The 263,711-nt window shown below is 48.7% G+C and overlaps 1 protein-coding gene and 2 long non-coding RNA genes across 4 annotated transcripts; 2 read left to right on the forward strand and 1 right to left on the reverse strand.

The window, feature by feature from the left end:
• Positions 1-25,434: 25,434 nt before the first annotated feature.
• ZHX2 (zinc fingers and homeoboxes 2) lies at positions 25,435-203,378 on the reverse strand. 2 transcript variants are annotated; one of them, XM_047783341.1, is made up of 5 exons: positions 202,839-203,378; positions 126,119-126,189; positions 95,558-95,649; positions 39,329-42,066; positions 25,435-26,685 (listed from the first exon to the last, which is right to left on the reverse strand). In XM_047783341.1, the coding sequence occupies exon 4, from the start codon at positions 41,847-41,849 to the stop codon at positions 39,333-39,335; it is 2,517 nt and encodes an 838-aa protein (XP_047639297.1). In that variant the 5' UTR covers positions 41,850-42,066; positions 95,558-95,649; positions 126,119-126,189; positions 202,839-203,378; the 3' UTR covers positions 25,435-26,685; positions 39,329-39,332. The 2 variants fall into 2 exon arrangements, with proteins under 2 accessions (XP_047639297.1, XP_047639296.1); XM_047783340.1 differs by lacking the exon at positions 95,558-95,649.
• LOC125129062 (uncharacterized) lies at positions 54,782-64,634 on the forward strand. Its single transcript, XR_007135404.1, has 3 exons — positions 54,782-55,074; positions 59,670-60,328; positions 64,422-64,634. It is a non-coding gene; the product is annotated as an uncharacterized LOC125129062 (long non-coding RNA).
• Positions 169,160-172,914, forward strand: LOC125129063 (uncharacterized). The gene is made up of 2 exons (XR_007135405.1): positions 169,160-169,295; positions 170,411-172,914. It is a non-coding gene; the product is annotated as an uncharacterized LOC125129063 (long non-coding RNA).
• Positions 203,379-263,711: the final 60,333 nt, after the last annotated feature.

Below are 263,711 nucleotides of genomic sequence, written 5' to 3' on the forward strand. Positions count from 1 at the left end.
CTCTGCTGGGTAGGCACCTCCTATACCTCATTCCTAGAAGCGAAAATCCCTGGATCACAGGGTATGTGCGAGTTCAGCTTAGCAGAAACTTTGTGTAAGCGATGTTACCAATTTCTGCCTCACCCATCCCGTGGGGCGGGTACAAGGGTGCCAGCGTTTGGTTGTCTTTCCCTAGAGTTTTTAACATCCTCTCTCTGCTTTGCCCCATTTTGACCCTCACACCTGAGGCTGTACTTGAACCCCTGACTCCCCACCTCCAAGAAAACTGCTCCCCAAACCGGTATCTTTGAATCTGAACTTTTCTCCAACCTCCTCTGCCCCCAACTTCACTTCCTGGCTTCTAGTTTGGTGCCTCTCAGCCCATTCTCCACATTCCATATCTCCATGCCTGGCTCCAAGGAAGTGAAGGCAGTGGGGGGTGTTGGGGGAGGAGCTGAATATGCAAAAATGAAATTTCCTTTAGAGACAGCAGTGGGGGGGGGGGGCGGGAGCTGGCCACACTCATTAATAATTTCTGGATCCGTCACACAGAGAAAGAATTAAAGGAACCCTCAAAAATCATTAAGATGAACTATCTGGAGGAGTGCGGGGTCTTATTAATATTCACATCCACATGGTGTGTGATGAGAGGGAGAGTCTGCCGCTGAAGTAAGGAATTGAGCCCCCCAGCACCCCCAGCCCCTAAGGGAAGGGGGGCCGTAGGGTGAGATGCAGGAGGTGCGGGGGGGGGGGGGTAGGGCCTGCTGTAGAGGGTGTTGAGCAGAGGCCACTGGAGCCTGAGAGAGAGCCGGTGCTGGGAAAGGTCACCGGTTACAGTCACGGCTCTAGCTTCTCGGTGGCGCCCTGATTAATGTGCACGTTGGGCGGGCGGGCACTGAGGCAGGAGGTGAGCAGAGCAGCCCCCACTCTCTTGAGAAATGCATAATCATTAATCAGCATCACTAGGCCCCACTTAGACTAAGTGGCCTCTTGTGATCAGGAACGGGCCCTTGAAGAAGAAAAACGCAGTCTTTTTAGCATTTTAAGTGTGTGCATTTGACAATGGCTTTCTTGAGAGCAGTGGGGGATTGGGCAGAGCGTGTGTGTGTGTGTGTGTGTGTGTGTGTGTGTGTGTGTGTGTGTGTGTCTGTGTGTCTGTGTGTGTGTCTGTGTGTCTGTGCGGAGTGCAGGCCTGGCTTCGGGGCCTGAGGAACAAAGGCCTTTGGAGGAGCCGTGGGTCTTGAATTCTGAGGGTTGCCTTTCTCTGGGTAAGAACTGGAACTTCCAGGAATGGTGAGGGCAGCTGGCTGCTGGCTTCCCTGAGACACCTGCGTCCCACGGTCCTGACACGCCCGGAAGGCCTGAGCTAGAAATAGGGAAATAAGCCGGCTCCCTCCTGGGAAGTGAGAATCAAATCAGGTGTTATGTATAAATCACTTAACTCTCGGTTAGAAGTGTTTGCCTTCCCTTCCCAACCAGGACCTCGGGTAATCCTCACCATCGTCCTCGGGGTCTTATGGTCCCCAAGCTACAAAAGGTGATACTGGCCTCAGAGGAAGCCAAAGGCCCCCTCCCCCCTGCCCCCTTAGAGGCAGAACCCCAGCCCCCACCTTCTGTTTATATCCAGTGTGGACCAGGGAGTCCAGCCGACCTGCACACAGCCAACACTGCCCTTTAGCAGCCCTACGGCCTCGGGCCGGTTATTAAACCTCCTTGAACCTCAGGTTTTCCAACTTTATGAAGAGAAGGAAGAGACCCACTTCATCAGAATAGGATGAGACCTCAATGAGCGGATGTTTGGGGAGCCTTGGTACAGAGACTCTCCCCAGCAAGCTGTAGTTTGCTTGCCTTTGGCTCAGTCATCAATCTGACCCACACAAGAGCCTGATGAGGTGGTTACAGATGAGGAAACAGGCTCAGAGAGATGGTGACCCCTCACCGCTGTGTCCTGCAGTGAAACAGCCACAGCAGCAGCGCTTAGTAACCACCAGGGGTGTGTTAATTACAGGGCAGGCTGTGGCCTAGGGAGTCACCCTAAAGTCCACATTTAGAAGTGATGCATCTTATTTTAAAGCCAGTTTGGGAAAACATTTTTCTTAAAAAATTATCTTCTTTAATTTTTTAATTAAAGAAAAAAAATTTTTTCACCACACTCATGGCAAGCAGAAGTTCTAGGGCCAGGGATTGTACCCTTGTCACAGTTGCGACCTGAACCACAGCAATGACAATGTCTGATCTTTAACCTGCTGTGCCACCAGAAAACTCAAAAATTAGTTTTTTTAAAAATTTATTTATTTATTTATTTATTTTGTCTTTTCTAGGACTGCTCCTGCGGCATATGGAGGTTCCCAGGCTAGGGGTCTAATCGGAGCTGTAGCTGCCAACCTACTCCAGAGCCACAGCAACGCGGGATCCAAGCCACGTCTGCAGCCTACACCAGAGCTCACAGCAACGCTGGATCCTTAACCCGCTGAGCAAGGCCAGAGATTGAACCCTCAGCCTCATGGTTCCTAGTTGGATTCGTTAACCACTGAGCCACCACAGGAACTCCAGCTTTTTTTTTTTTTTGTCTTTTTGCTATTTCTTGGGCCGCTCCCGCGGCATATGGAGGTTCCCAGGCTAGGGGTTGAATCGGAGCTGTAGCCACCGGCCTACGCCAGAGCCACAGCAATAAGGGATCCGAGCCGCGTCTGCAACCTACACCACAGCTCACGGCAACGCCAGATCGTTAACCCACTGAGCAAGGGCAGGGACTGAACCCACAACCTCATGGTTCCTAGTCGGATTCGTTAACCACTGTGCCATGACAGGAACTCCAGCTTTTTTTTTTTTTTTAAATAAAAATCTGTGTTGGTCCCAGTTCTGGCTGCCTTCATGACTGCACTGCAGTGCACCATAAGGACATGTGTAAGAACGCTGAGAGCAGCGTTATTTATAATTAAGCCTTAACCAGAAACAACCCAGTGTGCAGTGACAGTAGAATGGGTCAGTTGTGGTTTACTCCTACAATGGACTACTATACAGCTAAGAACATGAACATAGATAGCATTGTCATTGATAGCAACCTTGGCAAATCTCAGAAACATACTACTGCTTAAAAGAAGGCAGGTGCAAAAGAGTATATAAAATGATTCCATTCATATAAAATTCATGAATATGCAAAATGAGTCTATGGTCTTAGAAGTCAGTGCATTTAGAGAGGAAGCAGTTACTGGGAGGGGCCATGGCTGGTGCACTTGGGGGTACTGGTAATATCCTCCTTATTGATATGAGTGATGGCTCAGTGGCTTGAACTGTATACTCATGATTTGTATACTTTTTGTTAGGACATTATACCTTAGCGTCAATATTTGATTAAAAAAAGATTATGGGGTAACTGTAAGAATCCCTGGGAAGCCTGGAGAATCAGACTTGCAGCTGAGCTCCTGGCAGTGAGGTTGGCCACTGCAGAATTGAGGTGATGAGGAAACTGCCCCCTCTGAGCACGAGATGTAACATGACCCCTCCTGCACCAGCAACTCCCTCTGGCTGCAGGTGGGCGGATGCCCCACCACCAGTGCCTCTTCTCCAACAAACGCAACTTTGTAGCCACTGCTGCCTCTGGGGATCATGGATGCTGCTGGGTGTTTCCCTCCTCACCCTTCCTTTACTTCTATTCTGAGAGCTCCCCCTGGCTGTGCTTGATTTGTGGAGCGGGTGTTTATTCCAGCTGCAAGGGAGGATGGCAAAGTGAGATGCTAGCTTCTGTGTTGAGGTAGAAGCCAGGGACTCCGCAAACGTAAGAAGACTGCCAACAGGAGCGGAACGGCCACAAAGCAAGCAAGGGTCCACTGTGCTCATGCTCCAAACCAAGGCCTTTTGGGAACGTCACCTTCTTCTCTAGTGGCCCTAATGGTGTATGGATACTGTCTCTTAGTGTTCGGCTCTATACTTGCCTTTTGATACTTTTTCCTGTGCTACCATGTCTGAAGAACTCTGTTTTCCAGACTCTCTTGCAACTGGGTTCCTGTTCAGTTTTGCAATGAAAGGCACCTGTTGGAAATCAGAAGGTAGACGGCGTTTATCCTCTGCCAGCAACGCTGCGGTGCCCGGGCCCAGAGGCTCTGGGTAAGACCCTCTTTTCTTCATTTTGCCTTCACCCTCCGAACACTTCTTATGAGTTCCCTGTAGGCACCCTAGCCCTGTGTTTCTGATGGACACAGACCTGTAACCACGGGCACCCAAAGAGTCAGGACCCTAAAGGTCCCCCATGGAATATAGATAACGTGTCACTGGAGGGGCCCGAGCAGCAACGTCATCCGGATCTTGGGCTGGGGGGCTCCAGCTGGCAATGCCAGAACCCAGGACACGTGATGGGAGAGTTGAAGGAGCTGACAGGTGGTGCTGAGCTGGAGTCAGGCGGAACTGGAGGCCGGTCCTCTTGCGGCCGCCTCCCAGCCTGCCTCTCCGGCAACTGCTGTAGCGACTCTGGGCGTCAGGTGCCCCATATGTAAAATGGGTAGACTGACTAATACCTGCTCCCAGGGTGGTGGGGAAGGCGTGTGATAAAGTGCACGTGAAAGCCCTTTGCAAACAGAAAGAAGGGAGTGGTTTTTCATGCAGAGGGAGCATGCTCAGGTCCCAAAGGAGCTTTCGGCTGAGGAGCAACCTTGACTTTCTCATCCTCTTGAAGGGAGTCAATCCCGCAGTGGCTTGGCGCCTTTCTCTGCTGGGGATACGAAGGTGGAAGAGACTTGGTCTCTGCCCTGAAGGAACCCTAATGGGAGACCAGCACGCTGTCCAGCGATCCTAATCCAGACTCAGAGGTGCAAAGAAGAGGTGAGTAGAGGCAGTTCCCCTGGATCTGGGGGTGGAGTCACAGGAAACATCTAGAAGCAGGGGTTGCTAAGCTGAGGCCTGAAAGAGGAGCAGGGGTTAACCAGCTAAAGGAACAGGGCTAAGGACAGGGTCTCGGGTAGAGGGGACAGGGTGTGCAAAAGTCAGAAGGCAAGTGAAATGAGGACTGGGGAGCCGGAGGCCGTCGTAGGCTAAGGCTGAGGACCGGGAGGCCAGGGGGCTGGCGGCTAAGTGAGGCTGGTCATGTCCTGCCAAGTGAGGGGTTTGGATTAAATGGGCACACTATGCCCTGGGCGAGACACAGCTGGCCCTGGGCCCTGCTCCAGGCGGATTTATAAGCTCCAAGTGCCAAGAGTGGGCGCGTCACCTGTTCTGAAATCCGAGGCACGTGAGGTTCCAGGGTGAGCGCTCTCTGTGCCTTTGTTCAGAGTTAACCTGAGCCAGAGGTGAGGCTGCCTCTGGGCCCCATGGACTCTGGCCCCAGCTCTCAGCTGCAGAAAATTCCGGGAATGGAAGTGGTTCCTCCCAGGACCTGCTCCACCCTCTCTTTACCTCCTGTCACTGCCCTTTGTTAGAATCGGAGGCCCCCTCTCTTTTTTCATCAAGCCAGGCAGGAATGGCCACGGTGTGTTCCCGCCAGCCCTCCAGACAGGTGGCTCTCGTGAAGGGAACAGACGGCTCACACTGGCCTTTCTGTGGGACCCCTGAAGGTTGTTTTCTGCTGGGAGAGGAAAAACCCTGTCAGTGCGGGTTCCCGCTGCGGCTCAGTGGGTTAAGAACCCAATGAGTATCCAAGAGGACATGGGTTTGATCCCTGGCCTCGCTCTGTGGGCTAAGGATCCAGTGTTGCTGTGGCTGTGGTGTAGGCTGGCAGCCACAGCTCTGATTTGACCCCTAGCCTGGACCTTCCATATGCCGCAGGTGCAGCCCTAAAAAGAAACAAAACAAAACAAAACCCATCAGCTGTGCAAAGGGCGGCAGGTGGAAGTTAGGCAGAGAGAAAAGCTTGTTTCTGCCAAACGCTGTCTCCTCCTACCTCCTCCTTGATGCTTCTTCTCTGTCTCCAAACTTAGGTTTGGACATTTTTAGGTGGCACCTCCTCTGGGGAGCCAACCTTGCCCGTTTTGAGTTGATGCCCTTCCTTTGTTTTTCTAGTTCTCTCTGTAGGTGGCCAGTGAAATTGTTGTGGCCTGGTCTCCCTCCCCCACTAGACGGAACTCCTTTCGTGCAGCAGAAGTGACACGAACATCTCCTGTGTACTGGACTCTGCCAGGTCCTGTGTGGTCAAGGTTGAACTTGAACTCCAGGACCAGACAAGGCCCTTGAGGGATCGACTGAGGGCACAGACCAGTGGGGTTCATGTATGGCAGGGGCCAGCATTTATTCAGCTTTGTTTCCCAGTGCCTGACACACAGGACGCAGTGAATAAGTGATGCTTGAACGAATGGTTTTGGCCTTGTGGATGTAGTCATCACCTTTCTAAGAAATACAGGAGCACTTGGGAAGGTGTGCTTTCACCCAGGGCACTTCTAGGTGGCCTTCCCCAGGCATCTCCCTGCTTTGCCTACAACAGTGGGCTCAGGTCCCGGGGACTTTGCCTGCATATTGCCCATGGGCACAGGTGCTATAGGATGTGGCTGGAGGGAGACGAGCAAGTGGGCCACCCCTAGTCTAGGGAACTGGGGAATCTGAGTGCAGAGGATTAGGGTTCAGGATTGCAAAGCTTAATGGAGAAACGTGTTATATTCCCACCTATGGACAACGGCCAGGTGAGAGCTGCTTATAGTGCCCATCATTTTAACCAGCATCACTTGCTGGGGCAAAGCACTGTTATTTACATAGTATTTTATCTTGTATAACAACCACTAGATTCGTGTGGTGGGAATCACTGTCACTTTAGCCTGAACAGAAGGTGGCCCAGAGGAGTTAGGGATGTGTTCAAGTCAAGACAGCTACTATGTGGTGAAATTAGGAGTAGAGCCCGGACCTGTTGACCCCAAGTTTTTTTTCCCCCCGCTACGTTATGCAACTATTATTATTTCTCAGCATGGCCTTTACTTAGGAGATAATGAGAGTAGGTATTATTGTCCTAAGGCTGCAAGGAAGATAAATTATTTATCCACTTATTCATCACCAACTGCTCATCTGTCTACCCAGCATCCAACCGTCCATCATCTGCCCAGTCAATTATCTATTCATCCATCTCTCCATCCATCCACCCAAACATCTATCTATCCCCTCATCTACCTATCAATACCCTCACTCACCCATCAATTCATGTATTCATTTTTCATTCATCAACTTGTCCAATCACCATTCCATTCATTAATAAACATGTATTGAGCATCTACTATGTACTAGGCACCAGAGTACATAGAGTACTGGCGTACAAAGATGCTTGAGATTTGACTCTTGCCCTTGAGGGATTCTGACGGTGGAAGCAGGGAGGTCCATGTTGTTACAGAGGCCCAGATAAAGGAGAGTGGGAAATCTCATGCAGGGGCAGTCATCTTCCTACTGTGACAGGACAAACAAGCAGGCTTATCTTTGCAGGTGATGATTCTAAAAATATTGGTGTGATGTAAATTCATGCCAGCCTCTGGGACTGAGGAGTGCTTTTGTCATCAATAGAAAGATGTGTGTGTATGTGTTGGGAGTGGGAGAATAAAGAAACTGTCAGGAGTTCCCTTTGTGGTGCAGTGGAAACGATTCTGACTAGTATCCATGAGGTCGTGGGTTCAATCCCTGGCCTCACTCAGTGGGTTAAGGATCCTGCATTGTCATGAGCTATGGTGTAGGTTGAAGATGTGGCTCAGGTCTGGTTTTGCTGTGGCTGTGGCTGGCAGTTGTGGCTCTGATTTGATTCCTAGGCTGGGAACTTTCTTTCTTTTTTTTTTTTTTTGTCTTTTTGCCATTTCTAGGGCCGCTCCCGCAGCATATGGAGGTTCCCAGGCTAGGGGTCTAATCGGAGCTGTAGCCGCCGGCCTACACCAGAGCCACAGCAACGCGGGATCCGAGCCGCGTCTGCAACCTACACCACAGCTCACGGCAACGCCGGATTGTTAACCCACTGAGCAAGGGCAGGGACCGAACCTGCAACCTCATGGTTCCTAGTCGGATTCGTTAACCACTGCGCCACGACAGGAACTCCCTTGGGAACTTTCATTTGCTGCGGGTTTGGCCCTAAAAAAGCAAAAAAAAAAAAAAAAAAGAGAGAGAGAAACAGTCAGACAAGGGAGTTCCTGTTTCGACTCAATAAGTTAAGGACCTGATGTTGTTTCTGTGAGGATTCGGGTTCAATCTCTTGACTTGCTCAGTAGATTAAGGCTCTGGTGTTGCCCTAAGCTGCTGTGTATGTCGCAGATGCAGCTCAGATCCAGCGTTTCCATGGCTGTGGTCTAGGAAGCAGCTGCAGCTCAGATTTGACCCCTGGCCCAGGCAGGCACTTCCATATGCTGCAGGTGCGTCTGTTTAAAAAAAAAAAAAGGAAGAAACAGGCAGACAGGGAGTTCTTGCTATGGCACAGTGGGTTGAGGATCTGACATTGCTAAAGGTGTATTGTAGGTGGCAACTGTGGCTCCGATTGGATCCCTGGCCTGGGAATTTCCACGTGGCACAAAAACAAAAACAGGCAGACAAATGCTTTTAGGGCAAGAATATTGTCTATGTTATCTTGGAATCCCCAGTATATCGTACAATGCTGAGTGTATAGTAGGTGCTCAATGAATATCAAGAAACCTTGCTGTCATCTGCGGGTCCAGAATGAAATGAGTGAATCAGTAATGACATCAATAGCACTCACTCAAAGGATACTCTATTTCTCCCCCACCAAGCGTCAGTCCCAATTGGGACTATTTTGAATTGGAATTTGGAGGAAGATTTGCCCGTCATTATTCCTTGAGCATTAAAGACCGTACTTCCTACTTGCTTGAGCTTACTTTGATTTCTCATCGTGTACAAGGACAATGAACCATTTATGGCTCAGATACTTTAGGAGTAAGTGCGTCGATGGCTCTACCAAAAGCAATTTTGGTGCATGACTAGGATAATAATGTTTATCGTAAAGGAAAAAAAAAAAGGTGGTTCTGGAGGAGGCTGTTTCAGTTCTGGTCCTGGCAGAACTAAGTAGAAGATGACCTTAGGCAGGTGCCTCATGTTGAACTGCTCCTTCCCCATCTCTGACACGAGGGGGCTGGGCTAGATGAATTCTACCATCTTGCGTTTTTAGGTCCCTGAATTGAGAGCTTGTTTCCCTGGAGGCCTGGCCTGAATCCACTTGGGTCCATTTGAGCATTTGCCTTCCTCAGGCTGGACCTCCTCTGGGTCTGCATCACACAGAGTCCCTTGTTCCTGACTTCTGGTTGGCCTTGGCCCTGGGAGGCAGTGACAGGAGATTGGAGGGCTGGAGGAGAGCGGTAACCTGGCATTACTTCTGCATTTTTCTTTTCTTTTCTTTTTTTCTTTTTTTGTCTTTTTGCCATTTTCTTGGGCTGTTCCCGTGGCATATGGAGGTTCCCAGGCTAGGGGTCGAATTGGAGCTGTAGCCACCGGCCTACCCCAGAGCCACAGCAATGCAGGGTCCAAGCCGCGTCTGCAACCTACACCACAGCTCGTGGCAACGCCGGATCGTTAACCCACTGAGCAAGGGCAGGGATGGAACCCGCAACCTCATGGTTCCTAGTCGGATTCGTTAACCACTGCGCCACGATGGGAACTCCCTTCTTCATTTTTCTTTTCCTCTCTCTTTCCTCTCTTTTGTGTCACCAGCACTAGCTACAATGAGGACTCCAGATAAGGGGCCCCTACTCCATGGCGCTGTCAATCACTGGCTCCTGTGATTCCCTCCTGTCAATCACTTCTTCCCTCTGTGGTTCCTTCAGCCCTAGAGGTGATGGCTGCCCTCTGTGGCCAGTCTCTGGGTGCCTCGCTTGTTCCCTTAGCCCAGCCACACTTGTGTAAATGGTCCCCGAAATGCAGTCTCTTTTGTTGAAGTACCTGTGTTGGGCCATGTTTACCTCTTGGGCTTCTGACCGTCCAGCACTGCGCCAGCACCTCGGGGTCGTTATCTACTCCATCCTCACAAACCTCCAGGAAGCACCCTTTGTCTTCCCATCTTACACCCAAGAAAACCAAGGCTCAGAGTAGTTCAGTGACTTGCCCCGGAAGACGGGATTTGGATGGCCTGGTTTTGAGGTCAGTGTTCTTCCTCCCCCCTTGGGCTAATCCTCCTCTCCTCCCCCATTTCCTGGCAGGGTGACTTCTCAACCTTTCCATTCTTCATATTTTTTCTTTCTGGCATCTTGGAACAAGATAGTAGTCTACCTAGGCTCTAACTTTTATGTCTAGAAAATGTCAGTGTGCCCACTTGGAGTCGTAACTCATCTGTGTTGGCAGTAATTGGTGTGAGCTGTTAGCTGAATCCTTGCTTTCACGCTTGGTCCACAGTCAGCTCAGGGGAGGCAGGGAGGCCGTCCTTCTATAGGGGTGTTCTCCCTCTGTGGGATGAGGGATGGATGAGGGAAAACCATAGGCAGTCTCACGATCTTTGGCTGACTCCAGTCTTGAATCCTTCAGTTTTGGCTTTGATCTTGGAAACCAAAAGCCACTCCCCCATGTATCCCAAGGAAACAGAGGCACGGGAGAAGAAAGATGAGCAAAGGTTGCAGTAGCAAAGACATTGGGAACAACCCACTTGCCCATCAGCAAAGTGTTGGTTGAGTAATTCACGGTCTGACCCTGGAAATGACTCATTTCAAAATCCACGGAAACTGATCTGCCTGTGTTGACATGGAAACAATGTCCAGAGCAAGTTGCAAAATGAGATGAGCTGGGTTGTAACATAGCACCATCGTGGGATGCCAATTTTTTTTTTTTTTTGTCTTTTCTGGGGCCGCACCCATGGCATATGGAGGTTCCCAGGCTAGGGGTCCAATTGGAGCTACAGCTGCTGGCCTACATGACTGCCATGCCTGATCAGAGCCAGCTCTGTGACCTACACCACAGCTCACGGCAACACTGGATCCTTAACCCACTGATCGAGGCCAGGGATCGAACCTGCAACCTCACGGTTCCTCGTTGGATTCATTGACCACTGAGCCACAACAGGAGCTTCCGCCATTTTTATAAATAATAATCTTGGTCTGTTTTGTGGCGACATCTCCATATCCAACCAGGCAATCCTACCACCTCCAAACTTCAGGGCCCTTGAATCCTCGCTCATTCCAAACACACCTCCAAAGCCTGTTTCTCCATCCCTACTGGGAAACTCCTATTCCTCCATTGACTCTCCACCCCTTCCTCCAGTGCTCTTCCCTGGAGCCCTGTGCTCACTGCTGTGACAGCACCCATTGGGTTGGCGTGGCGTTGCTCACCCAGCCTCCTATTTTCCTCACTAGTAGGGACATGACTTCCATTCAGGGGCTCCAGAGCTCAGCCCCTAGGACATGGTGTACATGATTGTTGAATAAATGAATGAGTGAATGAACCAAGATGGGATGCTGGGGGAAAGAGTAAAAACGAGGGGATTCCCATCGTGGCTCAGCGGAAACGAATCTGACTAGTATCCATGAGGACGCAGGTTCGATCCCTGGCCTCGATCAGTGGATTAAGGTCCTGGTATGGCTGTCAGCTGCAGTATAGGTTACAGACATGGCTTGGATCTGGCGTAGCTAGGGCGTAGGCCAGTGGCTGCAGCTCTGATTAGACCCCTAGCCTGGGAACCTTCATATGCCAAGGGTGTGGCCCTAAAAAGACGAAAATAAAAAAAAAAGAGTAAAAATGATTTTGTTTCTTTCACATTTGTGCTTTAGCCTGGATCTGCTGATGCTACACGCAATGTTAGAGGCCGAAGAAACTGGCACCAAGACTTATACATGCTAAAATGCGGAACCACCTTTCTAACCTCCCAGGGAAATGTTGATTTTTTTTTTTTTTAAAAAAAACATTTTTGAGTCCCTATTGATACTAGCAAATAAACAAATGCTAGGGGGAGAGGCGAAAGCTCGTCTTCTTGGTGGAATGCCAACTAGTAAACACAGAAGCAAAGAGAAATACAAAAATCACCATTTTGCAGCCATCAAAGTATTCATTGATTCAAGTGAGCATCATGAGCCGATGCCAAAACCATTGGGTGAAACGTTGGAGAACAGGGTATTTACACAGCCTCAGAGTGTCTGCCACAGGTTACCAATTCTTTACACAGGGAAAAATGGTACCTTTACAGTGGAAGAGCCTGGCAGACACCACCTCACCAAATGATCAACATCAGTGTTGCCAGTAAGAGGACAAGCTGACATCTGGTACCTCTGATGTGTTGCACTGAGAAGGCCACAGCATCTTGAAGTTCCTGTTGTGGCTCAGTGAGTTAAGAACTCGACTAGTATCCATGAGGATGCAGGTTCGATCCCTGGCCTCACTCAGCAGGTTAAACTATCTGGCATTGCCTTGAGCTGCGGTTTAGGTTACAGATGTCGCTTGGATCTGGTGGTGGTATGGCTGTGGCTGTGGCTGGCAGCTGCAGCTCCGATTCCACCTCTAGCCTAGGAACCTCCATATACTATCGGTGTGGCTCTAAAAAGACAAAAAACCAAAACAAAAAACAAGAAGAAGGCCTTAGCATCTTAATGCCTTTATGTCACAGCATCATATTCCTGCCAGAACCCATAGTATTCTAGAATCAAATCATAAGGACACAATCAGACACAGGAAACAGAACAGTGAGCCTTACTATTTAAGGATGTCAATTTTTTTTTTGCCTTGTCTGTGACACGTGGAAATTCCAGGGTCAGGGATCAAAACTGTGCCACAGCAGTGACCTGAGCCATGGCAGTGACAGGGCTGGATCCTTGACCCCTAGGCTACCAGGAAGTCCATAAGAATGTCGTTGTCTTTAGATGCAGAAAACAAAGAAAAGCTGAGAAACGGTTCCAAATTAAAGGAGATTGAAAAGATAAAGGGCACATAACTGCAAAATGTGATTCAGGATCGGATCCTGGAAACAAAATTAGTATAAAATGCAATATTGGACAATTGGCAAAATTAGAATGTGGATTGTTTGTAAGATACTGGGACTGTAGTAATGATACTGGATTTGGTAATGGCACTGTGGTTGTTAGAAAGCTGCTTTATTAGAACCTTGTATGATGAAAAAGTTTGAATGTGCCGGAAAGTAGAGAGAATAGTATAATGAACATCTGTATACTCATTACTTAGTTTTAACCATGAATTTGCCATCTTTTTTTTTTTTTTTTTTTTTTGCTGCTTTTTGAGAGCCATACCTGGGGCATATGGAAGTTCCCGTGCTAGGGTTGAATTAGAGCTATGGCTGCCAGCCTAGGCCACAGCCACAGCAATGCGGGATCCAAGCCGAGCCGCCTCCGCAACCGACACCAGAGTTTATGGCAACACCGGATCCTTAATCCACTGAATGAGGCCAGGGATCAAACCTACATCCTCATGGATACTAGTTGGATTCGCTTCTGCTGCACCACAACAGAAGCTCCAGTCATCCTTTGTTTTCTGAACCATTTTAAATAGTTAAAAGTAAATTACATATACCTCATGATATTTCACCTCTTTGTGATGCCTCTTGAAAAAAATAAGGACATTTTCTTACATAATCCTGATACCATGAACATACTTAAAAATTAATGACAATTTCCTAATATTATTTAATATCCACCCATATTTGTATTTCCCCATTTGCCTCTAAATGTCTCTTAGGGTTCATCTACCAATTAAAACCGTGTGTCACACTTGTTTGTTATATAAGAAGGGCCTGAACTTTATGTCCTAGATCCTGGCTTTATCTATTTCTACCCAGTCTCTCCCTTCCTCCCTTCCTTCCTCCCATCCTTCCTCCCTCCTTTTCTCCCAGTTGCGGATGGAGAGCCTTATATTGTGCAGGGTACTGGGATATGCAGATGAGTAAAATAAGATCCTTGCCTCAGGGATCTCAGAGCCTAATGATGGAGCAACAGTCACAGGAGTAGGTAATTATAAAACAGAGTGGGAGAGGTCTGCCAGAGATAGATGCTGGCCACGCCGCAAGTCTGCAGCTTCCATCAAATGGCGGAAGAAGAAAAAGAAAGAAAAAAAATTGGTTCAGGGAGGCAGCTGGGAAAAAAACACAACAAAATAAAGTTTTGCAGGTCATGACAAGGATGACTTTTGTCTCCTGGTCCTTCATTCTTATGAGTACATAGGAGTTGATGGTTAAAATCATGGCATACTCCAGTTGTTCAAAGTCTGTTTTTATTTCTTTTCAAAGCTCCTTGAAAGACTCCACCCAACCCAGGCCTCCAGGTCACCAGCCAGCCTTCCATGACCACAACCATGAAAGCCAGGCTCCCAGCAGGGAGTATGTCCACTTCCATGGTCTGGGCTACAGGGGAAGCATCCTCAGGGGTGGTGATCCTCTAGGTGTGTATCCCACGTGCCAGCCCACTTGAATGTGCATGTGCCCTTGTCCTCATCACGGGTCCCCGGCCATGATGGTGACAAGGGGCTGGAGTCTTTTGGTTAAAAGCATGGGCTTCTGAGAGTTCCCGTCATGGCTCAGTGGAAATGAATTTGACTGGTATCCATGAGGTTGCAGGTTCAATCCTGGCCTTGCTCAGTGGGTTAAGGATCTGGCATTGCCGTGAGCTGTGGTGTAGGTTGCAGATGTGGCTTGGATCTGGTGGTGCTGTGGCTGCGCTGTAGGCCAGTGGCTACAGCTCCAGTTTGGCCCCTAGCCTGGGAACCTCCATAGGCCACGGGTGTGGCCCGAAAAAGACAGAAAAATAGGGAGTTCCCATTGGGGCACAGTGGAAATGAATCCAACTAGGAACCATGAGGTTTTGGGTTTGATTCCTGGCTTCGTTCAATGGGTTAAGGATCCCACATTGCCAGGAGCTGTGGTGTAGCTTGCAGATGCGGCTTGGATCTGGTGTCGCTGTGGCTGTGGCGTAGGCCGGCAGCTGCAGCTCCAATTGGACCCCTAGCCTGGGAACCTCCATATGCACAGGTGTGGCTCAGAAAACAAATAAACAAATGAAAAAGATAATAAAATAAAAAGCATGGGCTTCTGTCTCAGAGAAACCTGAGTTCAATTTCTAGCTTGGACACTTATGAGTTTCTGAGGTTTTAGGCAGATTCCTGAATCTGACCTTGAAGAAATCTTTCTTGACTTCATTCCTCTCTAGTGGAAAATGATGCAATTTCTCCATGCCGAGGACCAGCATTTTCTTGTGCCTTGGAAGCCCTTCCTCCTCGGAACCATGGCCCTTCTTGCACAATAGGCTGATGATCGGCCACACGAGGGAGGGGGAAGCACTGGGAAAAACTTCTGGGACACCCACGGGTTTCAAACTCCCTTAGAAGAGAAATTCATCCCGCCCGGACCAACCCAGTTCCCAGCCTGCTTCTCGTGTCGACACCTGGAGGGTTTATTCACCTCTGTAGGGGTGGGGACCATGGCTGGGAGACAGGGTCCAGGCACAGAGCGAGGGCAGCTGTCTTTCCAGGGCAGCTGGTTAAATGACGCCAAACAAAAGTTCTCTGTTTCTCTAACAAATGCCATTGTGAGTGTGGTTTGGCTGAGGAGAGAGGCAGAGTGAGAGGTTCTGGGTTTGGAGAAATATTCCTGAACAGCCTGCTTTTTAGTTTTCCGTCCTCTGTTTGCAGCTCTTTTTTTTTTTTTTTTTTTTTTTTTTTGCTATTTCTTTGGGCTGCTTTACTGTTCACAGGATATTTATTTATTTTGTCTTTTTGCTATTTCTTTGGGCCGCTTCCGCGGCATATGGAGATTCCCAGGCTAGGGGTCTAATCGGAGCTGTAGCCACTGGCCTACGCCAGAGCCACAGCAACGCGGGATCCGAGCCGCGTCTGCAAACTACACCACAGCTCACGGCAACACCGGATCGTTAACCCACTGAGCAAGGCCAGGGATCGAACCCGCAACCCCATGGTTCCTAGTCGGATTCGTTAACCACTGCGCCACGACGGGAACTCTTTTTTTTTTTTTTTTTTTAAATTAGTTTTTCTTTTTAAGGCTGCACCCATGGCATATGGAAGTTCCCAGGCTAGGGGTCGAATCAGAGCTGCAGCTGTCAGCCTATACCACAGCCATGGGAAAACTGGATCCGAGCCACATGTGTGACCTACACTGTAGCTTGTGGCAACGCTGGATCCCTAACCCATTGAGCAAGGCCGGGATTCAAACCTGCATCCTCATGGATTTTATTCACATTCCTAACCTGCTGAGCCAAATGGGAACTCCTGTTTACAGCTCTTTTTTTTTTTTTTTTTTTTTTTTTGTCTTTCTAGGGCTGCATCTGTGGCATATGGCAGTTCCCAGGCTAGGGGTCGAATTGGAGCTGCACCTGCTGGCTGACACCACAGCCAGAGCAACGTGGGATCTGAGCCTCGTCTGAGACCTACATCATAGCTCACGGCAATGCCAGATCCTTAATTCACTGAGCGAGGCCAGGGATCAAACCTGCGTCCTCATAGATGCTAGTCAGATTCATTTCTGCTGAGCCATGACAGGAACGTCTGCAGCTCTTTAATTGAACACTGTTCATGGGCATACATGCTTCTTCAAACTTCCCTCAGGGAGGTGCTGAGGATACTTGCTCAAAAGATTTAGAGCTATTGCCTTAAAGCTTTCTTTAGCTCACTGCTGAGCTGGAGCCTGGAGTCTCATAGCATGACTCTCCTATGATCATAGCATCTCAGAGTTGGAATGAATGGCTGATGATCATCTGGTTTAAACCCTCTCATTTTTCAAATGAGGAACCTGAGGCTTAAAGTGGGGAAGTGACATGACCAGGGTTATAGAACCCATTAATGTAAAGCAGGGGCTGAAATTCAGGCCCCAGAATTCTGGGGTGTCCTTGCCATGGGTAGTCCCTGTGATTGTGGACAGTCACTTGTCCCCTGCTGCTTAACTGCACTTCTGTGTAATCCCAGCCTCACAGGAATTCCTACCAGACAGCAGTATGAATTGATCTGAAGACAAGTATGGTCCATGGAAATGGGTGATGAGACTCCTCCTATTAATAGCAGAATATGTTTTCAGTTAATTTCCCAGTGTCTTTTCATTTTTACCAAAACAAGAAGTAACCCTACTGAAACTATGACCCACATGGTCCAGTCCTAGAATTGGTTATAAAAGCACAACCCAAATAAACCAAAACTTGATTAAAAAGGGAATTTAATATTTTTCTCATCCTTCTGAAAGGACATTCAGTGGGCTGCTTCCACGTATACATGTCTTAATGTTCTTGGGACTCTTGCCCATTTTTTTTTATATCCCACACTCTCTGTGAAGCTGTTCCCTCACCAGAACTTTAAAGAATTTTTTTCCTTCTCCACTAGCCCCAGTGGCTTCTACTTACTGAGCTTCCTTTTTCCCCCTCTCTTCATTCTTTATTACATGGATTGATTTGGCCTCTTTCTTTAAGTCCTTCTGCTTCTGCTTCAATCCCTCTGCAGGCATCCTTCTTTGCTGACTCCAGACTCTGTACCAAAAATGTCTAGGAATTGGTTTCTCCCGAGATGGGGATGAAAGGAGAATTAGGCTGACTATTCTGAGGTTCTCTTGGGTAGGTTGGGTGAAAGGAAGACATTTGTGAACATTAATCTATTTCATCCCATTATGACTATTTTCCCACAAATGATTTTTCAACTGTCTTACTACCATCCCTAATCTAATTAAACTTCTGAAGTTGCCAGTGAAGTTTTATTCATACAACGCATGATTGAATGCATGCTTGCCTCATCCCAAGCCTATGCTAGAATATAAAGATAAGACTCAAGTCAAATCACTATGCTGGGACTTCCTGTTGTGGCTCAGTGGCAACAAGCCCGACTGGTATCCATGAGGATGCAGGTTTGATCCCTGGCCTCGCTCAGTGGGTTAAGGAACTGGCATTGTCATGAGCTGTGGTGTAGGTCACAGATGAAGCTCAGATCCCGTGTTGCTGTGGCTGTGGTATAGACCGGCAGCTGCAGCTCCAATTCGACCCCTAGCCTGGGAACCTCCATATGCTACAGGTGCAGCCCTTAAAACAAAACAAAAATCATTATACTGTATACCTTACATATATACAGTGCTGTATGTCAATTATATCTCAATAAAACTGGCAGAAAAAAAGGAACTTCAAAGAAAAAGAAGACAACGTGGATTTCGTCTGCAAGGAGATCACAGGCTTTTATGGCAGGGAAACACAGAGCTAATTATAATTCTGCGTCTAGAATTATAATAGAGACACACAGAGGGGGTTTAGGAACCCAGCAGAAGAAGCACCTGACTTGGCTGGAAGGGGTCAGGAGGGGGTTCTTGGAGGATATATTATTCACCTGGGCCAGGCCAGAGAGGTCCTGGAGGGTGTGAGGGATGTGGAGTGGTTGAGGATGGACTTGAATAGTGTGCACGTATACAAGCAAGTGAAAGATATGGCAATGGGATGAGGAATGCAGTGGATTGGAGGTTGGGAGGTGCAGGCAGGGTACCAAGAGGAGCCTGGACTCAATCTTAGGCAGTGGGAGCCACTTGCAGGTGGATGAGAAGCACAATGGGACCCAGGCTGTAAAGAAGATTAATCTAGCTGGAACACAGATGCAGGCAGGTGGGGAAAGTCTAGAGAAGAGAGACAAGTTAGGAGACTATGCAGGGAAACAGGTGGGGGGTTCTGAATGATGACAGTAGCTCTGGAGGTGGTGGAAGAGTCATTTGGAGAGAGATTTGGAAGCTAGAAGTGAGAGAACTTGGTGTTTGGTTAAAACCCAGGGACATGAAAAATGCCCCCCGCCCCAGATTTGCGGCTCGGGCAATTGCATGTTGCTTCTGCTGTTCACCAAGACAGGAAATGTAGGGGCAGGATCTGGTGGGAAAGATAACATTTATTTGGGGATATGCGTATATTCCTTAAATTAGCTTTCCCTGTAACTCAAATATTTATCTATTCGGTTTCTAGTTTCTACTATCACACACACATTCTCTCTCACTACGTATAAAATTATACATATTAAAAAATAAAATGATATAATCCTATAAAATATATAAATATATATATGTAAAATTGAGATATAATTTATATGCCATATAATTTGTTCATTTCAAGCATGCAATTCAATGACTTTTAGTTTCTTCACAGGGTTGTGTAACCATCACCACAATACCAATCCTGTAACATTTTTATTACTCCACAAAGAAATCTCACACGTCTTAGCCCTCACCCCCAAGCTTCTCTTTACGCCAGCTCCCCCTCCCCCAACCGTCGTCTGTCTCTAGATTGGCCTCTTTTGAACATTTCATATAAGTGGACTCATAGCCAATATGTTTCAAACTATAATCTGCCCTTGCGGGATTGGGGATTGTTGTTGGTGTTTGTTGTTTTTTGCTTTTTAGGGCTGCACCCACAGCATATGGAGGTTTCCAGGCTAGGGGTCCAATTGGAGCTACAGCTGCCAGCCTACGCCAGTCACAGCAACATCAGATCTGAGCCGAGTCTGCGATCCACACCTCAGCTCATGGCAATGCCAGATCCTTAACCCACTGAGTGAGGCCAGGGATCGAACCCGAAACCTCATGGTTCCCAGTCAGATTTCTTTCCACTGTGCCATGGTGGGAGCTCCTGCCCTTGCCTTTTTAATTGTTATCAGTCCTGCAGACATGTGCTGAGCAGTGGGGTAACAGTATGGGTTTTAGTCGTAACCCTTTCATTTCCAAATGACAGTGATGTAACTTGATTTAATTTTTATTTTTAAATTGTATATATTTATTTACGTATTTTGCCACTTACTCGGCATGTAGAAGTTCTTGGACTAGGGATCGAACCCATACCAGAGCAGCAGCCCAACCACTTGCTGTGACAATGCCCACATTCTTAACTCATTGTGTCATAAGAGAACTCCTTGAATTAATTTTTAAACAAAAGGGAGATTTATTTATTTAAAAAAATTTTTTTTGTCTTTTTAGGTCCGCACCCACAGCATATGGAAGTTCCCAGGCTAGGGGTCAAATAGGAGCCTCAGCTGCCAGCCTACACCACAGCCACAGCAATGCAGTATCCAAGCCGTGTCTGCAACCTGCACCACAGCTCACGGCAACACAGGATCCTTAAGCCACTGAACGGGGCCAGGGATCAAACCCATGTCCTCATGGATATCAGTCAGGTTCATTACCACTGAGCCACAGTGGGAACTCCAACAGGGAGATTTATTGGCTCACAAAACTGGCAAAGATGGGATGGACCTAACTTGAAGATTTACTGGATCTACGTACTCAAATGTCATTTCTCTCTCCCTCTCTCATTGCTTCTATTTTTGTATGTTTTTCTCTCTCTTCTCCTCCTGCTACCAGCCCACTTCCCACTTCAATTCCTTTAAATCTCAGAAAAGACTCTGATTGGCCCAGCTTAGGTCATGTGTGTACCCCTTGGACCACTCACTGAGGTCAGAGATACTGCTGCGTTTGGCTGGGCCTGAGTCACATGACTACCCATGTATAGAAGGATCCTGTCCTGTGCTGGTGCCACCCCAACATCCTCTAGTTGGCACAGAGAAAGAGCTTGTCTGTAGAAGACTTTCCTATTGGGAAGAGTTGTCATGGTTGCTGGATAGGTGGTCAGCACACTTCCTGACCAGGAGAAGCATCACACAAGAGAAGACTGAATAACTGACCCATATGTGGTTAGAACTAGATATAGCCTGTCCTGCGGATGCTGGAGTTCAGAGCAGCAGGGCTTCCTGAGAGCCGGGGTGTGTGTGTGTGTGTGTGTGTCTGTCTGTCTTTTAGGGCCGCACCGGCGGCATATGGAGGTTCCCAGGCTAGGAGTTGAATTGGAGCTGTAGCCACTGGCCTTCGCCACAGCAACACAGGGTCTGAGCCATGTCTGCAACCTATACCACAGTTCTCAGCAACGCCAGATCCTGAGCGAGGCCAGGAGTCGAACCCGCATCCTCATGGATGCTAGTCGTGTTTGTTAACCACTGAGCCATGATGGGAACTCTGTGTATGTCTTTCTTAAATCCAGCCTCTCTGTCACCCAAGGTTTACCTTTATTTGGTCTGGGGGAGCTTCAACTGGGTCTTGAAGAAATGGTGAAGGGGGGCAATGGCATGGACCCAGGGCATGAGTGTCAATCAGCAAGCAGACCAGAGTGGCCAGAGGACGAGACTCGGTAAGCAGCTGGGACATCATTTAGAGAGATGGCCCCGGTCTCAAGGTTTGTGACCCAAATTCAGCCAAGGCGAAACAGGTCCGAGGTAGAAGACCTTGAATATATTTCATTTCACTTTACATCTATTTACTTGTTTTGGTAAGTCCTAAACGCCTTTTTGATTTCTCATCCTACAAGCAAATAGCATAATTGTTTGGCAGTTTTTCCAGTTCTTTCCAAGTGGATAATCACGTCTACAATCTTCAGGACTGGGTTTGAATTAGGGTGACTTGGTTGTTTTTCAAAGTTGTTCAAAACTCATGGTTTCTTCTTTTGTAACACATCATAGACTGCTTGTTGGCTTTGTATTTAATGCCCTGACATGTCTGCTTCTTGCACCTTCCTCTGATTTATCCATGTGGCAGACTCCTACTCATCCTGTAAAATATAAATCGAGTGTCCTTGAGGAGGGAGCAGGCTAGACCTACCTTATCTCGCACCTGACAATTGGCACAGGATAAGTGAACTCCTGCACCCGTGAGAGGATTCATATCTGTCCAGCCCAAGGATGGCACAGAAGTTTTACGTCACTTATGAGGGCATTTGAATGCAAATATCAGACAAATCCATTGAGCGGTGGGTTAAACAAATAATTTACTTTTCTCACATATCAAGGAGTCTGAAAATTTGGGGTTGTGGCACTGGGTCAGGAGCTCAAAGGAGCTGTCAAAGACTTAGTCTCAAGATGAGCAGTGCACACAAGGTAAGAAGAAGGGAAGAAGGAGATTGGCATCAGCTAGGCAAGAGCCTTCTGCGAGCCTCGAACTAGCCACTCCTCACTGCCAGGGAAATTGTTTCTCCCCTGGGACAGGGTTATGTCAGTACGTGAATAATATCTTGGTTCTGTTAGCAAGGAAGAATGAGGGGATGGGTACTAGCTAGGCAGCCAGCGGCACCCACCACACACCACACATGCCATGTTCCAAGGTTAATAGATTCAGCGTGAGGCCCTGTGTTCAGTATCCTGAAGGCTGTCCAAGCCCAGCAGGCAAAACCGCTTTGATTGATTATTAATGTCTGCCATGAGTGTGGAGTGAGGCATAGAGCCTCCTTGGTGTGTATGTGTCATCTTGGGTTCAGCCCATAGATTGGTCTGTGCTGGACCATCTGTTTTCCCCTCCACCCTTACCCCACCTGCTCTGATGAACTGGACCAACAGACCCCCCTGCCCTCTGACTTATGATTGGGTTTGGCCACTGGGAGGGCAGTGGCAGGAGGGCAGAAGAGGGGAGGAGAATGATATCAGGGTATCGATTCCCCTGATCCTCTCCCCACTGGGTCATCATGGTTTACTGTAGGCTGCATCTCATTTCAGGCAGCCCACTCTGTACATCTATCCTTTACATGTGCCAGTAGCTGCCCCAAATTTACCCCTTCGGGCCAAGCTCCCTACATCCTTACTGTTGGCTTCCCCAAGCCAAGCCCTGCCCACACCTTGGCAAACATCCTTTTAACTCACTGCCCTTAAATTCCCCAGTTTAAGTGCTCTGTCTGTTTTTTCCGAAGATCCAGACTGAGGCGGTCTGTGACACTTTGGGGGCTTGTTCTGGGGGAGGGCGGCAAGTTACTGAGGGAGACCTTTGTCATCTCCCTTCCTCACAGTGCAGGGCAGTGCGCCTCCTGCTACAGGATACCTGATTTGCCACGTCATGGGATGTGCTTGGATATCCTTTTTTTCATTCGTATTGATCAAGCCCCCAGGGGTAATGATGGTGCCTCTACTGTGGTTTGTAAGTACCTCCAGCTGTGAGGCGCTCCAGATGGGAGCTTTCAGGAACCTGTAGGAGGGAACTGACATGGCTCCCGATTCTCTCCAGGTTGTATCACGGCAGGCCAGCGAGAGCTTTCATTTCCATTCACTCTTGGTTGTGTGCCAAGTGGCCTGGAAGAACAAGGACACACACACCTGGGGCACCACGTGATCTCCATCCTGTGGCTACTTCTGCCTTCCTGCTCGGAGTCTACACTCTGGAAACAGGCTCCATGGTGTATTAGATCCCGTCCCCCACCCTTGCTGGAGGAGGCTGGGGAGCAGCCTTCAAAGCTTTCAGAACAGCATTTCTTAAAGAAGAATGAAGAGGTGAGTCACCTGAGGATGGTGTCAAATTGCAGATTATGATTTAACAGGTTTGGGGTAGAGGCTGGAGATCCTGCATTTCTAACAAGCACCCTGGTGATGCTGCCACTGCAGATGCAGGGAACACACTTGAGAAGCAAGTACTGTAGCCACTAGCCACAAGGCACTATTTACATTTATTGTCTCTCTTTTTTTTTTTTTTTTTTTTTAAATCTTATAATCTCATCATATCATCAGAATGCTGAGCTTCTAGTGACAGAAACCCAACTCAGAAGGTTTTTAGCTTAAGCCAGAAAGAGAAATGTGTTGGTTTCTATGAAGCTGGAAGGATAAGGAGCTGGCCTTGGGTATAGGGGGTCCAGGGGCTTAAATGATGTCACCACTGTCATCACCACTGCCACCATCACCGTTTCTGTCTCATTGTTTCTCTGCCTCTTTTCTTGACTTTTGGGCCTCCTGCAGACTGGCTTCCTCTCTCTGGTAGGGGATTTGGCTCCTGGTAGCTCCAGGCGAATATCAGACTTGCCATCTCAATGGAAAAAGGGAGCTTTCTCCCAGCATCTGAGTGCTCCTGCATCACAGAGAACACGGCTCCATGAACAGGGGCTGGAGTGCCATGGCTAACCCTGTGTGTGTGTGGTGGGGGGATGGGTCACCTGGATGGGCAGCTCCCCAGAATCAGATGAGCAGAAGGGGGGGCAGGTGAACTGGAAAGGAAGAGATGTTAGTGCAAAGGGCTATGAGAAAGACAAACCCGGCAGAGGTTCACGCCACTCCGTGGCAATTTTCCACCCACACCGAGAATCCAATCCATCCATTCTCTTTAAGAACCTCCTCCCTGGAGTTCCCATTGTGGTTCAGCAGTAACGAACCCCTGACCAGTATCCATGAGGATGCAGATTCCACCCCTGACCCAGCTCAGTGGGTGAAGGGTCCAGTGTTAGCATGAGCTGTGGTGTAGTTCGAAGAGGTGGCTAGGATCTGGCGTTGCTGAGCTTGTGGGCAGGATTTGACCCCTGGCCTGGGAACTACCATATGCTGCAGGTGCGGCCCTAAAAAGGCCCCCCAAAACCAAAAAACAAAACAAACCCCCACCAAAAAAACCCACCACCAAAACCCAACCCTCCCGGCTAGTTTCTGCCACCCTTTAATCCTTCCCAGCGGAGAAGAAAGCGTTTGACATATTTTGCTGGGTGCTTAAAAGAACACAACTGCTTTCCCTGTGTATGTTCATTGGAACCAATTAGCAAGGCTTTCTCTTTGGTACAAAAATTAAAAAGACAAAAATTCTGGTTTTCCCTTTGGTATCTTCAGGCATTTGATAGCGTCTCACGCTGCCCTGCTGGAAGAATTAAATTGCTTGAGACTGGCAAGTGGAACGGGCGAGGGTGGTAAACAGCAGCAGGGGAAGGCGGCTGCCTGCCAAGGAGGAGGCTGGCGGCCCAGGTCGGGCTGACGTTCATTACCGGGCTGGGAGGGCCGGGCAGCGTGGGGAGCAGAGGTCTGTGGATGTCAGAGCACAGACAGGTAAGGCAGTACAGGCAGGAACCAGGAAATGCGCCAGCTTTTTCCGTTTTCTTGGAACAGGAAAAGTGCAAGTTGATTTTTTTTTTCTTTTTTGGAGGGGAATTGTAGAGGAGAGTTTGGAGGTTGAGGGGTGGATAAAGTGGCCCAAAGTGGGCAAGTCCTTGTGAAAATGAAATATCTAGACTAGAGATACCCAGCATGGCGCCCCTGAGTCAACAGCACAGCCCCACCTGCGAGCAATGTTCCTGCTCCGGCCCAGCAAGACCCACTCAATGAGAACCTGTAACCAGCCTTCCAGGTGGCTCTGGTGCGTCGTCAAGTCTGAAAGGCACTGGTCTAAGTGAGCGTCACCTTGGACAGGAGGGGCTCTTTAAACCTCCCCTGAGCAGAGACACAAATGGTGACACAAAAGAGCAAGGGCAGAGTCCAGTCACCTTCAGAAGCCCAGGACGGAAGTGAGTGGCCCGGGGTCTCGCGAGAGCAGGCGGTAGTGCTGGGCGTGGCCTGCAGGTCTCACGCCCCTGCCCACGCCCACGCCCACGCTCCTCTCCGCAGTATATCATGAATCCATCAGGGAAGACCCGGGAGAAGGATGAGCCCATCACTTCTTCTCTGGCTCAGAGAGAATGTGACGAAGAGTCCCGCATCGCCGGTCACCTGTTTTGACAGTCCCACCTGCACTGCCGGACCTCACCAGGATAGAAGACGAAGCGTGTGGTTGTATCGGATCTGCGGCAGGAGGTGGGTGAGTCGGCATCGTGCCCTGTCCTGGGAGCCAGGCAGCAATGAAGAGCCAGGAGCAGAGGAAAAGGTTATAAAAATGTTTAGTCTTTGCTTTATTGAGTTACAACAAATGAACAACAAGTTAGAAAAATTGTTTTTTTCTTTTCCAAACTCCCTAACATTTTATTTCTGCAGTGTACTCAAATTGGGGGGGTGGGGGTGGGGGAAGGGACTGCAAACACAATTCATATTGCAACATGTATACCAGATATGTCTCTTGGTTTTGCTTCTTTAAAAGTTAGGACTAACCCAGGGAAAAAAGTGCACTCAGGAATCTAAAATTGGCCCAAAACAAAACACGCAAACAAATCAATTCATGGTGAAGCGTCAAGCTGAAATCTTATCAAAAACCACGCTGAGAAAAGGCAGGAACGGAAGCGAAAACCCAAGCTGTTCCTCTCTGTACCATCCAGTTAGGAAGATCTTTTGTTTTTATTTTATAAAAGTAAAGATGACGCTAATGCATGTGGAGCCCTTTCTGCTGGTTACTAAAAAGACGCTCAGAGGGTAGCCACACCCCCTCTGGTTCTCTTGGTGCTGGCTGGGCACAAGGTCTGACCTCAGAGACCAGGCTGGCCTGGTGTCGGTTCAGAAATCCTTGTGCGTGGCTAAGCAGGGACCCCAAAGACAGCTGGGAAAAAACTGGACATGGATTTGATCTGGAAGTTCTGTTAAACTGCACATGGCCCTCTGGGTTAAGCCAGATGCCTGAGCCTCAGCCTGTCCCCTGAAGAAATCTCCCCACTTTCAAACTACCTTGAAAAGCGAACCCTCCCTACCTAAAATCCAGTAGATATAATGGCACTAATGCTAATATCCCGCCTCCCCCAAATTAAAAAAAAAAAAAAAAAAAAAAAAACGGAAAAAAAAAGAAAAGCACATGTGATCCGCCCTCCCTGCTGGAAAAAAACCTTACAATGGTAGTGCTGGAAAAGGAAGTTGCCCTTGATTAAAAAGGTAACAAAATTCCCACATTGTACAAATCGGTTCCAGTATAGCAAGAGGCAGGGGCCCGGGCAGAGGAGCAAACTATGTACAAGGAGCCATGGAAAACGCAGTAGTAGGACTTTGGCACTCTGAACAGTTCCCACCGGGCCTCTGGGACGTGCGTGCGCGTGAAGGCAGCTGGGATTCCTGTGGCCGCAGGCACCCGCATGCTAAGTCCTTCCACTTGGAGTCTCTGGCCAGGGTGGCCCACAGCCGGGGAGGGAAGTTCTCTTCTTTCTTCAAAGACAGAGCATCCCCTTTATCAGCACAGCAGTTCTGCCAGGCTCCCTGGAAGGACAACACAAAACGGGAGAGAGGATGTCAGGGAGATGACTGTCATGCCCTGGGGAAGGCATGGGGGGTGGCCTCCCCCCACCCCCGCTCTCCTGGGCAGAGACTCCCAAAGCCATCCTGGGACCTGGAGGAGAGACAAACACCCTTCAAGCGTGGGGCCTGTTTTAAAGAACCAAATGTGTTTCCTGAGCACAGTCTGATAGTATGGGAAGCGTCTCCAGAATAAGGCCTTTGAGAACAGGATGACTTTCTGGGCAAGCAAAGGAAGTGCTTCATTTCATCATTACAAGACTCTTCTTTTTTTTTTTTTTTTTTTTGCCATTTCTAGGGCCGCACCCTCGGCATATGGAGGTTCCCAGGCTAGGGGGTCTAATCAGAGCTGTAACGGCCGGCCTACACCAGAGCCACGGCAACTTGGGATCCGAGCCCCATCTGCAACCTACACCACAGCTCACGGCAACGCCAGATCCTTAACCCACTGAGCAAGGCCAGGGATCAAACCTCATGGTTCCTAGTTGGCTTTGTTAACCACTGAGCCATGACGGGAACTCCTTAAGACCGTTTTCTTATTCCTAGAGAGGCAGCCAGTCACAGTGGTTCCTAAAAGGCCCTGGAATCAGACAAACCTGGATGTGGGTCCTGACTTCCCTGTACACTGGCCAGGGGGCCACACACACATCATCCCCTGAGGGCTTCGTTTTCACTGCTGTGAAACAGGCATGCTGATAGCACCCACCTGGTAACGTGGGTGTGACAATTAGTTGATACAGACACCAGCATTTAAAATAGCCCCTGGGGAGTTCCTGTTGAGGCTCAGTGGTTAACGAATCTGACTAGGAACCATGAGGTTGCAGGTTTGATCCCTGGCCTTGCTCAGTGGGTTAAGGATCCGGCGTTGCCGTGAGCTGTGGTGTAGGTTGCAGATGCGGCTCGGATCCCCTGTGGCTGTGGCTGTGGTATAGGCTCCAATTAGACCCCTGGCCTGGGAACCTCCATGTGACGTGGGTGCGGCCCTAGAAAAGACAAAAAAAAAAGTGCCTGGCATGTGGTAAGTGTCATGTGTGCTTTTGTTGTGTTTGTTAGATGGAGGCTTTTCCAAATGTGATAGGATCCAGAATAGCAATCCTAATAGGATGGGAAGGTTTAAGTGTATTTTTAATTGAATGTTTCTGTCAACCCTCAGAGGTGCATATGTTATTATTATTCCCATTTTACAGCTGAGGAAACTGAGCACAGGGAGGCTAAAAAAACTTGCCCCTGATCATACAGCTAGAAAGTGGCAGAGCCAACATTTCAACCCGGGCAATTTCCAGTCTGTGCTCTTAAACAGTGTTAAGAGGCTATGGGAGAAGTGTTTCATGCTTTTTTTTTTCTTTTTTTTTGGCCTTTTAGGGCCACAGGTGTGGCACATGGAAGTTCTCAGGCTAGGGGTCAAATTGGAGCTATAGTTGCTGGCTTACGCTTCAGCCACAGCAAAGCCAGATCCAAGCCACATCTGCAAACAAATATGACCTATTTAATTTTTTTGTCCTTTTTTTTTTTTTTTAAAGGGTCACACCCATGGCATATGGAGGTTCCCAGGCTAGGGGTTAAATTGGAGTTGTGGCCGCCAGCCTACACCACAGCCACAGCAACGCTGGATCCTTAACTCACTGAACAAGGCCAGGGATGGAACCTGCATCCTTATGGATGCTAATCGGGTTTGTTTCCACTGAACCACAATGGGAACTCCTGAAGTGCTTCATTCTTATATGCTTTGGAGTAACGAAAGTAGTCCCAGGGCCCTCTCATGGGTTAGTTGTGTCCTCTCATCCCCCAAAGAGATGCTGAAGTCCTAACCCCTAGAACCTAGAAGGTAACCCTTTTGGGAAATTCCTTTACAGAGGTGATCAAAGTTAAAATGAGGTCATTAGGGTGGGACCTGGCCCCATAGGGCTGGTGTCCTTATAAAAAGGGGACATTTGGACCCAGAGACAGACACACACAGGAAGAACACCATGGGAAGATGAAGGCAGAAATTGGGGCGATGCATCTATGAGCCAAGGAATACCAAGGACTGCCAGCAACTCACCAGGGGCTCAGACAGACATTCGGAACTTTCTCCCTCACAGCCCTCAGAAGGCACAGCCCTGCCAACACCGGCCTCCAGACTGTGGGAGAGTAAATTCCTGGTGGTTGCATAGCCAGCTTGTGGTACTCTGAGGCCCTCAGGAATTCAGACAGACCTCCTTTTCCTCTGTGGGCTCCTTGGACCCCAGGATCCCGAGCAAGGGAAGCAAGGGGAAGGCTCAGGGCTGCAAAGGACACAGCCAGGATTCCATCCCAGGCTGGGAGGTGATCAAATCTATAGATTCCTGAAGCTGCTGGCTTTTCCTCTGCTTCCCTCTTGGTAAGGCCGTGTTACTGCTTGGTCACGTCTCTGGCTGAGAAGGCAGCTCAGAAGGCCCTGAGAAGTTGTGTGTGTGCATGAGCACGGGACCAAGAGCAGGAAGATCAGGCTTCTCAGCCACAGGCATCAGCAGATCACTTATACGGTCATTCATTCCTAATGTCTGGAGGTCAAATGTACCCACATTCCCTGAATAGTTGAGGGAGTTCCCTGGTGGCCTAGTGGTGAAGGGTCTGGTGGTGTCACTTCTGTGGTTTGGGTTCAGTCCCTGGTCTGGGAACTGCTACCTGCTGTGGGCATGGCAAAAAAAAAAAAAAAAAAAAAGTGAATATTGGAGTTAAGAAACCAACTTGTAAGAGAAATGTATGTGGATGAAACCAGATTCCAGGAGTGTCCTTGGGATCTGGCACCACCCAAAAGTGATCCAGCAGAAGTCACCGAATCCTAAGAGCTGCAGGGATCCTCCAAGGTGATGCTGCTAACCTCACTCGTATCACGAGGAGAAAAGGATGCTCAGGCAGCAAAGGTGATCTCCCAGGTCTGCTCAGCGGCAGAGTCAAGAGCAATAGTAATCATGGTGGTGAGAATGGTTAAAATTTATCTCCTGCTTATTAGGAGCCAGGCCCAATGCTAAGCGCTGATAGGGATCATCATTAATTTTCAGGGTAACCCGGTAACTGGGGAGGTAGGCCCACTCCACCGTGAAGAGATGGGGGCTCAGCAGGATCAAATGACGTCGGGCAAGTCGTAAGTGGTGGAGTCTGGATTCCACCGAGGCCAATCCAACGTTAGCGGCTCCTCCCCATCCCTGACCCGCCTCTGGCCTTGCCCTACACGCACAGGTGCTCCCTGTACGGAGCTACCTGGAGAGAGGAGAGCGCATGTCTGCTTCAAAGATGGGGTCAGGTGGTCCCAGGCACCCGGAGAGGCCAACATGCCTTATCACTGATCCCACACCAGCTTCCAACGCTCCCCAAAGAACAGGGATCCCCCAGCAAACCGGGTCTTCCCACCACCTTTGGAAGAGGCTGCCTCTGGTTGGCTGTATCGTCCAAGCAGCTCTCAAGACTCTGGGAAAACATGGCCCAGGAGGCTAAAGGGTGACTCTTCCTCCCAAGCAGACTGCAGCACGCCAGCGCAGCACAGGACTCTGGGTAGTGGTCATCGGGGCAGAGTGGAAAGAGCCGTGGAGTTGGAGGAAGCCGGAACCCGGGTCAGCCGCTTCGCAGCTGTGTGCCAAGGTCAGTAACTTAACCTCCCTGAGCCTCGTTTCCAATTCACAAGCCCCGGCTGCTGGGAGGGGAAGAGATGAGGTGTAAAGCATACGGGGGCTCCAGAAATATTGCTTCATTTTTCTTGGAGGAAAGCCAGGTGCAAATGAGGGCTTTAGGTGTAAGTGAGCTCACTTGTGTGTGTGTGTGTGTGTGTGTGTGTGTGTGTGTGTGTGTGTGTGTGCGCGTGCGCATGCGAATACACGCTTGTTCTCTCATACAGAAAACTGAACCCTGTCTCTTTAAGGAATTGACAGAAACTTGCTTTTTAGGTAAACCTCAGGATTAAGGTAGTTCTTCATCTGGCAGGTTTTTAAATTTATTATTTATTTATGCATGCATGCTTTTTAGGGCTGCACCTGAGTTCCCAGGCTAGGGGTTAAGTCGGATCCCACATTGCTGCTGGACTACAGCAACGTGGGATCCAAGCTGGACCTTTGACCTACACCACAGCTCGTGGCAATATTGGATCCTTAGTGAGGCCAGGGATCAAACAGCATCCTCATGGATACTAGTTGGATTTGTTACCGCTGAGCCCATCGGGAGCTCCTGGCAAGTTTTTTTTAGATGGAAGTATAGTTGATTTACAATATTGTTTCATGTGTATGGCAACATGATTCAGTTGTATATACAGATATATATATATTTCAGATTATTTTCCATTATATATTATTACATTGACTACCATTCCCTGTGCTTATACAGGAAATCCTGTTTATCTGTTTTGTGTAGAGTGTAAATGTTAATTCTTTACTTCTAATTTATCCCCCCCCCCCTTTTCCCCTTTGGTAACCATAAGTTTGTTTTCTATGTGAGTCTGTTTTTGTTTCATACATAGATTCATTTATATTATTTTTTAGATTCCACATATAAGTGATACCATGTAATATTTGACTTACTTCATTAGTATAATAATTTCTAGGTCCATCCATGTTGCTGAAAATATTTCATTCTACTTTATGGCTAATAGTCCATTACACACACACACACACACACACACACACACACACACACGCATACCTAGCACATCTTAAGCCAGTTGTCTGTGGATGGGCACTTGGGTTGTTCCCATGTCTTGATTTCTATAAATAGTGCTGTGGTGAACACTGGGGTGCATGTGTCCTTTTGAATTAAAGCTTTCATCATTTCTGGACTGGGATTGCTGGATCATATGATAGCTTGGTTTTCAGATGTTTAAGGAATATTCCAACTATTTTCAATAGTATTTACATACCAATCTGCATTCCCACTGACAGTTCAGGAGGGTTCCTTTTCTCCACACCCTCTCTAGTATTTATTATTTATAGACTTTTGGGTGACAGACATTCTGAGCAGTGCAAGGTGATTCCTTATTGTGGTTTTGATTTGCATTCTGCTAATAATTAGACACGCTGGACATCTTTTCCATGTGCGTTGGTTATCTGTTTTTTTTTTTTTTTTTTGAGGAAGGTCCATTGAAGTCTTCTGCCCATTTTTTGATTGGGTTGTTTTCTCTGTTGAGTTGTATGGGTTGATTGTATAGTTTACATATTAACCCCTTGTTGGCTGCATCATTTGCAAACATTTTTTCTCCTTCAGGTTGTCTTTTCATTTTGTTGATGGTTCCTTCCACTGAGCAAAAGCTTTTAAGGTTGATTAGGTCCTATTTGTTTAGTTTTGCTTTTATTTCTTTTGCCTTGTATATACTGACCTAAGAAAATATTGCTATGATTTTTGTCGGAATATATTGCTTATGTTCTTTTCTAAGAATTTTATGATGTCACGTCTTATTTTTAAGTCTTTAAGCCATTTTTAGGTTATTTTTGTGTATGGTGTCGGGTGTGTTCGAACTTCCTTGATTTATATGTTGCTGCAAATCAAGGAAGTTAGAAATTTCCCAATACCATTTGCTGAAGAGACTGCCTTTTCTCCGTTGTCTATTCTCGCCTCCTTTGTTATAGATTACTGTAGGTGTGTGAGTTTCTGAGCTTTCCATTCTGTGCCACTGATGTATATGTCTTTTTGTGCCAACACCATGCTCTTTTGATTACTGAAGCTTTGTAGTATAGCTGAAGTTTGGAAGGGTTTGCTTCCTGCTTTGTTCTTTTTCTTCAGGACTGCTTTGGCAATTCTGGGTCTCTTGTGGTTCCATGTAAATTTTAGGATTATTTGCTCTAGTTCAGTGAAAAATGTCACAGGTATTTTGATAGGGATTGCAATAAATCTGCAGGTTGCTTTGGGTAGTATGGCCATTTCACCAATATTCTTCCAATCCAAGAACATGGGCTATCTTTCCATTTCTTTGAATCCTCTTCGGTTTCTTTGATGGTAACGTTATTCCCTGTCTTATGTGTATGAATATGTATAATCAATTCTCTGCCCATACGCATTAATAAAGAAAAATAATGACTGAACAAGGCCTTTAAAAAGAACAGCAACAACAACAAAATCTGCAAAAAAATAGATGGCAAGGCCAAAGGGTAACTTGGAGAAGGGGAGACAAAGCCACTCCTTTTTTTTTTGGCTTTTGCAGTGACCCCAGATGTTCATGAATGGCTCTGGGCTCTGGAAGCACCCTCAGATGCACTGGGTTTCAGTTCTCCTTGACCTCCCCAGGCTGTGGGAGCTGGCAGCACTCCCAAAGTCAGGCTGGGAAGACGCTGGACACCAGGGGCAGCGGTGGTTTCTCCATGCAGGACACAGCCCGGCCCCATGGCCTTCCCCTGGGGCAGCCCATGCCAGCTATGGGCCACTTCCTGGAAGGCCTTGCTCCCAGGTGCCCTCAGTTCACCTTGTTAAACCTTCCTGTGCTGGGGCTTGTGTGGCCCAGCTGTCATCACGATGTCTTCACATCGCTGGGTTAACTGTCCATCCACAGTGGTCACTGCTGCCCCTGTCATGCCCCGCCCCCTTCCCAGCACCGTGTCTGGCTCAGTGAGGATACCCAAATGTTCATTAATGCATGAAAAGTGCAAAGAGAGCACAGTGCCGTGAGAGGTGGCTGGTTATTATATAAGATTGGTGACGAAGTTCCCATTTCAGTCTTTTATTTTTTATTTTTTATTATTTTTCGTCTGTTTGCCTTTTCTAGGGCTGCTCCCGCAGCATATGGTGGTTCCCAGGCTAGGGGTCGAATCGGAGCTGTAGCCACCGGCCTACGCCAGAGCCACAGCAACATGGGATCTGAGCCGTGGCTGTGACCTACACCACAGCTCATGGCAACGCCAGATCCTTAACCCACTGAGCAAGGCCAGGGATTGAACTCGCAACCTCATGGTTCCTAGTTGGCTTCGTTAACCACTGAGCCATGACGGGAACTCCCCCATCTCAATCTCTTTTAAAGAGTGTTTCAGAGATTTTTGACTCTTTGGCCTCTTGCGAAGCCCCTGGGCTTCTACCTGGAGTCTGACCACTTGGTCAGGGACATTCCCCACTGCAGAGAACGGCAGCCTGATGGGCTCACTTCATCCCAGAGCACCAGATCTCAGCTTTGGGTAAAGTGGCAAGGTCATGGGGGCCCTTTCCTTACGGCCACTGTCCAAATATTTCCACCAAGGGGATGGCCAGCCTCTCCCCACTCACTGCCCAGTGCAGGGAACCCACTGCCTCCCACAGCTGTCCCTGTCTGTCTTGGGGACAAACTGGAACGCTCAAAAGTACTATCTAATTCTTTAGCAGAATCTGCTTGCCTATTAACTTTACCTTTGGGGAAGCATGAAACGATTAGAGTTCTTTGCCCCTATGGTAGCTCTCTGTTCTATTTCTCTTTAATTTTCCCTGTAGGGATGTCCCTTAGGCACCGCGGACTCAAGAGAGAATAACATCATAGTCCATGAGACAGAAAAACAAGCACTATGGTTGTGCTTTATGGCTCAATATTTCTGAGTCAAACTTTCTTTTACTGGGAGGGGGCATGGTCTGATTGGAATTAGAATTGAAGGGACATGGTGACACAGAGAAAGACTAAGTAATTTTCCAGTGGGTGAGGACAACTTCTTACAATCCCAGATCATCCCTACATTAGGCCTTGGTCAGGTCTGAGCAAGGCTCATTCCTTGCAGCAGTTTGGGGAGGCCTCAGGGGTTTGGGGAAAATCGCTGAGACGCATAAGCCAGCGCAATCTTCCCACTCGCCGGCGGAGAGGCTCAGGGGGGCCAATGGCTCTTCCTGCCCCCTTCCCGTCAGTGGGATGTTATCCCGGGGAGTTCAAAGAATTGGAGCAAATGGGCTTGTAATTTAAAGGCAGACTCCGGATGTGGTTATGAGTGAGTGTGGGTTTGGGTTGGAATTGCAGCTCTACTGCTTTCTACATTAGTGACCTTGGGCCAGTTACCTTTCTGTGTCCTAGTCTCATCGGCCATAAAATGAAGAAAATAATGTCTCTGGAGAGTTGTTCACAGATGTAAAGTACTCAGCAAATGTTACTCCTTGTTGTTGCCCCAAGCCCCTTACCCCACCCCAAGATGCAATTAACAGCTGAAAGCACGCGCTTATAGGGGGTGGGTGTGTCAGGCAAGATGGCCAAGTTCTTCACAGGGAGAAGAATATGCAGCTTCTGAGTTGGTGTCCACTGAGCAGGTGCAGATGTTAATGCCAGGCCCCTGTTTCTGGGCTTTCGCTTATATTATCTCATTTAGTGCTGACAACCACAGACAAGCCTATTAGTAAGTTCTATGGACCGAACTGTGTCCCACCCCAAATTCATATGCTTAACTTGAGTCCCCAGTATGACTGTTTGCGGAGATGGGGTCTTTAAGGAGGTGATGAAAGGTTAAATAAGGTCATAAGGGTGGGGCTCCAATCCAACAGGATGCGTGTCCTTATGTGACAAGGAAGAGCCACCAGGAGGTTACATGCACAAAGGAAAGGCCACGTGAGGACCCAGAGATGGTGGCCATCTGCAAGACAAGGAGAGGGGTCTCACCGGACACCAACCCTGCTGGCATCTTGATCTTGAGCTTTTAGCCTCTAGAACGGCAAGAAAATAGATTTCTGTTCCTTAAGCCACCCAGTTTGTGTTATGCTGTTATGGCAGCCCCAGTTGACTAATGCAGTATTAAGGCTGTAGAAACTTAATCATAAACAAGAATAAAATAAAATGCATAGGCAGGTGGGTGATCTAGAATTTTCTACCTTCCGTCTTCCATGTACCACCAGGGCAGAGTGATCTCAACACCCAGACATCTGCAAGATGACTTTCCTTTTGCTCCTTCCTTGAGTATCTCAGAGGGTCTCAAACTTTGTCTACGTGGTCATACACAAGAATCATAGTCATCTTTATTGGTGAGTTAGAGGAGTTTCAAGGGGAAAATCTGATGGTAGGTGAGTCCACTTACCATTCTGGCTTTGAACCCCCACACTTGAATGAACTGTGAACTCACAGCCACTACAGTCACCTTGCAGGTTCCCTTCCATCCCAGGGTCTTTCAGTATCTTATTTCTTCTGCCTGGGATGCTGCTCTCTCCTGAACCTACTGGATTTCAGTTCATCTACTCCCTGTTCAGGAAGGCCTTGCCTAACCCCTTCCATCAGGTCAAAGTCCCCTAATCTATATTCTCACAGTTCGGTGCCCCTTCCTTTCAAAAAATCTTGTCACCTGGCGGTTTTTCCTTTTTGTTTGATGGAAGTCTCTTGGATCAGAGCTTCAACTAGACCATGAGCTCCATGAGGGCAGGGACATGCTGGGCCCGCCCTCTTTGGCAGCCTGGCACACTGCAGGCATTGCACACATACCGATGGGAGAATGAGCCAGGACATGTATTATGAGCATCGCTGGACCAGCTGCTGCTTCTCCTTGGGGCCGGCATCCTTCCTCTGAGAGCTGAGAGGCTTTGATTTCATTAGGTTCCTAAGCTGCTATAAGCTGCCCAAAGCACCGTGAGAATTCCTAGTGTGAGAAGCTCCAGAATTAGGTAGAAGGCATAGTAGTTAACTCTCCACAAAGTACCAGGGCTGTGAGGCTAATGTACAGTCTCGTAGAATCACCTAGTACGGAGCCAGTGACTGATGCTTCAACAGACCTTTCCCTCGAGCTGCTCACACACAGATAAAGCAAACTGTCCCCAGTTCCTCTCCCCCCGCTGGCTGGCATCTCATAGGACTAATGAGTGATGGAAAAGAGTGAGGAGACGCAAAAGAATACTAGATTCTGGCTAACTGGAAGCCGACTGTCTTCGTTAATTCTCAGGCTGGTTCAACAGACTGCTGTTGAGCATCTATTCTGAATCAGGCACTGGAGGATTCAGAGACTAATGGGATATGGTCCCTGACTTCAAGGGTCTGGTAGAGGAGAGAGAGAGGGAAATAGTTAATTACAACATGTTCACCCATCCATCTGCCCACATGATCTGTATTTGGACAGCTAATCTGAACAGAGTATGGGGATATCCATATCTTGGATCCTAAATTGCAGCCAGGACCCAACACGTGGTTGCCTTGAATATTTTAAGCAAGCCAAACTATGGGAAATAATCTTCTGCTATTTCACAGAACTTACCTCTTCCCCAAAGCCATCCCTAAGTATCAGGAGATGGAAATTGTCAGAAATCAGGAGGCAGCAAAGCAGTGAATGCAGAGTTGTGTGCTAGTTTCCAGTCCCACACGGAATTAAGATGTGACCACATCCTGTTGGTCCAGCTTGGGTGGTGATGGCAGTGCCACATGGGGATGTGGTGGGCCTTGGTGGTCTGGTCAGGCACTGACCTGACAGGTGGAAGGGGGCTGCTAGCTGAGGAACCCCAGGCAAGTATCTCTGAGCCTCAGTTCTGCCCTCTGTAAAATGGGGCAAGAGCTATAGCTTTCTCATTGTGTTGTAAAGTTTAAAGACCTTGACAGATGTGCTTGGAAGAATGCTGAGCACGTGCATATCCAAATAAATAGAATCGCTCCATGGTAGCAGAGCTGGGCTATTCTGTCTGGCCAAATATCAAGGCATATATCTGACAACCTTTGGCTCAAGGAGTTTAACTCATTTTTAGGAGTGGAGGAGTGTATTTTTCAGGCTCTTACCAGGACAGGTCTCTCAATGGATGGCTTGATAATTATTTGGACCCAGAGACGGAATCAAGATGACCCAATTCAAGGCATGGGAGGGATTCCTTATCTTCGTGTCTAATCTCAGGGCCAGGGTGAGCCTGGACTGAGCCACTGTCCTGAGCCTCCCAAAAACTTCAGCCAGAGGAACCAGTTGGGGGGCGGGGGGTGGGGTGGGGAACGCTTCATGCCAACAGGGGGACGTCCCACCCTAGAGTCAGCTCTCGGTGGCTTACCCAGGTTCTCTCTCTCTCACACAGGCATCGCATGCCTCTTATGAAATCAAAACCATGCATGATTTGTAGGATTATTCTCTGTGTGGCAACTGCACGTGACTGCAGTTTCCTAAATAAATATGTGCTTAAATAAAGACACCCCTGAATATTTATGAATTTCAAGAGACCCATGTGTTTGGTTCATACATGCTGTGAAGTAATTTGGAGGTTTTTTTTTTTTTTTTCCTTGGCCCCTCGAGGTTGAAAGCTTCCTTGAAGGGGTGCCTCTTTGGGGACTTGGGACAACTTTCAGATGCCACCACCAGCACAGATGGCGGCCCCTTTCTCTCAATACAGTGGCCCCTGAAAAATATCAGGAGGCCAATTAGAGATCTTGGATGTTGCTGGGGGTTAAGGAGATCTTAGTTTCTTGTTTAGGAATATTTTCTGGCACATACTTAGGGTGTTTACCATACATACACATGAAGAGAGGTTCTTTCCTGGGTTCCTGTTTTGGTGGAGATGGCTTGTTTCTTTATCTCTGAATGATCTGATGTTAATTCAAAAGTCTAACTCTAATAACCCTAGGGATCTCCTGTCACAGGACCAGGGCTGGGCAGTGTCAACCAGAAATGGGGAATTTCTGCCAGAAATAAAGAGGCAGAGACGGCAGTAGGGAGAGTGAGGGCTCTGGAGTGGACCTGAGGTGCTGGCTGGGAGAATATGGATAAGTTCCTTGGTTTCTGAGTCTCGGCTTCTGGGTGTATAAAAAGAGAAGCTTACTTCTCAGGGTCGTTTGAGTTCATAAATAAAGAGGGGTGGTCATTTCCAGGGCTCCCTTGGGGACCTTATCAACCATTCTGGAGGTTCTCACCTTTCCTTATTTCTCCGGAGAAGCCAGCCTGGGCAGACCGTAAATCATGCCTCTCCCTCCTGGTTCTAAGCTGCCCTTGGCTCCCTCGGCTTTGGCTAAGTTGGCCCTTTCCCTCCAGCACCCCTCTCCCTGCCACCTGCTCCCCTTCCCACCTCCTTTCTCCACTTACCATCGAGAAAGCTGCTGTGCTTCAGGCCCTGATTTGCACAGACTTCTGGTGAAACACAGGCACCAAGGACTTGGGTGGCATGTCCCATTATGTGGAGGACATGGCCATTAGTAACCATGGTAACCTCCCTTCTCAGGCTTCTGTGGCTCCACAGACCTAATTTATACCAGTCTCGTCTAGATTTGAAGGGATTCTGGGGACCTTGTCGGTGCAGCAACAAGCGGGGGCTACTCACTGAGACGTGCAGGTGCACCATCCTTTAGCCACAACGAGGCAAACACCACGTACTTTCAGAACCTTTCCAGTTAAAGGAAACAATCCCAAATCTCTATTGGGTAAATGTGGGCACTTATTCTTACAAAAAAAAAAAAAAAAATCCAAAACAGAAAAAGGAAAAGACCTATCTTTCATGTTTGTTTCTTATAGCAGCAAACACAGAACCAGCCTTGTGCTGTGTTAACTTTGCTACTAGACGTTAGAACAGAAAGACTCCCAACGGCCTCAGGCAGTGATGCTGTCACCTAGCAGCGCTGCCTTGCAAATAAGGACACAACATCTCTCGGCCACCGTGTTTCTTCGTTTTAAAAGAGCCTCGAAGGACTCACCAGCTGTGTTAGTATCTCTGTACCCTACAACCGTGTGGACTCTGGCAATGGAAGGAGACCCAGCACCCTCCCCTGGCTCCCTGGGGGAACAGGTGGCATTACCTGGCTAGGCCTGGCCAGCCTCGGCGGGGACGCTGTCGGAGTCCGAGTCGGCCAGCTCCGCGGGGCCTTCTGCCGCCGTCTGACTCCAGCTGTCCGACCTGTCAGAGATGGCATCCTCCTCCCCGACCGTCACCTCCACCCAATCCACGACGCCCGACTCCTCGTTCTCGTCGCTGCCCTGGCCGTCCCGGCTGCTGCCCTCCGACCTGTCCGAGGTGGCCTCTGAGGGCTTCACCGGCAAACCGTCTTTTGCTTGCTCGCTGCCCGCTTTCGCCTTGGGGACCAGCTTCTCCAGGTCGTCCTCGCTGAGCTTCTTGGGGTCCTTGTAATAGGGCTGACCCACCTCACTCCCGTTTTTCGGGTTCTCAGTGAGGATGGTTTTGGCCCCTTTCCTCGACGGGGCATCGCAGCCGTGCTCATCCGCCACGGGCTGCAGCTGGTACTGCTCCATCCACTTTAAGCTTCCAGTTTTTAGCAAGCATCTGTTCTCTTTGAACCAACGCACGATTTCAGTTCGGACCAGGCCTGTCTTTGCAGCAAGCTGGTCATATTCCTGGGGGGTTGGCCACTGGGTTCTGGCAAACGTGCTCCTCAGGAGATGAACCTGCTCTTGACTTTTTGTAATTGCTGGTGAGGGGCTGGGCAGAGAACCGGCCAGCTGGGCACCGGAGAGCTGGTCAAGTCGAGACAGAGCACCGTTGGGGGCCGCGGCGTCTTGGCCTTTCTTGCCGGACCCCATGGAATCCAGGACGGCCTGTTCCATGCTGTCCCGAAGCTTCCGCCTCTCCGAGAACCAGGAGTCGATCTCTCTCCTGCTCAGCTTGGTCTCCACCCTCAGCCTGTCCAGTTCTGCCTGGGTCGGGAAGGAGCTTTTCAAAAAGCTGTCCTCCAGGCTCTTCACCTGACCCTGTGTTTTCTCTTTGAACTTCTGTGGGGCAAAGTCTGGGTATGCGTGGTACGTGCGACCGTGTCGGGAGGCCGCGATGGCCAACTGGTCTTTGGCAAGGGATTCGCTGGTGATGTGGACGATGCCCCTTTGACACCGATAGCGGTGGTCGCTGAACCACTTCTTGATCTCGCTCCGGGCGAGGCCGGTCACCTCGATGAGTCGATAGACCTCAGCGTCATCGGGGAACTGGCTCTGGAGGAAGCTCGCCTTGAGGTGTGCAATCTGCTCTTTCGTCTTCTTGCGCTCGCTGGTCTGGGTCAGTGGTGGGTTGGCCACCTTGGGTGGGGGCTCTGGCACTTGAGCGACGTGTGGACGCTTGGGCTCGGGGGCAGCTTGGGGGGTCACCAAGGGTCTCTTCTGGCCGTGGTTGGTCACCCCGGCCACGGCAAGCGTGATGGGGGCGCAGGAGACGGTTGCTGGCCCGCTGGTCACCTGAGTCAGCACGAGGCTGGTCTGGCCCAGGATCTGGCACGGGAGAGCAGTCTGGAGGATGGGCTGTGACACCTTTGTGGGGGCCAACTGGGCGGGCAGCACAGTGATGGTTGGAGGGACTGACTGGATGGTGCCATTAAACATCTTCTTCCGGGCCTCCTCCACCTCCTCCGGGGACCAGCTGATGCCGTGTTTTAAGCGCTGGGTGGCAAACCAGATTCTGATGTGCTCTTCTGGGTGTTTGGAAGCAGCTGTCAGCCAGGACAACTCGGCCTGGGTTGGGTAAGGGAACTTGTTGAAGGAGTTGATCATGGTGGCGTTGGTGTCCAGGGCAGAGTTGTATTTGGTAGTGTTCAGCGGGACGGGGACCTTGGGGACAAGGTTGATATTTGGTGGCAGCTGGACAGAAGGCATGACGTGTCCTAACGTGTCCTGCAGGAGCTCCACGCCCCCGAGTCTCGAGAGGATCTCAGCTGCGTCTGTTACCAGGCGGGCGGTCCCTTCCACGTGGTTCTCGGGGGCAGCCTCCTCCGGCTTCTTGGGCACCTTCTTGGCATCAGCTTTCGGTTTCCCTGGCTTCATGATGGGGGTTTTACTCACTGAGATCCCAGGATCGCTGTCCCCGCTTCCGGGGCCACTGCTGGTGATGGACACGACGTGGCTGGTGGCATCGATGGACTGCTCCAGGACAGTCTGATTATTGCGCTTGATTAGCTTCAGCTTGAAGTTGGTCTCCCCGGGGTGGAACTTGGCGTTGTGGTCAGACAAGGAGTCGTACTTTTTGGTTGTGAAGTTACACTCGGCACACACGTAGAGGGGGTTGAGGATCACGTTGGGGTGCTGCATGTCGACGTGCTCGGTGAACTCGTTCAGGTTTTGCGTGGAGTAGGGGCAGTATTTGCATTCATAGCCGCCCTGGGGTTTTTTGGATTGGGTTTCTCCCATAGATTTCACCTCGATCACTTCATTTTCTTTGGAAGAGTTCTCAGGTTCTGCTGCCCACGTGTCCTTGGCCGTTTCCGGCTGTGGCGTGCTGATTCCTTTCTCTTTGGCCCTGTCTCCTTCCTCGGGCAAGTCTTGTTCCACTACCTGTGATGTCCGAACCATGCACGGGGTTGTGGATTTTCGTTTGCTCGCCATGTTGCCTGTGTGCAATGGCTTATATGGGGGGCCGGAGGGGGTGGGCAGGGAAGGGGCAGTGAGATTTTTGGGATTCTAAGATCAAAGGCTTTTGGCTTTACGCCCCTTCCAATGGCTTTGGCTTCCCTTGAATGCTGAAGTCTAGGGTTTCCAGAATGATTTCAGCACAGAAAACTGTAAGTGCTCCAACGGCTGAACACAAGAGGCAGCATCATATCTGTGGGACAAGAACATAGAGAGAGTCAGTGTTTCCTCACAAGCATTTCTTTCTGAGTCGCTCCCATGACCCATCCCAACTGGCACCCAAGCAAATATCCAGGTGAGCACAGATGGTGTGAGGGCGGGTGCTCAGCAAAATGAAAGCTCACATTCTTCTCTGCTGTTCTTTGGGAAGGGCAGTGGGACCAGGCTCGAGGCAAGCAAACGAGGATGCAGCTCGCTCGCTGATGTTTAGAGACCGAGGGATAGAGGAAAGCAACAAGGGCATGGAGAGCTTATGAAGGGGTAGGTTTCATGGTGGAGGAGACCTTGCCAGTGAAATGTTGGCTGCTGTTACGGATGGTACCTCCACCGGGGGCTGGAAAGGTGGAATTTAGGTGGGCTTTATAGAAAATGTATATGAATGTTTTGTTTCTTATCATAATAGTAAAATCACTATAGAAAATCCAGAAAATGCCTCAAAGTATAAAGAAAAACATCACCCCAGATATTGTTCCTTCATCTCCTTCATTCCATTTGAACAGTTCCCATTTTCATAAACATTGAGCAAAAGAACAATGAGAAAACAGCTGCATGATATTACACTGTAGGGCTATACCATACGTGATACATTGAGCCATTGGACTTTTGCCGGACATTTATTCCTATTTTCCGGCAGGACAGACTTGCAGTCCATACCCTCAGTCCTTATTTCTGATAACTACATTGCTTTTTGTTTTGATTTGGCTGTGCCTGCGGCATGCGGAAGCTCCTGGGCCAGGGACTAAACCTGCACCACAGCAGTGACAGTGCCGGATCCTTAACTGCTAGGCCACCAGGGAACTCCTCTGATAACTAGCTTTGGGTGAATGCTTAGAAATAAATGCACTGGGTCAAAGAATGTCAACATTTTAAATTCTCTTGACTCATATGGCCAAGTTTTTGCATCATTTGGCCTTTCCCCTGGCAGTGAGTGCCTGCCTCACCGCTTAGCTTACATGAAACATTACCACTAAAAAGCCTGGCCAATTAGATATGGGACAGCTATTTTAATATGCTTTGTGGCTTTTCTTTCTTTTCTTTTCTGTCTTTTTGTCTTTTTAGTGCTGCAAACGTGGTATAGGGAGGTTCCCAGGCTAGGGGTTGAATTGGAGCTATAACTGCTGGCCTACACCACAACCACAGTAACTTGGGATCTGAGCCAAGTCTGCAACCTACACCACAGCTCACAGCAATGCCAGATCCCCAACCCACTGAGTAAGGCCAGGGATCGAACCCGCATCCTCATGGATACTAGTCAGGTTCCTTAACCACTGAGCCACGATGGAAACTCCTTTGTTGCTTTTCTTGATTGCTACTTAGGGTGAACAGTTTTCAAAGAATCACTTGCCATTTGTATTCTTTCTTTTGTGAACTGTGGATTTTTATAATGCGATGCCTATATATAATGTGAACTATGATTTTTATAATGTGATGCCTAATGGTTTTATTATTAATTTATGAGTTCTCTATTTAAAATATTAGCCCTTTACTGTATTGCTTGCAAAATTTTTCCAGTCTGTCATTTACCTTTTAGTTTTGCATATGGAATGTTTCATGTTTTACAGGTAGAAATGTTTATTTTTAGATGGCACTGTTATCAATCTTTTTCACTTGTGGCTTCTTTCAGTGTGGTTTTATATTTAGAATGTGGTTCCCTGTTTTGATAGCGGAGACCTATTATCCTACGTTTTCTTAGAGTGTTTTGGCTTATTTTATATTTAACTCATTTGGACTTGAACAGATTTTGGGGTAAGCTGTGAGATAGAATTCTAAGCATTTTTCTTGAAAGTTATCAATAATCTCAGTTGCATGTATTGTGTTATCTTTTCTCTTCTCACTGAATTGTGGAACCACCTGTGCCATACATTACATTTTTTTTTATATACTAGGGTGTTTCTGGGTTATGCATTCTGTACTTGTTATCTAGCTATTGAGCCTTACACAATTAAAAAAATTTTTTTTGTAGATTAGAGCATGTTTTAATATCTTTATCATTTTTTTTGCCAGACACTTCTGAGTTATTCTGATCACCTATTAATATGTCAATTCTCATAAATCAGAATCATCTGCAAAATAAAATCCTGCTGGAATATTGATTGGAATTGCATTAAATAAACATAAATTTAGGAGTACAGGAACAATTTGCTTATTACGAGGTAGGATATGTTAACAGAACCCAAACAGGGGAAGTGCTAGGCTGGGCCATGCTGAGTATCTAAATGCATGGGCTTCCATAGAGGAGGGCCTTTCACTGTGAGTCTAGAGGAGGAGGGAGAAGTGATTTGAAAGAGGGTTAGCCGATATCCAGGAGAAAGATGGAGGAGATGGAATAGCCCTTCCAGCCTCTCCTGCTGGCCTGGATTTGAGTCCCACTGAAGAGAGAGCTCAAGGCAGAATAATGGGCTTATTTTCAAGAGCAACCCTGTGGGACTAGGGACCCCACTCATCTGTCTAGGTGCTCAGGTAACAAACCTGAGCAGGACTTGGGAGAGGGCCACCCCACCTTGTGAACACAGAAGGTGGCCCCTCTAAGGCGCTTTCATGCTGGGCAATTTATCAGCCGTGGGGAGGTCCCTCGGGGCACAGCAGAGCAGAGGGGGGCCGTGTCGTTATGCTGACCACACCCAAACCGAGGTGTCTGAATGTCAGACTCTTTTCCGCCTCAAACATGGGTCCCCACTAGAGTTTTCATCTCCACCACTGGCCCCACCACGGCAACTGAAGGCCCCGATCTTCTGCACCTCACCCCTCAATGGCTCATCGGCAATCCTGTTGGCTCTGTCTTCAAAAGAAACCCAGTGTCAGACCACTTCCACTTCTCCCTGCCTCATCCAGGCCACGTCCATCTCCTGTCTGGAAGCCTCCCACGGGCCTCCTGCTTCCTTCTTCTCCGGAGCAGCAGAGGGATTTTTTTTTTTTTCCAGCTTCTTGATGGTGATGGTTTGAGATTTATTTTTGGTACTGGAAAGGGCTTAAGTATTATTTTTTTAATCTCCAAATCTTTTTTTTTTTTAGTTGAAGTACAGTTGGTGTACATTATAGTGATTCACAATTTTTGTATTTATTTATTTGCTTTTTTATTTTTTTTGCTTTTTAGGGCTGCACCTGTGGCACATGGGAGTTCCCAGGCTAGGGGTCAAATAGGAGCTACAGCTGCCAGCCTACACCACAGCCACAGCAATGAGGTATCTGAGCCGCATCTGTGACCTACACCACAGCTCACAGCAGTGCTGGATCCTCAACCCACTGAGTGAGCCCAGGGATTGAACCTGCATCCTCATGGATACTAGTTGGATTTGCTTCCACTGCACCACAGCAGGAACTCCTGATTCACAATTTTTAAAGGTTATACTCCAATTACAGTTATTATGGAATATCTGCATACTCCCTGTGCTATACAATATATCCTCATAGCTTATTTATTTTATACACAGTAGTTTATATCTTAATTCCCTACCTCTCCTTTGCCCCTCCTCCTTTCCCTCTCCTACTGGTAACCACTAGTTTGTTCCCTGTATCTGTGAGTCCTCTTCTTCTTTGGTTATATTCACTAGTTGCATTTTTTTAGATTCCACCTATAAGTAATATCATACAGTATTCGTTTTGCTCTGACTTATTTCACTTAGCATAATGCCCTCCAAGTGTATCCGTGTTGCTGCAAGTGGCAAAATTTCATTCTTTTTTTTATGGCTGAATAGTAATTCCTATAGATCTACATCTATATCACATCTTCTTTATCTGTTCATCTGCTGGTGGGCATTTAGGGTGCTTCCATATCTTGGCGATGGTAAATAATGCTCCTATGAACATTGCAGTGCCTGTATCTTTTTGAATTAGTGTTTTTGCTTTTTTCATCTATATCCCCAGGAGGGGAACTGCAAGGTCATATGGTAGTTTCTATTTTTAGTTTTTGAGGAACATCCATACTATTTTTCACAGTGGCTGCATCTATTTATGTTCCCACCAACAGTGTACAAGGGTTCCCCTTTCTTCACTTCCTTGCCAGCAATATCACTGGTGTTCTTTTTGATAACCTTGCAGAAGGAGATTTTAAGAGAAGAACCAGTGTACAACACCTTTCTGCATGAAGCCCTCTCGCTTTTCCCATAGAGTGAACTCCAACCCCAGCACGTTCTGGTCCGTGCTCCCCTCCCCCCAGCTGCTGGAACAGGTGTATCCCTTCCATCACGGGGCCTCTGCCAGACAGTCCACCCCAGAGCTCCTCAGTTTTCATGGCTCCATGAACACGTCACCTCCCACAGAGAGGCCTTTCCAGACCACTGTTCCATGTAAAATAATGCCTCCTCCACTCTCTATTTCCTCATTTTGCTTTGCTTTCACATACATATAAAACTGAAGTATAGTTGATTTATAATACTGTGTTAGCTTCAGGTGTACAGCAAAGTGACTCAGATATATATATATTCTTTTTAAGATTCTTTTCCATATAGGTTATTACAAGATATTGAATATATTTCCCTGCATAGCACTTTTTAATATTCAAAATGTAACAGTTTTGTGATTAGAGGAGGAGGCAGGAAAGAGTATCTATCAACTTGTTTATTGTTTATTTCTCCCTCTAAAATGGTGCTGCTAATGTGATAGCCACTAGCCACATCTGGTTCTTTACATTTATATTAATTAAAATGGAATAAAATTTAAAATCTCGTTTCCAGAGTACCAGCCACATTTCAAGTGCTCAACAGCCACATGTGGCTGGTGGCTATTTGCCTTAAATAGTGCAGGACATGGCTCTCATCGAGGGTTGTTCTCCTGGATGGTGTTGTTCTAGAGTAAAAACTCCACAAAGGCATGAACTCTTCACTGTGGTTTCACCAGAGCCTAGAGCAATATTTGGTCCACAGTTTGAACTCTAGAAAGACTGGCTGAATGTTAACGGCAGGATGGCTCCCACATGGGCTGCCGCTGATGCAGATCGATGATATGTGGGAAAATCTCTGGTGGATGCTCAGTAATGTAGGTGTGTGCATGTGTTCTCTGTACATGTATGTTGCATGCACACATGCACATTCCTGCACTTGCACATATGTGCATGCACGTAAGCCTGCACATGTACGTGTGTGCGTGTGCACGTGTGCATGTACGAGTGCTAGGGCTTATATGAGTGGAGGAACTCTGTCAGGGAAAGGAGGTCCTACAGTTCTGCAGGGGGTACCACTGACACAGTGGAATGTGGCTAAATTTGCACGCACTAGGCAAGAGGCTTAGCCATTTGAATTACGATTTTTTTAAAAGAGAAGGAGTGGAAAGAGACTTTTCTCTGTTTTTGCAGAACAAAGGGCTCAAGCAGGAGTAAGTTTAGGGACAAGAGACTTTTCTTACAGAAACTCCCTGCATCTAGGATTATTTAAATCTGTTGACAAGTGAGGCCAAGAGGTGAGCCAAATCATGGTGAAACATCCTCAAGCTTTTCAATGTTCCCAAAACTGTGGTTCAGAATAGACAGTCTTCTAAAACATATTTGGCAACTGAAATTCCAAGCCACAGCAGATTAAAGAGAAGGAAAAATGAAGGACAGAAAGAGAAGGGTGGGAAGGGCACAGAAAATACTGAGCCTTTGAAGAATTCACCTCCCAGGGTCCGCCCCCCCCCCCCCCCCCCCCCCGGGTGGAGCTGCAAAATTCATTGCCCTTGGAAGAATCATCTGGGCACAACAAGGGGAAGAGTATCTGCAGAGCAGTAGTGAGTTGGCGCCTGTCTTTCTAAACGTCTCTGAGCCACCGCTGAGGTCAGGACCTGTGCCATGGGGCCTGTACGTGCCGGCATGAAGGCAAAGTCTTTAGGTTCAGGTGTACACCGGCCAAAGTTAGCAGAATTAAAAAATGAATGAATGAATGAAGGCATGCATGAATAAAATGCATGTTCAAACTCCAACACAGTCCCTGCCCTGGCAGGTGGCGAGCATCCTAGGAGACCAGTTCCGTGTCTTGGGTCTCGCCCTGGGCAGCTTCCTAGCAGGTCTGACCTGGGCGCAGGCACATCCTGTACCAACCTGAAAACTCCACTTTACAGCATCACCGAGTGGTCCCCGGGTTGTTCCAGCCACTGTGCTGGAGTGACGGGGCCCCAGAGGCAGTCTCTGCCTTTGGCGGGGATGGCCTGAGCTGGTTAGAACTGAACACTTTGGTGTTGAAGATCCTGCACCCAGAAGGAGAGGAGGGGTGGGAAGGTCCCTTCATGTGTGGCTCCTCTCCACTGGGCCTTTGTCTTGAGTGCCATCTCTCAGAGGTCATCTAAGAGCATCATACGCACGTGGTACGTGGAAAGGGAGCCCAAACACCAAGCGCAGGCCCTTGTTTGCTTTGCCTGTTTTTGCCCCTGGCTGGATTTTCCTTTTATCTAGCAGGACATTTACCATGCGCCACAAAGAAACTCCAACAACGACTGAGAAATGATACCACCTTGGAATCGATAATATATAAGGAGAATGGCCCGCCTGCGTAGACAATTACAAACGACTCATTTCTGGGTGTCTGCACAGGGCTCTCCCTTCCCCACTTGGTGCTTCTTCCATTATCACCCTTTCTGTTGCGAGTGGAATGCAATTCAGTTAGAGCCCGCGTCCCCCTTGGCAGCTACAGGTCTGTTCGTCATGGCTCTGAGTCTGTTTCGTAGCTAAGTTCGTTTGTGTCCTTTTTAAGATTCTGCATATAAGGGATATCATTTGGTATTTGTCTTTCTCATTCTGACTCCCTTTACTTAGTATGTTGATCTCTAGGTGTGCCCATGTTGCTGCAAATGGCATTATTTCATTCTTTAATGGTTAAGTAGTATTCCATTGTGTAAGCACCACATCTTCTTTATCCATTCATCTGTTGATGGACATTGAGGTTCCTTACATGTCTTAGCTACTGTAAATAGTGTTGCAATGAACATTGGGGGTGCATGTATCTTTTTGAATTAGTTTTCTTCAGATATATGCCCAGGAATGGGACTGCAGGATCATGTGGCAATTCTATTTCAGTTTTCTGAGGAGCCTCCATACTGTTTTCCATAGTGGCTGCACCAATTTACATTCCCACCAACAGTGCAGGAGGGTTCCCTTTTCTCCACACCCTCTACAGCATTTGTTATTTGAAGACTTTTTAACGATGGCTATTCTAACTGGTGTGAGGTAGTACCTCACTGTAGTTTTTTTTTTTTTTTTTGTCTTTTCTAGGACTGTACTGTGGCATGTGGAGGTTCCCAGGCTAGGGGTCTAATCAGAGCTGTAGCCACTGGCCTACACCACAGCCATAACAATGCCAGATCCAAGCTGCATCTGCAACCTACACCACAGCTCATGGCAATGCTGGATCCTTAACCCACTGAGCGAGGCCAGGAATTGAACCCACAACCTCATGGTTCCTAGTCGGATTCATTAACCGCTGAGCCACGATGGGAACTCCCTCTGTAGTTCTGATTCACATTTCTCTAATAATTAGTGATATTGAGCATCTTTTCACGTGTCTATTGGCCATCTGTATGTCTTCTTGGAAGAAATGTCTGTTTAGGTCTTCTGAGTGTTTTTCAATTGGTTTTTTTGTGTGTGAGTAAATTGTATGAGCTGTTTGTATATTGTGGAAATTAAGCCCTTGTTGGTTGCTTTGTTTGCAGATATTTTCTCACAGTCTGTAGGTTGTCTTTTCATTTTGTTGATGGTTGCCCTTGCTATACAAAAGCTTATAAGTTTACTTATTTTTGCTTTTATTTCTATTGCCTTGAGAGACTAACCAAAGAAAATAATGGTACTATTGACATCAGAGAATGTTTTGCCTATATTCTCTTCTAAGAGTTTTATGATTTCACGTCTTTTATTTAAGTCTTTAAGCCATTTTGATTTTATTTTTGTGTATGGTGTAAGGGTGTATTCCAACTGCACTGATTTACATGAGGCTGTCCAGCTTTTCCAGCACCACTTGCTGAAGAGATTGCCTTTTCTCCATTGTATATTCTTGCCTTCTTTGTTATGGATTAATTAACTGTAGGTGTGAGAGTTTATTCTGGGCTCTCTATTCTGTTTCATTGATCTGCATGTCTTTGTACCAATACCATGCTGTTTTGATTCCTGAAGCTTTGTAGTATAGTCTGAAGTCTGGGAGGGTTATGCCTCCTGCTTTGTTCTTTTTCCCCAGGATTGCTTTGGCAATTCTGGGTCCCTTGTGGTTCCATATAAATTTTAGGATTATCTGCTCTCTTTCTGTGCAAAATGTCATGGATACTATGATAGGAATCACCTTCAATCTGTGGATTGTTTTGGGAAACAAGGAATAGTCTGCGATTTTAAGCAGGAAGGGCAGGGACTCCTTCTGTGAGAAGGTGTCATGGGAGCATTCAGATGATGCAGAGTTTAAGTCTGGCCTCCTCTGTGTTTCATAATTGTGCAGGACAGATGGGAAAAGGATGCTAAAGGCGTCACAGAGAAGGTAACTTTCTTCTTAAAAGAAAATAGTCAAGACTACGGTTAACTAAAATTCTCTTGGAGTTCCCATCATGGCACAGCAGAAACAAATCCGACTAGGAACCATGAGGTTGCAGGTTTGATCTCTGGCCTCGCTCAGTGGGTCAAGGACCTGGCGTTGCCATGAGCTGTGGTGTAGATTGCAGACCCAGCTCGGATCCCAGGTTGCTGTGGCTGTGGTATAGGCCGGCAGCTGTTGCTCCGATTCGACCTCTAGCCCGGGAACCTCCATATGCCACGGGTGCAGCCCTCAAAAGACAAAAGACAAAAAATAAATAAATAAATAAAATAAAAATCTCCACACTTTGTTAATGAATCCTCACAATAACCCTGCAAAGCAGTGGTTATTAGCCTAAGCGGATGGAAGAAAGAACCCAGGCCAGGGAGGCTAAGTGCCTCACCCAAGATCACATGACTAGTTCATGGCAGAGCTGGGATTTGAACAAAGTCTGTCCATGCAGAAGCTGTGCTCTTGGCACACAGCCCAGCCTCCCTGGGTAAGCAGGGTTCCATAGGCAGGGCTGGATCTTGCCAGGTAGAGAGAAAGGGGGAGTGACCCCAATCAGAGGAACAGAGCAGTCCCAGGCAGAGGACACAGCAGGAGTGGGGCAACATCAGAGAAATGACAGGACTGAGGTGAGAGGGCAGGCGCGAGGGCAGCCTGGGGCAGCTGACAGTCAGCTTGGCCAAGGCCTTGTGACGGGCCTTGCATGTCAGGCTGAGGAGGTGGGATTTCATTCTGCGGGTGGAGTGTCAGAGCCTTTTCTGCAGGATTGTGGAAACAGCAGGGTCTGGGAGGTAGGGGTGAGGGCTGGGGATGGCAGGAAGAGCAGGCACGTTCATTAAGGTAAGGACCCCCAAGCCACAGAGGTGATAACAACCTTAACTAACCCCCAGCTATCCAGTCAGGACCCAGCCTTTAAGTCTGTCCTTTAAGTAGATGTCAGGGGCTCTTCATGCTGTATTTGGAACTTTCTCCCATTCACTCTGGACTTCCTTTCCACCACGGAGGGGCTGGATGATCTGGGTTTAAATATGGCAAAACAGAGTCTCCATGAATTATTTTGCTAATAACCATGATGATGCACATTCACCGGAGGCTCAGTAGGTGCCAAGTGCGAAGGGTTGCACTTCTCAGAAGCCCTGTGTAGACCCGGGTGCTCAGAGAGGTTAAGGAGCTTGGCCACACTCACACAGCCTGGAGCAGTAGAGGTGGGATACAAGCTTTATGTGTAGACAGAGCACCTGATGAGCTTGTTAAAAATACAGATTCTGATTCAGTTAGTCTCGGGTAGGACTCACATCCTGCATTTCTTTCTTCTTCTTCTTCTTTTTTTTTTTTTTGGTGGTGCCTGTGACCTGTACAAGTTCCTGGGCCAAGGGATCAAACCTGAGCCACTGCAGTGACCATGCCAAATCCTTAACCGCTAGGCCACCAGGAAGGCCACATTCTGCCTGTTGAACAAGCTCCCAGGTAAGGATGACTCTGCACAGAGGGACCCTTGGAGCAGAAGACTCCATAAGCTTCTCCCTGCGGTCCCCATTGTCACCTGCTAGGTCTCCCTCCTCCCCATTCCTGCTCCTGTTAGACAGGGTGCCAGCATTCCCTGACCTTTCCCTGCGAGTGGCCCGTGGCCCTCAGGGGAAGGGGAAAGGGGTCAAACTGTCAGCCCCTGGAAGCTCTTCTCGAGGTGGCTGACATGCTGCCCAGCTGTCAGATGAGGGACAGGTCCAGGCTCTCTGCCTCCCGGGGGGGAGAGGGGGGTTCTGGGGGAGGTGAAGAGTCAGACTGCAGAGGCCCCTGTGCCCGGGGTCTCCAGCCTGAGGCGGGTCAGAGGTCAGAGCAAGTGGAGAGGCCTGGGCCCCTCGGGGAGGGCACAAGTGCCTCTCTCGAGGAACCACACCTCCGGGCTCTGATTTCAGAGCTTTTCACGGGGGCTGTCAGAGGAAATAACGGGACTGTTTCTGAGCTTTCAAAGGAAGCATCCTGTCAAGACATCAAAGCCCCAAAGGATGCTTTTAGCTTTGCTGGGTCTTCTGACAGAGCCATTAACAGATTCCACTGCAGTTCATCAAGGGTAGATCTCTTGTGTGTATGAATGTGACTGTTCCTTTATGTTTTAAAGTCACAACATTGTTCCCCGCACTGTGCCCTGATGGAGGAATTCTGATAGGCAGGCATGTTGCGGTGGTGGTGGTTGGCGGGTAGGTGGAGAAAGGAGTGGGATACAGGGATCTTGGGTTTGGCTCCCAGCTCTCACCTCATCCGTCTCCATCCTTGCCTCCCTTTATCCCATCTGTTAAATGGAAGAGGTGAATTCTGAAATGTCACTGGTGACCTTGAGTTAATTCCTGTGCTTTTAGTGATCTCTCCTCAGCTTACTTTAAATCTAAACTTGAATTTTGGGGAGGGGCCAAAGGGGAGCTCCCAGACCATCAGATGCCATCTGGGGTGCTTCTTAAGAATACCCCTTCCTGAGCCCCAGTCCAGGCTTATTAAACTTAAGAGGCCAGGAGCAGGCCGGGGAATCTGCATTTCTAACAAGCAGCCACTGAGACTGATGAGCAGCCAGGTTTGGTGGCCTCGGCAAGAAGCCATCAGTTGGCCTCTCTTGATGCAGAAGTGGTCGGGCCGAGGCCAAGCCTGTGCCATGCGGAGGGGAGCTGTTCTGCGCTGCGTTCTCTGCCAGGCTTGAGGGCATTAACGTGCTCCCCGAGGAATGGCATTTCGGAGGGTGATGCAGAAACGGAGGAGGAGCTGGACCAAACAAAGATGCTGGGAGAGAAAAGAACAGAGAACTCTGGGCACACGACAATGGAGTGCAAGGTGTCCCGGGAAACCTGCTGGTGGCTGCGGAGGGGAACTGTAGGAAGCTATTTCCCGTTACCTGTGTTTGTGCTTAACTGTTATTGCTCAGTTTCTCAGTTTTTTTTTTTTTTTAAACCAAAGAATGCTTTGCTGGTCTGGGTAAGTGAAGGCTGGAAAATGAGGTCACAAGATGCCATCTACGTGCAGGGTCTTTATTTTTCCCATCACACCAAGAGATGGTGGTGATCTCCGTTCCACAGAGGAGGAAGCTGAGGCCCGGAGGGGTTGACCGGCCTGCTGAGGAGGGCGGAGCCCAGGTAATCCTGGCTCTCCACCTACTGCTGGGTCCCGTAACACGCAGTCGCTAAGTGTTAACAGTTCTACCTCCTGACACCAAGTCTATACTCAAGGTGGCTCTTCCCCGCTGGCAATGTTCAAAAGAGTAAGGTTTTAATTGAATTCTAATGTCTTTCTCAACCTGCTACTCCGAGCTGCAGAAAGCTAGCGTGGTCTCCTCCAGCCAAAACATTTCAGTGGATGAAATAAAATTCATGAAAGGAAATGGTGACAACAGCATCACCATGCATTTAGGTGACACAGGGCTCTGAGAGGAGGCTGGCATCCTGCTGGCATCCTGCTGGCAGAGGGTAGGAGCAGTGCTTGAGATGGGGTAGTGAGCACTCAGGGGCAAAGAAAGCCAGCCACGTCGGAGAAGTCAGCCCCGTTCTGGGCCCCCGTGAGTCTGGAGCCCAGAATCTACTTTTCTTCCAAGCAATGAATTCCAGAGCTCAACTCACTAGATGAGGACACGGCTTCTGCCTACCGGGCTCCCCCTCAGCCCTCACCACCTGTGCCCACCTGGCAGGGTGGCTCCAGGCCTCCTGGGTTGGACCCTGGCTCTGCCGCTCAGAGGGGTCCACCCTTCTCTGGCCACAGCTGGGATGCCCACCGGCCAGACCCCAAAGCCACATGCAGCCTGGAGAACGTCAGCCACAGCACGCTCCCTCACCATGGCCAGGCTCAGCCTCAGCCTCTGTGACTATGAAATGGGTCAATCTCCACCTGCAGGATTGGGGACTGAATGAGACCCGTTAATGCCAGCACCTTCCCTAAAAGGGCAACTTGAATGAACCACCTGGCATTAGTGATGAGAGACATGGCCAAGTGAGGTTCAGAGGTACCACTTTGCCCTTCTGCCCCTCAGAGCAGCCCAGGCTCCCCACAGCCCCTCTCAGCAGCCAAGCCCCGTGCCAGCTGCTGCTCATCTCACCTGAGTCGTGCTGCCACGACACCTTTTTACTCTTCTTTTGTTCATGCCCTTAGACATTTCTATGGCAACTATGCCAATATTTTTAATGCTCCCACCAGTGCCCTTCTTAGTAGAAGCTTGTGCTCTCTTATCTCGCTGAGAAGATCATCTCCACCCTTAGCTCTTCTCTCTCCTCCAGAGAGGAGGCAGTGGTCTCCTCATTTGAAGGCTAAGCCCCCGACCTGGCCTCCAGGCAGCCCTCTGCACTCCAGGGAGAGCCTCTTCCTGTGGAGGTGCCGACAGGACTGCATGTGAGCCCAGAAGCACACGTGGTCACCTTGCCACCTGAAGGGGAACGCGCCTGCGTGCTGACAGCTGAGCTGGGAGATGCAGAGAGCGAGTTCTGACCACCTCCCACCAAGTGCCGCCCTGCTTGAATCTGACTCACTCGTGGACTCTCCCTTAGGTGGGTTTTCTTGAGCTGGTTTGACGGGCCGTTCTGGCACCTGTAAGTGAAGACGTCCTGCAGACACGGTTTCGGGCCAGCCTCCTTGCTGCCCGCGTCCCTTTCTCCTATGGCAGGGGCTGCCTCGCCTTTTCCTGCCTCGGCAGACATGGAGGTGATGTGCCCGTTGGCGACATTCTCTCCTTTTGGGGTTGGGTATCATTCCACACCATTCTCTTTCCCTGAAGAAAGAGTCTCAGGCTGCTAGCGGGAGTGACGTCCGTATAGGCTTAAAACCTTGAGTCCTTGGGAATCAAGGAAAGCACGTCCTTCACAAACCTCAATACTTCATTTTTAGAAACGGATTTCTTGCTGCTGCCTACTTCGCGACGGATGCCCTGATCGAACGTCATGTCTCTAAACGTGGGTCTGACCATGGCATCCTCATCTGCAAAACCTCCCTCGGAGTATGGGAGCTGGCTGGGAGAGGCGCTTTCCACCACCCGGTTCCATCTCAACGCCCCATTCCTGTCCTCTAACAGTCCTGGGATTTTATTTTATTTTTTATTTTTGTTTTTTGCTTTTAGGGCGGCACCTGCAGCATATGGAAGTTCGCAGGCAAGGGGTCAAATTGGAGCTGCAGCTGCCAGCCTACGCCACAGCCACAGCAATGTGGGATCCAGGTGTATCTATGACCAACACCACAGTTCATGGCAACACCAGATCCTTAACCCACTGAATGAGGCCAGGGATTGAACCCTCGTCCTCCTGGATACTAGCCGGGTTTGTTACCGCTGAGCCACAATGGGAACTCCCCTGTCCTGGTATTTTAAAAGGGAGATACAGCAGCAGAAGACCTATTTTTTGGAAGTAGGAACATGGACCTTGGAAAAGACGGCACAACTCAGTTCATTCATTCATTCTTACATGCATTCATTCCTTCTTGAGTGCCTGCTCTATGCCAGACACTGCTTTAGATACTTAGGAAACAAGACAGAAGATTCCTGCTTTCAAGATGCCCATGATCTAGGCAAGGGAGACAGAAAAGACATGGAAAACAAAGATCTTATGGTGGTAAGTGCTCTGCAGAGAGTTCTTCAAAATGATGTGATGGTGACTTAAGAGCTACTTTCCATGAGATGCTCAAGGAAACATGCTTTGAGGAGAGGCCGACCAAGCTGAGGGCTTCATATCACGAAGAGTGACCTCAACACAGTAACAAGTATTACTATAAACAGAGGAAGAGACTGACTCCCTGTGATGCTCTATGTTCACTGCACAGTTTCCTCTTTTTAAAATTACTCAATGAATTTTATTGCATTTATAGTTGTACAACAATCATTACAACCAAATTTTATAGCATTTCCTTGCCAAACCCTCAGTGCATCCCCTTATCCCCCAACCTGTCTCACTTGGGAACCACAAGTTTTTCATAGTCTGTGAGTCAGTATCTGTTCTTCAAAGAAGTTCATTGTGTCCTGTTTTAGATTCCACATGTTAAGTGATAGCATTTGATGTTGGTGTCTCATTGTCTGACTGACTTCACTTAGCATGATAATTTCTAGGTCCATCCACGTTGCTGGCAAATGCCATTATTTCTATCTTTTTAATGGTGAAGTAATATTCCATCGTGTATATGTACCACATTTTCTTTATCCACTCCTCTGTTGATGGGCATTTAGGTTGTTTCCACGTCCTGGCTATTGCATATAGTACTGCACAGTTATTTTCAAAGTATTCAGTTATTATTTAAAAATTATATTCCCCTCAAAATGCTTTTTTGGGAAAGGCCTAAAAAGCTTCACTGAAAAGCACAACTTTTCACTTGCCAACATGAAAACAGAACTCTTTGATGGTTTTATAATGGGAAAAAGTTCTTTTTCCCACTTGGGACAGCTCAGGGATACAGGACACCATGAGATGAGTTGAGAGCTCCAAACGTCTCCAAAAGAGAGGGAAGGAAAACTCATCTGTGAGTCTAGATCAAATATTAAGATAAATTTTAATCCCAAGGAATATATATATATTTATGGCTACACCCACAGCATATAGAGGTTCCTGGGCCAGGGATTGAATCCATGCTGCAGCTGTGACCTATGCCACAGCTGCAGCAATGCTGGATCCTTCAACCCACTGTGCTGGGCCAGGGATTGAAACCATGCTTCTGTAGCAACCCAAGCTGCTGCAGTCAGATTCTTAATCCACTAAGCCACAGCAGGAACTCCCCCAAGGAATACTTTTTATAAAGTGGATTAAAAAACAAAACTGTAGCATGTAGGTTTTTTTTTTCTCCTTTTTTCTTTTAATGGCCACATCTGCAGCTTCAGCATATGGAAGTTCCCGGGCTAGAGGTTGATTTGGAGCTGTAGCTGCAGGCCTGTGCTGCAGCCATGGTGGCCCTGGATCTGAGCCTTATCTGCAACCTATGTCGCCGCTTAGAGCAATGCTGGATCCAGTGAACAAGGCCAGGGATTAAACCTGAATCCTTATAGAGATAACAATGGATCCTTAACCCACTGAGCCACAACGGGAACTCCTGAAGCAGTGTCTTGATAGCTTATAAAGATTTTGCACCCAAATGCCATCCCCTGCTTTTAGTGAGTTAAGCCAAAGAAAAACCAGCATCAAGAAGGTTCCAAGACATTGGAGTTGAAAGGCTCTTAGAGGTGACCTCAGCCTGCCCCTTAATGTCATGGCCAACCATGAGATTTGGGGAGAAACAGAATAAAAGTATGGTGCAAGGACCTAGAACCTGGCAGCCTATGTGCCTGGGGCAGGTGGGTGAGGTTTTTTCCAGAGGTGGCTGTGTTGGGGTTCTGCTGGGTTGCTGTCTCTCCTCAAGGTCACGGTGGGATCAAGGGGTTTTGAGCTGAGCTGGTCCTTAAGAAGCCAGTTAAGCAGAGTGGGCAAGTCTACTAGCTTTGGAATGAGAGCAGATTTGGTGTGAATGGAGGCTCCACCCAACACTTAAGCAGTTATATGATGTTGGCAAGAAACTTCATCTCTCCTGGTTTGGTTTCTTTTTCTACAAATCTAGAGCTAATGCCTACCTTGTATGATTATTAGGGAGCATTAAGTGGTGTGATGCTTGTAAAGACTCTATCATAACACTAGGCTAATGCTCGGTAAGGTTGATAATGAAGCAAGAGCGGCTCTGCTGTGATGGATTATACAGCAGAAATTAGTAGAGAGTGTCTAACAAAGGCAAGTTGAATTCGATCCCCAGGGGGGGCTCCAAGTCCCTCATGATTCTAGATCCAGGATAGGACAACTGGGAAATCGTCTCTGCGTGTGTCTGCCTGGGGTTCATATCACCAATCGGTCACATGGTAACATCCTCACCCTCTCTTTCTCTGAGCAATACTCTTGTTAAAAGGAAAAAAGCAACAAGATTAAGACATTTTGAAGCGAAGTGGCTTCATTATTTTTGCAGCTAATTCCTGGTGCTATCATCTTCTTCAAGGCAGAGCATCCTTTTTCAGGGTAGAAAGAATCATCACAGCCGCCACCACATACAGGCACACACACCCACACACCCCGAAAACCACGGCTGGGGAAGAGGGATGTGTTTCTGAGCAGGAAAAAAAAAATTTGCTGCGACGGGAAGCAAAAGAAATAGGAATCAATTCTGGTTGTACGTGTCACATACATAAATAAATAAGGTGCTATCAAATGTTTAAGATGGGCCTACTCTGATTTACAATCCATCACACTCTGCTATCAAAACATTTAGAGAGGCGGTGAGACTACGGGGCTTTATCATATCGACAATTCCCCATGTAACCTTTTCATTTTGCTCCTGGGTGTGATTTGCACACATTTCATCTTCGAGGAGCTGGGAGAGAAGTGAGATTTTTCTATTCCCCAGGCACGGATCAGGGCGAGACGGGGCTTTTCAGCAGATGCTTAGATTCCATCAGATGCCTGTCCATCCCCTGCCCCCCCAGCCCATCCTTCGCACCCCCAATCCCTAAGCTTTCTCTGAACCCCTTTCATCTCTACCTCGAAGAAACTTCCCTTCATCTCAAAGCCTGGGATAAAGGCTGCAGGTTTGCTTGTATTCTCTCCAAGCCAGTTAAAGCCCAGACAAAAATCACACTGATTTAAGCCATATCCAGGGGCTATATTTCTGCATCTCTGCACAGGACCCAGGGTGTCTAGGCTGAATAACGGTCCTCAAAGATATCCCGGTCCTAATCCTGGAATCCGGGAGTGTGGCCTTATATGTCAAAAGGGACTTTGATGATGCGATTAAATTAAGGAGAGTGAGATGGAGAGATTTTTCTGGATTATCCAGGAGGGGCCCTACATGTGATCACACGTGTCCTCGCAGAGGGAGGTCGAGGGAGATCGGGCTGCAGATGAGGAGGGGACAGTGTGTGATGATGGGAGAGACTGCAGTGATGCCTCTGAAGGGGGAAGAGGCACCACAAGCCAAGGAATGCAGGCAGCTGCTAGAAGCTGAAAAAGGCAAGGAGCCTCCAGAAGAAACGGCCCTCCCAGCACCTTGACGTTAGCTTTGTGGATCTGACTGTCGATTTCTGACCCCTAGACCGTTAAGAGAATACATCCCTGCTGTTTTGAGCCAACACCTTTGTGGTCATTTGTTACAGCAGACTAGGACACCACCATGGAGGGGCCAGTTGCACTGGGTCTGCAGCCTGTGACTTTCCTGCACACCACACCACCTCTTAGCTGAGCAGCCCTCTGCTTCCATGCAGAAGCTGGAGGCCCCAGGTCTGCTGGCCCCGGAGAAGCTGGCTGCTGTCCCTTGGGAACGAGTCATGAGCGGGGAAACAGCAGTCCTGTTGGACTCTAATCCACGAGGCCAGGATCGGCTGCCTTCGGTTTCCATAAAGTTGCCAGTGGGATGACTACTTCTCTTCCATATTCTACGATGACTGTCATTAGAGAAATACACACGAGTGTGCGCAGATCCACACCCGCTCGGCCTGTTTGCTCTTCCTCCAAATCAGGGTCTCGGTTCACCACTACGATGAGATCCTCTCTCATCTTCCATGGCTGCCATCATCTCTCATCTGGACCCCGCAAGCACCTCCTGCCTCTGTCCTGGCCTCCCAGCTTCCCATCCACGCACCATTCTCCCCAATTCACAAATCCTCCAGAAATACCTTGTAGTATCATCCATCACATCTGCTTACATATCCTGATGCACAGACTACACCCCAGGATGACTGCCTGAGAGTCTTGGAGCAGGGTCCAAGCTTTGGTGTGTTCTGAGGCTCCCCGGGTGATGCCAGTGGAAGTGCTCGAGGTGAGTAAGGGCGGGGTGCACACCTGACTTACGCCCTCAGCTGCACTCCCCCTGCCCCCATGTTTAGAACACGTGCTCTTGGAGGTGGAAGACTGTCTTTTTTTTGGCCGCACCTGTGGCATGTGGCAGTTCCCCACCAGGGATCGAACCTGTGCTGCAGAGATCTGAGCCACTGCAGTGACAATGCTAAATCCTTACCCTGCTGTGCCGCCAGGGAACTCCGAGAAGACCTTGTCTTCAGTGTGGTAAAACTGAACTGTCTTTAAGGGGGCCTCATGCATGTCTTTCTTCTCCCTTCCCAGGGCTGGGATGAGGATCACGTGAGATGGTGGGAACAAAGGGGCCTGCCTGCCTTCTCTGCCCCCTCCTTCTGCCTCTCTGTCCCCCTCTCTCTCCCTCTTCCCTTTCCCATCCTCTCCCGAGAGTCCATCCTCTTTGCTTTTAAAGGTCAAGTAAGGGATGAATGTCCTGTTTAGTAGGTCACGCAACCGTGGCAGGTTCCTTTCTGGGCCCAAAGGATAGACTTCAGCCCCTCCCATGCAGCCAGCAGCGCACAGCTCCTGCAGAAATACCCTTGGCTCCTGGGGGTCCAGACACAGAGCCCCTTGCAGGCCGCACCCCAACACAACTAAACGGCTCTGGTCAGGCAGGGCAAAAGCCAGCATGCCTGGACAACTATGGGCCACAGACCGCTAACGTGAATCCAGGCTTGTCCAGCCCCACTCATTTCACAGGTGAGGAAATCGAGGCTTAGAGATACTAATACCCACGGAAAGGTACATGGACTGGGGCGGGTGGTGGCTTTGGACAAGTGGCCTCTAGAGGCCACTGGCAAGGCCTGCCCCACTGGGAGCCGGAACAGCCCTCAGACCAGGGAGGATGCCCATGGTAATACTGAGAACCAGCTTTGCGTGGAAGGGGTGAGGATGCTGGTGGGCCTTGCCAGCGTGGTGTCTTTGCGGACAGATCAAGGACTGGGTGGGGGCGGGGGGAGGGGCCGGCTGCCCACTCCCACCCCCTCTCCCAGCACACAAGGCCGGCAGGGTCCTGAGTCCCCACCCCCAGCACACCTGGGGTGCCTCGGGAAGGCAGGGCCCCTCTTGGGATCACCATCACCAGGGGGCAAATTCTTACCAAGTCAGTCCTGTGAGGAAGGGCTCGAGAAAAGTATGGTTTTTTTTTTTTTTTTTAATTTTTTTTTAAACAATTTAAGTTTGAGAAAGGACCTGTAGGGGTTCCCTACTCTTCCAGAATTCCACTTTCACAATTTCTGAGCAATTCTGCAAGCTGCTGCTCTTGGTAGAAAATCATGTCTCTGTGTTCCCTCTTGCCAGCAGCCCTCCCCACCTCCTCCGCACCCGAAATAATAACAGTAAAGGGTGCCGATGGTAACGTGCAGCCCGGTCTGGAATGTGCACGGAGGTTCACAGACATTTTCCGCACAGCGTCGAGCAGGACCCCTTAATCCTGAGCAAGCGGAGCGGGAAATATTATAGCTTCTATTTTCCCATGAGGCTGAGAAGAGGTTTCCTTCCATGATCTGTTCCAGAATCTTCCTTACCTTGGCTCTCTGCTGCTACCTTCCTGCTGTACAAACAGGAGGTACACGCTGAGCTGGCCTCCAGATGAACTGAAGTCGGAACCCAAGCCCAATCCTTCTTTTGCCTTTGTGGGTTCCTCTTTTGGAGGGATACAAGGTTAATTAAATTTTTTTTTTTTTTTTGCTTTTTAGGGCTGCATCCACGGCATGTGGAGGTTCCCAGGCCAGGGGTCGAATTGGAGCTATAGCCACTGACCTACACCACAGCCGTAGCAATGCCAGATCGGAGCTGCATCTTCGACCTACACCACAGCTCACGGCAACGCCAGATCCTTAACCCACTGAGCGAGGCCAGGGATCAAACCCGCAATCTCAGGGCTCCTAGTCATGTTTGTTTCCACTGAGCCAAGACGGGAACTCCAATGTTAATTAATTATAAACAACCCCATGGCATCTGTAGCTTCCTATATGGTCAGATCTATATGGGTCTTTGCTGTACTCTATAAATCAGTGTGAGAAGGAAGGTGAGTTCTGAGTATGTAAGGACAGGAAACAAAATAATACTTAGTGGATAATTTTTTCAGACATAAGGGGCCGGTCTTTGTGATTTTTTTTTTGTCCTTTTCCAGAGGAATTTCCAGCTGACAGTCATAAGGCTCCAACATGCTATGACCCTGGTTAGAGGAGGTTGGCCAAAATACTGGAAAATAGGAGTTCCTGCTGTGGTGTAGTGGGTTAAGAATCTGACTGCAGTGACTTGGGTCGCTGTGGAGGTGCAGGTTTGGTCCCTGGCCCTGTGCAGGGGGTTAAAGGATCTGGTGCTGCTGCAGTGGCTTGGGCTGCAGCTGTGGCTCAGATTCAATCCCTGGCCTGGGAAACTTCCATGTGCCACAGGTGCGACCATAAAAAATATTGAAAAATATATGGTGATACGTATCAGTAAGGAAAACCCTATACACAAAGGAGAAATGGGGTTACTTCTTGGCTGACTGAATGGAGTCAGAATGCTCACTGGTTGATGAAATATCAGCAGGCTCACAGGGGAAGAAATTAAAAAATTATTATGCTCAGTGTCACATGAGTGTATTAGAAAAATGTTATAATATCTTGTTTGAGGGAGAGAGCAATTCAGAAGAAAAAAGATATCTCAGTTTTCTCATCTGTATTATGGGGATAATAGGTGAAATTATTCCTCAGAAGGTTGTTAGGAGAATCAAATAATAGGATCAATGGAAGAACAGCCTAATGCAACTTGGTGTATAGAAAAGTATTCAATGTGTACTAATAAATGGTAAGAGCATAAAAACAGTAATTGCAGCAACACTAACACTAGGATTAGTAGTGTAATAGTAACACTAGGATATCCTATCTTTTTTGCAAACCCTACTTGTCCCAAGCCAACATGATCATCTGGCCTCCTTATTCCCCCTCCCCCCCCCCCCCCCGCCTCCAGGGGCACCAAATCCTCTGTCATCCAGGTTGGTGGCACAAAGTCTTGGCTACTCCGCCTGGTGCTACTCTTCCTGTGTGTGCCCAGGGTGGGCTACCTTCACTCCGGAGGCTGCCTCTCCCTTCAGTCTGAATCCAAGCTCTGTCATTTATTTGTAACATTGTAGATGTTTCCACACGAATCCAAGCCATCACCCACCGTGTCCTTCCACCGTCTCCCTGCCCTGTTCCAATGTACTTTGCACCTGCTGCCAGGAAACTCCCCCTCCCCCCCAATCTCTAGCTTTACTCCATCTCCTGTTTCAGAAACGACCAGTCATGGGGTCCCATTCTTCACTGAATCCCATTCCAACCGGTCTGATGAGCTTTCAGGTTTGCCCAAGACACGACACCAAGGTTCTTACCAAAGCACACACACTCTTCCTTCCTGAACCCTCTGCTCCCAACAGGCTCTTTGCATCCCATCCCTACCAAATATGTGTCGATTTATCTGCCAGGCCTCCAGTCTAGGCATTGGGGAATGGGCTGACGGTTCAGTTTCTCCTGATAAGTCAATAGTCTCAAAAGCAGAGCTGTCTGGCTCTTAACAACCCATTAGGTTGAAGTTCCTCTATTCACTTAACAGATATATGAGCACCTACTAAGTGCTAGGTTCTGTTCTGGGGGCTGGAGATGGGGGAGGTGAGCTAAGCTTAAAGTTGTCCCCTTGGAGTTTTAGTCTAGTAGGAGACAGAAAATTACAGAAGCAATGATAATGCAAGAGGGCTGAGAGACAGACAGACAGACAGACAGATAGGCAGGCAGTATGAGGTGTCAGGAGAGAGGCAAGGTGAGCTGGTAGAGGTAAGCAGGAATCTCTTTGGACTTTATCCCTGGGGTAGTGGAAAGCTGCTGAACCGGGAGGGAGAAGGTGGGATGTTGGTGGGAGTTGATAGGTGTTTCAGAAAGCACCAAGTTAAAGCCCTCTATGCCTGGCACTTCAATAACCTGCCCCCAGCTCTCCTATGGATCCCCATGAGTCTGAATCCTGACACAATGTATTTTGATCAGCTAATGCCCTGAGTTTATACTACTCATTCTTGTCACTATGTTCCTATGTTCTAGGTTGTGGTGCAACAGAGGTGGACAAAACCCACACATTTCCTATGGCAGGTGGAATAATGTCCCTCCCAAAGATATCCAGGTCCCAATCCCTGGAACCTGGGAATGTTACTCTCGCATATGTAAAAAAGAATTTTGCAGACGTGATTAAGCTAAGGCCCATCCTCATATATCTGGATAAAACTGTAATTCAAAATAGAACTACCATTTGATCCAGCAATCCCACTCCTGGGCATCTATCCAGAGAAAACCACAACTTGCAAAGACACATGTACTCCAATGTTCATTGCAGCACTATTTACAATAGCTAAGACATGGAAACAACCCAAATGTCCATTGACAGAGGAGTGGATCAAGAAGATGTGGTACATATACACAATGGAATATTACTCAGACATTAAAAGGAATGAAATACCAGCATTTTTAGCAACATGGATGGACCTAGAAATTATCATGCTAAGTGAAGTCAGTCAGCCATACAATGAGACACCAACATCAAATGCTTTCACTGCCATGTGGAATCTGAAAAAAGGACAGACAGGACAGACTGAACTTCTTTGCAGAACAGATGCTGACTCACAGACATTGAAAAACTTATGGTCTCCAGAGGAGACAGTTTGGGGGGTGGGGGGATGTGCTTGGGCTGTGGGATGGAAATCCTGTGAAATTGGATTGTTATGATCATTATACAACTACAGATGTGATAAATTCATTTGAGTAATAAAATTTGAAAAAAAAGATAATGCACCCCTATGTTCACAGCATCACTATTTACAAAAGCCAAGACATGGAAATAACCTAAATGTCTATTGACAGATGAATAAATAAAGAAGATGTGGTATGGAGTTCCCATCGTGGTGCAGTGGAAATGATTCTGACTAGGAACCATGAGGTTGTGAGCTTGATCCCTGGCCTCGCTCAGTGGGTTAAGGATCCAGCATTATGGTGAGCTGTGGTGTAGGTCACAGATGTGGCTCAGATGTGGCATTGCTGTGGCTCTGGTGTAGGCCAGCAGCTCTAGCCCCGAATCAACCCCTAGCCTGGGAACCCCATATGCTGCATGTGTGACCCTAAAAAGACAAAAGACAAAAAAAAAGATGTGGTAATATACACAACAGAATATTATTCAGCCATAAAAAAGCAGCACATGCCATTTGTAGCTAGGTCCATTTGGATGGACCTAAAGCATCTCATACTAAGTAAGGTAAGTCAGAGAAAGACAAATACCATATAATATCACTTATATGTGGAACCTAAAATATGACACAAATGAATTATCTACAAAATAGAAACAGACTCACAGGCATAGAGAAGAGACTTGTGGTTGCCGAGGCAGGGGGTGGGGTGGATTGGGAGGTAGGGACTAGCAGATGCAAACTGCTATATGCAGAATGAGTAAACAACAGTAATAATAACAACAACAAAAATTAAGGCCCATCTTGGATTATCTGGGTGGGAACTAAATGTCATATAAGAGAGAGGTAGGGAAAGAAGTGAGACCCTTGCCTTTATTTATTTGTTTTTCTTTTTACAGCCACACCTGTGGCATATGAAAGTTCCCAGGCTAGGGGCTGAATCAGAGCTGAAGCTGGGGCCTAAGCCACAGCCATGGCAACACTGGATCCAAGCCACGCCTGTCACCTATGCTGCAGCTCACAGCAATGTGGGATCCTTAACCCACTGAGCAAGGCTGGGATATTGAACTTGCATCCTCACAGAGACAGTGGTGAGTCCCTAACCCCCTGAGCCACAAGAGGAACTCCAGGCCTAGTCTTTAATTAAGAAGTCACACAAATGAACAGCTAGTGATGAACTGACAGCAGCTGGACAGCCTGACTTTTTGTCAGGGAAGACATTTCTTCAGGGCAGCGGCTCTCTACCTTGGCTCCTCATTACCATCAGCAGAGGGGCTACGTACTGATGCTCAGGCCACACCCCATACCAATGAAGCCAGATGCCCTGGGGGCAGCCGTACCAAATTACATTCCTACCAGCAGTGCCTGAGGGGTCCCTTTTCTCCATATCCACACCACCACTTGTCTTTTTGATGATAGCCATTCCGACAAGTGCGAGGTGGTATTTCATAGCGGTTCTGATTTGCATTTCCCTGATGATTAGTGATGCCGAGCATCTTTTCATGTGCCTGCTGGCCATCTGTATGTCTTTCTTGGAAAAATGTCTATTCAGGTCCTCTGTCCATTTTTTAAATTGGGTTTTTTTCCTTCGAACTGTATGAATTCTTTGTATATTTTGGATAGTAACTCCTTATTGGATATATCAATAATGGCAGATATCTCTCCCATTCAGTAGGTTGCCTTTTTGTTTTATTGATAGCTTCCACCACTGTGCAAAAGCTTTTTAGTTTGATGTAGTCCCATTTGTTTACTTTTGCTTTTGTTTCCCTTGCCTGAAGAGACAGCTCCAAAACCATATCGCTAAGACTGACGTCAAAGAGCATGCTGCCTATGTTTTCTTCCTGAAATTTCGTGGTTTCAGGTCTTTAATCCATTTTGAGTTTACTTCTGCATATGGTATGAGAAAGTAGTCCAGTTTGATTCTTTTGCATGCAGCTGTCCAGTTTTCCCAAAACCATTTATTGAAGAGGCTATCTTTCCCCAATGTATATTTTTGCCTCCTTGTTACAGATTAATTGACCATATAAGTGTGGGTCTATTTCTGGGCTCTCTGTTCTGTTTTATTGTCTGTTTCCCCCATACCATATTGTTTTGATGACTTTAGCTTTGTAGCATAGTTTAAAACCAAGGCGCATGCCACCTCCAGCTGTGTTCTTCTTTCTCAAGACTGCATTGGGTATTTGGGGTCTTTCATGTTTCCACACAAAATTTAGGCTTATTTGGTCTAATTCTTTCCCCTGTATTTTCTTAATAGCAGGATGTCACTGACTCAACTTCGAAGGAGGGCAAGAGGCCTGTTATTACTCCTGTGCTGTTTGTAGAAGTAACTGCAGCAATAACGACCAGAGACCCTCAACTACCTTGTCCCTTAGGATCAGGACCCACAGGGTACAGGGCGTACTGGTTCTCTGCTCTGTCTAGGCCACTGGCCATGCATCGACTGGCTGGTGGGTTCATGCATTCCTTCATGCATGCATTTATTGCTTTAATAAAATATGTATTGGGACCTAATATACACCGGCATTGTTCTGGGCACTGGGAATACAGTTCTCTGGAGCTTATCCTTTGTTGACCCAGGAGACAGAGACACTGGAAGTGAGAGGGCACGAGGTCAGGCTCTGGCCCCAGTCTCTTTCTGCTCATCACCTGTTAGGGGCTGATTTTAATTTCCTGCAAAATATATGTTGAAGTCCTAATCCCAAGTGCCTCAGAATGTGAGCATACTTGGAAGTCGGGTCTTTTAGGAGGTAATCAAAGAAAAATGAGGTCAGTAGGGTGGGCCCCTCTTCCATAGGACTGATGGTTTTAATAAAAAGGGGAGATGTGGATGCAGAGGCGGACTCGCACAGAGGGAAGACGATGTGAAGACACCCAGGGAAAGAGGCCCATCGACAAGCCGAGTAATGCCTGAGGCTACTGGGAGCCAGGAGCCAGGTCTGGAACAGACCCTTTCCTAGTGCCTGCGCCGGGAGCATGACTGCCGGTCTCCAAAACAGGGAGACAGTAAGTTTCTGCTGTTTTAAGCCACCCAGTCTGGGGTATTTAGTTAATGACAGCCCTAGGAAACCAGTTCACCACCCAAAGCAGGGATCTTTTCTTGCCAGGAGACCCCGGCCTGGAGACCAGGTGGTGAGGGCTGACCTGGCTGCTCTTCCAATCGTGGAAACCTGGGCCCACCTTTCATGAGGCAAGAGCACAGTGGCTTGGGAGGAAAATGCCTCCCTTTCAGCCAACCTGATGTGTGAACATGTGGCATTTACACTCGAGAGAAATTCGAGGGGCTGCTGTGCTATGGACAGGAGTCGGTTGGAGAGCGCACCCCGGAGTTCTCACGGCTGGGGCTGTTGGCAAATTCTCGTCTGCATGCAGCCCTTCAAGCCGCCCGCCGCCCTGAAAGGCACATGCTCTGAACTCCATCTTCACCTGTGACCCGTGACGTGTGTCCTGCCTTTTGGTTCGGCTCTCAGGTGCCACCGTCAGCGCTGAGGCTTTCTTTCCGGGGCAAGCAGGCAGGTGGGTGTCGTGATGTTGTGGCAGATTAACGACGGCCACATGTTCTTTGGCGTTTCTCCCACTGCGAGGTGGGGTTCACGAACCCATGCCCCCTTGAACGAGGGCTGCTCTGATGCGCCCAATAGAATGCAGTAGAAGTGACACTAGGACAGTTCTGAACCAAGGGCTCTAAGAGGATGTGCGGTTTCTCCTTCCTTCCCCTTGGGGCCCTGCGCTACCAAGTCGGAAGTCTGACTACCCTGAGGCTGCCACGCTGTGAGGAACCCATGCTACCATGTGGAGAGACACTCAGCCAGCCCCTGGCTGTTCCAGCCCCATCATCTCAAGTCACCTCACCAGATGACATGGAGTAAGATAAGCCGTAACCGCTACACTCTGTCTGAACTTCGAACTCACAGAACTGTGAGATACAATAGATTTCTCTTTGAAACGCCTGAGTTTTGGTATATTTTTAAGGCAGCAATCGTGACCTGGAACAGGGGCAGACCAAGATATCAACCAAGAGATTGAGAAGATGCCCGCCATCTGGACTTGGAGACCAGCAAGTAATGCTGAGAATGAATGAATGACAAGGAGAAGGACGGAGGCTGAGGTGGGGTCCACACCTGATGGGCCACCTGGCTGGCTCTGTCGGTGGGATGACCAACACAAGCTCTCCTGCCCGCCCTCTGCAGCCCCAACAGCCCCCAGGGAAGACAGCAAATGGGATTGAAGGCAAGAGAATCTCTTGCTATTACACAACACTGCTACCGAGAGCTCTGAGCTGGCCACTGTGCTAGGAGCTTCATGTGTTACTGCTAAACTTCACAAACTCTTGAAAGAAGGTGTTTTACAAATACGGAAACTGTAGCTCGGATGCTCAAGAATAGCTCAGATAACAGGCTGCGGTACCAGAGCTAGTCCAAGGTAGGCTGGGGTTCAAACCCAGGCTCTGAGGCTTGGCTCTCTGATGGAACCCAAGGGAGCCACGATGGGGTGACCTGACACAGGCGATGGTGGGCGGGGAGGGAGCGGGAGGGAGGCCTTTAAAACAGAGTGGAGTCTATTTATTCCAAGGTACTGCCTGAAATGACCGCCACATCATCCATTTGGCCAACACAGAAGAGAGCTCAACCATCCTAGAAATCTTGAGCAGGCTCTCGGAGTTCCGTGGCAGCGATGGCCGTGAAAACGTTCTGCAAAGAGTTTTCTGCAGGACTGAGAGTCTGACGCTCTATAAGCTCTAACATCTGCTGATTTGGTACGTGGATATATTTAGTGGTGGAACAGTTTTCCCTCCAGTTTTGTAACACTTTAAAAAAAAATCCTGCTTGTCCTATTTTTTATTCTTTTTTCCTTTCTCTTTCTTTCTCTTTTTTCTTTCATGAACTCACAGGGGATGTTGCCATTCTTTCCATAGCAACATACTAGGAGACTGTTTTGCTGGGAGAAATCTAATCAGAACCTGGGAGGAGGGAGAAGAAAATGCTGGGACTGGGGCGGGGAAGAAATTGCTAGAATTCCAACACCCCCAGTGAAGGCAGAAAAGACCTTGAGCCACTTTGGTACTAAGAGCACAAGTATCACCCAGCTCCTGCTCCAACCCTACATGGAGGGGAGGCCTCCCACACCCGGGGTGGGGGTGGGGTGGGGGCGGGTTCTGAAGGCCCCTGTGTATTTGTTCTCAATGGATCATGATTCTGGCAGTTGTACTGTTCTTTCAGAAATGCTTCCTTTATACAATTCTTTCTTTTTTCCTTCTGATGATGGTAGGGAGGCAGCTTCAACACTTTTTGTTAATATCAACTCATCAATTCATCCCCCCCCCCTTTTTTTTTGGCCGTGCCCACAGCATGCAGAAATTCCTGGGCCAGGGATTGAACCAGAGCCACAGCAGTGTCAGCACCCAGTCCTTAACCACTAGGCCACCAGGGAACTCCATCTCTTTTTACTTCTTTTTTTTTTTTTTTTTTTTAGGGCTGCACCCATGGCATATGGAAGTTCCTGGGCTAGGAGTGGAACCGGAGATACAGCTGCTGCCATAGCCACAGCAATGCTGGATCCAAGATGTATCTGCAACCTACACCACAGCTCAGGGCAATGCCGGATCCTTAACCCACTGAGCAAGGCCAGGGATTGAACCCCCATCCTCATGGACACTAGTTGGGTTCGTAATGCTCTGAGCCACAATGGGAACTCCACATCTCTCCTTTTAAAAGGAAGGCGGATCTAGACATTAGGGGAGGGGTAGAGGAGGGAGTGGGAAAACCAGCCCTGGCACAGAGCGCCGGGGTCCCCGCTTTCACACAGACCATCTCCTTCTATCCTCACCTTGGCCCGGTGTAGGGGGGACACTCTTATTCTTCTTGGGGAAGCTCTGGATCTGAAGCCAGGAATCTAAAGGTGCCCTAAGGAAGGGCTCTGAGGGCACAGAGCTGGATGCAAATGTTGCTGTCATATACTGCGGTCTGGTACCATCCCAGGTGCCTGCACAGAGCTCCGCCACCTCGGCCTGATGGCAGAGAAGCCAGTGCCTCTTATCACGGGTGACGAGGGTTAAGCAGTTCCACTCCACCCCTGCTCTTTCCCACACGACCTGCTGCCTCTCATTTCTATTCTCTGAGAAGCTGCTGTGGTGAGCGGAGGAGCACGTAGGAGGGCGAGGGCCTGGGAGTCATTAAAAAATAATACTTTTGAAGAATATATAATGATATTGATGTGGGAACATACTCATAAAATAAGTTAAAAAAAATAGAAGCTACAATGTACAATGCATGATGGCACTGACGTGATGTCTGGAAAAGGCAAAATTAGAGAAAAATCAATGGTTTCCGGGGGCTGGGGGCGGGGGCGTTGACTACAAGGGGCACCAGGGAATTTTGGGGGTGATGGAATTTTTCTATATCTTGATTTTGGTGATGGTTTCTCAGCTACATGGATTTATCAAAACTCATAGAACCGTTCATTAAAAAAGCATGTTTAGGGAGGTGCCTGGGCGAAGGATGTGGCATTGTCACTGCTGTGGCTTGGGCTGCAGCTCTGGTGCAGCTCTGATCCCTGGCCTGGCCTGGGAACTTCTGCATGCTGAAGTGCAGCCAAAAAAAAAAAAAAAAAAAGCATGAATAAAAAGTCAATTTGCACAGTATGCAAATCATAGCTTGATTTTTTTAAAAGGCCAGAAAAATTGTAGTTACGTTTCAGTATACACAAGAGAACTCTAATTTTCTGTCAATAAACACAAATATTTGTACTAACATGCAGATGATGTTAACACTGGCTCTCTATGGGCTTGGGAATTATTTGTGATTTTTATTTTCCGCTTTATATATTTTCCACAATTTCTATAATAACCTCGGTTGTTACCTTTAGAATCAGAAAAGTGGTTTTATTTTGTTTTCGGAGAGAAAACATGGTGGAAACAATTTTGGAGGCAAGCTCCGTTTCCTAGAAGCTGTGTGACTTCGAGGGAGCAGAGCTATACCTGTGAGCCCAGTCTTCTCATCCGTAAAATGGGATAAGACCACTCACCTCTGAGGCTGTAACTGTGGCTACATGAGATAACGGATGTGGAAGTACTTTGTCAACTGGAAGATGCAGCTCGACTAGTAATTACTGCCATCCTCTCATCTTTGAGAATTTCTTTCCTTTCTTCATCCAGTGGTTTTTCAAGCATGATGTCATTATACATTCATGCCAATAAGAGCTTGAAGCTAGTGCATGACTTTTTTTTTCCTTAAAAGAGTGCCTGGTGCGTAGTGATTACTCAGTAAATGTATGTGAAGTGAATAAAGGCTCTGCTCTCCTCTGTGTTGGCACTGTGGTCCCCACTTTCACACATACCATCTCCATTCATCCTCGCAATGGCCCAGTGAGGCGGGGGGTCAGGGGACAGTCACTGCAATCAAGCAAATCTCCAAAACTGCTGATGTATACTGTGCACTGATTATGAACCCAGCATGTTGCTACATCTGATGGTGCATTTAGGGTGTTTAATTAAGATGTACACCCCAAGAAGCTAACCATCTTAGTAGGAAGAGTTTAATAACAGAGGCAAACATCTAATAGGTGATAAGGAAAAGAACTTGTGAAGGGAAGATTAGCATGCAGGGCAGTGGTGGTGGGGAGTGGGTTTTTCCTGGCTAGAGGGGGTTGATAGCTGAGCCCTGAAAAACAGGAAAGAATGGATGTTACAAAATGAGGAAGAAGGATGTTCCAGATGGGATGACAGTTTGGGCCAGGGGTTGGCAAGCTGTGGTCTACCTTTTGCTTTCATAAATAAAGTTCTTTTGGGACGCAGACAGCCAGGCCTACGTTTGCTTTTATGCTTTCCCAGCAGAGCTGAGTAGTTGCAGCTCTGATCAGCACAGCCTAAAATTCTGACTATTTGCCCCTTTACAGAAAAGGTGAGCCAACCCATGGTCTGGACCAAGGCACAGAGGTCTGAGCAAACCATGGTGTCTGCTGAGGACCAGGGGAGAAGGGATCGGGGTACAACAGAGGAAGTGAGGTGGGAGGCCAGGAGTGATGGGACAGGGCGAGGTGCTGAGGGTGCTGGAGGTGGTGAGGAGGTGGATGCCAGGATTGAAGCTCTTGTTCCCAAGGAAGCAAAACAGCATCACAGAATTTTGCCAGAAGGGAGAGGTTCTGGGGCTGTGGAGGGGCCTGGGGAGTGATGACCCCACAGCTGGGACCGCAAGCGGAAGTGGCCTGCAGGGGCTCTGGCATCCTCGTGGGTCTGGGAGGGATGCCACTGCCAGAACAGGGAGGCCGAGGGGGACGTGGAGGCGAGGCCCTCCCTCCTGGCACCCTCCCACACCCCAAGTGGCTTCGGCTCTTTCACAAATTCTGACGCCAGCCTCTGAGCTTGGGGGTGTTGGAGAGGGAAGAGCCTGCTTCTGCAATAACAGTGAGGGATGTCCGAGAATAAAAAACATTAGTCAGACTCCAGCTTTGTTCTTTCCTTTCCCGTTCATTCATTTTAAATGCCTTGAATGAACTTACTCCCTCAGTCTCCAATTCAGCTCTCCTGTTCTTGAATTTAGCTCTCGGCCTCCTTTCTCTCCATGAAAACTGGGCTCAAAGTAAACAATTTCTTAAGGGCTGTGCCCAAGCATCACGCCAGGTTTTACTTTTCTCAGAGCCTGTGGCCGTGCCTGGTATGCATGGGCACCTAATAAAAATATTGGCTGAACCACTGAAATGACAAAAGTGGGTGGGATGCAGTTTCTGACTTAGGAGCTGTGTCATTTCTGTGTCTCAGCTGCCTCATCTGTAAACGGGATGACAACGGTCTTTACATCATATGGTTGTGAGGATTAAGTGAGTTTAGCAAGAATTCCTTAGCATGGTACCTGAGTTAAGGCAAGAGCTCAACAGAATACTACAGAGCCACAGTCATCAAAACAGTATGGCATAGGCATAAAAATAAATGTATAGATCAGGAAAACAGAATAGCCCAGAAATAAACCCATGCACTTATGGCCAATTAATCTTTAACAAAGAAGGCAAGAAGACACAATGGAGAAAAGAATCATATTAGAATATTTTCTAACATCATGAACAAAAATAAATTCAAAACAGATTAAACATCTAAATATAAGATTGGAAGCCATACGGAGTTCCCATCGTGGCGCAGTGGTTAATGAATCCGACTAGGAACCATGAGGTTGCAGGTTCCGTCCCTGGCCTTGCTCATTGGGTTAATGATCTGGCGTTGCCACGAGCTGTGGTGTAGGTTGCAGACACAGCTTGGATCCCACGTTGCTGTGGCTCTGGCGTAGGCCGGCGGCTACAGCTCCGATGAGACCCCTAGCCTGGGAATCTCCACATGCTGTGGGAGCGGCCCAAGAAATGGCAAAAAGCCAAAAAAAAAAAAAAATTGGAAACCATAAACCTCTTAAAAGAAAATATAGGTGGAACACTCTTTGACATAACCTGCAGCAATACTTTTTTGGAAATACATTTTGCTAAGGAAAAACAGGCAAAAATAAACAAATACATTTTGCTAAGGAAATGCAAACAAAAATAAACCTAATTAAACTTAAAAGCTTTTGTACAGCAAAGGAAACCATTGACAAAATGAAAAGACAACACACTGAATAGGAAAAAATATTTGGCTGATAAGGGGTTAATATCCCAAATATAGAAATAGCTCCTACAACTCAATACCAAAAAAACCAAACAACCCAATCAAAAACTAGGCACAGGACCTAAACAGACATTTTTCCAAGGAAGACACACAGGAAGCCAACAGGTTTGGAAAGATGCTCAACATCATTAATCATCAGAGAAATGCAAATTAAAATCACAATGAGATGTCACCTCACACCTGTCAGGATGGCTATGCCCCAAAAGAACACATAGAACAAGTGTTGGCAAAGATGTGGAGAAAAGGGAACCCACGCACACTGTTGGTGGAAATATAAACTGGTGTAGCCACAGCAGAAAATAGCATGGAGGTTCCTCAAAAAAACTAAAAATAGGTAGGTGAGAGAGAGGTACAATCTATTAGTTATAAAATAAGCTATAAGGACATATTGCACAACATAGGGAATATAGCCAATATTTATAACTATAAATGGAGTATAATCTTTAAAACTTGTGAATCACTATACTGTATATCTATAACATATAATATTGTGTAGCAACTATACTCTAAAAAACAAAACAAAACAAAGCAGAAATACTTTATGACCTAGCAATTCCACTCTGGGGTATATATCTGAAAAAACCAAAAATACTAAAAGATACATGCATGTCAACGTTCATAGCAGCAAAATCACACTACATTACATTAGCCAAGATATGGAAGCAATCTATTTTTTTTTCTTTCCTTTTTTTTGGTGTGTCTTTTCTAGGTCCACACCCAAGGCATATGGACATTCCCAGGCTAGGGGTCTAATCGGAGCTGTAACTGCCAGTCTACGCACCACAGCCAGAGCAATGTGGAATGTGAGGCGAGTCTGTGACCTACACCACAGCTCACGGCAATGCCAGATCCTCAACCCACTAGCGAGGCCAGGGATCAAACCCACAACCTCCTGGTTCCTAGACCGGATTTGTTAACCACTGAGCCACGACAGGAACTCCCCTACTTTTTTTTCTTTTTATGGCCACACCTGTGGCATATGGAATTTCCTGGGATAGGGGTCAAATCAGAGCTGCAGCTGCCGGCCTATGCCACAGCTAGAGCAATGCTAGATCTTTGCCGCTTCTGTGACCTATGCCATAGCCTGCAGCAATGCCTAGATCCTTAACCCACTGAACAAGGCCAGGGATCAAACCCACATCTTCATGAACACTGTGTTGGGTTCTTGTTTTTTTTTTTTTTTTTTTTGTCTTTTTGCCACTTCTTGGGCCGCTCCCATGGCAAATGGAGGTTCCCAGGCTAGGGGTTTGAATCAGAACTGCAGCCGCCGGCCTACATCACAGCCATAGCAACTGGGGATCCGAGCTGCATCTGCAAGCTGTACCACAGCTCTCGGCAACGCCAGATCCTTAACCCACTGAGTAAGGCCAGGGATCGAACCCACAGCTTCATGGTTCCTAGTCGGTTTCGTTAACCACTGAGCCACAACGGGAACTCCTGTATTGGGTTCTTCATCTGCTGAGCCACACAGGAATTCTTGGAAGCAATCTAAGTATCCATCAACAGGTGAGTGGATAAAGAAGATATGGCATATATATATATATGCCTATATATATGTATATACACACACCAGTGGAATACTACTCAGCTATACAAAAGAATGAGATTTTGTCATTTGCAACAACATGGATGGACTTGGAAGGTATTATGCTAAGTGAAATAAGTCAGACAGAGAAAGATAAATATTGTATAATATCACATATGTGGAATCTGAAAAAAGTACAACAAACTAGTGAATATAACCCCAAAAAAGCAGACTCACCGAAATGGAGAACAAACAAGTGGTTTCTAATGAGGAGAGGGAAAGGGGGAGGAGCAAGATAGAAGCAGGGGATTAAGAGAGACCAACTACTATGTCTAATAGCAGTTAGTGACAAGGACGTATTGTACCACAGGGGGACATCACGAGTATTTAAAAACTGGGAATCACTAGTTGTCACTTGAAACTTAGACAATATTGTACATCAACTGTATCTCGATGAAACAAAGAGGGAGAGATAGAACTAAGTAGACATTAGCTGTTCGTTTCACTATTACTACCTGAATGCACCCAGAGAAGAGCAGCAGAGGGTTATGAAGGGTTAAAAAACAAAAGGTGGAATCGCTTCCACTGAAGAGTTCCAGAAAGGCTTTAGAGCAGAGGCGTGCCTGCAGTGCTTTCAGAGCGTGGTGGTGCGGTGTGTTTGGGAAGAATCCTAATGGCTTCGCTAGGCTGAAACGGAACGGTAATTGATTACTGATGTCTGCTCTGGGCAAGGAAAGGATCATGCTGGCGTGCCTGCCCTCTTGGCCTATGTTGTTCGTTTTAGGATTCAGACCTGTCAGGGCACATTCGGAATTCTGGCAGGACAGGCCTGCCAATAATGTTTTGAATTCTAAGGCCTAGGGGTTGTTTGGGAAGTAACGTATCCTTAGGGAAGGCATACATCCTGGCTCAGGAACACTGCCTTAGTCATCCGAAGGAAATGAAATTTTGACTGCAGCCTGGTGCCTGATCTTCATCAGATCATCCTTTGGCTCAGATCCCAAGGATCCATGCCTAATTCTGAGAGGAGGGGGCAAGTAAAACTAACAGAGTTATCTCAGGAAAAATCTCTACATGGTGCGGTGCTGCCAGAACCCCATAATGCATGGGGGGGGGGTTCTCCTTGTCACAGCAGGGGGGGAGTGGGGGACACTGAGGTGGTCTGGGTGCTCTGTCAGATGCTGTGAGGCCTCTCAGAAACACGAGGGGGCTCACAGTGGCTCCGCAGAGGGAAGAGTCTCTACAGCATTCTCTGAGGACTCACCAGAATAGTGAGGGGACTGGAGAGGGTTAGGGCCCGGAGGCCCCACCACCACGGGTGGGGATGAAGCCTCGTGCATAGTGACCCAAAGGTGAGCTGGGAGCCCTGAGAATCGCAGGTCATGGTTAGAGTGCCGCATGGGATGAGCGCTCTGAGCAAAGAGGAGGGAGGTATCGCTGCCTGGGGAGGGGGCAGAGGGGCTGGAAGGTCCACAGAGACCAGGGTGGAGCCAGGTGAAGCTGTGGATGGGATCTCAAAAAGGAGGGACATCCCGGACCAGGGGAGATGCACGAGCTCAGGTGCTGAGGCACGAGAGGAAGGCCGGGGCAGGGAACGGTGTGAGTTTGGGTGGAGGGGGGTCAGGAGCCCTGAGCTGGGAGATGCGGCTGGAAGGGGCAGGGAGTGGGGGAGGCAGACCAGAAGGAGCGTGAACGTGAAAAGCCAAGGACTCTGCTTTGGTCTTGGTTGCATTCCCAGTTCTTAAGGACAGCGGCTCGCACGGGGGAAAGCTCCATAAGAAACGATTAAGTGAGAGGATGGATGGATGGAAGGAAGAAATCGGGATTGAAGGGGGGGGATCGACGCGCCCCTTCCTTTTATTGAGAGCCAAATGGGAAGGAAACCCTGGTTGGGCTTTTAAAGGAAAGGAGACCTGACAAGCAAGATGATGAGCAAATACAGCAGAGAAGAAGGGTGTGTGCGTGCAGGCACGCACATAAAGCAAAAGCGGAAGAGACAGGTGGTGTTCTCAGCCCCGAGCCTCAAAAAAGTACCTCTAGGTTTAAAAGAAAAAGGGAAAGAAAAGCGCTGGAGCCCCTCTTCCCCTGGATTGAAGCGAACCGCACAAAGCAAAGGGATGATTAGAGCCTTCCCAGGATGCAATGCAACTTCCTCCAGGCGCCAAGGGGGAAGGACCCCTCTTAACCTGGTCCCCGGTGCTCCCTTCTCAGCCTCCTCGGCTCAAAGGGACGTGGCTGGGGGATGCGCAGGCCAGGTCGCCCTGCCCAGCGGGGATGCCGCCGCGAATGAGCCTCCTCTCCTTGTTCTCGCCTCGGTGCCCGTCTTTGGAGCCTTGCTGAGAAGGAGGAAAACGGGGCCAAAGCTGAGATGAAAGCGCCTGTAATCTCATAAAAGAGCCAGGCGGAGGCTCTGAAAGGCACAGAGGAGCCGGCACCTGCCATTTGCACTTCAAGGCAGGCGGTTTGAAACCCACCAGGGCAAGAGGCCTGGCTGTCCTTTCCCGCCAGGGCCCGGGCTCGGGTGAGCGACGGCTGGGGACCAGAGTGTGCTGGTCGGTCAGTGGCCTGTCCCATGGGCTGCAGGGGGACGAGGAGGAGAGGCAGGCCAACCACCGAGCCCCCGCCGGAAATCCACATTCAGCAGAGCTGGAGACTTAAAAATCGAAGACCTCCTCTCCTTGCTGGGTGCAGTCGATAGCTATTGCCGTCTTTGGTCTTCAGACCACCGCACAATGGGGAGAAGTACCCACTGCCCCAAGCGGCCCTTTCCCAAGGCCATCACAGAGTGAGAGCCTGCCGGAATTGAGAAAAGAATGTCTGCTTTAGATGGGACAGGAACGGAGCCACGAGTGGAGCAGAAAGCTTTTGTTTGCTCCTCTGAGAAAGTCTGCAACCCTGCCTGAACCCAAGGCCTGGATGGGGTCCTGTTAACCACCCATAACTGGGAGCAGGAATGTTTTCTTGCCGCATAGAGCCAAGAAAGCAAAGGGAGGAAGAGATGGGTGACTTTCCTAGCAAAATCCCCACGTGATCCGTACGGGATTTCGGACAAATTTCTTGAAAGTTATTCCCTATTTTCCATAAAACTGAAAGGCACGCTCAGGGAAACCTCCACGTTTGAGGAGAGCATGTTGTCCTTTCAGGCTGTGAATCACCAGGATGGCGGGAGAGGCCACGGAGGCCACGGGAGGCAGAGGGAAGCGGGAGGAGGGCTGCGTTCGGGGGCATGCGTCCTCATGGCCTGACTCGGCCACCTTCATAGGATGGCGGGCTCTTGGTTGTCACGGTGATGCTGGCGAGGCAGCCGTGTGTAGAGAGTCCCTGAAGAGGAGTCGGGAGACCTGAGTGCCCCTCCCGATCCCATTCCTGACGGATGTCCCTGCATTACTTAGAAAGCACGGGGATTGGACAGAATGAGCCTCAGGCTCCGGCTCTGGCCCCCTGGGCTCTGTGATGCCAGCTGGCTGGACCTAGAGGTGAAGGAACAGCGTCACGGAGGCGTGGCAAGAAGTGGGGGAGGGGGGCTGTCCAGAAGATGCACAGTCATGGCTGCAAGGAACGAGGCCCGGCGGATACAGCCTAGAGCTAGGTTTGGGGAAAGCAGAGAAGAAAGCAAGATGCTCCCCTTTGGGAATAACGTTAAAATATTTACGGCAGCAGGAAGCATCGTAAAAACAGAGATGGGCCTCCCCAAGGCAGGTGCTCTGGGAACAAGTGACCTGCAGATGCTGAACATCCGAAAAATCCGAGAGAGATGAGAAAGCTCCGATCACAAGGCAATGGGGAGAAAAGGATCTCTCCAGGAGCTGACTGAAGGATCTGTACTACCCCGAAAGATTTATTAGGGCGTGGAGGCCTGCTGTTGTGAGGAAGGAAATGGGTTGCAAGTTTTAATTAGTTGGGGTTTTGATAAGTGGCAGATCTCGGAAGCGGTGAAATGCCAAGCGATGGGCCTGAGAGGGCAGGTCCAGAGAAGCAGTGACAGGGTGGGCAATTCGCTCTGGCAGCAACATATGAGCTTGAAGCGAGGCCAGGGTTGAACAGGGGCCCGCAGGCGTGGCTGAGAAAAAACCAGTGGGGCCCCCGTGCCTGTTCGTCGTAGGCCACAGCCATCTGCTCCGGCTGCTGCCCGCTCTGTCCCATTCTCTCCCCGCTTTACCATCTGCAGTTACGGCCACCCTGGCTGGTGGGACGAAGGCGCCTTTAGTGCCCTTCTGTTCCTCTGGCTTAGAACATGCTGCCACCTTGGCCCAGGCCTCCTGGCAGAGAGCTGGCTGCCAGGCTTGGCCAGCAGGATGAGGGCAGCTGCTCCCCAGGGCTGGTCGCGGGCTTGCCTTCTTCATTCCACAGCCTTCTCTGAGCACCTCCGAGGCGTCAAGGACTGTGCTAGATGCTGAGACAACAAGCAAACCTTTCTCCCTGGGTTCAAGGAGGAGGCAGGTAAGAAAACAGGCAGGGATGAGACCGTGGGTTAAGAAATGTGAATGAAGGGAACAGAAAGGGGTCTGCGGGGGTGGTGATCAGGAAAGGCTTGCCCCAGGAGCCAGATGAACTCATGAAGGCTACAGTTACAGGGTGGATTCACCTGCGGACTTGGGGGAGCTGGCTGGGTGCTATGTACCCATCCTTCCTTTCTATCCATAATTGACAGTGTCACACCCTTTTTATTTTTTTAATCGTAAGAGAAAAAAAAACAGGTAAGGAGGTGGTTGGTTCAGGAAGGGGCCACGAGTGACTTCAGGCACATGTTCTGGGGTCAGTGAGAAAGTCCAAGCTGGAAGGGCACCACATTCCTGCGCTGCTGGGGATGCGGCCCAGACTTCTCCATCAGTGCCCTCGACCCCCTGAGTTTGGGGCTGCTCAGGACAGAGCACCTCAGCCTTTGCTCTCTGCCTGTCCCTGGCACAAGGGGCAGGAGGAGGGCCACACAACTGGAGAATTTCCTCAGCTGCCTGATTCCTAGGCATCTCAAACCGGCTGGCAAGTTTTCCAGGCTCAGCTAACTATGGCTGTGGTACCCAAAGGTGATTTCTCTCCCTCGAGACATGCCTCGCTCCGGCTCCGAGGCAGGCAGGCTCATGGACACATCATCTCTGGGGGCATGGAGGCTGCTGAGGGACCGCTACGGTGGTTAGGCTTAGGAGCTGGGCACAGCTGGCTTCCAATCTGGGTTTCTGCCAGGCAAACATGCACACAATGTTTAGGGCAGCACTATTCACAGTCATCAAAAAGTGAACATGTCTATCAACTGAGGCATGACAAACAAAATATGTACTATCCATGCAAAGGAGTCTTTTTCTTTTTTTTAACCCCCTTTTTATGGTCGCACTGGCAGCATTGGAAGCTCCCAGGCTAGGAGTCAAATTGGAGCTGCAGCTGCTGGCCTACGCCACAGCCTCAGCCATGGGGGATCTGAGCCACATCTGAGACTTATGCCACAGCTTGCAGCAATGCCGGATCCTTAACCCACTGAGCATGGCCAGGGACTGGACCCGAATCCTCACAGAGACAGCATCAGGTTCTTAACCCACTGAGCCACAATGGGTTCAATGCAACAGAGTCTTATTTGACCCCCCCCCCAAAAAAAAAAGGGCATGAAGGGCTGACACATGCTACAAGCACAGGCCCTGAGAACACTATGCTAAGTGAAATAAACCAGCTACAAAAGACCATGTATTGTATGAAATGTCCAGAATGGGCAAATCTAGAAAGATGGCAGATTAGTGGTTGCCTAGAGCTTGGGGGGGAAGGGGAGAGGGAGGCCTGGGGGAACGGAGAGAATTGGGAAGTGACTGTAAATGGGTACAGGGCTTCTTTTTGGGGTGATGGAAAAATACCCTAAAATTGTGCTCAGTGTTGCACAACTCTGGTTATAATAAAACCTGCTGGATGGCACACTTCATGGGTGAATCATTCACTATATGAACTGTATCTCAATAAAGCTAGGGTAGTTACATCTCTTCTTGGCTCCTACTAAAGTCCCCAAGGGCAAAGCTTCCTTTCTTTCACCTGCCACTGTTTTTGGAGGATCTGGTACATAGTAGGTGTTTTTGTATTTGCTACTGAGTAAATATGTGGCCTTGGCCAACCTCCATAGACTCTTTGAGTCTTAATTTCTGCATCTGCAAAATGGAGATAAGAATGTCTTCTGCAAAGGGCTGCTGATTAGGAGACAAGGCCCAGGAGGCTGTTGGTGGGCCTGGGGCAGCAACAGGGCTGATTAAAGGGGGTCCCTTTGTGGTTTAGCGCTGGTGATCACTTGGCTCCACTCGGGGGGGGGTCCCCACCACTGAAAATGCCGTTTCTGGAGTTCCCGTCGTGGCGCAGTGGTTAACGAATCCGACTAGGAACCATGAGGTTGCGGGTTCGGTCCCTGCCCTTGCTCAGTGGGTTAACGATCCGGCGTTGCCGTGAGCTGTGGTGTAGGTTGCAGACGCGGCTCGGATCCCTCGTTGCTGTGGCTCTGGCGTAGGCCGGTGGCTACAGCTCTGATTCGACCCCTAGCCTGGGAACCTCCATATGCCGCGGGAGCGGCCCAAGAAATAGCAACAACAACAACAACAACAACAACAACGACAAAAGACAAAAAAAAAAAAAGAAAGAAAATGCCGTTTCTTAGCCACCTACCCACTTCTTATCACACATCCATTCTTAGAGCCCAGTGGCCCCGCTGTCACACATGGCAGCCTGCAGGGAGCAAGGAATCAGGCCGTAAGAGGCTGCCCAGGGTGAGAGGCCTGGCCAGCAGAGGGCTGGTGAACACATCAGATTGTATAGTTTTTGCCTCTGACAGCCTCTCCCAGACTATGTCTGTCACTGCCGGTCAGGGCTGACGCCAGCTCTGAGGCCATGCTGCATGCTAGCAGCGCCTGCTGAAAAGGCACAGTATTTTTAAAACAGTCAGCTGCGTGAAGGCCAAGACTCTGACCACGGGAAGCCACGCCACCATCCTTAAGAGTTCATTTTGCAAAACACATGAAAAGGCATTTCCAGGCCCCTAGATACCCGGAGCTCTGAGTCACCGGTCCCTTCTCTTGCTTATGCTGGGGCCCCAAGAGCGCCAGCCAGGAGTGCTGTGCACAGTTCCTCTCACGCCTCTGTCCCTTCCAGTCCTCTAAGTCCTCGGCGGAGCCGTTCCCTTCTTCTGGAAGGTGGCTCGCTTTCATCCTCCAGCATCCCCAAAACATCCCCCCTCCATCTCTCGGGCATCAGCTGGGCAGTACCTTCTCCGGAGAAGCCCACCCGATCCATTAAAGATGAAATTAGGTCTCTGTCACGTGGGCCTGGAGCTCCATCTCCCTTCTGTTTGCAGTCTCACGTTTATGATTCTCTGCCTCGGGTCTGTCCCCACCAGCTGTGAGCTCCGGGGGCGGGGGCGGGAGGGGCTCTGCCTTGCTTACTGCAGTGACCCCAGGGCTGACGGCATGGGAGCCCCTCGATAAGCCCTTGTTCAGCCAAAGAGTCCTGCTTACATTCTCCTTTCTCTCTACTGCTTCCCTCTCTGCTGGGTGGTGGCCTGTGCCCGTCCGGGTCCCTGTACCCCATGGAGCCAGAAGCAAGAGTGCTGGAGGAAACACTTCGGGCTCTGCTTGGAGGAGCCCTTGTGGGGGAGCGGGGAGAGGGAGGAGGGGGGGTGGGGTGAGGGGTGGAGGTGGGGCATGGGCGTGGCACGGGGGACAGGGAGGGTTGAGGAGATGGCAAGGCCAGCCTGCTGCCCCTCCAACTCTGTCCATCCTCTCCCACCTGCACCTTGGGGAAGCCCCTCAGCCTCCGGGCACCACTGGGGAAGGGGACAGTTTAAAGCTGGCAGAGACCCGACAAAGCAATGCTACAATTGACTGTAAGGGGCCAACACAATGGTTTTTGGATATTTTGACCCAGATTCACAGTAAGCAATACATTTTACACGGCAATCCTGTGTGTGTGTGTGTGTGTGTGTGTGTGTGTGTGTGTGTGTGTACGCCTCCATATAAAAACAAAGTGGACAAATTTAGGGGTAGGAGAAAGAGGTCGAGATTAAGAAGGAACCAACAGCTACAAAACAAGCTACTGGGATATACTGTACAACAATATAGGCAATATTTTATATTAATTATAAACGGAGTATAGTCTTTAAATTTTTGACTCACTATATTGTACACATGAAACTTACATGATTCAAAAACCCACAAATAAAAAAAGCCCACAAGTAGACACAATACTCCTCACCCTCACTAGGTTTGGTGTATTCTAAAACCTTCTATTGTTTTCTACTCCATTTCCTTTTTTTTTTTTTTAGAGCCATACCTGCAGCGCATGGAAGTTCTCAGGCTAGGGGTCGAATCAGAGCTGCAGCTGCAGGCCTATGCCACAGCCACAGCCACGCCAAATCCAAGCTGCGTCTGTGGCTGACACTACAACTCATGGTAATGTCGGATTCTTTTTTAAAAAATTTTTTTAAATATGTTTTTTATTTTTTTCCATTGTAGCTGGTTTACAGCGTTCTGTCAATTTTCTCCTATACAGCATGGTGACTCAGTTACACATACATGTATACATTCTTTTTTCTCACGTTATCATGCTCCATCATAAGTGACCAGACATAGGTCCCAGTGCTACACAGCAGGATCTCATTGCTATTCCAAAGGCAATAGTTTGCATCTATTAACCCCAAGCTCCCCATTCATCCCACTCCCCCCCCCCCCCCGCCCCCGCCCCCGCCCCGGCAACCACAAGTCTATTCTCCAAGTCCATGATTTGCAATATCGGATTCTTAACCCACTGAGCGAGACCAGGGATCAAACCCACGTCCTCATGGATGCTAGTTGGGTTCCTTGCCGCTGAGCCACAATTGGAACTCTATTTTCCATTTCATTTCAAAAACACTCCTGGTCATGACTTACTAACAGGGTGCAGGCAGTACAGTGGGCAAGGCCCATGCTCAGAGGGGGTCCTGTGCTGGGGCTTTAATGCTCCGCAGTTACCATGTTGAAATGCTTAATAATTTTACTTTGGATGTGTTTTATAAGTGAAGTCTGATGGGACATATGGTCCTGCTTCCTAGGTTCTGGGCTGCCGCTCCCTGCCCCCACCTGGCACCCCCGGCCAGTGCATCCCAGATGCCCAGAGGGTCTGCCCTCTCTCTGGAGTATCCCTGGGCCCAAGGGAGCTTGACATTAAATGTCAAATGAAAACACCAGGACAGACTGAGAGACTGAAGGAGAAAGGAAAAGCCTTGTTCCTTTTTGAACAAAGGGCCCTGCATTTTCATTTCACCCTGGGCCCCCTGAATTACATAGCCTGCCCTGCCCACTAGATGGATTTCACACCTACTTGGTGAATTGTGACCGGCAGTTCGAAAAACACTGCCCTGGACGGCAACATGTCACAGCTGTCGGAGACACAATCTTCGCTCAGACAGCTTGGTGTTTAGATTCCAGTCCTACTACGAGCTGCCTGTGTGGCCGTGGCCTAGTCGCTCAACTCTCAACTTCTGTGTCTTCATCTGCAAAACCAGGCTAGGGAGAGGATTTACCCTGAGAGGCAGGTGAGGGCTGACTAAATATGGAAACATGCACAGGCAGTGCCCTGGGTTTAAGAAAGCAAGCAGTATTCATTACTACTAGATCCCTAAGGTGTTTGGCCTGGCTCTGATATTTCCAGCTTTGAGTTATTTCTCTGAGGAGGGGATTTCTGAGCTGGGTTTTGAGGAGCATGTAGGAGTTTACCAGCTGAACAAGAAAGGGAAGGAGAACACTGGACAGACAGGCTGCAGAATGGAGGCTCACAGGTGTGGTATATTTAAGGGAAGTGGGAGCAGACCAGTTTGACAGTGTGTACATCTGGGAGTGAGGAGGTGAGCCACTGGGAGGTGGTGGGGGCAGGAGGCTGGGTGCTATCCTGGGGAGTAGGCCCTGGACAACCTGGACTCACCTGGAGCCAGAGAAGGTGGGAGGGTGATAGGTGGGCACGAAGCATCATCAGACCTGTGCTTTCTAAGGTTGCCATGGCCGTGGCGTAGAAGATGGATGGAAGAGGGTAAAAGCAAGGCTTCTGGAAGAGGCCAGGTACGAGATGCGAGGGGACAGAAAGCTGGGGTTGACGGTTCACCTAGGAAGCTGGCATGACTGTGAGAGGCGACTCGCGTGTAAGAAGAGGGGGGCAGGTCTGGGGGAGGCAGGAGGAAGATTAGCGGCCTGGGCCCTGGAGGCCAGTGGGTAAGAAGGATGAGTGTTGAGTCTATTTTTAGAAATCTCTAGGGATGCAAAGAGCAATGAGTAATCACAAAGTTGTCCCATTTTTAACCAAATCGAACTCCTTTTGGTGACTGAGCCCAAATCAGATAAACTGTTAAGCCGCGTTGCAGGTGAGTCCTAACTGCTCAGCGCCACAGGTTGCTGGACCCAGGTGGAAGACATTTTCAATTACGGAGCAAGGGGAAACTCACTGACATCTATGGAAGGGTGGAAACTGCAGAGGAAACTTGAAAAGGTGATGAATCCCCTGGCCCGCAGGGGCTGGGCAAGTTTCCAGCTGCCAGCGGAGTTCTGCCAGGCCTGGGATGTGTGCTCAGAGCACAGCGGGCCAGACCAGGAGCCAAACCTTGACTTTTGGAAGCAACGCCAAAAGTCGCCTTCTCTTTCAGAAGGCGCAAGCTCCTCCTGGGCTTTCTCACTTGGTGGTCATGACCCTCGCCGCAGCTGTCACTGGCAAATGCTTTTTTTTTTTTTTTACATTTTATTTTTTCGATTTATTTTTTATTAGGGTGGAGTTCATTTACAGTGTTGAGTCAATTTCTGCTGTACAGCAAAGTGACCCAGTCACACATATATACATTCTTTTTCTCATATGATCTACCATCGTGGTCTAGCCCAAGAGATTGGATATGGTTCCCTGCGCTCTACAGTAGGACCCCATTGCTTATTCTTTCTCAATGTTAATAGTTTGCATCTACGAACCCCAAATTCTCCATCCATCCCACTCCGGCCTGCCTCCCCCTTGGCAATCACAAGTCTGACTCCATGTCTGTGAGTCTGTTTGTTTTGCAGATAGGTTCACTTGTGCCCTACTTTGGATTCCATATATAAGTGATATTATGTGGTATTGGTCTTTCTCTTTCTGACTTCACTTGGTATGAGAATCACTAGGATTAGAGGCTTTTCAAGTATTCCGCAAAGTGAATTTGAGAGAGCAAGTCTCCAATGCCTGAGTGCTGGGGAGGTGTGAAAAAAGGATACTTCTTACAGTTTTAGGTCAAATGAAAGGAGAGATGGTGATAAGAATTTTCCAGGTGGCAAAGACTTTAAAGTGTATACAGCACGTGCACACTCCTCTCTTGTGTGCACTCACAACAGCCCTGCAGGAGAGAGGGGGTAAGGACTGCCACCCCCATTTCACCCACATGGAACCCTCGCCATCTGCGAAGAGAGTTACAGGGTCACCAGGCGAGTATGGAGGCTGGTTGTCCTCTGTCCTCTCGTCATACTGTTCCTCAGGGGGACCCTTGGGCTGCTTGGAGACCACAGAGATTTAGGAGGTGCAGCAACAGGCATTAAAATTAGTTTGGTTTGGATGGCACCCGCCCCCCCCCCTTTCTGGGGCACGTCAGGTGCTCTTCACTGGGCTCTTGGCTGGGGATGGCAGTTTAAAGGCACTAACACAGCTCCCTCTTCTGAGTACGTAAGGGTCTGGTCCTTTTAGATCTTTGACTTCACTGAATCCTAACACACTTATGAGGTGGGTGTCATTCTAAGGGAATATCCTCGGACCTGACTTGGTGGCTCTGGGCATCCAGACAAAGAGGCCAGGGCAGGACTGGCTTCCTGCTAGTTACCCGTGTTTCATTTCCCCAGCATTCCTAGGAGGCTTCCCATTTTTAGGAAACTGAGGCTCAAGAAGTGTAAGGCTCAAAACAAACAAACAAACAAACCCCTGAGGCCCAGAGGGTTTAAGCAGGTTGAGGACAGACCCCTGGGAGGGGGGAAGCCTTCATGCTCTGTCCCCTTCAGTTGAAACCATTATACTTTTTTTTTTTTTTCTCTTGGCCACACCCGCAGCATATGGGAATTCCCAGGCTAGGGGTCAAATTGGAGCTGCAGCTGCCAGCCTACACCCCAGCCACAGCCACGACAGATCTGAGCTGCATCTGTGACCCACACTGCAATTTGCAGCAACCCTGGATCCTTAAGCCACTGAGAAGAGGCCAGGGATTGAACCCTCATCCTCACAGAGATAACGTCGGGTCCTTCATCAGCTGAGCTACAACGGGAACGCCACAACCATTCTACGTTTTGAATGTCACAAGCCTAACATCCGATTTTTCTGAAAATCCAAACGAGACAAGAGTATTTAGAGGAAAATCACCCCCCACCTCTGCTTCTCTGTTTCCACTCCCCAAAAGTAACGGCTTTTAACAGGTTGGTGTCTATCCTTCCCACACGCGTATACACACCCACACATGGAGATTATTTTTCACAAGAGGGATCCCACCAGATTCATTATTCAGCACCCTGCATGATTCACCCGCCCGTGTATCACAGTTATCCTTCTCACCCACACGTAAAGAGTCACCCGTATCCTCTTGGACAGACCTCATTGTCTGAACGTAGCGCAAGCCACTCCCCTATGGACAGACTCTTAGGGTGTCTTCATTACTCATGAATTCTGCACCGAACATAATCGTTAATGTAACTGATCCCTGAGCTGTAAGCTCTCAATAAACATTAGCTCAATTTTTAGCGTCCTTCTCTAGCTTTATTTAATGGCCTCCCCTCAACTCCTATTGCAACTGCTCCTTTCAAAGCATCGGGCTTACCTACGTCTCCATCTCCTGACCATGAAAACTGTTTACGTTCATGGCCCACGTATCACAGATACCTAATCTGCTACTGAAAGGGGGTTTAGATAATCTTTGAATTGATACTACTTTTCCAAAATTTCCTGCTCATTCTCTAACTGCAGCTCATTTTTTTTTTTTTTTTTTTTGCAGGAAACCGTGGTGGCATAAAGTAATGAAGGTTGTGGTTTAGGTTCCAAAGAGAAGCTAGAGAACTCCAGCCTACTGTGATGAAGGGAGGAAGCTGGAGAGCCCAACATTCGGGCTCTAGGTCAACTCATTCTACTCATTCAAACAACAAGAAGCTGAGTATTACCCACCATAGACTGCCTCCTCTCATGCGTCCCCCAGACCTCTCCACCAAAGTCACCCCCCTTTCTTCTATTTCATAGTACCCCTAAAATTCAGACTTTGAGCTTCCTTATCTAGCTTTATTTAACTGATGGCATCCATTCAATTCCTATTGCCACTGCTCATTTCAAAGAGTTGGAGTGTTTCTTTCTTTTAACATTTTTTATCTTTTTTTTTTTAAGTTTAGTGAAGTATAGTTAACTTCCAAGGTTGTGGTCACTTCTGCTGTAAGACAAAGTGACCCAGTCATACATATACACATATCCATCCTCTCTCAGATTCTTTTTCCACATAGATTATCACAGAATCTTTCTTTTTTAGTCGTACCCACAGCATATAGAAGTTCCTGGGCCAGGGATCAAACCTGCACCACAGCAGTGACCCAAGCCACTGCAGTGACAGTGCTGGATCCTTAACCTGCGGAGACACTCGGGAATGCCGAGATTCAGACTGCGTTTCTTTTTCAAGACTCTCAAGCTCTGCTTTGCCTCTTGTGATCCTTTTTCCTTCAAGAAGGGCAGCAAAGCAGAAAAGAGTCTTGTGTTCTTTCTTCCGTCCTGATGTTCCAAGATTCCTTTTTTTTTTTTTTTTTTTTATCATTTTCTTTCTGCCTCAAGAACTTCTCTTAGCCATTCTTTGAGGGTAGGTCTGCTGGCAACAAATTCTCTTAGTTTTCCTTCATTTGAGAATGTCTCCATTTCCCTTTCATTCCTGAAGGAATATTTTTGGCTGGGTCTGGGATTCTGGCCTAATAGTTCTTTTAAAAATGTTGTGCCTCTTCCTTCTGGCCTCTATGGCGTCTGATGAGAAATCCCCTGCCATTCATATTGTTTTCCACTATAAATAGTCACTTCTCACTCAGTGATTTCAAGATTTTACCTCCAGCGTTCAGATGCTTGAGTATGGTGTGTCTTGGTGTGGTTTTTTTTTTTTTTTAGATTTATACTATTTGGGATTTGCTCAGTTTCTTGAATCTGTAGGTTTATGTCTTTTCCCAAATTTGGAAAGGTTCCAGACATATTTACTTGAGTAATTTTTCAGCTCCATTGTCTTTTTCTTCTCTGTCCAAGACCCAGAGGACATGAATAGTCAACCTTCTGTTATAGTCCCCATAGATCCCTGAGGTCCTGCGCATGCCCCGCCCCTGCCCGGTCCATTTTCTGTTTGTTGTTCAGATCGGGCACGTTCTATTGTTCTATTTTCAAGATCATGGATTCTTCCCTCTGTCCCCTACACTGTTCCTGAGCTCATCCAGTGAGGTTTTAATTTCAGTTATATTTTTCAGTTTAAAATGTTCCAGGGGGTTCTTTTTGTCTTCTCTTTCTTGGTTGAGACTTTCTATTTTTTTTTAATATGTTTCTTGTTCCTAATTGCTCATGGACGCATTTTTAGGGTGGCTGTTTTAAAATCTTTGTCAGATAATTGTAACGTCTGTGTCATCTTGGTGTTGGGGCAGCTATTGACTGTCTTTTTTCCTTTTGTTTGAGGTCTTCTTGGTATGAGTGATTTTTTTTCAAAAACTGAAATGTGCGGTGTGGGGATTACGCTGCAAGAGTTTGCATCTCGCATGAAACCTTCTATTTTAGCTGGATTCGGGAAGGGAGTACCACCTCATTAATGCCAAGTGGATGTCCAGGCACCCCACTTGTCTTTATTGACATGCGAGCAGGTTGTTTCTTCATCACTGAGCTGGGCTGGGAGTTTCAGTTCTCCACAAGGTTTTCAGTGACGTCTCTAGCTGGGAAGGGCCAGGAGCGCCTCCTCATTGCTTCCAGGGGGCCTTCATCAACACCAAGGACATGGGTGTGGCGAGGTCACCGCCTTCTTTTTTTTTCTTTTTAGGGCCGCACCTGCAGTACATGGAAGTTCCCAGGCTAGGGGTAGAATCGGGGCTACGGCTGCCAGCCTACGCCAGAGCCATAGCAATGTGGGATCCAAGCCAATCTGCAATCTACACCACAGCTCCCAGCAATGCTGGATCCTTGACCCCCGAGTGAGGCCAGGGATTGAACCCGAATCCTCATGGGCACTAGTCGGACTTGTTACTGCTAAGTCACAGTGGGAACTCCTAGGTTATCTCCTTACTCGTCCTTCTCTGACCCCACCCTGAGTGGGGGGGTGGGTAAGGACGAGAGGGAGGTTGGGGTGCCCTGTTACAACTTGCTAGGGTGGAAGCTGAGGCTCCCCATCTGACCTTTGTTCATGAGATGGGGGCTGAGCCACAGTTTTTTTCTGAGATGTCTGGCTCAAGAAGTGTGGTTATTATCTAAAAGTTTTCAGCTTCCTAGGCTGCCCCTTTCCTGGTCCCTTGTGCTAGAGAGCAAGCGAGCAGGCTTTTTTGGGAGATTTTTTTTTCTTTTTTGGTCAGTGTCCACTGGCATTTCTGAGTTGATGACTTTTTTTAGCTCCAAGTCTGGGTTAGATGAAGCAACACACACACACACACACACACACACACACAAAAAAAAAATGAAAACAAAAACCCCAGGGAACCTCACAACCCAGGAAACCACCATGTCGTTCCCTGGGTTATGAGGTCCCTGGATGGTCTGTCTTATTTCCACCTTTCAGCATTTTCTTATGTTTGTTTTGTACATAGTATCCAGAGTTTTCAGTTGTATTTTGTAGTAGGAATAGAAGTGTGTCTGCTCCATCCTCGCAGAAGTAGCTGTCCATCAACAGTGATTTTCACTTCCATATCCCACATCCTAGCCACGCTCTACCCTTAGACACTTCTATCCACCCAATGTACAAACATCAACTTCATCTTTTTTTGCTTTTTTTTAGGGCCACACCTGCGGCCTGTGGAAGTTCCCAGGCTAGGGGTCGACTCAGAGCAACAGCTGCTGGTCTATACCACAGCCACAGCAACACAGGATCCAAGCCACATCTGTCACCTACATCACAGCTCATGGCTACGCCAGATCCTTAACCCACTGATTGAGGCCAGGGATCCAATCTGCATCCTCATGGATACTAGTCTGGTTTTAACCCACTGAGCCACCATGGGAACTCCCAACCAACTTCATGAAGATGAGGAGGGAGGAAACTGAATGTAAGGCGACACCAGAGCAACGCGCCATTCCCCTTTCCAAAGTCTTTCTTTCTGCTTGTCTGCAGACCAGACTCGGAGCTCATCAGCCTGACAATGGACACTCTTCACAGTCCTGGCCTCTGTCTTCTTTTTCACCCAGACCCCCTTCACTTGTGTTCAGAAGCTTATCTTCTGCCCGTGTATCTGCCCTTCTCACTCCATCCTTGCACATAAGACCCATTTTTCTCTCTCTCTTTTTTTTGGTTTGTTTTTTGCTTTTTTAGGGCTGCACCCATGGCCTATGGAGGTTCCTAGGGGTCAAATGGGAGCTATAGCTGCCAGCCTAAACCACAGCCACAGTAACACCAGATCCAAGCCGCGTCTGCGACCTACACCACAGCTCACAGCAATCTGGATCCTTAACCCAATGAGCGAGGCCAGGGATCAAACCCACCACCTCATGGTTCCTATTTGGGTTCATTTCCACTGTGCCATGACGGGAACTCCAGGACCCATTTCTCAATGCCCATTTTCTCCCATGAGACCTTGCAGCTGAAAATGAAGGCCATCCTAGGAGTTGGCATTTATACTGGACATTGATAATTACTGAAGATGTGCCATTTACCTCATCAGTTGGATTTTAAATTCATTAAAGGCCGGGGTCATGCTTGATTTTACTCTGTCTCGTGCTGCACACTAAACAGCTGATAGATACTTTTTGGGAAACAGTGACTAAAGGCCCTTGCCTGTCAGTGTGAATCTGATGGAAGGATTCGGAGAATGAAATAAAAACCTAGCATCAAGCAGATAAGATTAGCTATGGGCAAAGTTATCTTAAATGCAGATAAGACAGAAGCTGGAGAGTAGGAAGGATTTGGAGTGTCTGTACTAATAACTGGAGTTATTAATACACCTAAATAAAGAATAAATTTAGAAGGGAGCTGCGTGAAGCAGTCATCCAACTAGGAGGAGGGTCCTGGCCTCGGGGGAAGCCCAGGGAGCCTGGAGACAGGGAGCAGCTCTGCTGTGGCCATAGATTCCAGCTGGAGGCCATGCAGATGTGAATCCCAGAACCACCTCCCTTGAGTGGACTTGGTGCCCACCCAGGCGGCCTTGGGAATCCAGCCTCCCATCTTCACTTCTATTCAGAGTCTAGGAAGTGACCTAAAGATGCCATTGTGGAGCTCCCGTCGTGGCTCAGTGGTTAATGAATCCAACGAGGAACCATGAGGTTTTGGGTTCAATCCCTGGCCTCGCTCAGTGGGTTAAGGATCCGGTGTTGCCGTGAAGTGTGGTGTAGGTTGCAGTGTGGCTTGGATCCCGTGTTGCTGTGGCTGTGGTGTAGACCCCTGGCCTGGGAACCTCCATATGCCACGGGTGTGGCCCTAGAAAAGACAGAAAAAAAAAAAAGATGCAACTGTCTGGGCCCTTGGCAGTCTCATTTTTCCCTTATTGGTCTCTTATGAGTTTGGTTAAAAAAATCATTTATAACATCAATCATTTTAAATAAACAACAACAACAACTAAAAAGTTGTCCAGTGCCTCCTGCGTGCTGCATGGGGATGTGCTGCTCAGAGATCATCTCCTTTCGTCATCACCATCATCTGCATGGGGCAAGTCCTGTGACTGTCCCGCCTCACGGATGGAGAACTTGAGCCTCAGAGAGATCACTTTACTCGCGCAAGCTCACAAGAGTCAGAGCCAGGATTTCAGCCCAAGCCTCCCAATGGCAAGAGCCACGCTTTACCGCTGGGCTTTCTAACACAGTCGTATGCGCCACCCTCTGTTCTAAGAGCCTTACCTATATGAATGCCTACAACCCTCCAAATAACTCCTTGGGGTAGGTACCCCTTCTAACCCCAATTTACAGCTGAGGAAACAGAGACACACAGCAATTGTGTAACTTGCCCAGAGTCACACAGCGAGTATGTGGGCAGCAGGATGTGAAGTCAGGCAATGTGGCAAAAGACCATCATGTGACGCTGCCTCTCTTGAGTCACTGGCTTGACTCCTTCTAATAGACCTGATGAGCCCCTTGTGGGGAAGAACTCCATCTTACTCGTTTTGCTGCCCTCAAGAACTATTGCAGTGCTGGCACAAGGGAAGCCTGTAATCCACTGGAGCATTTGGGTTCCTGGAAGTGCAGCCCACCAGCCGCCCACCCTGTCCCAGCCACATTCTCATTTCACAAAGCCCCTTGAATTTGCAGCTGATCTTCAGGAGGTTTATGCCAGGCTGAAGGCGTCTCATGTAGTTTCATGCACAGAATACAAATTCAAGGGCGAGAGCTAGGAATAGTTCCTATCGGAGTGTATTTTTCACATTTGGGGAGCTGAGTTTCCAAGTCACTCAGTCCTAATAGCAGAAGACCAGCAAATCCCATCCCAGCGCCATCCCCTGAGTCCCGCTGGGACTTGAAAGATGTATCAAAGTGGCTAAAGGTACCATGTTAGCCCAGTGGTTCTCAAGGATGGATGATTCTGTCCCCTCTAGAGGACACCTGGCAACAAAGGAAGGCATTTTTGGTTGTCACAAGGATGGAGAGGGGGTTGCTACTGGCATCCGGTGGGTAGAGGCCAGGGTACTGCCACACACCCTACAATGCCCGAAGAATCCGTCACAGCAGAGAATTAGCCAGCCCCAGATGCCAGCAACGCTGAGGCTGAGAAAGCCTCATGAGCCTAGCAGCCCCCAAATCTGCATGGACCAGTGGTTTTAAAGAGGAAGCATCACTCGACAATTAAATTAGGTTTTATGAGACTTCATTCCAGGAGAGCAGGTATCCATCACTGGGGGCAAAAAGAGAAGCGAGCCTTCCATGCCAAAGCAAAACCACCCTTGGTTGGGGCACACGCTCCGAGACAGAACTTTTGCAAAGTGAGGTCTTCAGGGCCTCCTACCACAAAGCCACTTGGGAAGCTTATTAAATGCAAACCGCCTCAAACCCGCTGAATTAGGCTCTCTCCATGAGCGTACGGGGGATCTACGTTTTTAGAACACCCCGACATGATTCAGATGCACGCTGACATTTTTCTTCCATTCTTCCAGAAGTAGGAGAGATAAATTGGGGGGTGGGGGAGGAATGCGGTAGACCGACCATATGCATGGCGGTTTTAAAAAAGTTAACTAAAAATGCTCACATTCTTGAGCGGTTCCTCTGACTTCAGTTGGGTCTGCACCACATGGTCTTGCGAGTTACGCCCGACTTAGATGAACACCACCCGGAGGCTTCCTAATAATTAAAAACAACTGTTTTGTAACACTGCAAATCAATTATACGCTAATAAAAAATAAATTTAAAAGAATAAAGTAAAAAAATTGTTTTATAAATTCTAGCATCATTCTAAGCAGAGATACTTATCACAGGCTTGACCACTCGTTATTTTTGCCCCTAATATTCCTGGGAATACATCCATCACCATGAAAATGATCAATACTTAAAATCGGCATGCAGGATGTGCAAGAAGCAGTGCCTTATGGCAGAGCTATTCCAGTCCACCAGGAGAAGGCTAATAATCGAGCCTGCATGCTCTCTGGATGCAGACATGCATGGCTTTTCATTCGGAACCTCAGAGTCTCCTTGCAGGGATGGATGACAATCCCCGCTGCTTCCTGGAGGAGGAAGAGTAGAGTGTGCAAGGGAGTAGGTACCTGACTGTGACATTGTGCCCTCATTGACGGCTGCCAGCTTCCATCTATGAACCTCTGAAAACAACCATCTTATTTTGTTTCTTTTTGTCTTTTTAGGGCCGCATCCGTGGCATATGGAAGTTTCCAGGCTAGGGGTCAAATTGGAGCTGTAGCCGCCAGCCTATGCCACAGCCACTGCAACGCCAGATCCAAGCTGCGTCTGTGACCTGCACCACAGCTCATGGCAATGCCAGATCCTTAACCCACTGAGCAAGGCCAGGGATTAAGCCTGTGTCCTCATGCGTACTAGCCAGATTCGTTTCCACTGAGCCATGATGGGAACTTCAAAACAACCATCTTAAAGCCAGCACTGGGACGAAATGAAGGACCAACATACTTTTGAGGCTCAGAAACTGGAACCCACAAGTGTGATGAAGAGAAGTCATTTCAACCATAAACTCGTTTCCAGGATCATCCTCCTGCTCCCCGAGCGCTCCCCGCCCCTCCCTCTCTAGGTTGGGAGTGGCAGAGGGAAAAGCTTGATGTGCTGAAGGCTCCAAAACCATTCATGTCTCCGCTAAAAATCAGAACAAATGTCTGCTGTCTGTTTTTCTATTTACACCCTTTTTCAAAAAGGCTAAACCTGACACGACGTTAGTTTTCACCGGGCTCCGCACCCAGCCCACCTCGCCCTTGCTACCAACACACCGAGTTCAGCAGCAGGGGCAGGGAATTATGAGCCCTGGACTTGCTGACACCACCTTATTTTTGTCTTTCCCTCCGATCTGCACTAAGCTGCCTGCATAATTTCCACCTCAGGTGAAACCTCTGTCTTAGTTGTTGTCTTCTTGAAACGCACTGATCTTCCATGAAAATCAGGAGACTGGGAAGTGGGACGGGAGGTGTGACTGTGGAACTGGGTTAAGAGGAGGGTAAGACCTAACATTCTAGACTCAGGTGAGACAGACGCAGAAGAAAAAAAGAAAAGGAAAAAAGAAACCTATGACAGCACTTCCCTTTGGGGACTCAGAGAGGGGGGCTCCTGAGCAAGGCTGTAAGCGGACACCCTTTTGGTCCAGCCTCACAGGGCTGGGGATTGAAGCAGCTTCTCTGTCCTGCAAACCCGGCCTGTTTGGCTCTAGCCGGGAAGACAAGGCAGGGTATGAACAGCAATCATGAATAGGCAGGTTGCACGCATTGAGGACAAATTGCTACTCCCTTGTAGCAGAAGCACGTTAATGTGTGTTGGGGAGAGGGAGGAACCGCTCTCAGTGTGTCAGGAGAGGGATGAAAAGGTGAGTTCCTGTCATGGCTCAGTGGTTAATGAATCTGACGAGGAACCATGAGATTGTGGGTTCGATCCCTGGCCTTGATCAGTGGGTTAAGGATCTGGCGTTGCTGTGGCCGTGGTATAGGCTAGCGGCTACAGCTCCGATTAGACCCCTAGCCTGGGAACCACCATATGCTGCTGTGTGGCTCTAGAAAAAGGCAAAAAACAAAAACAAAAACAAAACAAAACAAAACAAAAAAAGGAAAGGTGAGAGGGACCATGGAGGAGACACTGGGGGCTGAAGCCCTGTGGAGGGAGGTAAAAAAAAAAATCCAAGATATTCCAGCCCTTGGGGAACTTGGAGTTTCACGACGGGACAGGGATGAGGATGTGTGCTCACGGGGCCGGGTTTGGCACTTCGGACCCAGTGGGGATTCCACACAGGTTTGCTGAGCCGATGGATGTTCTATGGCTGCTCACTGAGCCCTGGACACTTTTCGTCAAAGTGTGAGAAGATCCAGAGAGTGCGAACTGGGCAAGTCTGTGCAGAAGCACCTGCTCGACTGGAAGAACCAGGCCGGGAGCAGGTCCTGCTGAGCTGGGGCGGGAGTCCAAAGGCACGGAGGATACCGCAGCCTCAGGACCAGCCTTCCCCGGGGCGCGCATCCCGCTCTCGGAGGTGGGGTCCCCTCCGCGAGTGACTTGGCTCCCCGGTGCCTCCGCTTTCTTACCTGTGAAATGATTGTGCTCACGGTGTTTGTCTCCCAGGATTCTAGGGCAGCTTTAGCGAGTTAACCCAGGTGAGTGCTTAGGCACTCAGGGAGCACTAAATACCTGTGAGCTGCTCTCATTTTCCTGTGGGTGGGACAGGTCAGGCTGGCTTCGTCCTACTTGGACTAGAAGCCAGAGACATCCTACAAGGTGTGGCTTGTGGTGCACGAGGTGAGGAAGGAAAACAACCCACAAGCGGGCTGATCAGGCTCAGTTCTGCCCTGGACCCGGGGAATTCATGCCTCCAAACCTCGCTCTCTTAGACAGAGGTGACTGGGTACCACCTGGCTATGTATTTTAGATCCTTTTCTGAAAGCGAACAGGTCATAACACCGCCACTACCATGATGGACAGCGACGCTTTTCCACTGGTGGGTAACACGACCTCTGCCTCCACTGCCACCTGCCCCAGGGGCTTTTTCTACTGTTTCTGCATCCACCGTTCTTAATATTCTGGTTGTTTACCCAAATAGAAAAAGACCTGGCTCGATGACCTCCATAGCTGTGGAACCCCAGGGGGGACACTCCACCTCTCTGGGTCTCAGTTTTCTCATCTGGAAGATGGGTTTCTGAGAACACCTGGTGAGGACCATGCAAAGTGCCTGGGGATGATCGGCCACATGCTCAGAGATGCTGAGTAAATGGTGGCTTGTTCATGGTGATTTGTTCATGGTGCGGACAAATCAGCGGGTGCCCTTGGCAGATGCCCCTTTGAAGGTCCCGAAATGGGTCATTCCTTAAAGAGGATGGAGGGCGATGATTTTGCCTCAAGAATTTAGCTTGAATAAGGCTTTAATTAGGCTGAGCAATATATGGATATGTGGGTCCCAAAGGGGCCTTGCAGTGTTCAGGGCCGCCACACCTGCCAAGAGGAGCCAAGCTGTTCCCTGAGGCCAGGCTGGTCATCTTGCAGCCCATGCCTCCAGCTGTTTCATCACACAGAGCTGACCCGGGTTAGAGAGAGGAGGTTTCACCACGGACCAGCGTGAAGGACACACAGTCTCAGTGCTTTGTCAGGAAAACACGAAGCTCCCGCCACGTGAGAGGGAGGCCGTATCCTGGGCTGAGAACCTGCTCTTCAGTTTTCCCGTTTCTGGAACACTCTCCTTCAGCCCACGGAAATGAAATTGCTCCATTCCATTTCTAAACACCGCGTTAAGAAAAACGAACACACACACACACAGACAGAGAAAACAAAAAAAACCTCCCAGTCGGAAGGATATCAATCCCAAACCAAATAGCGGCCCACCGTGTTTTCCAGAAACAATCAGACTCGATTTTCGGGGCAAGCAACGCGGTCATCAGAGTCTCAGGGTTTTGCTGAGCTCCTGAAGGGCAGGAAGAAGCTGTGGTGCTGGAGAGCACAGGGGCACGGTGCTGTAATAGTACCTCTGAGGCGGGGGCTATTATTATTCCCATTTAATAGGTGACAAAACTGAGGCCGAGTGAGGTGAGGAACTAGCTGAAGGCCATGTAACTAGCAAGTGGGGAGCTGAGATGTTAACTACGCTCATCACCACTAGGTGGTCCTGCCCCTCAGGACCTAGAAGAGACTCCAGGGCTCGGCACCAGGAGAAGCCAGGCTCCTCTGACTCTTGTGGGCTTTGGAAGAACTCCTACCAGCACAGGACACCCCAGTCTTGAAGCGAGTTCCCACTCCCTGCTGTGTGGAAATCCGTCCAACCACGTCATGTTCGCCCCCCTCCCACAGCCGTGGAAGCAGCTCAGAGGGGTTCAACAACTTCTCTGAGGTCACACCCATTATCTCCTAATTCCCAGGCACCCTGTGCTCTCCTTGATGGCTACAGCCACATCTAAACAAAAGCCGGTGGGGGTGGAGGGAAGCATCAGACACTCCCAAAGCTCTCTCCATACCTGGTGCTGTGCGCTGACCTGGGGAGGCACTGAGGGCAGCAGAGCAGGGCCACACCAAGTGACTCTCTGACCTGGGCCATGTGACTTAATGCCTCTGAGGCTCTGTGTCTTGGTCTATAAAATGGCATGACAGTGGCACAGAACTCAAGTTCTTGTCCGCAGAGACTCTGCCTGTTCATGGCTGGATCGCCAGCGTGGTGCATGGCCTTTGGCTATAGCTGATGCCTAACAAAGGCACTTTTTAAAAAAGCATGAATAGATAAATGAACCAAAAAACCCCCACGTCATAGGGTGTCTATAGGGATTAAATGAGACACTGTATGCATCGTGCATAAAACATAGAACAGATGTTCAAAACATGCCAGTCACCTCCATCACCGTGTCACGGGCGCTCATGGTCATTACCTTGTTGAATTCCCCCCCCCCCCGCAAGAATCCCATGAAATCGGTCTGGTCTATTTGGTGGAAGACGAAACCAGAGAAGAGGGCAGGGAGTGAAAGAATTCTTAGCAGAGGGCTCATCCCTTTTAATAAAAACTATACCTTAAAAAAAAAAGTTACAGCAAGGAGTGACATGAAGGTTTTAGAGTTAGTCCAGGGGGAAGAGAAGGGCTGTTGGAATTGGGCTTTGGATTCAGATTGGCAAGTGTTTCTGCCTCCTTCCTGAGTCCTCCTCCTCCTCCTCTGAGGGGCACCCCAGGACCTGGGAGGACGGACTCCCCACCCCCGCATTCGCCAGTGGCCCTGCTGTCTGCAGAGAATTCGGGCTGAGACACTGAGTGCCCAGCTGTGCTCTTACCCACGCTAGCAGCGATCCTAATGAATTGCAGCCTGATGACTCACTGATTGCAGGAGAGACAAAAATTAAGAGTGAGCTGATTGAAACTCTTAATAAAGCTTATTCTTTGGGGAGGGTCTGGCTTGGCAGGTGGGAGGACTGAGGCTCTTCCCGGGAAACTGAACGGAGATTTTAGAAGGTGGCACTAAAGGTCAAACTATAGAATGCTCTTCTTCTCTATGTCTGTATTGGCCAGAGAATTTTCCGCACAATATCAAATTGCCTGGTTTCTAGACTGTGGGCACCAACAGAGCACCCACCTCGCTTCCCTGTAGCGCAACATCTAGCATCTTGAATACAGGAGGTGTGAAAATTATCTGGTCCACATCCGAGACAGAAGGAGTCTAGGTAGTGGTGAGATGAACAGTGAAACAACAGAAAGAAGCAGCAGCAGCAGCAGCAGGGAAAAAAAAACAAAAAAAAACCTGCTACAAGGTGAGAATGCACAGAGTTGTTTATGAATTCCAACTGTAAAAGAGCTTAAAGAAATTGATTGCGAAACCTTGAGCCATGCAAAGCCAATTATGCTGGAAATCGTCCCAGTGGCCACACCCTCTTCCTGGGCTGCTGGCAGCATCTCCAAAGAGAAGCCAGCTCCCCTGCAGAAGCATCACCCCCAGGTGTCCCCCTCCTCCAAAAGCGCATCCTCTACCTAATTTAATTGCAAATGCCCTGGCCGGTGCTCACACCTCCCCTGTGATGCTGGCACTTCAATTTTCTCCCACCTGAGTGCCCCCTTTAAAGAGAGGGGGAGGGCAACAGGGAGACACACGTCAACATGAATTGTCATTTAATACAGCTCCTTGGTGATGACGCTGGGGAGAGGGATGAGGGGAATCCAGTCCGGTGGTTGAAAGACAATACGAGAATTAAGAGGCCATCCTGAAAGCTGGAATGGATAGAGAAATGCCCCTCTGAATTTTCTGTCCATGGTCTGTTCAGACTGTTACTCAAAAGCAGTGCCTTCAAGCATCTCCTGAGGACACGGCCTTGTGCCAGGCACTGTACTGGACAGAGGGGACTGGAAATGACCAGGGCACAATCCAGGTCCTCATGTGGGCTTCTCGGTGAGTGGGTGGAGGATGGGGGTCAAGATAACCAAGGCAGATTAAAAAAAAAAGGTGACGAGGCAGAATGGAGGAAGTGGCTTAAGCGAGGAGTGCCACCTGCTCTCCCCCACGTGACATCACCTTATAAAGGATGGGAAAATGCCAGGCGGGGATCTTTGATTCATGGTTCGGTCTAGGGACGGGATCGGGAGTCCTCAGGAAGCTGGGTGGCACAGGATGACTTATTCTAGCACATTCCGAAGGAGGCAAGTGGCTGTTGCTGGGTTTCTGGACTCTGAATGCAGCAGGGACTGTCTGCAGGGGAGGCAGCTCTCCGGGATTGTGCGTTGCTCAGTCCCATTTAGGGATTAGATGGCGCTGCCTGGTCCTTATCTTCCCTTTGGAACAGAGAAGGCCTCTGGAGAAGGTGGTGGGGCTCCTACTGCTGGCTTGGAACCCACCACACAACCTTGGTTGAGAGAAGGAAGCCAGGATCACCCAGGACGGGAGGCTGGCTTCCAGTGCAGCTCTCAGGCTGGCCTGGACCCAAGGGAAACACCGGTCAGTCAGGGTCACTGCCACACACTAACCCGTGACGAGCCCTATGGGCGAGAAGGGCAGAGGGTGGCAACACCCACAGGAAGAGACCCAGATGTGGGACAGGGGGGTGGCGGATAGGGGACACTGGGCAAAGCTTCCTGAGCCCAGGCTGCCGGCTCCAGGCAGCTCCAGGGGACACGGCTCCTTGCCCTCTTTCTCCATCTCCTTTTGCAGCTTTCTTTTTCTCCATTTTCTTTTTCTCTCTCTCCCCTTCATGTGCGTATTTTCTTTCTTTTAAATTAACATTGGTTTACATTCTATAGGTTTCGTGTGTACAGCACTGTATTTCCACTCCTGTGTGTTGCTGCTACAGGGCGCTCAGAACCCCACATTTAGTTTCCATCCATCACCCTGCAGCCGATCCCCTTTACCCATTTCACCCTCCCTGCTGCCCCTTGCAAACCAAGTAGAAACATGCAAGGAGATACTGAGAACAGAGCAGTGGTTACCAGAGCAGAAGGGGATTTTCATTTTTTGATGCATTTCTTTCTTCCTCTTTCCCTCTATCCACTCACACTAGCCAATCACCCCTATCTCGCTCCCTTCTACATCTCAAACACAGACACACACAGACACACACATATGTGCGTGCCCATGCACAGTGGCTGAGCACAGTGCCAGGTTCCTGGGCCCAGGAGTCAATTCAATTTGATTCACTTCTAATGCTGTGTGACGCAGTGCACATGAGTAACCTCTCTGAGTCTCCACTTCCTCGTCTTAGAAAATACAGATGAAACCCATGCACCTACAGCCAACTCATCTATGACAAAGGAGGCAAGAATATACAATGGAGAAAAAAGACAGCCTGTTCAATAAGTGGTGCTGGGAAAACTGGACAGCCACATGGAAAAGAATGAAATTAGAACACTTCCTAACACCATACACAAAAATCAACTCAAAATGGATTAAAGACCTAGATGTAAGACCAGACACTATAAAACTCTTAGAGGAAAACATAGGCCAAACACTCTCTGACATAAACAACAGCAACAGCTTCTCAGATCCACCTCTTAGAGTAATGACAAAAATAAACAAATGGGGCTTAATTAAACTTAAAAAGTTTCTGCACAGCAAAGGAAACACTAAACAAAATGAAAAGACAACCCACAGAATAGGAGAAAATATTTGCAAATGAATTGACTGACAAGTGATTAATCTCCAAAATTTATAAATACCTCCTGCCGCTCAGTATCAAAAAAACCAAACAACCCCATCAAAAAATGGGGAGAAGATCTAAACATACAATTCTCCAAAGAAGACATACGGATGGCCAAAAAACACATGGAAAGATGTTCAACATCACTGATTATTAGAGATATGCAAATCAAAACCACTATGAGGTACCGTCTTACACCAGCCAGAATATCATCAAAAAGTCTACAAACAGTAAGTGCTGGAGAGGGTGTGGAGAAAAAGGAACCCTAGTACACTGTTGGTGGGATTGTAAATTGGTGCGACCACTGTGGATAACAGTATGGAGATTCCTCAGAAAACCAAAAATAGAACTACCATTTGATCCAGCAATCCTACTCCTGGGCATCTATCCAGAAAAAACTATGACTCGCCAAGACACATGTACTCCGATGTTCATTGCAGCACTATTTGCAATAGCCAAGACATGGAAACAACCGAAATGTCCATCGACAAAGGAGCGGATAAAGAAAATGCGGTACATATACACAATAGAATATTACTCAGCCATCAAAAGGAACAAAATAATGGCATTTGCAGCAACATGGATGGACGGAGAAACTATCATGCTAAGTGAAGTCACTCAGACAATGAGACAGCAACATCAAATGCTATCACTGCCATGTGGAATCTGAAAAAAGGGCACAATGAACTTCTTTGCAGAACAGATACTGACTCATAGACTTTGAAAAACTCATAGTTTCCAAAGGAGACAGTTTGGGGGTTGGGGGAGGCACTGGGGGTGTGGGATGGAAATCCTATAAAATTGGATTGTGATGATCATTGTACAACTATAAATGCAATAAATTCATTGAGTAATAAAAAAGAAAAAAGAAAAAAAGAAAATGAATATGATAATAGGACCTTCTTCCTAGGGCGGTGGTGGGGACTAAATCTGAAAGGCTCAACATTTTACCTGCTTGGACCTGAGAACATGCTCTTTGGGTGACAGCTGTCTTTCCTCCCCAGGTCTGTTATAGCCTTGCCCACGATAATGACAATGACTGATTATTATGATGGGTTTGCTGCTTTGGAAGCACTCAGTAAAGTGCTAGCTCTCGGAATTATAATGCTTTTGTTAATTCTGTTACATCACTTAACTTAAAAAGTTAATACCCTAATTTTCAGGGTAGTTTTAGGTTTACAGGAAAAAACATGCAGGAGATCCCGCCGTGGCTCAGCAGGTAACGACTCTAACTAGCATCCATGAGGACATGGATTCGATTCTTGGTCTCGCTCAGAGGGTTAAGGATCTGGCATTGCTGTAAGCAGGCTGGCAGCTGCAGCTCTGATTCGACTCTTAGTCTGGGAACTTCCATATGCCTTGGGTGCGGCCCTAAAAAGACTAATAAATAAATAAATAAAATAAAAAATAAAAAATAAATAAAAGAAAGAAAAAAGAAAAAAATGTGCAGCAAGTAGAGTTTCCCTTCTCCACCCCTCTTGCACTAGCCTCCCCCGTTAGTCACAGCCCGCACTGAGGCAGCACGTCTGTTACAACCAATGAACCAGTAGGATACAACCAAATTGATCATTAACCAAAGCCCAACAGTTTACATTAGGGTTTGTGCTTTGTGTGGTTCATGTAACAGGTTTTGGTAAATCTATGATGAAACCTATGCACCATGACAGTGACACACAGAAGATGTTACTGCTGTGGAAACCCCCATGCTCTTAACAAGGAACCAACCATCTTTCAACACATTAAAGGAAAAACAACCCTGTGCTCCATCTATTCATCTGGCGACCTCTGACCTTTTCTGTCCCTGTAGCTGTGCCTCTATCAGAAGGTGACAGAGCTGGCATCATACAGCATGTACGCATTTCCTACTGGCTTCTTTCACTTACTAAGACGCATTTAAGGCTCCTCCGTTCTTTTCCTGGCCTCGTGGTTCATTTCGTGTCGCAGCTGAATTACACTCTGCCGTGTGGATGCACCACGGCTTGTTTATCCAGGTACCTAATAAACGGCATCTTGGTTGTTGCCAATTTGGGGCACATGTTGCTTAGCTTTTAACGACATTTTGGTGCATTTTAATTAAAGAGTTTTCCCCCTGAATCGGCAGCCTCTCAGACATGCTCACCTAAATATATCTGCACTCTACTCTTCATTAGCGTCTCCCAAATGTACGCAGCAGGACACTCCCGTGCCAGGAATGGACACCAGCAGACCTCACCAGCCATGGGGCCAAGGCTCCAGATCACTGGCTTTTTGCAAGAGGCCTGACAAGGGTGAACCACTTCCCCCACTGTTAGATGTTTATATTTAAAATCAGTTTCTCAACCTTGGCACAGCTGACACACGAGGCCGGCTCCCTCATTGTTGAGGGGGCTGTCCTGGGCATTGCAGGGTGTTTAGCAGCATGCTAAAATCCTTTACCACTAGATGCTAGGACAACCCCCCTCAAGTTTGGATAACTGAAAATGTCTCCAGACATTGCCAAGGTCCCCTGGGGGGGGGGGGGAGTGACAAAGCTGCTCCTGACTCCTCCCACTGCTGAGAACTGTTTTAAAAATTCCGTGATGTCCAAAAAAAAAAAAAAAAGAAGATGACATGGAGTTCCCATCATGGCACAGCGGAAACAAATCTGACTAGGAACCATGAAGTTTCGGGTTCAAACCCTGGCCTCACTCAGTGGGTTAAGGATCCGGCGTTGCTGTGAGCTGGGGTGTAGGTTGCAGCTTGGATCTGGCATGGCTGTGGCTGTGGCATAGGCCAGCGGGAACAGCTCCGATTGGACCCCTAGCCTGGGAACCTCCATAGGCCGAGGGTGTGGTCCTAAAGAAAAAAAAAATCTGTGATGTCAATGCTGTTATGATGGCAACTTTCAAGGCCATTCCCAACTTCCAATGCAAAGCCCCGACCCTCAGGAGGGGGCCTGTCCCTCAAAAGGCAGTAAGGAGGTGCCTGAAATCTCTTGCATTTCACTCGCGTTGGGTGTGTCTGCGTGAATCATAGCCAAATGCTGTCACTGCAGACTGGCCTCTGGATGGTTCCTCGAGGGATGACAAATTCTACATCACGATGCTGTGAAGCTTTCCCTGACGTGCCAAATACCGTCCTGCTAACGGATCAGGCCTGTCTCCTGACTGCAATCCGGTGACTTTTCCCTGAGCCAGAAACATCTCCCCCGTGGAGTCACGACAGGCACCTGCCCCCCTCCCACGCCTCTTTCACTCACCCTAATTGATTCATCAGCAACTCCTGTCAGCCTTTCCTCCAACATGTACCCCGAATCTGACCCACCCCCACCCCAGCACTTTGCTACCCAGCTGCATGGCCTCTGGCCTGCTCTCCTGCTCTGGCATTTGTCCTGCAACAATCCAGGCTCGATGCCGCTTTAGAGCGATTCTGAAAAAAATCTCAATCGGATCCCGTCACTCCCAGCTCCAATGGCTTCCTGTTTTTGTTGTGGGTTTTGCAGTTTTGTTACCATTCTGCCTATGGGCCTTGCCTCTGTCCCTGAAGAGGTGTCTTCAGACACCTTCAGAGGATGTGCGAGGATCAGAAAAGCGCAGAGTTACACTCTGTACACTTGAAACTAAGTCAATATTATAAATCAACTCTACTTCAGCTTAAAAAAATAGAAAAAGGAAAAAGAGGAACAGCGCAGCTGCCAGGCCCAGTGCCTGCCTTGTTCTGCTGCATTTGCATGGTCACCTGTGCCCCGGGTTTCTGTGCCTTGCTCCTGACTCCAGGAGTTTTTTTCAGTGCCCCCACCCCCCTCGGCATGGCCAATGTCACACCCTGATATGGGACCTGCTGTGGTTTTGCTCAAGTCGTACCTGCTGAATCCCTCAGACCCAGGCTGCTCCTTGCTGCCCAGAGGGGCAAGGGCAGCCCTGAACACAGAGGAGGGTTAATGCCGGTGGGGGAACCCTGACTCACGACAGGCAGGAGGTGGGAAGGAGCTGACAGGGAAACTCCTCCCTCCTTCTATACCTGGGGGCTCTTCCAGGACGTGCCTGATTTGAAAATGCAAACTTGCTCCAACGCCATCATACAACGGAGATGTGTGATGGCAGACCACCCTGCTGCTGGCACACCACACACCTGTGCAGTCACCTGGGCCCATTTCATCCACGGAGAACAGGAGGTGAACACAGATGGCTTTATCCAGCTGAACGGGGCTGAGCAGAAACACAAAATGCACACATGTGCACAGGTACCTCAGTAGTACCTGTGAGTTAGGAGCTGCACCTGTCCACGCTTGGTGTTACAACTTCTGTTTTCACCCTCTCTCCATCACTTCACAGTAACCCCCAAGCTGTCACCCTTCTGCCACCTGGTTCCTCAGGCAAATAGGTCTTTTCACAAGGACAACTGCCATGTTTATTGTAGTATTTGTATGTTTCTAAACCATGTTTAACCTGTGCAAAACTCTGCAAAGTGGTGCTACTGCTTTCATCAGGTTATTTATTTTTTTAATCGTGTCATGACACAGTTTTTGAAGGTTGTGTTCCTAGCCTCGTTTTCCCCACAAGCCCTGCGATTTTTAGGGGGCGGTTTTGCAGAGTGTGGCGGACTCTGGGAACGCACGTCCCATGACGCACGGTACAGCTGTCAGTATTCCATGCTGACAACACCCCATGTACCAGAGCACACAGCTAGGGTTTCTCATGGAGTGACGGGTCACCAACGGGATGGTGTGTTTCTAGCATGACTGTCTCTCTCCCACTTCCCTTTCCCATCTCTCTGGCTGCTGCCTGGAACTGCGCATCTGGCCCCACCCCCACCCCGTCCCTTCTTAGAGTGTTCCAGGAGATTTGCCTCAGTCTGTTTTCTAGGGAACCCAGGCTGAGACCAAATGTTCAACACACGGGGAGCAGCAAGTGCAAAAAGTAGAAGCCAGCTGGCAATTCTGAGCATCAGGAAGAAAGCAGCGTGGGTGAAGCTCAGCAGATGTGATCTGAGGTGTGAAGGCTGGACAGCCAGCAGCAGGATGGTACTTGGGGAGACCACTCAGGTTCCGGTGGCAGAGGAGGGGGTCTGGACCAGGGTGGCAGAAGGAGGCTATAGGAAGGAGCAAGTACCACAGTTGTCCCTGTGAACTTGGGAGGGAAGGGAGAGATTCTAGGTGACCCAAGGTCCAATTTTGTGTATTTCACTGTTTCACAATTTGGGGCGGGTCACTATTTCTCAGAAGAAGGAGGAAAGAATGTTTAAAAAATTAATGAAGATTCTTGAGGGTGGAGACAAAGGACCTTAGTCACAGCAGTTTCAAAAAAAAAAAAAAAAAAAGCCAGCTCATCCACTGGCTTTGGAATTAAAAAGAGGGGTGTGTGGGTGCATGAAGAATTATGCAAGGGAAATTATTGTTTCCACTCACTCCTTTCAGGGAACAATAACCACAACATGATAAGCCACAGTGCAATGCTGGTCTGTGTCTGAAACATGGCCAAAGAAAGGGAAGATTAATCACACGGGGAAGGCTGATATCTCAGGGGCAGATTAAGACAACAAGTTAGCAATTTTGAGTCTGATTAGCAACAACGAAAATCAGAACTTCCACTTAGGGACTACAGTTTCAATAGCTCTCTGTTTCAGGGGGAGGGGGCATGGGCGCAGGGAGGGAGATTGAGTTAATTAAACCTAGTGCTTAATTAAGTGTTCTTAGACACAAACTATCTTTTTGCATGGTTAATGCAAACTTGGGTTCACGGCGCAGGTCAGGTTGCCGGCAGGAAGGCTTAAGGAGACAGGGAGGTTTCCATTAGCTGTATGACTGTAGGCATTTTTCCAATGGTGGGTTACAGAGTGGTAGAAGAGGTGACTTAGGGATGGGACATAAGCCCCTTCTCAGTAACTGCAGAAAAGCAGAAAGGGTCCTGGGGTCAGGGAGACTGGCTTTTACTTTCCACGTGGCCTCTCACCAGCAGGATGACCTTGGGGCGGGTCCCCTATCCCAACAGACTCCTAAATATGTTCATCCCACAAGATGATTCCATTCCCATGTCCCCTAAGGATTCTGTCCCCAAACTACACTGATCAAACTCAATTTCACTTCCATGGATGACTTCTCAAAGTGCACATGATAATGGCCATAGATAATATTTATCACGGGCTTCTAAGTACTGTTGTTTTCAGCACATGACATAGATGAACCAGTTAATTCTCATAACTTTAAGAGGTAAAGCCAACTCGCCTCTTATGGAGGAGAAAATGGGGCCGCAGGGAAGGAAAGTAACTTCACCCAGATGGGAAAGGGCGAACCCAAGTCCGGACCCCAATTCTGAAGGGACACAAGGACATGGCTTTGGTCAGTGTCAGCCTTGACCTCGTGCCAAAATTCAACTGCTCCAACCTGGTTTTCTTATCTACAAAAGACAGGCACTCACCCCTGCTCTAACTTCCCTCCAGGACTTAAAAGGCTCTGCTGTCAAGGTGCTTAGAGGGTTTTATAGATATGCGAGGCGTTTGGATGAGGTGCGCCAGGCCTGAGTGCCCAGCGTGGATCCTTTTAGCAATGCTCACGTGCCCAGCAAATGAACTGGCGGTGATGCTGCACCCAAATCAGAGGAATTTGGTCCCGGAAGTCGTTTGGTGTTTATCAAATGTCAGGTGATGCTACTGCCTCCTGAGTCCCTGGGTTCGGTGAACTCAAACTTCAGATGAGGTAGGTTTGTATTTTTTTTTTCTTCTGTTGTTTTTTGGGGTGTGAACTTAGGGGACCAGAATCAGGCAGCCCCTGTTTTAGATGCTTCTGAGGATGGTGGCAGGGTTTTACTCTTAATTCAATTGTAGCACATTTCTCCTACCCACTGCTTGATCTTAGGGTTCCCAAGGGACAATGACGGTGTCCTTGCTGAACCGTTTCATGGGAGACAGAGGTGCCCCGGCTCCGGAGGCACACAGCCTGCCTCCAAGTCCAGTCCATCACAGGGCGACCTCTGGCAGGTCACTCGGTGTCACTGAACCTCAGCTTCCCATCTGCAAAGATGGGATAATAACAGCACTACTCCTCGGTGTGGTTTTAAGGATGAAATGAGAGCACTGGGAACATTTCTGACTGGGGGCCAGCACTCGAGAGTCTTAGCTATTCATCTGAAACTTATTTACTTCTCTTAACAGCTCTATCTGGGAGAGACAATTCTCTCCAGAGACTCAGAGCAGGTAAATGACATATCCGAGGCCACATGTCTGCAAGAGGCAGAATCAGGATTTGAACACAGTCCCTGCGGCAGAGCTGAGATCAGTGGGGGTGGAGAGGGAGCAAGGGCAGGGCTGCACACCTGGAGCTGCCACTCTGAGGAAGTCACTTAGGCTCTTGGGGCCTCAGTTTCCTCATTGGTGAAATAGGAATCATGCTAGTCCTTAATGTTATGGGAAGTATCAAGTGCAAAATAAATTCAAAGTGTAGGGCTGGTATGAAAGAAAGGATGTAAAAAAATCTGCACACAGGCCTTTCTTTCGTTTGACCTACATTTCTAGGCAGGCTGCCTTCAGGGCAAACCTTGGGTACAAAGTTCTGCAGGGAGGCACAGGGTTAACCCTGACTTCTCAGGGATCTGTGGGAAAGCAGCTTAGGAGAATAATGCACCCTTCGAGTTCCTGTCTTGGTGCAGGGGAAACAAATCCGACTAGGAACCATGAGGTTGCAGGTTCGACCCCTGGCCTCGCTCAGCGGGTTAAGGATTCGGTGTTGCCGTAAGCTGTGGTGTAGGTCGCAGACGTGGCAACAGCTCCAATTCCCCTAGCCTGGGAACCTCCATATGCCCCAGGTGTGGCCCTAAAAAGACCAAAACAAACAAACAAAAAGAATGCACCCAATCAGTGCTTGTGAGAGTACGCCTGCCTCCATCCTCCAGCCAGAGGTTCTGCTTGTTACTGCAGACACCTTGAGTCAGGGATTAGGTGTGATGTTGAAGACATGGATGCTGGCTTCAATGCCATACGTTGGGGACTCACTTTGAGGTCAAGTTTACCTTGTAGCTCCTTGGCCAGAAGAAATCATAAGATTATTCCATGTTAGTCATTAAGGACTCCTCCTCCCAGATGGCTTGATGGTTCTAGCAGGTGGATTTGGGGAAAAATGTTATAGATTGTGCTAAGAGTCCTAATTTTTTTTTTTTTTTGGTCTTTTTAGGGCAGCACCTGTGGCATATGGAAGTTCCAGGCTAGGGGCCAAATTGGAGTTGCAGCTGCCAGTCTATGGTACAGCTACAGCAATTTGGGATTCGAGCCACATCTATGACCTACACCGCAGCTCACGGCAATGCCGGATCCTTAACCCACTGAGCGAGGCCAGGAATGGAACCTGTATCCTCATGTATACCAGTCAGGTTCATTACCGCTGAGCCACAATGGGAACTCCCCTAACAGTCCTGATTCTGTACTTCTCCGAGCATCCATCCTCTTTGACATATAACCTCGTAGAGCTGGCCGTGGGGCTTGCCTTGGCTCAGTGGATGTGTGTTAGCAGACAGGATGCGAGCCATGGCTTGGAGAGGCACTGGTGCCTCGCTGCTTGCACCCTGGCTTGTCTACCACGAGAACATGCCTGGGCAAGACTGCTGGAGTGTGACGATGCGCAGAGTCTTGTCAGCTCAGTCCTGTCATCCTGGCCTAAGTTAGCGTAGATCAGGCAGCATCCAGCCAAACCCACAGGGAATGGCGAGGCCAGTTAAGACCAGCACAGCCACTTAACTGACCCTTAGCTGACCTCAGGTTCAGGAGTGAACCCAACACACAGAGGCTCATGATTTAGACGGCGAGCTAAACAAATGCTTCTCATTGTTCACCAGGGAGCTTGGTGGCTATTACGAAGCACCACTGTGGCAATCAATAGCTGATACACAGATTTTATATATATGTATATACACACCCCCCCCCACACACATACACACCCACACACACACATATATGTATATATAACATCACTATGGCTCTGATTATAATTGGCTATACGTCCTAAACTGACATTTCTCTCTTTGCTTTGGAGGTACTGGCACAAATTGGTTTCATTTTACACACACACACACACACACACACAATACAGACTCATGACTTCGATTAAAACTTGACATGAGGAAGCTGAAAACTCTGAAGGCTGTGCTCTTCCTCTTAGGCCTCATGTTTCCCCTCCCAATCCATTTATCTTAAATAAAAATCAAATGTATTTTTAAAAAATTAAACAGGTCATGGAGTTCCCATTGTGGCTCAGTGGTAATGAACCTGACTAGTATCCACGAGAACGTGTGTTCGATCCCTGGCCTCACTCAGTGGGTTAAGGATCCGGTGTTGCCATGAGCTGTGGTGTAGGTCACAGACATGGCTCGGATCTGGTGTGGCTGTGGTGTAGGCCGGCAGCTATAGCTCCGATTCCATCCCCAGCCTGGGAACTTCCATATGCTATGGGTGTGGCCCTAAAAAACAAAAACAAAAACAATTAAACAGATCATATTTTTTAAAGATAAGCTCCCACTCAAGGCCAAGAGTCTGTCTTTTGAATAGTCACCCAGACTGTGTTTTCCTCCCAGTGTGGCTTGTCCAGGATCCTGAGTCCTGTGACTTAGAACTGCTTCTCTAGCTTCAGTCCATCCATGAGGACCCGTGAGACTTCGAGGCAACTATGGCTACCTCCCCAGATTGCTGTCCCTGGTGCCCTGCAGGGAGGCAGGTGGGGTCCCAGCACCATCTGGGGGCTCCTTGTGGTATCAACTTGGTCTTTTGTTAGGTGCCAGAGGCAGGCAAACTGGATTCGAATCCCCTCTCACTAGCCCCCCAGCACCTCTGAGGCCGTCTCCTCATCAGCAAAGTGAGGACGGTAATAAGGAGAGGCTCTGCCTTGCAGCATTGCCTGCGAAGATTAAATGAGATGGTTTAACTCCGCCACTGCCTAGTGCCTGAGGGGTAGTAAGCCCTTCAGAGACATCAGCTATTATTATCATCGAATGCACGGTACCATGGGAACCTGAAATCCCAGCTAGCAGCTTTGTAATACTTACCATGTGCCCACTGTTTTGCGTATTTTAAGAACTATTTTAGTGCTTTTTATACACTTATTTCATTTTTTAAAAACCTCATGGTACCAGTTAGGTTGTCATACATAGGCAATATTATTATCTCCCCTTTTATGGATGAGAAAACTAAGGCACAGAGAGGTGAAGCAATTTACCCAAGGCCACAAAGCTAACAGATCACCGTGATAGCACTCTCCCTACTTTTATTCTTTCTTTTTATGGCCACACCTGTGGCACATGGAACCTCCCAGGCTAGGGGTTGAATCAGAGCTGCAGCTGCCAGCCTACACCACAGCCACAGCAACACCATATTAGACCTGCATCTTTGACCTATGCTGCAACTTGTGGCAATGCCAGATCCTTAGCCCACTGAGCGAGGCTGGGAATCGAACCCACATTCTCACAGAGACTATATTGGGTTCTTAACCTGCTGAGCCACAATGGGGAGGGACTCCACCCCCCAATTTATTATGGTTATTCACCCAACTTTCCCAGTAGGGATCTGCAATGTGTAATTTGTGCCTCCCCAGTGCTCAGCCTATAGCCAGGCCATCATAGTGGTGGAGGCTGCCATAGAACGTTCTGTGTCCCCCTGTTGTTTCCTCTCTTGGGATTGACCCCTTTGAGGGCAGAGGATTGGGTCCCCAATCCCTGCACCTGCTCGTTACTGAATTGACCGGGTGGACCAGATGGCGCCTTGAAGAGGAAACAAGCTCTTTCTCACCCCAGTGCATACCCGCCCTGGGCTCTGCAGCCCTCTCACAACCCAGCTCGATGCAAGACAGGAAGCAAACTAGGCTTACAGCAGCCTCAGGCGAGTGGCGGGGAAATCAGTAGATCGGTGCACAAAGGAGCGTTTACTAACGCTATCATGCTACCCTGCCTGCCCTCGCGGAGCCGTTGTGACATTCTGCATGAAAGGAATGACAACCCTCGACTGCCGTGCATAACGGAGGCCTGGCATCATCTTGGCTCCCAGCCCCCAGAACCCTCCTGCTTTCTGGCAACGGATGGCACACGGGGATCAGGGGAAACTGATGGCTTCGTGCAAAAACGTCCTTGTGGACCCTCTAAGTGCTTTGTAGTGTGGCTGCACTTCCGGCTGCCTGTCAGGAGCATGATTTTCATTAAATATTAAGGAGCTGTTTATTAAAATAATGTTGTCATGGTAACCATGGGGGGGGGGGAAGAAGGGTGCTGAAATAGCCTGATGTTGCCCGAATTGCAGCCTGTTAATCAAGTGCTTGGTGCTATTTAATAAGCCTTTTTTTTTTCTTTTTCTTTTTTATGGCTGCACCTGCAGCATGTGGAAGTTCCTGGGCCAGGAATCGAATCCAAGTCGCAGCTGCGACCTATGCCGCAGTTGTGGCAATGCCGGATCCTTAACCCACTGCTCCACAGGGGGAACTCCATGAACTCCTTTCTCTGTGTGCCTCCTTGTGACAGTGAATTTGAGGGACCCAAGGACTTAGGGTTTGCTTCAGTTGTTCCTGTCAAAGCTGTGGGCCGTTCAGGGGTTCTGGTGCTGGGCTGTGTTTGCTGGCTGGATGGGTGATGGAAACCAAATTTTAGATGTTCACATCAGAGGTGTTTCTCACGGCTCTTCCCTTTTTTCGTCTCTCTTTCACAATGGAAAGGAATTTTGCCAGAGAACTAGGGGAAAGTAAATGGGGGAAAGGCACGGCCCAAGGTTCCTTTGCCTGAAAGGAGAGCTGATGGCAACAGGAAGGGCAGAGGAGGAGAGGCAGACTCAGACCTCCTGGGTTCAAATCCCCACTCCATCTCCCCGCCCAACCCCATGTCACTTCAAGTTAGTGACCTGCTCCCCAAGCAGCTTCTGCATCACAAGTGTTCACAAATGTGCATCCTTCAGAGGGCTGTCGAGGGGGTTCAGGGAGATGAAGCTCTTACCACTGTACTTGCCCAGAGTAAGCACTCAACAAATCCACCGCCACCACCTCTGCTCCTGCTCCAGGCCCTGCTGCCGCCACCACAATGGTTATGAGCCCTCCTCTCCCTGCTCCTGCCCAGGGAAGGCCCCAGGGTGCTTTCACGGTCTAAAGGTCTAACGGAGCCCTGACCAGCCAGTACAGGACCCAAACCCAGCTGGTTGGCTCTACAACCCATGTTGTCTCAGAGGCTGGCAAACTTTTTCTGGAAAGGACCAGATAGTAAATATTTTAGGCTTGGTGGGTCACATGCAGTCTCCGTCACACTTTTTTTTTTTTTCCCCAAACAATCTTTACAAAATACAAAGCCATTCTTAGCTCACAGGCTGCTCAGAGATAGGCATGGTTGGCTGGTCCCTACCATGCTGCCTTCTGAGGAAATAGAGGAAAAAAGGAACACGACGTAAAGGGACATGTGGCTATGGATTTTTTTTTTTCCCACTAAAAGTAGGTTGAAGCTACACGTAGAAAAGTTGGGGTCTGAATATTTGTTTTACTTTAAAAAGCAAAGTAAAACCAGCCATCGTGATTCACTGTAGCCGTATGATGCTCATTTCATTGTCTAGGAAAGCAAGGCACAGGGAAGTGGGATGACCTGGCCAAGGTCACACTACTAGCAAGGGACAGAGCTGGGACAGAAACGCAGGCGGTCTGGCACCGGACAACCTCTGCACCACCCCGTCTACCTCAATTACTGCTGGAAAGAACCTCTCTTTTTTATTACTCTGGGGACTTCTGACATCCGCCATCCACCGACTTCCTGGTGAAGAGCCAGACTTTGGGGTCTAGCAGGTCTGCAGACTGGCCTCAACTCTACCGTTACTGCGTCTATAACCTTGGGAATGATTCACTTTTTTTTCTTTTTTTTTTTTTATGGCCACACCTACAGCATACAGAAGTTCCCAGGCTAGGGGTCACATCCAAGCTGCAGCTGCAGGCCTACGCCACAGCCACAGCAATGCCAGATCTGAGCCGAGTCTGCAACCGGCACCATAGTTCACTGCAACGCCAGATCCTCAACCCACTGAGAGAGGCCAGGGATCGAACCTGCATCCTCATGGATACTAGTCGGATTCGTTTCTGCTGAGCCATGATGGGAACTCCCAATGCCAGATTCTTAACCCACTCAGAGAGGCCACGGATCAAACCCACATCCTCAGAGATGTCAGATCCTTAGCAGGCTGAGCCATAATGGGAACTCCTGATTCACTTTTCAATGCCTCAGTTTCCTCAATGGTAAAATGGAGATTGTCGGCTATACCCTCACTGGTGGTTACGAGGATAAAATGAGTTAGAGGCATATGAAGGACTGAGCAAATGGCCTTGCAGGTGGTAAGTCAAGGTTAGAGCCGATGATGGTAACAATCACTGCGGCAGGTCCTAAAGATGCCCTTGCCTTGAACCCCAGAATCTGTGAATATGTTACTTTAAATAGCAAAGAGGAATTAAGGCAGTAGATGGAATTAAGATTGCTCATCTGCTGACCTTAAAATAGATGATCCTGGATTATCTGGGTAGCCTACGGCCACACCATCCTGAACGTGCCCGATCTCGGAAGCTAAGCAGGGTCAGGCCTGGTGAGCACTTGGATTTTCTGGGTAGGCATGATGTCATCGTAAGAATTAAGTTAGAGATGGAAGGGAGAGGCAGACGAGTTAGCAGTCAGAGAGATGTGGCACGAGAAAAACTCAACTGGCCATGGCTGGCTTTGCAGGAGGAGGGTGCCACAAGCTAAGAGATTCGGGAAGCTTCTAGAAGCTGGAACATCACGGAAAAGGATTTTTCCCTCCGAACCTCCAGACAGGCATGCATCTTGTTCACATCTTGATTTTAGCTCAATGAGGCGCATTTCTGACTTCTGACCTCCAGAGCCATAACACAATAAATGTGTGTGGTTTCAGCCACTATGGAGTCTGCCACAGCAGCAGTATGAATAGGAAACCAATACACCATTTGCCCCACACACAAGAGGCCTCCTCAGGGTTGGGAGAGCCACGGATGGCCTCCCGCACAGGCCAGAGGAAGAGGGGGCCATCTCGGCACAGTCACTCTGCTGCAACCTTTTGCATGGGGACAGACCTGCATCCTGACCCTCTCGGCTTCAGACATTTGCTAGGATGACAATGGAAGCAAAGTCCTCTTTCTGAGAAGGTGCTGGGGAGACCTGCCCCTGTGAAGCCAGCACAGAAAACTGGGTCAGGAGATAGAGGATAGTTCCCATTGCGGCTCAGCGGGTTACAAACCCGACCAGCATCCATGAGGATGTGGGTTCGATCCCTGGCCTCACTCAGAGGGTTGAGGATCCGGCGTTGCTGTCAGCTGTGGTGTAGGTCACAGACGCAGCTTGGATCTGGTGTTGCTGTGGCTGTGGTGTAGGCTGGAGGCTTCAGCTCCAATTACTCCTAGCCTGGGAACTTCCATATGCCTCTGGTGCAGTCCTAAAAAGCAATAAATAAATAAAAATAAATAAAAAGAGAAAGGAGAGAAACCACGCCTGCTGACACTGTTTATACCCACCTGGGCTCCAAGCCAGACTAGCTCAGACTTTTCAATTAATTACACGAGCTGCTTTGCTGTTTTACACTTAGGTCAATATGAATTAGATCTCTATTTTGTGATTAAAAGTCTGACTAATATAATCGAATATCCACTTGAGTACTGTTACCTACTAGTTTCAGGCGTTATCCTTTTCTCGTCTGAGACACGTGGGGCTCTGAAGTGACACAGAGTGGGGCTGAGGGCTGGGCACTTAGCGGGAGGTTTGGCGGGTCTGAAGGGGGAGGGTGGGAGGCCAGCCCTCACTTCTCTCTTCACTGCTCCGTCTGGCCCAGACACGCTGAGCCTACTGCCACAGGAGGAAGGAGTGAAGAAACCCTCGTGTGCCCCTGAAGGGGAGTGTGGTTTGAACTTGCACCTGGATTTGCCGGAGAACCAGCAACCGCCTAGGGCGGATCTGGCCCATCAGGGCTGAGCCACTTTCATGCTCACAGTACATGGGACGCTTGTGACTTGGTTTCCTGATTGAGCAGTTTCTTCTGGTCTTGCCTCTTAAATGTCCCAGGCTTCTGTCCTCTGGCTCTGAGCTGTCCCCAAGTGAGCCCAATCCTCCCATGGCCTCGGCCATCTCCTCCATCAGCCGCCTGTCTTTCTTATTCCCTCGCCATAGGCCGGCCCCAGGGATGTGGCTCATGTCCCTTGAGGAAGCCTGCCCAGGTTGGCTTCTCAGTGGGCAGCAAGGGTGGGGTGGGGCTATACCATAGTCGTGGAGGATGATACCATTTGAAAAGAACCCAGGTCACGCTCACCTTTCCCTCCCCCAAGAAGACGCTCGCCAGGGTGATAGATAATCATTGACCTCTCTGCAGCTGACTCCTGAATGACTCAGCTCCATCCTGTCCCAAGCTTGCCTCTATGTTCTGGCCCATTCTGGACATTTCTACTAGGATGCTGATATGAACATTCATCCCAGGATTACTGTCAAGACTAATACTCATGTTATTCCAAGTCACATTAATGGAGTGCTCCCTCTGTGCCTGGCACAGTTATTAACACTTGACATGCACTGATCCGAACAGAGGTCTCAGGCAGCTAATTGCATAATCTCCATTATATAGGTGAAGAAACTGAGGCTCAGGAAAGTTAAATGACCCCTCCAATGTTAAGCAGGAAGCAACAGACTGAGCCAGGATTTGCATTCAAGCCATTTGGACTGCTGAGACCACCTGGTCAGCCACTGCTCTACATATCCTGCCTCCCAGGCCCCCCAGGTGTGTCCTGTGCCATTTGAAAAGAACACAGGTCACGCTCTGGCATAGGCTGTGGCTCTGGCATAGGCTAGGGAGCACCTCTGTGACATCCAATACCTTTTTCCATCTCTTCACCACCTGGTTAACGCACTCTCTCCCTTAGACTTCCAAGCAAGCAGCCTGGGGCTCGCTCTGGACTTTTCCTTTCTCACATTCCCTGTTCACATCCAATCAATGCTTTCTCTGAGTCTGTACTCTGGAGCCACCCCCTTGCTCCACCCCTGCTGTGACCATTTGGGTGGCCATGCCCTGTCTCCAGAGTCACGTCTGGGCCGCTGCCCCCTGACTAATGTGTCCTATCCTCCATTTCTCTCACCTGCAGCCCACCCTCTGCACTTTGACCAGGTCAAGCTTCTACATCCAAGATTGCATCAAGTCACTCGCTCGGTTTAAAACTTTGGAAAGCTGGAGTTCCTGTCGTGGCTCAGTGGTTAACGAATCCGACTGGGAACCATGAGGTTGCGGGTTCGATCCCTGCCCTTGCTCAGTGGGTTAAGGATCCAGCGTTGCTGTGAGCTGTGGTGTAGGTCGCAGACGTGGATTGGATCCTGCATTGCTGTGGCTCTGGCATAGGCTGGTGGCTACAGCTCCGATTAGACCCCTAGCCTGGGAACCTCCCTAGAAAAGGCAAAAAGACAAAAAAAAAAAAAAAGCTTCTGAAAGCTGCTTCTTGCTTCTTGCAAACAGTCTGCTCCAGAGCCTGGTGTCTGAGAACCTCTGTGGTTTGGCTCAGCCGAGCTTGCCCATCTCAACCGCCATGCACCCCACCCCCTGGGCTCCAGTGACACCAGACTTCCTGACACCCTCCAAATGGCTCCTTCTCCCTCTGCACCTCTGCCCAGACTGCTGCTTCCTCCCCGTCTGCAGAAATCCCTCCTCTCCCTCAGGTTCTAGTTGAAAGTCTTCCTAAAGCCACAAGCAGAGTGGACTTTGTCTCTGTGGGTAGGAAACTGACCATGTTGGTGTCCATCAGGCGATCACACTGACTCCAGCACTTATTTACCTACTGTTTTTGTTTTACTGACACTTTTACTCAGTGCCAGGTATTGTTCTAAGCACATTTCATGAACTCAGGAGATGTTATAAGCATCCTATCCGAGGGCCTATCTTACAGGTGAGGAAAATGAGGCACAGAGAAGTTAAATACTTGGGTCAAGATCACAGGGCTTAGCAAAGGTACAGCTGGGATTCTAACCGAGTCAATCTGGAGCCAGAGTGCACAGTCTTAAACACTCTGCAGTGCTGCCTCATGCTGAGTGGTGTAGACAGTACCCTCTGTGGGGGCCCAGAGAGGGGACAAGGGCCTCCAGTGGGGGGTGGCAGGGAGGGGGTGCTTCTGCTGAGTTTCTTTTATCTTTTTCTTTTCAGGGCTGTACCTGCAGCATATGGAAGTTCCTAGGCTAGGGGTCAAACTGGAGCTGCAGCTGCTGGCTTATGCCACAGTCACAACCACACTGGATCCCAGCCTTTGCGACCTATAGCTTGCGTCAATGCCAAATCCTTAACCCGCTGAGCGAGGCAGGGATTGAACCTGCATCCTCACAGAGACAATGTCGGGTCCTCTACCCACTGAGCCACAATGGGTACTCCCCCTGTTGAGTTTGGAATGATATGCTGCCCCTGCCTCCCTAGTCCTCTGGGGGCCAGCTCCCTGAGTGAACCTATGGTGGCCGTGCCCTCTAACCTCAAGGCCTCCCTTGGTCCATCTTCAGGAGCTAAGAATCTGAGGCTGAACAAGGATGAAGAGAGGGATGAAGGACAGGGTCCCTACACCAGGGAGTCAAGCCTCATTGGGAAGAATGGAAAGGCAGGATGGGTCCTACTGCTCCTTTCCCACTCCTGGGATAGTGGGGTGACTGCTGGCCATGCCTTCTCGGGAAGTGGGAGGGGGGGTCCTTGGCGGGGAGCCCATCTGCTCCAGGCTTCAGAGACAACAAAAGACAAACATGAGGTTCTCGGGGGCTGGAGAGGTCTGGGGACAGGTGCTCAAGGTGGCCAGAATAATGGGCGTGTCCTTGCCTGCTGCCCCCTTAGAACCCAGTTCTGGACCAATAACGCAGGAGTCATGGTCTCACCTGGGCTTCTGCACCCCCACCCCCCCGCCCCTGGCTTCTGTGCCAGGAGGCCCTGCTCCTCCAGCCACGAGTGGGTTCCAATCCCTGGTACTGATTTAACTGGTCTTCATTTTTTTCAAGTATAAACTGAATCCTTCTCCCGAAGATCTCAGAAACTAAGGCTGAACGTGGAGTTCTAGTTCAAACTACTTCCCCATTTTCAACAAGTAAAGCCCACCATGCTCCCACTCAGGTTCAGTCCATGCTCCCACTCAGGTTCAGTTGGTGGCAACTAGGTGTTCAACCCCCTTGGCTGTCCAGACTCTCCCTAGAGCGGGAGTGAATTCGGGTGTTGACACGTGCTGAGCTGAAGGGAAGACGTGGTCTAGTCGCTGTGGGGCTCGGTCCCCGCTAGAGACACCTGCTACCAAGGCACTCATGCTCATGCACGTTAGGACTGTCAGGGCATCAGCTATTCTCTACAGAAGACCGAGAACAGGGTAACTCAAGTTGAAGGTTTAAGTGGACCTTTACTGCTGAAGAATCAACAGCAATGAAAAGACAGCCTCTGAAAACTAACAGGAGGCATCAGAAAAGTATGAGACTCTTAAAACAATTTGTAACTTCATTTTCTTGAATGTTATTGCAAGAAGAAAGCTATGCTTTCAGGGTGATTAGGGATGGGAGGAGGTGGGAGGCAGGGAGCAGAAACAATATCTTTTGACCATATTTTGTGAGCAAGCTCTTCTGCCAGGCCTCTTCCACACTTTATCTCATTTAATTCCTGAAGAGCCCCATGAGCTGTATTATTTCCCCATTTTACAGATCGAGAAACTCAGGGGAAACCTAGTTCCGAACCATTTTGTCTCATCTTCTGCATGTATTTCTGGAAAAACAGCTTATATTCCTGGCTAGCGCAGTTAAGTCTCTCTAATTTGGATCCCCTGGCAATGTGAAACAGAAGCAAAGCTGCCCATGGAATGACTTTTCTGGTTTAAAAAAGTCTCTGCTTTTGTTTGAGTGTCACTGGTCTCCATCCTAAGCTCATAAACAGAGTAAGTGCATGAGAAGTACAGGTCAGGCCAATGCAGCCGCACAATCAGACCTGCAAGCACAGACCACCATGGCCCCTGCATCCGCACCTGTTAGCTGAGCTGACTCCGTGGACTGAAAGATAATGAAGCCCACCTGCATGCAGCAGATACCCTCACATTAAGACTTTCCACTCACTCCGTCGGGTCCTAAAGTGGTCCAGATTAATGAGGTTTTGCTGTGCTTTGCCTCTCTGATGTAAAACGAGGCCACTATGTAAAACAATACAGTGTGAGAGCGGGCAGGGACCTTGGAAATTGCTCTGGCAAAAAGTAGCACGTGTACTACAGCCTTCTTATTGCTCCCCAGCAGACATCACTAATCCATTGTAGCACACTCTTTCCTGGTATGCCTCTGAATCCTTCACAGTGCTCCTAGCAGCCATGACCAATTGATCCAAGTTAGCAGGAGATGAAATCTATTTGGCACCCGCAACCTGGCCCAGTCACTTCATCTGAATAGAGGTGGAACAGAAGCTGAGAGAGGCCACATGACTGACAGAGCCAGGAATCAGGACCTCTTCTCTCTGACAGCTTTACCTTTGAAGCTGCCCCCTCAAACACTGCTTTATCCTGGTTCCCTTCCCATTAAAGGCAGAAGTGAGCTGGGGTCACTTGGCAGATGTTAGGGGGTACACAGAGAGAAGGAGACTGGTATGAGTGGCAGTTTTTTGGATCCCCCCAGGCCCGCATAGGCATAGAGACTGTGCTTATGCCAGAAACAATTTGGTTTAAACTACGGTCTTATTATCCAGCCAGGATCACAGACAGGGTGATGGGTCAGGAGAGGCAAAGAGTAGGCCCCTGATTAAGCCCATCCCATAGTCCCAGGTCCACCACTAACGCAATAAATGTGACCCTGACAAATGTTTCAGGCAAATGCCATTTTTATTTGAAATACGCCACGAACCCCAGGGTGCCCTTTGCGAAGTGAAGCATCGTTTTGAGAATCTATCTTCCAGCCGAGAAGACAGCCAGACCTCACGGTCTGGGGATGGGGAACTGACAGTGACTGGGGCTACACTACCCAAGCCCGTGTCTTTAATGACTTTCCATCTGAACCAGCAGACTCTCAGGCCTGAGCTTTGCACTTCCGCGAGGGACGGAGGCCCACACTGGCTTCTCATTCACCGGAAGAAAGGGAGGTCCTGAGAAGTCAAACCACTCTCCATGAGGCCCCCCAGCTAGTGACAAATGGCTGAGCTGCCCCTGCCTTTGGACCAGTGCCAGGACCACCGGAGGGAGAGCAGGAGAGGTAGAGCTGCCCTTGACCGCCGTCTCGCAGCATCTCTGTTTTAGAGACTGAGCTTAGGAGAAGCCATTGCTTTCCGCATCTCCTCCCCGCAGCCAAGCCAAGGTTTCTGACTCCCAGACCAGGGCTCCATCCTCTTACTCATGCTGTGATTTCCTATCTCAACATTGAACTTTAACCCCAGCGTCAGGTCCCACATCTAGAACAAGCATACGGGCTAATATTTATTGAGCACTTATGATGCACCAGCACCAAGCAGCTTTGCAAGAATCAGTGTGTTGACCCCTCACAGCTCCCGTATGCAGTAGACACTCTCATGACGCCCATTTTAGGGATGGGGAAACTGAGGCCTTACAACTAGTGAAAGACGTGGGATTTGAACCCAAGCCATCTGACTCTAGGGGCCCTGCTCTTAGCCACAGACACGACTGCCTGAGCTGCCTCCTCATCACTTTCCCTTTCAGTCATTCGACAATCACTTCCTGAGCAATTAGGATACGCCAGGTTCTGAGAATCAAGGCCACGGCCTCTGTCCTCAAAGCCCAACTCATGCCTGAAGACTTGCCAAAGAAGCACTGTAGTCACAGCTCAAGATCCATGTTCAGCCCCCTCGCCTCCCTCTCCCACCGACCCACACTGCACAGCCCTTGAGACGCAGCTGAATATCCAGCCCCTGCACAACGACTATCAAACTTGATTCTTGTCCAGGCTGTCAGTTTCTTAAAGAAAAGCACCACCTCTGGCCTCCTGAAGCACCCTGCACACATTTCCTGCTGCAGCTGACCCAGGCCTGGGGGAAGAAGACCCGGTTACAGAGCACAAAGAGAGCCCCCGGCTCATACCCTCTCTCACTTGCAACGGGTGTCTCTCCTGGGCAAGTTCCCCGCTGGCGTCTAGGGTGAGAGTCTTCTGACACTCAGCGGACCAGGTTTTGGTCGCTGGAGAATGTGGTCCCACCAAAGGACCCCAGCTCCCTCAGGGAAGCCATGCTCATTGTCCTCCCGCAGCCTGGGGGCTTGGGGGTCCTGCTACAGCATCATCCCCTGCCCCCTGCCCCGTGCCTTTCCTTCTGGGCTGTGCAAGATTTTTTTTTTTTTTTTTTTAAGGGCCGCACCCGTGGCACATGGAGGTTCCCAGGCTGGGGGTCAAATCAGAGCTGCAGCTGCACCACAGCCACAGCCACACCACATCGGAGCAATGTATACGAACTACACCACAGCTCAGGGCGACACCGGATCCTTAACCCACAAAGCAAAATCAGGGATCGAACCCACATCCTTATGGATAGTAGTTGGGTTCGTTACTGCTGAGCCACAATGGGAACTCCTGGATCCTGGGAAAGTCTCTAGATGGCTGACTCAGTGGCAACTCTTTTGGTGGCCCTGGTACAGGAGGGAGCTCCCTAGAGACTCTGATCAGAGCCTCCACCATGCTTGGAGAATTGCCCACCCCTTCATACGTATCAGGTGTTTGGGGTCACATCTGTGATGCGTGGCTGTCAGGTGTGGCTCAGGTACAGCCGGCCAGTGGACAACAGGTCTGAGAAGTGACCATCTCATCCAATAGCTTCCAAACTCGTAGGCAGGACCCTGACACATAAACCAGGCTGTGCCGAGAGGGTGTGTGTGAGCTCACAAGCTCCCTTCGTTCACTCCCTAAACTCTCCCCCTCATCCTCCTGCTTCTCTGGGATTCTTGGCCATCACGGAACAGTCTGTAAAACGCTACCTCGTCAGAAACACGCCCCACCCACTTCAGCATTTCCCATCCATGCTTCTCCAACCTGTGCTTGAATTCTGCCAGAGACAGGGAACTCACTACGTCTAATGGACATCGATTTTATAGTTGCCCACCTCTTGATGGAAATTTCTCCTTAGGTTGAGTCAATAGCCACCCACCTTCCTCTTGCCAGTGACAGCTGTTTGAAGATGCAAAGGTGGCCTCCATTTACTCCTGCCTCCTCAGGGCTATGGTTTACAAACTGGTGTGAGCCAGGTAGTTCCCTCTCTGTTCCAAGAATGTGTCCCTAACCCTGGTGACAGGCTCCCTGGAAAGCAATTCCCAGCACGTGCCCTCTGGATGGCGAGCCTGAGTTGCTGCCATCTGAGCAGACAGTGGGGGCGGGGGGGCCGCACAGACACCCATAGGCTCGCTTTGCTTCTGGGGAGGGATGGGCGGGGACCCAGTGAATTCTAAGAGACTCACACCTGAATTCTCTGCTCTGTGCTGTTTCCAGATGCATCTGGAGGCAAACAGTTTCAGAGGCGCAAGAGCTCGGCTGCCCCTCCCTCCCCCCCCCCCCCATTCATCTCCTTGCCCTTCCCGGAAATCCAGCTGAGGTCCCCACAGGCGGTGGTCACTCACCAGTCCTGGATTGCTTACATCCTGGGAATCTTTCTACACTTTGACTCCGAGGGCAGTCAGGGCGTCAAGACCTACGAAGGAGAGAGACTCCATGTTAAAAGCAGGGCAGACCAACTGGGTGTTCCACTGTTGTTTCTAGAAGGTTCGAGGCAGTGGGATTCTGGGATGTAGATGGGAAGGGGCAAGAAAGAGGAAATGGTCTGGGACGGGGCTGCTCATTAAACCGACCTCAAGCATCTCAGGGATGTTTGTGGCGATTCTGAGACGGGGGGAGAAAAAAAAGACCCTCCCTCTGGGTGAGTCAGCAGCTTTTGGAGAAGCCGGCCTTTCCGAAGAGCTACCCTAAGAGCAAACTCAGCTGGGTGGGGGCGGAGAGGCGTCTCTTGAACCCCACTCGAGTTCCCTGGAGTCTTTGGTGTCTGTCCCTAAGCAGCAGCGGGAGTTCCCGGGTCCACGATGGTGAGGGCGAAGGGAGAGAGCCTCGGCGGCACGCAGGCCTCAAGTTGAAAAGCTACCGCAGTCCTGAGCACGACAGCCCCCAGCGCGGAATTCTACCCTGGGAAGCTCCCGCCAGGCGCACCCACCAGGGGCTGCTTTGAAAATTCCTCAGGAGAGCTGTAGCCGGAGAAGCGGGCGTGCTTCCGGGGCCCTGAGGATGCGTTCCCAGCGTGGCAAGCCGGGGCCTGAGCTCTCCCGGTTTGCGCTGCGGGGCAGGGGCCCACCTGCCGCGCACACGTGCGCGTGGAGCAGCTGCGGACGGACGAGCTGCGGCTGGGGCCACGCGGCTCCTCGCTCCCCACGCCCAGCCTGCCTTTAAAGCCAAACTCGTTTTTTTTCTTGTGGCCCTAGGAATTCTGAGGGGAGCCGAGGCTTTCCTAATTATCCATCCCTGTTCTCAGACGAAAACGCTTTTTGGGGGGGAAAAACCCCATCTTAATGGCAAGAGTTTCTGTTGACTGAGTACTTAACTATACAGCAGGTCGCTTTATACACTAGATCAACAGTCAGAGGTGAAGATCGCATTGCCTGGGAACTTGTGGGAAAGGCAGATTCTCGGGCTCCACCCAGCCCTACTGAATCAGAACCTGCTTTTTAAACAAGCTCTTCAGGTGATTCCTGGGCACATTAAAGTCTGCAAAGAGCGAGTTTCTAATCCTCTTAATCACAGAAGGAAGGAAGTCAGGAAATCGTCGTGCATTCCCAAGGTGAAGGAAGAGGTTTGAGAAACCACAACTTGGCTGTCAGGATTTTAGAGCTAGTGAGTGGTCGAGCTCGTGCAAGCCCACGTTCAGGTGGTTCTGATTCTGAAATCGGTGTTCCTTTTCTCTGCGCTATTTCAGGGAATCAAAATGAGAGGGTGGTGGGATGGGCGGGCCTGGCTTGGTGGGCGTGGCCATGGGAAGAGCAGCAGCCAGGGGCGAGCTGATGACCTAAAGCTCTGGGGACAAAGGCTGCTGGGTGAGGCTGAGAGAGAGGAGGCACTGGATCGTGGAAGCAGGGGTCCCCTCCTCCTCACTGTCCCCAAAGGCCAGCAAGATTGCCCAAAGTTCATTCCAGCTTTTGCACTGACTCCCAGTGATTAATTTATTTGGATTTCAGAGAGTTTAGCTATATTTACCTTCTGCCCTTAGAACTAAGCAGCCAGCAGAAGGTACCCCAGGAGGCAAGCCAACCTGCCTATTTGAGCACCGATTTGCAGGAAGGACAATATTCTGTAAAGCCCTTTATAGTTTACAAAGAACTTTTCATCCACTAGCAGATCTGCTCCTTCAAAGGACTGAGGGAGTGTCACGAGTGCTGTTTTGCAGCTAAAGAAATGGAGGCACAGAGAGGTCAAGTGATTTTCCTGAGGTCACACAGCTTTCAGGCATGCTGAGCTTGAGGTCCTTTCCCTCCAACCCCACAGGTGTGAGCTCAGCTGCTTCTGATGGGGAAATGACTGCGTCACGGGTTCACAATGCCCTTGCTTAGTGTCAGCCAGCTCCATACGTCTTGCTTTACCCTCTGCTCACAGAATGGGTTTCCTGAAGAGACCCATGGACCAAGAGGAAAACAGTCCACAGCCCACACACGGTGTGCGACTGGTACCTTCCGTGGTGTAAACTGGCCAGCAGGCATTCTTGGTGTATCAGTTAGTCATGCATGTGTGTTCTATTGCACTTGCTTCCACAAGGAAGACTAGTGCATATAAGGTGGATGGGGGATGATGTCAATAAAGCCTGGAGGTCACACTGGTTCAGAGGCAAATGTTCCCAGCACGTTAATATTCTGCACCAGGTGAGGGCGGCTGTACTTTGTAAAGTACACACAGCTGAGCAGAGCAAGCCTCAGGGACTCTGCCCACCACCCCCAACCCAGCTCCTCCTCTGGGCTCCCGTTGGCCATGTGCTCTGTCTTAGCCACTCTTGTTGCTCAGTTCTCCCTGGTCTTTGTGCAAAGGCCGTGGGCTCCAGAGACCATTCATCCCTGCCACACTCCGGCAGGACCTGAGACTGCTCTTCTCCCAGAAACTTCTGATAACGATGCTCTGTCTCCTCCAAACCTGTCAGCCTCAACCCTACTCTAGCCCCTTCCATCAAGTTCTCCCCCTTTAGGTCCAAAAGTTATTGTTTTATTTTTTAATTGAAAATGTACCACGCCCTTTGAACGCTGCTGCTATCATCACTTGGTCTGTGCTTCATTACAGAGTTATGTGGATGTCACTGCTCAGCCCAACTGTCCCCAAAGCGCTGTTATTTTTGAATTTTTCAGAATGCAGGGCTTTATAGGGAAGTATATCATTTTAGAGCAGAAATGCCTGCATAATGGAAGTTACATTATAGGTACAAATATTTTCATATAATGAATATCTAATATAATTATTAAATATTGAACATGTTACCATTATTAAATGTTGACTATGTTAAATATCTGATGAACAACCATTTAATTGGTACCCACACATACCTGATCCTGTGCTAAGCACCAGGTAGACATAAATACATAAGACCCAATCCCTACCCTTAGGAAACTCACAGGATAAAAAAGGAGAAAGTCATATAGAAGACTGAATGTGCTATTATATGTGATGGACAATGTATTCAGAGGGGGTACAGGTGGAAGCGGCTAATGGATGCCTCATTTGTCTCCAGATAAAGAGCACAGCATTTACCCCAGGACCTCCAAGTCTACAAGGTCCGGCCCCTGCTCATCTCTGCCCCTGCCTTTACCCTGCTGTGTTCTGGGTTCACTGATGCCCAAGTTTCTCTGTTCTCTTTCATCCCCAAATTAACCCCGCGTCACCCTGTAGAACCCAGGGAAGTAACATACATACAGCACTTAGAATCAGGTAAGCAGGTATGTTAACTACTACTATTACTGACAATACTTATTATTGCTCTCACCTGGCTGGGTGCTGCTTCTTGAGCACAGAAGTGTGGGGGGTGACGTGGCTGGGGCTGCACAGTGAATTCCCAGAGCTGGGGAGTCTCAGTGAACTGATTCTGTTTTCTGTTTCTCCTTGAACTCAGCACCGCAGCATCACCTAGACACGTGATCCTTCCTAACCAGCATGAGTCTGGTCCTGGTTCTCACACACGTGTTCTGCATCCTGACGCTGCGCACTTCCCTTTTGGGGACCTTGGTTTCCTCGCCAGCCAAGTGGGGCTCTAAACAGAACCTGCCTCCTTGGGCTTCATGGGGGATCCAGTGTCAGATGGCGACCACGGCTCCCACACGTGGAAATGGCAGCTCTCATTGCGATCAGTTCCAATGAAGTAAAGGGCTTTTCACTGTCCTTCAAGCTCTCCATGTGCACACATTTCCAGCCTTCCTGGCTCCGAACGCCTTTCCCCAGAAAATTGTCACATGGAGCAAAATCCCCATAAGGGAAAATCTGCCTGTAGGATTTTTCCCTATGGTTCCTCCTATTCCCTTTTGACCTAGTTTAATTTCAACCTATTGGATTGCTAGACAACTGCCGGGGAAAAAGAGGAACAGTACTTTAACCGTTTGTAGAAGAAAAACACCCATCCCTAGGGTCACTCCCTCTCACGTAGTTTATTCCAGTCTATTTTTTTCACTCGGCAAACATTTAGCAGATGAGTAAGACACTCCGCGTCTAGTAAACAGGTCATGATGTCCCGAGGTGATGGCCTCATACAAGGAGAGGGTGAGGAATCCGTGGAGGACAGTGTTGGGGAGCAACGGGCTTGGGCCAGGGCCAGTGGGGACTGGACACAAGGGAGGAAGGTCAAGTTCAAAGAAGGAGGAAAGCTACAGGCCACTTCCTGCAGCCACCACTCTGCAAGCCAGAAGTACAGTCTTTTTCTTTTTTTTTTTTCCTTCTTTTTTAGGGCCATGCCTGCGGCATATGGAAGAACTCAGGCTAGGGGTCCAATCGGAGCTGCAGCTGCTGGCCTACGCCACAGCCACAGCAATGCATGATCTGAGCCACGTCTGTGATCTACACCGCAGCTCAAGGCAACTCCGGATCCTTAACTCACTGAGTGAGGCCAGGGATCGAACCCGAATCCTCATGGATACTGGTCTAGTATCGTTAGTGCTGAGCCATGAAAGGAACTCCCTGGAAGTGCAATCTTAAGTTGCCTGTCTTTGCTCCAGAAAACGTTTCGCTTTGCACACCAACAACAGCCTTTAATTCTGAAGAGTGACCAGCTATCACTCTATCACAGCTATCACCAAGGCACCACTTCCGAGTGCTTGCTCTGCGCTGGGTGCTGGGCTGGGCCCTCTACATAGTTCACCTCTCTCTCCCACAGCAACTCTGGGGAGCAGGTATTCATATACCCATTTTACAGAGGACAAACCTGTATCGTAGAGGGATCAAATGCATTGCCCCAAGTCATGAGAGTAAAATGTCCAGCACTATGTTTAGTCCAGGTCTGACTAAACATAGCCTTTTCATTTCCCACCCACATGGCCTCTTAAACTTGGACTCCGTGACTAGCATTGCTGGCAAACTGGGCCATCTCTCCAACCAACCCCGAGCTACTCTTCCACAAGGGCACTGCAAGAGTACAAAGGAGGCTGCGTTCCTAACCTCCCCGAGGTAATGAGGACATTGGATTCCACTCTAGAATTGATCTGTATTTGTCTCCAAATATTTCCCCCTCAGAACTGTCAAGTTCAACCAACATTCCAAGATGTGCCCAGGACTGAGCAGGGCAGCGTCTACTTAGCTCACTTCTGCTTCTTCATTCCCCAACAACCTTTTTTTTTTTTTTTCCTCCTTCTTTTTTGGCGCCCTGCAGCATATGGAGTTCCCCAGCCAGGGATCAGATTTGAGTCGAGCAGCAGTTCTGACCTATGCTGTAGCTACCTTAACCCACGGTGCCTGGCTGGGGATCAAACCTGCATCCCAGTGCTCCAGCAATGCCACTGATCCCATGGCGCCATGGTGGGGACTCCCTCCCAACAACTCTTTATGGGCACTGACTATGGAGCAGTGCCAGGGAGAGAAGGTGAGCCCTGCCCTTGCAGTTGGGTTGGAGAAGAAGACTCCAGTGAGATGATGGTGCCAACTGAAGCCCATGCAATGGTGGTAAGGAGATATGGCATTTGAAGGTACAGCAGATGGGGGGATGGCAGCTCAATCGGAAAGGCAAGCAGCAGCAAACCGGGCCAAGAGGGGTAGGAAGACTCAAGAAAGCCAGGGGGAGTGTGATGGGGCTAAGGCAAGAGGAGGCATGCTGGACACCAAGCAGTGGAACCTGGCTGCCAGAGTGGCCCTGGCCAAGCAGGCCAGAGAAAGAGCAAGAGCCAGCTCTTCCGGGCACTTGCGGGCCTTTAAGAAGTTGGGTCTTGGAGTTCCTGCCATGAGTGAAGAATCCGACTGCAGCGGGTGGGGTCACTGTGGAGGCGTGGGTTCAATCCCTGGCCTGGCTCAGTGGGGTTCAATGATCCTGGGTTGCCGCAGCAACACCTAGGATTCAATCCCTGGCCCGGGAGCTTCTATGTGTCACAGGTGCGGCCATAAAAGGAAAAAAAAAAGTTGGGTCTTTACCCCTGTGAGTGTTGGGAAGTCACCAAAGAGTTGGGTTCTCGGTGTCTGCAGTTCTCAGCACATGGTGGCCTTCAAAGTATTTGCTGAATGGATAGAGGAATCCTGGAGCCCCGACAGGTCCTCCAGCATCGGAGAAGCACCACCTGGGACCCTGCCATCTTTACAAAGGGCAACCACAGGGCAATCTGATTTGTGTAGGGAAAAATTCTCCCCGGGGCACCTGGCCTGAACCTCCTCCTGTCAGGCCTCTGGGAACCGTGGCTCCGGTGCGGCTGCTGGCAGATGTGTGGGGTTGAATACACACACCTTTGATTACAGCTCATGTTTCTGAGGGAAGGACACAGCTCCCTGGAGACTGGGAATCCATGAAAATGAGCCCTCGCAAAAGAGATGTAAGTGAGCTGGAAACACAAGCCCTCTGGACGGGAGGTGGTTTCTTTCTCTAAAGTAAACAACAGCAGAGAGGATCAGCCTGGACCAGCAGCAAGTCGTAATCCCCAAAGCGAGGGATGCAAAGGCCAGTGGCAGAAGCTGGTTAAAGAGATGGGTCTGCGAGAAAGCGGAACCTGCTCAGGATGTGCGAATGTGAGTGGACGCCTCCTTCCTTGGTGGGGAAACTCAGCTCCCAGGGGCGTTCGTCGAATCGGAATTTCTCTACCAGCGGGAGACTCGCAGACCCAGTTTTGAATGTGGTTTCTATCATTTAAAAGCTTTGTGTCCGTAGACGCATTATTTTCTCTTCTCTTAGACTCAGTTTTGTCATCCATAAAATGGGATCAGGTGGGGCTCAGATAACATTATGAAAGTAGGCTTGGCCGAGTTTTGAACCTAAGCATGTCTAAATACAACCGTTCCGCTTTTCCCACACTGCCTCTTGAACTGGGGACGTGTACCCCCCACCCCAGCGCCGATGATCTAGCACATAATAGGTGCTTAATAAACGCTGGTTCTGCCTCCCTTCTTTCACCTATTTCCCCACTACATTTAGAATAAATCCCAGTATCCAGGAGGTGCTTTATAAACCTGTGTACATCAGGTCCTCCTATGTGCAATGCAACAGCTGAGATACGGAAGGAAAAGGCAGCTAGCTGTGTTTTCTCTCCACTGCATCCTCTTCCAGCCTGTTTATTAATGATCTTAAGTATGACTTGCCTTCAGGGTCAAAATACAGTTTCCAGAGCTTTCCACTTTGCACTCATAAATGATGCTTGCTAAGCTCTCTTTTTAAAAATTTTTAATGTGTGTGTGAGAGAGCATAAATATACTGACTCATAGCTGGAAAAACTCTCTCTCCCTAACACATTCCAAATTTGTCGAGTCACATGAATTGAGTAAGAGTGCTTAATGTGGCTGCGAGCCCCAAGCCGGTGAGCACTTACGCCAGCAATGCGCCATGACTCTCCCTTCCCTCTGCTTCGAGTTAGTGCAGCCAGGGAGGTACTGCAGCTGGCAGTGAGGACCCGATGCAGATTCAGTGAATGCAGGAATTGGAAAGGATTTGGCCACTACCTAAAGCCGAACTCGAATTTGCAAGGTGGCGCAGTATTTTTTTTTTTTCAAAAAAAAAAAAAAATCAAGTAAGTATTTGCATATAGGATTGCCAACATCTAACAGCTTCACTTACTGAATCAAGTCTGTGCTGGGCACGACCTCAAAATACTTGACATCCATGACTCATTAAATCTTCAGAGCCACCCTATGAGGCAGGGGGACTATGAGTATCTTCCTTTCACAAGTGGGGAAACCAAGGCACAGGTGTTCGTAACTTGTCCAAGGTCCCATGGTGTGCAGATGGTGGAGCTAAGATTCAACCTAGTGTGGTTCTAGGACAGATGCTCTTACACACCTGACCGTTCATTCTGAAAGAATCCTTCCGCATAAAGAGGACTCTGTTTATTCCACAAATATCTCTCCAACACTCGGTATACAAACACCGCATCAGATGTCAAAGGGGAGGCTGGTGATAGGCGTGGGCAAAATGAGGGCAGTTTGGTGCCAAGTTCAAGGAGTTCGGAATTGTGTAAAGGAGCGATGGTGCGTGCACAGATAATTATAGGGCAAGGAAGTAAAAATGCCAGTGGCAGTATTGTAAAGTGGCATGCATGGGGAAGGCTTGGTAAGGTGATGACTCTGGCGGGGTGATCTGGAGGGGCCTCCTGGTGGAGGTGCCGTTTGAGCTGGATTGAAGTATGTGCAGGATTCAGACGGGAGGTGGGTAGAGGAGGTTATCCCAGTGAGTACACTCGGATGGCTGATGGCCCTGGGAGTTCTCATCCTGGTTCTGACTTGTGACACACCCACCCCTGGGGTGGCAGGTGAGGAGCATGGGCAGAGGGGAAAGAGGTGTCGAGAAACAAGAAGATTGGGGCGAGGAAGCAAGACACGGGAGCAATGGGGGAAGGGTGCAGGCGGTCAAAGCAGGAGCTCCAGGGCGACCCCCACCTGGGCTGGCTCTGACCCTTTGCTCCTGGGCCTCCGTTTCTCCCAACTCTAGGGAGGAACACCAAGGAACTGCCTGAATGGTCCAGCTGGGTGGAACCTTGGAGAGCTCCCAAGTTAGGATGAAGGAATCAAGGCTGGCAAAGCTGGGCTAGTAGAAGTCCTTGGATTTGAATCCAAGATTGTGGGATGGGGACGCAGGGCTGCCAACTCCCAACCTAGCTGCTCCTCCCGCACCCACACCTCATGGGGGCAGGTTGATCTCTGTTAGAAGGCCAGGCAATTCCAGGCAGGTTGTGGGAGGGGATACAGAGGCCCCCAAGTGTGCCTCAGCCAGTCTGCCGGCATCAGGCTCCGGAGAGCTTGGCCCCAGAGAGCTTGGCCTCAGATCCCGAGAGGGCAGCCGGGGCCGGGCCCCCCAGCAGGGTCTCCTCTCTCAGGCCCAGCTGGCCCACGCAGGAAGAGCGCCCCTCCTCCGCACACAGGAAGTTTCCCGGAAACCATGAGCAGTTCTCAGTGGCCGTGGTTCTCCCTGACAAGAGGTACATCTGGCTGTGACTCACGACGATGGATTTCCGCCCGGGGCCCTGCACCTGGAGTGGGGAGCATGTTCTCTCAAACAACCTGCCCACCCAGCTGTGACAATGGGGGCTGCTGCTGCTGCCTTTGTCAGCTCACACTGAGGTCATTCAAGTGGCACCTTGGACCTCATGGCCTGGCATTGCTGGGTTTGGGCCTGCGCCATCTCTGAGGGTCCCTCAGATCCAGGCTCTTCAACCAAATGCCCCTTTCCCCCCACGCTCACTTCTCCTGCTCCCCCGTCTATCCCCTTCACACAGGCCCCCAACACTGCCACACCCTCCTCCTCCTGCCAACAGGCCTTCCGCACCACTCCAGCCCTGATGGCGCTGCTCCCCTTGGAAAGCCCAGTTCAGCGGGCACTGCTCTCTGGAGGGTGAGGCCCCGTGCAATACCAGCCGCAACCATCACAGTGAAATTTTTTTTTGCTTTTTTTTTTAGGGCTGCACCAAGGCATATGGATCCCAGGCCAGGGGTAGAATCGGAGCTGTAGCTGCCGGCCTATGCCAGAGCCACAGCAACGCAAGATCCGAGCCATGTCCGTGACCTACACCACAGCTCACAGCAATGCCGGATCTTTAATAACCCACTAAGTGAGGCCAGGGATCAAACCTGCATCCTCTTGGATACTAGTCAGATTATTTCCCCTGAGCCACAATGGGAACTCCAATCACAGTGAATATTAATAGTGCTAGGGGTCAAATTGGAGCTGCAACTGCTGGCCGATGCCATATCCACATCAATGCAGGATCTGAGCCGCATCTCTGACCTATAGCACAGCTCACAGCAATGCCAGATCCTTAACCCACTGACTGAGGCCAGGGATGGAACCCACATCCTCATGGATACAAGTTGGGTTCATTACCGCTGAGACACAATGGGAACTCCCAGTCTTTGAATGGCTCTCAGCTTCTTGGCAAAGTCGCCTCCCCTACTGCCCTCTGCTCTACAGCCTGGTGTATTTCCCTACGGCCCCTGCCCCATTCTCAAGTGACTGACTTGTTTGCTGTCTTATCACCTATTTCCTTGTTGATTGTCTGGCTCTTCCAGTAAGAGCCAGAACATGGGATCTGCTCTGTCCCACTTACCCTCAGACTCCCAGCGCCCAGCAGAGCGCCCAGGATGAACTTAGCAACTGCTGCTCGAATGCATGAACAAGGGTTGCCTGGTGAATCCTCATACAAATCCCGTGTGGTTGGTGTCACTGTCCCCATTTCACAGTGAGGAAGGAGTGTGAGGCTCAGAGAAGCTGGGGAGGTTGTCTAAGATCACTCGGCCAGTAAGAGGTGGCGCCAAGTATCAAATTGAATTTGTCTGATAGGAAAGCCCTTGCTTTGACCACTGGACTCTGCTCTTTGCCCTCCATGTTTCAGAATCCCCATCATATGGACACAGGACATGCTTATGAATCGAAAGATCTGGAATGTTATGTGTTACGGACTAAATATTTGTTCCCTACCCCCCAAATTTATACGGTGAAGTCCTAACCCCCAGAGTGACTGTATTTGGAGATGGGACCTCTAAGGGAGGTTGAGGTCATAACAATAGGGCCTTGATCCCATACAATTCGTGTCCTTAAAAGAAGAGATGCCCCCCTCTTACACTGTTGGTGGGAATATAAACTGGTATAACCACTATGGGAAAGAGTATGGAAGTTCCTCAAAACCTCAAAATAGAACTACCAGTAGTCCCACTCCTGGGTGTCGATCCAGAGAAAATCATAATTCAAAAAGACACGTGCACCTCAATGTTCACTGCAGCATTACTTACAATAGTCAAGACATGGAAGCAACCTAATTGTCCACCAACAGAGGAGTGAATACAGAAGATGTGGTATGTCTACACAACGGAATACAACTGAGCCATAAAAAGAATGAAATAATGCCATTTGCAGCAACATGGATGGACCTAGGCTAGAGAGTCTCATACTAAGTGAAGTCAGTCAGCCAGTGAAAGACACACATCATGTGATATCACTTATACGCGGAATCTTAAAAAAAAGGATACACATGAACTTATTTGTAGAATAGAAACAGAGTCATAGACTTTGAAAACAAACTTACGGTTACCCAAGGGGTCAAGGGTTGCGGGGGATGGACAGGAGGTTTGGGATTGGCATTGGCACACCGTGGTACATGGAATGACTGGCCAACAGGACCTGCTGTATAGCACAGAGAACTCTACTCAATATTCTGCCATAATCTAAGAGGGCAAAGACTCTGAAAGAGCACGGATATGGGTACATATTTACCTAAATCACTGTTGTACAGCAGAAATGATCACAGCATTGTAAATCAACTATACGTCCATAAAACTTTAAGAAATGAAAAAGGGAAGAGAAATCAGAGAGCTTGCTCTCTCCGAGTGCATGCAGCAAGGAAAGGCCACGTGAGACACAGCAAGAAGGCAGCCGTCTGCACATGAGGGAGAGAGTCATCACCAGGAACAGAATTGGCTGGAACCTTGACCTTGGGCTCCCAGCCTCCAGAGCTGTGAGAAAATAAATTTCTGTTAAGCCACCCAATCTATGGGATTTTGTTAAGGCAGCCTGAGCAGATGAAGACACCATGTTTTATGGAAGCCCAACGGCCAGGTTGAGGAAGGTAAATTCGTCCTTCTCTCCCTCCCTCCTTTCTGTCCTCCCTCCTTTAAGCACTGATGATGGGGAGACGCACAAGAACCCTGAGGAGCTCCCCGGCGTCTCAAACCAGTGGCCCATGGTTCAGACGCCAGCCACAGAGCTATTCTGTTGGGCTGGCATGTGTTTTTTAAAAATGCGAAACAATTAGAATGCTCTTAGGTAGGCTTCCATTCTCCAGGTCTTCCACAAGTCACATTGTCCCCTGATGTCCTATGTCCCTCTATACGCAGGCTATGTTAGATGCCAGTGACACCGGCTATGCTGCCATGGGGCGTGGCTCAGGGCGCCCTGCAGCAGAGTGACACTGGGCAGGGAGAAGGGCGTGGGAGATGGTGGGTCACAGGAGGCTGCATGGAGAAGGTGGCTTTGGCCTGGACCATGGAGGATGGAGGGAAAAGCGCCAGTCTGAAGGGGAGGGGAGCAGAGCGAGTTGGTACTGAGGAAGGGCATGGCCTGGCCAGGGGGCAGCCAGTGGCTGAGTGTGGCTGAGAGTGAAAGCAGAGGGGCTAGGGCATGGGGCGGAGAGTAGGTGCAGTGGGTCCAGGGGGGCCCTGCACGCCACGCCAAGGAGTTTAGAGATTGTCCTGTCCAGGAGTCATGACCAGGAGTCCAGGCAGCCTTCAACCAGGGAGGAGTCAGCAGACAATCTGTGTTAAGACGTGTGGATGCTGGGTTTACCACTTCCTTGTTATGTGACTGTAGACATGTATCAGCTTGGGGCTGTGTGGCCTCAGGCACTTCATCTGTAAAATGGGCATCAACGCCATATATCTCAAAGGGCTAATGTGGGGATTAGAGGGACAAATGATGTGAAAAGCCTCTAGCACAGTTCCTGACGCACAGAAGGTACCCAGTAAAGGAGAGCGCTCTCAAGACGCTGCCGATCCTGTCGTGCCATGGCAGGAATTCCGAGAGCTGCCATTCTGATGGGTGTTGATCCCTAATCTACTGGTGACAACAGTGTGGGAGGGGGCTGGGGGCAACTGAAAGCTCTGTTTACTAAGATTATTACAGTAAAGTAAGAAAAACCCTGAGGAAGGACCCAGAAACTACTCGTAGGAGGCAGGTGATAAGTGTGAACTGAAGATCAGCTTTCCCAACCTCTATTTTCTCATCTGTAAAATGGGACTCTCCCTGCCTGTCCACACAGAGTTTCTATGTGAATCAAGTGAGAACAGAGATGTGAGAGTGCTTTTACAGTTAATCAACACCAGGGGACCATTGGGGTTTCATATATTTTTTTTTCTCACACAGGGGGAAAGATGTCTGGGGTAAGATTTGCACCTGTGGGCTCTGATTTCTGCAGACCATCAAGGCAAGAATAGCAAGTGACCGAAGAGTAAGACCCAGAGAGGGCCTGATGGAAAGGAAGCCCAGCCTCGGTCCTGCTCCATCCCTGCTGCCTCCACCTTGCACTCACACCCATGACTCAAAGCTATGACCAGATTCTCAGCCTTAAAAGCAGATTTTTCAAACTGGAAAGAGGACTGCATGGGTTCTCCACAATTTATGGATGAAGCAGAGAGTCACAGAAGAGAGCTGCTGAAACCCCCCCTTCAGGAGACAGAGGGCCTGAGTTCACATCCCGGCTCTGCGGATCTGAGCTGTGTGACGTTGGCCAAGTTAGTAACGTCTCTGTGTCTCCGTGAGTAATATTACTGGGGTTAAAAAGAGCCTTACTCCTAAGAGTGGTTTGGGGAACTAAATGAACCAATAAGTACAAAGCCCTTGGAGTGTCCCTAGCACCTGGTAGGACTCAGGAATAAGAGTTACTGTTACTATGTAAAACCACATGTTATCTCAGTGGTGGAGTTGGGAATGCATCTTTGTGCGGCCCCACACAGAAATATGGGACTCTTATCAACACGCCATGTTTACTAAAGGCAGAAAATGGACTGACCTGCTTTTGGGATAAAGGGCACATTCATGCAGCCTGCGGGCCCCATTTCCAGAACATTCCAGGTCACCGAAGTCTGACAATAATTGAATAGAGGGACAGTGCCTCACTGACACCTTTCTTACCCCCTTGTGTCATTTCATCCGGGGAAGCAGCAAAAAAAGCTCTGACAATTTAAAAATTTAAACAGGAAGGAGACCCAAATCAATTCGAAGCAATTGGCTTGGATGTCCTGGGCTTGGCTACTGCTGTCCTGGTACATTCATGCAGTGTATTTCCATTTCCAAAGGTCTGTCACCACAGTCTTTCATTTCTGCCTCCTGACAGATGGCGATTCAGGAAGCGGGTTCTGGCGGGAGGCTGGTTGGTCAGATCCTGCTGCTCCCATTCACTCGTTGGGTAGCCTGGGGACATTTATTTACTGTCTCTGGGCCCCCGGACAAAATGAGGATGTGACAACACTGATGTCATTAGTTGCTGGGAGAGCTGGGGGATGCGTGCAAACCCAGAGCCTGGCCCATAGTCATTCCGTCGCCCAGGAAGGGCCTCTCACGGGCTTAACACGGGCTTGGGGCTGCAGATTCGGCAGCCATCAAATTGCAGTCTCTCCCATCATATAGTTGAGTGTGACGGGGGACAGCAGACAATGTATCAAGCAAATAAACATATGGTACGAGGTAGCAATCTGCGATTTGAAAACAAAAAAAAAAGGGGGAGATGTTAGGGCTGCTGGCTGAGCTGTGACCCTGTGATGGGCAGGGAAGCCTCCATGACAGGGGATCTTCTGAGCAGAACCTGAATGAAATGAGTGAGAAAAATGACAAACAGAGCTGGGAAAAGAGTGTTCTAGGCTGAGAAAGTAGCGAGGGAAATGCAAGTGTGTGTGTGTGTGTGTGTGTGTGTGTGTGTTTTGTTCAAGGCTGGTGGCAGAGGGGAAGGTGAGCACAGGGCTGAGGGTTACCTTAAGGACTTTGGCTTTTGCTCTAGGTGAGACAGGGGAACCAGCGGAAGGTTTGGGGCAGGCAAGTGACAATCTGACCTGTGTTTTTAAGAAGCAGTTGTGAGGGGAGGAGACAGTTGTGGGGTGTGTGTGTGTGTGTGTGTGTGTGCAGGAAGTGGAGGGAGGGGCAGTGGGTGACAAACTGAAAGGAGAGCCAACAGGACCAGGACTGCAATGACCCACGTGAGAGACAACAGGGCTTGAATTGGAGGGTGGGAATGGAGGTGGCAGGAAGCAGCACTATGGTGCTAAATACATAACTCCAGCCACCAAAATGGGAAGAGCGCTCCCTGGAGGGGTGCAATGCGGTGGTCCTGGAAGATGGTGGTCCCACTGGGGGTATATTTTGAAGGCAGAACAGGTAGGACTTATAGATGGAAGGGAGTGTGGGAGGAAAAGGGCAAACCAGGCTTATTTAAAGGATGGGGTAGCTATTTACAGAGCTGTTGAAGAATAAGAGTTAAGAGTTAACTTTAGATGTGTCACGTTTGGGAAGACTCTTCATAAACATTCGTGAGGATGATGGTGCTGATGGTGGTGGTGGCGATGGTGGTGAAGATTATGGTGATGATGCTGGTGATGGTGATGGTTGTGATGATGCTGGTGGTGGTGAAGACAGTGGTGATGGTGGTAGTGGTGGTGGTAGTGATGGTGGTGATGGCGGTGAAGACAGTGGTGATGGTGGTGGTGGTGATGGTGGTGGTGATGGTTGTGATGATGCTGGTGGTGGTGAAGACAGTGGTGATGATGGTTGTGGTAGTGGTAGTGATGGTGGTAGTGGTGGTGATGCTGATGGCGGTGATGATGATGATGGTGATGGTGGTGGCGATGGTTGTGATGATGCTGGTGGTGGTGGTAGGGGTGGTGGTAGTGATGGTGGTAGTGGTGGTGATGCTGATGGCGGTGATGATGGTGGTGATGGTGGTGGTGATGGTTGTGATGATGCTGGTGGTGGTGAAGACAGAGGTGATGGTGGTAGTGGTGGTGATGCTGATGGTGGTGATGATGACGATGGTGGTGGTGGGAGTGGTGATTACAAATTGATGGCTTGATGAAGAGTTTGACAAGAGCAAACACTGAGTATTTTCTGTATCTAAGTCATGGCTTGAAGGACTTTAGATGTATGAACTTGCATAATCTCCATCATGGGATCTCTATTATCATCCTCATTTAATAAACGAGTGTATCGAGTTGAATTGTGCCCCTTCCCACCCCACCCCACAATGCTGTGTCCATGTCCTAGTCCCAGAACCTGTGAATCTGACCTTATTTGGAAAGGGTCTTTGCTACACCTGCTAAGTACATAAAGAATCTTAAGATGAGATCATCCTGGCTTATCCCGATGGGTCCTAAATACAATGCCAAGTGTCCTTATAAGAGACACCCAGAGAAGAAACCCACAGACAGAAGAGAAGGTGATATGAAGGCAAGGCAAAGACTGGAGTGATGTAGCCACGAGGAATACCAACAGCTTCTAGAAGCCAGAAGACGCAAGGAAGCTGACTCTTGATTTTAGACTTCTGGCCTCTAGAACCGTGAGATATATATATATATATATATTTTTTTTTTTTCTTTTTTGGCTGCACCCATGGCATATGGAAGTCCCCAGGCCAGGGATCAAACTGAGCTGAAGATTCGACCTATGCCACAGTTCATGGCTGCAACAACACTAGATCCTTTAACCCAATGCACCACAGTGGCAACTCCAAGAGATTAAATTTTTATTGTTTTAAGTCACCAAGTTTATGGTTCTCTGATATAGCAAGCACAGGAAAGGCATACAACAAGGAAAACCAGGCACAGAGAGATGAAGTAACTTGCCCAAAGTCACACAGCAAGCGAGCAGCAGAGCTGGGAATGTTTGTCTCCAGAGCCACTCACTCGGCAGGTAAGTATTGCCCACTCTTCGTCTCCAATGAGCAAACGGAGATCAAGCCACAAGACCACACCCAGGATCAGAGCTGGTGACCGGCAGTACCAGGCTCCCTTGGGCCTCTAGCAGGGAGGCTGGATGCGTTTCCTACTCCTGATCCCCCACTTTCCACTTCGAAAACCCCAGAAAGGCCTTTGTCCAGCCACTCCACTGCTTCTTGGCAGCCACCACGTGGATCCAGGGCTTTGCTGGGAATGCCATCCAGGCTGGTGATTTCAGTTTACAGCTGCTGCGTCCATATATGAGGGGCCGCAGAGAGATCGGGGGGCGGCCCCAGTAAACGCATTTCAGTGGCACCAAGATTCCTCAAAGTCACTCAGGAACTGCGTATGGTCTGGATTTCAAAGCCGCCTCCTCTTTCCACCACCCTCACACTGAAAGCCTCTTGGCTCCCAGCCCATGGAGGGCACAGAGACTGAGACGAGAGGGGTGCTGGGGACAGGGCGCCCTGCCTGCTCCTGAACCTCTGCCAGTGGCGAACATCGAGCTCTGAAGAAACAGATTGTCCATTTCCTCTCCCTCTGATGCCCAGGAAAATATTTTACTGGACAAAAATATCGGGAACCCAGAGAAAACATCCTGCCCCACCGCACGCTCCACCCCCCTGCCTTGTCACATTTTCATCATTTTAACAGAAATGGACAGGGGGACCTGCGAACAAACAGGGCCTGTGAGGAGGGCCCGGCCGTTTTCCCCACAAAACCGTGTCCTTCAGGCCCTTAATGAGGAGAGGGCAGTTAGTTGGGGGGGGGTAGAGTGGGAATGGGGGGGTCTTCTATTTGCAAAGAATACAATAATTACATTCAGGTCAGTGGAGGGAGCTACTGGGCTGAAAGAAATTTAGGGGCTGGGGAGGGGACTAGAGGCAAAGGAATGAGTGTTACAGCTGCTTCGAAACCAGGACTGGCTCTGGCCGGCTGGCCTCTGGGGGCTAGGGCTGGCTCAGCGCCCCCCACCACTATTAAAGCTCGCACGCGCACGCGTACACGCGCACACACACCACCCATGGCCTCAGAAACACACTTGGGCCATGAGGTAACGAGGCTCCGCTCATACACACTTCACTCATTTATTCCTCTGTTTTTTTTTTTTTAGAAATCTTTTTGCCTTTACTACGGCTGCACCCGTGGCATATGGAAGTTCCCAGGCTAGGGGACTAATCGGAGCTTTTGCCGCCGGCCTACGCCTGAGCCACAGCAACGCCAGATCCCCAGATCCGAGCTGTGTCTATGACCTACACCACAGCTCACAGCAACGCCAGATCCTTAACCCACTGAGCGAGGCCAGGGATCGAACCCAAGTCCTCATGGATATCAGTCGGGTTTGTTAGCCTCTGAGCTATGATGGGAACTCCTCATTTATTCCTCTTTGAGGACAAAGTTTAAACATAGTCCCAGAACGGACCCCAGTCCAATGTGAACTCCTGTTTCAATGAGGTCCCCACAGCAAAGCCCTCATGTTTTTCTCAACGATGCCCACGTCATGTGGGTGAAGCCCTCCTTTGGAGCTGTCTTCAGAGGCAGGTTATAAGGCAAACTTTAAAACCGGGCCCCAGATTGTATAACTGCCCCCGTGCTCGCAACCTCTCCCCCCGAAACTGTATTTCTGAGGACGTCACATTCCTGGCTCCACAAAGGGCAGAGATTTGTCAGCGTCGAGGAGGATGAGAGCGCGGTGTGGGGGGGACGTTCTCGGATGTTCTGAGTTGGGGCCCCATCTTTGGAATGAGGGGTAAACTTCCCAAAGGGACCGCCTGGATGAACACCACCCCTTTGCAGAGGTGGCTCCTGGGGGTGGTTATTTTCATGATTTTCTAGAAGTCGGTTGTATAACATCCTGGCACCTGCTCTGGGTGTGGCCCTGGGTCAGGGGCATGGGAGCGGGAGAGTCACACCGTACAGGGCAAGGCCTTTGTCTCCATCTACCCATGGGGGGGTTGGGGTTAAGAGTGACACCTGAGAAGCCCCAGGGATGAGGTGGGACCTGGGGTGGCCTGGCTGCAGAAACCCATTGGTGAAGGGTGCCAGGAGGGTGGGGGTCAGGGAGGGAGGTGGTGGAGGCGGGGTCTGAATCCTCTGGCAAAGAAAGGGGAACACAGGAAGATGAGTGGCAGAGGGCAGGAGGCAGGGAGGAGGGGCTGGCCTCCGAGCAGTCCTGGTCCTGGATGGTGGGTTCAACATACCGCTGGTGGGAGGGACACTTGCAAGTGAGAGGCATGGAGATGGCTGGAAGGGGTGAGGTGGGGAGGAGAACTGCAAAGGGCCCAGCCCTGGCCGCAGCCTTGCCGCCTGACAAATATCACTTTGGGACATGGATTCCTTTTGAGCGTGGCATCCAGGAATATTACTAATCCTACACAACTCAGAGTTGATTCCACTAGAGTGTGTATGATGCAGTCTCATTGTGCCTCAGGTTCTCTATCAAGAAACCAACCATAAAGACAACACCAGGAGTTCCCTGGTGGCTCAGTGGGTTAAGGATCTGGTGTTGTTGCTGCTGTGCCTCAGGTCACTGCTGAGACTCAGGTTTAATCCCTGGCCCAGGAACTTCCACAGGCTGCAGGCAAACCAACAAAACAACCAACAGCAGCTAATGTTCATGAGTCAGCCTCTGTTCCAGGGACCTCAAGTCTGTAAATTTAGCCATGCCATCATTATCACACTTTCGTAGGCTCTTGGCTACTATATTCCTTGGCCTCTCAAATAGAGCTTAACAAGACACTTACCTCACCTCAGAGATTTTCTCGAGGCTAAAATCAAATAATGTATATAAAGGAAGTCTTTTAATTAAATGACATTCTACCAAAGCTTATTATTGTTGAAGATCCTATTATCATTTTACTAGGCTTCCTCTACTCAGAAGCCACCGCAGGGTAAAGGTTATTTGAGGCCTCAGCACACATTAAAAAAAAAAAAAAGAATCACTTTCAAACATTAGCAGAGGAAAGACCCCGTGGAGACTGGCAAAAGAAAAATTACCCAAAGCCTGAAACATTAGAAGGCAGGACATCAGGGGTTTTTTGTTTGTTTCTTGTACTGGGCCCAACGTTCTGAGAGGGGGTCATTAGTGGCTCCCTGGTTCCTTGGCTGCAGAAGGAACACAGCGACTTGCCAGCGGCGGCATTCTTCACAGACGGTCTGTCTGGAGGGGGACCTGAGAGCACCCAGCTCACAGAGAGCACTTATTCAAGGCCCAGGAGCAAGGACCTGCTCTCTGCCATCCAAAGGCCCCGTGTTTGGAAAAAGATACCCTCCTTCCAAATACAAAGGCAAGTAGATCTCCTGATTCACCGATTTCCCCACCTCGGAAACCTGTTCCTCCTCAGACATCCCCACTGCACCACCCAAAGTCCCCACCACCAACAACCCATCCACCCACCGGGCAGGTGGGAGTCATCTTGCTTCTCCCCTTCCATCCTCATCCGCAGCCCATCCGCCCTAAGGCCGTCTTGTGATGTCCACGTCGCCGGACCCCCCCTCTTTTCTCTATCTCCATATGGGCTATATCATTTCTTGCCTGATCGTCCAAAGCCACCTCCCAAGTGGCCTCCTTGGTTCCACTTTTGCTCTTTCCCCTTCTATCAAGAGGTCTTCTAAAAAGGTTGATGAGGAGTTCCCATTGTGGCTCAGTGGTTAACGAATCCGACTAGGAACCATGAGGTTGTGGGTTCCATCCCTGGCCTTGATCAGTGGGTTAAGGATCCAGGCATTGCCGTGAGCTGTGGTGTAGGTTGCAGACACGACTTGGATCCCGAGTTGCTGTGGCTCTTGTGTAGGCCAGCGGCTACAGCCTCGATTAGACTCCTAGCCTGGGAACCTCCATGTGCTGCGGCAGTGGCCCTAGAAAAGGCAAAAAGACACACACACACACAAAATAAAACCCCAAAAAACAACAACAAAAAAAAGGTAGAGGAGATGGCAATACTTTCCTGCCTAAGCCTTTGAAGGCTTCCTACTGAACTAAGAACAATCCCAAGGTCTTTACCAAGTCCTACAAGGCCCAGTATGGTGTGACTCCTGCCTGTCTTTCCCACTTGGCCTGAAACTCTATTTTCTCCCCTGTGGAATGCGCAGAAAAATACCCACCTTCCAGGCTGTTGGGAGGCCACCGGGCCTGGGGAATATATAAAAGTGCTTTGCCAACTAGAAAGTGCAGCACAGTGTAACCTCTATCCCATTATAATAGGGCTTTTGTGCTTTACTCTTGTTTTCAGTTCGTTGATACCTTTTATTGTTTGCAATTTTACATTCTTTTCAGATATAAGGATATTAATATGCACAAGGTAGTATTGAAAACCATCATGCCAGCGTCTTGGTATTCCAAAGATAACAGCCCAGCTATGGTGCTTAAAATCTGGACAAGATTTCTTTTTCCCTGGGCAGAAAATCAGAGTTTTAACTATGCAGTCAGACTGTTAGAGGTCTAGAGAGAGACCTCATTTAAATGATAAACCAGTTCATTCTCTTATGAAAATCATACAAGAATGGGATTGTCAATATCTTGCTAACATTTTTCAACAGCAACAGATTACGTTTATTAAGCCCCTTCTTGCTCAAGAGGCCTGTATTAAGCACTCTTAATGCTTTACCTTTGTTTGTCCTTACAACATTAACGGGTGTTGTAATTATCCAGATGAGGAAGCGGAAGCTCAGAGAGGTTAAGTAACTTACCCAAGGTCACACCGCTAGTGAGAAATAGATTTCCAATCCTCTATTTTGTAAAAAAAAAATTTGGCCGCACCCAAGGCATGTGGAAGTTCCTGGGCCAGGGATCGAACCTGTGTTACAACAGTGACCCAAACCACAGCAGTGACAGCATTGGATCCTTAACCCTCTGAGCTACCAGGGAACTCCCCTTCTCCGTCTATTTTAATAGGCCGCGTTCTCTTGTTCCACCCTATGTGTACTGGGGGCAGGAGAACCAGGAATGTGTCTATCTGTGAAAGGGGAATAGGGCTAATAGGGGTACAGGGGTTTAGACAGGTACAAGGCCACCAAGCCCCATGGGTGTGAGGGAGTTTGGGCAGAAGAGCTTCCTCAGTTTCTTTCTTTCTTTCTTTTTTTTTTGGTCAAGGCCAGAATTTTTCTTTAAGATTTTTATTTTTTCTATTCTAGTTGACCTACAATGTTCTGTCAATTTCTGCTGTACAGCAAAGAGACCCAATCATACATATATGTGTGTGTGTATATATATCTATATATCTATATAGATATGTTTTTTTCCTCAATTATCCTCCATCATGTTCCATCACAAGTGACTAGATATAGTCCTTGTGCTACACAGCAGGTTCTCAGAGTCTCCTTAATTTCAAGCTTCGCTCCTTCATGTCTTATGTTCTAACTTGCAAACTTACATAATGCCCAATAGGTTTCCCCATAATCAGTGAAAAAGAGTGTGATTCTGTAAAGGGCAGTCACTGCCTTTGTGCTGTTTATACCAAGAAATGTGTGTGTGCCTGAGTCTGTTTATGTGTGTGACAGAGACAGACGGGAAGACAGAGAAACTGAGTATTTCGTTTCGACGTGTCCAGTTTTAGCAGCTGATGAAGGTGCTCTGGCCAGACAGATTTCCAGAGGTTTCCTTCCCTTTCCCGCCTCACTTCACTCACCATTTGCAAATCGCACAGAAAGGAAGAGGAACAAGCCCCCAGGACCATAACCTCCTCCTCCTGTCAGGTCTGCTCTTCTTCCCCACAACTCGCTGTGCAACCTCGAGCAAGTGACCTCCCCTCTCTGGGCCTTGGTTTTCTCAGGAGCAAAGCAAAACAACCAGATTCGTAGAATTCCATCTGGCTCTCGGACTGGAGGGATGCTTCTACATCCACAATCTCTTTTGCTATCCCCACCTCCCCAAGGAGGTGGGCAGGTCAGACGGGCCACAGGAGGCTGCGGAAGGTGGCATGGTTGAGTGGCAGATCCTGGACTAGAGCTGTTGACCTTCAATGCCAATTCCAATGTCGGTGGACCCCATGAGGTTGCCTTCAAGGGTTTGGACAGATGTTGTGCAGACCTACCCATGTCTATACTCTTAAAACAGAAAGGATAACGCTCAGAAGCCACTATATGGAGGTCTCTGGCCACTCTAACAGATCAGTGTTTGAGGGAAGTTCCTTCTTTTCTTCCCTTCTCCCTTCCTTCCCTTTCTTTGCAGAGAGAAGAGAACAGGTCGCGGAAGTAGGAGATGCTGCAGGAAAGGCATGGGTGACTCGGAAAACTTGAGATCCCTGCCAGATGTAAAAACAACTGGAAAAACCCGAAGCAAAACAAAATGCACAAACATGATGTGTGTGTGTGTTGGTGAAAGTTAAGAATAAAGACCTAAGTATAGATAAAGCCCTTACAGTCACCTGCATTTCCCAGTTACTCTGTGTATTTTACATATATATATAAATCAATGAGCTTCCTATGAAACAACAGGCCAATTTTCACATTAGAGGGAAAGAAGCCCTCCCCCCATTAAGATGCACCAGCTGGAAGAGCTGACTCAATTTTCTCTAGTTCTATCTGGTGAATGTTCCCTGAGATCCAGCACCAAGTTTTATTCCAAGACCCTTACAGGTCAACGGAATATAGGCTGGAGCAGAACCCACACAGAACCGCCCCCCCCCCCACACACACACTGGCTGGGATCCAGCAGCAGACCACCTGCTATGGCTGCAACGATCCCAGGCATGTGAGGGGTCCCATCAAAGTGGGTAAAAGCAGGAGGTGAGTGGCAAGCATCGCGGTCCCAGGGGTGTGAGCCGGGGCTACTACGTGCAGGGTACAATTTGTGGGGAACTAATGAAGGGCTCCTCCACTCCAAAATCTCACCCCAACCTGTGTGGTGACCCCTCTCTGAACCTGGCTTGAAATTCTCCTGACACTCTGGGCTGACACAGCAGAGAGAAGCCTGGCGAGGTGAAGAAAGTCCTGAGAGCGCTTGTAGTAAGTGCAATCTTAGATGCCCGCCTAATCTCATTGATCCTTGGTTTTTGTTTTGTTTTTCTTTCTAGGGCCACATCTGCGGCATCTGGAGGTTCTCAGGCTAGGGATCCAATCGGAGCTGCAGCTGTTGGCCTACAACACAGCTACAGCAAAGAGGGATCCACGCTGCATCTGCCACCTACACCACAGCTCGTGGTAACACCAGATCCTTAACCCACTGAGCGAGGCCACAGCAGCGACCTGAACCGCTGCAGTGACAACACCAAAACTTTAACCCACCGCACCACTGCAGGGAGCTCCGCAAATCCCACGTAGTGATGAGAGATGTTGACTGTTGACCTCTTGCACAGGGCCTGGCATGTAGCACGTGTCAGAGTAAACAGCAGCGGCTATTATAATTCTCTAACTCATTTCGATGTTAGTATTAAAAAGTGCATGTGCTCACATGGGTGCTCCACCCCAGCCATGACCCCTAGGAAAGATGCCCTTGCCGATTTGCTCAGGAAATGAGCCTGGGCAGTGTGTGCCCCCATCACCTGGGAGTCTGTTTGAAGTGCAATGTGTGGGCTCCACCCCTGAGCTACTGAATCAGAAATTCTGGGGGTGGGGCCCAGTCATTTCACCACCTACCTGTCCCTAGTGGTTCTGATACCTCAGAAACTTGGACAACTACTGAGCTTAGGCAATAACTGCCAAGTCTGCTGATGAGCATAATTTCCTGGGAGTGTTTAGAGGAGAAATCCAGCTTCCCGGGCCCATCTCCCAGGGACTCAGACTCCTCTGGTTCTCGGATGCTGCCTGGGACTCGGCACTTTAACAAGCTCCCTGGGTGATGCCACTGAGCTCGAGGCTGGGTTTGCTGGGGAGAGGGAAGCACAGAGCCTCAAAGGGGCCCACGGAAGGGGGGTGGCAGGGAAGGGGCTGGAAGTGAAGGCCTGGCAGAGCTGGGGGTGCTGGGTTAAGAAAGCACTGAATACCAAAGTTCTCAATGAGAGTTCTACAGATTTAGGAGGCGGAATCTCATACCATCTTCTCACGTTCCATCCAGGGAAACGGAGTCCCAAAGAGAAGTGACTATTCTAAGTCATGAAACTCGTGCTTGGCAGAGCTGGAAGTTCAGTCAGGGGTATCCCTCCAAAGCCAGCACCCTTTCCATGGAGCCCCACGAACCCACGCTCAGGTGCGCACTTCCTCTCAGCGTCTGCCTCTCCGCACAGCATTGAATCCGTGTGCACTCCCTGGGGTTGACCCTAGGGTGCGCTCTAGGGAGGAATTGGGAGTCAGACCTCAGAGCTGAAGGCAAATGTAGGCTCAGTCACTAAGTAGCTGGGCCACCAAGTCACCCTCTCAAGGCCTCAGTTTCCACATCTGTAAAATGGGGATAAAGTGTGACGTCACAAAGCTGCCAAGAAGGTCAAAGGAGATGGCGCAGGCGAAGGTGCTTTCCAAGGGGGCCGTCACCTGCACAGACACAGGGCTGGAGAAGAAAGAGCAGGGCTCATTACCATCCCCTGCCTGGAAGCACCTGCCATTTGGCTGGCCGAGAAGGAACATGCGCACAGCAAGCAGAGAACAAGGAAGCGCTCGACTCCACCCTGAGTGCAAGGTCCCAAGTCCGCGCCTCTGCCTGGAACGTTGCCCCTCGATGCTGAGTAGGTGCGAGAATCCCCTGGTGATTCCACTCACAGTCTGTGTCTGACTTTCCCCACTGGGGAGCTCTGCACAGCCAGGAAATGAAGCTCCTTCAGTTTGTGGTCCCAAGACCTCTGTCTCAAAGGTGTGATAGTGGCTGAGTCAGGGAGAGAGGCTTCTGGCCCGAGGGGCCTTAGAGACCTGGAAGGGCCTTTTCGGGGGTGCCGGGGTGGGGTGGGGCAGGTGCCTCAGAGCATTCCTGTAATACCCCAACGTGCTCACCCCAGTGGACTTCAGCCAGAAGCCACCAGCTAACTCCTGGCCCTTCTGCAGGTCCCTGGTGTCTCCATCATCCACCTGCACTCAGTGTCTGAGGCTCCCAGGGGCCTGGGTGGTACCTTCAGAGTCAGGGGGGCAGGAAAGTGAAGCAGGAAGTGTCAGCACCCACCTGCTCAGCATCACACCTACTGAATGAAGGCGAGAGGCTAAGCAATCAGCAGGCACACAGTAAACGCTCGGCCGTCCAAACAAGGTTTCCTGTGAATCTGGTTATCTCCCTGTTCTCCTAGGCTGGGGGACCCAGGGGGGGGGGTGACCAGAGGGGAAAGGCCACTGCAGAGTGAAGAGCTCTAGATGGCTGGACAGGAGATTTTAGGCTTTTTTTTTCTCCCACTGCCCCCATGAGCTGTGTGACCTTGAGCAAGTCATGTCAGCGCTTAAGGCCTTTAAATTCACTGGGTGATTAAGGAGCTAGTAAATTGTTTTCCCCTGGAGGAGAAGGCAAACAGCCAGTGGGGTAAGTGCCCCTGGTTCAGCCAAGCAAAATAAGTTCAAAGCTGGCTCCGGGTCCTGGCTGTGGTCCTTCAAACGGACAACAATGACAATGGCGCTGGTGGTGACAGCTCACTTTTACTGAGTATGTACTGGGCACCAGGAACCTGGCAGGCATTTTTCATTCATGATGTGGTTCAATCCTCACAAGGACCCTTAAGGCCAATACTGTCATTATTCCCATTTAACAGTTGGGAGAACTGATGCTCAGAGATGTTCCACCTGGGATCTCAGTCTGTTGAGAACGGGAGGCGGGATTTGAACCCAGGCTGTCAGCGTCCAGAACCCACCTGCTTTCCTACTAAAATCTTCTGAACCTGGAAGTCTGTGTTTCCACAGCTGGGAAAGATGGGCGGATCTAGAAAGGCAATTACAAGAATTGTTTTCTAGACCCAGGACTCAGTCTGGAAAGAATGATCACAGTTGGAGCAGGCAAAAAATTCAAAGCCTGTTCAATCATTCCCAGTCCAGGAAACATATCTCAAGCACTTGGTTTAAACAGGCCGACTGGGTGCCCCGGAGGCAGCCCAGGCCTTCGAGGTGGACACCCTGGATTCTAGTCCAGGGCCCCTGTGCACCAGCCAGCTTAGCTGGGCTCGGGCAGCTGCTCTGAGTCCATCTTTTCATCTGTCAGGAATGCTGGGATATTCCCGCCTTCACCGCCTCACAGGTGGGCCCAGAGGAGCCAAGTCCCATCAAGGTCCCCCTTCCTCCACCTCCAATTTTAAAAGATTTCTGTCTCTCGTACCCTTAATTCGTTTCTCCAGGAACAAAATAGTGAAGCATTTGTGTAACCGCTGGAGGTTCTGACCAAAACAAGGTAACTATTGTTACCGACTTCCAGCCCAGAGCAAAAACAAGCCCCACCCCCACCCCCATGATATTTTTACGCAGCCAGCACCACCACATCCTGGGTACAGTGCAACTTCCACTGGTTTCTGGAATACTGACTCCCACTATGTGGACTTTCAGGAAGACACTGGCCTCAACCTATTTCTGAGGTCTCTTCCAGCGCCACGTCTGACATTCTGTAACGTCGATGCCGTCTGTGCGTGTGCTTGGCGGATGGCGAAGGCACTGCTCCTATTTTGTCTGCTCAGTCCTAGAAATAAATGCAACGCCAGGGAGGACCCTTGGAGGCTGAACGAGGTCATCTGAGGCTACCGGCTGGGCAGGCCTCTGCCACCTCATAGCAAGGGCGGGAAACACTTGGAACACCTTGGGGTGGAGGAGACGCAGTACCGGCTAAAAATATAACGAGTTCCCAGAAGGGTTTAGAGGGACTTAAAGAGGAGTGAACGACGGGTGAGGGCCATTAGGCATGTCCCGTTTTGTCCCATACCCCTGCAGTGCTCTGTTTCCTGTTAGCAGTTGACCATTTGGTGGGCAGAACACGGTCAGTTCCACCGATAGCACCGCCGATGTTCTGGTCCGAGGAGATAAAAAAGGAAGGAAAACAAAGAAGAAAAGAAACGAGGGTAAAGTTTCCCGCTTTGACATTTCATTTCTAGGACCAGAAAAAGAAAGGTCTGTGGTAGGACATTTAGAAATAAAAGAGGAAAAATAATCTCTGATTCCACGTGTAAGGATAAACAGCATTGCCTTTTTGCTGCATTTCCATCTATGTGTGTGTGTGTGTTTTAAATAAAAACTCGATGTACAGTATGTATTCTGCACTTCTCATTTCACACTTAAAAAACCATATTGCTTAATAGACTTGCTATATGACTTAAGGTTTCTACTACTTATTTAATGACTAATTCATTTAATCGTGGGTCGCTGAATTATTTTCTCATTCGTCTTTTGTTGGACACTGTTGTTCCTTTCCCAATCTTCTGCCATACATACAGTGCTGGGATAGACAGGCCTGCTGACTTCTTTTTGAGACATAATGATAAATCTCAAAATCTCAGCGAGTACCATTTAATATGTGGTTTCTCTTCCAGAGACAAAGGGCCCATGAGCGACAGGCTCTCCAGGACTCTGCCAGGGAGCCTGGCCTCTTGCTAGGACAGCAATTTAAAAGGATCAGGCCAGGAAGCGCCGCTGGTACTCACTCCAGCATCCTGGGTTTCTCCTCCTTCCCCACAGCTATTTATTCATGCTGAAGACTCTCACCTTGGCCCCTGCAAACTGAACACTTGCAGAGCTCAAGGGACTCACAGCCCTGGCCTGGGCTGCAGCTCACCAGGACGTGGCCCTTATTAGAAATGCAAATCTCTCAGCTGACAAATCCCAAACCCTCAGCTCCTGCACGGAGGGGGTAGGATGGGGGCACCGCCCGCCCCCGGGGCATGGCCTCTGTCTTTCATTCTACCTGAAGGAGCTGAACGGGAGTTGGCTGGGCTGTGCGTGAATCATCCGAGAAGAAAGGGTCTGCTCCTGAAATGGAATTGTCTCCTTGGTGTTTCGATTTTACCCAATCAGAGGAAGTCCGTTCTTTGCTTTCCAGCCTTGACTCTACTAAAAGCCATTAAGCACTGCCAGGGACGCGGGACATTTATCTGTTGGCAAGTGTGAGTGCTGCGTTCTGTCCCTCCAACAGGGATGGAAATTAAGCTGTTTACTTGGTGGCCACCCCAAGGGACCGAAGTGAAGCTCTAATGTGACAGCATTCCTGACCTGCATTTTTTTAAGTCTCAAATTCTCGGCTTCCATTCCTGCCCATAAAACTACCAGGAATCAGCAAAGTTATTGTAGTTGAATTATACCCTGACTGGCACTGACCACCAAATGTAAATGGGGTGACCAGCAGGCGACCTCACTGAACTGGTTCCTGGTTTGGAAAGGAAGGTGAGCGTCTGAAGGCTATGTGCTTGCAGCTGGGCTCACGTGCTCAATAACCAAGATCAAAGAGAGGTCTGGTGCCAGCTGCCCAGGTGGGTTTCCTTCGGATGTTCAGTTGTACTCAAAACTTCATGTGCCAGGAGTCCCCGCCGTGGCCCAGTGAGTTAAGAATCCAACTACAGAAGCTGGGACTGCTGGGTTGCTACAGAGGCATGAGTTTCATCTTTGGCTTGGTGCAGTGGGTTAAAGGATCCAGTGCTGTTGCAGCTGCGGCTGGGATTCAATCCCTGCCTGGGAACTGCCACATGCTGCAGTGCAGCCATAAAAACACACACACACACACACACACACACACACACATACACAAAACAAAAAAACAAACCAAAAAACCACCCCGCATAAACCAAAAAACGCCTCACACACACAAAAGCTTCACATGATAAAGTCCCTTTACGCAGGGCAGGCCACCTCTAAATACATCTCAATGACACATTGCTGGGGTTTTTTTTGTTTTTTTTTGTTTGTTTTTTAGGGCCACACCTGCAGCATATGGCAGTTCTTGGGCTAGGGGTCGAATCAGAGCTGCAGCTGCTGGTCTGTGCCACAGCCACAGCAATGCTGGATCTGAGCCACATGGCAATGCAGGATCCTTAACCCACTGAGAGAGGTCAGGGAATGAACCCGAACCCTCATGGATACTGAGTCACGTTCTTAACCTGCTGAGACACAATGGGAACTCCTTGTTTTGAATTAAAGTTACTTGAGAAACAGCCGGTGGCAAAAATGACGTTAAAAACCCCACTCTGACCCCCAACTTTCCCCCTGAAAGTGGGACATAATTCTGCATGTGGAGCTGGCCTACCTTATGCCAGGAGGACAGAAAGCATCCTATCACCACCAGAGTTAGGGAATTCAAGGCCAAGAAAGCTAGAGAAACAAACCCTGTAATTTCATTAGCTACCTCAAGCACAAGCCCCATTGCTTTGTTCTATCTTCACAAAGAACTGTTTCTTGGTTGAAAGATGATCTATAAACAGCCTGCTTGGGTCACTTGGTGGGTGGGGTAGGGGTGGGGAGTGGTCTGTTTCTATGGAAGCTCCATGCCTACGAATAATCAGGTTTTTTTTTTTTTCCTTCCTCCTGTTCATCTGTCATGTATCAATTGAATGATTAGACCAGACAAAAGAACGCAAGAGGGCTGGGGGACATCTCCCCCTTTCCCACCCCCCTCGGCCTGGCATGTGCAGATTCTCCCTGTCTAGAGCGACAAGCCTACGTCCTCAGAGAGAGCACCCTTCACAATCCGGCCATGCCATTCCTTCCATCATTCTGGGGCCAAGGCTCCTTGAAAATGCCACTCCAAACTTCGCGTTTATAGGCAGAAAGCCTGTCAAGATGAATTCCGTCTGAGGTCCTTTATTCTGTATGCTATTGGCACTCTGACCATTCAGAGCCCTCCACTCCTGGAGCTACTGCTTTGCAACGGTTGTCACGTGACTTTGCTTGTACTTTTGGTCTCACCCCTAAAGTTCCTTCACGCTTGAAGGGGGAGCCCGTCTTCTATGTTGGGTCTGTGTGCTAGTGAATGTTCACGCCCCCTCTTTATATGTTACATCCTATGCCCAATAGGATAGTATTAGGAAGTGGGGCCTAAGGGAGGTAATTAGGTCACAAGGATGGAGCCCTCACGCAGGGGATTCGTACCTTTACATCAGACACCCCAGAGAGTCTCCTCGCTCCTTCCTCCGTATGAGGCCCAGCCAGAAGACAGGTATCCATGAACCAGGAGATGGGGGTCCTCACCAGACAAGAGCACGGAGTCTGGCAGCCCCTGATCTTGGCCTTGAAGCCTCCAGAACTGGGAGAAATAAGTTTCTGTTGCGTATGAGCCACCCGAGTCCATGGTATTTTTGTTACAGCAGCTCAAAGGGACTAAGACTCCCTCCCAACAGAGCTGAAGTAGAGGAACTCTTGCCCAGCTCCTGGAATGAGGTGGGAGAGTTTTCACATTGTTCTTACTCTTATTTTCTAATTTATAGGCATGTATGGATGTGCGGCATATAAGCACATGAAATACATTTTGAAAAGTACAATTTGAACCACTCTAACCACTAGGTTCTTAAAGTTCTTTAATGAGAGTAAAAGGTAGCAGGACTTGTTTACATGAACATTTTGCAGTCAAACAAATTATTGTGGATTTGAAGATGTGGAGCTAAAAATGTATCATAAGATGCCCTTGGTAGTGTAGAGTAGTTAAGATTAAAGGGGTATACTCTGTTTGGGTTGCGTCTTGCTTGCCTCAGTCACTTTTCAGCTGTGTGACTTTGGGCAAGTTACGTAACCTCTCTGACTTTGGGCATGTCTGGATTCCTTAAAAAAAAAAATCTTCTCCACATACACTTTATATATTCCTTATTTTACCTGCTCCACATACACTTTATATATTCCTTATTTTACCTGCTCCACATACACTTTATATATTCCTTATTTTACCTAATGTCTCATGCAAGGATCTACCCCTATTATTACACAGTCCTCATAACCACCATCGAAATAGTTATGTACTGTTCTATTCAATCCCTGGCTCAGTTAATGTTTTTTTTTTTTTTTTTTTTTTTTTTTTTTGCTGAAGTGCGGTATTTTAACAACTGTTTAAAAAAAGATTGATACCCTCAATTTGTACAATAAATAACTTAGTATCTGCCATCTTCCGGATGCTCTGTGTAAAACAGAAGCCAGCCCACAAGACCCTGGTAGAGCCCAAGCTCATTGCATTTTGTTTTTATTCCCCAAAAGAATAACTTGGAATCCGTCATCCAGGAGCTCATTCACAGTTACAATCCATCAACTCCAGGAAAGGTGGGAACAACATTTGAGTGGGAATGGACCACGCAGCCCCTCAGGGCAGCCATCCCCCCTTATCCACATACACCATCAGCTCCACATGCACCATCTCCCATCCACATCCCTGCAGAGTTATCTCATTATAGCCTGAGCAGCTCATGGTCAAATAAAGTGCCTCCTGAGACTCAGGTGACGGACAGCATGCATCAGCCCTGGCTTTCCCTGTCTCCCCAGGTTTTGGCTTCTCTTGATCAGGCCTTTCATTCTTTTTCCATATGATGACACAGGCTGAGCTGGTTGGAGGACCTACTCTCCCTGACAGTCACTCCTGGGGGTGGGGGGTGTCCACACACACACACACACACACACACACACACACACACTCCGTACAGGCATTCTTTCTCTCTCTGCAGTTCCTGAAAAAAACAGGAATTCTTGTGTCACTCCGCAGGTCTGTGTTTCTGCCCCGAGGTCAAAGCTGCTCTCCCCACAGACACCGGAGTCCAGTTCACAGAGGCCCCTTTGTTCTGTACAGGCAGCACCTCCCTCTGCTCTCTGACCGGAACCTTCTGGCTGCCCCCAGCGCCCTCCTGTGTTCCAGCTCCTCTCCCCCTCATCTTGTTTCTGTTCTTATTACTTCTCCAGGGGCCTGTGGGCCTGATCCTCCCGTGGCTTGCTCACTTACTTGTGGAGTCTCTCCTTTTTTCCTAAAGACTCTGATTCTCAAGTCAGATCTGAGGAACCCTGGGCCTTAGTCTTCTCATCTGTGGAATGGGAATATGTCAGTAGTGACCTGCTTCACAGAGTTGTAAGGATCTCGGTTGAGATGATGCAGGTGTAACACCAGGCATAGCGCCTCGCTCCAAGGAATCACCCAGATGTTAGCAGTGATTGCCGTTTTCATTATCATCATTAATTATAATATAATAATAACAGCCTTTGTTATGCTGAAAGCCGAGATTCTCCCACAGCTTGCCATTCCTAAATTTCTCCATCTCAGGCTTCCTAACTGTCCACCTAGGAATCCTATATAATTCCACACTCTGATCTCCTGGTTAATCTTCCTTTTCTCTGGATTTGAAAAAATAACAAATCTGGATTAAGAGTCTGGGGATCTGAATTCTACTCTCAAGAAAGGGGAAAAATGGTTTGTGACCCTGGGCAGAGACTAGTCCTTCTGGCTTCCATCTCCTTCACCTGAGACATGAAGAGGTTGGACCAGGAGAACATTTTCCCAAGCATGTTCTGGAAGCTTCCATCGAACTCACGCACCCCCCCCCCTCCCCTGAGCCCCCTTGGCTAGAGCTGTGCCTTAAGCGACCAACCTCACACCCAGCTTCACCTTGCTTAGCTCATCGTCAGATCTGGATACTGTCTACACTGCCTGGCGCCTCAGCAGACGGTTATAGGGCTGACCCAGCCCCTCTCATAAAAAAGAGGTTTTGAATTGGCGTAAATCTCAGCTCTGCAAGGGAGGAAAATGAACTGCCAGCTCTGCTGAAAAACTAGGACAAGGTTCCCTTTAGCAAGTCTCCAGGTACCGTGCAGGCAATCACTGGGTATCATGAGCCTGAAAATATGCCCCCGCCTGGTACAATGTCTCCTGATTAAGCCGGCTGCCAGGTCCTGAGTATCAGGCAGGAATGGTGAATTCTACAGCCACACAATTACTAGTAGTTTGGAAAAACCCTTTGAAACACCATGCCAATCATTTAATTCATTTTCCAAGCCCTTTTTTAATGCAAAATATGCTAATATGCTGTTGGAGTGTCCAGCTAGAGAGACCTGATAGAAGCGGGGGGCCTCTCTTGCGGGGAGGTTAAGCGGAGGGCTGGTGGGAATGGGGCAGGGCCAGAAGAATGGCCCATTTTCCCTTCAGGGAAGAAAAGACGGCCGGTGCCACTGGGCTCAAGTGTTTCTTTGTGCTCCTTTCAGCTGCAAAAGGTGTGATCGCTCTCCCAGCCGCAGCTTTGGGGCCTAACAGGCTTCTTTTCTGCCCCAAGCATGAGTCCTGCCCGTGGTAAGTACTATGTGTCCTTGAGTTGTCTGTTAGCTCCTCCTGGTGAGTAGGGGACAAGGAAGGAGGGCGTAAAGAGAAGAAAGGGTTAGAGAAAAATTTATGGCTTGAAGGAATAAATTAATTTATGCCCGGAGGGGCGGCTGTGTGCGTCCTTTGAAAAATAACATAATCCAGCAAGACTCCATTTCTCTTACCTATATAAGGGGGGAGGAAAAAAATGACAGACTAGGGTCTTTCGTCGAGGTTTTAGATGAATCAGCCTCTTTACAGATTACTGTACCCATGTGGCTGAAATCTGTGGGTTTCTTGGAGCTACTTCATGGCCGATGCCATAAGACCATGAAAAGTCGCTGCTCATTTGGTAAGTATATATCACGGAGTACTATGGCGTATACCCAGCACTGTGCTGGTCTTGGTGGAGGTGGTGATGGCACCCAGGAGGGCAGGCCAGGGCTCTAGTACTTTATAGTTATTGTTAATTGAGCCCCTGCTATCTTCCAGCGCCCAAAATGCCTTGACTGCAGTGGGAGAAACACACATCCTGGTTCAAGTGAAAGAGGGGTGGCCCAGAGCTTGCAAACAGGGGGCTTGGGCTGGATTTGGCCATTAGACATGTTTTCTTTGACCTATACAATGCTTTAAACATTTGGGGAATTTCTTGACTTTTAAAAGTCAAGATTTCTAACTTCTTTTGGGAAAAATTTAAAAAGGGGCCCCCTGGCCTCCTTGAATCCATGCGAGGGAACAATCAGTGGGCAGCTCAGTGGCAAGAGTCCCTTTTAGACTAGGCATGGATAGTCTAATTTGCCAAAGTCACCACCACTCCCTATTACCCACCCCTGGCTAGCCTCCCTCATTCTATTCACCTGCCTGATCTCTGTGTGCATTTGGGTCTGTTAGCCTGACTCAGGACAGGCCCCTGACTGTCAAATGAGGAATCTGAGGCCCAGAGAGGTTAGGACAGTAGACAAGCACAGGTCTCTGCTGGACCCTTGGGTCTGTGCTCTTTTTATTGCATCACACTGTGTGTCATCAAGAGCAACCTAAGGATACCTGATGCATTAAACAAATAGGAACTGTCATAACTACTTGGTAGACAGATGAGCAAATGAATGAACGGACGGACCAGCCCAAGCCATAAATGCAGGTGGGCAGGGGGCTGGGGCGGGGGGAGGTTTACAAAGGGGGTGGAATAAAAAAGGCTCAAGAGAAGAAAAAAGGGTTCTTGGCTGACTTGAGGACCTGGGACCCCAATTATTTAGTTTTGTTTTTTATGGCTTTCCAAATGCATTTTTACTATAAAATATAGAACATAGAAATAAAAGAGCATGTAACACATAAACTGTTTTCAACTGTTGCAGATTTTTGGGAGGGTCCTGTTTTCTTTCTAAAAGTTATCAAAGTCAAAATCAGGGTTTTCTGTGCATTTTCAATCTGCACTCACTGCAGAGTAAGAAGCACCCTACCAGCCCGATACGGTGCAGCAGGAAAACCAGGGGGCAGGCCATCAAGATGCCTGCGGTTCAACCCCAACTTGGACGCATGGGGAAGGTGGTTTGCCCTCTCTGACCTCAGATAGGGAGACAGGACCAGATCTCTCTGAGGTGCCATGTTCCAATGCTCTAGGATGCTGTGAGGCCAGGGACGCTGGCAAGAGGACAAGGAACCTGCTAGTCTGTCCGGAAGAGGAAGGTCAGCGATCCAATCACTTACTGGCTCAGGACAGAAGCAAACCTGTCATCATGGCTACATTAGAACGGGAAACCAGGCACGAGAATCTGTCCCAGATCCTTCCAGGTAACAGGATGCTGGTGAAAAGGCAACTCAGCGGTCATGGGCTCCGGGTGGGCTGGGTATGAGTCGTTTGCATGAGGGATGTGACTTGCCCAAGGTCTGATCCTGAGAATTAAACTATGTCCCAGAAGCTTTTCCTTCTGTCTTTATTCTAACCTTGGCTTCTTGCAAGGGCCAGAGGCCTGGGGTCACGACCAGAAAGGCTTCTTGGGCCAGGCCTCACCTTTATGAAAGGTCATACACTTAAACTTTTGACAGTCCCTACAAGACACCCATGCAGCACTCTGAATTTGGGACTCTAACACCTGTAGAAGACTCTGACATAATCTATTTTAAATATGAATCTGTAGTAAGCTTACGATATGATTCTATAGCATAGTATCTTGGATGGCAAAAGAGTTAACTTGCCAGTTTAATTATTTTACAGAGCCACAATTTCTATAACCTGTTTAATATTTTTTTCATATCTGAACATGCCAGGAGTCTAAAAATGTGGATGTGGCCTGGGTCTTTTTTTTTTTAGTTTTATTTTTAGGGCCCCATCCATGGCATGTCAAAGTTCCCAGGCTAGGAGTCAAATTGGAGCTACGGCTGCTGGCCTACACCACAGCTACAGCAACGCGCCATCACCACAGCTCACAGCGACACCAGAGCCCTAATCCACTGAGCGAGGCCAGGGATCGAACCTGCATCCTCATGGACGCTAGTCGGATTCGTCTCCACTGCACCACAGTGGGAACTCCCGGCCTGGGTCCTTCTTGATGTTAGCGAGGGAGGATCCCGCGGCAGAACTTGAACACTGGAACCTGGGAGGAGGCCCCTTCTGCTCACAGAATGGAAGCAGGGGTCGGGAGAGTGCCGTGAAATGGAGATGGCCCACTTCCATCTCAGCCAAGGCAACCTGAGTGCCAGGAATGTGCTCATAGCTGGGCACAGAGATGGCCAGGCCCTGCCCGGGAGGCAGTCATGGCCTGGCCAGGCAGCCATAAGGCGACGCGACAAGTATGACAACTGAGAGATGCAGAAAGTGCTGGGGCATGTTGGGGGTGGGGTTTTCAACTGTTGATGATTTTGGGAGGGTCCTGTTTTCTGTTTTCTGAAGGAACAGGCCCTTCCTGTTTTGGGAGGGGCGGGGGAGAACATGAGTTTGCCTGAGGTGTCCCAACAGGCCGCTGGTGTGCTGGGAGGTGTGGCAGACATAATAGTGCCTCCAAAGATGCCCCGCCCTCCTCCCCAGTACCTGTGCATCTGTCACCTTATAAGCAAAGGGTCTCTGCAGACGTGATAAAGTTAAGGATGTTGAGATGGATCAGAAGTCCTTAGGAGTCAAAGAGGGAGGCAGGAGGGTCAGAGTCCAAGAGATCCACCTTGAGACAGACTTAACCGGCCACTGCTGGCCTTGAAGATGGAAAAAGGGGCACACGGGCCACGGGATACAAGGGACCCGGGCATCTGGAAAAGGCAAGGAAATGGATTCTCCCTGAAAGCCTCCAGAAGGAAAAGCCCTGCTGGTAACTTGATTTTATCCCAGAGAGATCATGTCAGGCTTCGGACTTCCAGACTTGTCAGATAATAAATGTATGTTGTTTTAGGACATCAAGTTTGTGCTGGTTGGTTGCAGCAGCCCTAGAAAACTAACAAGAGAATGACCCAAGTAAGAGATAGGAGTCTTGGGGGGACCAGTTCCGACCTGGTACCAACCGCCTCTTTGAGGTTCTATTTCTGCCTCCAAAAAACACAAGAGCACCGGGTAGATGGTCTCTAATATCACTTCCATTTCTTTGGGTGTTGGTTTTTTGTTTTTTTTTTTTTGTCTTTTTGTCTTTTCTAGGGCCCCTTTCCGCAGCACATGGAGGTTCCCAGGCTAGGGGTTGAATCGGAGCCATAGCTGCTGGCCTATGCCAGAGCCACAGTAACGCGGCATCCGAGCCAAGACCTACACCACAGCTCACGTCAACGCCGGACCCTTAACCCACTGAGCAAGGTCAGGAATTGAACCTGCAACCTCATGGTTCCTAGTTGGATTCGTTAACCACTGAGCCACAACGGGAACTCCTCTTTGGATGTTTTGATTCATTAATTTCTTTTTTTTTTTTTTTTTTGCTGTTTCTTGGGCCGCTCCCGCGGCATATGGAGATTCCCAGGCTAGGGGTCGAATCGGAGCTGTAGCTGCCAGCCTACGCCAGAGCCACAGCAACGCGGGATCCAAGCCACGTCTGCAGCCTACACCAGAGCTCACAGCAACGCTGGATCCTTAACCCGCTGAGCAAGGCCAGAGATTGAACCCGCAACCTCATGGTTCCTAGTTGGATTCGTTAACCACTGAACCACGACAGGAACTCCAGCTTTTTTTTTTTTTTGTCTTTTTGTCATTTCTTGGGCTGCTCCCGTGGCATATGGAGGTTCCCAGGCTAGGGGTCGAATCGGAGCTGTAGCCACAGGCCTACGCCAGAGCCACAGCAACGAGGGATCCGAGCCTCGTCTGCAAACTACACCACAGCTCACGGCAACGCCCGATCGTTAACCCACTGAGCAAGGGCAGGGACTGAACCCGCAACCTCATGGTTCCTAGTCGGATTCGTTAACCACTGCGCCACGATGGGAACTCCTGACTCATTAATTTCTTAATCGAAGTAGAGTTGATTTACAATGTCATGTTAATTTCAGATGTATAGCACAATGATTCAGTTATACATATACATGATATATATTACATATATTACATACTATATATTATAATAACTATATATATATATATAATATGTATTCTTTTTCAGATTCTTTTCCCTGATCGGCTATTATAAAACATTGTGCATGGTTCCCTGCGCTATACGGTAGGTCCTTGCTGGTTATCGATTTTATAGATAGAAGCGTATATACAGTCCCTTCCACTTCTGACACTTGATATTTTCAATGTCTGAGGGGAGCAGCCACTGAACCCCTTGGCTGGCAACTGGTTGTGAGGGCTGACAGAAAACAGTGTGGCCCAGAGCGTGTTTGGTGGAATTTAAGTTCTACAGGCTGTGGATGAGGATGAGGGTTCGTCAGAAAAGAGGGCTATTCATGCCCACAAATCAGGCCTGTGCACTTCCCAGGCACGGTTCCAGGCACGGGGGAGTCAGTGGGGAACCAGGACAGATAAGGTCTGGGCCTGCACAGAGCTCAGGGCAGAGGAGTGAGTGACTTAGTGAACAAGCCAATTTCCTCTGGTCATCAGACCATGAAGGAAATGCAACCTGGTAATGAGACAGCGTGGGGCCGGGAGGCTGGCTCCTCTCAGCAGGGTGGTCAGTGCTGGCCTCCCAGGGTCAAAGGGGACTCTTGTGAGGAGATGAGCTGGGCATGCCAAGAAGAGGAGAAAGGAGTAGGAAAAAGTACTGAGCGACACAGAAGTCCTGAGGGTTTAGGGAGTTCCCGTTGTGGTGCAGTGGAAACGAATCTGACTGGGAACCATGAGGATGCAGGTTCGATCCCTGGCCTCGCTCAGTGGGTTAAGGATCCGGCATTGCCATCGAGCTGTAGTGAAGTTCGCAGATGTGGCTCAGTTCTGGCATTGCTGTGCCTGTGGCGAAGGCCAGCAGCAACAGCTCTGATTCCACCCCTCGCCTGGGAAATGAGGGTGTGGCCCTAAAAAGACAAAAGCAAAAAAAAAAAAAAAAAGTCCCAAGGGTTTGAATACACTAACTGGCTCATGTGTTCATTTGACACATTCTTGTATTGACCAGGCAGTGTTCTAGGCATGAGGATACAGTCCTGAACAAAACAGGCAAGCGACAACAGGCAGAGCATCATTAGTGAGGAGGAGACAGACTACGTGGAAGTTAGCAGACAAGCGGAACATCGGGACGTCACATAAAAGGACTGAGGTACAGAGCAGGTAAGGGGCTGGGGGCCTGGAAAGCCCTCTGAGAAACAGAGCAGGGAAAGGGGCGGGGGTCCGGGAAGACCTCTCGGAGGTGATGCTATCTGAGTAGAGTCCCCACACACAGGAGGAGCGAGTGTGCAAACTAACACGACATTGGAACCCTTTGTTATAGAGGTTTTTAGTTTGTGTGTGTGTGTTTGTTTTTAATGGCTGCACTGGTGGCATATGGAAGTTCTTGGGCCAGGGAATGAATCCAAGTTGACACGGCAGCTGTGGCAACGCCGGATCCTTTAACCTGCTGCCCCGCAATGGAATCTACATCTCCACAGCCACTGAGGCTGCTGCAGTCAGATTCTTAACCCATGGCACCACAGCAGGAACTCCTGGTCATAGAGCTTCTTGCACGACGCCTGCTTCACAGACGCACTTGGAGAGACGCTGGCACGGAGACAGCTGAGGCATGAAGCTGGCACCTGCACACTCACAGGACTGCGGTGGGCAGTTAGGATGGAGGCTGAGAATCTCCTGAAAGCAAAGGAAGGCCTGGCACAGAGAAGACCTCCCCCCACTTCCAAATGCATATTGGAAAATGGGGGTGACTTGGCGGGGGAGGGGAAGGTCTCTGCTGGACCTCTGGATTTGTAAATCCCGGCACACCCCCTGGGCTGCCTGGATTCCTGCCCCGTGCTGCTGGATCCACGATGCTGGCTGGCCAGTACACTGAGCCCAAGATTAGACGAGATGGCCCCTGCAGGCGTGGGCAGCGGCTGTGGCTCCCACCATCCAGAAAGCAGAGTAGAAAAACAGGCATCTTTCCTAGGATGCTGCGTCGTCAAGGACATGTATGTGTTTTTCAAGTGTATCTGGATGACGAGGGTCAGTGTTCCCATTTCTGGGGCTCTTGACCCAAGGCTTCCTTCCATTTATACCCCAGAACCAGAAACAAGATCTGGGGCCCACACCGAGCTCACTCTCTACTCACGGAAAGTCCACACCCAGAGAGAGAGAGAGAGAGAGAAATAGAGAGACAGACTCATACTCTGTCCCAGGAGCCCCAGGGAGCTGCACTGAGCATGAAGGCCGCCGGCGTCCCCGCGATGTCCTTTCCTGTCTAGAGAAGGCTGTCTGGACTTTCTCACAGCTCAGGCCGTGTAAGGCACATTATGCATTCAGGTCCTGCGGCAGGAAGCCTTCCAGCAGCAGCCCCTGCTGCCTGGCTCTGGCAGAAATGCCCTTCTCTCAGGAGCAGAAGCTGCTCCGGGTGAGCTGGGCTCCAGGTCTGTCCCGGAGGCTCAGAGAGGCCACACTGGGGTGGCAGGTGGTGATGCCACTCCCCTTCCACGTGCCCTCGGCAGCGAGGGATCAGTGCAGAGACGGATAGGATGGGAACCTTCCCACGGGCTGCTCTCTTTTCTGAGCCTTGGCTTCCCAGCAGCGGAGAGAGGGCCCAGGATCAAGCGCGTGCATGGTTCCTCTGCTCAGATGCTCTCCTGGCCCCTTGTCGCCCCATCACCCACCATTTTTTTTGTCTCAGCTCAGTGTCATTCCATCTCGACTGGATCTGAGCCTACCGTGCTGGGTTCTTGTGGCACGTCCTGCCTCTTTATGAGCACCTGAGAGGGCTTCGAACCCCAGGCCTGCCGCGGATTGAACAAATCCCATCACCGCCCCAGGCCTCCGTTGCTAAAGAAAGGGGGTTAACAAGATGCTTTCTATGGTTCCTTCCAGTCCCAACACCCTGATATTTCCCTTCCCAAGAGCCCTGAGCATGGCATTTACCCAGGCAGAGGTCCTGACCTTGGGGTCTAACCTTGGGAAAATCCCCTTCCCTCTCTTTCATTTACTTAGCTATAAAATGACAGGTCAAACTGCAAGGCTAGTTTCTAAACTTTTTTTTTTGCTACATCCATGGCACATAGAAGTTCCCAGGTCAGGGATTTAACCCATGCCACAGCGGTGACAACACTGGATCCTTAACCCACTGCACAACCAGGGAACTCTGGTTTCCAAACTCTTTAAGGCATGGAATCCATTTTTTTTTTTTTTAATGGAATTTTAAAACAGGTGAAAGTGGAGCTGCTTTGACTGGAGTAGGAAGAAGGGTCCGCAAGGCCCTTTCTGTTTTGGCCTCTGAGGCATCGCTCCCAGCAGGACTCCTGAAGCACAGTTCTAAAACTGCTCCCTTGGGTGGTCATTCCAAATTCAACCCAGACTCGAGTTCCGATGTCCACCCACTCGCACCTCACGTCTACTCAGTGCCTCCATTCTGTGGGGTCCAGAGATGTTCTTTGGAGAAGCATCCAAAAGATACAGAAGTTTGCCTGCTCCTCCTTAATTTTTTGTTTTTTTACATGCTTAATTTCTTTCTTCTTTTTTTGGCTTTTTATGGCCACAGCTGCAGCCTATGGAAGTTCCCAGGCTAGGGGCCAAATCAGAGCTGCAGCTGCTGGCCTATGCCACAGCCACAGCAACTCCAGATCCAAGCTGCTTCTGCAGCCTACACTACAGCTCACAGCAACACAGGATCCTTAACCCATTGAGCGAGGCTAGGGATCGAACTCACATCCTCATGGATACTAGTCGGGTTCATTTCCACTGAGCCATAACGGGAACTCCCTACATGCTTAATTTCAAATGTTGCCCCATAGAACACAAGAAGTGAGAATTTTAAAGGTAGGAGAGAACAAAGCCATCAATTAATCCATTTCCATATCATTGCTATGGACACAAAAGGCACAAGCGTTGAAACAAAGGACACAAGTGACCGTGGGCAGCTCTGTCTGCTCAGAGACGAGGCACCAATGCCCACCGAGGTGGGGTGCCTGCCCCCAACACACTCCCGAGCATCATGGGACCCAGCAGAGCTCCTCTCATTCCTACCAAGGAGGGAGGGGCAGCCCATCAGGAGACCTGCTGGTCCCCAGGAGCACCCGAAGAGCCAGAGACACAAAAGAGGGCCCCACAGAGCCGGCCGGCCCCTCCTCCAGAACTCAGAACTTGCTCAAACACCTCCCACCCATCGCCATCACCCAGGTGTGAATGACTGGGTGGTTTTCTACAGCCAGGGCTGCACACTCCTTTGTTTCTTTATTTTCCAACACCTTCTGAATTCATCACCCTCCTCGTGATGAGCAGAACGTGCTGAGGTTTGCAGAGAAAGAGCACGTGCCCTGCATCCTCAGTGTCAGAGAGACACAAGAGCCCACCGAGAAATCCTCTGTAGGAAGGCTCACTGTGGGCTGTGTGGGCATCTGGTAGGTTTGGATTTGGAGACTAGAATGGCTAACTTTTAAGGTTTGGATTTGGAGGCCAGAATGGCTAACCTTTAAGAATCAGAGAGAAACCTTTTGTATTTTGAAGCAGCCGACTTTTTTTTTTGGCTGCACCAGTGACATATGGAAGTTCCCAGGCCAGAGATCGAATCCGAGCCACAGCTGTTGCAACGCTGGAGCCTTAACCCACTGTGCCACAGCAGGAACTCCAAGGCAGCTGATTTTTTATTATTGTTTTTGCAAAGGCTCTAAAGCTTCTCTAAAATCATCTCCTAGAGTCAGAGGTTCTCTGAGTCTTCCCCCAGTGCTTACAAAGATGCATGAAATCAGTAGTCATTCTGCCACCTCGATTGCGTCCTACTCTCAGCCCCACCGTCTGGCTGGTGACGATTCTCTTTATCAATCCCAAGGCAGCAGCTGAACCCCGTGCAGGATCTGGCATCTCCCCCCACCCCACGCCCCGCCCCCTTGTCCTGTTCAGTCCCCTTGAATGTAATTGTCAGCCCTTCAGTGACAGACACAGCAAGTTGCAAAGGGAGGGAGGCGGTGCTATTTATAATGCAGTGGAGTTCACCCTCAGAACACAGCCATTTTTTTCCAGGCCACCTGCCAGAGCCCACATTCCCCAGGCTCCATATATGGGCCTCCCCACAGGCCCCCACAGCCAGAGCCTCACCTCTGAGGGGACTAAGGCAGCCAGGCGAGTCAGGAAGGTAAGGCTGGATCAGCTTCTCCAGGGCCTGCAAGGAGGCCAAAGCCAACCAGGCAGCCTGGCCTCCCCCTTTGGGGTGATCTGAGACGGGGGCAGGGGGAAGAGTCCGGAACTTGGGTACCAGCCTGACAGAGCCTGGAGAGCAGCTGGCTTCCCCCCAGGGCTTGAATAAGAATGGGGAGGAAAAAAATGTATTCTTGCTATAAAACATTAGGTCACCCCAGAGTTTTGCCAAGTGGTTTTCAATTGTTTCCACTGCGATGTGACTGAGGTCCATGGCAGCCTTGCCAGCCCCCGAAGGGCTCCGAAAGCTGGATTTATGGACGACCTTGGATAGGAGATGGGAGGAGAAGTCTGGGGAGGGCGAGCAGGCTAAGGCAAGGGAGTGAGCTTCTGCCAAGCAGATATTTTTTGCGCACGCTCAGCTTTGATTAGCATATATTAAGGACCCAGAAGAGAAAGGTGTCTGGCTTTTCCTGGGCATTGGGACACAGACAACCAACTGCCTTCTGGAAGCCAAGCACGGAGGCAAGAGGAAGGGCCTGATGGGGTGAGTTGTCATTCCCGGCTCTTCTCATCTCTGTCCTTTCTGTGATGCCCGTGGGATCAGACTGGGGCCACAAATGGGTCCCCGGGAGGGGGTGCCCTATGGAGCAGGAGTCCTGGAAACCCTCCTCCAAGTTCATGTGGGCAATTGCACTTCAATGTCTTGGGAAATGTCCCCAAACCGCCTCAAGAATTGTCTGCAGTGGACACAGGTATCAAATCAAGTTCAAGTCCTTCCTCTAAACAGCCCTCAGGGTCATCTGTCTATCTCGTCCTTAGGATGGAGAGCATCTGGTATTATGATGAACGGTTATCATTGATATTAACAGTTTGGCTTTATTGATGCCAACCTCTTAACATACAGCATCTCATTCAATCCTCATAATGACCCTGAGTGAGGGCTGCTCTTCTGTCGGTGAGGAAACTGGGGAGCAGAGAGGTTCTGGGGTAGGCCTACAGAAGCTGGGTGCTGAATGAGTCTGTTCAGCTTCTCACTCCCAGCCGCTACACTTTAAACCAGTTCCCATCACTCAGGCCTGCCGTCTTCTTTGTTACATTTGATCCCTGCAGGTGGAGGCCACGTCTTAAACACCTGGCCTCTTCTTCTCTTCTCCGAGCATCCGGAACAAATCAGACCCACAGAAAATCTTCACTCATGTCCCTCAGCCAAGGCACCCTTTACCTGCGAGCTCTTTTCAGCCTGGGACGGATTCCTGAGTCTTTCGATTCCTTGGGCTCTGTAACCCTCCCTGAGAGGCCACAATCCCTTATCTGTGGAGGTCCCAGTCGTCCCCACTGTTACCCATTTGCTTGCGACAAACATGGGGCTGGCACTTCGGCAGGGGAAAAGCAGCAGCAGGAGTTGATCAATTCCTAAGCAACGGAAGATCCTGTTTTCATGCAAACGTCCCCGGCATTAAAACAAAAACAAATTCTTCCCAGGGCGCGTCCTGGATGCCAAGTCTTCTTGCAAGACGCATTTTGAAGCAGGGTTTTGCGCCTGCGTGGGAGACTAACGGGGGCTGGGAGGAGAGCTGCATGCCAACGGCGACTCTATAGGCTCTCATTTAAAACTCACAGCCACCCCCTGAGCTAGCCACAGCCGGATCCCGATTTGACAGACGAGGAAACTGGCAGAGGGAAATGAGGAAACATGTCCAGGGTCAATCAGCTGGCAAGTGGCAGCCAGGGGATGTGACCAGATCTGACCGGAGCTGTTTTGTTTTGGACACAGGCACAATGCGACTGTATTCACCTTACAGAGACCAGGGGGTGACCATGAACATTTCAAGATGACTAGAGGTGAAATCTTTTTCTCCTTAGTGTGCTTTTCTCATCACATAAATAAAAAACTGTACTTTTCTCAACAAAGAGAAAGAAGGAATGAACCTGGGTACCACTTCTCTTCACACGATAATCCGGTCCTGGGTATGACTCTGGATGAAATGTTAGAACTGACTAAATGCTGTGGAGTCTGTGATGCCTACAAAATGCTCAGAAGCATCCCTGATGACTTGGCTGTGGCCACCTTCTCAGCTCTCTTGCCTCTGAGGCCAGTAGCAGATAAAGGGAGGGTGACAGAAAGAGATGTAACAAACAAATGCAGGGCCCTTAGGTGGAAAGGCAACAAATGCCCTTGAGTTCTGAAGAGGTGGGGATCACTGAGGGCTTCCTGGAGGAGGAATTTATTCCATAGCAACTCGGAGGCTTTATAACAGACAGCTGTGGCCTGGTCCTGCAGGAGCTGGATGCCCACCAACTCTGGCATTACTGGAACACTTCCAGGGACACTGGGCTGGCCCAGTGGTTATGGACAGTGCCCACGGGCCATCTAGCCTCCAGCTGGCTCCAGAAGCTTTGTTCTTCAGGATCATGGGGTTCAAAGACAACATGCATTGATGGGGTAAGGGCAGACCACAAGAGTCACTTTTGGCAAATGACCAGGCCTATAGCACTTTTGTGCTGCAAGATCATCAGGTACTGTCCCCTTCCTGCTGATTCCTTGCTCACGGCTGACGGTCCAGCCAAGACTCCAGCTCGAACCTATTTCCTCTTGCCTCTGAAACCCTCCGTGCAGCCCCCTTTCTCACACTGAGGCAGTGGCTGCACTACGTGCTCAGAAGCACCCAGCGATCCTGGGATTGGGAGATACAGAGAGCATACCTCCTGGAGGCAGCCTTCTCAAGGTAACCAGCAAGCGAATCCAGGGCAGGGAGGAGCTTCCTCCTGGTTCATCTCCCTTCCTAGTGCTACTGCTACTACAGCAACTGGGACTGAGCAGGCAAAGGTCTGGTGCTGGGAATGGTGAGTAGGCAAGTCTGGCAGGAGAAAAGGGCCCATAAAGGGACTTTGTGGTAGTTAAAAGTGACAGGAACCAGCTGAGTGGAAAGAGCATGGACTTTGTGTACAAAAGACCTGGGCTGGCATCCAACACTGACGCCGTGTCAGGGGTGGAGAGTGCTCCCCAGTATTCACCGTCTCCTTTTCCTCCCTGGGCAGCAGCTGGACTACATTTCCCAGGCTTCTTTGTGGTGACAAGTGGTCATGTGACAGCTTTTTGGCCAATGGAATTTGAAAAGAAATGATGTGAGCTCTGGGCCCTAAAAACCTCCCACTTGTGGTTCTGTCTTTTCTCTATCCACCAACTGAATGGAAAGTGCTCCCAAGACTAGAGAGAGACAGAACCACAAGAGGGAGGAGCCTGGGTCCATGAATCACTGTGTGGAACACCGCGTGCCAGACATACACTCTGAATTGTGGTCTGAGCAGGAAATAGCCTTCTAGGGTGTGAAGCTATTAAAATTTGGTGATTGATAAAGCTGTTAGTTCAACCGGACTAGTATAATGTTTTACTTGCCACGTGACTTTGGATGACTTTCTTAACCTTCCAAAGCTTAGATCTCCTCATCTGTAAAATGAGAATTAAAAACAAAACCTTCCTGAGAATGACTGGGCTAGCATTTGTAAAGTTCCTCCAACCAAGCCTGCTTCATGATTTTTGTGAGCCCTAGGCTTTTGCCTTTGTGGGTCCCTTCCTGCATTTAAAACGAACAAATAAACAACCTCAAAAATTAGGTTGTAAGATTACACTGGCATAAAGACAAATATATCCCAGGCTGGATTAATCATTATGTTTATCATATTTATTATTTTAATAACTTATTTTATATTCATAATTATTATATGCATGTATTTCTTCTAATTTTAAAAGAAATTTAAATGAAACATATTCTAGGGCCCTAAAACTATAGTGGGTCCCCAGCACCATCCCTATCGTATCTAAGGAAGAAATGGATCTTTCTTACTGCATGATGCCTGGCCTGTGATGCATGGAATAAATAACTACCATGGATATTTTAAAAAAATAATAGGAAGATGGAGACATGAAATAGCCACAAATGGTTACGTAGCCCCTTTCACACCTCATTTCCTCCAACGCTCACATCCACCGTATGAGATGGTTCCATCTATATTTTCCAAAGCAAGGGTCCAGGAGATTAAGCGTCATGCTCAAGAGGGGTAAGAACCTCTACAGCTCGGCGCTTTCTGCCTGCTTCCTCATGCCAGGCACAATGCTAGACGCCTGTCCCACTGCATCGCTTTTAAGTTTCACGACCCTGTGATGACATGGGGCTTCTTTCTTATCCCCATTTTACAACTGAAAGAAGAAATCAATGCTGAGGACAAGTGGCTGAGCTGAGAACGGAAACCACTGCTGGTGCCAAGACTAAGGCTTGCCCCATCACCTCACCTTTCCATCTCCCAAGAGCTGTGTCCTGAGCACTGATAACTGGCAGTATCTGTGGGGGGTGTCGGCCACCCCAGCACCTCCTTTCACAGAGCAGAGAGGGACTGGTTCAGGGCTGACGTCCAAACACATCATGCCAGATTACACTCGGGCTTTCTCATTCTCTACCCAAATGTTCTCCTTCAAAGGTCTAATTATAGTGACTTCTATTTTCTTGTAAATAATCACATCTGTCATAACTGATTTCACTGATCCAAGGCTTCAAGTTGGCAGTCTTGGAGGCCTGAGCCAATGTGTCAATTATGCCAAGCGGGCTGTAAGTGAAAGTTTCACGAAATGGAAGAGAGAGGAAAAAAATTCGCTGCAGGCATATATATAGATCGTGGGGACCAAGACGTGCTTTTTCACAATAACAATATCAACACAAACTCCCAAAGGCGGCCAGTGGAGTCAATGAGTGAAACTGACACAGCCGGCCAGATCCCAGAGAAGGAAAATCATCTTTTTAGTGGAGACTCGGTCTTAGAAACCGGTTTTACTAATATCCTTTGCACCTAAAGTGACGACGCCTGCCCACCCCCCCCGCCCCCCCCGGAACGTGCCATAGCTCTTTGTGCTTGTTTTCAAGAGGGAAGACAGAATACAGGGATCCCTCCCATGAAAGGGTCCCGTATCTGAAGGGCTGTGTGTTTTGAGTGCAGCTGCTCAGCCAGCATAGCATCTGGACTTGGCGACCCGTCTCTCTCCACCTACCTTATCAGTACTGTGACTAAGCAAGTCATTTCACTTTCCTCAATTCGTCTCAGCTTCCTCACCTATAAAATGAGGACAACCTACAACTCCCACGGGGCTGAATGATACAATGACCGTGTGTGGCAGCCTCTGGCAAGTGTTCACACGGCACAAATGCGAATCACCATCACGATGATGCATAGATCAGCGTGTATGGAGTCCTGCTTTCAATCCGGGGGGGTGGTTTTTTTCCCTCCTCAAAAAATCCTAAGTAGAAAGAGTCGTGTTTTAAGTCAGAGAGGGGATGGGAGAAGGGATGATGGGATCTACGTGGGACTTTTTTCATAGGGAGATGTTTGAAAATCATCTTGCCAATTAAACTCCACAAGTCCCTGTGTCTGACGGGAAGTTCCAAGAAAAGAGTGTTTTCTAGGTAAGAACAGGGAGAAATGAAAGGCAGCTCTCATCTGCTTCCTCAGGTGCTTCGAGGGAAGGGACACATGCTTCTGGTGACTCAAATCCTGCAGCAGGTCTAACCTCCTTTGGGTCTGGCCAACCCATGGAGCAGAGGCGCTAAGAGCACAGACTTTGAGCTTTGAGTCCAGCTCAATGCTCCACTCATGGGACGGATTTGGGCCCGTTATCTCACCTTTGTGTGCTTCAATTTCCTCACCTATAAAATGAGGACCATACACTACCTACCCCTGAGGGTGGTGGTGAGGAATAAAGGAATGAACACATCAGTGGCTGATAAGAGGACCAGGAACACAGGACGCAATCAGTACCTGTCAGTGGGCATATTCCAGCATGACCGCATCCAGCATTTATTAACCTGTGTGTTTAACAAGTGAGTCCTCTTTCAGATTTTCCACCTCCACCTTCTTCCTAAGAAGGAAATTCTGAGTACCGTCTATAAGACGGTTGAACCACTACGTTGTACATGTGAAACTAATATTATACTGAGGATCAACTAGGCTTCAATAAAAAGAAGGAGATTCTGCAGTCCACACAGAGAAAATCTGGCAGCAAAGCACAACGCTAAGAGCGCCGCGATCTACAAGGGAATCTTCAGGAGGGGCCCCGAGGTAGCCTCCTTCAAAGGAATTCCTTTCTGGAGCAGAGACGTGGAGAAAGCTTGGGACTGAAAATCAAGAGATCTCCAGTAAGAGCCGTTTTCCCACTCTGTGGCCTTGACCAAGTCACTCCTCTCTGGGTATAAATGTTCTCAGCGGTAAAATAAATAGGGCTTTTGGCTGTGCATCTCAGTTTATTCTTCTATAAAAAGGGATAATGGGAAGATCTATCATATGGGTGCTATGAGGTACGACCCAAATAATGCATCGCGTACTAAAACTGGCGACCATGGCCCACAGGCTCTAGACCACCTGGCTTCTGTCCCTCCTGGCCCATCACTGTCCCTCTCACCTGTTCTGCGGCACCCTCGGGTCTCCTAGTTTTCCTTGGCCCCTCAGCATTCCTGCCTTAGGGTCTTTGCCCTGGCTTTGTCTCTCTGCCTAGAACCCTCTTTCCCCAAAGAGCCCCTTAGCTCACTCCCCTACTTCCTTCAAGGCTTGAATGATTATCTTTTTTCCATAGCAAGTATCACTGTCTAGCAGAGTACCTAATTTCCTTATTTATCATGATTATTGCTTATTGTCTTAGTCTCTCCCGAGACCAAGAATGTAATTTCCACAAGGGCAGGAATCGCTGTTTCGTTTCCCAAGAGCCTGGAAGACCACCTGGCACATAAGAAGTAAGCAATAAAGATTTGAGGATTCGAGGAGTGAATGAATGGAGAACGCTCTGCACACTAGCAAGGGCGATTTCTAGCAGCGTTCCTAAATGGGAAGGGTAATTCTTCCCCCTCACATGTCTTCCTTCCCTGGGGAAGCATCCTCAGTTACCTAGATACCTGGACCTGTTTTCACACCGCCCCCCCCCCCCACCCCGTGCCTCCCCTCTGCCCCTGGAAGTGGAGTAGAGCACCTGTTGGCAGGTGACGGTCCCTGGTCTATTTCTTGACTTGGTGAAGTTAATCCGCAAGCATCAGAGATGCAGCCTCTTTGCCTGTTCTGTCTCCTCCTGCTCAGTGAGTGGCAATGGCCTGGAGCACGTCTCTTTGCAGACTGGGAGTTCCCTTACTGAACCCTTTTGGCATGGAGGGCAGGGCAGGGAGTGTTAGAAAAACTTCTAACCAGTAACGTATTCTAATCACACTGTCTGACCCTGTGCCTCTCTCCATCAATCCGGAACCTGGCCTCTCCATCAATCCAGTAACAGGGGTCTGCCGTTTATGGACCCCTAAAACTCCAATGCCAAAACTCCCCATTTTATCAAGTGAAGCCCTGTGTTTCCTGGTTCCAGACTGTCTACAATCCTGGCCACTCTCCTAGACATATTACTTTGTGAATGTCCACTCTACATGCAACCCTGCAAACTGAGCACGATTCTACAATGAGGTCTGTGATGGGGGAAAAGGGCTGTTACTGGCTCACCCACTCTGGACGCCACTCTGCTATCGAGGCTATTACATCTCTACAACCCTCCTCCGGCTGCCGGTCCCTCCTGGACCTGACGTCCGTGGACCCTCCCTACCCGGGATCTACGATGCCTCAGGGGTCCATCCCCTGCTCTTGTGGGACTTGACTCTGTTCTGCAAGTTGCTAGCCTGGGCTCCTTTTCTTGTCCACTGAGATCTTCCAGGACACGGTCTCTATCACCCGGCATGGTCCCTATCTCTCCTGGCTTCATGTCATCTCTGACCACAGCAAGAAGATAGTGACTGCTGCCTGAATGCGTGCAAGGTCTCAGGCCCTGGGCCCAACATTCTCTCTACCTTGTCCGTTTTAATCCTCAAAACAAGCCAACAAGGCAGGTGGTACTACCTCCCATTTTACAGATGAGGAAACTGAGGTTTTACAGGGAAAAGGTCTTTATGTATCATTGTAGCTTGTAGCAACGTAAGTTCCAAAGCCTAGACTGGGTGGCTTCTAGGGATGGCATTTAGGTCTTCATTTAAGCCACAGATAAAGGTGTGAACAGAACGGGGGTGAGTCCAGACACCCCAGGAACTTAGCCCATAGGCTTTCACTGAAACAGCACCCCTGCCTCCCTTCCTCAAGCATCCAGGCAATAGTGATGGCGAGTCATCAGGATACACAGACAGTACCAGCGTGCATTTATTAAGCTCTTACTGTTTGCCAGGAATTGTGCCCAGTGCTGATTTACATGATCTCTTAAAATGCTTTAAAATATTCTTAGCAAAGGAATGCACTGATCATGGTCAAGAGCTCAAATACGACAAAGCTTTATAATGAAAGCCACCAGCTTAAAATAAAACCTATCCAGTCCTCGCCAAACAGACGAACACTCCCCAAAGGCAACCCTTTCTGTTTTCTAGTTCTTTCGGTGGTGACTTCTCTAAGTATAGGATTTCTCTTAACTTTCAGAAAAACTGGATGGTGTCGAAAGAATGACCACCTCTCTCTACAGATGATGAAAGGTCTCAGGCCACACAGCTGGAAAAGAATGGAGCCAGGATTCAAAGTCACCTCTGCCGCGCTCCAGGGCCTGCTCTTAAGCTTTGGGCCCTGCGGCTGACATGTTTGGCACCAAAGGATGTGGCTCGGGTCACATGGGCCCAGGATGGCTTCTGAGGTCACTCGTCTAAGATCCCTGGCAGCGGACATAACTAATGACAGCAAGGGATTATACAGGCCTGAGCGTTCTCTCCCTGGGGAGGTCTGTTTCTCAACTCTTCTTTCTGGCCCCTTTGGGTCTGTGCTCCTCCAGCCACGTCAGACACCTGTGCCCTATCTGTGAGGATACAACAGCCGGAGGCTGAGTTTCTGGGGCCCTGATATTTCTCTCCAAGAACCTCGCATCTTTCTGTGTCTTATCCTAGAAGATGCCAGGAAGGGCACTGGTCACCATCTCTGTTAGGAGGTTGCAAGAAAGACCAGTGCCCTTTTCAGATTCAGGTTTTATGAAGAGATGGTTTGCTTGAGAAAGCACATGTGCAACATAAGAGGCAGCATTGACTCTATTTGTTGATGATACAGCTACTGGTTTACACCAGCCCAGACGGGTCAGGTACGGGTACTCCGTCACTAGCTCTGGTAACCTGGCAAGGTACTCGCCTCTCTGTAACGGATTCTTCCAATGTCAACCTAAAGGAGGGTGGTGAGAATTATGGATTATGCGTGAGGAATCACAGAGGTTGGCAGATGAGAGCTTTGAACTTTCCGGATCAGAACCAGGGCTCCAGACATGCTATTATTACTTATCAGTACTGTTGTTGTTGCCTGGCACCCTGCAGTTTACTCAAGGTGTCTCCCTGTGTCTAAGTCATGGCAGAAATTATCGTGTCTCTTAAAAGCGCTAAAGGTATAATCACTGGCCCCATTTTCCAGATGAGTAAGTAAATGAAAAAAAAAAAAGGTAAGTGATCTTTGACAGGATGGTTCAGTCAGGAGCGGTCATGAGGACTCATCTGAATTCTCCTGCTAACAAGACCAGGTGCCTTTGGACAAATCACTGTTTGAGCCTCGTTTGTAAAAATGAGAGGGCTGAAGCCAGGGCCTCAGCTCCACTCTCTCTCCAAGAGACGATAAGCACTGCAGTTGAAAGAAGGTCTCCCGGAGTTGCCGTTGTGGTGCAGCAGAAACGCATCTGACTGGGAACCATGAAGACGCAGGTTCGATCCCTGGCCTCCTTCACTGGGTTAAGGATCCAGCGTTGCCATGAGCTGTGGTGTAGGTCGCAGACACAGCTCGGATCCTGCGTTGCTGTGGCTGTGGTGTAGGCTGGCAGCTGTAGCTCCGATTGGACCCCTAGCCTGGGAACCTCCATATGCCATGGGTGCACCCCTAAAAAGCAAAAAAAAAAAAAAACAACAAAAATAGAAAGGACTCCCACCTGGGTGACCTTGGGCAAATTATTTGGTCTCCCTGTGCCTCAGTTTCCTCATCTGCAAAGTGGGGCTAATAACAGAACCCATCCTAGAAGGTTGTTAGCGGAATTGAATGAGCAAGCTGTGTAACGTCTCAGGTACAAGGCCTGGCCTGGGAAAAGGCAGAGCGATCATCAGCTCTTATTCCTGAGCCTTAGATGGCCAGCCCAGCCTGCTGTACCCTGTCAGCCCTACGCCCTGTGTGTCAGCACTAAGACCTCGCTCCTGTCCACGGGGTGCCCATGGGGTAGGGCATCGCCTGTGGTTTCCAGGTTGGGCGGTCTCAGGAGAGAGTGTTAAACTCTCAACCTAAATTCAAAGGCCCCTTCCGAGTGCCTAACGTTTCAATCCAAATGGAAACATCCTATTTTTCTATTTCGCCCTATAACATTGATAGCAGCGGTTTGCTTTCCTTCCTACACAGTCTGGAAATCCTGAATAAATGTCAAAAAGAATTCACTGAGTCAACAAGCATGTGATAGCATTAAAACTCTCAGGAGTGAAACGTTTCCTACGCTACCAGAAGCGTAAAGGGAGACTATTTGCAATTACACCACTCAATAAATCTACTATTTAGGGCCCAACTGACGTAGCGATCCCATGTAGTCAATAGGACAGTGGTTCATTCAGTCCACTGGAAAATATCTGAGCCCGACGGGAGCCGGGCCTGGTCCCATGCTTTGATGATCCAACGACAAGGACGATGTCAATAACAGTAGCAGCAGCAACAGCTGCTCCCACTTAATTGCCTGTTGTGTAGGATCGCCTCCCTTTGCCCGGCAGAGCCACTCTCTGCCCTTCTCCACTGCGCTCTGCCACCCTTGACGACGGTCTCTGCCGGTGTCCTCACCCTCTGGCACGAGATTAGAGGGTCAAAGGAGAGTGAGGGCCCACCCCCACTGTGGGATCTCGAAAAAGGGAATCTGTGCCTCCACTTTCCCATCTGCCAAATGGGTTAAACAGTAATACCCGCCCCCCCATATATGTGGCTCAGATGCATTCATGGGTTTAGAACAGTGCTGGCCATCGTAGCACCCGGTACATGTTAGTTCTTACTCCTTCTTACCTCCCCGGATGGCCGCTCTGATCCGGCCACCCCTCCAGCCTCCCTCTTCAGGCCCAGGGGAGACAGAACCTTCAGCTGTTACTAGCCCGAGGCCTCTCCATCTCTTGAAGATTCTGCTTAACCATGTCAGCAGTCCATTCATTAGCTCCGGGTACCCACCCCGCCTAACCTGCTGGGACTCTAACTCAGACACCTGTACATACTGTGTTCTAGGCAGTTTTCAAGAATTGCCTCTAAAACTTACAACACTCCTCCTCCTCAACCCCGCAGTGAGGGAAGGATTATCGTGCCCATTTCTAAAGATAGGAAAACTGAGGTTTACCATCCCACTCAAACCCCAAGAAGTAGGAAGTTGTTAAGCTGAGTTTCAACTTCAGGCCTGGCTTTCATACCCAGGCCTGGCTTAAATGCCCAGTGAAAATGACACCCCCTCCCCTCGACGTCCCCAGAGCTTACAGGCAAGAGGTGGTGACAATCTGGGGGGATGACAATTCCTAGAGGGTTAGCACAGCGAACCTGACAAAGCCAAGGGCACCTGGGACTGGTGTCTGCGTCGGAGGAGGCGAGAGGAGCCTGACTCATAGCAGAGGGGGAGCTGTTCTGGAGGAAGAGGGATGGCAGGTGCAAAGGTCCAGCGGGAGGAGAGGCAGGGAGAAGGAGCTTTATCAGGAGCTGCAAAAGCAGTTCCAGAATCCTGGAGCAGAGAACTCGAGGGGGAGGTAATGAAAGAGAGGGCGCTGGGGCCTGGAGACGAAGCATCAAGAACGCCCAGCTGAGTGGGGACTCGGATATTTTGCTGCAGATGTTTGGACAGGGCGCACTCTGGTCATCCGTCATGGATGTGCAGCTCCGCCAGCACAGAATGTCTATTTCAAACCTAGCATGGAGCTCTGGGTCCAACGGGCGCTCGATAAGGAGATGGGAAGCTGGAAAAGAGTGGAGAGCTGCTGCTTTGGGTCTGAGCAGATGCTGCCAGGGCCCGCCACGTCCCCCTGCCCATCCCGATCCAGGCTCCAGGGCACCGAGGCCTCACTGTTAACTGCTAGTGGTGGAAGTGGGGCTGTGTGCACAAGAGAATTCAGGATCCTGCGTTCTAGCCTCAGCTCTGGATGCAGCATCGTATGCTGGAAAGGCAGAGCTGGGTTTGAATCCAGGCTGGGCCACATATAGGCTGGGGACCCCTATGGGAAGTTATGAGGTACCTCAGTTTACCCAGCTGGGAAATGGGAGCCACACCTGCTGTGCAGGATTGTGATCATATTCAAGTGTGAAAATGTTAAGTGGCCTGAGAGAAACTGGGCTCCTTTCTAGTTTCCTTTTTTCCCTTTGTTTTTAGGAACTGCTTATTCTATGTTCTAACTGCTGCCCACTTATCTCCAGTCTAATAACCATCTCATAATACGGGGAACCCTGTGTCTTTGCATATTTTTTCCCTCCCAGCGGACTAGAGGTGCCTAAAAGATGGGGGTCGAATTTGCATCTCCGGTACTCAGCATCACACCTGGCACAGAGCAAGCACTCAATGAATGTTTGTCGAATGAACAATAAAAATGAAAGAATTTCTACTAAAAATACATAGGAGTTCCCGCTGTAGCACAGTGGGTTGAGAACCTGACTGCAATAGCTCTGTGTTGCTGCAGAGGCTGGGATTTGATCCCCAGCCTGATGCAGTGAGTTAAAGGATCCAGTGTTACTGTTGCTGCAGTGTTGGTTGCAGCTGTGGCTCAGATTTAATCCCTGGCCAGGGAACTTCCATACGCCACAGGTATGGCCATAAAAAAAACAAAGAATATATATATATATATATGTATAACTGGGTCACTATGCTGTACAGCAGAAATTGACAGAACATTGTAAATCAACTGTAATAAAAAATAAAAACAAAAAACCAAACATCTACCAGTGATGATGGGTTTTCTGAGCATTTGTTCTTTCATGCACTCTCAGTGCTGAGTGCCACTATGGGGCAGCAGCTATTCTATATACTGACAACACGACTGAGGCCAGGGCAGTCACTTTCCTCCCTCAGAGGGCAGCTCACCCTGCAGGTGTGTGGAGGTGGGGAGAGCAGTGATCCTTCAGCCAGGCTGCCCAGCAGAAGAACCTGGGAAGGTCTAAATGAGTAGCCATCCTCCAGAGATCCTAAATGAATCATTTGGGGGTGGGGCTGGGCATTGGGATTGCTTAAAAAAAAAAAAAAAAAAGCTTCTCAGATGAATATAACGTGGATCAAGTTGAAACAAAAAGTAAAATCATTCCAGAGAGTGAAGAGGGCCGTGAAGAAAAGAAAACAGAGCATGTGATTTAGCCCGTGGTTCTCCCCCACCCACTCCCCGCCCCACCCCAGGAGCCTTTTGGCAACCCCTGGAGAAGTTTCTGGGTGTCACAAGCAGAGGGAAGGCGCTGCTGGCATCTGGTGGGTGGAGCCCAGGAGGCTGCCACACACCCCATCGCCCACCGGACACCCTCCACGACAGTGTCAATGCTGGCGAGAGGGAGGAAGCTCCGTCTGCCAGGGAAGACCTCCCGGAGGAGGTGATGGAAGAGCCGAGACTGAGCTCCAGCACAAGTCCCTGGAGGAAGCGACGTGGAGCGCTGGTGTGAGGTGGGCCCAGAGCCACTGTCACAGCCTCGCACAGAAAGATGCCAGATGGTCAAACCGCCAAGTCTGCCTCACGCCACCTACTACCCTAAGAGCGCTGGCACCTCTCTGCTCCTGGTGTCATGTGGGGGGTGGTTTGCTGGGCTGGGTGGGGGAAGGGGGAGGGAAATCCGGTGGCTGTCGCTGGGCGGCTTTCAGTTTTCAGTCCCCGCAGCCCGGAGTCCCCACCCCCTTCCCAGGCTCAGAACCGGAAGGGGGGAGAAGGTGCTAATCCGGGCTGACCGCTCAGAACCACCCCCCCCCCCCACCGCTGTGGGCTCACGCCCTCCTCTTCTCCTAAAGCATCTCCCGCTGCCACCCCCTGGTCCCCAACAGCGGCTAACTGCCGGGAAGGGAGATTTCTTTGGAGATATCCTTCCAGCCTCTGGCAGCCCTGGGAGAAGTGATTTCCCAAGAGAAGCAGGGATCCACAGAGCCTTGGATAAACACGGCATTCCAGAGCCCAGGGCCAGGAGGGATGTGGGCGCCCCCCCAGCAAGACGGCCCATTAACTTTTCCAGCCGGCGCTGGGCCCTGAGAACCTGCAGCCCCACCCCCTCCACCCCCGCCAGTCACCCCTTCTTTCTCTTTCCCTTTCTCGCTTCTTCCCTGTAAATCAGTCCCAGGCCCACTGCCTTGGGAGCTGCAGAAAGCCGCCTGCTTGCTCAACACCACGTGGGCTCTCCAAGGAAACGTCATCCCAGTTCCGTGGGCAACCTCGCTGGAGAGGCGAGTTCTTTTGTACAAGGCTTCCAGAAAGATCTGAGTCAACAGGCTCCCCCGAGACAGCCAGGGTGGCAGCAGGCCTCTGACAGGCAGCCCAACCTGCAGGAGCCCTGCCAGCCTGGTGCGGGCTGAGTAAACCCCAGAGATGGACTATTGGGAGGAAAAGTGACGCAGAGGGCGGTGGGGGGGGGAGGAAGAGACACTAAGGGGACAAGTGGGGACACTGAGGCCAGAGAGGGGCTGAATGACCCCCTCAGAGTCAGGAGGCAGTGGGTGGCTGAGTTGGAGGAGCCCAGGCCTCCTGACCCCCGCCTGTGTGTGTGGAATTTCTTTCAGGACATGTGCTTGTTCCAGAAGAGTGGAAGAGATCCAGGTGGCCGACTCATCCGCACAGAAGGAGACGGCCCAGAACCGGCAGCCATCTTCCATCTTCCCTCAAATGTGCGCCTTCCCAGCACCGAGCGCTTTGGCTCGGAATTTCTCGCCTGAGCTGAAAACACCCCCCTGGGTTCCCAGAGTCCCCAGAGAGAGGCCCTGTGTCAAAATCCTGCTCTTGAGGACAGGTGTCAGACCCAGCTTCTGAGAAACTCCACTTCACAAGAAGGGGCGTTATGGGAAATTTGCAGGAATACATTTTTAGTAAATAAACAAATTTTCTAAAAATGATAATTTGCCCAATCTGCTCGGAGAGTTTTGTTACAGATACCCAGAACGAGATAGGTAATTTGCAATAAACAAACCCTCTCTGCACACCCAGGAGTAGGAATTTTTCCACGGGTTGTTATTTTCAACAAACACCACAACACACACATATAGTCTTTTCATTCACCGAAAGCCTTGATTTCCAGAGTTGGAGGTCTACAGGTGGAACTTACAAAACAAACCATCAGCCTTAATGTATATTTTCTGCTGTTAAAGTTGCATACAAATACCTACGCACCGGCAAACAAAAGAGTCAAAAATATTAAACTTTCGAGCTGTGCCGCCTCAGCTCTGTGTGCGCTCGCACCTGTCTACACATGATATAACTTCCAGTTGTAGGTTTTTGTTTTGTTTTTAAAAGTCTTCCAGGCAAGCCTCCCACATGGTTTTGAAAGCGGGGTGGGGGGGGGATGGGACATGTTCTTCTTTCTTGAGCTCCTGGAGTTTCATGCGATTTTCACCCCCTCTTCTTCCTTGGGAAGAAGACTCAACTCTAAAGTGACCACTAGTTATTCTCGCCATTGATGCAAGGCATTCACTATTAACCTGCATTTGGGGTTCCTGATAGCACAGGGTGCAAAGATGTTTCATCAGTTGCCAGAACAAATGAGGAGTGCCAAATCCCCAACAGCTTGCATCCCGGATAAGGGTCACTGTGGGTCCGTTGGTGCTGCCTGCCTCAGGAATTCCACAAATATTTGCTGAGCACAAGGGGTGGCCACAACAGCTTGGGGGCTCTACCATGCTGCCCAGAACCCAGACACTCCCCCCTTCCTCCCTCCCACTGTTTTTGCAGAAGCCAAGGGTTGCAGGCCCAGCACCACCTTCCTTTGTGGGTGCCCAGCAGAGCAGAAAAGCTCAGGGCCACCACGACCCTGGCTACCACTACTATGTGAACCCAGGACAGGGGCAGAGGGCAGGATGGGGCTGGGAGGAATGGGCATGTTGGTGATGGGTGTCTTCCGTCGTCGAGGTCACCTGAATGGCAAGACTGACGGACTCTCGCTGTACTAGATCAGCTAGGAAAAACCAAAAGCATTTTCTTTTTCTCAAAAGTAAATTCAAAGGCTGTTATTCGTGCAAAGCAAGGAGGTGAGCTGGTGGAAGGCAGGCCCTTTCCAAAAGCTTGGAAAGAAGATGACTACAGCCCAGGGTCCAGCAGAGTCATCTAGACTGGGAGCTTCTCACAATCAGAAAAAGCCTGGGCTCTGGCCGGCTCCCTGCTCGGATGACCAGCATCACTTCAACCCAGGCCTCTACTTCATGGAGAGAAGCAAGTCAATCAGCGTTTTCTGGGCACCAAACTCCACAATGCAGTTTAAACAAATGTGAAGTTCACCAAAATGGTATTTAATGGACTTATCCCCGGATTTCTGTTCCCCCCCCCCAGCATCTGCATCCCCCCTCCCACCAAAGTCTGAAATGATCAGCCTAGTCAGAGAACTTGGCCTGAAAGTCAAAGACTGAAAAACAGACAAGAAAAGAGTGAAGCACAAGCAAAAAGCACAGGGTCCCAGCCCCGTCCCCTTTGCGAGTAACGGGGTCGTGCGTGTGTCCACCTGTGGTGGACGGAGGAATGGCTGGGGCCTTCACTGTCCCCTTGAGCCTGGGAGCTGGGCTGGGGGCTGGGCTGGCGGGAAAGCTCACGGTCAAAGGCGTTAGGACCTCAGAGGGGTGAAGCACGCTTCCCTTCACATCCCCAAGTACAGGTGCAGAGGAGGGACGAGCACGATTTGCGTCACTGAGGCGCTTCGTTGTCCTGGAGCCTGCTTTCCTAGGGAAACCTTTGAAAGCAGCAGAGGGGGCCTTGGGCGGCTCACAACCTCGACAGAGCCTGGGTTTCCTCTCCCGTCAGACCTCAGAGGGTTGGATGGGGTGATCTCGGAGGCCGACTTTCATATTGGTGGGCGGTCTGTTTCCAGATAGGAACTATGTAGAGCTGAGAACCAACAAACGCTTGGCTGATGCATTACGGGGATCCATTGGTTGAAGAGGGTCCTTGTCTTCCGAGCAGAGCCCAGGGGCCACATGCAATGTTTTCAGCACCAGGATTCGAATACACAGCCATCCCTGGGCAGGATGCTGGGATTGAGGTTCTGAAGCTACTTTTCAAAGACTTTTTTAAAAACAAATCTAGACAGTCCCATAGAGGAAGAAGTCGAGATTGAAGCAGCACCTTGTATTCACCACTGTAGTGTCCTAGTATTTAGCCTGGTGCCCATCACATAGTAGGAACCGGCATATTTCTTACATGAATAAACGAAGCGTCCAGCACCCATGCCACTTGTGACACCCTCCTGGAATGCACAGGCACAGCTGAATCCACAAAAGGCTTTCACTACTCGCCCCAACAGCCCTGGTAGTTAATCCCCGGCCTTTTCTGCATCCCCCACACACTCCCAACCTCACAAATTCAGCGCTGCCTTTAGAATCAGCTAGACTTGCCTGAGAAGCCGAGCTCTGCCCCTTCCCGGCTGGCTGTGTTCCTTCACGTCTCTGAGCCTCGGTTTCCTCATCTATTACATGCAGATAATCAGGACTCTCTCGGGAAGAAAGGCACAGTTAAACTCTCAGAGGGGAGGTGCGTAGAATATATAAATATTTTTCTAATGGTCCTGTCTTATTTATTTATTTTTGGCTGCACTCATGGCATATGGAAGTTCCCAGGCCAGGGATCACACTTGAACCACAGGAGAGACAACCCTAAATCCTTAACCACTAGGCCACCAGGGAACTCCTGGAGAACGGAAATTAATCCACCAGTGCTGAGAATCTACCTGGCACAATGCATGCTCTCTTGTGGTAAATACCAGCCATTAAAGTGAATCCTGTGCTCAGTGTCATTTGTGCTTGGCAGTAATGAGGCCCTCATTAAATTTTCGTTTCTTCTATGCCAGGCTGGCTGCCCCGGGCAGAACCAAATTATACTGGCACTCTAGAAAATGGAAGAAAGGTAAACACGCTGCAAGAAAATTCACATTCATGTTCGGTGGCCTTTGGGATCAGCAGGACCACTTCCCCAGATGCCCTGGCGGGGAGACACTTGATTACTGCCCTTAGAGTCAAACGTGGCCAGACTAAGTGGTAGGGAGCCCCGTGCAGGCCTGGGCTGTGCCACTGGTGTCCTTCGCTCCCTGAGACTCAGCGAGGCTGAGAAGCAGCACAGCCACTCAGCCTGGGACTTTACTGGATAGAGACACATCCTCTTTGACAAACATTCACGTGCTCCCCATGCTTTTCAGGTCCCTTGCAATGAGGCAGGGCCGTGTGAGCCCAAGTGACATGTTTAAAGAGTATGTATGTGACCCTTTAATTTCTCTTCTCCAGCGACCTGAAAGCCAATTGTTTGACACGATGTGGCTAAAAAATTTAGGCTGTCTGGATCCCTAAGGCACAGCTGCCTTGAAGAGCTCAGTCTCTGAAGTGTACTTCATGCAGGTTAGAAATAATTTTTGCTTGGTTAAGTCACTAGGCTATTGGGCTTATTTGTCACTTCATCATAACTTAGCCTAACCTGACTTGTACATCTTATTCAGCGCCTGTCCAGAGGGTTCATGCGTGTTTGTCACAGAATGGCCAGTTATTCACTATTACTTAAAACATGCACACATGGAGTTCGCCCTGTGGCACAGCAGATTAAGGATCTGGCATTGTCTCTGCAACAGCTTGGGTTGCTGCTGTGATGCGGGTTTAATCCCTAGCCTGGTGCAGTGGGTTAAGTATCCGACATTGCCGTGGCTGTGATGTAGGTCGTAGCTGTGGCTCAGATTTGATCCCTGGCCCGGGAACTTACATATGCCCTGAATGTGGCCAAAAACAAAACAAAATAAAACCAAAAAACCCTCCCCAAAACAATAACAACAAAAATACACACATGACTGAAATCTCAACACCTGTTTTTCCTATTGTGTTAAGATGGGCCCAGTAAGATTGAGTTTTAGTAAACTGGCCGTCACTCTTGTGACAAGTATTTTCTTTTCTTCCCTCCCCAGAGGAAAAAAAAAATTGGTGACAAAACTGTATGAGGACAAATACCTTGAGAATGAGAAGCTGTACTGGTGCCAGGAAGCATCTTTCAAGGGAAGGAGAAAAGATGCCCCTGTTAGGCATTCTCGCCACGCAGCTCTCGTATGAGCAAAATAGCAAACTCTGAAAGGACATGCAGGGCCAGCATCTCTGGATCCTGTTCATTAAGGCACTTAACAGAGTCTTTCATAACCTTTAACTAACATGCCAGTGCTGTGATGTGGCAAGAACCTGGGCGCTGGTGTCACTCGGGCCTGGTTTTAAATCAAGTTCATTTCATAAAGCCTCAATTTTCTCATATGTAGAATGGGTATAAAGGTTTCTACCAAGTGGGTTGTTGGGGGAATAAAAGCAAAGCAAACAAGGTGGAGTATACAACACGCCAGGTTCAAGGGTTGGCACATGGCAACACTCAATCGGTCTGTCCTGTCCTACCACCTTTAGAGTTTGGTCTCAAGTTCAGACTCGGCCAAAAAACCCCCTTACTCTTGGAAGTGGTAGAAAGCTTCTCCAGTGCCACCTAGGGTACTGCTCTGGGTGCCACATGAGAAGGTGGCCACGGAGTTCCAGAAAGGAAACAAAGAAGGGGAGCCGGCTGCACACAGAGGCCAGATGTCTGTCCAGATGGGGCAGCGGGGCTGAGCCAGGGAGGCAGGCAGATTGGCAGAATTTGGCCAAGAGGTCCCAAAGCTGGGACAAAGGCAGCCTGGGAAGGAAGCGTCCCTGACCGCTTCCTGTGACGAAATGGTCCAGGGTCTGTCTCTCCAGACACTGTCAAGGACGAGCCACCAGGGGCAGCAGTGGGCAGCCAAGTCTATTTAACTACCCTCATGCTGGCCCAGAACACAGGCTCCCAAACAGGCTTTGGGCAAAGAATCATTCACTCCTGTATAGAGCCATCCAGTCACTCCAGAGAGGTTCGTTTTGAACCTGCTTGGTGGGCCAGCCCTGGGCTGGTGCTGGGAATCAGAAGACAGAGGAAATTTGGCCTTGGGGTGGAGGGGTGGGTCAGAGTTTTTCAGGGAGACAGATGTGCCAGCTGCTCAAAACCCACACGCTCAGATTTCTAAGGGGTTATTTCCACGGCACACTACATTCTCAGAAGAGACAGCAATAACCCTCCAGCAGGAATGAGTAGCTTTTGCTAAGTTTAGGGGATGAATCGTCCTGGGCGGAAGGACCTCCGGTTGGAAAAAGAAAAGAGAGAGAGGATGGCACAGCCAGGATTCAGAGGTCGGTCATGCACGGCTGAAGTGTGGCGCACATGGCAGAGGGGAAGTGCTTGTGGCAAAATAGGCCTGGTGGCTAGAGGCTGGCTCTCAAAGAGCCACCATCCAAGGTCAGGAATCTGGACTCGATCCTACAGGTTAGAAGGTACTAAGCAGCAGTCCTTGGAACAGACAGGAAAGCCCACGTGAAATTTTTTGATTTTGAGTCCCTTGAGACTGGATGTATGCTTTTTCTACTTTGACCCACTCCCAACACATCCCACCGACCCCTTTAACTTGTCTCTGCTCCCTGCAAAGCCCCTAAAAGTTTCATGATGACTTTATGATGACTCCTGGGCAATGCTGACCAGGGGGCTTTTAGGAGGTTAGTGAAACACAATCGGATTTGGTGTTTGAGAACCACATGTCAGTGGAGTGCAGGCAGGGAGAGAATGGTGACAGATGCCAAGACATGTTTTCCTTCCAATAAGACTTCCTCCTTCCCTCTGATTGAAAAAACCAGATGCAAAACCCCCCCCGAAAAACAACAACAACAACAAAAGCCCAACTTTGGAAGAGTTTCCATCCGCTTTTGGGTAGTCAGGCCAAGCATGACTCCCCCTCCTATTTCAACACACACAGATTCCTTTTTATTCAATTCTGTTCATCAATTAAACAGCTATTTATTGAGCAAGTCCTCAGCCAGGGCTAGGGGTTCAGGTGGTGGGGGCTGGGAGATGGGGTGCGGGAAGCCAAGTGGAAAGCCCGTCTGTCCAGCAAGTCTGAGGTCTTGTCATGGTCCTCACACACGGTGTGCCAGCAGGGGTGTGCCAGGCATGGTGTGTGTGCAGGGCTGGGGAGGGCACCAGCCAGATCTGAACGGCTTTGGTCCTGTGGTTGGGCCAGCAAGCCGCCTTCCTCTGGGGCAGGACCACTGAGCTCCAGTTGTTAAGAGAGATGTGTCTCCTTAGCCTTGCACAGAATCTATGTGGCTTCTGATCAAACCGAGCAAGAAGGCTCCCATCATCCCCATCATTTTTGCAACTGAAACAGACCTTCTCTATCCAGAAGCCTTGATGGGATTCCCCAAGCCCCCTATCAGGATCAGTCAGCGCATCCCTCCCGAATCCCGAAAGACCAGCAAGCTGATATGGTCATAACCCAGGCCGCTTCCAGGGCCCCTTGGCCCAGCTGGGGAAAACCAGGGGACCATCAATTCTGCACAAAGGACCCAAGGCTATCCCTCCCCTGGCTCAACTTGGCCCCCACAAGTATTGCCCATCAGGCATCTTCTCACTGGGAGCACAGCAAGGGCAGTCTGGCTTTGGAGGTAACGCAGCCTGACCTGGAGAATCTGCAGCCCAGCTCGGGAAAGCGGTGAGCTGAAGGAGAGCCAGTGCTGGGCCCTGTGATGGATCTCCCTCCCGCTCTCAGAACAGGCTCAGCAGGTCTGGGGAGGGCATGGATGCCAGTCTCCTTCATCTCAGGCCATTTCCTGGTCGCTGGGTGATGGCTCTCCCATGGGAGAGAGGGTGAGGCTCCCAGTCAAATTTCCAGGCCAGGGACATCCCTCAAACTGCAGTGACTCAGAGGCAGCCTCGTGGCACACAGGTCAGAGATACATTCATGCCAACACAAGGGTGCCAGTCAGTGTTCCCAGGGCATTGCCTGGGTGCCGGGCGCATGCTCAGCACTTCACAGGTATCGGCCCCTGCCACTGGCACAGCAGCCCTGTGAGCAGGATCCCGCCTCTGCAGGTCCTGGAAGGCGGGCTGTGTGGGGCTGCAGATGCAGATCCTTCAGACTGAGAGCCCCTCTGGGGAAGGGGCAGAGGACTGGTCACCTTCGTGTCCCTCCGCATTGCCACCCCATCACAGAGCACCGCGCCCTATGCACAAGGAGCAGGCTGGTGGCAGGGCTGGGGCAAGGGTGAGCTCAGCAGAAAACTAGGTGCCCAGGACACCACGTTTAAGGAGGCGCTCGCTCTCTCCCTGATGGGTGCTGGTGCTGAGCCTGCACTCGCTGACCCTGAGCCTAGGGGCCCTCTTAGATTTTACACACCAGGTGCCTCATTTGCTTCACGCCAGTCCAGGCCCTGGGTAGGGAACTGGTCAGACTGGTGTGTATGTGAAGCCTGTTCCTCCGGCTCCCTAGCCCTGTGACTGGCCTTCTCCACCCAGCACCTCAGTTCCCTCACCTGTATAATGGGGCTTATGACTATATCAGAGGTTGGTGAAGACAGGGAAAAATCAGACTCCTCACCTGCCACTGGTGGGAATGTAAAACGGAAACAGCTAGGGGAACAATTTGGAGGTTTCTCAGAGTTAAACACAGAGTTACTGATGCCACAGAAATTCCAATCCTAGCTATCTACCTAAGAGAAATGAAAACCCACTTCCACGCAAAGACTGCACAGCAGCATCACTATAAAGGCCAAGAAGTAGGAAAAACCCAACTGCCTATCAACAGGCGAATGGATAAACAAAACAGCCCGTGCCACCTTGGTGGTCTGATAGGAATTGCTTTCCCTGCCAAATTCATAGGCTGCAGCCCCGAGCCCAGGATGTGACTTTATTTGGAGTCAAGGACTTTCAAGAGGTGACTAGGTGAAGATGAAGTTGTCAGGGTGAACCCTAGGCCAGTCTGACTGGTGTCCTTACAAGAGGAGGAAACTGGACACACAAAAGAGACACAAGGGGGCACAGGCACCGCCCAGGGGGAAGACCATGTGAGCACACAGTGAGAAGGCGGCCGTCTGCAAGTCAAAGAGAGAGGCCTCCTAGCAGTCAAACCTGCTGACCTCCGGAGCCTGGACTTCCCGTCTGCTCTTTAAGCCACCCAGGCTGTGCTCTTTGGCTATGCAGCCCCAGCAGGCTAATACATGTGGTCTCGCCAAACAATGGAAGAGTATTTAGCCATCAGACAGTGAAGTTCTGCTGCAGGCTGCAACGTGGATGAACCTCCAAACCATGCCAAGTGGAGGAAGCACACGGAAGACCACATATTATACGATTCCTTCTATATGAAATGTCAGTGAAGGCAAATCTGTAGGGGCAGAAGGTAGATGAGTTACCTAGGGCTGGAGGGGGAGGAAGAAGGGGGTGGAGAGTGATGGATAATAGGAACAGGGTCTCTTTTGGGGGGTGACGGAAATGTTCTAAAATTAGACTGTGGTGATAAAAGCACACTTCTACAGAGATACTAAAAGTCAGTCAGTTGTACACGTTAAATGAATGGATTTAAAGGTGTATGTTATTTCCCGAGCCATTTTTTAATTTTAATTTTAATTTTTAATTTTAGGGCCACACCTGTGGCACACGGAAGTTTCCAGGCTAGGGGTCACCTCAGAGCTGCAGCTGCCAGCCTAAGCCACAGCCACAGCCACAGCCACAGCAATGTGGGATCCAAGCGGGGTCGGTGATTTATGCCGCAGCTGGTAGCAACACTGGATCCTCACCCACTAAGCAAGGCCAGGGATCGAACCCGAGTCCTCAGGAAGACTAGTCGGCTTCATTTCCACTGAGCCACAATGGGAACTCCCCAAGCTGTCTTTTTAAAATGGGACTAATAGTAATCTCTGTGCTACGGACATGCAGAGAGTCTTGCACAGAGCACTCAGGACTTCTTAGGCTCAAATAAATATCTGTTGCTTAACTGAAAATTGCCTGAAGTGCTTCCAAGTGCCTTTATTTTTACCAAGACCTTCAGGAAACTAAACTGGGCTGCCACCGGTGAGGCTGTGTCCCTAAGTGACCTGCCCCAGCCCTCATGGGACTTCCATTCAGTGAATTCTGGCCGTAACGTGCCTGCCCGATGTGGCTAAAACTGGTCCAGTCGTGGGCTGCACAGACCTGTGCTGGCATTCTGGCTCTGCCCGTCCCACTATCTGCTTGGCAGGGTAGCTACACAAACGGCCGGGTTACGGTGTGAGGTGCGTAGAGCCGACACACAGTTGACACACTGTGATACACTGGGAAAAACAAAAAACAAAAACCATGCTTGAGAAGGTCCTTTGTCAAGCCCTGAAGGCACGCCCATCCTTGTGTTATCCTCAGCACAGCCTGGTGACTCGGCTATGCTAATGGGGTGGGGGGGGGGTGACCCCAGCTCTAGCTGGAGCCACAGGTGCACAGAGGGCAGGATGGATTTCTGCATGGATTTCTGCCTTACGAGCATCTGCCTGGATTCTAAAAACCTTGGACTGCCTGGATTCTAAAAACCTTGGACAAAAGACTTCCCCACGCCATGCTTTTTCGTCTGTTAAATGGGGAGTAACAGGGTCCTCATGTCTCCTAGAAGGGCCATGGGCTAACCCACAAAAAAAGCCCTCAGCCTTGTGCCTGGGATGTCAGGAAGCAGCTGCTGCCAAGTGCCAAAGGACCGTGAACTTCCTGAGGGCAGGGCCCTTGTTTTCTTCCTCCGGCAGGTGCTCAGTGAGTGTCTGCTGACTGGTCAGAATAAGAGGGTGGGAAGGTACTGGGATGGAGCTGGCTGGTCAGGGGAGTCCCAAGGAAACAGAGGGCCTTGGGTCAGACAGTATAGAAGAGGATAAGTCACACGTTGCCATATGACTGTGTGACCTTGGGCAATTCCCTGGTATCTCTGAGCCAGGTTTTCCTAAACCAGAGTAGGTAATTCCTAAAGTTTCTTCCAGCTAGAAGCTCCCTGATCTTGATACTCCTGCACCCTGTGGCTATAATGCTCATCTCCTCAAATCCCCCTCCAGAGATCCTATCAGGAGACCCATAAATCCCATTTCTAAAAGTGCCGAAGTCAGGCCATGCCCAATTTCACACGGTCACCTCCAGCCCTCCATGGAGGGTCCACCATTAATCCACCAGAGATCCAGATGGGTTTGACTCTGGGGCTCTGTGCACCCAGGAGCCTTCCCTCTTGGAAACAATTTCGTGAAGCCTCCCTGCTCTCCTGTGCTGTGTAGCTCTGGCAGAAATTCACTGCATGCTCAGAATCAATTCTGGAACGTAAAGGTCCAGGCTATTCTATAGGATAATGAAACTCGGCACTCTCTGTTAGGGCAGGTGAGCTGAGGGCCTGTGCTTCTCTCTGCTCCTGCCTGGAGCCACCAGCATCCCTTCCCCTACATTTCCTGGCCAGAGGGCAGTCTCTTTTGCCAGTTTCTGTCAGTCCACACCCCTCCTCCTCCAGCCCCTGTCATTCTGGCTTCACCCTACCATCTCTGGGCCACCGCCTACCATAAACCTGGCCATGACTGCCAGCTCTGATCAGGCTGTGTGCAAATATTCTAAAGGTGCTATTTCCAAAAAGACAAGTCCGCAGTACAGAGGCAAATCATTTCTATATGTCCTACTGCACAGGCCAGGGAGATTCTATGGAAGCTCCGGGTACACACAGGGACTGAGGGAGCCTGAGATGGCTTTTTTTTTTTTTGTTAGAGCAATTCAGCCTGGTCTCAGATTTTAAGAACAGCAGGAAAGTAATGTCAGCTGAAAGGAGTTTTCTGTGTGCTATTTAACTAAATGGCCCTGCAGCTGGAGAGAACCATGGGCAGACGTGTTATGATTCAAGGGCCCCCAATTACAATGATCCTCTTTTATTGTATAAAAACAGCAACCCAGCCATTCTCCACATCCCCCCCCTCCCCCCGCAACGCCTGCTTCCCTCCACCTCCTTCCCCCATTGGCTGGCAAGGACGCTCAGCATCCTGAAAGTAGCACCCAGCTTTTCCTCCGTCTCCAAGTCTGCAGCCTTCAGCCCACTGGGATTCCTTTTCTTGCCAGAGCTGGGGAGGAGAGGGTGGCGTGCTCCTGGAGAATGTTCTGTGATAGACATGGACAGAGGCTTGAGCATTGCTTTCGGGGTCTGGGGGTGGGAAAGGATAACAGGCACAGCTTTGGAATTCTCTTCTGTTTCAACTAAACTCACAAACACACACTCACGGATGCCTGGGTCACTCGCCCTTACACTCCTTTAGCAGGAAAGCCATCTCAGAGTCCAAAAGCTTGTTCTCCTCCCTATTTGCTGCAGGCTGGGGTGGAGCTGGCCTCCAGAAGACTTTAGAAAGACCCAGCGATGGCCAGGAACATTGGCTTTAGAAAGAGACTGATCCGAGTTCGAATCTCGCCTGCCTCCTCTCTGTGACCTTGAGCGAGCGTCTGACCACTCTGTGCTTTGGTTGCCAGCCTTTTTTTTTTTTTTGCCTTTTTGTCCTTTTAGGGTCACACCTGCGGCACATGGAGGTTCCCAGGCCAGGGGTCTAATCAGAGCTCCAGCTGCTGACTTACGCCAGAGCCACAGCAACACCAGATCCTTAACCCACTGAGCAAGGCCAGGGATTGAACCCGAAACTTCATGGTTCCTAGTCAGATTTGTTTCTGCTGCGCCATGACAGGAACTCCTGGTTGCCTGTGTTTAAAACGGGGCTCCCCCAGTACTCTCAACACACTCCTCGGGGTCAGTGAGGAGACAGTGTTCAGAGTGCCTGGCACATAGTAGGTGCTCAGAAGCTGCTGCTGCTCCGAAGATGGTGACACTGTGTTTGGGGTGTGTCTGGGTGTGCAGGGAGCCTGGTCTTCATTCCATCTCACCGGGCAGAGTGGAGAAGGCTGGTTTTGGGGGGTGGAGGGATGGCTGTAGGGAGCCCAAATACCAGCCCTGCCGAGGAGTGTTTTTCTTCTTTCTGCAACGCTGACCTAAACGGTCACGTTGGCACAGCCATGCAGCCATGCACGTGGCCTCCTCAGTGTAGGTTCTGGTTCTTTCTCATTTTTCTGCAGATGTTTTGGGGGCCAGAAGCTGCAGCTGCCGGCATCGAACCAGCCCAGAAAACCTCCTTCATCTCTTTCTGTGTGCTTCTTGACAGCAGGCTCCTTCTCTTCCTCACAGAGCCTGTTCTGGGCCCCCCAACAGGGAGGATTCGGGCCCAAAGAGCTAATTCAGTCTGACCACCCTCCATGGCCCCAGGGACGACAGTATCCACTCCTTGCAATGAGCATGACTTTGAACAGTCCCCTGGATTTTGCACGTTTCCTGCTGCAAGGTGAACCCAGCGTGGTTTTAAATCCAGGAAAGTACATCCAGCCTGTGACACCCACTTGTTCATCCCAAACCAAGCCTGTGCACCCTGAAAATACACTCTCAACCTCTTACACCGAAATGAGTGAAAGTCTGGGGCACACTCCTTAATATCGATCCTGCATGAATCAACGGCACAAGTATTTCATTCACCGCAGATTTGATGTGGCAAAAACTGTTGCAGTGAAATGCTGTGTAATAAGATTTAATCTCCACTAAGTGTTTCTAGTACTAAGGAACCAGAGCAGGGCAGAAAGAGGAAGAAAGTGAGAAATGGGGAACTGTGGCTTTTTTTTTTTACAGCCACACCTGCAGCATATGGAAATTCCTGGGCTAGGGGTTGAATTGCGGCTGCAGCTAAGACCCACTCTACAGGCATGGCAGCACTGGATTGGAGCCTCACCCTGCAGCCTATGCTGCAGCTTGGGGCAACGACGGATACTTAACCCACCGAATGAGGCCAGGGGTCGAACCTGTATCCTCAAAGAGACAGCGTCGTGTCCTTAACCCGCTTGAGTCACAACAGGAACTCCAGAATTGTGACTTTTCTTTTTGTCTTTTTGAGAGCTGTACCCATGGTATATGGAAGTTCCCAGGCCAGGGGTCAAATCGGAGCTGCAGCTGCTGGCCACAGCAAAGGGGGATCCTTAACTCACTGAGCGAGGCCAGGGATTGAACCTGTGTCCTCATGGATCCTAGTTGGATTTGTTACCGCTGAGCCTCAGTGGGAACTCCCAGAATTGTGACTTTTCATAGGTGAATTGTTCACCAGGGGGTAAAGAGAGGTGTCAACAAGAAAAGTGATTTTTGCCTCTGGTCTCTTTTAATTCCATTTTAAAATTTCGGTGGAAAGAGATGGACCGTTGTTAAGACTTCTTCTCCTTGAGGGTCTGTTACATGTGCACGTGTGCAACACACACACACACACACACACACAATTACCAATCAACCCCTCTTCAATGCCTGACTTCAAGCATAGGAACAGGAAACAGATTGTGGGTTGGTGTTCTTAAAATCACAACCTGCTCGATGTAGGGAGGGGGCCTTCGAGAAGGGGAGGGGAGAGGAATCAGGAGGACAGTTTTCTTTTTTCAGTTATAAACTGAACTACCGTGTCAACACTAAAAAAACAATGTCTGCTTTGCTGTCGACTACAGGGACATGTGAGCAGCTAAGCGTCCTTTCAGAACTGCGCTATCCGGACTTGACCATGACACAGCACATTACAGCACCTGAACACTGCACTAGGGTCCCATCGGGAAGAGCCTTCTATGTCAGTGCTTACTTAGGCTTCCACAAATGAGAGTGTGTGTGTGTGTGGGTGGGTGGGTGGCTGTGTGTTTGGGGGAGGAGGAAGGAGAACTGCAATGAAATGGGGACCGACGGGGTTATGAAATCTATGATAAAAATCCATGCCTTTTCATCACATGGCACCTCAGGGATACAGTAAAGTCATACCCTAGAGTTGGTGGCAGTGATGATGGTGGCGGAGGTGACGATGGTGGTAACAGGTAATGTTTACTGCGTACACTCCAAATGTTAGGGGTTGTGTTAAGCTTTTAGTAAATTTCTTCTTAAGCTTCACAACAACCCAGAGGGCAGCTATTGGAATAAATGCCATTTTAGAGATGAGGAAACTGAGGCTGAGAGAGGTATGTAACAGCCCAAAGTCATAAAGCCATTAACTGCACAGAGAATCAAGGGGCGTCTGTCCTTGCTGGCGGAATCCGGGATGCGGAACCCGACCGGGCAGCAGGGGGGCCCTCGGAGGCTCCTGATGGCACCCCCACCACTAAAAGCAAAGGTGAACGGTCATGACCGAAGTTACCCTGCGTGGAGGTGCAGTGGGACGCTGAGAAGATGGGGGTCAGGAGAAAGGCAAGCGTACTGTTTGGGGAGTAAACTGGTACCCCTCTCAGGGTTCTAACTCACTGAGTTATAGCAAAAGAAGAGCTAGTTATTCCCTGGTAACAGCTGACTAGCATCAGGTTAATTCTGGATTCCTATTGGCAGGACCTAAAAGAAAATCTCCCCAGCATCCCTCCCTTTCTTAGTGTGCTGTCTTCTTTTTGGCCTGAGGCAAGACTCGTCCCCTGGTCTGCAACTTGCCGGAACTCATTTTAGTTCAAATAAGCACCAAGCTGATTTGTCTCCATAAGGCACACTGCTGTCAGTCTTACGGTCCTGAACACTTGACAGTCCCTCCTCGGAAGCCTGCCATGGCTCCCCAGTACCTAGAGATAGAAGCCAACCTCCTTCACATCTACCCTCAACTTTGGCATCATCTCCTTGCAAAACCTTCCCCGAACCCTCGTCTCCACCTCCTCAGGATACACACGGCTCCCAGGACGCAGTTTTAACTTCATGAGGAGTAGCTTCCTCTTCTCCTCTTAGGCCACACACTTTAGCAGCCAACTCGACAACTGTTTTTCCAATCACCCCTTCTACCTTACAAGGTGAATCCCAATTTGTTCACGGCAGCAATGTGCCTAACTAAAAACACGTGATTGCCCCTTCCTGGTAGGTTTGGGTGGCTACGTGGCACAGTTCTGGTCAAGTGAAGCACAGAAGTTCCCGAGAAGGTTATCCCTTTCCAAAAGTAACAGTAAAGCCACACTAGGTAAATGCTCTTTGTGCCTCACTCATCCTATTTCCCCTTCTCTGGAAAGCAGATGTGAGGGCTGGAGACACAGCAGCCATCTTCCCACCATGAGAGGATAGACCTGGAGCCAAAGGCCTACCCTTTAAGGGTGACGGAGTAAAACGACAGAGTCTGTGTCCCCATTGGTACCACTGAGGCATCATCCCGCCTACTATCCAGTTGTCTGACACAAATAATCCCTTATCTGGTTAAGTCACCAGTGGGCAGGATTTCTGTTGTTAACAGCTGAGTGCAATGATATCTGACACAACTCCAGACATTGTTCCCCCTCAGTCATGGGTCAGTTCCCAGGATACCCCCTCTAGGAAATCCTCCATGGGTCTCTTATAGCATAAGACCTATGTCCTTCATTGTACTTCCACAGTAGGTACTTTTCTCAATTCAAGCACCTATTTAATCCTGCTTGATTTGGCCGGCTGGCCGCTCAACTTCCTAGAGTAAGGGTAAGGGCCTCAGTCCCGCTAACATCTCCAAAGCGCTGGGGGCACGGCTTTGCCTTGAGGTCAGATTGATGCTCTGTCTCCACAGCCAGGGCAACACGGGATCCAAGCTGCATTTGTGACCTACACTGCAGTTTGCGCCAACACCGGATCCTAACCCACGGAGTGAGGCCAGGGATCGAACCCACATTCTCACAGGGACTACGTCGGATCCTTAACTCACTGAGCCATGATGGGAACGCCACAAAAACAGTTTAATCCTAAGCACTTGGAATGGTCCCTGGCATATAAAAGTGCTTAATGACTGTAGGCTTTTCTTAGCATGATGAGTATTATAGTTGCAAAATGAACAAATAAATCAGCAGATGAATGCTAAATAAATGAATTAAAGAATGAAACCCAGGAAAATTCCTATGAGTCAGACTACTAGACAGTGAGCACTGTTCCTTCTTTTCTGCCTGCACCTGGCCCTCTATGTTTCTGACTATAACGTCCTCTATCTGGGGAGCTGATATACTGGCGTGTTCAAGGCTATGATGTAAGGTTTGACTTCAACCACGGAGTTTGATTTTTGCTGTGCAGCTTTGGGCAAGTTTTTTCACCTCTCCGAGCTTTGGTTTCTTCAACTGTAAACTTGGAATAATAATAGTATTTATCTCATAGGGTTATGATGAGAATTAAATGACAAAACATGTAAAATATACAGCATTGCGCCTGGCGTACTAAAATAGTAGGTGTTAGCAACAGTTACCCAACACTGTCATTAGTCTTTTTGTCTAATGCACGGCATCCCACTGAGTCACATGGTCCTGATGTTAAGGTGGGGATGCCTCTTGGCTGTTGAGATATACAGTATTTACACTGGGAGATGACTTATCTTGAATGCCAAGAAACCTTTGTGTCATTTTGAGTTTTCCCTTTAAATGGGGATCCGCTAGTATATCCAATTTACGCAAAACCCTTGGCCTCTGAATGTTCCCCTTAAAGGCTGTTAACTTCAAGTGGATCCTTAGTTAACACACCTGGCAAGAAGGTACACGTGCACACGAGAACAACATGGAGCAGACCTTTCAAAGGCAACACTCTTCCCACAGATCATGGGTCCAGTCATTGTCAGTGACACATTTCGATCGTACTTGTAGATATCCCTCCTTTGGCCTTAAAAGAAGACATGTATACAGCCTTATGTAACTTTCCTTTGAAATGGAAACCTTTTGGTTAGTCCCAATCAAGCCCTTGATGGCTCCATGAATCTATTTTTACTATTAAACATGCCATTTTACAAGATATTTATTCCACTTGGTTGTCATCCAAATGCTTTTTGACATTACTGCCCTGGGACTGAACTGCTTTAACTCAGTGCCCTCATAAATAGAAAATCACCTTTTGACTGAAATCTTGAAGAGCTCTCAGAACCTCACCCCGGTCACTTCAACAGGCATTAATTTCTGCTCTACCTAAAGGAGCCAGAGTGTGTGCCTGACTGTGTGTGTGTGTTCAGAGAGTAACTGCAGGAGGTCAGAGCAACCCAAGAGATCAAGTGGAGGGGTTCCTGCCCCTCGAATCCTGCCCAACTGGGCCTGCCTCAGCCTTGGGGAGCTGCTACCTTGGAAACAGAAGACAATTATCAGAGAGCAGATAGGGCAGAACTCCAGGGCCTGAAAAGACTTGGTGATCCCTGGAGCCCAAGACGGGCAGCGACACTTTCAAAGGGGAGGGGTCCAGGGAAGGCTCTTTCCCCACCTTCCTCTTCCCTCACCTCCCAGACAAACAAAAGGCCATCTCGCAAATAGCTGAAGGCAGAGACCCCACTGGCGTGGACGCTGATCCATCAGGTGGAAGCCCGAGCACATCACGACTTGGCTTCCCAGTCAAGTTTTCTCCCCAGCCTAACACACCACCCTCCTCCTCCTCCTCCTCCTCTGCCGCCGCCTCCCGAGCTCCGCACAGCGACGAGGCCAAGCGGACCGTTCCGTGATGCTCACTGGTTTCCAACTTTCCGCTCATCTTCGTCTGCGCAGCCTCCTGCAGAGCGGCTGGGAAAGGGGCAAGTTTGCAAAGGCGAGGACCCCAAGTCCTGGGGAAGCCACAAAGCAGCCGAGACACCAACAAAGATGAACCGCTCGTGGGGCAGACGAAGAGCGCCAGCTGCCCTGCCGGGGGGCGACCGTGGGCTTGGGCGGGCAGAGGCGGGCCGCGGGCGGAGGACAGCGGGGGCCCCGCGGCTCCCCCCGCCCCGCCCCCCAGGCCCTCGCCACGCGGGTTCCCCGGCACCTGAGCGGGGCGTGGGGACAGCGCCGCGCTGCGGCTCGGCCCGCGGCAGGTAGCTCGGCTCCCCGCCCGCGCCGCGCGCCCGCTGCCTGCAGCCACCAGGAGAGGAGAGGCAGCCTCAACCCACGGCGTCATGCTTCCTGCCACCACAGTACGGCGAATCGTCACCGGGAGAGGGGAGAAGAGGGGAGAGCGGGGGAGGGAGGGAGGGGAGCACACACACGCAGCCCCCCGCCTGCCCGAACCCGCGGAGCCGGGGCCACGTCCCGGTGGAGTCCCCGTGGGACCGGCCCCGTTCGCACAAAGCGCCGCAGTTTGGCCAAGAAGGGAGGGAGCCGGCCACGAAATAAATAAATAAAAACAGAGTCGGGTCTACGTAACGCCCTGTCGAAAGCGGACGCCATATTTTTTTGTGGCTTATGTCGACATAGGGAAACGTAGACATGTTTTTCCTCCTCCTCCTCCTCCTCGGTCTGCCTCCCATTTATCCAAACTTGTAATCAAAACTCTTTAAAAAAAAATCTCCCCCCGCCTCTGGATCCTCTGATTTCCTCCCACCCGCAAAAAAGAGCCTGCACCCCACCCCCCCCCTTCCGCGCCCCCCTTCCAATCACAAACCCGGCCAAGTCCCATTAACAACACATTTTCGGGAGCCGCGGCGGCGGCGGCGGCGGTGGGAAAGTTGGGCTGGAGTGGCCGGTGCCCGGCGTGCGGGGCTCGGGGCCGGCGGCGCCGGGCGGGGGGTGCTCCGCGCCGGGGCGAAGTTTCTTACCTGCGCCGGGGCTGGGAACGCGGGGACCCGGGCTGGGAACGTGGAGACGCGGCACGGGCGTTCCAAAATGGAACTCTGCTGGCTCCCCCCACCCACTCCCCACTCCTCACCGGGCGCCCGGCTCGGGCTCCGTGGGAAAGAGGGGGAAAGCCAGCCTGCCAGACAGACAGACAGAAGAAGCCCCCGTACGGAGAACAGTGGCCAAAATTTTTAAAAGAAAAAAAAAAAAAAGAAGAAAAAAAAGGGGAAAAAAATGTCTCGATCAGTGGGGAATCTACGCCAAAACCCACATGATCTGTAACGTCAGCATGCGTATTTGCATACGATACCACCACCCGAGCTGCCACCCGGGCTCGGGTTCCGCAGAAAGTTACAAAGTGAAATTCAGCCCCCTCCGGAGACGCCGGCGAAATGTCATTTTCAGGCGAGAGCTGGGGGGGAGGCCAACCCTAAAGGCGCTGGTTACTAGCCAAGGTTGGGGGGTGGGCAGTAAATTAACTTAAAAGTCTGAGCCCAGTAACGGACTCGGTGGAATTTCTGCGAGGGGAGGAGGGGGAGGCGCGAGCGAGATCATTGAATATTAAGCACGACCCGGCGCGGCGGCCGCGGCCAAACCCTCCTGGTGCAATACCCATTTTCTTTATGAAAAGTTCAAGGTGTCACTGATGAGCTCGACAAACTGTTGATCCTAACCACGTGGAGTGGCCGACGGAGGGACCGCTGGGCGCGGCTGCTCGCTGAGCGGGCGGCACCCGGGACCCCGCGTCCCTCCTGCAGAGCAAACGGCAGCGCGCGGGTGGGGCCGCCGCAAGCCCAGGGCGCTGCCTGCGCTTTCTCCCGCCCTAGGACTCAGGGAAATAATAACTTAAAAAAAATTTTTTTTTCTTTTTTAAAGCGAGACACATTTAACTCCTGGAGTAGTAATGAGAGGGCTCGGAGTAGGGAGGGTAAGGAAGAGCCCCCACTTATATAACGACTCGAAATTAGATGACTTTTGCTGAAGAGATTCTGAGATTTCCGCTTGCGCCAGGTCTGAGGTTGGTTAAACATCCTCAAACTTTTTTTCCTAAGAGCCAATAAACAAACAGACGCCCTGGGAGCTGACTTAAACTCTTGTCGGGCCAGCGCTCGCTGGGATTCTCAGACTTCGGAGAAATGCACACCCCTGCGGCGCTGGCAGGGAAGTCCCTCGGAAGCGAGGCGGGTCACTTTCGAAACTGGGACTCTGGCCTTCCCGGCGGGAGGGCATCCCTAACCGCCGCCGCCCCCTGGATCCCCTCGGGCGGCTTAGAGCAAAGGCAGGTCAGAATCTCGCTGCCCTCCGCCCGCGGCCTCGGGAACCGTGAACTCGCGTTTTGGGCGCGGCGCTTCAGCAGCAGTGTTCAGCTAAGGGCTCCAAGGGATTTGGGATTCAGGGGACGCTTTGGCATTTCACAGAACCTGTCTGCGCCGCCTGTCCCTGCCAGGTGGACCAGTTTCTCCTCGGTGGGCATCTCGACGCATCAGCATCTCCCAAGTGTGTGCTGAGTGCGAGCGCGCATTGGGCGAGCGGGGGCCAAGGGGATGCTGTCTGGGGTCTACTTTTGACATTTTGAGAGCCGCAAGAAGACAAAGGGAGCCTGGGGCTGGGAGGCTCCGCGGAGTCCCCGCCCGCGCTGAGGATTAGCAGGCGCGGAGCGTCGGGGCTTCCCGGCCAGCCTTAGCTTGGGGGGAATTAGAACGAACTCTAGCGGCGGCTTGCGACTCGGCTCTGGGCGCTAGGACAGCAACAGGTGGCCGTGTGCGGCGGAGTGGCTGGAGGCGAGGACGGAGATGGGGTGAAAATGGCTGGCTCCCGGGCTGACTGCGTGGTCAACGCATTGGTTGACATTTTGGCATTTTCGTTTCTGAGGCTGAGGAGAAGAAAGCAGCTAAAAGGTTTTCTCAGGGTCTCCCTTTAGGGCTCCAATTTCTCCACCAGGACCTGTTCTTTGGGTTCCCAGAAATTTTTACAATAAAAATAAAAATAGCTCATATGCAAAACTTTCTACTGGCTTGCACCTGTTTGTTCCGTTATTGCTGATGCAGGGTTGTTTGTTTGTTAACGGTGCAGGAAACCAGGTACTGGCTTTGAAGGAGGTCTCTTTTTCTGATGCTCTCAGATCTGAGAGGCAAACTGCCCAGGTTCTTAAAGGATTTATTAAGAACTTCCTGGGTGACTATGATCCAGATGCTGTCGCATCTTTCTCAAACTCATTCCATATCTACTGTCTAAGATCCTAATGCGCTTGCTGTCAATATCAGAATTTAGGGATGCTGAGTTTTTTTCCTCTTCCTTCAAGGATGTGCATGAAGAGAGAAAGAAAAAGAAAACAATCCCACCAACTATAATATTTTTATATTGCTTATTCTTGACTCTTCCAGGTCATTCCACTACTTCCCTACGCCCCCCCCCCCAATAACTACAGTTCCCTGTTTCCATGGAAGTTACTGAAACCTTAAGAAAGCTGTATCTGTTCTGAGGCTGCACCTCCTTTTTCTGGTCATCCACGTAGAAGGGATTTCTATAAGCTATGTTTCCTCTGTCCCCCCCCCCCCATTACCATCTTCTTTTGGTTGGGCGAGCGGTCAGGCATGAGCCACACCGGGTAGACCCTCTGGACCGTCCACTGAGCTCTCATGTCTTCAGGCCACTTGTATCTCATGGACACTGTGGGGGCATCTGATGTGCTGCAGTGTCTTTAAATTGTTCAAAGTTTAGCGTGGGCCGGACCTTCCCTATATAAGCAGACAGCAGGGGATTAAACAAGGGTGACTTTTGCATTAAGAGCTACGATTTCAGTTTGCTTTATGTGTAGGTGGAGGAGGCAGACACTTACCTGATGTGATTCAGGAGCTCTGGAATCAATAATTATAGGAGTAGTGCTTATTGAGTGCTTTGTGTGCCTTTGCCAATTGCTGGTTAATCTTTTTTCAAACTGAAGTATAGCTGATGTATGATATTGTTTTAGTTTCACATGTACAGTTCTTAATCTTTACAACAAGCCTAATAGGCATTGATTCCCGGAATGTTTTGTCTCAGGCCCCCTTTAGACCCTTCAAATTATTGAGGACCCCAAAGAGCTTTTGTTTATGTAAGTTATATACATCTTGATATTTATTAGAAATTCAACTGAAAAAAACCCCCAAAGCATGGGAATTTACAAACACACTTTCCATTAGCCATCAGAGCAATAACACATGACATGTCATGTAGACTTTGGAAATCTACTGTATACTTGAGAAAGAATACGAATGAAAAGGGCAGGTACTGTTTTAGCCCTATTACCAAAGTAGATTTGACCTTGAGGACCCCACGAAGGGTCTTGGGGACTGTTAGGATCCCTGTGTAACAGTTGGAGAATCACTGTTAGGATAAGTTCTATTATTATGCACATTTCACAAATGAGGAAGCCCAGGCAGAGAAGGCAAGGACTTTAACTGGGTTCTTTAGAGACCAGAGCCAGAGTTCCTTTTTTTTTTTTTTTCTCTTTTTTCTTTTTGTCTTTTTAGGGCCGCACCCACGGCATTTGGAGGTTCCCAGACTAGGGTCTGTTTCTGCCAGCCCATACCACAGCCACAGCAACACCAGATCCGAGCCGCATCTGCGACCTACACCACAGCTCATGGCAACGCTGGATCCTTAACCCACTGAGCGAGGCCAGGGATCGAACCTGCTACCTCATGGTTCCTAGTCGGATTTGTTTCCGCTGCGCCAGAGCTCTTAAGGATAGTACAATTCTGCCCTTGAACAGCCTAGAACAGCCTCAGTGCTTCCCAGGACTACTATTATTAATAGCAATTACCTTTTGAGCCTCTATTATGTGCCAGCCCTTTTAACATTATCTTGCCAAATCCTTACGACCTCCTCCCTGTGGGTGTTATTGCTCCCATTTTACAGATGACAAAATTGCAGTTCAGAGAAGTTAAGAAGATTCTTCAAAGTCACTTAGCCAATAAGTAAAGAACCTGGATTCAAATCTTTGTCTGGTGGTTTTAAAATCAAGGAAGGACAAGATATGGTGAGACCTAGGCCTGGCTGGGAAGTCTTGAAAATTTAGAAATGGCAGGAGGAGAAAAAATAAAAACACAGCAGTAGCCTTATAGGGCCCCCAACCTAATGACATCAAGTCTACACTGGCTGGTGAACCCAGAAGAAATGGGGTGGCATCAAAATTTGGAACTGAGATGGGAATGGTGGGGTCATCCCTTCCAGCTGTCTGATCCCTGCATGTACATGCTACATAAGTTTTTAATAAATGAAAAAAGAAAACACAAAACAGAGAAGTTGGAGTTCCCGTTGTGGCTCAGCAGGTTCAGAACCCAATGTAGTGGTCGTGAGGATGCGTGTTCCATTCCTGGCCTCCCTGAATCGGCTAAAGATCTGGCACTGCCACAAGCTGCGGTGTAGGTCACAGACAAGGAACAGATCCGGCATTGCTGTGTCTGTGGCGTAGGCCTCAGCTGCAACTCCAGTTCCACCCCTATCCCCGGAACTTGGATATGCCACAGGTGTGGCCGTAAAAAACAAAACAAAACAAACAAACAAAAAACAGAGAAGCAAGCAAGAAAAAGAGAGCACCAGCAGCTCAACAAGTATTCGCTATAATTTCGGTATATATCCTCCCATATGTTATATTTATTTACTTTTTCCGTTATAAGACTCTTAAGAGAAATGAAAACTATTAGATATCAACTTCCCAACTGTAGCATGGAATGGCCACAGCTTGACGTGTCTTACAACAAAGCGAGACAGAGGGTGACCTTTCGGAACATCCAGATTGCTTTACTGAACACCTGCAAGTGAGAGGAAGAAAGGAAGCTGCTAGACAGAGGCTGTCTCCTTCCCTGTCTGTGTCTCCCCACCCATGGCTTGATATATAAAATGTTTCATGCCTTGAGATCAATCCCATGGCATTGGTAGCATCAGAGCTGGGACTTGATGTTTTCAAATTTACAGCAGGAGCTTGGCTTGGCAGCGACTTGATCCTACTTTGGAGTGTAGAGCCAAAAGTTTACGAAATGGGAAAAACTCGGAGCTTATTCCTTAGTAGATTTTACAGTCTGGTTTGATCCTCGTATCTTCTCTGTGAGGAAAGCAGTACTATGGTTCCCATTTTGCAGAAAAGGTTACTGACGCTTGTAAAGTTTTAGTGCCATTAGCTCAAGTTCACGCACGAAATTCAGGTCGGTGATTTAAATCCAAGTCTTGTAACTGCAAAGCCAATGCTATTTCTATGCCTCTTCCTCATCATTTGCCATTGTACCAAAGGGGTGTAAATGTTTCTTTTTTTTCTTGCAGAACCTTAGAGGAGAATTATCACTCAACAAGGTCTTTTTACCATATGCTATTTTATATGTAATTATGTATTTATTTGGTTGTCTGCCCACTAAAATGTAAGATTCCTGTAGCCAAGTACTTTGTTGAGTTCAGTGCTGCTGAAGCCCAGGTTGAAACCAACATAGTGAGTTACAGATGCACCACAAACAACTGCTGAATAAATGAATGGAGAGCACTTCTCCTCAGGGCTAATCCAGTTATAGGGAGCCAGTGCTTTTCAAGAGTACACACATCATCTGTTTACCTAGAATGACCTCATCTAAGCACATCAGTTCTCAGGGTCAAGGCTTCTGTTTCTATAGGACATAGGCTTTGTGTCTGGTGAGACATTGCATGGCCTCATCTAACTTCCCAGCATAAGAAAAGTTAGTAATGGAAAACCTCACATCAAATCTTTTGAATCATCCAAGACTACATCCTTATGATAAATTCCTGGGATAATTATTTACTGGGCTGAGAGATACATATAATTCTAGAGTGAAAACCCTTTGTAAGAAGTGAAATTTTCAGGAGGTGTGGCACATGGTCTTCCAAGATGGCTGCCATCAACCCTTTCCCTCCTTGTTTGTACAATACTTTGCCATTAAGAGGTGGAGTTTATATCCCCTTTCTTTGAATCTGGGCTAGTTCCATGATTGCTTTGATGTTAGAGAAATAATGTGCTGAGACATATGAGCCTAAGACATATGGCCTTAAGAGACGGGCAGTTTCTGTGTCCTTCCCCTTGGAATCCTGCTGCCATATATAAGAAGCCCAAGCTTCATGGGGAGGCCACATGGAGGAAAATCAAGATGCGAGCCCCAGCTGATTTCTGGCTAACTCCCAGCCAGACTTCAGCCTTGTGAGTGAGCCTTTTTGGGTTCTCCAGACTCACCTCCCCGTTGACTGCAGCTCCGGTTGATGTCAGTGCAGAAGGGCAGCTCAGCTTAACCCAGTCAACCCCTGAAATCAAGATAGATGGTAATAAAATGATAGTTGCTCAATGCCACCAAGCTTTGGGAGTAGTTTATTACATAGCACTAGATAACTGAAATGGGAGGTGTTTTCCATGTGTTTTCATTTGCACATGTATCTGAATATTCCAGATGTACTTCCCACTGAACTCTTAGATTCTGAGACCATAGAGAAAGGCAGAGAAGGGGTTGGAGGTACTGGTCCATGATGCCTGGGCTGGCCACATTCAGAGTCAAGTGCTTTTCCTGATATCAGTTGTTTTCACAAAAAAGATGAATTTAAAAAAAAATTTTATTGGAGTTGACTTACAATGTTGCATTAGTTGCAGGTGTACAGCAAAGTGAATCAATTATACATGTACATGTATCCATTTTTTCCCCATAAGTTATTGCACACTATCGAGTAGATTTCCCTGTGCTATGCAGTAGGTTCTTGTTAGTTATCTGTTTATTATATACAGATGTGGTGTACAAAGCAGCTGAATTTAACCTACAACTCTCCTGCCTCACTCTCCCACCCCTATCTGCAGGCCCCAGATTTTAAGCAGATGAATACTCTTAAGCAATATTTACCAAGCACAGATACTCAGTAGGTGCTGGAGTTAAGTTCCTCTTTGATGTTGCCAAAACCCAAGTTTTCCCTTCTTAGAGATATGCACATGGTGGGAACTCCAAATGCCTGCCACGCACAAGGCCACCTAGAAAATGCTTATTACACCTGGTTTCACTTAATCCTCACAACCTTCTAAGTAGGTGGGTCATCTCCTTAATTTATGGAAGAAACTAAGGCTCATAGAGGTTTATGAATTACCTAGGGGCCATATGGTTAATAAGGTAGGAGTGGGACTTGAACTCAAGGTTGATCCACCGCAAATCTTGCCTGCTTCTCATTACACCTGTATGTCCCAAATTAACCCACCCTTTACAATTTGTCCCAGAGGCAGATATACCAACTGTAATATTGTTAATATGACATTGCATTGTATAGTAATTCACATTAAAAACTTAAAACTATGTACTTTAATAAGAATAATAACAACAGGTTTTTTTACTTAATCACAATGGAAAAAAGAAAATCCAACACTGATTTGGTACCAGTAACAAATGAAAGGTACCAGTAAAAATAATACACAGAAAGAAACTGTTATTTGCAAAAGGTGGAGCTTAAGGTAAAGGTGTTGGGATGGTGTTACTAACAGCCTACCGCGGAACTGATAATTTTTCTTTAAAAAAATTTTTTTTATTGTTGACTTACAATGTTCTGTCAATTTCTGCTGTATATATATATATATATATATATATATATATATACATTTATGAGAAGGTACATATACATTATTTTCCTCACAATATCCTCCATCATGTTCCATAAGTGACTAGATACACTTCCCTGTGCTATGCAGCAGGATCTCATTGTTTTTATCCACTCCGAATCTGATAACTTTTTCTTGAGCTAATGAAAAGGATGGAAAGGAAGCTGCAAAGGAATACGTTTCTTTGCAAGTCAGGGCTATTTAATGCAGCATCCGTGCATCATTTAAAACCATGTCTTTAACCTTGTCCTCTAAGATGCAGCAACACTTGTCAGTCCCTAAATTTGCTGTGGTCTTTCCCATCTTTGTAAATGGCGCGCCCTCTACTTGAAATGCCTTCCCTCCTCTGTGCCTCAAGACTCAGATCAAATGTCGCTTCCTTTGGGAAGCTTTCCTGTACTTTTCCCAGGAGAGTTAATCTTGCCTCCTCTGAAGTCCTACAGAATATGGCACCTTCTTTGAATTAGCAATTACTGCCCTGTAGTCAAGTCACATCTTTGTATTTGCTCCATTCACTGGACTGTAAATCCCTTGAGGATGGGTATTTTGCCAGTCATCTCTGTGTCCTGATTTCTCGCCTCACATGGACTGTGGAGCAGGTAGAATTCAATGATAACCCTCAAGATTCCCAGCCCCTGCTGATTCAGTGGAGCACTAACTGAGGTGCCACTGTGACAGGAATTTGCCAGCATTGTAAAGTCTCTGATCAGTTGGCTTTAAATCCAAAGATGATGAGATTTCTGGGTAAGCTTGATCTAATCATATGAGCTCTCATAAAGCAGACAGTTTCCTCTGGCTGGTTGAAGAGGAAGTCAGGGACATTCAAAGGGTGAGAAGAGGCCCTGGGGCAGGGACCTGAGAACCACCACGAGAGGCTGAGAGCAGTCCCTGGCTGACAGTTAACAAGACAACAGGGACCTCAGTCATAACAATCACAAGGAAGTGAATCTTGCCAATTACCACCGAGCTTGGAGGAAAACCCAGAGACCCAGACAAAAGCTGAAAAGGCAACTCTGGCTGACTCCTTGATTTCTCTCAGTGAGACCCTGAGTAGAAAATCCAGGTACACTGTGTCCAGACTTCTGACCTACAGCTTGTGTGATGATGAATTTGTGTTGTTTGAGGCTACTCAGCGAGCGGTAACTCCTTACACGACAATAGCAGGTTGACAAAGGAGAGATGCCCTGTGAAGGTTTGCTGAGTGAATAAGTGAATGGAAACGTGTGATTTGGGGGTCATGCGAGATTTGAGGGCAGTGCCTGTCTCTGTTACAGTTTCCACAAGGAAGGGCTTTCTGTAAGGATGCTTCTGCCTCTCTTTGCCTATGGAAATGCTGGGCTCTGCTCTACCCTTCCTCTCAGGGGCATTTCTCCTGAGAGCCTGAGCCTCCTTTGTTCTGGTCTTAGCTTGGGCACTGCCTTCAGCTGGGTGTGTATGTCCGTGTCACCTGGTTCTCTGTGCAGCCCACGTGGCTAATGGATGGTGCCAGTCAGCTCCAGCTGTCGTGACAAAATACCACGGATTTGGGGGCTTAAATAAGGGACATTTATTTCCCACAGTTCTGGAGGTGGGAAGTCCAAGCTCAAGGTGCCAGAAAGGTTAAGTTTCATTGGAAGTCCTCTTTCCTTGTAGACAGCTGCCATCTCACCATATGCTTGTATTATGATCTCCTCTTTGTGTGTACCTGGTGATAGGGGTTAGCTATCTCTTCCTCTTCTTTGAAGGGCACTAATGCCATTGTAAGAGCCCCACCCTCATGACTTCATCTAAACCTGATTACTTTCCGAAGGCCCTGTCTCCGAATATCATCACACTGGGGGTTCGGGTTTCAATATATGATTTTTTTTTTTTTTTTTGGCGTATGAATGGAGAGAGAGGGAAACACATTCGTTATACAACAAAGACTTATGACCTCCTCCTTCTCACTGGCTTCTCCCAGGACTTGGCCTCATCTCATATATCCCCTTTGTGTTATTTGCCAAGTTGTTCTCACCCAGGTGGAGAAAATGGGCACTGTCTTTGGGCGGGGATCCTTGGGGACCCCAAGAGGAGACCCAAACTATTGTGAGATTTGTACCTGTAGTAAGAGAGCATTTTTGGAAATGGTTACTGGCAGTCTCACCTCCATCCATTTCCTTGACCTTCCTCTTCACCCCATTCAAGTGAGGATAAGATCTTTTGATGCTTTCAGAAGGACTGAGGCTAACATAATATTTGGGGGCCAATCCCTGGCTTTTTAAATTAAAAAAAAATGCGAATCCTCAGGGGAATGGAAAGAACTTAGGACACTGACCCTAAATTGCAGAGAGAAAATGAGGAAGGAGGGAAGTCCCCTCCCCCACCCCACCCTGGAGGAAGAAGAGGGAGTAGAGAGAGATCTTCAGGTTCCTGCTCTCTGGGTCTAAGTTCAAGGAGCTTGTGCTATACGTGGGTAGAGTTCTGGGATTGAGTAACAAGAGTCCAGAGGAGAAGCAGGTATCTGGTGTGGCAGATTGACCCACTACCACCTCCATTCCACGCTCTGTCCTACAAAGCGAGCTTGCCACCTTCCACCAGGAGGCGGACTCTGTGTCCCTCTCCTTGAACCTGGATGGGCTGTGATGGCTTTGATCGACGGTGTGTGGAGGAAGGGATTCTGTGTGAATTCCAGGGCTAGGTGGCAAAGGGCAAGTCAGCTTCTGCCTTGTCCATAGGCACATGAGTTTTGGAGCCTTGAGACACCGTGTAAGAAGGGTTTTCCCCCAAGGTGGCCAAGCTACGAGGGAGCCTCTGCTCACAAGGAGAGACCCCAGGTGGCTGCTCCAGTCAGCTGCCCAGCTGAGGTTTAAGATGACAGCTAGCCCTGACCACCAGATGGAAATAAGGCCACCTGCCTTATTTCAGCCTCCAGTTCTTGATACTGGGTAATTTTTTTTCTTTTTTTCTTTTTTTTGTCTTTTGTCTATTTAGGGCCACACCTGCGAAACATGGAGGTTTCCAGGCTAGGGGTCGAATTGGAGCTGTATCTGCTAGCCTATGCCACAGCCATAGCAACGCAGGACCTGAGCCATGTCTGCAACTTACACCACAGCTCATGGCAACGCCAGATCCTTAACCCTCTGAGTGAGGCCAGGGATGGAACCTCCATCCTCATGAACACTAGTCAGGTTCGTTAACCACTGAGCCATGATGGGAACTCTAGGTACTGGGTCTTACCTGCTGATGCCTCAACATCATAGAGCAGAGACAAGCCATCCCCACTGTGTCCTATCTGAATTCCTGACTCCCAGAATCAGTGGCAGTAATAAAATGGCTTTTTCACACCCCTAAGTTCTGGGATGATGTGTGACAGCAATAGTAACTAGTCGGGTGGGTAAGCAGGAGGTGGTGACCCTGAGTGCCAAGGGTGGTATGGGAGGCAGAAAAAGGGCCCCCCAGAGATGTTCATGTCCTACTCCCCAGCAACTGCCTGGCACAGTTTAACTTGGCAAAAGAGACTTGGCAGATGTGGTCAAGGATCTTGAGATGGAGAGATCATCCTGGAATTTCTGGGTGAGCCTGAGGTAATCACAAGTGTCTATATAAGAAGGAGGCAAAGGGTTAGAGTCAGAGAAGGAGAGCCGACAATGGAAGCAAGAGGGGAGTGATGCAGCCACAAGCCAAGGAAGTGCAGGCAGCCTCCAGCAGGAGGAATAGGCAAGAAAATGGATTCTCTCCTGGAGCCTCTGCAAAGGAATGGAGCCCTGCTGATACCCTCAATTTAGCCCCATAAGACCCCTTTCTGACCTCTGACTTCCAGAACGGTGAAGTAATATGTTCCGGCTGTGTTGTGATAATATGTTACAGTACCTGTGGGAAATGAAGACAGGTGGTGGATAGGAGACGCTAGTGGATTCGAGAGGCCTTGCAGGTGGGGCCCAGGGATGGCTCGGCAGTGGCCTGTGTGCACCAGTGACTGAAGGATGCTGGGATGCTGGATCCTCAGAAGACGGCAGTGTGAACAGATGACACTGAGGATGAGAGGTACTCCCCCCAGCCCTGCCCACAGCCCACAGTGATATCAGGTGCTATGTAAGCTTCCCAGAACTTGGGTCATCTCCATAGGGAAGGAAGCAAGGGGTAGGACTTAAACTGCCTGAGATGTTTCTACCACATTGGCTGAAAGGGAGCTCAATATACAAAGGACATTGCATTATAGTTGTATCTCGCACACCTGCATTGAGGTTTCTCATTTATAATGATATGCATTTTGCAGAATGTGTTTTTGGGTTTTTTTGACTTTATGGCCACACCCTTGGCATATGGAAGTTCCTGGACCAGGGATTGAATCTGAGCCACAGTTGCAGCAATGCCAGATCCTTAGCCCACTGTACTGGACCAGGGTTTGAGCCTGTGCCTCCACAGCTACCTGAGCTGCTGTAGTTGGGTTCTTAACCCACTGCACCACAGTGGGAACTCCCAGAATGTGTTCTTTCCAGGGTAATGCTTGTATCTATACAGTGGTCCCACAGACATACAGGCAACAGGACCATGGTTTGTTTGTTGCCTTTTTTTTCTTTTCCCTCCACATTCTCTGTGCTTTTTTAAGGATTTTTTGGGGAGTTCCCATCGTGGCGCAGTGGAAATGAATCCGATTAGGAACATGAGGTTGTGGGTTCGATCCCTGGCTTTGCTCAGTGGGTTAAGGATCCAGCGTTGCTGTGAGCTGTGGTGTGGGTCACAGACGAGGCTTGGATCTGGCATTGCTGTGGCTGTGGCATAGGCTGGCAGCAATAGCTCCGATTAGACTGATAGCTTAGGAACCTCCATATGCCACTGGTGTGGCCCTAAAAAGACAAAAAAAAATTTTTTTTTGTCTTTTAACATTTTTTTTAAAAGAATTGATTGAAAGTGAGAAAATTGGAATATTAATTTTTTGGCTGATGCAAAGATCATATATTTGGTATGGATGCTTTAAGTGTTTTTTTTTTTTTTCTTTTTCTCTTTAGGGCTATACCTGTGGCACATGGAGGTTCCAGGGCTAGGGGTCGAATTGGCACTGCAGCTGCCAGGCTACACCACAGCCACAGCAATGCCAGATCTGAGCCACATTTGCAACCTACGCCACTGCTTGCAGCAATGCTGGATCCTTAACCCACTGAGCAAGGCCAGGAATCAGACCCTCATCCTCACAGACACTGTGTCGGGTTCTTAACCCTCTGAGTCACAACAGGAACGTCTTTAAGTTTTTTTTTTTTTTAATTAAAACTTAAAAAAACTTAGAAATAGTTTGATTCCTAAGAAGTTGCAAAAATAGTGCAGATAATCCCATGTACCCTTCATCTAGCTTCCCCTAATGATAATACCTTACAAACCTTGTTTTGGAAAACAAGAAGGTTATTGTTGGCACAACACTGGTAAGGTCTAATTTGGATTTCACCAGTTTCTATAAGCATTCTTTTTTATTTTTTGGCCAGGCCTGTGGCACGCAGAAGTTCCTGGGTCAGGGATAGAAGTCACACTACAGCTGTGACCTGTGGCACAGCAGTGACACCGGATCCTTAACCCATTGAGTCACCAGGGAATTCCAAGCTCTCTTTTTTTTAAAATTAAAATTATTTTTTAGTTCTATAAACTTTTAAGTTTATTTTTTGTTGTTGTTTTTAAATTTTAAACCTTGTGAAAATTTTATTTATTTCTTTGCTTTTTTAGGGCCACACCTGGGCATATGGAGGTTCCCAGGCTAGGGGTTGAATCAGAGCTGCAGCTCCCAGCCTATGCCACAGCCATAGCAATGCAGGATCTGAGCTGTGACAGTGACCTACACCACAGCTCACAGCAATGTCGGATCCTTAACACACAGAGCAAAGCATGGATTGAACTCGCATCCTCATGGATATTAGTTGGGTTCATAACCCACTGAGCCACAATGGTAACTCCCAAGAAGTCTTTATATATTCTAGATAGCAGTCTTTTGTTGGTTATGTGGTTTGCAAATATCTCTTCCCACTCTGTGGCTTGTTTTTTCATGCTTTTGACACAGTCTTTTCCAGAGCAAAAGTCTTAATTTTGATGACATTCAATGCTTAATTTTAGTGTCAAGTTTTCAAGTGTTTGGAGCTTTTTCTGTTCTCTAACTGTAATTGATGGCTACTGATTCTGTTGGGGCAGCACAGCTTTACAGCCTGGAATTACATCCATTACAGGGTGGACGTCTAGGCTCCTCACTTGAACTTTGCTGGTGTGAGTGAGACTTGGCCAGTTTTTTCCATAGGATATTTGGCTGGAGTAGAGAAATTATTGTCTTAAAGTTTTCTGTCTTGCCCCTCTGCTTCTTTCCTGGCCCTTTGGTTGGGTTATTCTGGGGCTATTTTGCAGGCACCAGTTGGTGTTTTACAGGTTGCTGGCTTTGTCAGCTCCAACTCCAGGGATTATAAAACAAAAGAAAACCCCGCAGAAATCACTGACATGTCGTTTCTCAGGTCCTGAGGTCCCTAGCTGGTCTGCCTTCTTCTCTCCATCTTTGTAAGTCTTTGCAAGTGGTATTACTTATACTGTTCAGGGATTTTAGTTGTACCTTGCAGGAAGAATAGGTACAGTCTATTCTCAATAGAATAGGTTCTCCATTTTTTCCAGAAGCAGAATTCCTAAGTGATGGAATTTTAAAGTCATTTCCATGGGATTATCATGGACAATTTAGGTCTCAGTGATCTTGAGTGTACTGTTGTGGTCTTATAATAGATGCTCAGCTGCTCTTTTGAAGGGAACTGGGCACTGTGGGGGCATTTGGATTGAAGACTTGCCTTTGATGTACCCTGGATCCTTAAAGGGTCTTGATCCATTTCCCTTTTAGAGAAACAAAGGAAATATTTCCATTTGCCCTCATTGACACAGGGCTTCTGAGCTTATCTTCCAAACTGGAATCTCAATTCTTTCATGATGGTTTGAAATGCCCCGTGTGATAGAAGTGAAAAGAGCACTGAAATGCTCTTGCTGCATGTCCTTGGGCAATTCATTCCAACTTTTTCTGCCTCCACTCTAAGGCATCTTAGGAAACATGGGGATAGACCAAATCAGGGTTTCTAAACATCAACAATCGGTACAGCACTGGCTTGAGTTTGTTATGTGGAACCACCTGCTTCTTTACATATAGAGTACTTTCCTCCAAATTGACTCACTTTAAAGAGGGAGCTTCACGTTGCCCTAGAAATCTGTGCCCCTTGGCAGGAAGGAGGTCATGCTGGCTTGGCATGCCCAGAACCAGCATTTAGTCATGGAGTCCTTTGCAGTCAAATGCTCTACCACTGAGCTATACCCCCTCTGTTCATGGAGTCCTTTGAGGTCTCAATCCCAGCTGGAGAGAGATGGTCACTGTGGCTTGTAAATTCAATGTGCCACCTCTACCCTATTCTGATAGACTGTGTCCTCTTGGCAGTGATCCAATTATGGAGAACTTCCAAGCACGGTCACCATGAGTGCTGTGGAGTGTGGTGGAAGTTCTCCCTCCCCAGACTGTAGAGGGGAAATCTGCTGATTGGTTCATTTGAAAAATTCCAACCATGTCCTCTTTCTCTGCCTCCACTCTAAGACACTTAAATACACCTCCATTAGAATTGGATACAGAAGATGTGGTACATCCACATGATGGAATATTACACAGCCACAAAAAAGAATGAAATAATGCCATTTGCAGCAACATGGATGAACCTAGAGGTTATGATACTGAGTGAAGTCACACAAAGACAAACATCATATGATACCACTTATTTGTGGAATCTAAAAAAAAAAAAGGATACAAATGAACTTATTTGCAGAAGTGAAACAGACTCACAGACTTCGGAAACAAATTTATGGTTACCAAAGGGGACATGTGGGGGAGAGATATGGATTGGGGGTCTGGAATTGACATAAGCACACTGTGATATTTGGAATGGTTGGCCAATGGGGACCTGCTGTGTAGCACAGGGAACTCTCCCCAATATTTTGTGATAATCTTTACGAGGAAGGAATCTGGAAAAGAATGGATATGTGTGTATGTATAACTGAATCACTTTGTTGTACAGCAGAGATTATCGCAACCTTGTAAATCAACTATACTTCAATAAAAACTTAAAAAAAAAACACCTAAAAACCCCTCACTTCTCTTATTCCCAAACATTTTTGAGCAGATATTAATATCACGGCACTCCCTTTCATGCCTCTTCTGCTCCACCTCTCCTATGACAGATGTTGTTTGCCAACAGAGACACTTCTTCAGTGCAAGTGGATTAAACTCATCTCTTTAGGAGCACTGGTGAAGAGAACTTCATGATACTCTTTGTAATAATTAGAGAGCCCCAAGGGATTCAGCACAGCTGGAAATCAGCTACCCAGTGCTAGAAGCCAGCCAGCCCCTCTCTGGCCCCCTCCTGGGATGTGACTCCAGGAACTGCCTGGGTGGGTGACCGCCCTCTCAGCAGCCCAGAATTCCCACCAACAGCTAGATGGCTCCCTGGGGGCTGGGAAAGCACATCCCAGCTGGGGCCCAGTGTAAGACTCTTGTTTTCCCTTCTAACTCTTCCACTGCCTGTTTAAAATGCTCCATTGCACTGTTTTGAAATGTCCTAACATTATGAAGACAGCGTCCTTGCCTTTTCTGTTCATTGTTGCATCTTCAAACACTTAGAATTGTGTCCGGCTCCAACATAATGACTCTCAGTGAATATTGGATGAATGAATAAATTCTGTAGTTGTCTTTATTGAGCTCTAAATTCTATTAGGCAGGGACCATTTCTGTCTTATTGCATCCTCAAGGCTTAATACAGCACTGGGCACATAGCATGTGATCAATAACTATCTACTCCTTGGACATTTCTCATTAATTCCTGTGTGGAGTCCCCGTGGCCTGGCAATTAGGGGCAGGGCTTCAGAGTCAGGTAGTCCTGAGCATGAATATAGACTCAGACATTTTTTCCCTGAGGGTCTGTGGCAAGAACTTCAACTCTTTGACCCTCTGTTTCCTTTGTGAATAACAAAAAGATAACAATCCCCATCCAGTTTCTTCAACTCATAGGTTGTCGAGAGGATCAAATTGAAGGCACATAGCACTTTATACTTGGCAGTTAAAATTACTATTGTTGTCAGCAGTAGGTCTAACTTCGGTGTCCTATGTGGAAAGTCATGCCCGCAACGCTTGCTTGGGTTTTAAGTGGAAAAGTTGACCTGATGGTTTCAGGGAGAGCTGGACAGGGCCTGAGCCATGTAGGTAGAGGTGGCCTCCTGTCCACAGCCTACAGGGCTGATTTGGGTGCTTTGAGAGTTGCCTGAAGCTTGTAAAAAAGCCTATTGGAAATCCCAATTCATCCTTGAGGAGACTGCAGTGTGTGTGTGTGTGTGTGTGTGTGTGTGTGTGTGTGTGTTGGTGGTGGTGGTGGTGGGGGAAGTGTGTGGCATTGCAGGCCAATAAGCAAGGATTGGTAGCCACATAGGACTTCAAGAAAACAATGAATTGATCGTTATTTACTAAATGCTCTCTTATAGACCACATGTCACATATTACTTCTGGGAGTTGTGAAGGGAAGTCACAAAAGGGCCCTAAGGGTGATTCCTAAATGACCCTCCATCTTCACCTCCCTGAGGGCTGGAACAGAGAATGGTGAGGCATAGGGTTAAGCACAGGCTCTTGCCCAGATCTCCTGGAGTGGAATCTGAACTCCACCTATGAGTTGTATTGTCCTGGGCAAGTTCCCCTTCTGGGTCTCTTCGTTCCCATCTGTAAAATGGAGATAATTGTGGTAGTTACCATATAATGTCGACTGTGAGGATTAAATGAAACAATTCATATGAAGAGTTTACAGCAACATCTGGGGCACAGTAGATGCCCAATGCCTGTTACCTACCAGTATTGAATAACCCATAATTAGCCAATTGCTTTATCTTTTCACAAGTGTTATTCTCCAGCCAATCTTCTGGTCCCCTCTCCAGTCTGTCATGCTCTTCTCATTTGAATTCTTTGTTGGGTATAGATGTGGACCCAGCATTCGCCAGGTCCTGCCATGATGGTGCAAGGGAACATGACCTCAGCCCCAGGAATACCTCCCGATGACCAGTGGCGTCTATTTATATGCCCCGGCACTGGGCTTGCTCAGAGGATGCCAGCATTACACATTTGTGACGCCATTGGCTTGTCAGTCATGTGGACTCTGTAATCGTCCTTGGCTGTTATCATAAAGCTGCCCAGAATTATAGAATGTTGCAGCTGATGTCAGAACCACAAAAAACCTATTAAATCTTACAGACAGAAGTAGTCATCACCACGGCCAAAGTAGGAAACCCAAAGTCTGTAAGCTCTTCCCAGGTTTTTTTTTTTTTTTTTTTTTTGTCTTTTTAGGGCCACACACATGACATATAGAGATTTCCAGGCTAGGGGTCAAATCGGAGCTGCAGCCGCTGGCCTATGCCACAGTCACAGCAACACTAGATCCGAGCTGCATCTGCGACCTACACCATAGCTCGCAGGAACGCTGGATCCTTAACCCGCTGAGCAAGGCCAGGGATCAAACCTGTGTCCTCATGGATAATAGATTTGTTTCCACTGAGCGCAACAGGAACTCCCCAGTTTTCAAAGACACTTCTGCAGAACCTCTCTTCCAGCTCTTTCCTCTCTTACTTTTATCTCTTGCTCAGACTCTACAAGAGCTTCCTAATTGGTCTTCCTCCTTGTATCTTCGAGCCTCTTTAATCCAATTTCTAGAGCAGGAATTGGCATGCAAAGGGCCAGCTAGTAAATAGTTTAGGCTTTGCAGGCCCTAGGTCTCTGTTTCAGTTGCTGAATTATGCTATTGGCGCGTGCCGACTGCCATAGATGATATGTAAATGAATGGGGTTGGCTGTGTCTCAATAAAACTTTATTTATGGCTACTAAAATGTAAATTTCATAAAATTTTCATGTGTCATGAATTATTATTATTATTTTTAAAAAACCATAAATGTTAAAACCATTTGTAGCTTGTGGACAGCGCAAAAGTAGGAGGTAGGCTGGGATTTGGTCCAGGGGCCATCGTCGGCCCACCCTGGCTCTAGAATGATTTTTCAGAAATGCACTATAACTACCCTGATGGCTGCTGCTGCTGATGCAAAACCATCTGCTGAGTGCGTGAGCAGCACCAGTCACCGAGCTGAGAGCTCCTCCTGGGATGCACTTAAACCTCACACACGGTACCACGGGCACTATTTGCCTCCTTATTGAGAAGCATAGGGCTGCCCCAGGGCACCCCGCCAGGAAGTGGAAGAGCCAGGATTCGTAGCAGGTCACCAGAGCCTGCTCTTTTATCTGCCAGCTGCACTGCCTCTGCCTCGGATGAACCGCCAATTGCTTCCCGCTGCCCCCGGGAGGTACCCCCACCATCCTTCCCACAGTCCCTGGAAGCTCCGGAGGTTTTCATCCCCTTATGCCTCCAGCTCTCCCCCAAGCTCTCTGCTCTCTAGCCAGTTTGATTGCCTTTTGGGTCCTTGAACTCTCCAGGTTTATTTTTGGCTCACGGTTCTCACCTGTAATGTTCCTCCCTCCTCTCTTGGCCAAGCAAAGCCCGTGGGTCTGAGCTTGTGTCACTGTCTAAGAAAGGCCTGCTATAGCTCCCATGACAGTCCTTCTCCCAAGCTCTCTCTCTCGCTCTCTCTCTCTCTCTCTCTCTCTCTCTCTCTCTCTCTCGCAGAGCCACCTGTCCCCTGCTGCAGTGTTTATAACAACAGGCCACTGCGCAGTCTGTGTTGATTTCATGCCCATCTCCCCACCAGCCGTAATGCCGTGGTGCATGATGGGTGAGCACAGTTCCTGGATACACCTTGTTAATACATACTTTTGAGCCCAGACCCAGGGCCTGGCCCAGAGTAACTGCTTGACACATATCTGGAGAATGAATAATAAATACATTTTGAGTCTTAATCCTCCCAACATTCCTGGGAAGTAGTTATCACTCTCTCCACCACCCTCCTGATAACCGAGGAAACCTGGATTCAGAAACATCAAGTTAGCTGTTCCAAGGTGTCAGGAACAATAATCAAGTTCAAGGTCTCTGAGGTCATGTCAGGGACTTTTTTTTAATGGACCATGAACATTCCCATAGGATTATTCATATGTGTGTGACTATTTAGAGAGATTTATTTATATATTTATATAGGTAGATTTACATGGACACTTTTTTTTTTTTGGTCTTTTTAGGGCTGCACCCATGGCATATGGAGGTTCCTAGGCTAGAGGTTGAATCAGACCTGCAGCCACTGGCCTACGCCACAACCACAGCAACACGAGATCCAAGCTGCATCTGCGACCTACACCATAGCTCCCAGCAGAGCAAGGCCAGGAATCGACCTTATGTCCTCATGGATGCTAGTAAATTTCGTTTCCACTGAACCACGTTGGGAACTCCTACATAGACACATTTATATAGATTTATTTCACATAGGTGCCCACATTCAGAAGAAACATAATAAGAGAGAGCAAAAAGTCCCTGTTGCACTTCTGTCTCCCAGCCGCCTAGGTCCTTTCTGAGAGCAATGAATGGCTTCTGTTGTTTCTATATCCTGCTAGACGCCATCCATGCATATGTGAGAAATCACCTGTGCTTATTCCTCACCCTCACCATATTTGACATAAGTGGCGACGGCATAACACACTTGCTGTTCGTAGAGACCCATATGCTCACATTCCTATGTATCGCTTCTGTATCCTTGCAGATAGAGCTTAAACATTTTTTTTTTTAAATGGCTGGAGACTATTTGATCATCTGCATGTTCCATAATTTATTTAACCATTCCCCACTGATAGACGTTTGGGTTGCTTCCAAATTTTTGCCGTTACAAATGCTGAGTAACTTTGTAAATATGTCTGTTCGCACATGTGCAAATATATCTGAAGGAGAACATTTTAGAAGTGGAACTGCTGGGCTAAAGGGTATGCTGCAATTAAACAAAACAAGTCTGGGTTTTCAGAAAGCATGCTTTAGAAAGCATGACGCATCATTTTTATGATTCATAGTGACCATGACAGTTGGCCCATGGTAATGCCAGGTCAGAGTCTGGAGGGAAGCTGGTGGTGGAAAGCTCCCTTTCTAGGGGACTTGGGAACCAGCCAAATGCTTGCTTTCTTCAACATTTACCCTCCGTTCTTGCTCTTCAATACTCCCACTCTTGTGGGCTAAGTCTTTGAAAGGCAGACAGCATCATGTGGTACAAACAGCCTTGGCTCCAAGATCAAACATGCCCCTGGTGCCAGCTCTGCAATTATAAGCTGTGTGACCCAGGAAACGTTACTTTAACCTTTCTGAGCCTCAGAATCCTCACCTGTAAAGAGGGGCTAAGAATTTCACCCAACTCACAGGGTGGTTGTGAGGATTACATAAACCAGTCCATGAAGCATGGATCATAGTAAGCACACAGTACATGCACGTTGTTGTGGTTGTTGTTATTACTATTATTAAGCATGAGGTCACAAAACCCTAAGTGGCGAATGTTGGCTGGACAGGGAAGGGTAAAAGCAAGGAGTCTGGGAAGGGGAAGGAGATGAGGTAGGGTGACTATGATCCTAGCAGAGTAGGGGTCAGCTTACAGCCACATGGTACCAGGGCCAGGGGTGAGAAGGTGATGCAATAACTCCACAAATAACCTTTGTCTGTTTCCCAGCTTAGCTAGAGCCAGCTTGGTTAATGGTTAAGAGAGTAGTGCTTGCAACGCAGTGAGTGTGGAAGGTGTGTGTGTGTGTGTGTGTGTGTGTGTGTGTACTTGGGACCAGGTGTAGCCAATTCAAAATACCCTCTCCAAGTGAAGGCTCCTAAGGTGGTATCTGCTGGGAGAGTTTGTGGGGTGTGGTCAGGAGCTGACTCCCTGTGTGGGGAACCGCTGCCATCGTCACTCCCGCTGTTGCCACCACTGCCCTTCTCCGTGGTAGCTGCTGTGTATCAAGTATCAGATGTGCATTTTTCTCTTCTTAACAGTACTCTGTGTGTGTGTGTGTGTGTAGTTCCCATTTCACAGATGAGGAAACTGAGGCTCAGAGAAACTTGCCTAAGATAATCCAATGAGTAAATGGCAGAGCTGGAACTTGAACTTAGGTCTCTGTTTAACTCCGAATCTCTTCTTTACCCACAGCGTTATCATTGCCGCTGGTACCACTACCATCTCCATCGCCTCCACCACTGCTGCGGCCACCATCACCAGCACCACCAGCACCACCATTCTTATCATTGTCATCTTTACCTCCATCGCACAAGCCAGTTCCACATAGAGCATCTCATTTAGCATTCACCACAGGTGATAACTATCAGGAGTTCATTCCCTCCATTTGGTGGATGTGTTAAATGAGTTACCATGTGCCGGTGCTTTGAGCAGTGATTGACACATTCCTAGCTCACAGTGAGTTTTTGTTGATTAGAATTAAACATTGATGACTTCTTATTACTGTCATCATCATCATCATTGTCTTCATCATCAACACTGCCCAGATCCCGTCCCCGGTGGAGTCACGGGGTCTCCTACCTGGCCTGGGTCAAAGCACCGCCTAATGACCTCATATATCCTAATTGGCCTCCTGTAATGTGACCCACATGGCATCTGCCTCCCAGGCTGCTGATGAGGTGCTTGGGGGTATGCTCCAATGACCCCGCACCCCTGGAACTCACATTTGGGTGGTGCCCCTCCCCCTCCCCATCTGCTTCAGGAGCCTTTGCACAGGCCCTCAGAGGAGGCTATGAAGATGGAGTCCCATCAGGTCCAGCTCCCAGCTGCTGCCTCAGGCAGGTTTCATGTTTGTAGCTCGTTCCTGTCTGGTTTGTCCTTGTACTTGGTATGTCCCCATCCTTCTTCCTGGAGCTCATGGCTTCCCCAGCCCTAGGCTTCTCTACTTGTCACCAGCTTCTTTCTCCAAGACCGTTCCTTCTCCTCTGTGTCATCTGTACTATACACTCCAACATCCCTGCGCTTCTTGAAGTTTTATTATTATTATTATCACTATTGTTGCTATTATTTTACAAATGAGACCAAGGCTTGTATTTCAGTGATGCTTTTGCCTCACTTGTTGCATGTCCAGGTCTTATAGAACTTTCTAGGCACCTGACTGGGAAAAGCTGACCAATTTTTGGTCTTGCATGTCATGGCCATAACTCTCCCAGTATCACACGGTCACAGAAGAGGTGGGGTTGGGGGAGGCCAAGGCCCCGGCCTGACTGGGACTAACACCCCTGCATGATCAGGGGACTCTCTTCCTAGTTGCCTCCTGATTGTTCAGATAAGCGATATGCCTCACCTGCCAAAGCCAGTAACCCTTCTGATACAGAACCACTTGAAAGTAGCCCTGAGACCTTCCAACCCCCTAAGCATGTAGTCCCCAAGGACACATTATAAAGATAATATGCACAAAAGGCAGAGACATTCGAGGTGAGATGTGAGAGTACGTGTGAGAGGGGACACGTGCTTATCGTGTACATACACGTGTGCACATGTACATGTACATACAAGTGTGAGGGCCACACCCAAGTGACCTCACATATGGGATTTTTTTGTTTGGCTGTGCCCAAGGTATGTAGACATTCCCAGGCCAGGATGGAACCTGTGCCACAGCAGCAATCCAAGCCACTGCAGTGACAACGCCAGATCCTTAGCCCACTGCACTGCAGGAGAACCCCACACACGTTTGAATATTTTGAGTAGGCATGAGCTTTAGAGCTGGGCAGCCCTGGGGTCTAGTTCTGCTCCCCGCAACCCGCCTGCCTGATTGTCATCCAACTGGGAGACAGAATCAGGGCAGTGGAAAGTATGAACTGAGGAGTTCGTTTACCTGGATCCAAATCCTGTCTCCACTGATTATTATCGATGGAACCTTAGATTGATTGATGCCTCTGGGCCTCGGTTTCCTCACCTGTAAAGTGGGGATGATAATTACACTGATCTGTATGGTTGCTGTGAGGCTGCTAGCAGATAAATGCACCTCAAATACTTACCCCATCTCAAGTCCTGAAGGGAAACGTGAAGAAACCGTGGCTGCTAGTTTCTAAGCATATTTTATTAGGCTACTCACTGTTTTTCATCCCTCTCTTTGCTCTGTCACCATGTCTGAGAATAAAAGCTCGGAGACCATGGAGCCGCTCACCGCCCCCACGGCCAGTCTCCGGGGCTGACCCCGAGGCCTCCCCATTCGCCCGTCAGAGTCACGTGAGCAGAAGACAGCATCCTTGGCGCAGTTTGTGGAGCGGAACCGTCAAGATGTCAGCCACGTCTCAGCTGCTTTTCTCCCCTTCTTGGCTTCAGGATATCCGACCTAACGACTTGGCCTGGAATCCTCAGATTTCACTGTGAGAGTGAATTTTGCAGGCTTTTCCCGGAGGAGCCCTTGCTGGAGATGTGCTCAGGCCAGGAAAATTCTTTCTTCTCTAATGCGAGGCAGATGCCATTTACCTAACGGATGTGGGGAGAGAGGCACTATAGTTGGGTTTCCTGGATTCTATTCTGTGTGCAACGTTGCTGGGGGCCTCTGGCCATCCTGCCATCTCAGGAGGCTCTCGGTTAAATATAGGCATCTGTTATGCCTGAGGTCCGTGGGCGTCGGCTCAGAGCCCAGGGGTGTTTTGAGGAGGGGCTCCTGGGGTGAATGGAGGGCTCTTCTCTTTCTCCCCCAGAACTCCAAGGAAAAAAAGAGGTCTGGATGATACCGAGGGCTCCTCACTCCCTCTGGGCACCAGGGGTAGATGGAGCACAGGGCCGACTCTGACGCCCTTCTCCAAGGGGGGCCGCTTTTGGTCTAGGTACCGAAGCAGTGAGATTGTGACCGACAGCAGCTGGCTCTATGTAGCTCGGGTGACCCTGTTACCCCTGCCTCACTCATCTTAGGAGAGGCAGTGTAGGATGGGGAGGGTGACACGGTTTGGAGTGCATGTGACCTGGGCTTGGAACCTGGCCCTGCTTCTGATTGTCTGTGTGACCTTGGGCAAATTCCTAAGCCTTTCTGAGTCTTGGCTTTCTCATAAGCAAAAGGGGGCTGATAGTATCCAAGTCCGTGTGAAGGTTGGAGTAACATGTCACGGGGGTCATGGAGATGCAGAGCATTCAGTGAGTGGATGGGGTTTTTTAAAAGATATCTCATGGAATCCTTTTAAGTTAATGAGTCGTTGAGAAGAACAAAAATCGTGATGTGGAATAAACTAAAAGCAGTTTACGAAACTGTATGTACAGCTGGCCTATGACGTAGGCTTGAGGTTAACTATTAATTCTCTGCTTCCTGAACACTGACGAAGCTTGTATTCAGGGGACCCCAAAGGAAGTGCCATTGTCCTGGTTCTCCTCTGGATCCCCCTTTGCTGTCCCTGAGCTGTTCTGGGTCATCCACGGATCCATTTCCACATGTTACATCTATTTCTGCTGATTCATGCCGGAAAGGTACTTTCTCGTACCAGGGCTAATGGAAGAGTTACTGAGAATTCTTGGTCTCCCTGTCTTGCAATCCTAAACTTCAAAGACCAGAACCTCCCCCAACCCTCAATGGCTGCAATAGCCATTTATGTGCCTATTAGCAACTGTGCAGATCCCAGCAGATGCTGCCTGCACCAATCTCAGTTCTGCAGTGCTCAGAGGATGTTGCTGGATCACTTAAAAAAAAAACAACCTCTTTAATTTTGGAATTAATCTAGACTCACAGGAAGTGGCAATGATAATCCTGAGAGCACCCTTGTTCCTTTCACTCAGTTTTTCCCCAATGCTTACATCTTACCCATAGGGACCAGGAAATTGACATTCCGTGTCAGTGTGCAATGTGCGTGTGTCCTTTTACGCCATTTATCACAGGAGCAGATTTGTGAAAACACCACCACAATCAAGATGGGAAACTCTTCCATTACAACGGCCCCCTTTATAATCACCCCACCCCCACCCTCTAGTCCCCACCATCCTTAACCCGAGGCAACCACTATGTAATCTGTTTTTCAGATTTGCATACATTGGGGAGTCAAAGGGGATGCCATCAATTATTATGCTGGGACAGCAGGTGTAAGCTGGGATGTTTGGTCCCCAAATTAAATGTATTATTTCTGTGTGTGTGTGTGTGTGTGTGTGTGTGTGTGTCTGCATGCACACGCAGAGGGTGGAGTAGGGAATAAAGCTCTTCATGAAGCTCTGTAGCTGTCAGAGCAAATTACCCTCCAGGAGCTTCCCATGAGGTTGCCTGTTGGCCCGTGGGTGTGTCCCATTCTGCCGTGTGTGTGGCAGCATCTAATCCTTCTACACCCATGGCTGGCTGCAGGGCAGAGCACCTTTTGTCCCCAGGAGAGCTGCCAGGGGGATGGATTTAAGGACTTTTTTTGTTTACTTTGCCTTTGCTTTGCATCTGCCTCAAACCGCAAAACTCTGCCCTGTGCTTCCCCAGAAATCACCCAAATCAGTCACCGACTCTTCCTTGCTACATCCTGCTGTTGGGAGGGTGGTTTCCCAGACCCTGGCACTGGGCCTCCTCTCACCCTGAGCACTCTTGCTGGGTCATCTCTCCCCACCCGGGGCTTTTAATCATCACTTAGGGTGATAACATCATGCTGGTTGATTTTTCCTTTTTTTTTTAGGGCTACACCTGCAGCATATGGAAGTTCCTAGGCTAGGGGTCGAATAGGAGCTACAGCTGCCAGCCTACGCCAGAGCCACAGCAGCGCCAGATCCAAGCAGTGTCTGTGACCCACACCACAGCTCACGGTAACGCCGGATCCTTACCCCCTGAGCAAGGCCAGGGATCAAACTCGCAACCTCACGGTTCCTAGACATATTCGTTTCTTCCACGCCGCTACGGGAACTCTGATTTTTCAGGTTTTATATTTCCCATGCAGACCTGGCCCCTTGGGGTAGGGCTTAGTGTCCCCACCCTCAGAGTGGCTTTTCTTCCATCCCCTGCACATTTTGGAATGTAGTTCCAAACTGTTTTTCTTCTTCTTCTGTTTTTCGTACTTCTTTCCCCCCTTAGTTGGTTTCTCCTGCCTTAACCCAAGTAGGGATCTAATCTATAGTTTATATACATGAGGTTAACACACCATAATTATGTTGAATAATCCTACTGACTTGTTTTAACTTAGCTTGGTCAGAAAAGACTTTCTGATTTGCTTTTTGCATTTTAAATTGACGCCACCCCCCCGCAGATGCTGTGTTTTTTTTTCCCTAGGGAAGGTGTTCCCTAAAACCTTCAACCTGACTTCTTTCTGCTTGTCCTTCTCCAGCCTGTGTTTCTTCTCAACTTCCCTTCTTGCCTTATTATTATTTTTATTGGCTAGTATTTTGATGTTGTTTTCCAAAAGGGGTGCCCAAGACAACAGGTGACATGACAAACATACCAGCGTGGGTCCTGTGCATCCTCGACCTTTCTGTTCTTTGATGCTTTGCTCAGATGTCATTTCTTCATGACACCCTTTCTAGTTTCCCCATCAGAAATTCTTTCTGCTCTTCCAGCAGTCTCAGGCACTTCTTCTTAGTCTTGATTTCTTCTGCCTTGTGTTACAGACCCCTCTGTTATATTGTGAACTCCTTGAGAATGGAGATCATGCCTTTTTCATCTTGGAACCAATAGAAAAAGGCCTTGCCTATGGAAGATGCTCTGGAAAGGCTTGTACAAGCTCTGTGATCTTAGGAAAGTCACTTTCCCTCTCTGGCCATTCTTGATTTCCTTTTCTGTAAACGGAGAAAGGGCACAGGGTTGGACCAAGATGAGGTGTTAAGATTCCTTCTAACTCAAGAAGACTTGGAAGAAAACAGTTATCTCCCTTGCTAGCTCTGCCACTTCTGGAGTTGTCATCTGGAACCAGTCTAGATCCCTTCTAGCCTAACCACAGAGGGTGGTGTAGCAGCCTTCTGTGATATCGAGGGCCTCTTAGACTTTAATACCACATGCCTTGTCAAAGATAAGACTAAATACCCCCGCCCCTGACAAACAGCCAAGTCAAAAGGACTAGAGGAAGAAAGACAAACATCATACTATAGCACTTTTATGTGGATCTAAAAAAGAACACAAATGAACTTATTTACAAAACAGAAACAGACTCACAGACATAGAAAACAAATTTATGGTTACCAAAGGGGAAGGGGGGAAGGGGACAAATGAGGAGTTTGGGGTTAACGAACTACCATATATAAACTAGATGTACTGTACAGCACAGGGAACTGTATTCAATATCTTGTAATAACCTATAATGGAAAAGAATCTGAAGAGGAATATATGTGTAGGAGTATAACTGAATCATTTTGCAGTACATCTGAAACATTGTAAATCAACTATATTTCAATTTAAAAAAAGACTGGAGGGAAAACATGCTCACACGGACACACACACACTGCACGTGCGTGTACACCTCTATACTGTGTTAGTCCAAAAGAAAATATTTGGTTTATGAAGGGAGAGATGATAGATGAGGAAGGAACGGGAGAATCAAACACATTGGTAAATATATGTAACTATATGCATATACATGGCCTGCATTGGATCATCAACACTTTTGAGACCCCAGTTTTCTTTTTATTTATTTATTTATTTTTTAGGGCCACATCGCAGCATATGGAGGTTCCCAGGCTAGGGGTTGAATTGGAGCTGTAGCCACTGGCCTACACCACAGCCACAGCAACGCCAGATCCAAGCAGTGTCTGTGACCTACACCACAGCTCACAGTAACGCCGGATCCTTACCCCCTGAGCCAGGCCAGGGATCAAACCTGTGTCCTCGTAGATACTAGTCAGATTCGATAACCACTGAGCCACAACGGGAACTCTAAGATTCCAGTTTTAATCATGTGCTGTTCTTTCCTTACTCTCATTAACTATTCTTTTCCTTTTATTATTTACAATTTGAACATAAACGTGGGATTCAGGTGCAAAATACCTTCTTTTCTTGTTTGTGTGGAAGAACCTTAGCAAGATAAAGTCATTTGCATGTCATTTCCTAAAAGAAAGAAAGAAGAAAAAAGGAGGCAAGATATATTATTCCTCCAACAGCATCCCACGGTCTTTCTAAAATAAACTTTCCTTGTTAATTATTCCTGAATGGACATCTCGATCTGTTTTATACAAACGTAAAAGTGTTGATACTAATTAAGGAAAAAAGCAAAGCACAGTAATTAGTAAGAAATTAAAATTCTCCCTTATGTCTGTATGGGGCTTCACAGTGAAAGAAAATACGCCTTTCTAGGTTGTATTTTATTTACGACTAAAGCAATCTTTTGGAGAAAGTAGGTGAAGTATTAAAATCCTCACTTAATCAATGAGAAAACTGAGACTCAGAGAAATTTAGTAACTTGCATAAAGTTATCACCTTAGAAAGTGGCTGAATTCATTTATAGTCTAGGTTTTCTGACTCTAAATTCAATGCTCTGTGTTGAAGGATTCCTAATATCTGATATCAAGAAAGTAGGTGTTCAATATTGAGGGTTTATCCAAGTTTACAGTCTTCTGCCAGATATAAGTTTTGTTTTGCCTGATGGAAAGCTTTTGTTATTTTCTTTTCATGTGTCAGTATTAATTTCAGATGGGTAATTTCTAAAAACCTGGCATCTGTTGACAGGGATAGTAAGCCCTACTCTACCCTCAGCCATGCTGGCTGGAGAGGAGCCACATTTCACTCTGCTGTTGTAGTGACATCAGCCATGCTGTGGCTTGCTTTATGCATTGTCAGGCCTGTAGACAGGGCAAGAGAGGTCCCAGGTGTGCTATGGAAGATGATGTGATGACACCTGGTTGATGAGGTGGTGGGGACAGAAAGGAGAAAGGGATCACTATATGCCTGGAAAGAACTGGGGGAGGCTTCTAGGAGGCAGTGATGCTTAAGGTGAGGTCTTCACTATGATTAACCTTTCCCTGGACGGTCAGGGGGCACAGAGGGGCCATTTCTGGGACGGGAGGTGGTGTGAGCCAATGAACGCAGGAGTGATACAGATTGGTGTGTTACGGGAATGCAGTCTGGTGGGACTGGAAAGAGGAGCTTGTTTCTGGTGGGATAGAGCTGATGTGAGACAGAGATAAAGGTCAACCCAGCCAGGATTCAAGGGTCCCTTCTGTCTGAGAGTCAGTCCATCACAAAAGATTTGTGCAGACCTTCTGGGCCGGTGGTTCTCAACCCTAGTACATATTAGAACCATGCCCATGGTTCTGACTCATTGGTCTCAGATGGGGCCCAGGCCACCTCAGAATGTTTAAAAAATGTTCCAGGTGGTGTTAATTAACTGTTATCTAATTATTCCAACACTTGTTAAAATGGTAAGGGAGACTTATTCAAGACTGTTGCCGTGGGGATATTGCAACAGGGGAGAGCAATGAAGTTCAACTCCCAATACAATGAAAGCCAGTGGAGATTTATAGCCAATGGGTAGAGGGCCCAGGGTCCAGTTGGTGACATTAAAAAGTAGTTGACTATTTTGTTTTGCTTTTTTGTTTTTAGAGTTTTATTGCAGTATAGTTGATTTACAATGTTGTGATAATTTCTGCAGTACAACAAAGTGATTCAGTTGTACGTATACACGTGCCCATTCTTCTTCAGATTCTTTTCTGATATAGATTATTACAGGAAATTGTGTGGAGTTCCCTGTGCACAATGCAGCATGTCCCCATTGGCCAATTGTTCCATATTCCATTGTGTGCATATGCCAATTCCATACCCCCATTCCATCCCTCCCTCCACTCGTCCTCTGATAACTGTAAGTTTGTTTTCAAATTCTATGACTATTTCTGTTCTGCAAATAGGTTCATTTGTATCCTTTTTTAAGATTCCACATATAAGTGATATCATATGATGTTTGTCTTTGACTTCATTTAGTATCATAATCTCTAGGTCCATCCATGTTGCTGCAAATGGCATGATTTTATTCCTTTGTTATGGCTGAGTATTATTCTATTGTATATATGTACTGCATCTTCTTTTTTTTTTTTTTGTCTTTCTGTTATTTCTTTGGGCTGCTCCCGCAGCATATGGAGGTTCCCAGGCTAGGGGTCTAATAGGAGCTGTAGCCACGGGCCTACGCCAGAGCCACAGCAACGTGGGATCCGAGCCGCGTCTGCAACCTACACCACAGCTCACGGCAACACCGGATCGTTAACCCACTGAGCAAGGGCAGGGACCGAACCCGCAACCTCATGGCTCCTAGTCGGATTCGTTAACCACTGCGCCACAACGGGAGCTCCCACTACATCTTCTTTATCCTTTTCTCAGTTGACATTTAGGTTGTTTCCATGTCTTGGCTATTGTAAACAGTAAGAAGTATCTGACTTTAAAGTAGGATTCTGGAATTCCCTGGTGGCTCAACTGGATCCAGTGTTGTAGCTGCTGTGGCACTTGTTACTGCTGTGTGGTGCAGGTTTGATCCCTGCCCTGGGAATTCCCATGTGCCACACATGTGACCAATAAAATAAAATAATTTCTAAAAAAGAATAAAGAAGGACTATGAGTCAGGAAGGAAGTTCAGGAGACATGATTTCCTATCCAGTACTTATTCCTGCTCTCTCACCAATAATAATAATGATAACAATACTGATAATATAAATATACTTAATATATTATATAACATGTTAGTTATAAAGTAAAATATGAGAAATACTTTGGCTTCTGTTGTAGACATGAAAACCTCTGAGCTGTAGGTCCACTGGAGAAGAATGAAAGGATTATTGAGCCGAGGGAGAGCGCACCGGGAGCTGGATAACATGATTCATGATCTAAGACTGATGATAAGCAGAGTAAGATAAGGCACACATTTTAGGTGCTCGGAGGATATTATTAAAATAACTGACCTCAGGGATCTGGATAATAGGAAGGAGGGAGCGAGGACAAGTCTGAGGGACTGAGGTCCATGAAATCTGACACTTAAATAGGCAGGAGGTCATTGACTTCCCTCAGTATCCCTGTAAGATGGGCAACATTATTATCCCCAATTAACAGGTGAGGAAACCGAGGATCAGAGGGGTTTCATGATTTGCTCCAGCTCATAAAGCTTGGAAGAGGTAGCAGCAGGACCAGGGCCCAAGTTTGTTTAACACTAAGAACAGTGTCCTTTTCATAGAGAGGGAAGAACAAAGTCATGAAAAGACCCATATAAGCCAACGAGCCCGTGTACCCATCTAGGTAGCCACTGCGGTCCTCTACCTTCCCAGTCCAGCTCTACGGGAAGCCCAGGGCGCCCTGTCTGGAGGCTCTGGAGAATGGCAGCTGAAGGTATACTAATGTCTTCTTGCATGTGATTCTGTGTGCCAGCACGACAGGTAAAGTTTACGGCTGCAGGGAGGAAGTTCCCATCTGTTGATAATCAAGTTCTTCAGCCAAGCACTCCAAAGTTGAAAGGCATGTTTAATAAGCCAACTCTGCAACAAAGCAATTTAACTCACTGAAAATTATGCAGGTCCACCTCTTGCTCTCAGGATGCTGGCTTTGCTCACGGTGTCCTCGATTTGGCATATTGAAAACCCTTACATCTGTCTTGGGCATTTACATTCCCAGAGATGTGATCGTTATTCTGGAAATGTCAAGAATTCAGAGTCCTGCACACGCACACACAAACACACCAAACCCTTTCTACTAGGTTTGGTAGTTAAATATAGGATGCCCAGGTACACGTGAGTTTCAGACAAACAATGAAGCATTATTTTTAGTATCAGTAGGTCCTGAAATTCCCACTGTAGCACAGCAGGTTGAGGATCTGGTGTTGTCTCTGCAGCAGCTTGGGTTGCTGCAGAAGTGTGGGTTAAGGATCTGGCATTGCTACACCTGTGGCTCGATCTTAGGCCACGGAACTTCCATATACTTTGCGTACGGTAAAAAAAAAAAAAAATTAGGTCCCAAATATCACACAGGACATACTAAATTTCTTTGTCAAATAGTCAAATTTGGTTGGGCATCTTGGACTTTTATTTGCTAAATCTGGCAACCCTACTTTCCATGCTGAATTGAGATTTCTAATCACTCACAGATTTTTAGCTCCTGAACAGAAGGGACCTTGAGGATAGAAGAGAACTGTGGATTGGGGCAGTGTAGTCTAGCTTACACTGGCCTTCTATTTTGATAGTTGCTCAAAAGCAGCCATGTGTATCCCACGGGATCTAGGCTCTCAGCAAGATTTGATTGGCTGGGGTGACCATGTGAGTCAAGTTGGTCAAATCAGATCTGTTTCTGAGAATTGGGACTGGGAGAGAGTCAGTCTTTACAAGTGGTTGAAACTGAGGGATGACTGGTGAGATAACACATTATCTCTCCTACAAATCATCCCCTTTTCACTGAGCCAGAATGAGGTGATTTTTGTTACTTGAAAGCAAAGAAGACTTCACTTGAGACAGAGTGGTAATCCCAGACTGTGTTTAGTAGAAATATGGAGGAATCCTCTCCTGGGATTGCAATGCTGATCTCTTTCCCACTGTCCTAGTTCACTCAGGATATTGTAACAGCACATCACAGACTGGGTAGCTTATAAGGAATAGAAAGTTATTTCTCACAACTCTGGAGCCTGGAAGTCCAAGATCAGGATGCCAACATGATTGAGTGGGGCTCTTTTCCGAGTTGTAGACTTCTTGTAGTCTTCCGTGGTGGAAGGGCTAGGGATCTCTCTGGACCCTCTTTTACTGGGCACTAATCCCATTCATGAGGGCTCCACCCTCCTGATTTAAGCACCTTGAAAATGTTACTGCCTACTAATACCATCACCTTTAGGGGTTAGGATGACAACATATGAATTTGAGGGGGACACAGATATTCAGAGGATAGCACCTATACACCCTAATCATTCTTCAAGATCACTCTAAGTCCCATCTTCTCCATGTTAATGATCCAGCACATTAAAAAAAAACCCAACGCTAATGGCCTGATTACCAATGGCTACCTTGACTGAAATGTGAGTACATGGAATTCCATCAGAAAAGTGAGACTTAGTGGAAGCTATAAAAAAGACATTTCTTTTGAACCTTTTTATTTTTCTCCACGTGAAAGCTCCATAGACACCCAATACTTTGATTATTTGAGACCCTTCCAGGACAGAGAACACCACATTAGGATGCAGTATGTAAATCTTCTGGCTGACTTCCACTTTTGCCACATAACCAAAGTGTGACTTTGGACAACACGCTTCAGAAGCATTCTTGTGTGATGCACCTGCTTTGGGTCTGCATGCTTTTAATTTCTTCCCCCAGTTTTTAAAAAATTATATTTATAGTTGTACAACCATCATCACAACCTAATTTTACAGCATTTCCATCCCAAACCCTCAGCCAATCCCCTCCAACCTGTCTCCTTTGGTAACCATAATTTTTTAAAGTCTGTGAGCCAGTTTCTGTTCTGCAAATAAATTCATTGTATCCTTTTTTTAGATTCCACATTTAAGTGATAGCATATGATGTCTGTGTCTCACTGTCTGACTAACTTTACTTAGCATGATAATTTCTGTGTCCATCCATGTTGCTGCAATGCCATTATTTCTTTCCTTTTGGTGGCTGAGTAATATTCCATTGTGTATGTGTATCTGCATTGCCTTTAAATGGATCAATAATTCCCTAATGAATGCCTTATCTTCAGTTTTCCCCCACTTGAACCTATTCTAGACACTACTACAGTTTAAGTCTTAATTTACAACACTAATAGACAAGGGAGTGATAGCCTTAATTTATAAAGAGCTTCTGCAAATGAATAAGAAAATCACCATGACCCCCAAAGACTATGCCTTCCCGCTCCCAGAACATGCCAGGCAGTCATGCCTCTTTTTCTTGCACATACTATTTGTTCCTCCTCTCTGGAATCTCCTTCACCTTTTTTCCTAGTCTCTCAAGATGCAGCTCATGTATTGCTTCTTCTGCGGAGCCCTTCCAGTCTCTTCCCCAATCTCCTCTATCTCAGTTGAATGTGTTCCCTTTTCTATGCTCCCCTGCACTTTGTACATCCTTGCATTAGAGCGTTTATCACAATGTATCGTACAGTTGACCTGCCATGTCCACAGGTTCCGCATCCCTGAATTCAGTGTTTCTGGTGGATACATAACCTGCAGATACAGAAGGCTGACTGTATCATTTTATTTAAGAGTCTTAAGCACCTGTGGATTGTGGTATCCACAGTGGGTCCTGGAATCAATTCTCTGCAGATACTGAGGGACACTTGTACATATTATTACACATATGTACTAGCATAGCTGACTCCTCCTACAGACCCTCAGGGGCAGGGATAGGGTCTGCCTAGTGTATTCAGCACCTGGCACACATCAGGTGTGCAGATTTAAGGTTTCAGAATGAAAGTAAGCCCTCCCACTCCTCCCTGTTCCCCATGGGTTCTTGACTGAGTCATATACAAGGAACAGCAGTCAAGTGGGGGGAAATTAGGCACTTGCTTAATGATCTGCAAGCACCATAACCCCTGCAAAGTAGGTCTTCTCTGATAAAATCTGGATAGGGGAAGGGGACCTCAGGCCTTTTTCATTCATTTACTTTTTATTAAAGTATGGTTGATTTAAAATATCATGTTAGTTTCCATATATAGTACAGTGATTCAGATATATATATATATATATATATATATATATATATATATATAAACTGTTACACATCTTAGATACCACAATTATGTGTGAATTCCCAGGAGGAAACATGGAGCTCCCTTCTCCCTGTGCCCTCAAATCTAGAGCCTTCTCCAAGTCCACTTACCCAACCAGCTCCATGACAAGGATGGCCGGCTTGCGCTCCATACCAGGAGTGGGCACAGGATCAGGCACAGAAAGGGAACTGGGTCCGGCAGGCTCTGCCTGTGATAGAGGAGCTGGGAAGAGGATTGTGTGCATGGATGCAGGGTTTGTCGGGGTGTCGTAAGTCCCCTGACTATAAGACATGTTCCGATGATCACTGCAGCCTCTGATCAGGGACAGGAGCTTCTCTCCTCTGGGAGGTGGGGGGAGCTATAAAGGGAGGGAGTAGACAGAGGCACTAGAAGTGATAAAAAAAAAGGATGAAAGTTCCTCTAATCCTATTGTGAGAAAGAAAAACCAAAGAAGGGCAGAAGCCCCCGCCCCTGAAAATCAGAAAATATTTTTTGAGCAAATGTAAAGATTTTCTATACAGCCTCTTCCTTTCCTTGCCTGTATCCTGCCTGAATCCTACCTCAAAGGATGGTCAGAGTACAAGAAATAATATCAAAAAGGACCTGAAGATCAGAGATTAGAAAGCAGCATAAATATGGCACCTGCCTTCTCCCCCCGACCCCACCCATTAAAATCTACTGGTAACTTCATAGAATCCAGTCATTTTAATCAGTCTTCAAGCAACAAAAACCAGCAGGTAGCCCTATTTCCATGATTAAAATTTGGAGGTGGAAAAATTTACTGAGAAAAGCATTTAATTTCCTTCTCTGGTGGTGGGCTGTATCTTTTTCTTGGAAAAGCCCATGTGTTTGCAGAGATGCACATTCCCCAGAAGGGCTAGTTAGAGGCTGGAGGCAAGCCGATTGCCCAAGGTGGCTGATGTCAGGACCTTTCAGATGAGAGAAAAATACGAGCCAGTTTGGACAGACAGAAAGCTAAGCGATGCTGCCGCTTCTTGCAGATCCTCTGCGTTGGCAGCCTGGTGCTGTCGGAGCGGATCTTTAACACATGAACACGGTAGAACACTTTGAAAATACAGATAAGAAAAAAAAATTAAAATACAATTCAACCACTCAGCTATTATCAGTGTCATCATGTTTAGTCATTATTGTTCTAGGTTTGTGTGTGTGTTATGTGTGCTTATTCATTAAAACTCTTATTAGGTCATATCATACATACTAATTTATGTGTCTATGTACCTGCTTTAAAAAAAATGACCAAGCAATATCAGTTACTTTTTTGCTGACATTAAATACTCTCATAGGAAATCTTTTTCAGTGGCTGTAGGGTATTCCAGTGTAGGAATGAACCATGATTTAATTATCCACTCTCCTGTTATTGGACATTTAGATGGTGTCCAGTTTTTCACTAAGATAAACACTTCTGGAAATGAGAATTCTTTTAGCTGTATTTTTCTGTGCCTCTGTATGATTCACCTAGGATGAATTCTTTGACGTGGCACTGCTGTCAGAGAGTTTGCAAGCGTCTGAGGTTGGGGGACATCTCTTTGGCAGCTCTTTGATATTAGGTTTGCTACTTCTGTTCAGCACTGGTCATCTTCTCTGAATCCCTCTGTGACCTGGCAGTGTGGGGTCTTCCACACAAGGTCCCCAACCTTGTCTGGTTGGGGGAGCAGGTTCTTTTCTGGGGACTCTCCAGGGGGCAGGAGGGAGCTCCAACACCGCAAAGGTACCCCTCTCCTTTAAAAAAAAAAAAAGCAAACACTCAATGGGTTTTATTATATTTATATTTGTATAACTATCATCACAACCCAGTCTTGCAACATTTCCATCCCAAACCCCCAACCCATTCCCCCCCCACCCAAGTTCTCTCCTTAACACACCCTTTACCGGTCTTTTCTCTCTGCCCTCCTGCCATCTCACTTTGCTCACTTCTTCATCTGTCTTCCTGGGATCACGTCCAAAGCAACACCTTGTGTCCAAGTCCTTATCTCAGAGTCTGACTTTGAGGGAACGAACAGCAAGTCCAGGAAACCCAAACTAAGACCCATGGGAACATGCAGGAGGCAGGGTGACTTCTTTCTGGGTGTCTCTGTCTGTTCAGGCTGCTGTAACAGAACACCACAGCCTGGGTGGCTTGTAAACAGCAAGAACCTATTTCTCCCAGGTCTGGAGGTTGGGAGTCCAAAATCAGGGAGTTGGCAGGTTTGGTGTCTGGTGAAGCCCATTTTCTCATAGATGGTGCCTCCTGGCTGTGTGCTCACATGGTGGAAGGGACCAGGATCTCTCACTAGCCTCCTGTCCAAAGGCATTAATCCTATTCCCCGGGGTTCTACCCTCATGACCTGGTCAATTCCTGAAGGCCCCATCTCTAAATACCGTTGCACTGGGTTTTAGGATTTAACAATTTGGGGAGCATACAAACATTCAGCCCATAATGGCAGCAGTGGTAGTAGTAGCAGTAGTTATTAAAGTAATAATGATAACAATTGGAGTCCTGTCCTGGCTCAGTGGTAATGACTCTGGTTAGTATCCACGAGGACGAGGGTTCAAACCATGGCTTCGCTCAGTGGGTTAAGGATCCCGTGTTGCCATGAGCTGTGGTGTAGGTTGCAGATGTGGCTCAGATCCCACATTGCTGTGGCTCTGGTGTACGATGGCAGCTATAGCTCCGATTTGACCCCTAGCCTGGGAACTTCCATATGCCACAGGTGTGACCCTAAAAAGAAAAAAAAAAGACAAAGTCATAAAATAAATAAGTCACAGGGATGTAATGTACAGTATAGGAAATATCATCAATAATATTGTAATAATTTTGTATGGTGACAGATGGTGACTAGACTTACCGTGGTGTCATTTTGAAATGTAGAAAAATATCGAATCGCTCTGTTGTAAACCTGAAACTAATATGATATTGTAGGTGAATTATAATTCAATAAAAATTACAGTTTTGTAATACAATTTAGAAAAAGTAATAGTGATAACAATGTGAAGATTATAGTAACAGCGTTCTTGCTTGCTGTGTACTTACTGTGTGCCAGGCAGCAGGACAAGCTCTTCACACGCATTAGGCCCTTTGAGCTTCACAATACCATAAAGTGGGCACAATTTATAATCATCACTCTTTCGTTTTTGTTTTTTGTTTTTTGGTCTTTTTAGGGCTGCAGCCGTGGCATATGGAGATTCCCAGGCTACAGGTCGAATTGGAGCTGTAGCCACTGGCCTACACCACAGCCATGGCAACGCTGGATCCTTAAGCCACGGAGTGAGGCCAGGGATCAAACCTGCGTCCTCATGGATGCTAGTGGGGTTCTTCACCTCTGAGCCACGATGGGAATTCCTATAATCATCCCCCTTGATGGATGAGGAAATCAAGGCTTAGGATGGTCAGGGAACTCATCCTAGATGCCTGGCAGGAACAGCAGAGCTGAGATTCAGAGTCTGACCCCAGAATCTGTTTCCCTAGAAAAGGGGACATTTGAACCGATCCCTAAAGGAGTGTGTGGTGTCCGCCAGGTGGACAGGGAGAGGGACATCTCAGGCAGATGGAGGAGCAGGAGCAAAGGCAGGCTGGGGTGAGGGAGGCTTGCAGAGGGGCATGGAGGGAGAGTAGGATGTGTTTGGAAGGGTCTAGCTCAAAAAAAGAAAGGAGACGGAAGCATTTGGCTGTGGCCAGGCTGTGAAGGACTTCATTACCTGCTTAGGAACTTAGGGCGTGGAGCTATCCAATGGGAAACTTTTTAAAAAATCGTACTGGTTCATCTTGCACAATAGGAAAAACAATTGTTCAGTCATGCATGTTTGTTGTTATCTTGGTTTTTTTGGTTTGTCTGTGTGTTTGGCCACACCTGCAGCATATGGAAATTCTGAGGCCAGGGATAAAACCTGTGCCACAGCAGTGACAACGATGGATTTTTTTTTGATGCAATTTTTTTTATTACTCAATGAATTTTATTACATTTATAGTTGTACACTATCATCTGCAACGCTGGATTCTTAACCCACTGAACTACCAGGGAGCTCCAGGATAGGATACTTTTTTCCCCCATTATTTAAAACAGAATTATTTATTTTTATTAAAGCATAGTTGATTTACAATGTTGTATGAATTTCTGCTATACAGCAAAGTGACCCGGTGACCTTCTTTTTCTTATATGATCTTCCATCATGGTCTTCCTCAAGAGATTGGATACGGGTCCCTGGGCTGTACAGTAGGACCTCAGTGCGTATCCATTCTAAACTTGGTACTTTGCATCTACTAACCTCAAGCTCCCAGCCCATCCCACTCCCCCCACCCAGGATGGGGTACTTTTCAGCACAGAAATGACATGCTCGGACCTGTGTGGCAGAGAGGAGAAGGGATAGCGATGGGAGAGGTGGCAGGAAAACCAATTAGGAAGCGACTGTGACTTGATCTGCCTTGATCCTGACGCTTGCTTTGCTCCCTCAGTGGGTGGGGATGGACCTGGGCTGGCTGGCAAACGAGCTGGGCAGCTCCCCTGGGTTGATCCTTTTAGCAACTGGCTGTTCTTCCTATAGATGAGCCGGGTTTGCTGAGCAGCCCACAGACTGTCCTGATCTATAAATAAGCCTTCTCTGGCTCCATTTGCCCCCCACCCCCAAGTGCTCTAGGCAAAGCTTTTTCTAGAATTCAGACAACGGGGGAAACCTTGGAAGGCTCTGCTTGGTGGGCGGTGAGGGGTGGGCAGTTGTGACAGATGCAGGTGGTGGAGTCATGCGTGTTTGAATTGATCAGGATCTGGAGAGAGGAGGCTGCCAGGACGTGGGGAAACGGGCTCAGAGATGAGTGAGTGGGTCTCATGCCTCCCTTTCAGTTACACGATCCCACCTGAGGTCCTTTGTTTTAGCTGTTGCTGTTTAAGGGCTCAGTGGCCACAGGTAACCAGTGGCTACCGACAGGGCAGTTCCAGGAGGAAGACATAGGCCTTTCCCTCTAGAGCTCATATGTGAGCCAAGAACTGCAACTCTGGTGTGTCCGAGAGTAGAGGAAAGAACTAGGTATGAAGAAAAGATGAAAGAAGATGTAATTAGCTCTGCTTCAGGGGAGGGAAATGGACAAATACAGGAAAAATCAGGTCACATAAGAGAATATACTTAGCAAGTAAACATGGGACCGTATTCAGCTTTCTCTTTTATCAAAGAGAATAATTAAACTAATGTCATAGGGGTTTTTTGGATACCATTAAATTAGTAAAAATGCAAACTAATGAGGTTGGTACCCTCATGAATGGCTAGTGGTGGTGAGGGCACTGCAGCCCTTTTGGAGAGCATTTCGGGATTATGTCTTAAGTACCAAAAGAGGCCCTTATAGCTTTTACTCCATAAATCCCATTTCTGGGAATTCATCCTTAAAAATAATTCGAAATGAAGGGAAAACGATAATGTGTGGCATGGTTCATTTTAATGTTACTTAAAAAGCAAAAAACTAGAAGCAATGAGGGATCCAACCCGAGTCTGCAACCTACACCACAGCTCACAGCAACATCAGATCCTTAACCCACTGAGCGAGGCCAAGGATAGAACCCTCAACCTCACGGTTCCTAGTCGGATTCGTTTCCACTGCGCAACGACGGGAACTCCAATTTTTATCCTTATAAAAGCAAAGCTTTCAAGAGCATTCTTTTAGCTGTCTTTGTGCATGCACTTAATTATATCTTTAGTTTACATTCCTGTAGTGAACTTGGTGAGTCAAAAAGGTTATGCAATAAAAACTTTGGAAGAAAGGGAAATTGTTTTAAAATAAGAGAAGCAACAGATGATAAACATGCACAAATGATATGGTGATACCTCCTCATTCCTTCTGCCTTTCCAAGCATTTCTTTTCTTTTTTTTTTTTTTTTTGGTCTTTCTAGGGCCACACCTGCAGCATATGGAGGTTCCCAGGCTAGGGGTCTAATCGGAGCTGTAACTGCCTGCCTATGCCAGAGCCACAGCAACGCGGGATCCGAGCCACGCCTGCAACCTACACCACAGCTCTCGGCAATACCAGATCCTTAACCCACTGAGTGAGGCCAGGGATTGAACCCGTGTCCTCATAAATGCTAGTCGGGTTCCTTAACCACTGAGCCATGACGAGAACTCTTTTCCAAGCATTTCTACTCCATTTCTCCTAAGCTCTGCTGGATATCCTTCCAGAATCTTTCCCCAGATTCAGCCAAGCATCCTTGCACACGAATCCCCCTTACTCTATACACACACATGCACACACACTGCTTAAGGCTTTTGGTTTGCAATGTCGATTCATCTTCCAGAAAGAGGCTTTCTCTTTTCATCTCCACTTGTTTCTGGCCTTGACCCTGCTGTAGAGTTGCTGCTGAGAAGCCTTGTGCCAGCTGCTGAGGGGTTTAGGCGTGACCATCTTTCGGAGCTCTCTGAGGCCGGGGAGAGAAGCGGAGAAGGTTTGTGTTGAGGGGTATGTGTGTGTGTGTGCGTGTCTCTGCTATGTGGCGTGTGTGGGGAGCAATGCTCAGTCTCAATTCTCATTTGGTTTCTCATTCCAGGCCAGTGAATATTCCTGGATTCCTGGCTGGGCACCTCTGAAAAGAGAATGTTATGACCCTCTCAGTGAGGGAGGTGTGTGGACAGAGCCCCCTGGGTGTAACTAGTCATCATACTTAGTCTGTTTACTGATCCAACAAGCAATTTATCCATCAGCTGTAATTAAATCATCTTCAAGCCGAGAGTCTCTTAAGTCCCAGATACACTTCCAAACAAAGCACTGGTGGGGACCGTCCCTAAAAGGAAGCCTGATGAATCCTCAGGGCAAGCCTCTGAAGTGGTCATGGTTACTCCCATCTCACAGATGAAGAAACTGAGGCTCCAGAGGGAATCCATACATCATCCGAGGTCCCCATTGTGAATGGCACAGCCAGAACTGGAATCCAGGTCTGCTGGCCTGGCTCTTCCTTGTACAACACACTCCAGCCTGGGCTGCCTTTTTCCTGAATGTGTTGCAAAGGAATTCAGACCCTCTGCTGTTGCCTGCTAAGGTTGTGATGCCAAGTTATCTAAGCATAGGCTTTTTTGGTCGCCTGGACATCATCCCCCATCTTTCTTGCCTCCTTCAGTAGATCACGCACACTGGGAGGCAGCTTCAGCTCCTTCCTATTCTGCTCGGTGCTGGGAGGCTGCTGTAGGGACTCCCCAGGTTCCTAGTGGAGGAAAGAATGAAACTGTCAGGACAGAAGGAGAAATCTCTTTCTCTATTCCCAGCCTCCTTCCCTGGAATCCCAAACCCACTTTTGCCACTGGTCATTACTGGATAATAGCAGAGGTGTGTGTATCAGCCTAGAAATTCTTTTAGTAGAAGTTTTAAAATTTCAACATCAAAGGTTGGAAATACTTGGTAGTCTTTGATGTGCATGAGGCAAGTCAGCTAGACTTTTGGGAAGGGGGTGTGACACACATACACACACACACACACACACACACACACACCTGTCTTTACCAAATATAAAAGATTCTCTTTGCTTCCTGCACCCTCAAATACTGGTCAGTTTTAATTCCTGGGAGACTCTCTATGGCTGTTCTAGGTGGGTGGAGAATGTTTCTTCAGATCTTTTGCTTTACATTGCTCAGTGATACCCTTCAAATAGGATTCTGGCTTCCCTGGTTTGCCAATAGTGTTACAAAAAGGCCCAGGAGAGCTTCTGCAGTGAGGTGCTGCAGGAGAAAATACACTGGCTCTGAAGAGGAGGACCAGGACTTGTCCAAGGTCATGCACCCAAATCCGTGGTCCTGAATATGCCTTCCCCTGTTTCCATGAAAGTTACACGTGGGAGCGCTCAAAATCTACTCAACTGACAACCTGGTGTGTGTCCCTGGCATTGTTTGTGCAACCAACTGCTTGTGAATCTGAGAGGCGAGGGCGTCAGAAGGGCGAGCGTCTGGGATATTTTAATATTCAGTATTTCCAGACTCAGCAGGCAGCAGGCTAAATCTGTCCACTGATGGGCAGGCATGAATTATGAAACCACTCACGTAGGTTGAGAGGTTGCCCGGAGCTGGGGAAGCGTCGCCACCAGTGTCTCTGCAAGCTGGTTGGGGGAGGGGTCTCTCCCCAGTTGGGAGGGAACGTGGAGTGTGGACCGGTGATCGATCACAGTGTGGGTGTGGCTCACACACCACAGGACCCATTTGGGGCTTCCCGAATCCTAGGCCCTCAGACAGGGTGGGTGGTGGGATCAAAAAACAGAAGAGAAACCACAGGGCGGTCCTGCTTTCTGCGTGGCAGGAGGGTGAGGCTGCCCCCTGGTGGCGAAGGTCCGCAGGGGGCGCTGACCTTCAAGGAGTCCAGGAACGAAATGTGACCTCCTTCCGGACCTGGGTTCGGATGCCTCCTCCACCTACTATGGGGGCTGTGCTGGTTGTGGGGGTCCACCAGTGTGAGGCTGAGGGCTGGGAACTGAGGTCTAATCATCAAGGGGAGGAAAACTGAAGCCTAGGCGTTAGGGTAGGAGATGATGGTGGTGGATTGTGAGCGAATCCTCAGAGATAATATTGAACAAAACACATCAGTAATAGCCATTTATTGATGTTCTGTGCCGGCAACGGTGCTAAGCACATTACACACATGTTCTCAATTCTTCACAACAATCCTGTTCCTTAGATATCATTATTCCTGCATCTACAGATGAGAGGCAAAGTGAAAACTCCAGTATCATCACCAGGTATGTAGTTAACAATTATGAAATAATGCAACACAGGTGTTTTAGGAGTAGTATCTCATGTAGTCTTCACACTTATTTTAGGAGATCGGCTTTTATTATTCCTATTTTTATCATTTCCATCATATCATTGAGGAATCTGAAGCTTAGAGAGGGTATGTGCCAGTTATTTTTTTTTTTTTTTCAGTGTGGCAAATCACTCCTCGATTTAGTGGCTTGAGCCAACAATTACTTAGTTTTGTTTGGTTTTTAGGTCTAAGTACTTCCTTTATTTTTACTTTTAAATTATAATATCCCTCCTATTACTACGAATTTGAAGATAGTTGATTGAACTACACATTAATAGACAAAGTAAGAATTCCAAATTTGTCTTTATCGTTTGATCAAAAAATTCTTTGCATGAATGGCTGGCGAAACTCTGCACTAATACTATCAATCCTCCACACAGACACGTGGATATTAATACTCGGATGTCGTGAGGGATCCCTTACTTTGCTTTTAAATGTGCTGAGTTGGCAGTTTGGGCTGAGTTCTGCTGGGTGGTTCTTCTGGTCTCAGCGGGTCCCGGGAGAGCATCCTGCATCTGTGGTCACATGCTGGTCAGCTTGGCGGCTCTGTTTTGAGGGATTGGTTGGTTGTGGGCTGGGATGATGATGGAGACTGGTCCATGTGTGTCTCAGCATCCAGCAGGCTGGTCTGAGCTTGTGCCTGGGAGGGGTCTGAGAGAGAGAGAGAGAGGAGAAATATCCAAACTCTCTTGAGACCCAGGCTCAAAACTGGTACAATGTCACTTGTACTAAAACTCCATTGGCCAAAGCAGGTCCATCTCTAGCCCAGAATCAAGGGACAGGGTGTATAGACTCCTGATGGGGGGGTGCAGTGAAATCACAGAGCAAATGATGAGTGTCGATAGAGGGAGGGGGAGGGGTGGGGACCAGGACCATTTTAGCGCTGTATCACTGGGTGGGTATGGGGAACGGGTTCAGGTGGAGGGGGACCCAGGTGGGAAGAACAAAATGTTCAAAGGCCCCCAAAGACTCTTGGGCAGGAAAGAGCCTATGTTTTTGAAAAGTAGGCTGGTATACCTGTAGGAGGAGGAAGTTGGAGCGCTTAGGGATGGGGGGAGGGGGCTGTTCTGAGCACTTCATCTAGGTTAACACAATCCTCACAATTCGTGGGTAAGCCCTGTGTGTTCCTCCCATTTCTGGATGGGGCCACTGAGGCATGGACAATGTGCTGAGTCACACAGCCAGAAGCAGCAGCTTCAGGATTCCAACCCAGGTCCTGCTATAAAGCCCACGCCCTGGACTGCTTGCCACACGGCTGCCACCCCAACAGGTGGAAGAAAGAACCTGGGGAAGATGGGTTCCGGTGCAGAGGGTGAGGGCTGAAGGCAGAAACCACTTTCCTTGGGGGCCTGGAGACAATAAGGGACAATGTCACTTATTCCTTGTCACCCTTTATTTACCCAAGGTCATTTCTGCTTGAAGGTGGGAAGGAACTAGCCTCTTGGACTCTTCCACCCTTCCAGTGGAAATAGTGTCAAGTGTATTCGCTAAGAGACTTTTGTTTTTAAGCAACAGAAACCGATCCTGTGTCGCCAAGTTTAAGATGAAGTCTTTCTTAGGAAAGTACTAGGATAGCTCACAGAATCCGATGACATTAGAAAGGGCAAGAATAGACAGGCCCCTGGGACCTCGGAGGCAGAAGTTCGTGGGCTCACTTTCTAGTTTGCTGCCAGCCACATGACTCAGTTCTAAAGATTTCCCATCACGATGTCTTTTTGTTTACACCCTGATTTTCCATGAGAGAGAATTTGGCGCGATTTGGGTCATGCGTTTTTACCCTGGACACACTGGGGGACAGTGACGTGAGCACGGCAAGGCCACTGGAGGCATCACTGTGAAGCCATGCCCCTCAGAGTCCACGGCTTGGGAGCGGGATTAGCTCTAAGCAATTTTACCTCCATCTACCTTAACAGTTCCAAGGACACATCTCATCTTAAGGAAAGGAGTCGGCCTTTCTCTCCCAGGGATCCTGAAGTTCCAGAGATTCTGATCCATCTCACACCCTGCAGATACAAATTCTCCGCAAGAGCATTTGAGTAGGGTTTTCTTAAATGCATTTATTTAGGAATGCATTGTTTGAGTCCGGCAAATAGTTTTCAGTAAATCGTAACAATCCCAAGGCAGATGATAAGCTCAAACAATTTTGCCATGCAAAGATTATGTTTCTACAGGAGTGCTTTGCAACATCCTGACTTCCTAAGTGATCAGGTTATAAAATATTTATTAGCGGTTCAAAGGCATTGCTTCTGTGAATTCACTATCTTCTCTAGGATGGATATCAGGGCAGGCAGCTCTGCTTGGTTGATTTCACAACGTGTGTTCAAAGGTGTTTCCTTGTGTGGGCAGAGCGGGGATTCTCTTCTGAGCTTCCTGTGTGATTTGTCCCAAGACCAAAAAGCCCACTTGCGCAGATTAAATGCAATCCAGGTGTTTTTCTTTTTTCCAAATCAGCTACTTAACATTTCCAGAAGGGAGCTTCTCATCCATGGCAAAACTCGCTTCCATATAAATATTTTTTAACAGTGATTCAGACTTTTGACATAAACATAATTTTTGTGGGAATATGATTGATTAGGACTGTTTGGAGATTGGGAATTGAAGACTCAGATGCTCAACAGACCTGGATTTGCCACCAATCAATTCATGATATGACCTTGGACAAACAGTCCAGCATCTCTGTACTTTATTTCAACACATCAAACTGGAATTGGTAAATACCAGTTAGGAATGTGTTCGGGTACAAATAATGGGAAATATGATAGGGGCTTATTTTTCTAACCCAACAAGTCAAGAGTCAGGGAATCTAGAGGTGGTGGTGACCAGCAGGTGTTATTTAGAACCTGGGCCCCTTCTCTCTATTCCTAGGATAAGACTGGTTTTTGTCCCTAACAAGGCAAGGGGGCTGCCTCACCTTCAGAAGGAGGAAGAGGGAATGGCAAAGGTCAAAGGTCAAAGGGAAATGTTAGCTGAGTTTGTGGCCCTTGTTTTTAGGGAAGCAACAGATGTCCTAGAAGCCTCTTCAACTAGTCTGCTTACATCTTCTTTGCCAGAACCAAAATACGGCCCCTTTGACCCACAAAGAAATCTGGAAAGGTGATCTTTTTTTTTTCTTTCTGGGCATACTGGAGCCTTGAGTGAAATCAGGAGTGTATTGGTAAAGACGAATATGAACATTGGTTAAGAACCTAACTGTTCTTTTTATCCCCAAAGGGCAGAAGGAAACTGTATATTTATTGGTTCGTGTATTGGTCTCCTGCCAGGTGGCCAGCATCGTGCTAAGCCCTTGCACCATTCATCTCAATTCAGTTCTCACACATGTGTATACAGTAGGTAGCTAGAGAAGAAACCAAGGCTCTGGAGTTCCCATCGTAGCTCAGTGGTAATGAACCCAACTAGCATCCCTGAGGATGTGAGTTTGATCCCTGGCCTCGCTCAGTGCTTTAAGGCTCCCGTGTTGCTGCAAGCTCTGTCATAGGTCACAGATGCGGCTTGGATCCTGCGTTGCTGTGGCATCAGCTGGCAGCTGCAGCTCCGATTTGAACCCTAGCCTGGGTACTTCCATATGTTGTAGGTGTGGCCCTAAAAAGGGAAAAAAAATGCAAACCAGATTGTGCCACTCTGATGGCGAGACCTCCCACCTCCCTCAGAGTCAAGCCGAAGATCTTACAAAGGCTTATAATTCTCGGCAGGACCTGATGCCCCATTATTTCCTCTCTAAACTCACCTGTACTTTCTCTTGTTCTCTCTGCTCCAATCGGACTGGTCTCCACGGCCTGCCTCAGACATCTGGGGACCCCCCAGTGTGGAGATCCACATCGGCTGCTCTCTGTCTGGGTTGCCCTTTCCTCAGATATCTGTGTGGAGCAATTTACATAGCAATTGTTACATGTCCTTCAGGCCTTTAATCAAATGTGGCCCTCTCAGGGAAACTTCTCTCAACCAGTCTGTTTAAAAATCACAATCTTGGAGTTCCCATTGTGGCTCTGAGGAAACGAATCTGACTAGCATTCATGAGGATGCAGGTTCAATCCCCAGCCTTGCTCAGTGGGTTAAGGACCTGGCTTTGCCGGGAGCTGTGGTGTAGGTCATAGACATGGCTCGGATCCCACATTGTTGTGGCTGTGGTGTAGGCCAGTGGCTACAGCTCCAATTCCACCCCTAGTATGGGAACTTCCATATGCTGTGGGTGTGGCCCTAAAAAGACCAGAAAAAAGGGAACGAAACCAAGGCTCAGAGACATGACGTAAATTGCTCAGGGTTGCAGAGTGGGTGAATTGAAAAACATCTCTCCTCTCTTGGTTGGGAAAGCTGGAGGGGGTCTTAAATTACTCTGAATATGATGTTGGCCTGTGGAGGAGGGGGTGGGGCTTAAAAGCATTTTTTTTTTTCTCTCTCTTCACTCCACACCCATGACAGAGGGTTGGGCTTGAGGGTCAGAGAGACCCTGAGCCTCCCTCTGAGCTCCCATGGTGATGATCGGAGGGGCTGGGACTCTTGTCCAGACCTGGGCTTCCCTCATGACGTCACTGCTCCTTCCGGGATCTCCCGGAGCAGAGCTGCGGCAGTCTCCGTGGCCTCCCTGCAATGTCGGAGCAAGATTACTTCCTGCAGGACCCCTGCAGTGATGCCAGGGCAATGGAGCAGACTTCACTTGCCCCCACGGCTCTCACCAGCAGGTAACTTTGATCAGCTGCTCTTACAAAAGAGGCGAGGTTGTAAACAGTCAGAAGCACACAGTGTTGAGAACCAGATTGGTGCCCCTGAATCCCCTCGGCACTTCCCGGCTATGTGGCTTGTAAGTTACTTGATTACCTCTCAGTTTTCTCATCTGTAAAATGGGAGATGCGTCATAGGGCCTAGGTGATAGGGCTGTTGTGAGGATTTACCCAGGCTTGAAGCCCCGAGAACAATGGCTACCTCCCTTGTGAGTGCTTAAGTCAGCTCCTCTCTTGGCCATCTTTTGTGATTCGTTTGCTTTTATAGACTCATTCTTTTGAACCTTGAAAACTAGCTTTCCTAGGGGTGGTTCTTGGGTTCTGTTTGTTTTGCATGAATCCTGTCGTTATCAAGGAATGCCTTCGGCCCTGCTGTTGATGCAGAGCAAGGAAACTAATAGCTAATATCTGAGCTCTGAACTCTTCTGCTTTTCTAGGTACAAGGTGAGTTGGGCCTCCTGGAGTTGTGCAATATGGTAGCCCTGGGCTTCGTCAACTTGGGAGGGATGGCTTGGTAAATAGTGAGGATCACTTTGTTTTCTTCCCAGTTGGGGCTAAGCCTGCAGGTTTGAAAGCCACTGTTTTACTTGGCGCCAACCCTACTTTCTGTACACACATTTCAGGCATGTGCGTACATACACACGTGATGGCGAAATGTGTACCATTCTCAACATGGTTCGCCACCTTCTGCTTGCTGCCCTTCTGTCTTTCCCCAACTTGCCCAGTAAAACACATCTGGGAACAAGAGGTCAAAGCACTCGTGTTGCCATGGTATTGAGCAGGTCACCTCCCCACCCCCCAGCAACTTGGGCCTTCAGCTTTCCCTTCTTCTTCTTTTTTTAGGACTGCACCCTTGGCATATGGAGGGTTCCAGGCTAGGGGCTGAATCAGAGCTACCGCTGCTGGCCTGAGCCACAGCCACTGCAACGCAGGATCTAAGACGGGTCTGCAACCTACACCACAGGTCCTGGCAATGCCAGATCCTTAACCCACTGAGCGAGGCCAGGGATCGAACCTGCAACCTCATGGTTCCTAGTCGTATTTGCTTCTACTGCACCATGACGGGAACTCCCCAGCTTTCCCTTCTAAGAGATGATCTCTAGGGGCCTTTATAGCTTTCCCCCTTTCCAACATTTGCTGAAAGATGCTCTTGGATTTTGGAAGCTCAGTGTTCTTGGGAGATTTTAGTTTTTAATTTTTCCTTTTGAGGATGGCTTTAATGGATTAGACATCTTCTTGTTGCTGAAAAAATACTCATCAAAGAAGCAAAGGCCGAAGTTCCTTTTCCTTCCCCAAATGTGATGTTTAAATAAAATTCAGTTTCATGGAGCCAACACATGGAGTAGAAATGGATAGGGTTTCGCCTATCTTTGAGCAGTCCCGGAGGAGGCTGTAAACAGCAGGGTATCCCTTCAACCAGATGGGCTGCTGAGCTTGGAGAGCCAAGCAGATGCAGAGAATACAGAAATCAGAGGCAGAATGAGGAAAGGATGGTTGCCGTGGTGTTGGTTGATTCTCTTGGCTGAATATCATGAGCCTGGAGGCCAGGGAGAGGAGGAAGGCGATCAGTCATGCTGAGGCTCCCCAACAGGAGCTGGTGGGCTGTGACGTCCCAAGTCACAGTTTGGGGTCTGAAGGGAAAATGGCCCATGGAGCTCACTGTCGGGGCAAGACCTTCCTGAGAGCGGGGCTGGCCTCAGGGAACCTCGATACAGGGCAGGGTTGGCTGGTACTCTGCTCCCCTTTGGTAGCTTTGCCTCATTTTTCTTGGTGCTGTGAACAGCCTCAGATGTCCAGGGCTCCTTGCTGCTGCCAGAGTCCTTCCCACTGCCCTAGCTAGGCCAGTCTTCATTTATCTAGTGACATGCTTTTTTCAATTTTTTTTTTTTTTTTTGCTTTTTGGGGCTGCATTTGTGGCATATGGAAGTTCCCAGGCTAGGGGTCAAATCAGAACTGCAGCTGCCGACCTAGACCACAGCCATAGCAATGCAGGATCCAAGCCACGTCTGTGACCTACACCACGGCTGACAGCAATGCTGGATCCTTAACCCACTGAGCAAGGCCAGGGATCAAACTCACCCCCTCATGCATCCTAGTTGGGTTCGTTAACCGCTGAGCCATGAAAGAAACTTGCAAAATATTTTTTATTAGAATATAGCTGGTTTATAATGTGCCAATTTCTGCTGTACAGCAAAGTGACCAGTCACACACACACACACACACGCACCACACATTCCCTTTCTTATATTCCATTGTAGTTTTTTCCAATCCAGTGACACTCTTGATTTCAATTTTTTTGGGGGGGCCCTTCCTTTCTCCATCAGTTTTATTATAATTTTCCTCAGGGTTAGAGTGGTAGAGAGTCGTGGATTCAGTCCTGGATGGCGATTGTGGTCGTTGTGCTCACAGCAGTGGGAGCTCAGGCAAGTTGCTTGATTTTCCTCAGCCTCAGTTTTCTCCCCTCCGAGACCCATGCGGTAGTACGAAACTTAGAGCATTGTTGAGAGTTAGATGAGACACAGAAATTATCGCAAAAAAAAACAAACTGTCCGCAATAATGTTATTTCTGATCCATCTTATACTTCCTGCACATTAGAATCAGCAGAGTTTTAAAAATATTCCAGTGCCTGGGCTCTGCCCCACCCCCGCTGGGCATTGGTACTCTTCATTTATATTTTTAGGACTGTACCCTTGGCATCTGGAGGTTCCCAAGCTAGGGATCAAATCAAGAGCTGTAGCTGCCGGCTTACACCCCAGTCACAGCAACGCCAGGATCCAAGCCATGTCTGCAACCCACACCCACAGCTCACAGCAACACCAGACCCATAACCCACTGAGCAAGGCCAGGGATCGAACCTGCGTCCTCATGGATACTAGTCAGATTCGTTTCCAGGAATTCCAGGAATTGGTCCTCTTTAACAGCTCCTCCTGTGATGATGTGCAGCTGAGATGAGACCCTTCCCCCTGGCATTGCTGATGAAGAGTTTGCTATCCTCTGCTCAAGGCTGCTTCTATTCCCGTCCCATTGACCCTGACTCCCCAAATCAAGCTCTCTTCTGTGTTTTAATCTGACGAATAGCCAGTGATGAATTGAGGTTTGTGTGCAGGAGCCCTCCTGTGGGTCCTGGATATTTGTTTTCACTGACACCCTCACAGGAGCAGAGCCATATTCTCTTCTGGTACAAAGGGGAGGGGAATCGTGGATGAAGCTTTCCTGAAATGTTGTGGCAGAGACCGTTGGCTGAAAATGAGACATACTCTGGGACGCCGGCTGAGAATCCGAGGGGCCAGGTGGGACTGGTGGGCTGCTTGGGCAGATTTCCTGTCTTCATTCAGTGACGCTGAAGCAGGAAACTTGGCAACCAGACGAACTTGGTGAGTTAAGAAATTGGGAGATTGGACCATTAGGGTGTGCCTGAATGTGGGGTGTGGCCTGGGAAGAAAGGCAGATGTTTATGGCTGAAAATGGCCTCCTGGGCTGCTCCTCCCTTCTGGTCACATATGGCAGGAGCCGTCAAACTCTACCCTCTGGGCCCACCTGGACCCTTCCCTTGGAGCCCACAGCTTCCAGCATCTCTGCCTGAAAGTGTTCTCTGGTCATGGCCATGGGAGCTTGGTCCTCACCAGGAGGCAGCCTGGATGTCTTGGGAAATTAAAGGCTTTGGGAACACCTCCCCCTGGAAGGATGGCCATTGGTGGATGAACAGGCCAGCTTCCTTGCCCTTCGATGGGGCAGTCCTGAAGCATGTTCTGCATAGTTTCTCAGAAGGTCTCCTGTGTGACTGCATCCCAGGTGCCCACGGCGACACCACCCTCATCGTGAATGCTTTGCTGGCTTTCTTCCCTTCCCCGTGGTGCTTCCCCCCTCCCTTCCTGTCCTGCCTGGGATCCCTTCTCAAATAAGCTACTTGAACCCTCATCTTTGTCTTAGGATCTGTTTCCGTGGGAACGCGTGGATCTTCGGTCAGCCTTTTCTTATTCATGAGGGTTTTACACCTCTGTTCACACATCCATCTTGGGAGACGGATGGGCTAATATTCTCTGTGGATACGTTGTGGAGCTCAGCACTTGATGCCTTCGCTGTTTTACACGTCTTTCCTTCTGGAGTCCTTCCAGATAGGAAGAGGAAAGAAACCACAGTTAAGTGCAGTTCTTTCCGATCTGCAGGTTCTGACCCATAAGAGAGTTAAATATCCCTTTTTTAAAAATGAAGTGAACACGACCTATCAAGAGTGTACATTGGAAGAGCACCAACTGTCACGCAAACATTTCATTTGTTGTACGTGATTATAGTTACATGTTGGTGAAATATGTTTCTTAACATGGATCATGGTCAAAAGTTTGGGAAGTCACTGCATTGATGGGCATCTGTGGTTTTTCACCTTCTCAGGGTCTATTCTTTCAATTTCCCTCCAGTAGTACCCCTTGATATTCCTTTCAACAAGGACAGGAGACTACCCCTCATTGGACATAGTCTTGGTGGGGCTGTCCATCAGGGTGTCCCATCATTCCTTGGTGAAAAGATGGTCACATGACCCATGACAGGTCAATCAGATGATTGCTCCAGGGAACTTGAGTCTAGAGGACACACACAAGGGCTGAAAATAGTTGAAGATGGTTCATTCACTGGGGGTCTCTGGAAGTTAACATCTCTATTTTTTTGACTTTTTTTCCATCCAAGATATGGTTGGTTCTATGAAATATCTGTGAACCTCTTCTCTATTTTTTCACCACTTAAGTGGGTCGAACAGTTTCCTGTTGCTAGAGTCCAAAGAACTTCCCCTATGTGAGGGCTTTGGAGTTAATCGGACCCTAACTCTACTCATTTCTGCTTGTGTCACTGGAAAACTGCTTAACTTTTCTAAGTTTCAGGTTCCTCTCCTGTAAAATGAGGGTAGTAATACCAGATTGGAGAGTACAGATAATATTTATAAGGCCTCGAGACCCAGACCCTCAATTAGTGTCAGTGGCTATTGTGGACCAAATTGCAATTATCCTTGTTTTACTAGTGATGACTTTCCACTGACTAAATATCTGTGAAGTGGATGAATGAATGAATACATATGACAATGGATCTTTACAGCTAAAACCCACAGCTGAATTTCTTTGGACAGTTACAACCCTTTGGGTATTAAACATGCGATTTAGTGTTCAAAAACTTAATACAAGAAAAGCTCCATAACCTGGAATTAGACACAAGAGTTCTTACTAATGACAACAAAAGCATAATTCATAAAAGAAAAAAATCGATAAATTGGAAATCATCAAAATTAAAAATTTTTACTCTGTGAAAGACATTGTTAAGAGTATTAAAAAAAAATTGGGTTATATCCACCCAGTTCCTGTACATGTATTAATGGCAGCTCTAATCATAATCATCCCAAACCGGAAACAACTCAAATGTCCCTCAGCAGTTGAATGGATACGCACACCCTGGTACATCCGTACATTGTAATAAAACTCAGTGATAAATAGCAATGCACTATGGATGCCCACGACAAACTTGGATGACTCTCAAAGGCATGATGCTGAGTAAAAGGAGCCAGCATCAAAAGGTTACATATTGTGTGATTCTATTTGTGCAAAATTGAGGGGAGGGCGGAGGGTGTGACAGTAAAGAGATGGTGTCAAGGTGTTCTTTTGGGGGTGATGGATCCTGATTACAGTGGGTGTCACGTGAATCTACTTGTGTGTTAAAATTCATAGAACCTTACATTAAAAAATCAATGACAAGGAAAACAATCCTTTTTATCATGTAGAGCGAGGTTGTATTCATTTGGATATTTCCGTATCCTCGCTACCCGCCCCATAAATACAGTAGCCACCAGCCGCACGTGCTTAGGCTCGTCCACATGGAGGTATGGATCCAGGATAAAGTGCGTCTGGATTTCAAAGACTTGGCACCACAAAAAGAACACCCACTATCTTGATAATATTCATGTTAATTATATATTGACACAATCTCTTTTGGATAGCTGGGTTAAATGGAACATTGATTTCAGCTTTTTCCTTTTAAACATGGGATTACTAGTAAGTTGTAATTACATGATGTACCTGGGGTTCTATTTTTATTGGACCCTGCTGCTCCGGATGACACAGTCGGGGAGGGACGGGAACGCCTAGGTGGTTCTCTCTCCATCTGGAAGGGCAGGTGTAGGACCGCCCCACGCAGGGCTGATCAAGATCCACCCGGGGTCTTGGGGTGGGGGCCAGCCTGTCTGAGAGGTAGCTGCTGCTGTCCACAGCTGGCTTTTCCTCACCTTTGGCGGGGACCAAGGCCAGGGCAGGGTGAGGCAATTTCCCAGAGGAGGGGCAGGCAAGGAGTTGGATGTGGCTGCGATTCTTCTTTTGTTAGACTTGAGCTTGAATTCCATTCTAGCCACTAGTTAGCTGTGTAGCTCTTGATCTTTCTTAACCCCAGAATAATAGTTCCCTGGGGAGTTTCCTTACCTCCTAGGGCTGTGGTCTGAGAAAGCAGAGAGCAGGAGAAAGCACCCAGTAGGCTTTCTGCTGCAGCTGATTCTGCTGTTGCTATGACTGCTCTGTGTGGTGCTGGCTGTCCCACCTCAGGCTCTGTTTTCTCTCTCCCTCTCTCTCAGTTGAACCCCGCAGGCACTCTGCCCAGCTCTTCTCCCTGATTCAGCACTGAGAAATGCCGAGGCAAGCTTTCCCATGAAGCTGCTTGTCAGCAAACACCCACTCCTGTCTCCGCTCTTCCCCATGTGTCAGAGACAGGTCTGGACTCCACGCAGGGCCCAGGGTCGTGCCAGCTCTGGGGCTGAGGGCTGACTCACACACCCCCTGCCCCCAACCTGCGAGATTAGAAATTGGAGGCCCCCACGCATGGCCACAAGGCAGGATTGGAAAGCCCTCCAGCCATCTATGGGGGCCGGGAGGGGTGCAGCAATTTTCCTGGATTCTGTCTCCAAAGCATCAAAGCCTTGGTTTCAAACATTGAGTTGCTGCCTGGCCTGCCTTGTCCACTGTCTCCCCTTTGCTTTTTGTTTCAATTGAACTTTTACTATGTTATTCTTGTTGCTCACCTCCTATCGCTCAGTGTCGCCATCAAATATTAGGTAGGTTCAGAGTAGCTTTATCAGCCACATAGATTTTCATCAAAGGAGCTTGTTAAGCTCCTGTCTGGGCCTGGCACGGCATGAGGCTCCGTGGAAGGGAAGTTAAACAGACATGAGTGGTCTCTTGGGGCTCAGACACAATGGTGGTCACGGTTGCTACCTGGTAGGGTTACCTTGATCACGGCCAGGATTTTGAGAGCTGAAAGGTCCTGTCAGATCCCAAGTTCAGAGGGCTGTGCTTTAAAAACCGCAGAAGCAGGCCTGGGGTTGGACCTCGAGCCATCAAAAGAGGCCCTCACCCATGAGAGTGGCAGTGGTCAACCACCTGGGTTTTGGAATCCGGCAGCAGCTGTCAGTTTGCTTCTGGGCTCTCCTGCCCGGGGATCTCCAGGGTGCAGAACTTCGTCTTCCTGGGCCTCAGTTTCTCACCTGTGACCTGGATCACAAGGCCAGCTCACAGCTGGTTGTAGGACGGTAACACCTGCCATTTATTGAGCTGCGGCTCTGTGCCAGGCATCAGGCTAACTGCTCCACAAGGGTTTTCACATTTAATGTTTAGCAGGTATTGCTTTTTTCTTTTTCTTTTTTTTTTTTTCTTTTTAGGGCTGTACCCGTGGCATACGGAAGTTCCCAGGCTAGGGGTCGAATTGGAGCTGCAGCTCCTGGCCTACACCACAGCCACAGCAACATGGGGTCTGAGCCGCGTCTGTGAATTACACCACAGCTTTTGGCAATGCTGGATCCTTAACCCACTAAGTGAGACCAGGGATTGAACCCACACCCTCATGGATTCTAGTTGGGTTCTTAACCCACTGAGCCGCAGTGGGTGCTCAAGCAGGTGTTGTTTTTAACTGTCATGTTTCAAATGAGGAAGTGGAGGCTTAGAGAGCTGAAATAATATGCCCAAGATCCAAGAGTTGGCTAATGCAGGAGAAGGATTTAGATTATTATTTTTTTTTTGGGTCTTTTTGCCTTTTTTAGGGCTGCTCTGTGGCATATGGAGGTTCCCAGGCATCCAATCAGAGCTGTAGCTGCTGGCCTATGCCAGAGCCACAGCAACGCGGGATCCAAGCTACATCTTTGAACTACACCACAGCTCACGACAATGCCAGATCCTTAACCCACTGAGCAAGGCCAGGGATTGAACCCATAACCTCCTGTGTTCCTAGTCGGATTTGTTAACCACTGAGCCATGACGGGAACTCTGGGATTTAGACTCTAGCACTCTGCCCTGCATGCTGCCCACCCTGACCTCCTCCAGGTCTGGACTCAGGAGGGGACAAGGAAGGGGGATCCCAGCCTGTGGGGCTGAGAGTCCTCCCCTGGGAAGCAAGGAGGTTGCTGGAGGTAGGACTTGGGGGTGAGCTGGGGCTCTAGGCCCCCAAGGCTCCATCCTCCCTTCCAGCTTCACTTGCAAAACACAAAGCCCATAGGGGAAGTTTGAGAATTTCAAGATGCTAACTGCAGAGCCTGAGATCCCAAGTTTGGGGCCTTCTGAGTGCCAGGCCCTGTATGACTCTACTGGTCAGTCGCTCATGAAGCTGACACCCTATTTTAAGTGCTTGTAATGGTACAAACTTTTCTAAAGTGAAAAATCAGTGCTTCTCCTTTTCTTGACGCTTGCTCTTGGGAGTGAATGCAACTACATGGAAGTGTATTTTGAAACACCCAGTGCCAGCTTGGCCCACGTGTCTTGGGGAAGATGAGGGTCTGGGCAGTCTGCTTTCCTTAGCATTGATGCTGTCCCTGCCCTGTTGTCAACTTAAAAAAAATGCACGACCTCAAAGTTGAGAGTTAAGTTTTATTGGGGGCAAAATTAGGACTTAAGCCCAGGAGACAGCATCTCAGGTAGCCTTGAGAAACTGCACAGAGGAGCGAGGAGGGGAGCTAGGATATATAGGAGTTCTTGCAACAAAGGGCAGGTAGCAGGAACAAAAGAGGTTCTGGGCTCACTGAAATCATTCCTTTGATATGCACCTCAGCTATGGGGCCAGTATCCTGACTTTTCACAGTCCTAAGGGCTCACCAGCTCACCCTTGGAGGTGGCTGCATTCTTCACGAATGACTGCGACATTCTTTGTTTTGTCCACTTAACTACAGCCCAGGCAGTGGTATTTCAGAAAGCTCTGAAATACCACCCCAAAGAGGAAAGGGGGACTATCAGGAGATATGCAATAAAGGGGAGGGGGAGGTGCATGCAGCCAGGCACACATTTTCCACAAGTTTGTTGCTGATCTCTGGAAGGTTACTACTAGTCCTAAGGAACAGACATCACCATGAAGGATTTTAGTGTTTTTCTAGAGATGAGGAGATGCAAGAATTAGGTGCATAATATCTTCTCCTAAAAATAACTCTCTGAGGACCTATTCCTCCAGTTTTCCCAGAGCACAGAGTGCCCGACTCCTGGTCTCCACCCTGAGCTCTGCTCAGGGGGTGCTGTGGGTGGGCAGCTGCAGTGGCTCATGATTTAATCCATGTAGAGGCTGATGGCAAGGGCCACACTTCAGTGCACACAGTGGTCACACTGAGGACTCCTGGGCTTCCAGCACCCTCCTTGGCTGGTTCAAAGGGTGTTTAATTCACACCTTCCACGGGAGATAGAATGGAGCTATGGCTAATGGCTTTGGTTCCAAATGCTTGGGCTTATTGACTCCCGACTCTGCCACTTTCTAACTGTTTGACCTTGGCCAGTTATTGAACCCTTCTGAACCTCAGTTTTACTTTCTTTAAAATAGGCATATGGTACCCATATCCTATGGCTCTCTGAGGATTGAAGTGACAATGGCATGACACACACCCAGCACAGTGCCTGGCATGTATTGCTCATTCAGTAGCAATACATGCCAGTCATCCGTTGATCACTAGTCTTATTCCTGAGCTTAAGAACAGCAGCAAAAGTTAAGAATTGTGTCTGGGAGTTCCCATTGTGGCTCAGTGGGTTAAGAACCCAACACAATCTTCGTGAGGATGTGGATTCAATCCCTGGGCTCACCCAGTGGGTTAAGGCTCTCGTGTTGCTGCAAGCTGTGGTGTAGGTTGCAGATGTGGTTTGGATCTAGTATTGCTATGGCTGTGGCACAGGCCTGCAGCTGCAGCTCAAGTTCGACCCCTAGCCTGGAAATTTCCATGTGCTGCAGGTGAGGCCCTAAAAAGAAAAGAAAAAAGACTTATGTCTCTGCTTTAATTGTCTCAGGTACTAGAATACACTTGAGGATAAATTCTGAATGAATGAATAGTTTATCATCTAATAGTAATGCTTGAGATATGTTCATCATTTTATGGTTTATAACCATTTTCTGACACATAATTCCACTCTAGCCCCGTAATAGCCTGGAGATGTAAAAGGAGCAAGGAATTTATTATACTATTTCACAGATTGGGCAAATAGAGGCTCAGAGATTAACGACTGCTCATTTATTCAACAGTCATTTAATGAGCACTTATTATGTGCAAGATACTATGATAGGATTAAAAAATGAATGAGATTTTTTCCTGCTGTTTCGAAGAAATGATTGTGGGTCAGGGTATTTGGAGCAGGCTTACAGGAGAATAAAAAGTGATGCAAGTGCAGAGACAACAATAAAGTTCAGCAGCTTAAACTGAGATTTATTTCTCATTCTTGCTATTGGTGCATCATGGTTCAGCTAGTGGCCCTGCTCCACCCAGTTTTCATTCCAAACCAGACAGATGGAGCAGCTGCAAGTTGGAACATTGCTGGTTATTGTGACAGGAGGAAGGAGATCTGAGATGAGGAGGGTCTCACACCAGAAATCAAATTCTCCACTCATGAGCCAGACTTTTAATATGGTCCCACCCAACCACAGGGGCCAGGGCGAGAAGTACCCCATACGCAGAAGGCAAAGAGCTGGAAATATTTGGTGAACAGATTAAGAAGAACTATGCCAGCTGGGCAGCCTTTGAAGGATGGGTAGGAATCAGCTGAATACTGATGGGGTGGGATTGGGTGAGGAGAGTGAAAGAAGGGTGAAGTTGAAGAGGAGTCTTAAAGAGATGGAGGCTGGGAGATGGGAGACAATGGGAGAGACAGGAGGCAGAAATGTGCAAGGCATTGGGGCTGCAAGGAAGACTGAGTCTGCCAGTATGGCTGGAACCATTTAATTCAAAAGTTTAGCAAACACTGACTCAGCTCCTATTGTGTACTGAGTGCTGGGGATGCAAAGAAGGATAAAACATGGTACTTGCCTTACAGTCTAGTGGGAGCAGTCATTTTGCACAGAGAACAAAGGGAGTCAAAATATAAGAAAGAGTAGACAGTGGTTATGTTTGCCAGGCACTCTTCTTAGATCTGCACATATCTTTTTTTTTTTTTTGTCTTTTTGCTATTTCTTTGGGCCACTCCCGCGGCATATGGAGGTTCCCAGGCTAGGGGTCGAATTGGAGCTGTAGCCACTGGCCTACGCCAGAGCCACAGCAATGCAGGATCCACGCCACATCTGCAACCTACACCACAGCTCAGGGCAACGCCAGATCCTTAACCCACTGAGCAAGGGCAGGAACCGAACCCGCAACCTCATGGTTTCTAGTCGGATTCATTAACCACTGCGCCACGACGGGAACTCCAGATCTGCACATATCTTAACTCATTTAATCATCCTTCTAGCTCCATAAGGTACTTGCAGTTATTATTACCCATTTTACTGGTGGAAAAACTCAGGCATAGCATGGCTGTGCATAGCAGAGATGGCCTTCAAATCTAGGCATTCCAAGTTTAGGGTCTGTGGTTTTAAGTGTCAAATCTTTACTATATTGCTTTTTTGCTTGATAATTTGTTGAGGCTGTGCCTATAATCTTGGGTGGCAAGTAGCTTTGCCTTGAGATCCAAAATGATAGATTGTTATTGGCTGCCTGGAGCTCCATATTGGGAAGTTTTCCAGGACCCAGCAGGCACTGGGGAGGAAAGAATGATGTAATTAATTAGTAATGCCTACCATGGTCTTGGAGGTGGTATTGTCAGCACATATATTTGGTAACCCTGGCCTATTTTATGCCTACAGCAAGGTGGGTTTTATCTGTTCATTAGCAATCAAGGAAATCAAAACCAAACAACGAAGTCATTGACTGTTTTCCTCACTTTTCAATTTTTTTTTTTACTTTATCACGTTTATGGCAGTACAGGTACTCCCATGTTTGAAAAGCTAGCTTTCCTTTTTGGAGATTAATGTTTAAAATAGCAAAACTGCAGTCCCCTCAGGCA

Source organism: Phacochoerus africanus, chromosome 6 (assembly GCF_016906955.1).
Source record: "Phacochoerus africanus isolate WHEZ1 chromosome 6, ROS_Pafr_v1, whole genome shotgun sequence".
In the NCBI taxonomy this organism is placed as follows: domain Eukaryota; kingdom Metazoa; phylum Chordata; class Mammalia; order Artiodactyla; family Suidae; genus Phacochoerus; species Phacochoerus africanus.

Coding starts and splice junctions, on each gene's coding strand:
- ZHX2 (XM_047783340.1), bottom strand. CDS start 41,849: ATGGCGAGCAAACGAAAATCCACAACCCCGTGCATGGTTCGGACATCA.